The sequence below is a fragment of the Candoia aspera genome, chromosome 6 (assembly GCF_035149785.1).
Source record: "Candoia aspera isolate rCanAsp1 chromosome 6, rCanAsp1.hap2, whole genome shotgun sequence".
NCBI classification, from domain to species: Eukaryota; Metazoa; Chordata; class Lepidosauria; order Squamata; family Boidae; genus Candoia; species Candoia aspera.
The window spans coordinates 60004463-60292820 of record NC_086158.1 but is presented as its reverse complement, the minus strand read 5'-3'; the positions used below and the strand labels follow the sequence as shown (position 1 = coordinate 60292820).

General features: G+C 38.4%; 4 protein-coding genes across 9 annotated transcripts; 1 reads left to right on the top strand and 3 right to left on the bottom strand.

The window, feature by feature from the left end:
• Positions 1 to 106547: 106547 nt before the first annotated feature.
• On the bottom strand, positions 106548 to 141283 carry SEC23IP (SEC23 interacting protein). 2 transcript variants are annotated; one of them, XM_063307238.1, is made up of 19 exons: positions 140998 to 141283; positions 137274 to 137812; positions 136352 to 136553; positions 135167 to 135360; positions 134418 to 134507; positions 131774 to 131894; positions 131294 to 131383; positions 130488 to 130629; positions 129097 to 129305; positions 128701 to 128813; positions 127873 to 128043; positions 126186 to 126281; positions 119930 to 120124; positions 119377 to 119532; positions 118220 to 118322; positions 115323 to 115508; positions 114441 to 114603; positions 111567 to 111675; positions 106548 to 108475 (listed from the first exon to the last, which is right to left on the bottom strand). In XM_063307238.1, the coding sequence occupies exons 1-18, from the start codon at positions 141167 to 141169 to the stop codon at positions 111594 to 111596; spliced, it is 3024 nt and encodes a 1007-aa protein (XP_063163308.1). In that variant the 5' UTR covers positions 141170 to 141283; the 3' UTR covers positions 106548 to 108475; positions 111567 to 111593. The 2 variants fall into 2 exon arrangements, with proteins under 2 accessions (XP_063163308.1, XP_063163309.1); XM_063307239.1 differs by having other exon boundaries at positions 114441 to 114600.
• A 13-nt stretch (positions 141284 to 141296) lies between these two features.
• MCMBP (minichromosome maintenance complex binding protein) lies at positions 141297 to 178301 on the top strand. Of its 4 annotated transcripts, none has more exons than XM_063307241.1 (16): positions 141297 to 141539; positions 147006 to 147091; positions 148101 to 148241; positions 149002 to 149043; positions 150684 to 150785; positions 153300 to 153429; positions 154424 to 154575; positions 157965 to 158065; positions 160408 to 160583; positions 162812 to 162935; positions 165665 to 165782; positions 167420 to 167585; positions 171399 to 171532; positions 172033 to 172197; positions 172900 to 172988; positions 177932 to 178301. In XM_063307241.1, the coding sequence occupies exons 1-16, from the start codon at positions 141482 to 141484 to the stop codon at positions 178056 to 178058; spliced, it is 1911 nt and encodes a 636-aa protein (XP_063163311.1). In that variant the 5' UTR covers positions 141297 to 141481; the 3' UTR covers positions 178059 to 178301. The 4 variants fall into 4 exon arrangements, with proteins under 4 accessions (XP_063163311.1, XP_063163313.1, XP_063163315.1 ...); XM_063307244.1 differs by lacking the exon at positions 141297 to 141539 and adding an exon at positions 141762 to 141911; XM_063307243.1 differs by lacking the exon at positions 148101 to 148241 and having other exon boundaries at positions 141300 to 141539.
• A 1326-nt stretch (positions 178302 to 179627) lies between these two features.
• On the bottom strand, positions 179628 to 234149 carry INPP5F (inositol polyphosphate-5-phosphatase F). Its single transcript, XM_063307240.1, has 20 exons — positions 234004 to 234149; positions 224630 to 224710; positions 207210 to 207346; positions 206397 to 206525; positions 204155 to 204322; positions 203884 to 203940; positions 200362 to 200560; positions 198957 to 199136; positions 195343 to 195410; positions 194409 to 194533; positions 193912 to 193989; positions 193500 to 193620; positions 192626 to 192754; positions 191426 to 191543; positions 190114 to 190312; positions 185132 to 185203; positions 184945 to 185018; positions 183472 to 183600; positions 182731 to 182818; positions 179628 to 182121 (listed from the first exon to the last, which is right to left on the bottom strand). The coding sequence occupies exons 1-20, from the start codon at positions 234098 to 234100 to the stop codon at positions 180966 to 180968; spliced, it is 3405 nt and encodes a 1134-aa protein (XP_063163310.1). The 5' UTR covers positions 234101 to 234149; the 3' UTR covers positions 179628 to 180965.
• Positions 234150 to 266414: 32265 nt separating this feature from the next.
• On the bottom strand, positions 266415 to 287980 carry BAG3 (BAG cochaperone 3). Of its 2 annotated transcripts, none has more exons than XM_063307247.1 (4): positions 287533 to 287980; positions 271583 to 271930; positions 268533 to 268895; positions 266415 to 267683 (listed from the first exon to the last, which is right to left on the bottom strand). In XM_063307247.1, the coding sequence occupies exons 1-4, from the start codon at positions 287713 to 287715 to the stop codon at positions 266913 to 266915; spliced, it is 1665 nt and encodes a 554-aa protein (XP_063163317.1). In that variant the 5' UTR covers positions 287716 to 287980; the 3' UTR covers positions 266415 to 266912. The 2 variants fall into 2 exon arrangements, with proteins under 2 accessions (XP_063163317.1, XP_063163318.1); XM_063307248.1 differs by having other exon boundaries at positions 268533 to 268892; positions 287533 to 287979.
• Positions 287981 to 288358: the final 378 nt, after the last annotated feature.

Sequence of the window (288358 nt, the reverse complement as noted above, 5' to 3'; positions counted from 1 at the left end):
AACTTGAGGTGTTGTTTTGCTGTGGTCTGGCTCCTTCTTTTGTGGGTGGTTTCAGTCTGAAGTAGTGGGGATGCAACATCTGCAACATGGAGTGCCTCAATACTCAGACCTTTCTCACCTGCTCTTTAACATCTATGTGAAACTGCTGGAAGAGATCCTCCAAAACCTTGGGGTATGGTATCATCAGTACACTGACAATATCCAACTTCCAGAGTCCACTGGAGTTGGGTGGCCAATAAAGATTAAATTATTATTATTATTATTATTATTATTATTATTTGCTATTTCAGGCTGTGGGAGAGATGCTGTCAATATCAGCAAAAGAGTATCACAGGTAATTTGGGGGGGGGCTGCTTTTAAAGTACAGGTGAAGTATTTGCCTGTGGCATTGTTATGTAGTCCTGCTAAAAGCAATAATGGTGTTCTCTGATGTTGGTCAACAATGTCTCAGTCCCTGCAGGTTGTAAGGGTCTAAATGGGACAAAACAGACTGAGACTGAACCCAAGTAAGGCAGAGTGTCTTTTTATACATCAGGGTTCTCCAACAACACTAGTGTTACTTCTGGATGGGCAAGCACTACTCATGAAGGAACAGATTCACAATTTCTAGACTCACGGCTCCTGCTTGAACACATAGTGGAGCCATGGCAAGAAAGGCCTTTGTCCAGCTTCTGCTAGTGTGCCAATTTCAATCCTACCTACCTACAGTAATTTAAATTATGCCCTCATTATAATCTGGTTGGACTATTGTAACATGTAACAGTATCAAATTTATATGGCTGCCCATCTCACAAGAAGTGACTCTGGGCAGTGTACAACAAAGATATAATAGCCATTATTAAGAAGTTTAAAAAGCATAAGGCACACAAGAGATTAGATTAGCAAGAGAAGCACCTCACGATATCACTGGTCCCTGGGACCCCCAGGCCTGATGACATAGCCAGGTCTTGAGGGACTTCTGGAACATAAATAGGGATAGAGCTGTCCTCACTTTGTGGGGCTGGGGGGAATGTTCCATAAGGCAGATGCCATGGCAGAGAAGGGTTGTCTTTAAAGACTACTCAGAAACTAAACGAATCTAGAATGCAGTACCCTGCAGATTGACTGTGTCTCAGTGCTGGAAGCATATAACACAGATGCTTTGGCCCTGCCTTTGGTTGTCAGTTGGGTTTTGGGTACAATTTAAGATGCTGGTGTTGACTTTTGAACCTTTCCGGGCTTGGCACTTGACTACCTGCAGGACCACCAGCTCCAACCAGACTCAACCTGACCCACGTAATGCTTTAGGAGAAACTACTTGTGGTCTTGCACTTCAGAGAGGTGCAAGGGGGGACAAAGCTACAAAATGCTGTTTTTCCATAGTGGCACTGATGCTTTGGAATAGCCCTCTAATGGAAATAAGGGTGGCCCCCTTCTTGTTGATGTTCAGGAAGATGTTGAAAACAGTTATTTTGGGGGGCATTTTCCTAATGGAAGAACTGCACTGTCTTTTATTTCTTTTCTTTTCTTTCTTTTCTTTTCTTATTTCTTGCTACTGATGTTTTATTTCCAGAGTTTTATGATGTTATCTGTTAGTCATACCACAGATATTTTAATTTTTTGTAATACTTTATACTATGGACGCTGCCAAGAGTTGTTAGATTGTGGTGAGGTATAAGTCTAATAAATGATTGATGATTATACTGTATCCTATCAAGTTAGATTCGCCTCTTAGCAACCACATCAACAGATTTTCTCCAAGATGATTTGTCTCCAACTGCCAGCCTAATATGGTTGACCAGATTAAGAAAGCAATGGGTTAAACCGCTGAGCTGCCGATCGGAAGGTCAGCGGTTCGAAACCGCGCGGCGGGGTGAGCTCCCGTTGCTCGTCCCAGCTCCTGCTCACCTAGCAGTTCGAAAACATGCAAATGTGAGTAGATTAATTGGTACCGCTTCGGCGGGAAGGTAATGGCATTCCGTGAGTCATGCTGGCCACATGACCCGGAAGTGTCTATGACAACGCCGGCTCCAAGGCTTAGAAACGGAGATGAGCACCGCCCCCTAGAGTCGGACACGACTGGACTTTACGTCAAGGGAAACCTTTACCTTTACTTATATTACAACAGAACCTTGCAAGTCTGAATGTGCTTCCCTCTCCCTCAGTTTATCTCCCTGTGAACTAGGGAGGGGCTTGTCAGAGACATTTTCTCAAAAATTATTTTCTTGGACCAGGCTCAAGCCACACTTGTCTAATTACTGCCTTGGTAGCAGCTCTTCCATAATTTCTCTGGCTCCCTGTTATGCGGCTCAGAATTTCATACTGATTCCTGATGTCCTTGCAAATGGTAGGTATATGCTCAAGATCATATTGGTTGCCTTTGTTCTTCTGCTTTAGCTTGACCTGGAAATTGCACATGAGCAGTTCATGATCTGTTCCACAGTCAGCCCTGACCATGTCTTTGGTTATGATTGCCAATTTCAGATTGGCAGATCAGCAGAAAAAACCCACCAACTTCCTCTTCTTCTTCATCAGTGGTTGGAGCATAAATTTGGATAAACATCATATTAAAGGGTAGTCTGCTAAGTCTAATACTGTAGATATTGTTCAGTCATTGGCTGCACTGTACCCAAGCACTGTTCTTGTTATATCTTTCCTGACTATAAAAGCAGCATTGTTCCTTCTTTCTTTTTCATGTCCTGAATGGTAAACAGTATGATCTTGAATGAAAGTGCCCAGTTTTGCTGATACCTACTGTAAGATGTCAATGTGTAGGTGATTCATTTCATTTTTCGCTGTGTTGAGCTGTTCCATATTCATATTTCTTACATTTCACATTCTGTTAATGGAACTTTGCTTCAAATTTTCTTTTCCTACGTGGTTACATCAGCACTAGATATCCCAAAGGCTTTTATCTAGCCATGTCATAAACAATTTTAGTACTCCAAAAGATCCTCAGCAATTCCTCAGAAGCATGTTGAGTGTTGTCCAACCTGAAGGCAGATCACCTGGCACTATATCATCAATCACTTTACCTTGTCTATTCATGTGTTTTCTTCATGAAATACAGAAGTGGTTTGCCATTTCCTTCTCTTATGCAGCATGAAATAAGGCCTTTGCAGTTGTCACTAATATGACCACGTGCCTCCAGCATCTTTATATATTGCTGCTGCCAGATATAGGTGCTTGCTTGCTTTCGCTGGGCAGCTGGGATGACCTTCATGTCTTGGGTTACCCTGCTGGGAACATATACTCTTGGGATATATTCCTGGAATTCTTTGCTCATCCCTCCCAGGAACACCCTGGGTCCTCCTCCAAATGAAGCATCACAGCAGGCCTTGAGGTTGAAGTCTAATACATCAATAATGCATTCATAGTTTTCTAAGGTGTTCTAAACTTTATACTGGAAAGAAAATGAGGATGAAGCTTCTCTTCTGTGTCTGGTGCATGTCAAAGTTCCCCCATGTTTACAGACATTCTCACTTAGTTTTGATTAAATCATAAAGGAAGCAAACCATTATCTATGCAGTACTGTTATTTTGGCAATTGCTTACAGACTTTGTGACCTAGTACAAGGAGCACATTTTCTGTCGGTACCCTAAGAAATCATATGGGTGTGGTAGAAGACTCCTAGTTTTATTTTTCAGTTTCTGTAAAAAGTGCAAACAGCAGTTGTGTCACTTTTTAACTACCTGTGATCCATCTTCTCTACATAGCTCTAGAAAAGAAATAACACCAATTTGTCTCTTTGCCTACCATGTACTGTTAAAGGAACAGGATGGTATATGTATTCTGTATAAGATTATTTTGATTCTTGGCTGAGTTTCAAATGCATTCACTAAATTAAACCTTATGCATGTCATATTATCTACTGTAGTATCAGCATGCTCTCAGAGTTCTTGGCAGGAACAATTAAAATTTGATTAAATGATTTGTGATCGTACTGTAATCCATTAATCAGCCTGTAAAAATCAATTCATATTTCCAGTTCCACACTCCATGGCTGCAGAGCTTTGATCTTTCCAACAATGATCAAAATATGTTCATTATGAATACATATAGCAAACACAAAGTTATAACATGGATTTATTAGCAAGCTGCAAAAATCCTACTTTTCATGATTCAGGACAACTTTTTCAACACGTGCACAATACAATCCATTGGACAGCCATAAACAAAGCAGCGATCATTCAATTCATAACAATATGATAACATACAGTATTACAATATCACTTTTTGTTTCACAAATGCTATAAGACTGATAAATATAATTAGTGGCCTGAAACCAATGAAACCACTCAGGGACCATTGGAATGTGCAGGGTATATCTATTCTTTTTCAAAGCCATTCTGTGTAAGCCTTTTCAGCCTTCTTGCTGTACTGAAGAATCATCAGTGAGGATATAAATAAAGTGTTGAAAAAATACAATATGGCCTTGTATACATGGCCATTCAATACACATTAAACACATATATTTCAAAGAGTGACATCGTGTGATTATATTTCAGTGTCACTGGATAACAGTAGTGCTAAGAGTTAAAACAAAGATTTCTTTTGAAGAGCATCTATAAATTCAGATTAGGTGTAACCATGAAATAGATACTGACAATTCCATGAGGAGTCCTGACCACAGGTCTCCTAAACCCTGACTTGTTTGCCCCAAAGCTTCCAAAATACTGTTCAACCCATATTAACACATCACATAGTGACAGCATTCCTTCTCATGTGTAAATTGTGCAGATGGCACTTCATGCAGTTACCAAGGAGCAAGAACACAAACTTATCTGTGCTCTGATCTAACTTATCTATCCCTGCCCCTGGGATAACCATACATTGCAATTAACATCAGAAATGTGGAAGTAGGAGCTTCTTGTGGATGTTTTTCATGTGTCTGAATCTCACATTGAGATGGGCTTGATCATACAGGGAGTCTAAGTTTCAGTGGTGGAATGTTGGTGACTGTGAAGAGACCTCCAAGGGAACCAGTAGTGTGCTTGACATCAAAAGCAGGTCCAGCAGCAGGATTTCATTCTTTGATGATCGTATAGGCATTCATTACATGCTTAACTCATGAAAGAAACTATAGAGAAAGTTCATGTCTACCTCACCTAGAGGTCTTGCAGTTTAACTGGATATATAATTTGTTTATTTTGGCACTAAATTTAGAAAACCCAATATATAAATTATCGGAAACTGCACTAAAGTGAAGTGTTTGTAGTATTGGTATAAGTCAATATATGAAGAGTTACTCAGCTTTACAAATAGGCCTTCTCCCTGTTTTCATATTGCACAGTACTTTTGAAACTCTGCTCAGTTTAAACAGTTGCCTAGTGACTCAGGAGCCTTTATATGGCTTCATCCCTCACTCTGAGTGGGAAGGGATTATAGTTCAGAAGCAGAACGCATGCTTTGCACACAAAAGGTCATAGAACCATAGAGCTGGGAAAGGCCACTTATGGCTTTAATCCCATGCTCAGTGCATGGGTGCAAGTTACAGTAGTTATCCAAGAACAGATGGCTAATGTGCTTGAACATACCCAACACAGGGGAGCTAATCCTGCCCTCTGCAACTGGTTCCACTATCCCATGGAGGCCCAGGAGTTTTTGAGGCCCTGGGTAAGAGTGTCACTGACAGACAGACAGACACAAATATGCACATACACACACGTACAGGTTGAATTTTCTAAATTGGTGTTTTTTTCTCTTTTGATCATATATGATATAATCTTATATTGATATTTTATGCTACCCTTACTTTCCCTTTTGTTGCCCCAGACTGGAGAAAAAGACTGCATCAATATCATATAGCTATATGATAAGCTATATCTTCCTGCTGGTTAGTCATGTATCAAACCTTCCATGCAGAAACCGAGATGAATGCTTTGTCTTAGTTTGAGTTAGCTTTGCTAGTAAGGAGAGTAGAGATAGATTGGCTCCTGTCAGAAATCTTGTTAAACGAGATAGAAGTAGGGGCTACAGAAGCTGAACTGGCAACACGGTTGGTATTAAAATCATCAGCAAGAACTTTGGGAAAAAGAAAAAACCGAAAAATGGAAGTAATTGCTAGCAACTAAGATTAGACAGCTCTGCCTGTTGAAAACTTAGAATTTGTAAAAAGAAACATGTGGGCTGGTAAATCAGAGTTGGATTGGGCAATGCTTATACAACTGAAGATTTGTTGGTTCAAGGGCAAATCCAGAGAAGTTTGCTGATGAAAATTGTTGAACGATCCAGAGAAGCATGCTAAAGACCCAGAAATGAAGATGTCTCACAGGACACATGTTGATAATTCCCCATGAAGGGAAAAGAGGATTGAAGTTCAAGGCCTTGACACTCAGAAAAAAGCCAGCTCACCTAAGCCACAAAGAAAATTGCCACCAATCTCTGTAAACTCTTCCTTAACTCTAAAGCTAAGAAATAAATACAGTTATAAATAGAGTAGTAAACAGATAAATTAAGCTCATATTGCAGTCTTCAAATATGCCAGCTTTCTTGGTAATAGAAGAAATGTTCTTCCCTTGCAGTTTACACCACTTACCAACTAAGACCTGGAAAGAAGGATTTCACACAATGGAATGCAGTGCAGTTAGTCTGCTTGTCAAGAGAAGAAAATGAAACTACTTATGTTTCTTACTTTAATATGCTTCTTAATAAAAGGATTTTAAAAAAAGAAAAACCAAAGAGCTGCCTTTGAACTGTATCATTCATCAAATCCTATGCATCAAGAGACCACCTCAATCACAAAATATTGATGCAGCCAGCTTGCTGCCTAATGGGACAAAGCCAGCAATCTGTTTCAAATAAACTGTTTTTATTTGCTGAAATTGTGCCAAAATTGTTGCATCCTCAAGTGCAGATACCTGAGAATTGTCCAATCCTAAAGCCCTCACTGCCCCTGTTGAAGAGTTCTTCCCATTAGGAGCTTTTATGTAACATTCAACCAGAATTTTCCTCCCTGTTACTTATGACCATTATTTTGTGACCTGCACACTGAGAGAATAGGCAATCTTTTCCCATGTGAAAACAAGGTTCCTGAAAAGTGCTGTCAGTTCCACAGCTACCAATGTTCTTCTCTCTAAACTACACACACCCATTCCCTTCCATCTGTCTTTGTAAGCTCCCCAGAGTTTATTATCTGGTTAGAAGTACTTGGAAAGACATGATGGAAATGACTCTAGAGCAGTGTTTCTCAACCTTGACAACTTGGAGATGGGTGGACTTCAACTCGCAGAATCCCCCAGCCAGCAAGTTGAAGTCCACCCATCTTCAAGTTGCCAAGGTTGAGAAACACAGCTCTAGAGAGTCATTGCAGTCAGACAGACAATACTGACCTAAACAGATGATTGATCTGCCAGGATATAGAAAAATTTCCTATATTCCTATAATTTACAATAAGATGTAAATACAAAAATTCAGGCAAATCCCAAACTTTTAGCTGTATGTGGTTCTATATCCTATAAGTTATTTTGAATAAACATATTTATCTGATTGCATGGAAGTGAGAACGAATATATTCCTCCACCCCCATTCTCTTTAACAGGAGAGGAAGAACAATCCTTCAGGGTAATTACACATCAAACTGCAGTAATTATCAATACAAATTAGCAATGTGAGATAATGACCTTTTTGTATTTTGTCTGGCTTAATAAATAGACTACCTTGATTCTAGGAGAGCTGTTAACACATCCCACCTTCAGATAAACTTGATGCCTAATTAAAATAATCAGTATTAAAGTCCTGCTTGGACTGGGTTTAGCTTCCCAACCGTTGTTTGGCAGCATTTTTACCACATTGGTGGCATTTTGACAAACTGTAGTGTATATTTAACTTTCACTTTCACTTTCTTCCATTTTCATTCAGGGGAATTAACTTATTTCATCTTCTGAGACATGAGAGTATGTTGGAAAAAGAAGGACACATAAGGAAAACATGATCTGAATGCCCATCATTAAATGAATTAGCCTAAAAACATCATAAAGCGATGGCTACATTCTGAGTATAGATTATACTCTGGAAGCCCAGCTACAGATGTAATCATTAATTCACTTTGTGAATAATTATTCTGCATTTTAACTTCATGCTGTTTGAAGTTCACCCAAATACATATTTAATATAGCATTTAATCATTGAAAAACACAATATATAGAGATATAAACATAGATTGAGTATCTTACTTGGCTAGATTAATTTTAATGCTATGATAAGAATGTTTTCTTTTCTTCTTTCTTCACCATCAGGCCTAGGTTTGTGCTGTTGATTAAGAACTATTTGTAATCAATGCTCCCATCGTGGGAGTATTTGTATCTGTTTTTTACTTTATTGCACAAAATTGCACCAGCTTTGTGGGAAAAACAAAAAGGATGGTTCGCACCTTTTAAATGCTCTCTTCAATGTGGTATGAACCCATAGCACTACAGTAGTTCCTAGTTTACATCTTAGAGCTGCATCTGAAGGATACTTGCATCAAAAGCATTTTTAGCTTCCATGTAATGTTTTGTTTTTGCCTTATGTCAATACTATTTCATTTCAGAATTAATGTCTAGCATTAGATCATGGGCTCATGCTGAAGCTATCATTATTTTCCGAGCAGTACTCCCCAACTGGTATGAATCACAAAAATGCTGTGGATGTCAAAAGAAATCTCTCTCTCTATGCCAGCTGGTGGCCACCCCTTTTTGCTGTGTCCTGATTTATAATAAATGCAGCAAAATTACTGCAGTGCTATGATGGTGGAATTGCAATTTGCATGTATCTTTTCAGAACATTTGACAAACTCAAACTTATTTTTCCTAAGTGACTGACTGGCACATCGCCTACATTGCAATAGTTAGTGGAATTACTGCTAGCTATATATAAAAAGCACATTATCTAAATGTGTATATCTATAAAGATAACACAAGTATATGTGGGTGTATATATGCATGTATGTATACATGTGTGTGTTTGTGTGTTTGTGCATGTATGTGTGTAGGAATCAGCATGTTTCCTACATCCTAAAGTTGAAGGCAAATTGATATGACATACAGTTATCTTAATTTCTGCCACACTAATCATCTGGAGCTGGATAGGCAAGAAAGGAAATGGGATACATGATGCTCCACAGCCACCATGTCTCCCTGCTGGCCCATCACATATCCAGACTCCCATGTTCCACATTTTTGGGCCACTCTGTGCTCGCTTTCCTGATAACAAGAAGCTGAGAGTAGGTGTTAGTTTAGATTCCCAAAAGAAAGCTTCTCTCAAAAGAACAGGAGGAGAGGCAACTGGATTGAGTTGGTATCAAGAAGAAAATCTTTAAAAATATCACAAAGAACCTTAGGACAACTGGAATGGAGAAAATGGCGAGCAACTAAAATAGAATAGATACCACAGGCTGCTAAAGATGGATTGTTAGTTTTAGGAAAGAAAAAAATTGGCTAGCAATCATAAAAGGAACTGGGCAGTGTTCATATTGCTGAAGGCTCATTAGTTTCAGACGGTCTGAAGTCCATGTTGCAGAGCAGGGCATGCCTTAGAAAAGTGGGCTGAAGACCAGAATAGACTGAAGAGCACTGAGGACAATCACTAATCAATGCAGAGAAATGTTGAGGCATGCCAGCAGATGAGAGAACGTAAGATGAAATCTACTAGCTGGAGAAAAGACAGTTACTAGATCATCAGAAAGAAGAAAAAAAACCTTTTTCCATCACTTTCTATAACCCCTTCCTTTAGTCTAGAATTAGGACACATGCAGAGTCAAAACATAGTAGTATACATGTACGTTAAGGCATGTTCAGTGGGCTTATCAGGGAGAAATGTAACATTCTCCATCTTGGTAAGAAAAAAAAAGACAGAAGGATAATATGGGGGAGATTTTCAGTAGTAAAATCTGCCAACTGTATTGGCAGTAGTAAATGTGGAAAGGATCTGGGTGTCTTGTCAACCACAAGTGAAACATAAGCTAGCAGTGTGATGCAGCTACTAAAATGCTATCTTAGGGTGCATTAACAAATCAAGTCTAGATCATGGGAAATAGTTGTTCCTCTCTACTCTGCCCTGGTCAGACCTCATTTGAGCAATGTGGTGCATTGTCAACAACTATCAGAAGCCCTTCAAATGGCAATAGAGAATCTTGTTAGTAGAAAAGAAAGTTGAGATGAAAGAAAATATACAATGAAACTAGATTTTTAAAAGATGTGTAACTAACAACTTTGAATTGTCCTCTCAACTTGCTTAAGTGAAGCTGGATTTATTTTGAATAGTGTGAATTTCCACTTGACAAGGATGGTAATACATTTTGGGTGGAGATGATCTAAAGAGCGCTAATATAATGAGAAGTAGTCAGAAAAGTGAATGATCGTAATTAGGATGATGGCACGTCGAAGGACTCAGGAGAGGCAGGTCAGTATCCAAGGTTAATGAACAAACCCATGTTATACATAAATGATGAAATGCAGATGTCTGAACCAGATTATATCATCACACATTGTCCTGGTTACAATTAAATGCCTATGAATAGGTGGCATTGATGCCATAGAGAGCAGGCTGAGACAAACATACAAAGTAAAGATTTCAGAGACTGATGGTAAGAACATGAAGCTACAGAAAATCCTCTTAAAATCAACAATAAAATCATAATATGATATTATGTAGTTAAAAGTAGTTAAAACTTCCTCATAAAAAGCCAAAAAATTCTTTTTATGGACAGATAGAGTAGAAGCATTTACCTTGAGCAACTTAAATGTAACAAATAGATAATATATTTCAAACCTTGAAGTCAAGATTCAAAAAATATGTTGCATTGCTACATCCTTGAAAAAAGGGAATTGCTTTTAGAAGTTTATGAAAGACATTATTTATTCTTGCAAACTTTTTAATACATGTATTTAACTTATACCAAATGACTACCAAACTCCTTTGTTGGCAGTTTACAACATAAAAATTAAAATTAAAACAAAATATTTTAAAAAATCAAAACCACAATTAAAAGTCATTTAAGGTACCAATGAAAAAATTGTTTAAAAGATGGATTTTTAGGGCCTTTTTAATTAAATTAGAGCCCTCTGCTCATCAAGGAACAAATTCCAAAACTTCTCACTAGTCCAGAGATTGACAACATATTGGTGAGCAAGGGCCTATTGAACATTTGCTGTTCCACAAGTGAGTTAAAGATGCAAAACGGGTATGGTTGCATTGTATGCCTTGGGTTTTGCTTTTTCCTGTTTTTATCTCTATATCTTAATGCCTACTTTAGAGCATATAATGCAGTTTTTGTGTGGTTCCTATTTTAAAATGGGAAAATCCCACTAATTATTAGGAACTGTGATAGGACAGAATTCTTGGAACATGGAAGGGAGTCAGAAGCTGTAGGCAACTTTGGGTTTTCAGACTGCCCACTCCTACATTAATTTGGTGGACAGTTTGAGAAGTCATTTTTGATATCCTCTGTTAGAATGTTTCCTACATTCACTGCAAAATATGTATGAAAACCTTCCTACTTGTATTATACTCCTTTGAGCTTTGGTAATATTCAAGCTAATTAATTCTGAGTCTCTTGTGTGGCAAACATATTTATTGTATGAACTGTAGGAGCACATTATTTTCTACCACAAACCCTTTCAGAGTTAGACTGTGTAGAATTAAACACTGGTATTTAACAAAATGACTCCTGAACCATTAATCCCGATGCTATGTGATTGATCACTCTTTAAAAGCAGATACACCACTGTTGTTGCTTAGTGCTGGAATTACAGCTTTTCTTCTCTAATGCATTCTACTACCTGAGATAATAACTGCTGCCAGTGAGGAAGCTATAAATTGCTGTGCTTCAGTCATTGTTTCCTTTCTAGCAAATATGTATCAGATTTGCTGCCCACCAAGTACTAGGAGTTGAATGAGTGAATATAATAGAAATATTCTTTTTTTCAAAAATGCTCAACAAAAGAGTAACTTAAGAACAATAATAGTAAGTAACAATAATGACCCTCACCACAGCCTATACTTCAGTCTCAGATTGTGGATTATGGAGGAATCACGTGGAAGTGATCCCTTGCCAAAATACTATATGGTCAAACATTTTAGCCCATGCCTAAAAAGCTACCATGAATTTCCATGCATTCCTTTTGGGCCAGAAAGCTGATTCTACTCCAACTGAAATTAAAGTACAATCATGTAACCCCAAAGAAAACTAGTATTTTTTATTGGTTGGCATATTTAGAATTTTGAAAGCAGGTTGGGGGCACTTTCACACAATGACTGCAGATTCATAACGTGGTTGGTATGGTAGAAATGAAAAGCAACAGACTTCATTTACCTGCAATTTATCATTTGCCATCATCAAGGAAATTAGATGAGGCTGTTCCTAGCTCCCCACTACATCTTCTACCACTTCACTTTAACCTTTGTTTTCTTTCAGGGCAGGCGCACTTCCACACAATGCACCAGACTGCAGCCATTCACCATTTTTATTTTATAAGAATGGTAATCAAGCTTATACAACCAGATGCAATTTTGGAAATAAATGCTGGATGTTGGTACTTTGCTTTGTTGTTAATGTTTTAATTTTAAAAAAATTAAAAATGAAGTAGGTCAAGATGCCTGGAAGACACTAGCACTGCATGTGGAGTCCCAGGACCTTCTAGCAATCACTTTCAGAAGCTGAAGACATTTAGCCTTGAAACTAACCTTTGTTGATAGCATCTGCTGCTGTATGTCTTTTAGTTTTATAAGCAAAAAAGCAAAAAAAAATCTGCAATCTTGTTTTTGTACACATTATTAAATCCACCAGTTCTCTGTGGAACTTCAGTAGATATTTTTCCTAGCCTGATGCTGTTCATTTACTGTAATTTGTAATTATCATAATGTAGTTGTACATCATCTTATTATAGTGCACATATCTATGGGCAGTCAAATTTGTAATCATCATAATGTAGTTTTACATCATCTTATTATAGTCCACATATTGTATCTGTTTAAGTTGCTTCTGTCCTGTGCTCATGCCAGCTTGAATTCTAAGCAGCATTTAAAAAAAAAAATCCTGTTCAGACTGAAACACCATTATGTCAGCCCTACTAGATGGACCAGACCATGAAATCAACTTCCCTGGAACACTAATAATATTTGTATTGGCTATAATAATTGACACCCTGGAGAAGATGCTGATGCTAGGGAGAGTGGAGGGCAAAAGGAAGAGGGGCCGACCAAGGGCAAGGTGGATGGACGATATTCTAGAGGTGACGGACTCGTCCCCGGGGGAGCTGGGGATGTTGACGACCGACAGGAAGCTCTGGCGTGGGCTGGTCCATGAAGTCACGAAGAGTCGGAAGCGACTAAATGAATAAACAACAACATAATAATTGAATCTTGCAAGTCTGATTGTGCTGTACCTCTTCCTCCTCCTCCTCATAGTTCAGTGAATTAGGGAGGCATCTGTCTGAGCCACTTCCAAATGTTATCTAGACTTTCTGGATTTAAAAAAACTTCTTTAGCCCCTTTGGTCTAGACAACAGCTTCTGCATACCTCTGTCATGGCCATCTTCCTTACTCTCTACACATGGGCAGTCTGGACCTTAAAGGTATTCGAGGTCCCACACTTACCCACTGGACAATTCTCCTAGGCACTTCCACTGTTCTATATTCTTGGGTGTTCTACTCCAGAAAAGCAATTGCCAATCTTTTCTTTTATGTGGGCAAGTATTCTTGGACATTTATCATTACTGTTCTTTCCACTGTCTTTTAGAGGTACTTTTAATACAGCTGTTCTAATAGCACTGTGGCTGTAATTCTTGTCTTGTAAATAAAAGGTTGCTGGTTCAAAACTCAGCAGAACTTTTAAAATAACATATTTTTCTTTCCCTGAACTTCCTGCTTTCCCCTATGCTTTCTTTAAAAAAAAATCTGTTGGTAGCAATAGAAGTGTTAAGTGTGCATTTATAACTAAATGCAGTACATGTAAATCAAAATTGTATACAATATAAATCAATATCACAATAAAATAATATAACAATCAATGTAAAACATTCCCTAATATAATGCAACAATCAATATAAGTAATTCCTAATACTAGCACAACTTTAATATAAATCTACACAAAATAATGAGAAATAAGATTTTTCCAGCTTCATAAATGTCCACTGAAAACTATTTTAAAGGCTTTTTTAAACTTTTAGAGATAGAACTCCAGACATAACTCAAGGAGGATTCAATTCCAGAGTGTAAGAAAAATCCTAAAAAGTGAGGTGACAATTTTAACACAAGGGAAAACTGATTAACCTTGATTACACTATTGAACTGAGTACACAGGAACATGAACTGTAATCAGTTTTTTCAAATAATGGAGTGTTACCTGTATGTATAGCCCAGAAAGTCAGCAGCAGCAATTTAAATTGATAATGCACCCCAGGCCCAATCAATGACAAGGAGATAGAGGTACATTGGAAGAGATCCAGAAACAGGTAGATTCACCAACAAGCCTTTGTTATTGCTAAGCTAACCCTATGCCAAAATGAATCACAGATCTCAAGGAAGCTTAACCCTACTGCCAATAGCAGTTTTCTACCCTAACAGTTATCCTGGCAGACAATTCCTACCATGGCTTCCATGTAAGACTACTACTAATGACAATGCTAAACCTACCATTAATTCTAAACATAGATTGCATGGAACCCTAGCTTCATCTTAATGCCAATAGAAATTTTTTTACTACAATAGTAACTCAAGCAGGCAAACCCCACATAACATAAATCTAAGACTACCTTTATCCATAAAAATTCTCCCTATAGCTGGCTTCCAGAAAAGGTATGGTGAATTGAATATGGCTTCACAAAAACAGAGTCGATGACCAGGGCAAAGACCAAGGAACCGGTGAGAAGTCCGGTTCCTTGGAATCTCTCTGGATAAGGAGAGGATGGGAGATCATCCACATGTGCTCCAGGTGGCTGTTCCTCACGAGGAGATGGCAGGACAGTGATTTTCTGCAGGTCTGAGCATTAGGAGATGTTGCAAATGTGAAAGAGACTTTTAAAGGACATTAAGTTTACAAATCTCATTTTCTAATCACTTTCAGAAATTGCTCATTAACTACTTCTAAGATATTAGAGACCTTTTGAATAACAAGTTTGAAAATGCTGGATGAGTCTGCCTTCAATCCTGAACAAAATAAAACTTTAATCATAGCTTAAAAATTTAAAGAAATAAATAGCAAAAAGCTAAATAAGATTTTGATCTTAGAAAGTTATAAATGGACTAATGGTCCAGATAAAATTGGGATATTCAAACTTTTACAATAAGATTTTGAAATTAATTATAAAGAACAAATAGCTTCTTATGGGAAATAAATGCTGTTTTGGTTTTTACAAGACGTAACAATGCTAAGCAATTTCATGATCTCAAAAACTGGACACTATGGGGCACTAAAGATTTTAGGCAGAGGAAAGATATACAGGCCTGCAAGATGGTTACGACAATAAAAATACTGAAAGAGACATTGAAGGGCCGCAATCAAAGCTTAGGGCTGGAGTCCCTTAAACCTGGTATGGGTCCCAATAAATACACCAAGGGAGAAATAGGATAACCCTTTTACTTGAGCGCTCAAGTAACAAGGGGGTCTCTCCTCTGAAAAGGAGAGCCCTTTGTGTTAGTAGACAGCATCTTTTATACCATTGTCTATAAGATACAGTTACAAGCATAAAATGATTATTGGACAATTTCTGTCACAGGGTACATAGGCATGCATACATTCGTGTTATCTATGTTAACTATACACTACATCTACACCCATCACCATTTAGGGGTTCCTCCCCTCCTTTGGGTGTAAAATTCCACCTTGGGCCCTCCCTAAGGTGGGGAATTATCTCATAGGGGGAGGGAAATTTAACGTTATAATTACCTGTCCGGTTACTTTAGGACAAGATATCCCTCATGTGCACATGCTTGCAATCTTGTATTATCTTCTACTGGCTTCTGCTGGTTCTGGTTTGTATTTTCTTCCCTTATCTTCCACTTGTACCATCTTCCAACTTATACCTGTCATGTACTTGTCAGCCCTCCACATTCCAACTTATTCTTAGGCATCCATATCTCCCAAAAGAGCCTTGGAACTCTTGAGACAACGAAGCCATTATCTTCCTTGATATTTACAGCTTACACAGTTAGCTGAACACGTACATTCCTTATAAGAAGGATGCTGGTAAAATTCTGTCTCCACAACTTGTGAAGAATGGAATCAGAAAATGGTTACCAGAATATCAGCAATGTCAGGAATGATGTCTCCTTCTGTGGATGCTCTTGCATCAGACAATGCGCTTGTTCTACAACTTTCGTAGGTTGACCATTTCTCTTTACCTGCTGCTTCTTTCCTATAAAATGCTTCTTGTGCTGAGACCCATAAAGGAATTTTCAGGCACAGTCTGGATTTATTTATATCTATTCTATATCCTCAATATGGCACTTCCAATATAGTGATTTTTTAAACAATCTACATTAATCTTAGCTTTATCATGCATTGTTTATCATAGAAAACAATGCCATCCAAACCTCAAGTCATGCTCTTCTATTTCTAAAATTCTTTTATTTCTCTACAGCACCCACTCTTTCATCCATTCATTTTGCAGGCTGCAAAATACAGCTTCAGATCAGGCAAATCCAATCCTCCTCATTTCTTTGCATCTTGGAGGACTTTGTATTTAACCCGTGGCTTTTCCCCTTGTTGTACAAACCTAGATATATCTTTCTGCCATTGCTTAAATGTTGCACTGGTTGTCAAAATAGATATTATTTGAAACAAAAATATGATTTTAGGCAGTTCATAACATGATTCTAGGCATTCATTTTTATCACAGAGATTCTCCCCAACAGTCACAATTGTAGTTTAATTCCATGTCTTAACATAATTGTTCTGAAATAACATATAATTCATATTAGTCATATTAATACCTAAGTATTTTACTTTCTTCTCAATCTGAAAACCAGCTTTTTCCATCAGTTTCATTTGATTTTTGCATTTCCATGTTTTTTGTTAACATCTTCATCTTTTTGTTATTAATTTTAAAGCCAGCAAATGCCCCAAAGCTTCCTTCTTATTTCTTACAACGCAAAGATATCCTCCATGTGTATTTACAACAGGACTGTGTGGTTGTTAAATGTTGATATTTAGAGGAATTCCAAAAGCTAAAAACTAAAAACTAAGAAGCTAATTTACCACTTTTTCATATGTATACATAGTGATGGATTTGGTTACCTACAGCCCTTTTCCACCTTAATTTTATCTGGCTAGAATTGTATATGTACTCTAAGCCTTTCTTCATTGGTTAAATATAGCATTAGCTGAATAGCCTGGCAATCCCATGTTGGTTGTGCGACATTCCCCAGGCCATGATTTATGCAAATTATCACATCATTTCCTATACCACAAAATACCTGCGGATGCAAAACACATTGCAGTGTGGACAATTCATTGTAATGCTAGCAGATTATCCATTTGCCATAGTGAGAGTGAAGAAATGATAGAAAACCCATAATATTTCTTCATCTGTCTGTTGTTTATTCATTTAGTCGCTTCTGACTCTTCGTGACTTCATGGACCAGCCCACGCCAGAGCTTCCTGTCGGTCGTCAACACCCCCAGCTCCTCCAGGGACGAGTCCGTCACCTCTAGAATGTCATCCATCCACCTTGCCCTTGGTCGGCCCCTATTCCTTTTGCCCTCCACTCTCCCTAGCATCAGCATCTTCTCCAGGCTGTCCTGTCTTCTCATTATGTGGCCAAAGTATTTCAGTTTTGCCTTTAATATCATTCCCTCAAGTGAGCAGTCTGGCTTGATTTCCTGGAGGATGGACTGGTTTGATCTTCTTGCAGTCCAAGGCACTCTCAGAATTTTCCTTCAACACCACAGTTCAAAAGCATCGATCTTCCTTCTCTCAGCCTTCCTTATGGTCCAGCTCTCACAGCCATATGTTACTACGGGGAACACCATTGCTTTAACTATGCGGACCTTTGTTGTCAGTGTGATGTCTCTGCTCTTAACTATTTTATCGAGATTTGTCATTGCTCTTCTTCCAAGGATTAAGCGTCTTCTGATTTCCTGACTGCAGTCAGCATCTGCAGTAATCTTCGCACCTAGAAATACAAAGTCTTTCACTGCTTCTACATTTTCTCGCTCTATTTGCCAGTTATCAATCAAGCTGGTTGACATAATCTTGGTTTCTTTGAGGTTTAGCTGCAAGCCAGCTTTTGCACTTTCTTCTTTCACCTTCATCATAAGGCTCCTCAGTTCCTCTTCGCTTTCAGCCATCAAAGTGGTATCATCTGCATATCTGAGATTGTTAATGTTTCTTCCAGCGATTTTAACTCCAGCCTTGGATTCCTCAAGCCCAGCTTGTCGCATAATGTGTTCTGCATACAAGTTGAATAGGTAGGGTGAGAGTATACAGCCCTGCCGTACTCCTTTCCCAATCTTAAACCAGTCCGTTGTTCCGTGGTCTGTTCTTGCTGTTGCTACTTGGTCATTATACAGATTCTTCAGGAGGCATACAAGATGACTTGGTATCCCCATACCACTAAGAACTTGCCACAATTTGTTATGGTCCACACAGTCAAAGGCTTTAGAATAGTCAATAAAACAGAAATAGATGTTTTTCTGAAACTCCCTGGCTTTTTCCATTATCCAGCCGATATTGGCAATTTGGTCCCTAGTTCCTCTGCCTTTTCTAAACCCAGCTTGTACATCTGGCAATTCTCGCTCCATGAATTGCTGAAGTCTACCTTGCAGGATCTTGAGCATTACCTTACTGGCATGTGAAATGAGTGCCACTGTTCGATAGTTTGTACATTCTTTAGTGTTTCCCTTTTTTGGTATGGGGATATAAGTTGATTTTTTCCAATCTGATGGCCATTCTTGTGTTTTCCAAATTTGCTGGCATATAGCATGCATTACCTTGACAGCATCATCTTGCAAGATTTTGAACAGTTCAGCTGGAATGCCGTCGTCTCCTGCTGCCTTGTTATTAGCAATGCTTCTTAAGGCCCATTCAACCTCACTCTTCAGGATGTCTGGCTCTAGCTCACTGATCACACCATCAAAGCTATCCCCGATATTGTTATCCTTCCTATACAGGTCTTTTGTATATTCTTGCCACCTTTTCTTGATCTCTTCTTCTTCTGTTAGGTCCTTGCCATCTTTGTTTTTGATCATACCCATTTTTGCCTGGAATTCATACAACTAGATGTATTCATATTCCTTCATCCAAAAGGTTTGGGAATTGAGAGAATGGGTATGCATTTCTTTAGACAGTTCATTAATTTCTATTTCAGCAGAAAGCTTAAACCATTAAACACCATGACTTACAGAGTCTATATCCTTTTATGAGACCATCCATCACCTTACATAACAAATTAAGTTAACATCATCAACTTGTGATTCTGTCAAGAAAAGTTAATTCTGTACATTTGGTGGAAAGTTGCACATAACAACTTTTCATAACTTTACTGCTTAGTTCAGGGATGAGTAACCTGCAGTCCAGGCTTATATTTGGTTCTCAGTTACCTTCAGACATCCCTCAGAGGTGCATCAGCTATGATTGTGGGAACTACTGAAAAAGTGAATGTATCATTTTGAGATGGAAATGGATGAAAACTGCAACTGAAAAATCTTAAATAATCATATTTTTCTTGTAAAAGAAACACAAAGAAAAGTCACCAGACTTTCCCTCAGTACTGAACCCTGACCTCAGATGTGGTGTGGCCTTACCCATTTGGAAGCCCTCAGCTCCTTTCAAAAGTTAGTTCAGCCCTTAGTCACCAAAAGGACTCTAATTAAACTTTTTTGCTGCTAAATTAAATGCTGTTAATTTGTTAAAAAGAATAAATACAAATTGGGGCTTAGAGTAGCCCTGTCTTCCTCACCTGATGCCATCCAGAAGTGTTGAATACAAAGTGGAACCCGAAGATTTAAAACAGTTGGAAGACATACAGCATTGGGAAGGCTGTATCAATATTAACATGTTTTAAAAATGACAGTCTTGCTTTTAAACCAACAGCAGGCTAATAAAAAGGTGAATCATACTTGCCTCAGGTAATTTCAGCACTAATCTTTGGGGGGTTTGACCTGCAGGGTTCCCTTTACCAAAAGCCTTTCATTTAAATCTCTGGGAGAACTTTATATGGAAGGGCTGTAGTTTTTTTTTTTTTTAATCCCTTGTCCTAGTTGCATGATCTGTTTGCTTTAGGGCAGCAATTTTCTGTTTTCCAGAGATGATAAATAAATATACAAGTTGAGTGGAATTTGATTTCCTGAAGCTTTCCATTCCCTGTCTGTCTGTCTGTCTATCTCCATTCAATCCTGTCTGATTCTTGGAAACTGCCTGGACAAGTCCCTGCAGTTTTCTTGGCAAGGTTTTTCAGAAGTGGTTTGTCATTGCCTCCTTCCTAGTGCTGAGAGAAAGTGACTGGCCCAAGGTCACCTAGACCGCATCGTACCTAAGGTGGGACTAGAACTCATGGTCTCCTGGTTTCTGGCCTGTTGCCTTACCTGCTACACTAAACTTGCTCTTCCATTCCATATAATTCCTCGTAATTAAACCCAAATTATTGTCTTCCTTTTTGCTACCATTAAAAGGTACTTTGGGATAGACTACCTCTTTCATTTACAGTTTTTCCAAAACTTATTTTATACTATGTAAAAACCCTGAGGAATGTATGTTTAAAGTAAAAGGTGGAGGGCAAACAATTAAACATATAAAAAATGGCATCTTCGTATGTTACAAAATGCTACAGTCTGAGGTGGTGACTAATGCAAGAGTTTATTATATGAATGGATTTCATTATATATCATTTATATTAATTTTTGTTTGGATTTTTCTGTTGATATTTCATACGTATGGGCTATGTATTTTCAAAAGAATATATCAGATCTATGAATTCAGAGTCATAATTACTGAAGGCTAAGAACAAATAATATAAAATCACCGATTATTCTTCCAGTTTTGAATTTTCAGTTCTTTATTTTTGATAATCTTCAGTTCCAGGATTCTGAAAGGCAAGAAACTTTCATTGCATGTAGACCTCAGCTCCATTTTGTATGTCCTCCCAATGTTCTAGGATCAAGCTGCAAAAAAAGTTTTGGCAAAATGGCAATTTCCAACAGTATAATTTTATCGTCTTTATATATATATATATATATATATATATATATATATATATATATATATAATTTTTATTAAAGATTTTTTAATCTTTAAAGACAAAAGCAGTACAAATATTAGAAAAGAAACAAAGTAAAGAAGAATAGTGAATAAATAAGAAATAAAATAGAAAAAGAAAAAGAAAAAGAAAAAGAAAAGAAAAAGAAAAAGAAAAAGAAAAAGTAAGAAAGAAAAAGAAAGAAAAGATTATAAAGAAGTGGCTTCCAATCTTTTTGATAGTGGTTATAAATGCATTTATATTTTACCCTCTCTCTGTGAGGTTACATCATAATTTTCTTCTTCCATAAGCTATCCTTTCTAATCATCAAACCCGTACATCATAAATTCATTTTTTTAATTCAGCAAAAATTTCTTAAGAGGTTTCTAGTCCCTAATAAATGTAAGTTGTTCTTGTTAATTTTGCCATATCTGCTCATTCCATCATCTTCACCAACCATTCCTCCATTGTGTGTATATCAGAGTCTTTCCATTTTTGTGCATATAATAGTCTCACAGGAGTGATCATATATAAAAATAGTCTTCCGTGGCTCTTTTCTAGTTTTCTGTCCATTAATCCCAACAAGAAAAGTTCTGGTTTCAGTTGAATCTTAGTCTTTAAAATTCTATGTATCAGTGTATGCATTTGAACCCAATATTTTCAGCTTTTTTACAAAAAAATGTTTACAATATTTTCCACCAGGCATGATGAAATGACCCTTTGTGTTGCCCACATTTCCAACATACAGTAAATTTGAAGTAATTTTATACATTCTAGATAATTTTTCTGGAGTCATATATCAATGGTACATCAGTCTGTAGAAATTCTAAGTTATAACATAATGTGAATTTCAGTCCTTTCAAGCACATGTTTTCGCACTGTTCCAGCAATATGTTATGTCCAAAATTCTTAGCCCATTTATCATATACTCTTTCACTTGTTCATCCTCTGTTTCAAATTTCAGCAAGAGTTTATACATTTTGGCAGTTACATGGTCAGATAATATGGGCTTGAGCCCCAGGCCAAGAAAATAACCTGAGGCAAGCAGAAGGACATTCACACTTGCAAGGTTCTGTTACTCTAGCTGTTACAGTAAAAGTAGTCTTGACCTATACAGTACGGCTTTCTTAGTCTGGTCTAACCTGTTGGGCTGACAAAGCCTGAAACCTCCACATTCTCAACACAATCCTCAGATCCAACCTAATAACTGTCCCCGCAGAACCATCAAATAACCATTCTTTACAATTCACTCTAGCTAATATTGATAATCTCATTAATATGCAATGAATATTGATAACCTCATTAATATGTAGTGAAGTCCTCAGAGTCTAAAGTCATCAGACTCTGAAGAGCCCTTTAGTATTGTGTTAAGTGGTCTAAATAGTCTTCTGGATGATCCTGATTATGACTGATTATTGGTTAGTACATAGTCTTCAAATTACTGGGATCTTTTCTGGCCATTCAGTCATCTCCCTCTCTCCAGATTCAGGAAAGCTGATACATAAGTACCTATACAGCTGGAGGAGACAAATACTTTCTCAGACTGTAATAGGTCCTAGTTCTGTTGCAGGAGCATCAATAAGATTGTTCATTCTTACATTGTCCTTGAATGATAGTACATTAATGCTTCATTGCAACATCTGTGAATGGCCCTGATCTAGCTAATGCCACGTTGGAAAACTTCCAGATTTGAGTTATAAAGCCCTTCATGGCATAGAGCCAGGTTATTTCTGCCCCTTCTGTATGATCAGGCAGAATGAGTCCCATTGATTAAACAATGTTGTTTGTTGGGACTCAGGAAGAGAGCATTTCTGTTGCAGTACCTGTCCACATGGCTCTGACCTTGATGATGTTTAAGAAATCCCTGAAAACTGGCTGAGCCCCAGGCCTTGGGTTAGGGTGGGTATTGAGCCTCTTATAGGATTTTATCTGTTAGCAGGAATTGCTTGTTCTGGACAAACATGATTATTTTCTTGTTTTTAATATTTTTATTACTTTTAATGTTGCATGCTGCCCAGAGTCTTAGGGAGTTAGATGACCTTCTCATTTTAATAAATAAATAAACAAAATCAATAAAGTGCCCTTTCTGTTTTAATTATAATTTTGCTACTTATTTGCATCTTTTACTCTTCACCTTCTTGAGAACTTTTTTTTTTAGTGTGTGAAAAGTCAAGTTATACATCCAAGCTATAAATAAATATTTAAAGATGCTGGGCCACTGCCTTCTGACATCATGCTGAGCCAAAAAGCAAAACAAAACAATAACAAAAAACACAATTTTGTGAAGACTACTTTATATATGCAGCTGCTTACCAAGTAATATGAAAATAAAATGAATGTGGGACCATGTAAGTCACACTGAGCTCTCTGGAAGTAAGGCAGAGAGGGGAGCAAAATAATGAATAAATAAACTTTGCATGTTTAAAGATGTTTAAATAGGAGAGGAGAGAGAACTGAGCCCTGGGAGACCCCACAAAGTAGGGGGCGCAGGCTGGATCTTTTCCCCCATCAAAACTGACTGGAACTAATCCCGGAAGAAGGAGGAGAACCAGCACAACACAGTGCTGCCCACCCCCAACTCCTATAGCATTTTATAGCCATCCAGGGACAGAGATAGGGCAACAACTGAATCAATATATTCTGGTAGGTCAGAGAAGCAGAAACCTGAAGGGTAAAATGCACAACTGGTTGGGAGGGAGAAAGAGAGGCCACAGCTGCTGTCAGGGAGTTTAAACCCTTGTATCTGTCTATTGGCTATATCTATGAAGACTTGAAAGTTTTATGACATACTGTAAGTGTACTGAAAGCCCTCATTATTAGTTTTAGTAAAATATGTCCTATGAATAAATAAGGACTCTTTCAATATTTCATTATGAAACAGCCTACCATTGCTCAAGCTTGGGACTTTGAATAAGATAGTAAAATACTTTACAAAGTTAAAAAATTCCCACTCAAGTTTAAATAAACAAATATACAAAAAAATGGAACTAAATGAGGGGATGTGTGATATTCCCCTTTCTATGGAAGAAATCAAAGGAGACATACCGGGGCAACCAGTTTGGTGTTCTGGAGAACTGTAGGATGAGGAGGAGATTTAGCAAATCCATAATATGGTCAAGGGGGACTCAAGTATGACCTTCTTGTTCAGAACTCCTTATGCTGCTGTTTCTCCAAATCTTTGGTGGGAATCAAGTTTTATGTGAAACCATTTAGTGGCCTGCTAGAACCACTGAAATGGAGCAGAGCTTATAACACAGCTGAGAAGCTGGCACAGAAAAAGAATATTATCTTAAAATAGCTTTAATGAGCATGTCAGAGAAACACAGGTTACTGATCTTACACACTCAGCCCTCCCAAGCATAAAGAATTACACGCTTAGACAGATTAGGTTAAGTTAAGTAAAAGAATATCTTACTGACTTTATTGTTGCTTCTGTTACATCCATCTTGGTGGAAAAGATGAAGTTCCTTTGTTCTTCTTTTCTTTCTAATTACTTAGTTTGCCCTAAACTCTCAGCCCTATTTGCTGCCAAGGTCTGTGTGAAAGAAAGGGGAATTCCAGGCCCACCACATGGTGCCCAGAACAGAGGAGAGCAGCACACAGCTGTGTGCTTCTCTCAGTGGAAGGAGGAAGGAGGAAGAGAGAGAGAGGAGGTGGGAGTGGCAACAAACAGCTTCCTCAGAGTTGCATCTGGGGATGACCTCAATTTACATGCTAATGCACATGCTAATGAAGCATGCTGGATTTGCTAACACTTCCAACATTATGGACAACTTAAACTTCCTTTTCTGAAATTGGCTGTCCAGAATTTGGATTGGTTGCATCATGAAAAATTACTGACTGATTAGCCAGAAAACAGCCCTGTCACAAAATTACATATTGTCTTGCTCAAAGCTTCAGTCTTTAAATGAGGCTATTGCTGAAAGCCAAGACTAGCAAGGTAAGAGTGTATATTCATTTTAAGCAATAAGGAAGAATGAGAAAAATCATAGTTTCATCATAAATCAGATATTGTAACCATCAGCTAGAGTGGAGTTCCTAAGAGCCATAAAAACAGAAACATGAATAGCATGAGTAGACTGTAATATGGAGAAAGAAAGATGGACTGAAACCAGCGAAAGTGAGCCTCTACAGTTGAGATAGATAAAAGGAAAGTGTTACCTCTCGTTTATTCTTGTAATTTCATGATCTATTTTCTCTAGAATTCTTCAGATGGCTTTTTGTGTGTGGATTCTCTGTTTTATTTTCCTATACTGTCTTGAACTGTCAATTTATCTCTAAGTCCAGTTTAACTACTTGTACATCTATGTGAGTTAGTTACAGTTAAGCCACTACATCTTGAGTCAAATGAAAAGCTCCCGGAATTTCAGTTCATTTCTCTGAAATAATGAAATCTCTAGAGCACGTTCCACTTACCTGCTAATCTCATTCTTCCGAGGATAAATAATGCATGATACTGTCATGTTGGAAATTGCAATGCAACTGAATGTACTCAGTCTAACACACCACTCTATATTCCTGCCTCTGCGTGCTTGGCTTCAGCATTAGCTAATCCATGGTGATCCATATTCATCACAAAATGTTAGCATGTATATATATATTCAGTAGTCTGACTTCATGAGAGACATTGAGTCACAAAACGCAGCAGAAGTTCAAGCACAGGTCAACAAATGAAGTACAATTTACAGCAAATACTATTATAAAGCCTCTGCACTTGACACAAACATTAGGAACTTGAAGACATTATCTCAGAAAAGAAAGTTGAATGTTCTATACAAGGTAGCCTAGAAGGTTAGAAGAGTTAATTAAAAGCAAGTGGAAGATGGAGTTCTGAGCTCAACGTTGATTAGCTTCTTTGGTGATATTGCAAAGGCTAAATAACGGTAGGCATGTCATGTTAAAGACCAGCCAACTGGACTTCATCAGTTCAGTGGCATACTAAAATGCAATCCATGCTGAGCTCAGCATTTGTCACTAGGCTTCTGGGCCATGTCACTGGGTCTGGAGGTCTGGAATTCAATTCTTTTACTTTTTCTTATGCCACTCTACATTGTGTACTTTTCTGTTACCAACAACTGGCTGTTGAAGATCTCCACCTACAACATGTGCTCTTCCTGGAGTGTTCCTTGCCTTTTTAGTCCTTTGCAAAATATGGAATGGAAAGTTCTGCAATCATTCAGATTGTTATTAGGGAAAACAGGCTAATTATAGGCATGTTGCAGCAAGCTTCAACCTATCATTCTCATATTATATGAATCATTATATTTTCCACTATGTCTTAAAAATCAAAAGGAAATTGCCATCATAAATAAGCACAGCTAGAAAGCATTAAGGACAAATTTTGTTTGGTAAAAAAATTCTGGGTTATCCCATTATATGCAGCATGTCTAGGATTTGCATAGTAAGAAAATGAGAGGCTGCCTTCTGAGTCTATAAATGCAGTCTCTGTAACAGAGGAACAAGTTGCTGAAAAATAGATCAATGGATTGCTTGATGATAGCATTGATATTCAATGGTACTTTCAGAGTAATGGCACAGTGTCGATTTCTCAAAATGTGAGTTGGGACCCCCACCCAAAGCTTCCAAGCACCTTAAAGGGAGGATTGCAGAATTTTTAAAAATCTGGTCAGGCAAATAAAGCAGGAGCACTCTCTAAACTCATTCCAGGCTTTGCTCCCTACTTGGCCTGTGAAGCATCCAGCAGACAATTGTAGTACCGTAATGTTTGAGAGCCCCCGTGATATAAAGATTAAAATTGATTAAAATCACGTGTTTTTTTAATATATGTATTTAAATATAACTAAGATATCATTAGTTTTGGTCATGGTGAGGAGAGTTATATTTATTATTTTAGAGGATCACAGTACCAAAACATCTGCAAAGCCTCAGTATAACACAGATAATGACTGGGAATGTTAATTCTCTCTTTTTTCTTTATAGAACATTATATGCCAGTCTCGTCCCTTGAAACTTGTGATTTTTTTACTTAGCTTTTTTTTATTATTTCCACTGCACAAAGAAAGGCACTTGCAGAGCAGTTAAACCGTTTGGATGTCTTTGATCACCATTTTTTAGATATCTGTTCCTTCTAGTCTCTATTCAGTTCTGCAGATAATGGTGCTGCAGAATACCACTGGACAGTCATTCCGCCAATCTAGAGGTTACTAGGGATTGAATCCATCAGGAATAGGGTTTACACACACTGATTCTGTGTAGGATTGCATCCTTTTTAATTTGAAGGAAAACGAACTAATGAATATTGGCATTAAAAACATGATTTGTCAGCTAAATTTCCTGCTGGTAGAAATTTAAGTGCCAGGGGAAATAAGATCCTTAGTTCTGGCCATTGAGTATTCAGACTTGGATTCAGCTCAACTACTTTCTGAGCTTACCTGTCTTGTTCCACTCTAGCTGATGGTGACAGGTAGAAGTGGGCTCTTGGGAAAAGCTAAAACAAATCTGTTTTGTTCTGGCCTGTGTGCAGAGATGGGAACTACTTGTGGAGTGTTGAACTGACATGTGTTAATTTATATCAGAGCCTTGTAGGGTGTGATCGCTTAAGGGAATTGATTTTTATTATTTTGCAGGGCAAAGTGACATTCAGTGGGATTTACTCTAGAAACTGTGCTTGGCATTGCAATAACCCTTAGCCATAAGTGTTTGTTCCTAATCTCAGTAATGCCAAAATTATGAAATGTGTATCACTGTAGAGGTCATAGGTAATGGCCTTGAAGAACAGGAGGAAGAGGTGCTAACCAAGGCAAAGATCAGGCAAGCATGACTTAAGTCCATTCCAAGAAACTAAAGAGAGGAGCCTCAGACAAGCTCATCTCTAATTCTCTTGAAGATAAAGTGAGGGAAGAGGGAAGCATATTCAGGCTTGCAGGATTCTGTTCTATAGCTGTTCTAATAAAAGTAGTTTTAGGCCTATAGGTAGTCCTCGCTTAATGACCATTCATTTAGTGACAATTTGGACTTACAGTGGTGCTGAAAAAAGCAATTGATGACTGGTCCTCACACTTACAACTGTTGCAGCATCCCCCTGGTCATGTGATCACAATTTGGGCGCTTGGCAACCAGTTCACATTTATGACCGTTGCAACATCCTGTGGTTACATGATTGCCATTTCGACATTCCTGGCCAGCTTCTCACAAGCAAATCAATGGGGAACCATATGATTTGCTTAACAACCACGTGGTTCACTTAATGCCCACGGTGATTTGCTTAATGACTGCCGCAAAAAGTTTGTAAAATCAGGTCATATTCGCTTAATGACCACTTTGCTTAGCAATCAAAATGCCTGTCCCAGTTGTGGTCGTTAAGTGAGAACTACCTGTATACTGCATTAGTTTCTCAGTCTGATCTACCCTAAAGGGCCGATAATTGTGATGCAAGTTCAACACTTCCATAATTGGGTTGCAACATCTCAGACAAGTACATAAGAGGTGGAGATTACATTACAATGCACTTTTCCTTACATACTCCCTTACCCCCCGCCCCACAGAGTCCTTATGTTGTATTTACTCCCTGTTTTAAAGTATTAAATTACTCCCTGTTTGGGGGAGTACTCCCTGTTTTGGGAGTAAATCACACCAAAAACAATGGAACTCAGAGGAGGCATGCATAGCTTCATTCTAAGAATGTGCTAGCAGCATCCAGCCTCCCAGTGATCCCAAAATTAGAAAGGCACATAGAATTGCTGAAAGATGTCTAATCCTGACCAAACCTCAGAGAAAAGTTTCTTAGTTGTAGGTAGCTGAGAAAATGTATAATGCATTAATAATTTTGTACATTTTAATAAAGTTTACAAGAAAATAATTTTGACCTTGCTTTTAATTGATTATTGAAATTTTGGTTTTAATATTTTTCATTTTGACTCTGCTTTATATTTTTACTGTAAATGGGAAAAAATTAAAAGCCGTAAACATTCATATATACATAACTTTAACATTAATTGATAAACACAGTTCATTTCTTTGTTATGATCGTAAGAGAAATCTTAATGATAGTTCAATTAATTATTTTGAATTTCTTTAAGAAAGGGAAACGCAAAAGATCAGCACATAAATAAAATGAAGCCAATAGCTGCAGAAGCTGCAAAAGAACCTAAATTAAAAATGCAAGGATATATTGGATTTAAGTAGACAGATGGCTTCAGCAAAGGATCGTTACGTGTCATGGTGCTGGAGCTTGAGCACCTCAATGATGCCATGAGCTAAACCGTGAAGGGCCACCCAAGATGGGAAGGTCATGATAGAGAGGTCAGACTAAATGCGATCCCTGGGGAAGGTAATGGCAACCCACCCCAGTATTCTTGCCGTGAAAACTCAATGGATCAGTACAACCAGAGATATGTTGGTATACCATCGGAAGATGAGACCCCCAGGTCAGAAGATGGTCAAAATGCTACTGGGGAGGAACAGAGGATGAGCTCAACTAGCCCCAGACGTGATGACGCAGCTAGCTCAAAGCCGAAAGGACGACTAGCGGCCGACGGTGCTGGTGATGAATGGCGAATCCAATGTTCTAAGGATCAACACACCATTGGAACCTGGAATGTAAGATCTATGAGCCAGGGCAAATTGGATGTGGTTATTGGTGAGATGTCAAGATTAAAGATAGACATTTTGGGTGTCAGTGAACTGAAATGGACTGGAATGGGCCACTTCACATCAAATGACCACCAGATCTACTACTGTGGACAAGAGGACCGCAGAAGAAATGGAGTAGCCTTCATAATTAATAGTAAAGTGGCTAAAGCAGCACTTGGATACAATCCAAAAAATGATAGAATGATCTCAATTCAAATTCAGGGCAAGCCATCTAACATCACAGTGATCCAAATATATGCCCCAACCACAGATGCTGAAGAAGCTGAAGTAGAGCAGTTCTATGAGGATCTGCAGCACCTACTGGACAATACGCCTAAAAGAGATGTTATTTTCATCACAGGAGACTGGAATGCTAAGGTGGGCAGTCAAATGACACCTGGAATTACAGGGAAGCATGGCCTGGGAGAACAAAATGAAGCAGGACATAGGCTGATAGAATTTTGCCAAGAAAACTCACTCTGCATAACAAACACTCTCTTCCAACAACCTAAGAGACGGCTTCATACATCAACTTCACCAGAGGGACAACACCGAAATCAGATTGACTACATCCTTTGCAGCCAAAGGTGGTGGACATCTATACAGTCAGTAAAAACAAGGCCTGGAGCTGACTGTAGTTCAGATCACGAACTTCTTCTTGTACAATTTAGGATCAGACTGAAGAGATTAGGGAAGACCCACAGATCAGCTAGATATGAGCTCACTAATATTCCTAAGGAATATGCAGTGGAGGTGAAGAATAGATTTAAGGGACTGGACTTAGTAGATAGGGTCCCGGAAGAACTCTGGACAGAAGTTCGCAACATTGTTCAGGAGGCAGCAACAAAATACATCCCAAAGAAAGAGAAAACCAAGAAGGCAAAATGGCTGTCTGCTGAGACACTAGAAGTAGCCCAAGAAAGGAAGAAGGAAAGCAAAAGGCAACAGTGATAGGGGGAGATATGCCCAATTAAATGCAAAATTCCAGAGGTTAGCCAGAAGAGATAAGGAATTATTTTTTTAAACAAGCAATGCGCGGAAGTGGAAGAAGACAATAGAATAGGAAGGACAAGAGACCTCTTCCAGAAAATTAGAAACATCGGAGGTAAATTCCAGGCCAAAATGGGTATGATCAAAAACAAAGATGGCAAGGACCTAACAGAAGAAGAAGTGATCAAGGAGAGGTGGCAAGAATATACAGAAGAACAGTGGCACTCATTTCACGTGCCAGTAAGGTAATGCTCAAGATCCTGCAAGGTACACTTCAGCAGTTCATGGAGCAAGAATTGCCAGATGTACAAGCTGGGTTTAGAAAAGGCAGAGGAACTAGGGATCAAATTGCCAATATCGGCTGGATAATGGAAAAAGCCAGGGAGTTTCAGAAAAACATCTATTTATGTTTTATTAACTATTGTAAAGCCTTTGATTGTGTGGACCATAACAAATTGTGGCAAGTTCTTAGTGGTATGGGGATACCAAGTCATCTTGTCTGCCTCCTGAGGAATCTGTATAACAACCAAGCAGCAACAGTAAGAACAGACCACAGAACAACGGACTGGTTTAAGATTGGGAAAGGAGTACAGCAGGGCTGTATACTCTCACCCTACAGAAGGAGAAAATGTAGAAGCAGTGAAAGACTTTGTATTTCTAGGTGCGAAGATTACTGCAGATGCTGACTGCAGTCAGGAAATCTGAAGATGCTTAATCCTTGGGAGAAGAGCAATGACAAATCTCGATAAAATAGTTAAGAGCAGAGACATCACACTGACAACAAAGGTCCGCATAGTTAAAGCAATGGTGTTCCCCATAGTAACATATGGCTGCGAGAGCTGGACCATAAGGAAGGCTGAGAGAAGGAAGATCGATGCTTTTGAAATGTGGTGTTGGAGGAAAATTCTGAGTGCCTTGGACTGCAAGAAGATCAAACCAGTCCATCCTCCAGGAAATAAAGCCAGACTGCTCACTTGAGGGAATGATGTTAAAGGCAAAACTGAAATACTTTGGCCACATAATGAGAAGACAGGACACCCTGGAGAAGATGCTGATGCTAGGGAGAGTGGAGGGCAAAAGGAAGAGGGGCCGACCAAGGGCAAGATGGATGGATGATATTCTAGAGGTGACGGACTCATCCCTGGGGGAGATGGGGGTGTTGACGACTGACAGGAAGCTCTGGCGTGGGATGGTCCATGAAGTCACGAAGAGTCAGAAGCGACTAAACGAATAAACAACAAAGTTGTATGAATTGGTGATCTAAAAAATATCAGCCATGATGGGAAGGTATAGCAAAAAAAACAAGCCCATTTGCCAAGGAATGCATTACAAGCAGATAAGGTATGTGTTCACAGTAAGTAACAATTATGCTAAGGCTGAATCAATGTATATTTACCTGCTTGAAATTGTATGTATATATACAGTATATATTTCAAATAGTCAAACTTGGTTTTTTTAGGACAATGCCTGGAGGCTTCCAAATGGCAGTATTTGTGGTCCAAGTGGCTGTTTAATACAACAGCATAATTTTCCATAAAATACCTCATAACAGCCATTCACCTCAAGGCCAGATCTTCCCTTACATCCAGTACATACAGTAACACAACTATAATTACATATATTAAGTAAGAAACTTTTAAACATTTGGCTTATCTTACTCCCTTTCAATAATCTCTCCTTACTGTACGCTTAAGCTTAATACATCAGGGTATCTTGAGGATTGTCTGTATCACTCCCATGCCCTTCAGCCTACCGTTCACAAAAAACTATACATGTACATATTTTCCATTTCACCCAAGGCTTCAACTTGACATCCATTTCACATATTTTAAAAAGAGCATTTAGAAGGGCAAGTTAAATTATGACTCCTACATAGTCCCTTTAAGGTAAATTTAGGCTTCTCAGTCTTCTCTCCCAAGTCCAGTATTGTAATCCACAAAATTCAACAGAAAGATTGCATATGGTCAAAATATTAAACATAGTTACATACCCTTAAATAAAATATGGATATAACATTGAGCTATAGTTCTGCATTTGCAAATATGAAACTAGGCTCCCTTGGGTTCATTTATTCCGATACCTTGAAGTATAGATGGGGGGGGTGTCGCGTCGCGCGACCAGTCCTTCGCCCTTCGGTCTATGGGATTCCCTGGGGGGGAATGAGCCAACGATTCCCTCGCGAGGGTGAGGTCGAAAAAACAACGGTAGGTACAGGATTCTTTTGTGGTGAGAGACGCCACATCTCAGGAGGTTGCTGGTACTGCCTCCTGGTGCCACGCCCCCACCTCCTTTTATTCAGCAGTTCTATCAGGGCGGGGGAGTGAGTACAAAGAGAATAGGGAAATACAAGTCATGCCCTTATAAGGGAATATACAGCATTCTGAGGCTACGTGAGAGACATGCAATCTAGCTGTGCAGTAATGGAGTCAGGTTCGTCACATTTCCACCTTTTTTATTTAATTTTGTCCTCCCCCCAGAGGGTCTGAGTCGGGGAGCCAGGGACTCTTCAGTCCAAGGAGACCCATCCCAGCGTCCTCTCTCGGGGGGTAGTGTGACTGGGGGTCCTTGTCCATTTCCGATTCACTATCAGAGGACCATCCCAAGAGTGGTGTTTTCTCCATACCTACAGCAGTGACCAGGTGTTGAACAGCAAGCTTTGTCTCGGATACCTCTGAGTCCAATGTATGAAGTCTCTGCTTTAAGAAGCGGAGAACGCGACCCAGCACACAGGGGCCTATGGTGCATGCGAGAATCAATAACAGGAGGGGCCCCAACAGAGTGGACAACAGTGTGGTTAGCCATGGAGAAATGCTAAACATATTTTGATACCATGACATGGATTGTTGGCGCTCCAATTCCCTTGTTTTTAAACGGGAATTGAGCTCTTTCATAGAGTCCAATACTACTCCTGAGTTGTCAGCATAAAAACAGCAGTCTTCCTTTAGAGCAACACACAGTCCCCCTTGTTTGAGGAACAGAAGGTCGAGACCCCTACGATTTTGCAAAACCACTTCGGATAGAGAGGTAAGGGAATCTTGTAGCGCCACAATAGATTGTTCGATGGCGCGAAGGTCAGTGTCAATGATAGCACTAAGGTGACGCAGGTTCTGATCATTGACAACAAGGGCTGACACACCGGTGGCGGCTCCGGCCGCACCTAAGCCCAGTAGGACTGATAAAGTTACAGCAGTCACTACTTCGCGCTTAGCCTTGAGGGGGTAATGAGGGGGTTCTAAAATGGAGATAAGTTCGTCAGGGGAATAGATAGAGATTTTGGGGAGTAGGAGCACCTGAATACAAAAGGCGTTAGTTCGTAACAAAGTATCACCATATACACATGCGGTGAGGCCAGAAGAACATGCCCAAACAGAGTTGTTCCCAGGGATAAAGTATTGCCCTGTCAAGCGGGCAGAGATATTACCAGAGGTAGTGTAGAGTACACCGTAGCCACCATGGCCGGTGTAACCGTTGATGTTCAAGCGATTATGTGGAAGATAGAGGGCACAGTGATCATGAGAAGAATTAAGGCAATATTGAGTATAGTTAGCAGGAACACGGCCAAGGCAGCAGCCCTGCCCTATTATAGAGGTGATAGTCAACGTGGTGTTTTGCCAGCGGCAGGAGGAGGCTGAGGTAGAGTTTCGGATAGGGTCAGGAGAACCGACTGCTTCATAGAATGGTGGAGAGGAAGACAAACAAAGCCAACATCGAGATGTGTTAGAAGCGGTGTGAACAAGGGAAAAGGAGGAGTTAAGAAGAGAGACAAGGGGTTTTTTTTGTTTGGTGAGGGGTTTAAGAAAGGTGGAGTGAATGTCGTCGGCATTGGGCCCAACAGGTGGGGACTGAGGGAGAGTGACCTGTCGTTGAATGTAGAATATGTTGCCATAATGAAACCCGGGCCATCCGGCATATATACGACCTCCCCATTTTACACCTGAGTCCCAGGCATTCCCCTGAGCTTTTCCTGCAGCAGTGAATTGTACAATAACCGGATTACATTTATTCCAACCCTGATTGGTCGCGGTGCACTCAATGTCCTCTCTCAACCGAGTGAGAGTGATGTAATCAGTCTTATACGGAGGGGTCCAGTAGATGTGGCCGGTGGAAACGCAGGACCAAGACTTGCAAAAGTAATCTGCTAAGCCTCCGCAGTCGTGCACGTGGTCAGGGCGGGTGTCATGTCCTGGGCACACATACAGGGGATACCTTTTAACGATGGAGTGGCTGGGCGGGGTGCCGTCCAGCCTCCTGTAGGCTGTCACTCCTAAAAGCATTTCTGAAAAGTCAAAATACAGGTTAGGGAAACAAGATACAATTGGGCTATAACAAAAGGAGGTATTCAGGATCTGACCCAAGGCATCGCAGATTGTCCAGGTGATACTGTAAGGGCGATGCGATCCCTGGGCGTCAGATGCCAGCAGGCGTCGTCCCTGCCAACGGGCGGGCTCAGGAAGGGAGAGTTGAAACAAGGTGAGCGTAAGGCGAGATGAGGTGGCGAACCCCTTAATTAATTTTGTTATTTCACAGTGATATTGTCCTAGATCGGTCAACTGTACGTTGGTGATAGCAAGGGTAGTTTGGCGAAAGTGATAAGTGATGGAGTAGGAATCGCCATCTTGGAGAAGAGTGTTGTTGCGAAACCAGCGCCAGAAGGTGCCTTTTCTTTTGATGGGAGAGCGTTGAAGACATTCCATGGCGTTGGATGCTGAGCTGCGGCCGATGGTGGCAGGGTAGCGTAAACGATGGGTTCGAATGAGAGAGGTTGTTTTAGGGTTCGTTGTGAGGGGAGCAAAGATGGAAGAGAGATAACAGAGAAGGAGGGTCAAGGAGGTGCTTGTCAGGAGGCTGCCCATGATACGGCCGGACACAGCGAGCAGGAACCCAGAGCACTCGATCAGGAAGTTGCACAGCAGCGTAGCCTTTTCCCCAGGTGACGAGTTGTGCAGGGCCTTTCCACTCAGGGCTGGGCAGTTGCCTAAAATAAACAAGGGGACGGGAAGAGGGAACTACTGGCTTAGAAAAGTGTCGAGATGCAGCCGTAGCAGGGGGGGTACCGGTAAGATTAAGGAAATTTAAGGTAAACAAGGTGAGATTAAGGATATTTTGTAACATCGGGAGGCTTGGGGGGCCTAAGGCCTTTTTCCCCGTTTGCCGATCAAGGGCATTCTTTAGGGTCTGGTTAGCCCTTTCCACAATAGCCTGACCTTGGCTGTTGAATGGTATACCGAATCTGTGGGTAATGGACCACTTACGGCAAAACTCAGCAAAGGGAGTGCTGACGTAAGCAGGGCCATTGTCAGTTTTCAAAGTTTTGGGACATCCCGATGTGACGAAAGTGCGAATACAATGATTGATTACGTTTTTCGTGGCTTCTCCTCTTTGCAAAGTTGCCAGGATGAATCCCGAATAAGTATCCACAGATACATGGATATACTTCCAAGGTGCAAAAGAGGGATAATGAGTGACATCCATCTGCCATGTGTCACAAGCTTGGATACCCCTGGGATTAACTCCCTCAGGGATGCACTTTGCCTGCAAACTGCAGGTTGGACATTGTTGAAGAATGGCGGCAGCTTCTTGATATGTAATGCCAAATTGGCGCACCAATGCTTTTTTATTTTGGTGGAAATAAGCATGGCTGTCCCCTGCTAAAAGCTGCGGAGGAAGAGGGGAAGAGGCCATAATTTTGCAAGCCTCATCTGCCATGTGGTTGCCTTCGGACAGGAAACCGGGTAGCTGTTGGTGGCTTCTAATATGCGCTACAAACAAAGGGGATGTTCTGTCCTTCAGGAGAGTTTGAAGCTGCAAAAAAAGCGTCATGAGAGAGGGGGGGGTAACAGGGGAAATATATGCATCAAACATGGCCACAGCCATTTGAGTGACATACATACTATCTAATATAACATTCAAAGGCTGTTCTGGGAAAAGGGACAAGGCTAACAGAAAAGCGGCTAACTCAGCCTGTTGGGCAGATGCTTGTGGGCCTGTTAGGCGTTTATGCCATTTGCAATTATTTTGCCATGTACAAGCCCCTATGGTTTTGGAGCCGTCTGTAAAAACAGTGAGGGCTTCCTTGAGTGGCTGCTGAACGAACGGCGAGGTTAGTGTGAAGGGTACTGTTCGCAACAGTTGCAATCGAGGATCAGGGGGAAGATGGCATGACACCTGGCCACACCAGTCCTCCAAGGCATCCTGCAGTGCAGTGGAGTTTTGTAGGAGGGGTTCCCATTGAGTAACCTTAAGGGGAATGTACAGGGTGGAAACATCCAGTCCCATTAGGGCTCTAATCCTCTTCCGGCCTTTCTCAACAAGAGAGGCCATTTGTGCTGCTCTGGTGATGATGGATGTCTTAGGTGTGTGTGGCAAGTGTAGCCATTCTAAAATATGTAGATGTTTGTTATCAGACGTTTGGACAATGATGGCAGTTAATAATTGATGTGTTGAAAGAATGGCAAGAGAGGGTGGTTTGTCAGTGAGCGCACGGTCCACCCATTGGGTCGTAAGGACGGCATTGACCTGTTGTAGGGCATGTAATTGTTGTTCTGTAAGGTACACCTTGTCAGCTGGGTTTGTCAAACCCACTAACGCTTGGAATAAAGGTGATAACATGGGTGTAGTTAAAGCGAGGTATGCGCGGGCCCAGTTAATGACCCCCAGACATTGTTGTAATTGGACCAAGGTGGTCGGCTGGGGAAGCGTGAGCATAGGTAGAAGTGGGGCAGCCGTGGAGGCTAAAACTTTGTGGCCTAAATATTGCATTGGATAACGAGACTGGACCTTTTCTGGTGCAACGTGCAACCCTGCCGTTGCTAGGGTGGCTAAAAGAATAGGAAAAGTTTTTTGAACTGTCCCTTTCGGGCCCTCAGCAGCGACTAAAATGTCATCCATATAATGATACACAAGAAAATGCGGAAATTGGGATCTATAGGGTTGCAATGTTTTATCGACAAAAAATTGGCACATTGTGGGTGAGTTCAACATGCCTTGTGGGAGGACCTTCCACTGGTACCGAGCAGTAGGCTTTGAATTGTTAAGTTCCGGTACCGTAAATGCGAAAATAATTCTGTCCTTTTGTGCCAAAGGTATGGAAAAAAAACAATCCTTGAGGTCTATTACAATAAGGTCGTGTCCTTCCGGAATCAAGTTGGGGTTGGGAAGTCCACACTGCAAAGGTCCCATGGGCTGAAGGATGGTGTTGATAGCCCTAAGATCCTGTAGGAGGCGCCATTTGCCAGACTTCTTTTTGATGACAAATACCGGAGTATTGTATGGGCTGGTGGAGGTTTCGATATGGCCTTCAATTAACTGCTGTTGGACCAAGATATGTAAGGCGTCCAGTTTCTCTTTGGTGAGTGGCCATTGATCAACCCATACCGGCACAGAGGTTTTGAGAGAGAGAGAGAGAGACCCTAAAGGGTCCTGTAAAGCCATTAGGGAAGTTGAATAAAAGCGTGGAACTGTGAAAGCAAGTCACGGCCCCATAGGTTACAGTGCAAAGGCAAGATATAAGGCTTTAGATAAGCTGTAATATGAGAATGAGCAGTCACAGCAGAAAGCCAATGAGAGCTGACCTTAGCGGCCTGTGCTCCGCCTACTCCTTGCACCGAGGAGGCTTCGGCGATAGGCCAGGAGGAGGGCCATTCAGCAGAACGAATGACAGAGACGTCGGCGCCGGTGTCAATCAAGCCTTCGAAAGAGCGACCATTTAGTGTGACAAGGAGGGTGGGTTTAGAGGTTTGGACTGGTTGCTGCAAGGCAAACAATGATGGCATATCAGGAGAAGGGAGAAGTATGAGCGTGGCGACAATTGTTCCTTTATCTAAGGAAAAGCACCTATCTCCCACTCCTGCCAAAGCAATTTGTGTCAAATCTGACGAGTCATACAAATAGGGAGCAGCAACCATTCCCTCAAGCGTGAGCGAGGAGTTGGGAATAAGCAAAGCAGGGGTAAAAGGAGGGAGGGGTTTATGCAGCGTGACAACAAGAGGAAGGGAAAGGACAGCCCCCGGATCGTCATACAAAAGATCCTCTGCCAACTCCACAGGGAAGCTGGTGATGGGTAATTCAGCCTTTGGGGCGGGGTTAGCTGACAACCCCCGATCTAGTTTTCCGAAGGCTGGTGAGGGGAGGAGTTGTTGCGACATTGCGAGGCCCAATGATAGCCTTTGCGGCACCTGGGACAAGGAGTTTTAGGTTTGGAGGGGGGGGCGGCCCCCTTTGAGTGGAAGGGGGCGCCCCACCTCCCCCGGGTGCACGGCATTGATTCTTAAAGTGGCCCGGCTTCCCACAATTGAAGCAATTTCCATGACGAGTGATTGCGAGGGCTTCCGGGGAATGGAGCTGAGGGGAGGGGTTAGTAGAAGGTAGCGAGGTGGTAATGGCAGCAGCGAGAGCGCTCACTTTATGAGAGGTGGTACCAACGATTCTGCAGAGTTGCAGGAAGTCTGCAAGCTTTACACCCGGTTGATTGACTGCGGGTTGCAGAATGGTCTGGCAGTCATGATTAGCGTTAGAGAAAGCAAGTTTCATTAGCAGCTCTTGTTTAGCCGTGGCATTATCAATTTGTCGGTCTAAAGCAATCTGAAGGCGACTTATGAAGGAAGCATATGGTTCATTTGGTTCTTGCATTATTTTCAAAAACGTTTGGGTGGATTGAGAGTCGGAATCATCCACTCTTTTGAGAGCATTCATGGCGCACATGTGAATAATAGCAAAACAACGACGGGGGGAGTTCTGTTGCTGGACTAAGGTTGCGAATTGTCCCTTTCCTAATAATTGATTTGCGGTCACCCCTGCGGGAAGACCTCTTCTAATTTCTACTTCCACCCCTTTGTCGTATTCAGATTGCCACACAACGTATTGTGCCGGGGTCATAAGCATAGAAAAAAGCATTTTCCAATCATACAATAACATAACAGTGTTAGCAGTAACTAAAGAGTCTAAAACTCCCCTAGTAAAAGGAGAGTGCAAGCCGTAGGTGGTTACAGCATCTTTGATTTGTTTCAAAACCTTAAGTTCAATATTGTTATACAAATTTCCTCCCGCCGCCCCTAGGCCGATGGTCATGGGAAAGGCAGAGGGACTCTCCATTTCCAATGAGAGGGGGGAGGAGAGGAGTTCAGTGATGGCGCCTCCTAGGGGGTGGTGTTGAGGGGAGTCGGGGGTTGGAGCTGAAGGGGGAGGAGGAACGGCTGGGTATGGAGGGGGTGGTGGTGAGGCAGCATCGAGATGGGCGGCAAGAGGGGGTGGGGTTTTTGGGCCGGGAGGAGAAGGGCAAGTTTCCGGGGAAGACGGGGGAGGGTAAAGAGTGTTGATGGCCGCCATAACAGCCTTCCAGGCAGTCAGAATAGGCACGGGTGCTCGTGGGGTATCATGAAAATATTTTCCTATCCTTTCCCAAGTGGATGCTTTGAGCGACCCCTCTGAAGGATAGACAGGGCAGTGTCTCTCCATGTACAGTAGGAGTTGAGTCACCGAATTTTTTGAAATGGGAAAGATGGTCGTACCGTTAGCCTTTTGACAAGAGTTAGCCTTCTTCACTAAATCATAAAGTTCGTCCCTATGAACTGACGAAACTTTGGAGAGTGGGGAGCCCATTACTTACGATTGCAGAGCCTTTGCCAGGTGCGTAGTAACGAGAGTGAAGGCAGTGCACCTCTAGACAGAGATCACACTGTGAGACCGAAGGGATCCCGGACGAGCCCCCAGTTGTCGCGTCGCGCGACCAGTCCTTCGCCCTTCGGTCTATGGGATTCCCTGGGGGGGAATGAGCCAACGATTCCCTCGCGAGGGTGAGGTCGAAAAAACAACGGTAGGTACAGGATTCTTTTGTGGTGAGAGACGCCACATCTCAGGAGGTTGCTGGTACTGCCTCCTGGTGCCACGCCCCCACCTCCTTTTATTCAGCAGTTCTATCAGGGCGGGGGAGTGAGTACAAAGAGAATAGGGAAATACAAGTCATGCCCTTATAAGGGAATATACAGCATTCTGAGGCTACGTGAGAGACATGCAATCTAGCTGTGCAGTAATGGAGTCAGGTTCGTCACAGGGGGGGAGGGGAGTTGGATGTTTTGCTTACATTTTGGATTAATTAAGTTTAGTAAATCCTCCAGATCCCAAATTGTGGTTAATCTTAAATACGTGTAGTAAAAATAAGCCATTCTGGTTTAAAGTTGAGTTTTTTTCCTCTATGCAAGGTTAAAATTTGACACACTTTGGGTTTAAATTGTATTTATAGGAATTAATACTTAGAAAAATTGTATCTGATCATTACCCTAATCAATGTGTCAGGTCACATCTGCATCATCTGTAGGGGTTTTTTGTGTGATTGCTTCAAGCCATAATTAAATAATTTTTTTTTTACATATCAGTTTCTCTAAATGACATATTTCCAAGGATACCAACAGACATGACTTTAGGTAATGTTTGATTTTCATTGTTTTGATTGCTGAGCTTAGGTACCTTTGAATCCTATTGTTCAAACATATTTTCCCCATATGTACATTAGAGCATTAAAAAAGTAGTGGCAAGATTTAGATTAGTCAAATTCCTTCTGCTAAATTCTTCTCAAAGCTAGATATATAGCAGGAAGTAGACAGGTGAACAAGAACTACAGTAGCTTTCCTTTTCAAACATGGATTATAAATACTTATTTATAAAGGTTAGATTAAGATATAATAGCCAAATATAATATTTTATAGCAGAATAAATATAATTTTTAATGAGATCTTGGGAAAGAATTCAGAAATGAAGATCATTAGGCAGCTCTAGAAACAAAAATTTCACCATAGCTGTTTTCAACAGAAGTATCCACTCGGCTTCAATGATTTCTTTGATTACATTTTTTTTTCTTATTTCCATGATGAATGTTACTTTCTCTATGATGGGAAGAAGAGACAGAAACAGACAACATTCTGTAAATGTCTTCCTGGTTATGTAACCTTTTAATAGCCAAGGGCTATATTATGATTACTGTATGATGTTGTTGAGGGACTTAACTATTTTAGTACAGCTTTTTCTAACCCACTTGCTGGGTATTATGTCCTTGGGATCATGCAGCAACTTTCTACATATTTTAATAAATAAGCAAAGCTCGTTTAGCTCAAATATCAGCACGTCTGATGCTCAAGATCAATAGCAGCATTCCATTAGCATCCCTTTCAATAGTCATAGCCTTTCAGTCAAAAAATCAGATTGCAGTGAGCAAGGAAGCAGCACCAGCCATGTGTAAAATTAAAATGAGTATGCAGATCACTGTGTATGAATATATTAAGTCAAAAAGAGAGAACACGGCATGGCGGATGTGATGCAATGATGCATTTAGGCATATGAAATAGGGATTTGAAAACACAACATTTTATTTGGTAGTCCACCCCCAGAAGGAGCGTAACAAACAAGTAGATTCATTGATTTTAAAAAGCACAGATAGATATGTCTTGCACTGATCTACTAATAAGACCAATGAGAATGAGGTTCTTTATCAACCAAAGCTAAAGAGCAAACTTTAAAAATGAGGCTTAAGTTGATCCCAATGAAGAGATTGCAATTCATCTGAGGCAAAAGAGCATTTCTAAAATTTCCTTTCATGATGATACAAACACAGTTATTCATTCACTGAGGGAAGAGGGTAAGGCTTTTATTATTTGTGCCAGAAAAATAACAGCTGGGGGGTAGGGGTGGCAATTTGGAGAGAGGATCCATATACTGTTGGAATACCTTGAGGTGTGTAATGGGTATCTGTGCATTCACAGTGATATACCGCAATTCATGCCTCAAGAGTTTCTTTAGGATGGTAGGAAGATAGATAGGAAGGTAAGTAGATAAATAGGTAAGTAAGGAGAGAGAGGGACAGATTTGCTTTTAACATAGCCAAAGCAGCTGCTCTGGATTTTCCCCCTGAATATTATCTCCTATTTTCTAGCAATACCAAAGCTAGAAAAGAAGGCCCAGTTGTCTGGAGTTCTTGGAGCCCACTGGCAGAAGGCTCATCTGCATGTATCCCTTACCTTAGCCCAAAGAGACTTGAAAGACATGTCCTCACCCCCCAATTTTATAGTTAACATGGATTTTAAAGGTAAAATGTTATAGCTAAAGTGGATTTTAACATATTGCTCCAATACCTGCTTTGCTGTATGTGTGATGTCTGGCACTTTGGTAGTGAAGATGCAGTTAAGGGCTGGAATCTGCCCAATTCAAATTGGATGGTTTGAGCTGCAATGTACATGCCCTGGACAGACATGACACCTGGATTCCAGAGGCAGACATGTGTGCAAAGTCTGGCTTGTATTTTTTGAAGGGCAAGTCAGGTTTTCTGCAGGCTTATTATTAGTACATGTTCATCACTCTTGGGAAACAGTGCTAGGCTTTTTTCAAAACATATGTTCAGCACTGCTGTGAGAGTAGTAGTAGACCACCTTTTTAAAACAGAGTAGCTTTCTATGCAGAAGGACAATTTCACTTGGAAATCCAGCCTGATTCTGCCAGCTGTGTACTGCTGATCATGCTTAGGCATTCTCCATGGTCATCAGCGGGCTAATACTGACCACTGTTTGCATAATCGGTGGAGAAACTGCCTTTTCTGCCACCATTTTGCACACTTAGCTCTCTCTCCAATGCTCCCTTCCACTTCACACCATCCCAGTGGCAGGTGAGGAGCAACAGCAAGGTCTTTACGAAGACTGCTTTCTGCTGCTGCTTCAGCTGTGAGCAGCTATAGCAGAAGTGTGTTGGGCAATCTACAGAGCAGTCTCACTGACAATCTTCATAGCAACTGGTCAAAAAAGGGCTATGGTTGAAGCAAATGGGAATTCAGCTGGCACCCTCCCTGTGCTTCCTCTCACTTTGTCTTACAACTTTCCACTACACCACCTAGGGAATTTTTAGGACACGTGCCTTTTACTGTCCCAAACAAAGAAACATTCAAAACTAGCCCAAGTGACAACCCACTATCTCAGAGCACCTCACACCGCCAACATGTCATGTGGGAAACCTGGAAGTTGGTGCATGGCGTTTATTTTCTTTTCAATATGATTGCAAAACAGACCGTAGCAATAATAGCTTCCAGTGGATGAAGGGTGATACACGGATTCCCATTCCCCAACTCTGCCCTACCACAGTATTAAGGAGAACAGTTGGTAGTTGCTTTCCCTGCCTGGCAAGTGGGTGTGGGAATGCCGATGGAAGGGGAAATGCAAGCTCCAGTCATTGCCTTTTACTTGTCCTGCATTAAACCTGTAAAAGCAGCATCACTCACTTAAGAAATTGGCTGCCAGGACAGAGCAAATTATGCCAGCATACTTTTGCGGTGCCTGACAGACAGGAGGAAAGCACATTACAGGGACCATTTGGATGAGCCCTGAGACAGATTGTGCAGTTACAGTGCTGGCTTTATTTCATTTCATAGAGAAGAATGTAGTCACAAATGGCAACCTTTGCTGTAAGATGAGGAATGGCATGATGATAAAAGCTTTTAAGTAAATGTCTTCACACACCTAGTAAAGTGGAAGTAGGATTATAAGTACGGGTCGCATCTCCCTGACATCAATGCACCTAGTAGCCACAGACTCAACATTGTTCTAAAATTGAAAGAAATCAGACCACCTGCACACACATCCAGCACTTATTTCAGCCTATCCTGAAATAAGCAGGATTGAAAGTTGATCGTTTCCCAGCTCAGGGTTCCTTCCACTTCAGTGATGTCATGAAGTTGCTAGTCATGCCCTTTGGGGGCCCCAGGAAGAATGAAGAGGTAAACAACATTCCCCAAAGCAATGTTAGGAATTTAGGGTGAAGAACCAGGCTGAGTCAGGAACTGAACTCTAGTATTTATTGTTCTACCCTATAGACAGAATCCTGCCAAACTGAAACCAAACTACTAAACTCTTAACGGAAAAAGTCCAGAACGCTAAGGCAGTTCTTTTCGGATCTCCTTGGCTGGGAGCCCAAGGGTTTCCACGCTGCACATGTGCTTTTCCCCCTGGAGAGGGCCCCCTCCTTCTTCACCAGCAATCCCCATAGCAAGCAAAAGAAGGTTGTCTACCCTGGTCTCAAAAAGTACAACCACAATTTACACATATAAGGTTATTGCTTCACACAAGCTTTGGCCATCATGTTTCCAAGTTGGCAGAAGGAGCCTTATCATACTACATTCTCACTTCCTGTTCAAGCCCATGTGCACAATATGGGAGCCAGTTTCTTTTATATAAGAACACATCCCCTAACATAGAGGAGTTAGGATTAGGATTCTTGATTTATTAGCCCTATCTGGGATAAGATTTTTTTTTTAACTGAGTCAAAAGATTGGTTTCCTTCCCTGAAGTTTACAATCTAAACTTTGAAACAAGGGAAGCTGCAAAGCAAAAAAGAGGTGGGAAAAGAAGTGAGCAGACAAGTCATAGGCTTAGACTTTATTTAGCATTTGAGCTTTGGCTTCAGTAATGGATTGGGGGGTTCACACTACTGCACAGTGTGGTTATTTTTACTGTGTAAAACCACAGTGTGGTTATTATTTTACTGTGGTTATTTAAATAAACCACAATTGACCATTCCTGCAACAAAGCAATCACATTCCTGCTTAGTTCAATGGGAACTCAGATACCAGGGAATCAGAACTCTGGGCCTCTGCCAGAGTGTAAAGCCCCTTTACGGCAGAGCACAGTTAAGGAAGCAAGATTCATACAGACTTTCTCTAATGAATTTTAAGCCCAGAGTTAAGGGCTAGAGTACAGAATCTTGAAAACGGAGATAGGAAACCTTCAGATCTCTTTTTTCAGAGAGTTCACTGAGGTAGGAGTCTCACTCTCCCAGAATGTTTGCTTGAAGGACTAAGGGTCCCTTTATTAAATAAACTTGTAATGAGATCTGCTAATTGCTTATGTTTAGGGAAACGCCTGCCTGCCTGCCTGCCTGCCTGCCTGCCTTCCTGTTCTCAGCCTCATAATCCCTTACACAAAGGCTTTACAGAAAAGTCAGATTCTGAGGAAACAATTGGAAAAAAGAAAACTAGAGTTAAACAATTCTTTACAGATTGTAAATTGGAAAGGAATTCATTTGTGGGTTCATATCTCTTTTAGATTATGTCATTAATACTTATTTAGAATAAACTTTTTTCAGTCTAGAACTACTCAGTTGAATGTCTCATTGCTTATGACTCTAAGGCAAAATAAAATTGTGTTATTTTGCCACTTGCTCCCCAACTATTACCAGCACAGCATCCCCTGCAGGTATGAATCTAATTTATTTGTTTTTAAGAGAGTGACACATAAAGAAAGATGCTTGGAACTCTTAATAAGAATTTGATAAGTCTCCAATGCTTTATTGCTCCTCTGCTCCTCACTGCTTGCCAGAGTTTCAGAGAAGTGGTTTTAAAAATGATACTGAAAACTTAGATGTTTAGCATTTAAGGTGGCTAAAAAATATCTTTATATCACTCACACATTTTTCACCATTACTGCAGTTTCTCTTTCAATTCTCTTTGTGTGTGTGAATAGGCTGCAGGACACTGTTCCTCATGTATTTTGCCTTTGATTTAGGGATCAACCAAGTGAGATTGAAATAGGCTCTTCTAATCAGCAGTGCAGCTCAAACTGGAGGAGCTATTTTCCCTAGCAATAAAAAAATGAGAAGATACCAAATCTTCCCGATTTGTCCAATTAGTGCCTATAAAAATTAGTAGCCTGGAAATGTCCAAGCTTTCAGATTTCATCAACCTTCCATCTGGATGTTGATTACTTTCAAAAGTGTCATTAGCACAAACATTAGAAATTCATGTTCCTAACAGCAGTATTTTTTTAATGCTCATTGCTAAAACCACAGGAGGGACATCTATTGGTTGATAGGTAAGAGGGATTACTTTGCTCAGAAATGGGCTTGTGTAAAGCACAGATGAGTATGGTATGAAAAGCAGCTAAGCAGATACAGTGTGAAGCATGCTTACCACTCACTTGGCTCCAGAAACTATGGTCTAAGTCCCACGATTAGATGAGGATTTTATCGTTTTTCATTCTGAAGACACATCATCCATTTTAATCTGTTATGTTTTCTGATACTTTTTTTTAAGTATTGTAAATATTGTAAAGGTTTGTGTTACCTTGAAGAACAACAGATATATTATGGAGGAAAATGATAAATGATGTGTGTTTGTTTATATGAAGATATTGGCAAACAGGATTTAGATCTAGCTTCCAAGCCATAAGTATCAGCACTTTTCACATATTCATTGCACTAAAGACAATAAACTTGGTGCTGAACGTTTATCATTGTATCATTTTTTTTTCCTTCTTACAACTCCAAAGGCCCTTCCTTTTATATTAGGAGGATTCCACATATTCTTAGTCAGATCCATAGTGACAGCAGCTAAGCTGTTTAATCAAGCCAGCTTTCTGTTTAAAAACTATTATCTCACATTGTTATTACTGAAAATCAATGCTTCATAACAAACTCTTCTGACCAGCCCATATATCATTTCAAGTGTGGTTAATTCACTTGAGTTTACCATGTTATCAGTGTTAATTTACAAGTATACTGTAGTCAGTAATGTTTTCAGATTAAAACTTAAGCACTTAAACATACTGAGTGAAAGATAACATCTCCATGAAAACAATATTCTATAAAACCATGAATGAATTATCTATTTTGCATTCATCTTCTTTTTCAGTGTAAGCCTATGGAGGATACAAAGTTAGGAAAATTAGTCTCTTAACTATTAGGGAATTAGCATCTATTCATAATGAATGCAGCCAAATATTCTGGCAATTTTTCACATCGCTACATATTGTTTACTACTGCAAGCAAGAGAAACAGTATTGGAAGGCATGAATATGAATAACTTTGGATAATTCATTGAATTAAACTCCCGCTTTCATGTGAATATCACCAGTATTTATTTATTATACCATTATATTTTCTACATACCGTTCTTCTTTCTTGCCATTACAAGGTTGTGTTTAATGTTGTATCTATCCATTTTGGAATGGAAAAAACAAAGCTCTTACCATGAGGATAAAGAACAGAGTCAAATGAAAGGATGAGAACATTCAGAAGATTGGGTGACTCATTTTTAAATGTCCTGATTTGGGTTTGCAAAGCCTTAAGCATCCAGAACAAAGAGCATGGAAGGTGAGGAACATACTGCAGCACTCAGTCATGGTTCAATCAAGTTCCAAGATAGGAAATAGGTCCAAACTGGATCCTCTGGCAGAGTTAAGGCATCAAGGAGAAATCCAGAATCAGTGCAGCAATAATCCAGGGGTCAGCCTGATAGAAATATAGTCAATCAAGAGGATATCAAATGCAGGACAAGTTCTAACGCTAGTACATAAGCACACAAAGCATGGCTGGTTGGGGAATTCTGGGAGTTGAAGTCCACAGATCTTCAAGTGCCAAGATTGAGAAACACTGCTTTATACTGTTGCCTTACAAGTCCAACTTACTCTGGACTAACCTGCTGTTAGCCTTTGGGCAGAAAGTTTATTCATAAGTAAGGGCTAATTCCCAGGTAGATCTGCTGCTTTTGATCTCCATCAGTGAGCATTCCTCCATATGCTGTCTCTCTAGTTCTCTTCTGCCTGATATCAGCACACCCAGGAACATGGAAAACTCCCTTCTATTATATCAAATGGCTTTTATCCAGTGTCAATTAAAGTGCTGTTCACCCACCTTGAAGTCGTCAGAAAACTATATGGGCATAACATTTCCCATCCCTGTCCTCCTTCTATTTTGCTTTGCTGCTGGATACCAATATCCTAAGTTAGGGTATGCACTATATGTTAAGAAAAGCCAATGATTAAACCTCTTGCTTTGTTGTTCTTCTTTCTTAACATCACCACTTGTGGGAAATCACCTGCCAATCACAACACTGCTCAAAGATCAGGGGCATGCCCATACCAAGCTAAAGTGGTCAAGAGTGCTTAGCTGATCCCGAGGGCTCCCCTTCCTGTGACCCATGATAAACTGCTGCAGTTGGCTACTTGCTTAAGGAAAGAAGCCCTAATATACAGAAACAGGTAAGGATGACTTCATGCTGCCTCTGATATGGGTTGGTGATGAGATGAAGACAGCATCGTGAGGAATGACAGGGGGGAAAAAAGATTACGGGGTCACATTCATGTCATAGTTAAATGAAAGTAAGGTAAGGCCCAAAATCAAGTTCTATGAGCCTGTGCTGCCACCTGTCTTGACGGTCTGGAAGTTAAGAGTTCCTCCATCTCAGCTTCATTCACTCTCTGAGGCAGAGTCTTCCAGAGCTCAGAACAGGCTCCTGTAAGTGCATTTGTGATTGACTGTCCCTTAGTCCTGTTTGAGTGAACATGCTCTCAATCACTTTCATTCAACATCATTGGTTTAATCCCTTAGCTCCCACAGAGCTCTGAGCCTCAGCATCCTCTTAGACATTCAGCCATATGCTATCCAATATTTTGCCAATAAATTTATTCAAAGTTTCCTCCATCTGCCTGTGAATAGCTTCTCCCAACCTCCCACAAGTACATGTTTCATACCAACACACTATATTACCTATTCTTATTCTGGGCTCAAAATCAGGAAACTGTATTTAGTATTAAGATTCTTGCTTTCCCTCCAACTAAAAATTCCACTCAATTTTTCCTCAACTTCCTTCCTTCTATCTTTCTTTTGCATTCTTTTTGGTGGTTCCCCATGCAGAGAATTAAATGGATATGATTCAGATCCACTGCTATGGAGTGTCTTTAAGAAGTTTCTCTCTCCAATATATACTGTTTCTAGCACAATATCAGCCCCATAAGTGCATTTTCTCATCTGTAAATGAAATCTGGTTCTTGCTTCTGGCATGAATTTTTAGACTGAAAAACTAATCACAATGATGTTGTAAGAATTATCTAGAAATGCATGTGCCCTGTTTTGTCATTACTCACAAAACTTTAGAATAATGTTTACGCATTTCTGTTTGTCTCTACTGTAGTGATTTGATTATAGCAAAAGCTATTCTGAAGTTTGATTTCTCTCTCCACTAAGCTTTTGGTTGCAAAAGCATGATCACACATTTATGAAAATGATGAATGTGTTTATTCTATGAACGTGTGTTGCTTTTTCATCATTTGAAATGTGTGAAGTTTTTTTTAAAAAAATCTTTCAGATGTTAATGAATGGGGTTATTACTTAAGCAATAAATGTTTTATATTGTTTGTATATGTTTAATGAGGGCCCATATGTTTGTACCAGAGGGATTATGAGAAATGTAATAATAAGTATTATTAGCCCATCAGTGTTTTAGGATTAATACAGGAGTCTCCCAGAATGACAAATCAACAATTTTGCAGCTATTCTGTCTTCCCCTTTTAATGGACTAATTGCAAAAACTAAAAAAAAATGGAACAATGGGTACAGGTCGAAGACGTCATCTGGATTGCCATAAAAATCTTTGAATGAAAACCTTATTTGAACAATCAGTAATAATTGCAAGAGCACATCTTAGTCATTACTTACTACAAAAATAGTGCATATATAGATCAAGCTGCACATGAACCTTCTGAAATCCCACTGAGGTTTCAAGGAGTTTGTGATTGATGTGCCAAATATTTTTCAAACAAAGAAAAGCTACTCCTTTATAATAGCTTCAGTATTAGAACACTGTTAAGAAGAAGAACAAAAGATCTTCTGAGCCCAGGTATTAAATCATTTCAGAATCAGCCCAGAGCCACCAGTCTTATTATACTAGTGATAATTAAGGGAATCACAGTTAATTCAAGAACATGATGGATAAATGTTATCATTCCTCCACTAGGCTTTCACAAATCACCAACTGGCTTCAAAAGCAACTGATTAGAGGTGTGCATGAAATAGGAAAGGTATTTTGTTTCAAACCAGAACAAAAAAATGGCTTAAACGTTTGGCTGAATCCAAACCTAGAACATCTTGATTGCTCCAGTTTTTGGTCCCGAGAAAATTCAAAAGTGGTCTTCTAAGGGATGTAGGGCAAGGCTGGTATATCTGTCCTTCCATCCCCATGCGTAGTGTATGTGCTATCCCAGCCAACAATCTTCCCAGCACCTTCCTTTCTTTTAATTATCCTTAGCTGCCATCATGCTTGAATACAAGTGTCCTGCCTACACTTCCTCTGATCTTCACCATGACTTCCTTTCCCTGACCTTCCCTTAGCCATTACTGTGGCCTTATCAGAGATAGATTTGTTCCCACCCAATGCCTGATTGTGGGAATACTGTGCTGAGGTATTTAAAATATGAAACTTGGTCTATAGTATTGTTACTTATCTGCCATTGATGTTTACAATGTCTCACTCTCTTTGAAAAGACCATAATTTTAGTTCTGGAGTAGTTGATTGTAAGCAGAATTGAAAGTGCCTCACATCAGTGTGGTCTGTCAGGTAATGGCCTCCTAGCCCTGGGGCTTCCCAAAGCAAGAGTTGTAATACAGCACCAGGTGTTTGACGTAGCAATTCAATTAGAGCAGGGCAATATATAGACAGGAGACCTTTCCAGCTAGCAAACTATTTAACATCACCTATTCATCACAGCATAGAGCCGGCCTTGCCCTCTGCATTATTGGAGGGAAGATATAATAAACCCCTTGCTGTCAAACCAGAATCCTAACACCACCAGGCAAGATGCAAAATTTCTCTCAGCTGCCATTGTCCTATGCAGGAAACTACTTTCTTAATTTTATGATTTTATTAATGTACAATTTTATTTTATTCTCTGTTTTTTATATTGCGTCAAAGTCTTATGTCCTGTCATATATTATTTGTCATTGACCAATATAAGATTTTATTTACATACATTTGCATATGCACAAACCCACATCCCTGTGTATATACTTAATAGTATGATGCTCAATAGGTATAGTATTCTAGTTTTTTACTCTTGAAGTATTTTTATTAATTAATTTAGTTATTTTGTTTTTAGCACTCAAGTTCTGCTTTTAATGTCCTGCTATCCACACTTACTGTACAAATGTCATATGCACTCCTGTTGACGTCTTAGAAATGTTTCAGACTTTAAGGCATGTTATTGTTCTTTCTAGGTAACGTTGATGCTTCCTTCCCTATATCATAGCTTCCCGCACTTTGATTTTTATGAGGTCAGCTGTTGAATTTGCTGGTCATTCCCATGTTTCTCAACCTTGGCAACTTTAAGATGCATGGACTTCAACTCCCAGAATTCCCCAGCCAGCACGTTGGCTGGAGAATTCTGGGAGTTGAAGTCCACACATCTTAAAGTTGCTAAGGTTGAGAAGAACTGGGTCAATGGCTATAATAAAGATAATCAGTTGCCATTGCTGTGTACCAGCAAGCATGGTGAATCCAACCAGCTCCTCCACACTTCCCTCAAATCAACCTAGTGCTTCCTTTCCCTTACTTCCCCATAGCTGTCCACTGCCATCAAGGGCTTTTTTATATATATACTTTCCCACCCAGAATCGGCTCTGCCTGACATACTTGATACTGGTCTGTGTCCAGATCAAGCTCCATGTGCTTTCAATCCATGCCCAGACAGAATATCCATATTTCAGTTCACCTGGAAATGGCTGTTCCACGTGCTGCTGTTCCATTTTGTAGGAAAGCATAACGTAAACTCTCAGAAGATTCCTTTTAGAAAGGGGATTTCTCGTTCTTTGATTTCCTAGTCTACCCTACAGTCCTGGTATTCTCTGGGGGTCTCCCATTCACGTTCTATCCAGACCCACCTTTGTTTAGTTGCTACTACCTGCTGAGATGTTTTAATGCCTGTAATTAAAAATGTTTTTTTTAAGAACCCGGAAGTATTTTTAACTTAAAAGTATAATAGTCAAAAGAGAGTGGATCCTACATTTGTGAATTAGCATAGATCCTTTTGAAATGAAGAGGGTAAGGAAGATAAGAAAGCTATCTGATTGATTTAGTGGTATATCAGTGTAACAACTTATATTATTGATCTAATCTTCACAACTATCCCCCCCACCCCATGTCCCCAGAAGAAGCTTTTCTTATGTATCTGGGCTATTTTTGCCCTGTAATTCAACTGTAAATATCTGGCACATAGGGTACACAACATAAAAGCTCTCTTTTTTTCAAGCATCAACATTTTTAGTTCAAATTAATTGCACTTATTACAATGAATGTATTGCATTTATTGACATGAGGAAAGTTTGTGTCAGTGAATTACCATCTCTCATTACCTCATTATGATTAGACTCTGTGTTTATGCATGTTTCTGTGTGTGTGAGTGTGTGTGTGAGTGTGTAAATAAGAACTTGCAGGTAAATGAGCAATAAATAGATGTCAGCATAATCTTTGTTTGCATTCCTGTTTTATCTTTATGTCTATCTAACATAAAAATAGCATTTTTACATTATATTTATTCTGATTGAGGGTAAGTCCAAGGCCACAACTGGGGGACGGGGCCAGCGGGGCACGTGCCCTGGGTGCTGCGCTGGGGGGGTGCCAAAATGAGCGCTGGGGGGGCACCAAAATGGGCACAGAATCCATGTTTGCCCTGGGTGACACAGACCCTAGTTGCAGGCCCGGGTAAGTCTACACATCCAGATGGGGATAGAATATAAGTGCATTTGACATAATGTGTCATGGGCATTCTACCAGTATGTGTGTGTGTGGGCAATGAATCAGTCATACACTATTTCACAAGCATCAGTAAACACACACCCTTTTCTCCATCACATATATGAGATCCTTAGCAGGATAAATGTGAGGAACTAGTCCCAAACCAAAGAAAAGTTTACAGAATGCCTCATCATGAGAAATTGAATTGTTTTACTGTACACTACTCCAAACCTTAGAAAAGCAATATTTTATCCATTCATTTTTAAGCTGCTCATTCAGTGAATACCAAAGTTGCACTTTCAGAATCAAATGCTTGAAGATGGAACTCTTTGAGTTTCTAGACACCTAGAGAAAAGTTATTGTGATTTGGAGGTTTATGCCAATTTTCTGTAAGTCTTTTATGCACTCTCAGATTGCCAGTATTGTTTCATGCCATTATTTTCCTCCAAAATCAGCAATCACTTGGCTTATGTTGTGCCAAGACACACTCAGCTCAATAGTCTGGAGGATTTTCCTGAGTCCAGAATCTGCACTGTCTTTCACAAATGAAACACTTGCCAGATTAACTAAACCTTTGCCAGCTGGTTGGCACCTTCAGTTGAACAGCTTGTCCTTTACCTTTTTCTGCAATTTGAGCCCCACAGAGTATCTCAAGAAACTATGTGACAGGAATGTTTACACCACTGCGGACAAAATATGGAGATTAATTAAAGAATTTTCATGTCCCTTATACTGTTAGTAAATGAAATAACTAAATGTTCTCTTCAGTGAACCCTTTTTATTTGACTATCACATTTATGTCCTGTGATTGATCCTATTTCATGTGAAGACCTACAACCATGGATGTGAATTCTTCCTGTCTTCTGGAAGCAGTTGATTGCATTGCAATTTTGGCTGGTTACAACTTAGATTAAGCCCTGCCTTGTCAGCAGATTTAAGTGTTAAACAGCTAGAGAACTTAAGAAAGACTTGTATCTGTAAAAAGAATGAATAATGGATCATTCAGTTCATTTCTGAGAAACTTGTTTGTCTCATAACTCAGAAGGCTGATTTAGCATTAATCCAAGAAGTGTAGAAATCATCTCTGGGGGAGAAGGAAAAGGTCATTTTTCTGCCAGGAATTGAAATGTCCATCATTCCCAGCCATCATAGGAATTGGCCAAAATATCTCAAGGCACCAGAGTGGGAACAGTTGCTTTAGCTAAAGACTTGAGTTTGTCACTGATGCTTGTCTTTCAGCATGGATGTTGATCTCTGAAAGTAATGATACTGAATGGGCTGTGAGAATAACTTTGGGAACCAGAAGAAAGAGACACAGCCTAGACAACACTGATGAGAGAAATCTGAGTCCAAAGGAGGGATGAGGGTAGAGAGAACATCTCAGAAGGGACCCTCCCAAGTTCTCTGGAAAGTAAAGGCAGGGGAGGGGGAAAAGGGCTTTCAGACTTGCAAGATTCTGTTACTGTAACCTTACAATAAAGGTAGTGTTTATTGTAAGGTTTTGGTTTACTATATGGACTACCTTGAAGGACTGACAGATGTCCTAGATGTTTAAATAGAACAAAATAGGAACTGCAACAGGATACAGAAGAGGACCAGGCCAAATAATTATTCTGGGAGTTCATATCCTTCTCTCTTCCACCACTACTTGGACTGTAGCCTGCTGGACTTTGAAGTAGAGACCCTGTTGCTTGACAGCAAAAAATCAACTGAGTGAGTTTCACTGGGAGTGTTTGGCATCCAGCCATTAGTTTTCTCTTGAGGAGGGCAAGTGGTGACATTCCCTGTGATGGCAACCCCCAAATCAACAACATCAAATGGGTTGCCCCTTTGGGGAAGCCACAAGGATGAGGACCAGTGGTGGTCTATGTAAGGAGGGATTGAGTTTGCTCCTGGACAGCTGTTGTATATTGGGATTGCTCTTGAGTGAAAGCAAAAAATAACTGGGAGGGTAGCTGTGGTCCCAGTTAGTCTTTTGGTGAGAGGTAGAACACTGAGAAGTGGCAGCCAAAATGAGAGCTTGGTACCATTTCAGGAGATGTAGCCAACCTGCCTGGTGAGCAGTAAGATATTAAGAGCTTTTGGGAGGTTTCCCACTTTGATGCTGGACTGAGGAATCCTTTGTGTGTATAGTTACAAATCTCTTTTTAAAGGATGTCCTTTTCAAGCATTAAACTGACCTGTTGAAATATGTATTGTAATCTGTCAGTACATGGGAGAGCAAGTTCTGCATCTACAGAACTTGATGTGACAATTACTGTATTAATGGGAAGTGGCAGACTTGGTGTTAACAAGTCAGGAGGCCATTACAAGACAAGAGAATTAGAGATTTAAGAGCTATTCCCCTTTCAACAGCTTTGTCAGCCTTCAAGAGTGGTTCCAAACCTGCTGTCAACACAGTGGTCATATACAGCCTCTCAAAGAAATCCAACAAGTCACTGGGAGTTGGTTGGTGTGAAATTTAATAAATAAATAAATACTCCAAAAATGGTGCAGGACACACAGATGAACTGCAGGATCTGAAATGTAAGGTAGATGGATCAAACACAGGGGGAAGAAGATTCTGACTCAAACCTGATATTGTACAGCATAAAAGCCATTTGAAAGTCCATGCTATTTTGATATGTGTGGCAATGTTCTTTGCATGTTATTTTATCCACAAACTCATATCCTGCTGATCGTTTGAGTTACTGGAAGGCTGTTTTATATACCAACCTTCTCTTCCCAAAGTTCTAGTACAGAACTGTCAGAGTTTTGTTGCTGCTGCTGTTGTTGTTAAAGCCTTTCTTATATTAGGGCTGGTCTGCAAGAAGAATCAACTGTAGGAGTGCTTAGTAATTAATCTTGTGTTATTAGAGTGGACATTTGTGATACCTGATGGTGTGCACAAGCTGTTTGACGTAGTAGGTTTCACCACATCACCAGGACCTTGTCCAGCTTGGTTTTTAATTTCCAGCTGGGAGAATATCAGAAATATCTTAGTCAACATCATAAATTCCCTTCTCTGAGGGAAGGTAGGATGCCTCCTTGTTTAAAGGAGGTAATTATTAGCCATCTTCTAAAGGAGCCTGCCCTGGATCCCTCAGAGATGAAGAATAATTGGCCAGTTTCTAATCTCCCATGGTTGGGTATAGTGATTGAGAGAGTGGCCACTTGTCAAATGTAAGCCATATGTGTGTGTTTGTACCTTTGTCAGTCTTTGTTGACTCTTGGCAACACCTTTGTTGACTCCTGGCTACAGACTGGGCTAGTCCCTGCAGTTTTCCTGGCAAAATTTTCAGAAGGTTTGTCGTTGCCTTCTTCCTAGGTCTGCGAGAGAGTGACTGGCTCAAGGTTGCCCAGCTGGCTTCATACCTAAAGTGGGACTAGAGCTCATGGTCTCCTGGTTTCTAGTCTGATGCATTAACCACTGCACCAAACTGGCTAGGAAGCAGATTATTTTGGCCCATTTCAAACTGGCTTCAGAATGGCTTACATCACTGAGACTGCCTTTGCTGGCCAGATGGATGAACTCTGTTTGGGAATGAACAGGGAGAGTTCGATTTTCTTGGATTTTTAAATTTTTCATCAACTTTCAATGCCTTCTGAATAATCGTCTGGAATTTTTAGTGGTTCTGTTCTGTTCTTATTTTGCAGGTAGATCTCAGATGGTATAGTTTGGAGACAGCTTCTCCTTGAAGTGGGAACAATTAAATGGTGTCGCTTGAGATTCTATTCAGTCTAATGCTTTTCAGTATCCACATTAAACCCACTGGGGAAGATCATCAGAAGATATGGAACTGAGTGCTATCAGTGTACTGATGACATTTCATTGTGGTATCTCCAGGGATAATAGCGTGCATCCCTGAATGCTTGCTTGCAGTCAGTGATGGGCTGGATGACAAATAATAAACTGAACTCAGATTAGATGGGGATGCTCAATGTGAGGCCATGATTTCAAAAAAAAATAATAGGTCTGCTTGTGTTGAATTGGGTTACACTATTCCAGAGGGAACAGGTATGCATTTGGGGAGTGCTTCTGAACTCAAAATTCTCTCTAGTTTCCTAAATAGATGCAAGAGCCAGGAATACCTTTTATTAGCTTTGGCTGATAGGCCAACTGCATCACTATCAGGAAGAAAATATGCTTTAAAATGGTGGTGTATGTGCTAGTAACCTCCAAGCTTAAGCTTTGTAATGTGCTCTATCCGGGATTGCCTTTAAATCTAGTTTGGAAATTTCAGCTGGCACAAAATTCAGCAGCCAGGTTGGTCTGAAAAGAACACAAAGAGATGAAATCACAACTGGACTTAAAGGATTACAATGACTGCTAATTTATTCTTGGACGAAGTTATATAGTGCTGCACATTACATGGCTTGGGCCAAGGCTATTTGAGAACCCTTCTTTCTGCATGAATCTGTATGCTTACTGGGATCATCCAAGGAGGTTCATCTGCAGTTAGCCAGAGTTCAGCTAGTGGCTACTTGGGATCAAGTCTTCTCTGCCCTACCTCGCTGGAAAGTCTGTCCTACAGAAATGAGGGGCTGAGCTTTGTCATTCATTTTGAAAACAGGTTTCAAACAAGCTTTTTTAACTGTTGATTTCATGGTCAATGTTAATTATCAAGTTACACATGTTACTTGTTTTTATTTGTTTTACTTGCTATTTTAACAGTGTTCGGTGTTGGATTTTATTGTTTTTATTGTAAGATGCTGAAAGTGTGGCAGTTTGGTATACACCTAAAATCCTGAAAGCAGGGTAATAATAAAACAGATCCCAATAAGATCGGAGATTATAGGAAAGAAAGTTGTGGATAAGTAATTTAGGGCAACTGTCCTTTAGCTTTCTATAAGACTTTCAATCCTTATAGAATATGATGAGTTGTAATATTGAATTTTAACAAAACAGTCATGAAGCTATGACCTCAACACATTTCATTAAGGATTGAAAACATGTTTTGTGTAATCAGATCAATAATTCATACAAAAATCATCTTTGACATGGAGCAGAAGTTAATACTTGTATATATATATTTTCCATATTTAACATAAAGGTGACCTGTCACACATACAATATATACACATATACACATACACCAAGGAGTAAGCAGAAAAAAAAATTATGCACCAATAAGAATCCTGTTCAATGCCCAGCTTCCCCACATTGTTAAGCAAGCAAACCCCATCCTGGTGATTTCCCCCTTCCAAAAAATGCATGCGTTTGTATTTATATATCAGCCTGAAGCCAGAAAAAAAGGAAATTTATATATTTATATTATTTGAATTAAGAATGACTTGTGAAAGGTAATTGTCTGTAAAATAAAGCATCACATTTACCAAATTAATTGATCCCCCCTCCTTATATCTACCATTCACTCTCATACATTTTCAAACATTCTGTCTGTACATACACACATACACACACCACTCTCCTTTCAGCAGAAACAACAAAAAAGAGAAGAATACAGGATGGAGATGACTTGAGAAGAAGGAGAAACCACACTGGGAGGAGACAGGAGGACTTAACTGGTGCAGACGATATCAGGGGAAGAGATAACCAGACAGGGAAAGGATGAGAAGAGAGAAATCCTATTTAAGCAGTACAAAAAAACTTAAATTTGCAAGGCAAAGAGGCTCCTCCCAAGTATCAGCTAATCTTCAAATGCATGGATGCTTTGCTTCAGCAGCCATTTCTACTTCATGCTAATTCCTTGGTTTTCAACAGCTTCTTTTAGTCTTATTGTCACATGTGATTACAAGGGGGGGTTGGAAATATCTCATCTTGGTAAATATGAAGCATGAATCACTTTTTACTCTCCTCTCCCAGCAAAATATCTCCCATGGATCAATAACAAACAAGACAACCCCAGCCCTCAGTTTGGGAAATCCAAGAGATCCCCAGACAGAAAAAGTACAGAGAGAGAAAAAGGTGGGTGAGAAACAAACATGGGCACCAACTCTGAACGTTACAGGATTATTATCATGACTAGCTTGAACAGAAGAGATTCAGAGAGCTTGAAATTCAGAGAGAAGAGGAGCCAAGGGACTCTTTGCTCTGTCAAACTGATGGAGTAATCTTGCTACCAATCTCATCTTTACCTTTCCTGCAGCCAGATGGAATGGCTGCCGCAAAATGAGGGGGTGAAGCACCTCCCAGTCTATTTGATGAGCTGTTTCTCCACTGTTGTGAAAGATAGGGCTGTGTAGGTCTTCAAGGAGTGCTTTGTTTCAGTGACAGTTCAGTGAAGCACCATGGTGTTCTGATGCTGTGGTGCAGAGACCGTGATGTTCCACTAATCAAAAGTAGCTTCTCTACATGCACAGTAGCTATTTATGTCAAAGCAAACCAACTACTGTAGCAGTAGTTCTGAGCTGGCCTCAGTTCGATGCTTTGCAGAGATGGAGAGACTATTCTTCTCAAGTGCTTTAACACTTTGGCAGAGTTACATATCTCCAGAAGACTAAGGACACTCAGATCCAGAGTAATCCAGCCCAGGTCTAGAAAGCAGTTATTTTTTTTCCTGTATCAGGTTCATGCAGATGCAGGTTAAAACTTTCATGTCCAAGTGCTGGGTGATTTTGCTCAAGTTGGAAGCAGTAGTTTGGGCTGCAGTGGATATTGTGGAAGGTAAAATCTATACATCATGAAAACTCGCAAGATTTTCTTAGGCCTTGTTTTTCTTTTTCTACTAACTTGCAAATATCTGTTCTTCTGCATATCCAAGGCATGCTTCATATATGAACAAACCATACCTTAATTTTGGGTGACCCCATTTTGCTTCCTAACTGCATTTAATCATCCGTGTTTGCTAGTGAAGGCAATAGTATCATGAAAAATGCTGCCTCCTAGAAATAGAAGCAGCTAATTATATCATAATAATATTGATGGTAGGAGTGAAAACTGTATAGACTTTTGGCAAAATAAAATGCCCTCAATTCACATTAATATTCTTCTGATTCCAGTTTATAATAATGCAGCCTGGCATAGGTGCATTGCTCTAATAATTAACCTTGCAGCTTAATAAGTAAAAATAGGTCTATATATTACAATGTCAAGATAGCTCTACAGGTACAAGCAAGTAGGGAATAACTTAATATTATAGTGGGGGGGGGGGAGAATTACAGTGGTCCATGATTCATTTTATTATACTTCTTCTATAACTATTTCTTTAAACTTTATTTTACAGTAAAAAGTACTATCAGGAAAGTATGTAGGGTTCTATATAAAGAAAATGGAAAACCAACAAGCCAAGTTTGAAAACATCAAGACTTCTTAACTTAGAATCAAACATTTAATGAGTAATTGCTTATAGAATAATCTGTTTACAGATCTAGCACTTTTTCATGAACAAAGTCGTATTTATTTCTCTTTAGCCCATGTGTGAAAAATCTAATGTCAGAAGCCTGTCAAGATCTTATTTTTTGAAAAGGCTTATTTTAGAATGGTAAAGAAGATACAATTACTAGTTTTGTGCTGTATAGGGGAAAAAAAGAATTATGTCAGATATTCCCAAATTAAGGGATGAGATGCTGATGGCCCAAAATACGAGGGAAATGGGAGATGGCTGTGAATATAATTCAAAATAATTCCCATCACAGAATTTTGTCTTCCTCCTCCCTTGCTTAAAGTATGTAAGTACAGTTTATCTGCAGCTACCTTCTTCATAACTGAGCAATAAAACAATTTAGGGCTTGGGTTCAAGATCTGGTTTTTAATGGCAAAATGCACTTGGAGTTCATGTCAATACACCCACAGTACCTGTTGAAAACACCTTAATGCAGCTACATTTTTCCCCAAGTTTTCACAATTGCTGACATGTGACTGCAGAAAAAGATACATATGGTTTAAAGGGTTCTAGGAGGTGCTACATGCATGCTCACATGTGCTCCAAATCACATTGTGCCCTTTGTATCTGGGCCTCTGCAGAGCCCTGGAGCAGATGCTTTGGATGCAGAAATTCCTTGGAAAGAGATTGGAGATGAAATGATGGAGGATGCCTGGGATCAGGGAGAATTGGGCTAGATGGAGAATTGATGTGATCTGGTATACAGAGATTTTCAAAAGGCATCTTCTTCTGGCCTGCACAATCTAGGAGCCACTGAGTGAAACAGATTAACAGCCATATATTATCTGGCCTGTAATTGCCTTGTTTTTGCAGTTCTAGTCAGGCAATAAAATAGGACATTTGTTAATCCCCTGATAGTCTAAGGATACATGACAGCTGAAGTTTATTTTGCTCGGTGGATCCCATGATATACAGGCCTGATCTAATTAATCCAACACCACTGGATATATGAAAGTGCCAGATACTTTTTACAGATATTTTTATTGTCGCAGCTGTTGACTCTATTTGTCATTATATGCAGTACTTCCCATTATTCAGCTCATTTAACCTCATAGCCACCCAGTGAGTAAAGAAAGGTGCTCTGTCAGCCTCATCTGAGAAGCTGCTTAGTGAAAGGTGAATAGCTAAACAAGAATTTGGATATATGACATTGATTGAACTTGAAAAGCTGAGGGGTCAGACCTGGTTAGTATTTAAATAAGAAAAGAAAATCCCAGGGCTGCAAGCTACACTGGAAATCTGTTGTTTTTTTAAGGTCTTGGAAGAAGATAACAGCAAACTACTTCCTTATTGTTTCCAAGAAAATTACATGGATATGAAGTAACCAGGAATTAAGGCTGATTTTAATTAGATTTAGACCTCCCATTCTTCCATGTTTAAACACTGCAATGAATGAACTTCCTATTGCTTATTATAGCCCTTTTTCAACCTAAGGCAATTGGGAGATGGCTAAAATTTGGAAGCTGTAGTCCCACAGAACTGGAGGGCATCAGGTATCTGGAATAGAAAAAGAGAATCCATGGCAAGGTAGATGCTGATGCCTTCAAGATGTTTCACTTCCATCAGCTTCAATCAGCAAGGACATTGACAAAGAGTTGTGGAAGTTGTAGTCCACTGATCACTTATCTTTGGCCCTTGGAAATACAGTTTCATGTGGACAAGAACCCTGATGCAATAGATCTCCTGACTGTGTGGACAAATAGATTTCTTCTTCAGATTTTCAGATGAAAAATCATAGGTTGAGGATAAAATAAAAATAATTTTGTACTTTCCCCACCCCAGAAAAGGGTGCTATCTTGTAGCAAAAGACAGGCATTGTGCATTATGAAAGGGGGAGGGGGAAATCTCACAATATTATTCTGAGGGTCAAATTATTCAGTTGGTTGGCAAACCTGTTTGACTACATATGGATCTGCTTCCAGTAAGAATGAAGTAGGGAATCGATGCTGCTGAACCTTTACAGTCCCTGCAAAAATACCTCTCCAATGGCACTTCTACAACACCTTTATTTCCACTCTCGATGCTTTCATAAAGTAGTTTGAATTCACCCTACATGTATGGCAAGGAGTTATTTCTATGTATTGTATTTCTATGCATTGAGTAGGCAATTATATGGACAAATACCTGCCCTCTTTGCGTAGCCATGTTGATAATTTGTAGGTCTTCCAAGGATCAGCCTGATTCCATTCATCCACTTTTCCACTGTCTTTCCCTTCAATTTCCCTCAACCTAGCCACATATGGTTATTTTCTATAGTCCATCATCTGCTCTCGTCTCATGCCCAAAGGTTAATTTCTGCTTGTTGATCTTGTAATCTTCATCCAGGATCAATTGACTGGTTTTTGTTGGAGTACATGCTACCTTAGCAGCCATAATTTGAAGCTATATATCTTCTTTCTGTCATTCTATCTCACTGTCTAGCTTTTGATGCAGTATATCATCCCTGGAAAGGCCATTGCTTTAATCACATCCTTACCCTTTATAGTCTTCTAAGTTTGTCTTTGTCTTCCTATCTAGGATTAATCTCCTCTTTGCTTTCCAACACATTGCCCATTATCTATCTTTGAAGCCAAGAAAACAAAACTATCTACCCACTTCTTTGCTATCAATAATAAGGTCACCAAATAAGTTACTTCGCATTACCTTTGCCTTAATATTGAACAATATAGTTTTTTTACTATCCATAACAAGATTTCACTTTCTTAACAAGCTCTGTCTTCTTACTTTCAGCTACCAACATGGAACTTGTCAGATTGTTTGTCAGATCTTATTTCACCTTTCCTCCAGAGTTCAATATATATACTATATATATATATATAGCACTTACACTTTTTCCTTTTTTTGTCATATTTAATTATTTTAATCGCTATAATAAATGTAGGGGGCTTTTTCCTTCACAGTATAATCACAGTTTCTCTTTTGGTGGTGGTGATGATGTAGATTTTTTTTTTTCATTTTAACATCAAAAAGATCATCCAGTGATCTTCCATGTCTGAGGGTAGGCTTGAATCTGAGTCACCACTGATTTCAGTGAGTGTTTCTCTCTCTGAGTAAAGCAATAAACTCCTCTGTAAAATCATAATTTATTTATTTATTATTTATTTTACAAATTTATTCACTGCCCATGTCACCCCTATGGGGGGACTCTGGGCAGCTTCCATTAAGAGTAAGGGCAGTGGTTCAATAATTTGCGCCTTATTTTTCATCTCTTTTCTTCAGCATTTTTATGTGTAGACCCTGCGGAGAGTCTGTTACAGTATGCAGAATATTTTAACTAAACAGTATTTCAAATATATCACTCTGAGAGTGCATGTGGACCTCCAAATTAGCATCCATGCATACTACAAAGAAAGCAGTAGAGTTTTATTGAGGGGCAACACAATGAAAACATTCCAATCAGAAATGTCAATTAGGAAATAGCATTCAATGGGAGAAATCCCTTTTAAAACAATAAACAGTGCAGAGAAAATAGCAATGAAAACATGTAAAACATTTGTAAAGCACTCAGTGGGGAAGTCACAATCAGTGGGAAATGGCAATGAAGGAGATGGTGGCAATTAGGAAAATAAAATTCAATGTGGAAAAAGCATTTGAGCAATTATGGGGAACAGCAATGAACTGAAAGCAAGCAGTGGGACAGCATGTGCAGTGCAATTTTTGGGGAATAGAGCAATTCCATTATATGATCTGTTCAAAGGCTTTTCCTTGCATTAGAGTGAGTGAATTTTGGAGCAGTGGGATTAGGGTGAGAGTCTGGCATTCACTAGAAGGAGGGAAAAGGAAAAAGGGGAGCAAAGAGCCAGCCTACCTGTAACAAATAGAGTAGAAGATATGGGATAAGAGAAAGGAAGAAAACATTTTAAAAGGGGATGACAAGTCAGCCTGAATATAAAGGCAGATAATAGATAGTTTAAGGGGAAGGAAGAAAGGACTTTTGTAACTTTTTGTTGCACATACCTCTGCACTGTTGGGTATGACAAGGTGCTTCAGAACAGCTGTTGGTATTCTGCAGTACCTCCGGAACTTGAACATCTTTTTTCCGAGATTGTGTGCCTACCAGGTGGGCCCAGCTTCTTCAGGAGACACCAGTGGTTACTGTGGGCATTCCCACACCCGCTCTGAAGCCTCTTGGCCTGGGCGAAAAGCACAATACAGTGTTCCACCAGGGCAAACTGAGTGAGCAGTATGCTCCTTATCAATAAGAGCAGTATCATTCCTTACTAACAGTAAATATGTAAAGTTGTTGCCTGAAATCCTTATTTACAAATCCTTTTGCACATTGGAAAATGTATCCCATCTTTTCTTCTACCATTTCTAAATCATTCTTTTTAACAATGTGGATAAATTTGCTCAATATAAAGAACGGCAAGAAGAGGATTTTATAGAACTAGAAATGTGGTTATAGATGGCAATCCTATGATTTCTGAATTGATTTTGGAAAAGGGATGGATACAAGTACCACCTGGTTTCCAGTGAATCTAGTTCAATCATTCTTTGTGAAATATTTAGGATATATCAAGCCATTAAACATTAACAATATTTGAAGAATGAGTATCTACTTCATTTAATAGCAAGGGAATTTCATCAGTGTCATGTAAAACCCTTACACAAAGTAGAATTTCTTCTGAACATCTTTAAAAAAACTCTAAAAAAATATCCAGATCATGAACTTGATGAACATCTCGTGAAACAATGAGCAAATTTATTTTAACAAGTCATCAAGAATTAACAATAAGGGTAACTCATAGGTGTTATTATGCTCAGCTTAAATTACACTACATAAATTGCAATCTTTCTCAACTGGGGTTGTAAACAAATTATACATACTACCATCTTTCCTGCAATGTTCAATTGGTCAGTCCTTTTTGTTGAAAGTTTTTGAAGATCATGGAGAAATCGCCCAATTAATCTTCACAATGAATCCTGAGTTGGTTTACTCTGTATTTCTTAATGCTTATAAATTGAAGCAACATATGAAATTGATTCAGGTGCTAGGTTTGTTATTGCAAAACACCAGAAAACTAAAGTACATATTTTGTTGGGTCACTAGTATGTGAAAGAGCTTTGAAAAATTCTACTGCGAAAAACAAATTCAATGCAATTTTGTCACCATTTATTAACTATATTAAATAAAATATTTCCCCTTGTACATTGCCCTTGCCTGTACAAATGTCACATTTAAAACACCAGTCTCCTCAAGTTTCTGTGGACCCAGACTGGATGAAAAATAAAGGTGAAACAGCAGAGATATAATTGCAACAGTAGCTGTTGCAATTCCTTGTTTTCTTGGGAAAGTAATGGCTGATTAATCCCAAACAAGCCATTCATGCTAGTTCTGATGACTTGCTGGCTTTTGGTAAAGGTAACCTAATCTGCAACAAGCAATGGTTAAAGACTGTAGTTAAATTATTCTTCCTTAATGATCTTAAACTACCTGATCTATAGTCTGGGCTAGGACAACATGGTAAGTCAAACCCCAATATTATTATGTGCTGAAGGCAAATCCTCTTTTCTATCTATTCTCTGGCAGAACAGTCTTCCATGGAGGCTCAACAAACTGGCTCTGTCCATGTATATTGCTTTAGCCACAATTTCTAGGATGAGTTAACCAATTATTAACCCCTCTTTAAATATCCACTCCATAAGTCTAGATGGACATGCCAACTCAGACATTTTATGGTCAGAAATTATTCATATTCAAATGGGGGAGAGGGTAAAGATGGCAAAGTGAAAGAATTTAACTATTAGAGCACTTCAGTGGACTTCTGACTTCTCATCTTATCAGTTAATTTTTCCTCCTCTTTTAGCTATCAGACTCTGAATTCAAGCATATATGATTACCTTGTAATTAGAATTCACATTCAAAATACTGGGAGAGCCTCCAGGAATTACATATTTCCCCAGAAGTGCAGAAGCTCCATACTCTGGGCTGGAGAGCATTCATAAAACATGCTGCCAGATGAGCTAAGTTTTTGATTCTTTTAGTGGACTTATAGAAATGTATAGTCTTACCTTTGGAGAAAAAAACTCTCATTAAGAACTTCTCCTTTTTAACAGCTTTGTAAGTTTTAGAGCCATTCCCAGCTTTCAGCACATAGCTTGGTTTCAGTGACCTTCAGGAAAGAGGAACCACGACCTTCAGAGTATCTGTATTTTTTATTCAGTAAATCAGGGATGTGCAAGCAAGCATTTCAAGGGCTAGGAAAAGCTTCCATTTAATTGTTTTTACAAAGCAGTGGTTTTTTATAATGCTACCTAAAATCTTGTTGTAAGCTCACAAGTAGATAACCTGTTTAGCTGAAGACCCAAAATTTTCAAAGGTTCCTCCAAATACCTGTCATTTCAGGTTGGATCTTTTGCATCTTTTTCAGAGCTCTAGTATCCCACCTACCTACTTCCAACTGGTCAAAAGTTTAAGGTATGCTGCCACTTCTGATTGGAAGAATACACTTTAGAATACACTGTCCATTATGCTGAGCCTGGTTTGTGATTAGACGGGCCCTCTCAGTCCATCTCTATCTTTCCAGGAATTTTGTAAATCTTGATAAAGCTCCTAGGTACACTTTCTTCAGGCCCAAGACTTTTCCTGGTCAATCCAGTCCCTCACTTCTAGACTCCCTGCTGGGGTCCAATAAGCAGTAGGGATTTTTTCCCTCCCATATTTGGAGTTGTTTTTCACCCTAATTCCTAAATTTGCATAAACTGAATTCACTCAGACTCTAGTGCCGTATGGATAACTCCATGACCGGAAGTGATGCAGTGCTGCTGGTGGAGGGTCTGGAGTAGAGAAGGAAAGGAGTCCACAAATTCCTTCTAGAGATAACAGACTCCTTCTACAGATAGATCATTTACTTCCCATATTACAGGTTGATTTATAGCTAAAGAGTATTCTATGTGTATTTATCAGTACATTTGAGAATATGACACAAATCAATGACATTTAGCAGTAGAATCCACACAATGATTGTTCTTTCTATTGATGAGGGAAAGCAGGTACTGTTTCTAAATGAGTATTTTCACATAGAATTTCTTTGTGATCCCAGGAAAATCCTACAAATTATGTAGTGGATGAAGAGTCTGTCACTGAACTATAAATTCACTGTTTCTGGGAAGAAGACAGTTTATTAAGCAGTCTAAAAGAAATTAGACATACACATCCCAAAGATCAGGGAAGTATCTTCTGTTTCCTCACATATATTTTGTGAAGAATGCATAGGTGAAAACCAAATTTTAAGGACATAACAATGCCAATGCTAAACTGTCACCAATGAGGGCCAAGGTTCTTCTTTGAGTGTCATTATGCATTTTCTGTTACAATACATTCTGAAGTATTATGCCTCTAAGCAGACTGTAGGGCATCTCATCTAGCATTATTATTTATTCAGGGATTTATATGACACCCCCCAATTAAACAATTGCAATTCTCCAAAGTATCATCCAGTATCTTAACATACTATTATAATAATGATGAGAAATGTCTAGAATTTATAAGCACCTGCCTTCTACCATCTGGAATGTCTCCTTTATTAAATTTGTTTCCTGTGTTATATATTTTCACATTAATTAATTGAAGAATTAAAATAAATCAGTGTCCAGATTTAGCAGTCTGTCGTTCCTCTGTTTAATGCCAATAAACAGAGAGGTAAGTTGAATATGTCTGATATTACAATAGAGCAATGTCAAAGTTGCCTTCTAGAGGGAACAACACATTTTAAAACTCTTTACATGTCACCATAAATCCTGATCCAGAATTCAATATGTCTGATTGTGTATGTAGGTCTCCCATCCCCATTGTTTCAGTGGAGAAGCTTTATGAAGGTATACATTATTTTGTATTTGTAAACTGTGTTTCTTTGTTGAAAGGAAAACATGGTATGTGTACCTCATTGGCACTATGCTTAAAAGTTGCCTCTGAACTGGCACCTTCATGGTCAGCACAACATTCTTTGTTATGGATGTGCTATTATATAGCATTTTTAATGTCATATAAAAGACATTTCTCATTATTATTACAATAAATAATGATATTAGCTTTTCTTGTGAAAAGGCCCACATGTTCTAATTGCTAGTTAACATGTTCAAGAGAGTACAGGTAGTAGAAAAACCCCAAGGAGCAATTATAATAAATAATGGTTTAACAATAGCTAGTAACGCCTGCCACATTTTGATAGTCTTGTGTAAGTAAAACTAGTTCTCTCAGCTGCACAAGTGTCTGCTAACATTGTCAGATGCTTGGAGATAAGTAAAGTTCAGTCTGACTCCAGTCAGTCACATGAATTTTCATATTTGCCAGACTATTAGCAAATACTCAGTCTTGTTTTCCTTTGCATTGTGAATACACATAAGCTTCCACATTGTATTGACTTCTCTTTGCAACTCATCCTTCCCTCATGCTGGGAAGTTTAAAAATGATAACGAACAGTTGAGGATATTTGCTTTTCCTGTATCAATATTTGAAAATATTCTCTGTATCTAAAAACTATAATGTAAAGCTTCTGATTTTAGTGAAAGAATCAGAAAGAGCCCTGCATTCTGTAACAATGCTTCTAATATTTAGAGGGTTATTTATTTGTTTATTTGGAGAATTTATATGATTGCTAACAAACAAACAATAAATCTGTGTGGCTAACAAATAATACATAAAAGAAAACCATATCATAAAATCAATATTAAACAAGACAAAAAATACAATCAGCTTTTCATAAAGTATTATTTATGCATGTGTTTATTTTATTAAAATTTAGAAGGATGCCTGATTCTAGAGTGACTGTGGGCAGCTTAGTTAGTTAAAAAGAGAAAAACAATTTAAAAAGAGAACACTGTACTACATGCCTGGAAAAAAAAAATCACCCCACAGCTGACAATACGTTACAAAAAGTTGCCAGGGGTTCTACAGACAAGCCAGCCCCAGACCTGGGAACACAACTATGCTTTTAAAGATTTATGGGACCATACAAATCTCTGGAGGAATGCTGTTCCAGAGGGCAAGCACCATAACCAAGAAGATGTACTTTGGTGACCCCACTAGATGACACTTTAATTGAGTGGACCCAGAGCACCCCACTCTGACCAATCTTATTGGATGGACAAAAACCACTGGAGACAGACAGTTCCTCAAATAACTGGGCCTATGCCATGAAGACCTTTATAGGTGAAAACCAGCACTCTGAATTATACCTGGAAGCCAACTGGCAACTGATGTAACTTGTGGAGCATGATGTCATGTTGTCATATCAAGGTACACTCACTATTGCCTGCACCACTGCATTTTGAACCACCTGTGGCTTCTGAATGCTATTCAAGGGCAGCACCATGTAGAGTGTGTTACTATAGTCCTTCCATGAGGTAACTAGGGCATGAGGGATCATCTAAGGGGTCTTCACTTCCAGGAATGGACACAACTGGCAACAAGAGAAACCTGTACAAAGGCCCTCCTTATCCCAGCTACCATCTGTTCTTCAAGAATAGCCATGTGTCCAAGAGAACCCCTAAGTTGGGCAATAGTCTTGATTAGGAAGTATCACCCCTATCCAAGACCAAGGGTGAAAACCTCCCAAGATCCAAGTGACCCAAACAGCCCAACCACTCAGTTTTGGCAGTATCACCAGTATTATTTGCATACTGTTGATACTGGACCCTGAACTAATGGATTGACCTCACCCAATAGTTTTATGAGGATGTTAATCAGGAAGAATGAGATCATCAAGCCCTGGAGCTCCTCACAACTGAGAAGCCATGGATGTGATCCCTTCCCCCATCCATCAACACCAACTAGGACAAACCACAAAGGAAGAAGGACTCTGTTACACTGTTACCATTCCCCCACTTGTGGCTTATAGCATCTTCATAGCATTTGTCAACCATCACTCAAGCAACATATAGCTGTCCTCATTATGGCTATTTTGGCTAAAGAATGGTCAGGTGACTCCAGAATATGCTATAAATCACTAGTGAGAGAATTGGAATTGCTTGATTATAAGATGGAACATGTATTATATAAGATGGAGCATGTAACATATAATGAGTTTTTTCAACTTCTGTCAGACTGGTTCATGTCAAACTGGAGGCTGAATTAAAAGCTAAACCAATGAAGCAAAACAAGCAATGGTTTGAACACAAAGAAGGGACCATCTCCCCATGAATGCTTTGCTAGAATGAATGAACCAGTATCAGCAATTTCCTCTTCTTGCTTGCAATTCAGGGGTGCTTTACCATTGCAGGGGCAGGGAGGGGAGAAGTCATGTTGTGCCTCTTGACCTATGGCTTGTTGAGGGAACTGATGTCACATGCTGAAATTGCAATAAATATGTTGGACCATTAGCCCTTAACTGTATATGATGTATACATTCTTGACCAAACTAAAAAAAACCTTACTTCAGATCCCTACTCACTCAGACATAGTTCACTGTAACGCATTGACATGGACCAAAACAAAACTAAACAAAAAAACCCAAAAAAACATAAAAGAGAGAAATAACTGTAGGCCTACACATTCCTCTCTCTCCCTGTGAGACTCTACCCGATGTGTACGCAGACTCTCCAGACACCCCATTAATAAAGTAATCAATGCATTTGTTTAATCCTATTTTATATGTAACAATGATCATCACAAGTAGAATAAAATGGAGACAAACTATTATTATATGCCCCAACAAAATGGTGAGATGAACTGATTTGGCCCCAGAATATGACACTCCATTCTTTTTTTTCTTAATCCTGGATTGTTTTTAGATAAGAAAATCCAGACAAGGATTTATTGCAGAATTATAAAACTCCACTTCCCATTTATATTCATTCCATTTTTGCTATTGATCATTATCTCACTGCCCATATCAAGACCCACCTCTCAAAAAAGAAAAAAAAAAGGTAATGTTAAGCATATCTGCTTTCATGGAGATTATGCTATTCTATGTCAGTAAGATGTGCTGAACACTACCTTTTTTCTTCTTTCAAGAGGTGGGTTTTGATTTGGACAGTAAATTAACGATCAGATTAAACTTTCTGCATTCCTGAGACAGTACTATTGCAACCATTCAGTAACTTTGTGGCAGGTATCCAACTTTGTGGTTGATCACCCATTTGTTTTTAAGAGATAAAAGATAATTTCTCCTTTAAGCTTAGCTCCTAGTAACTTCAAAGGTACATCTGTGTAGTTTCCTTGGCAATTATGATTTGCCACTGTCTTTTTCCAGAATATTTTTCAATTTCCCAATCTAGCCAATAGCTGGGATTTCCTGCTGATCCTTATACTAGCTACTCAGAAACTTTTAACAGGATCAAAGTGAGCTTGAACTGACTCATCCAACACATTTCATCATTTGCAAGATAATTTTTTGCCAAGCTATTGCAAACAGATCCTGATTTTATTCATGATTGGTCAGCGTTCATTAGACCATCTGGATATATCCAGCTTCTGTGTTAATACAATTCCCAGTTTTTTAACTACATAGATACATAACCCATCTTTTGGGCTAAAGAACATTACCATATGCAAAGCACAGAAAAGAAGTAAGAAGTAGGAAACAAAAAACAAAAGAACAAAAAACTGGAGGCAGGAGTGGGGGAAAGGAAAAAAAATCTAACTAATACACCAATACACTATACTGCCCCACACCTTTACATACCTGCAAAGTCTACTTGCTTCCACCACATCTATACATGCAAGCATACACTGCATTTTGTCCTTTAAGCTTCTCACCTTTCTGAGGTTCTCATCATCTCCACTGAACCGCAACTATCTTGGTTTTCCTCTTTCTCTCAAGCCATTTACTCTTTTTTTACACATTGTAAAAGGTATACTAGAGTTCTAATATGCTCCCTGTAATGATTGCCTATTCAAAACTGCTATCAGACTTACACAAGGCTTTCATGGATATCTGATTTAATACTGAATAGTATGCAGGATCACAAGCAAAGCTGAGAATAATAAAAGCGTGGGATGTCTCCCAATAAAACCCCAAGCAGCTTCCAGTCCCTCCCCCCAAAGTCAGTACAATTCCATGCCCTGCATGTGCCCCTAATGGTTCCTGCCAGTCTGTGGGAAATGTCCTTGACCAGGCGAGATAACCCAAACATGCATTCTTCACTCCTCATATCGCAGCCTGGTACAAGGAACAGGAGCAGACCCCTCCCGGACAGCATCTCTTGTTAGCACCATGGCATGGGAACCTGTTACGATGTTTTCCAGGAACAGGGACCATGACACTCCCTAGAGGGGAAAAAAATGTAAAGCATTTATGATATTAAGGGCACACTTCTGGATCTTCTCCTATAGCATATCTTTTAGAGTTATTTCTCACACAATACATCTTTTGAATTTTACTTTGTAGCAAAGAAATAAGCCATTCCAAAGACATACAAAGCAACAGTAAGCTTAAGAGGAAGAAAAAACCAACCAGGTTTATGAAAACTGCAAAATAGTTGTTGTGGGCAGCTACAGTGCACAAGACATCCTATTCAAGTTCCTTGTTTATTTTTCATATCCCTTTATCATATTAAATTGATGCTTTAATGTTCAAAGGCATGAAAACTAAAAAATGTAATTATTTTGGATTAGAGACTTTTAGTATTGAGGTGGGAATAGAAGGTGGCTTTTTCTGACACAAGCTATCCTAAATGTGGAAAAGAGATGGGAAAATAGCTTCTGGCAAGGGAAAAGGTGATAGGGTAGATCAGGGCTAGGCAATCCGTGGCCCAAATATCATTTGTAGCCATAAAACCCGTTTTTATGCCCCTGAAATTCTCTAATCATGAAAAGTGTTATCACAAAACAGCTTCCTTCTGTTTTGTGATAACACAGGAAAACTGTAAACGTAAGCCCTAAAATAAGAACATCAGTTTATTTTTAATTATGCAAATATTTTCACAAATTTTAGTTTGAATAACACCGCAGAACTCCTCCAAACTCTTGCCTCAACCACAAATGTGATGTATCCCTAACCATTTTTCATTGCTAGTGCTGCCCAGAATGTTGCATGTGGCCCTTGGCTAGCACTGATTTGCTCACCTTTTGTGTAGAAGAACCACTTATATAGACCCAGACTCATTGTGGCTGGGTCTATATAACATTCTAAGCCATAGTTCATTTAATCATAGTTTGCAGAATAAATCAAATTAGTGAGATTTACACATGTCATGAGTGCCGTTGAGCTGAAGACATCAGCGCAATGGCACACATGACAATAACGAGGAAGCAGGGGAAGGGGCTCAAGATAAGCAGCCATCAGCTCAAAAAGAAGAAAGAAGAAGAGACAATGGCTAAGCGGATCGCGAGGCACACCCAAGCTGTTAGCACCAGCGCAACGGAGATCGCCCAGCTGACAGCAATCACCGGCTGAATAAGGAAACCGATGATGGGCGATCCCGGAGCACCAGCGGGGCCTCGCAACCGCTCACCTACCGACAAGACAGCATGTTGGACAAAGGGGGGATGACGTAACCCTGAGTGAGGGGGCGCTGACCGTATTTAAACCCCGCACCGGCGCGCTCCTGTCACTCTCAGCTTTTTTCGGAACCGTTACTATGTTAAGAATAAACTGAACCTGCTCTCGCACGAATCAGCGTCAGTGCTTTACTCTGCATAGACGGGGCATGACACACAACAAATCCAAAAACCAAACAAAGCTCACTATGGCTTAGCATCATAGGCATCTGCAGGGGGACAAAGGAGGCTAGTAATAAATGCAGGTTATGACACCAAGATGAATGTTTCTATCTATCTATCTATCTATCTATCTATCTATCTATCTATCTATCTATTTATTTATTTATTTATACATACATACATACATACATACAATTTATAGGCTGCCCGACTCCCAACAATTCTGGGTAGCTTATAATTAAAAAGGAAAACAAAAATGAAAGATGAAAGATGAAAGAAAATTGTCATGGACATGTGAAAAAGAAAGTACACCCTCTTTGAGTTCTATGGTTTTAAGTATCAGGACATAATAAAAATCATCTGGTCTTAAAATTAGGTAAAGACAACCTCAGATGAACAACAACACATGACATATTACACCATGTCATTATTCATTTTACAAAAATAAAGGCAAAATGGAGAAGCCATGCGTGAAAAAGTAAGTACACCCTTACTGCTTCCATAGGTATTAAGAGACTAAGTAGCAGCCAGGTGCTGCTAATCAAATGCCCTTGATTAATTGATCATCAGCAAGTGTGACCGCCTCTATAAAAGCTGAAGTTTTAGGAGTTTGCTGGTCTTCAGCATTCAGGTGTGTGCTAACATAATGCCAAAGAGTAAAGACATCAGTAGTGATCTTAGAGAAGCAATTGTTGCTGCCCATCAATCTGGGAAGGGTTATAAGGCCATTTCCAAACAATTTAAAGTCCATCATTCTACAGTGAGGAAGATTATTCACAAGTGGAAAACATTCAAGACAGTTGCCAATCTTCCCAGGAGTGGATGTCCCAGCAAATTCACCCCAACGTCAGACCGTGCAATGCTCAGAGAAATTGCAAAAAATCCAGGAGTTACATCTCAGACTCTACAGGCCTCAGTTAGCATGTTAAATGTTAAAGTTCATGACAGTACAATTAGAAAAAGACTGTACAAGTATGGTTTGTTTGGAAGGGTTGCCAGGAGAAAGCCTCTTCTCTCTAAAAAGAACGTGGCAGCACGGCTTAGGTTTGCAAAGTTGCATCTGAACAAATTGCAAGACTTCTGGAACAATGTCCTTTGGACAGAGATGTTTGGCCATAATGCACAGCACCACGTTTGGCAAAAAACCAAACACAGCATATCAGCACAAACATCCCATACCAACTGTCAAGGACAGTGGTCGAGGGGTGATGATTTGGGCTTGTTTTGCAGCCTCAGGACCTGGGCACCTTGCACTCATTGAGTCAACCATGAATTCCTCTGTATACCAAAGTATTCTACAGTCAAATGTGAGGCCATCTGTCCGACAGCTAAAGCTTGGCTGCAATTGGGTCATGCAACAGGACAATGATCCCAAGCACACCGGCAAATCTACAACGGAATGAAAGGAAGGAAAGAAAAGAATCAAGGTGCAATGGCCCAGTCAAAGTCCAGACCTCAACCCGATTGAAGTGCTGTGGTGGGACCCTAAGAGAGCTATGCATTAACAAATGCCTGCAAACCTCAATGAACTGAAGCAATGTTGTAAAGAAGAGTGTGCCAAAATTCCTCCACAACAATGTGAGAGACTGATAAAGTCATACAGAAAACAATTACTTCAAGTTATTGCTGCTAAAGGTGGTTCTACAAGCTATTGAATCATAGGGTGTACTTACTTTTTCACACATGGCTTCTCCATTTTGCCTTTATTTTTGTAAAAATAAATAATGACACAATGTAATATATCATGTGTTGTTGTTCATCTGAGGTTGTTTTTACCTAATTTTAAGACCAGATGATTTTTATTATGTCCTGATACGTAAAACCATAGAACTCGAAGAGGGTGTACTCTCTTTTTCACGTGACTATGCTTAGCATGTTGTGTGAACATTGACTATAAATCTTACTAAATGGGAAACAACTTTTAAGTCTACATTTCTCCATGAATTTGCTAAACTTAACACAGAACTGTTCATGAAGGCAGAATGGGATGAAAATAACTAGCAAAACAAGACTGTCCAAGAACAGAAGGAACTCTATTAATGGAAGAAGTTCTGACTGCAAGTCTTCCAAGTGAGTTGGAGATGTAGAGATTCTCCTAGTGTCTTCCCCCATGATCTATATCCATTATTTATACTTATTAAATGAGATGTGCTGTGCAATTTTAGGGTTTTTTTTTCTCTTCAGCATCATTTTAGATCACATTGCACAGTGATAAGTGGTTAGGGAATATGTTATCCAAATATTGCAAAAACTGCTCAAATGTGAGAAACCTTGCAGTAAGCATTTACAGTAAAAGTTCAAACTCCATTAGCACGGGAAAGGAGTCTGCAGTTCAAAGCTCAAGGACATTCCAGATCTCAGGTTCCCTGGGCTTTCTTTCCACACAAAAGTTAAGGAAACAAAAAGAAGAAAAGCTTTTATGTACCAGTTTTAAAAACCCTGAGATCCATATCAGTGTAAGCAATTAAATGTGCCTCCTAAGAAGAGTTCCAAAGGGTTTCAACCATGGAGAAACATTTTGGGAAAATATTTTTTTTTTACTGCTGACCTTGTATCTCCCTCTGGTCTGTGAAAATTCTCATAAAAGTTTTATGAGACTCTTATTCAAGTACAGTAGATACATTCTTGTAACCAACCAATGGGCAATAAACTACAGTAGTGTTATAAGCATGAGGGCAGAGGCAGTCGCAACATAGACATTTGCCAGTACACTGGATCAGAAACAAGGCTAAAAGATTTATTTGTCTGTTCAGTGCCATATAATTTTACATTCTTTTCATGAACATTTGGTACTAAAATAGTATATTGTAGCAATCTTATTTATTAAACAGTTAACTTCAGAAGTGAAAGTTAAGTTTAGATCTGAAAAAAATATTACTCCATCATTCTTCAGAATCAGCTGCAAACTTGAGTGATTTTGCAGTGTTGTCTGTTTTGGGGAGATGGGTCAGTTAATTTCTAGCTTTGCTCTGACATATTGGAAACTGCAGCCAAGGTAATATTTTCCTTTAAATGCCAATGATTCTGCATATGTTTGGAAGTTTCTCCTCTTTTCCATCCCATCCTTCCTGAATGAAGTTCAACGTTCTATGGCTGAATTGCCTCTTCCTAATTTCTTGAATTGCCTTTGCCCTGTTGATAATTTAGCTAGTTATGGGCCAGGGAAAAAAACACAAGTTTACTAAACTGATTTTTTTATTCCAAAGATAAAACAGAGCAATCAAGTCTCCCCTGCAGGATTGATAAGGAGTTATTGAGACAATCAGAATTGTCTCAATAATTCCTTATCAGTTCTGCAGGGGAGACTTGACCCCAATATGATACAAAACTATGTTATTGTTCTCTTTCTTTCTGTATGCGTATACATACTTTGCACAAAATATCCCATGGGTAGAGATGGAGCGTCATCCTCTCTCTTGGCAAGCTCCAAAATATTTGTGTATTTTTCTTTTACAGTTTCATGTTTGGAAATAAATTCTGTTCTGCCATTATTGATTACATGTCTAAGATAATATTGTATTGTGTCCCTGTTGGTTGTTCAAATTGCCCAGGCAAGTTTATTAGTGTTGCAAATATTTTGCACCTTCCAAGGATTTGCTGTCATTTTTTCTCACTACTCAGAGACAATTGTCAGTTCATACTGTCCTGCACTTTTGTGGGCTAGCAGCTCATACAGTCCTTTTTGCTTCTGACCATTTTTTTTTTTTTTTTTTTGCTTCTGGACAATTTCCCTTGCTAGTCCATGACCTGTTTCACACTTTACCCAGAATGTGGAATTTGTTTCTGCAGGCCTTCAGTGTTGATATTCCAGAATGTTACTTTCTCAGACCTCCATGCCCTGTCCTTGTAGCAGATGGGTGGAGCCAGTAGGATGCAAAGTTGAAAGTCTCAGCCTCCTCTCCCACAAATTCTCTAGGCTTTACACCCCCCAGCTCACCTTTCTGCCTAGCTGAAATGACATGGCAGTCACTGCTGCCACCTATTTTCCATGTGGATGCCATTACGTGGTGTCTCCTCTTTTAATCTCTGTGTGTGAGAGAGAGAGGACCCCACAACACTGAAGTCCAGACATCTTAAAGTTGCCAAGGTTGAGACACACTGCCCTAATGAATTCCTCAATAAGTGTGTACAGGATCTGATGAAGTAGATTTAACTGTGGTTCTAACTGGTCAATATTGAGAAGATTTAATGGTCCTAAATTTCAGCACTGAGCTGTTTAAAACACATACAGGGGTCTTTTGTTTTGGTTCCTTTGAGTCAGTCTTGACTCCTGGAGACTACCTGGACAACTCCCTGCAGTTTTCTTGGCAAGATTTACGAAGCGGTTTGCCATTGCCTGCTCCCTGGGGCTGAGAGGGAGTGACTGGCCCAAGGTCTCCCAGTTGGCTTTGTGCCTAAGGTGGGTCTAGAACTCACAGACTCCCAGTTTCTAGCCTGGTGCCTTTAACTACTACCCCAAACTGGGTCTCTGGAGGGGGTATACAGTACAATATGGTAAATGACTGATGAAATTCCAGTTCTCTATAATGGTTTAGAAGAGTATAATGTTATTGTTACAGGAGTCGCTTCTTTTCCTTTTTGATCTGCTAATGACTTTGCTGCTTGCATCCAGAGAATACATAATAAAACTTACAACTGGAACCGATTATATCCGTAGTACACTGAACAATTTGATTCTTCAAGTAAGAACTGAAGTAGAACTGTCTGCATTTTGGCTCTCAAGTGCCACTGAAATCAATCATCTGTACAAAGCTGGCATAAATAGTACAGGATCTTATTAATTAAAGCTGAAAGATAAAAATGAAGAACAAAATGCAGTTTGCTATTCTAACCTGTTGCTCATGGTAGTATAACAATGAACTTCTGCTCCTAACAAATATTTGCAGTGAAAATCTTCATGTATTGCATTCAAGGGAACTATTATAACATCTCTCTACACCTAGTAATATTTAATATCTCCTTGATGTGGTGCCTTTGTCTGAAACTGTATTAGAATTGAAACCATGAATATAGTGACTCACTGATCTCATGCAGCATAATGCAAGGAGAGAGTCAAGAGAGTAGATGAAGTAATCGGCTTTGGCTTATAAAGCATGCTGCCACTGTTCAAATATGGACATGTCATGTCTCTAAAAAATAAACACTAGAGAGGGATTTTTTTCTGGTCCCTGATTACTTAACTGTGCTTCCAGCTGATTCCAAGACTTTTCTTTTATGTAGTTCACTACAAAATGATCAAAAAATTTTGAGCACCACCCCATAAACCAGTGTCATGATCACCGTTGCGATGCTTGTGACATCGCAACAGCTCGCATGACAATACAGGGAAATGGGTCCCTGGTGGATTAAGGCAAAGGCAACTATGAAACACAAAAGAAAGCAACAGGTGCAGGAAACTAAGTAACAACCGAGACCGGCGGCGCGGAAGACAGCGATACAAAGTTGCCAACAAGCAATTGACTAACAACAAGAGAGGCGCACTCGAGCTGTCAAAGGATTAAGAGCCTGATCGCCCGGCAATGAATCATTACCATTCAGGAAGGCGATTGAGGCGACGCCCGGGGCGCAGGGGGGCTGAACGACCTCTCACCTGACAGGGACGAAACCGGTGGGACTCGTGGGACGCACCTGGAATAAGGTGGGGTGGAGCGCTGACCGGCGTGGGCTATTTAAATCCCATTCCGGTGCGCTCCTCTCACTCTCAGCTTTTTAAAGGCATGCACTCTGTTCCTCAATAAAGCCAGAACCTAAGCCTACGCTAGCGTCTGTCTTTACTGGATCACAGGCAGAGCCTGACAACCAGGGACTGAGAATCTAATGCACCATGTCTTACAGGACTCTCAAAAACAGCATCTGCAGGATTACAAAATAAAATTTAAATTAAGAAAATATGTAAAATTTGATATCCAATAAGTTTGCCCAGTGTCCTGAGATGTTGATGTTCCTGCCTAAAAATGGGGGGCAAGAGTACCAACATCTGTTGAGATTTTGGCCATTTTAAAAAATATTCATGCCCAAACATAGAATGATCTAGAAGAGCCTAGTGGACCATCAATGGCCTCCAGATCAGAAGTTGTGAATTCTTGCTGTGTATGTTATCATTCAGTTTTCTATACCAACAGAGAGAGATTAATGATGAGACATTAGAAAATCCATGATAAGATCTCTTAGTACATACATACATACATATTCATTCATTCATTCATTCATGTATATACATACATAAATCCAAAAGCTGAAGGAAAAGTAATGCCTCCAATGTTGTAAGTCACCAACAGATGGCAGTACTCATTCACTAGAAACTCTGACATGTTCTTTAGCATCTATTCTTTCACTTCATTTGGCAGGATGTTACTGTGAGAAAAGGTGTGTTGCTATTGTTTGTGTAGTGAAAGCCTGCAGTAAGTACTCATCAGTGCACTTTAAGCAAATGCCATGATTGAATGCCATCCTCCAAATGAAATTCACCACCAAATGCTGGTTGTTTTTGATGATGAAGTATCAATATGAGTAATATGCATTGCTGGGCCAAAAAATGTGAAGAAGATAAGCTGCGCATTGCTTAAGCAGATTGTTTTGATTATTTTTGATTATCCCAATGCTACTGAAATGGACATATCTATTTCTTTGTGAGTCTACTATACTCTACAAAGGACTGGCCAGGAAAGATGCCTCACCAGTCCTCACGGTTTCAAGCCAGAATATAAATCCCTTTAACCTTTATATAAAAGGTTTTAAAAATGGTATTTTGAGTGCTTGTCAGGGTGGCAAGCTGCCTCCCATCTTATCTACTGTGATACCTTACCCAGTATCAATTTCCTGCTGTCAAGCTAAGATACTGGGACTTGGAAAGTGGGGCAATCCAGGCATCCCCTCCATCCTATGCATGCAATGTTGCCACTTTGCAGTGACGCTGCTTAAATGGAAGTTGTCCATTTGAAAGAAATCTCATTACTATAGCTAGAAAAAGATGGACAAAGTGTGATGATAAATGCCCACTGACTGCATTAAGAGATTGGTGTGAATCTTTATTTGCTGCAATATTGGAACTGATCACCCATCCAGAAGAGCCCTTAGCTGGTTTATTCTTCTTCAGTTCAGTTCTTACAAGTATCTGTCTGAAGCTATCTTAATTGTCTGTTATTTATTTATTTGTTTGTTTATCAAATTTGTCACTGCCCATCTCCTCCGACCTTTATGAATTTTCAACATAGCAGAGTAACTTGCCCAAACACAGGGAACGTTTATTTAGCACAATCTGTTACTGTCATGGTGATCAAGCAAAAATTCAGTTATGAACTTCCCAAAAAGTGACCATTATTGCTAGAATAGCTACTTTCTCAAAATGCCTCACTAAGTCTATCACTGCAAAGTTAGAATGAATATATCTAATTTAAATTAAAATACACTTCATCATATTGGGAAAGACTATGAACAGGTCATATACAGTATGTATGTCTACTCAGCAAATACACTTCTTCTCACCAGAATGGCAATCTCCGTCTGCTACTGCACCCACAAAGTCCTCATACTTCTCTGTCTGTTTGGCATGAGAGCAGAGAGTTATTCTGGGGCTATCACAAAGCACACGAGGCAAGAACCATGTCAAAATTCAAAGGAATCCTCCTGCTATCCTTATCTTTATGAATCAGAAACCCACTTAATCTCTGGAAGGAAAAAGGTGATGAACCAAAAATAGATTAACCATGAGCATACAATCCTTGAGCAAACAATAAATGTAATGGTGATCTTGCAGGCAGGTTTTGAATGTTATATAAAACATTCTTATCTTGTTTTCTCTGATTTAAAATCCTCTAATGAGGAGCCCATAAATATAGGGAAAGCCTGCTTTTAAATGGTGAGTAGACAAACCTGGGACGCGGTGGCGCTGCGGGTTAAACCGCTGAGCTGTCGATCGGAAGGTCGGCGGTTCGAAACCGCGCGGCGGGGTGAGCTCCCGTTGCTCGTCCCAGCTTCTGCACACCAAGCAGTTCGAAAACATGCAAATGTGAGTAGATTAATTGGTACCGCTTCGGCGGGAAGGTAACGGCGTTCCGAGTCGTCATGCTGGCCACATGACCCGGAAGTGTCTATGACAACGCCGGCTCCAAGGCTTTGAAACGGAGATGAGCACCGCCCCCTAGAGTCGGACACGACTGGACTTTACGTCAAGGGAAACCTTTACCTTTACCTAGACAAACCTAAAAAACATCTATCACTTCATTCCAGCTATAGAGCACAACTGATACTGGGGGTTAAAACAATTCTACTCAGAAAGATTTTTCCTGAATGCAAGGTCAATTTAACTTCCAGATTCCTTGCTCACCTGTCAAAATTATAAGTGTGCCAAAGTATTATGCGACCAGCTCAGCACAATGCTTTTCAAAGTACTCTGTTGAGATAATCAAAACAGTAAACCGTTACTTGGAAATGGTTATAAGCTAAACTTGATTTGTTTAGCTTTAAAAACAAACAGATGAAAAAAAACATACACATTATAAGGCCTATCAAGCATGTTCTAAAAGACTCAGGTTGAGTTTGGACATCACAACTTATGCTTTATTTTGTCTTAGTGCTTTTCTTCATTAGTCATTTATAGAGTCACTGGAATGTCTTGGCAACTCCAATTTTATCTCATGTCCTCACAACACAGGCTTTATCTTGTCCCCAGGCCATGACTGACACCATATCCCATTGTTTACTGTACCACAAAATACCTGACAGCAGCAAAACACAAAGGAAAGGGAAGAGAGCAAAACTAATGCATCATTATGTCAGCAGCACTTCTTACGCCACAGCAAGGGATCACTAAGGCTCACCAGTGATGAAAGTGTTTCAGCAAGCTTTCAGCCTGAGTACTCTCCCCAATTCTTTTTCCTCTATTGTCATGACTACCAGGACATTGCATGTTTTTTCTTCATCTTTTATTTAGTGTCAGTCTAGTATAACATGAAATCCTAAGCTTTAGTTAATCATAAACATTGTTTGGTGACAGACCTAGCTTCAGACTCCAAGATTTGAAGTGGATGGGTTGCAAACAAAACATAGTCAGGATTAACTACACTCTGTTAGATGTTGATGATATGTCAAGCTAGCTGTGATTAATGAGAAACAGACCTCTACTCTGGGAAGAGCACACAGTCTAAAGTTCACAATGGTTTATGCCCATTTTTTTTTACTTTTTCTTTACAGCAACACCTTAAAGTCTGACTCAGATGGGGGCATAATTGATCAAGACACACTTGTGGTCTCAGTTTGAAGAATAAAAAGGTTACCTGAGGGACCAGCTCACCTCCGTTACATTGACCCATCCCACCTGGTCAGGCAGAGAGGGCACGTTACAGACCCTGTCCATGAGGGATTGCCGATTGGCAGTGTCCAGGAGGAGAGCCTTCTCTACCGTGGCACTCGCCCTTTGCAACAAGCTACCCCTGGGGGTAAGACAGGCCCCCGCTCTCCCGGCCTTTCAGAAGGGAGTAAAAACTTGGTTATGCCATCTGGCCTGGGATGGGAGGGGGGACAGTTATTCATGGGGGCAGTTGGCCCTGTGAGGGTGCCAAGGTTAAGATCTTCCCATCTGGAATTTTATATTTTATCTTGTATACTGTATTGTATATTTTGTATGTGTATTTGTATTTTTAGGTATTTATATTGAACTGTTTTAGTGATTTGCTATTTGTTCTATTTGTAAGTCGGCCAGAGTCGTCGTACACAAGATGGGCAGCAAAGAAATTTAATAAATTAATAAATAAATGAATAAATAAATACAATAAATACAATAAAAGGCACTTTGTGGGCAGTACAGTAAATTTCTTCCAGTTTCACCAATGATTTCTCATTCTCTGGTGTTGCTCTTCCTCTTGCCCATTTCAAGCAGGCTGCCGTATTAGATTTGTTAACCCATCCTAGAGATAATTGGTCTCTTCATCTGGCTGGGTGCAAGAAAGATGTGCTGCACAAAATACCCTACAAGTACAAAACAAAGATTTTCTAGTGCCCACAGTTGTTCATACAGTACAATGCGGTGGTTGCTCAACTAGAAGCGAGGGAGACCCAGGTTTAAGTCTATCCTTTTCCATGGAAGCTCACTGAGTGACTTGGCCCAATACTGAAAGAGGTGTTTCTTCACACACCCTGATCTTCTAGAGAAAAGGCAGGCTATAAATCACAAAAAAATAAGTGATATTCTCACAATATCAGAAAGCTGCAGTGAACCTGACCCAATTATTTTGAACAAAGCTAATAGAAAAAGTGAAGAAAAGAGGTGTGCCGAGCAGCTTGATCAGTTCCGCTAGCTTGCACACATTTCCTGCAGTTGAATTCTAAAGTCACACTCGCTCTGCCTGCTGCCATTTCCCCCAGCAACACTCCTAGGCCTGACACGTGCTCTGCAGAGTATGCCAGCATGGTGCCTCACTCAGGGGCCTTCTCAGAGAGAGGCATCAAGTTGGCACTGGTTATCTACCCTGAAATTTCATCCTGAGGATTTGTCAGTTTACTCCAAGGACTCCTCAGATCAAGCTATCAGAAAGGGCAGCAGCTGCTCTAGACAGTAGCTCATCCATGATAAAGGCAGGCACTGGGGCTGTCGATGGCTCTAGGAAATGCATTGACGTAGCTCCCAGCCTGTGTGTCCTGTTAAATAAAAGGGCAGGAGTATTTTCTTGCTTCGAAATCTCATCCTCCACTGCATCAGATAGCGAAAATTCTGTTTTATACATTCAGTTGCATCCATCTGTCATTCTTTATTTTCTTATTCACTATTCTTATTTCTTATAGAATATTGCAGGCGGCTTTTGTTTATAGCTGACACAAAACAAGAAGAATGTGACATTTCTATTACCTTACATAGTTTAAACGCAGTTTTGTGACTTTTGTGAAAATGCAACTATTAATCTAAGCATCAGCTAAACAACTGTCTGAAAATCCAATTAGATTTAAAATGTCAGATGTTTGTGAGGCATTTGGAAAAATATTTTATGATGTTTGATCAATGTTACTGTTAACTGGTTAGAATGAAACATTTGAGATTTCTTATGTTGATTCTAAACTGAAATCCCATACTTATTACCTACAAAGGATTCCTTGCATACTGTGCTATATAAATATAATAAATAAATAAATGTATGTGTCCCTGTGTTCAGTGCGGTGTGCTTTGTATTTAGGGTGACAGGCTGCAGTTTAAAATGAACTCAGAAAGCTAAGCAGGGTCATTCTGCCAGGAAATTCCATCAGGAAATTCCATCAGAAAATCCCAAGGGTCTGTAGGCTAGACTGGGAAGTAGAGAAGACATGCAAACGTTATTAGTGCCAAGACATCAACAGGAGTTGAGCTTGATTTCAAAAAGACTTTATCCATTATGATGTTATATGATGGTATTCTGCTCCATATGATGGTAATCTGCTATTTTTAAAAGCCCGTTAATGTTTTTAAAACTAACAAATGATATTAAAGTTGCAATTATTTCCAAACCAAGCAGACTAAGAGTGCATGAGTGTGTGTGTGTATGTACATGTATATATAAATGTACACAAATGAAGCAGCTGAGCAATTTTTAGTTATGCAAAATCTACCAGCTATGTCATCTTATTATTTTATTAATTTATAAAATTTCTAACTTTCTTTTCATTAAATTAATCCTGAGGTGGGGAGATTACTTGTCAGACATATTCATTAACAAACCCAGCCATTTCTGTATGAGTTCAGTTCAACACGGCTAACTTTAAGTAAATGGATTTAGGATGGTAGCTGAAGAGCAGGAAGTGTTTGCTTTAATGTCTAGGAAAACTGCAGCTCAGAGGTGTACTTTTCATGGGCCTAAGGAAGTACTTGCCCTGTCAATGGTGTACCAAGGGCCACGTTCCCAAAGCAGTGTGTCAAGCTATAGCAAAAATAACTTGTCATTCTGCTTCATTTTAATTTAATTATTGTGATTTAATAACTACGTAATAATTGCATATTTAATCATTTTCCCCTTGTCATCTAAAAAAAGAAAATTTGGGGCATCTCTGGGACCATAACTAAAGGTTTCAAAAACTGTACATAGCCTTAGAACTTCAAATTTTATGTCTTCGGTCTAGCTGATTATTAAAAGGGTTTTTTTTCCTGAAGTATGCCTCCACTACAAATTTTAGTAGTTATTAAACTCTTTTCTTTCAAAAGATATATTTCTTTAGTTTTCTTTTGTATCTATTGAGAATAAACTTATTTTATGTTTCATTTGAAATAGAGGTGTATAAGATACCAACTAGGAGCCATTTTATACCATTGATCCAGTTTGGTATCCTAGATTTTTAGTTCTTATCTAAGTTATACCAGCATTACATTGCAGCAAAGTAATCCTAATCTTTACCCAGTTCCATTGGCAGAGAAGTGGAAAACAGCTAATGGGCACACAGTCTCAGTAGTAATATAAGATTATGACAATTTGCGCAATTGCGTGTGGCAGATAAATCAGTGGAAATGTAGGAATAGCTGTGCTTTACGTGATAAATCGTTATTATGGAAACACTAATTCTATACTCCAGTCATTTTAGGCTTATCTTATACTGTATGTTACTCTAGTAAGTCGATTTTCCTTCCTAAAGGAAAAAACATTGTTTTGTGACAAAAATAATCTTCTATTCCTTTTGAGCAAGCAATTTCTCTCAACTTTGAAAACTAGCCTACTATTTTTAAAGACTGTCATTGGGAATAAAATGGTAACAGTTCTATACATTTCTTAAGTGTATGAGTGGCCCTATTATATTACTGTAACCATTCTTTCCATGGTAGAGTAACTTAGGTTTCTTTCAGTATAATTTTCCTTATCAGTTGAATGCTGAACAGATGGAGAGAAACTGAGGTCAAATCATTTATGAATGTCTAAGCTGAAACGTTCAAATAATAACCTCACCACCTCAGTTTTTTAGATGAAGTCCATCTGTCTCAACAGTTTTCCCTAGCACAGTGACTTCTATGATGTTCATATAAGAAGCAATTTAATAATAAATGTCATGAAACTTTATGGTCTTGTTTATTTCACCTCAGAAATCAACAGCTGAACCAGTGTTTGGAGCTGGTGGGACTTTTTAAAATTAAAAAGCAACACAGAACAATTTTATTGCTTGAATGGCAAATTGAAAAAAAAAGTTGCAGAAGAGAATCCTACATCTGGGTCATTGCACTGATGACAACTTTCAGAAGAATTCTAGAAAAAGAGTTATGTAAACATTCCCCAAAGCACATTTGCCACTTTTGTAGTAATTCAGAGCCCATCAATGATGATTCCTGTTAATGCTCAGACTCTGCAGCTCCATCTAAATTTATTATATTTAACATGCTTGCTGCAGCCACTTATAGCAGAATAACATACTAATGAGTTGGTAAAAATGCACATTTCTTACATTCATCTCCATACATTTGGGGAAAAAATAAGCTGCTTTAAAACTGGGTTTTCACACTTATTCAAAGTTTAACTAAAATAAAGGTACACATCCTGAAGCCTCAGGCTACCTGTGGCCCTTAGAACCTCTGGTTCTGTATCACAGAGCTCCTCCAAATGTGCAACTTTTAATATAATGCAAAGGAAATACAGGTGGTCCTCTCTTAACAACTACTTCTTCAGCAACCATTTGAACTTACAACGGCACTGAACAAGTGGTACTAATGACCAGCCCTCGTACTTACAACAGTTGCAGCGTCCCACGGTCACATGATTGCCATTTGCAACCTTCTTTGCTGGCTTCCTACAAGCTAAGTCAGTGGGGAAGCTGGCAAGAGGCTGCAAATGGTGACCATGTGACGTCACACTTAACTACATTGCAGGATTCACTGAACAACAGCAAGCGGAAGTGCCAGAACTTTTGTCGCTAAGCGGCATGGTCATGTGACATCACACTTTACTACCACATCTCTTAGAACAGAAATTCCAGGCCAATTACCATTAAGTGAGGACTACAGATGTGGGGAATAATATTAAATATATTAAGTTACATACAATTAAAGCAAAGCAACTTTCTTTTTTGTGCAGGCAATTACTTTGGGGTTTTTTTCCTACCACTAACTATGTTTTGGAGTTTGGCCCCAGCACATAGGCCATAGGCCAAGCTGCAATTCTTAGCCCTGAGAAGGTTCTGGACTTCATTATAAGAAGCATCATATCAAAAACACGCAAAGTCATTACTCTTCTTTACTTGGCACTGGTGAGACCACACCTGGTGTACTGTATACAATTCTGGGCACTCCATTTCCAGAAGGATATTGATAAGTTTGAGAGGATTCAGAGGAGCGCAATAAAGATGATAGAGAGACTTGAGGATGTGCCCTATAAGGAGAAGCTGAAGGAACGTGGGATGCTCTGTCTGGAGAAAAAGTAGACATTTTAGTTTTGTTCAGCTACATAAAGGCAAACTACAGGAAAAAAGGTCAATAACTATTTTCCATAACCACAGTAACAAGGACCAGAAATGGTGCGTGTAAATTGTAACTACCTAGATTTTATTTAAACAGAAGGAAAAACTTTCTGATGGTACAATGTGTACAATAGTGGAACAATCTATCAATGGAAGTTGTGAGTTCTCCAACTCTGGAGATTTAGGAGGGGGCTGGACAGCTAATCTTTCTGGATGTTGTAATTGGTTTTCTTGCACATTGCAGGGAGTTGGAGTAGATGATCCTATGGTCCCTTCCAACACTGCAACTCCATGATTTTGTTATGCCTAAAAAGCAGCAGGATCCAAACCTAAAAAGACCAATATAAGAACCTCACAAGGGAAAAACAATTTATAGTATAAAGTTTAGGGCAGTAAAAGTCTTTGCTTGCTGCGAAAATGACATCAGCATGCCAAGCAAACATCCCTAGGGAGAGAATAATTATATCATCAGCATGATTATATCATCAAAATATAATCCAGTAACATTACATTATCAAAAAAGATTTGTTATTATTGCTATTCATGGCATGATCTTAAAAGGGGAAGTTACTTTTATGCTTTCCCACCCCCACCCCAAGCTATATAGACAGGCAAGAAATTAAATATTATGAGCAGACTTGATATATGGTAGGCAGCAGAAGTAGTTTCATATGAAATTGCTATCACACTTCCATAAAATAAACAACTCAGGGATAAGAGGAGAAAATGCAATAAGCTTAACTTTGTCACCAGCAAATTAAGACCCAGATCTGAATCCTGAATCCTGAATCCAATGAATCTCTTTATTATGCCCTGCACTTCTTTCATTTGGTTTGTTTGTTTTCTTCTGCCCCCAAATAATATTCTACAAAGTAAGCAGCCTTTACGTTTTCATATTGTACTTACAAACAATTGTACCTTTCTTGAAACAAAAGATAAATTTCTTATTTTAAAATTGCATATAAATCAACTGTCTAAATAAGCTTTAATTGGATATTACAATTGCCATTGTTATGCTATCATTTAAATCTGTTGATATTTGCTGTTTAGTATTGGTGATCAAAATCTAGGAGATAGTTCCCACAGCATTTATTATTTTATCAGAATAAAAATAGTCATTAGCATTCAAGACTGCAATTTGGGTTAACATTTAAAAGCCAGGGAGTAATACTGCAGAGAGTTTCTACATTAATTTCAATGCCTGACTTCACTAGTGATAGATCACTAGTATAGAAGTGGGCCAAGGAAGAAGTCAACATAGTTCCCTATCAATCACTAATATAAGGGACTAATATTTGACATAATAATTTATCACAAACACATTAACCAGTGTAATATCTCAGGAAGCTCTCATCTACATTCAAATCCTAAGAAATGACACTGAACCTCCTGATGACTTTCAGTTCTGTTTTTTTTTTCTAGTATATAGTTCCCTTTATTAAGTATTGTCATCCTAAGGGCAAGATAGAATGCCCTATAGAGTTAAATTAACAGCTAAAGCAGCAGAAAAAGTGCAAAGACATACAACTATAACTTAAAAACTCAGCAGACTGTTATGCCATTTATAGCCTGGTTATGCCTTCCCTTAGTCACCTTGTAATAGAATGCTAGGAGAAAGAGAACTTTAGCCAATCAACACAACTATTCCAAGGCAGGAACCACCAGATAGAACCATTTTGTAAACACCGAGCAGGTGCCTCCCAACATCATAGCTAGAAAGAGAAGAGCCAAAAGGCCATTGACTCAGGAGGAAAAGGCTTAGGATTTAAACGCTGGGGCTGACGTACGTGTAGGGCTTGATTTTTGTGTTTTGCAGCAGTCAGAGTTTCTAAATAAATATGATTTATTCCTGGCTTGCATTAAAACCACTTATTTATTCATGCATAACCTGTAAAGTTATTTGTGCATAACCTGTAAAGACTTCTTGGAAAGCTCACAGGCATGAGGTAATTACCTCCTCTTGTTATATCAGCTAAATACTATGTTTTCAATTTCTTTCCAGTTCTTCCTAGGCTTGATTTGGCTATTAACCCTATCTCATCATTGAAGAAGGCAAAAAAGGGGAACATTTATTAAGTAATTATTGAAATGTACATTGTTTCATGTATTTATAAAACAATTTCTAGGACTGGCTGACTCCAAATTAAAAAAGGCAAGAAACATCACAAAGTCAGAAAAGAATGATACTTGCCCAGAGGCAAGAAATAAAACCTCTACTCCTTACAGCCTAAAGAGGCCCTACAACAACCCTAACCCAAGGTCTGGGAGCCAAGCCAGTTTTTAAGTCTTGTTTAAAGGCAGGCAGATTGAAACTCTGGGGGGCAGGTATTGTGACAGAAAAGGGTCCTGTTAGAAGACACTGTTTAATAGGTGGAATCTGGAGCATGCAGAAACCATGGATCTAGAAGCCTATTGGTAACCAGCACAGATCCCAGAGCAGAAGTGTTACATGAGCATGATGAGATTTACCCATAACTACTCGTGCTGCCACATTCTGGATTAATTGCAGCCTCTAAGTGATCTTCAAGGGCAGCTCCATGTAGAGCTTATTGAATAATCCAGACGCAAGGTGACCAGTGACCACAAGCAGGTCCTCCCAATCCAGGAATGGATACAACCAACACACAAGATGGATCTGTGCAAAGGCGTTCCTGGCCATCTGCCACCTGCTCCTCAGGTAGGAGCTGAGAATTCAGGAAGACCCCCAGACTGTGTATCAGTCCCAAATGGGGAAGTATAGCCGCATTCAAGACTAAAGGTAGGAAATCCCCCAAACAGGTGATCCAGGAACCCACAGTCACTATTATTGAATATATGTCCTGCCTTTCTACAAATTATGCTCAGAGTGGCAAAACAAACGGAACAGGAGTCCATAAATAATCAAGGTTTTATCTGATATCAATCTTGTCTTTAAAACAGTGCCTTCTCCGCTTGAAATGTTGTTTCCTCATAAATAGTCAAGAGAAAATACTCTGCATACAATTGTATGAACCTCTTTGTCTGATTCAAACGAAGTGTTCTTAACAACTCTTATTGGTAGCAATGGGAATGTATTATCTCATTTGATTTTGCTGCTATTAGTACTGTATGTGGTGAAGATTCTATTATTAATATAATTTTCTTATCAATTTATGAGCACAAAAATTATCTGATGTCACATGACCTGAAATTATTTAAATTATTGAGTAGCAATAAGTTATTTTAGACTGAGTTCAGTAAATTCTTCTATTTATTGTAAGAGAGTTAGAAGTTGATGGCTGTAGGGCTTGTCAATAACTTTGCATAATTAAAAATATTATCTGGGAAGAAATCATGAAAATAACAAAAGGGGCAGGGCTTGGATTGTGATGTCATACCTGGCATCTTGCAGATTTTGACACATGCACCCCCTTATGTCAACTAGTATCTGTAAGACAGACAAACATGTTGACTTGACCCTGAACATACCACACACAAAACATGTAAACAGATCCACACATGAGGTACACAGTATCTTTCTTTATTCAGTCCCTATCCTCGCAGAGTTCCTGCTGTCATACATCTTCATTAAAAGGACTTCTGGATTGGCTCTGGAGTACTGTTCAGATTGAGACTTTGTTTTTATATGTCTTAGGGCTGTAATCTTATACACCAGGGATTTAAAACATATGGTCCTTCAGATCTTTCTGAATTACAACTTCTAGAACCCTCACCTCAGACATATTGGCTGGGCTGATGGAGTTGTAACACAGCAACATTTGGAGGGCCACAATTCCTAGTCTCCACGACACACTACTTGGGATAAATCCCATTTAATTATATATCCAAATAGCTTTGTGCAGCATTGTGCCACGTACATTTAAATAAAAGTGGCAGGTAAGTATTTTTAAAAATGTAAATTAGGTTTTGTTGCTGATACAATTTAATGTATGGAGTTCTACAATTAGGGATTGACTTGGGTACCCTGCCATTTTTATACCTGATGCTAATCAAGATGTCACACCATATTGTGAATTACTTGTGAATCTTGCAAATAAACAATGTCTAAACTTATGAGTATAACGTAGGAAAGATTTAGAACTACCATGCATTCTCTCAGGAAACCTCTAAAAATCGAGAGGAGAAAAGCAGTTAATACTGAAGAAAACTTTTATGGAGAATGTACTGCCTAGAACGGCAGAATAATTGAAAGTTAAGTTGTAGAACTCAGTCTGAATATATTTTACAGTGACTGGAGACACAAGAATAATTATGTTTATAATTATATTGATTTTATTGCATTAATCTTGAAAAATAGCCTATGTAGGAAACTTAATATTTCATAAAATTTCTGTTCTTTTTCCTTAAAATATATGTTCACATGAAATGCTATTGCATCTTTTTGTTGTGGTGGTCTTTCAACCACTCTATTTACTGATAGAAAATCTGCGTAGCATACCTGGAACAGACAATAAATTTTTGTACAGTACAGAACTCATATATCTGAAAAACTATACTGCTATATGAAATATGAATAGAAATATGTTTAATGCTATTCATTTTGTGACCTGTAGTTTCCTTATAAATTGGAAATATCAAGTGACCATATTTCGCTTGATAGTCTTTTCAGACTGTCAAATCCCAATTCAGTTAGATGTCACTACATAATGGATACAATCCTGACAAACTGATGGAAAGTAGCTAGGTATCATCTGCTTTCTGAAAAAATTGAAACAAAAAATATATAGCCTATGTCAACCTTTCCAGGTTGAAAAAAAAAGAATCTAATCTAAACTAAAAAACGCATACTACATTCTCTGGGAAGCCATATGTTAAAAATTGTATTTGTTCTGTAAATTATAGCATCTTAAACACCAGGAGAGTAAAAATCATACTGCCTGGAAGTTTAAACAGAAGAAAAAACTCCTGAAAAAAAATCTTGAAAAGATTTTCTGTGTAAAAAGAAAGCTCTAAATGCATGGGCTAATTTGCATGCCCAATTATAGTTAACACTAATAGCCAACTTTAGGATATATTTAAATATATCCTAAAGTTAAAAGAGAGAATGAGAGAGGGTGGTGGTGGTATAAAAGTACCTATGAGGAAGTAGATAGAAACCAAAGGAAATAAACTTCTGTTATGAATGAAAATTCTGTCCCCTCCCACCTACCTATGTTATCCTACTTTTTCATTATTGTCTCTCCTGCCCTTCCAGAAAAGTCTGAAATAAGTGTAAGTTGGAATTTCTCCTATCTGGCAAATTATATTTGTCAGTAATGACATTAAAATTTGCATTTTCATAAACCTCACAAGGGCGGGGGGAGGGAGAGAGATTTGTTTGTTTGTTAGTTTGATAGCCTGCCCCATCTCTGTCATGACTGATGGCTTGGTGTTATCTAGTGCTCTCTAAGAGATTCTAAGGTAAAGGTAAAGGTAAAGTCCAGTCGAATCCGACTCTAGGGGGCGGTGCTCATCTCCGTTTCTAAGCCTTGGAGCCGGCGTTGTCATAGACACTTCCGGGTCATGTGGCCAGCATGACGACTCGGAACGCCGTTACCTTCCCGCCGAAGCGGTACCTATTGATCTACTCACATTTGCATGTTTTCGAACTGCTAGGTGAGCAGGAGCTGGGATTAACAACGGGAGCTCACCCCGCCACGCGGTTTCGAACCGCCGACCTTCCGATCGACAGCTCAGCGGTTTAACCCGCAGCTTTGATCATAAATCTTAATTCATGTAAAGCTTGTATTTTTTTCACAAAATAACCACAACAGGTTTCCAAATGTGATTAAGCATTTGCACTTCTGGGTTTCATTAATAAAAATGGTAGCTGCTACTGAAAATGGAAGAACGGATATGGGATGTCGCTAATATGCTCTACAAGAAGAACTATACAGTAGAAAAAAATATAAATGTATCTAAAGTTAAAGGTCAATATCAGTTGTTTTGCATTCAAATCTCCATGATTCCTAACAGCTAAATGTGCTGCAGATGACAAAATGAAGATGGAATATCCACACCACTAAATGTTATTGCATTTTACAAAGCAGTATTAGGAAAGAATCACTGTGTGTGTGTGTGTGTGTGTGTGTGTGTGTGTGTGTGTGTGAGAGAGAGAGAGAGAGAGAGAGAGAGAGAGAGAGAGAGAGAGAGAGAATTTACCTTGCAGAATAAATATAGTCATATTCTGCAAGGTAACTTCGTTTGCTTTTGCCAATACAGAATGGAAAAACAAGTTTCACACACTCCAGAAATGATTTATCAAAACCTTTTAGGAAGGCCTATGAAAAATAAGTTTAGTGCCAATTAAGTGTCCATCACTGGTATTTTCAGCTGGCTTTCTCTCTCTCTCGGATATTCTGACTGATTCCCTTATAAAACTACTGTAAAGGTAAGTACATTTAAAACTATGACTTTCAAATTAATGTCTTAATAACTTGAAAGAATTACACTGGCTCTCTAAAATGTAAGCAGGAAATGAGTATCAGCTGCTCTGTTTACAGGGCCAGTTATGGTTGTCCCATTCTAAACTCCCAAAATTTGCTCCAGTTTATTTTAAGCAATCTTGAAAAATTTATATAAGGGCTGATGTAGAGCCTGGATGTTTAAAAAAAAAATGAGTCCTCACTTCACCCAGAGAGGATCGGGCTAAAAATATGTCCTCTTTTATTTCTGTTCTTTTGAGAATTGTGGAGTGAAATGGATGCCTTAAGCTTTTCTGAAACTAAACTTGAAAAACTCAAAAAGTGGTTTTGACGCTTCATCCACTTTTGGCATGCAGCTTCAGCCAAAACCTGAACTCATGGAAGCTTGCTTTCTTGGTGTAGAATATCAGTACACAGCTTTTATGTTTTTTTTTAATGTGTAGTTTTACACTACAACTCCACTAAGCTGCTGCATAGGCAATAATCAGCTAATATTCAGAGGTTATTGGAATTGTAATCTAAAATATATGATACAGGTTGCCTAAAATTCCTACAGAACCACCAAACTGCCTATTGGATGGGGAAAAAAATATGCTTTTATAATTAGAAACACTGTGTCTCTACCAGCTAAGGAACAAAACAATGTTGGATTACTGCTGTCATATCCAGACTTTTGGTCCGATTCAGGAAGGCTCATCTTATTTTTTTTTAATAAACCTTTCAAAAAAATGTCAGAGGGTTCATCTGATCTAATTATGACTCACAAAACAAAATCTAAACAACTAAGCATATATACTATTACGGTTAGATATTGCTAGACTGTAAGACAATGTCCCAGTTAAAAAACAAGTAAACAAATAATGTTCTACAAATAGTTGAACACAAGATTAAATTTATATGTGCATCATTATCTCACTTCAGCCATCTGGAATACAAGTTTTATTTTGGCTCAAGAACTAGTGAATAAACCCTTCAACCAAGACATTCATAAAAATGTTGAATGGTAAAAAGCCTAGAATGGAACCTGTGATAGACCAGTTGATGTTTCCTTCCAGCTTGACACAGAGCTGTTAACATATACTTATGTTCAACCAGCTTTGTGGCTATCCAATGGCCATACAATTCAGCCCACATTTTGCCATCTTCTCTATTAGACAACTTAGTCAAATGTTTCATTGAGGCGTACTATATCATGGCACTCCCAGGTCATTAATCTCATCAAAAAAAGGAGATCAAGTTGCTTGACATTATTCTTGATAAATTCATGCTGGTTCCTTCCAAACATTGCATTTTTTTCTCTAAACGCTCAAAAGCTGACTATCAATCTATCCCAGGGTCTTGCCCAGTATTTTAAAGCTGATCAGTCCATAGTTACCTGGGTCTTCTTTTCCATCATTCAATCACTTTGTGGAGAAGGTCAAAACAAACTAGGCCCTGAGGAGCTCCGCCCCTTCTGTCACCAGTTACTATTCTGCTATTTTCTCCAAGCAATGGACCTTTCCTTCCTTCCTTCCCTCCTTCCTTATTTCCACTACTACTGACATAGCCGAGAGAGAGAGAGAGAGAGAGAGAGAGAGAGAGCGCCTATTTTGTGTTTTAGCTTTCCTTGTGAAATTTAGCTACTTTCTTTCTGCAGGTCTTAGCTACTTGCTAGTACATCTCCTTGGTGATTACACTCATCTTCCATTTCCTATACTTGCCACTTTCAAATCATAGTTCAGTCAAAACTTCCCTATGCAACATCCATAATATTTTCCTAAGTGCTCATTTTTAATTCTCATCAAAATGGTATATGACTGTAGTTCCAGTATCATATTTTTGGGAGGTTCTCAACCCCACTGTGCTCGCTTTCACCAGAGGATTTCAGTCCATTAGTTCTCATTTGGTACTTCTCTAGGTTCATTGAAACTGTGTCTCCTGAAATTTGATGTACATGTAAAATGAAGCTCCAATTTCTCTTTTTGTAGTATCTTTAACCTCAAGGTGATCTGACTACTTTTTCCTGCTGCTTTTAACCTTCCAACCTGTTCTTGTACTTGGTAGCATCAAATATAAAATTTAGCATTTTACATCCCCCTTTGCCTTGTATTGAGCTTTTTTATTGTATCTGTGCTTAAGTCTCAGCAATGTCCTAATGGGTATTACTGCAAAAGGCTGTGGTTCAAAATTCTGCAACCTTGGTACTTGTGGTTCTTATACAAGTTCCAGTTCTTTCTACTCACATCTGTTTATCATTTGGATTTTTTAAAATTGGCTTCATTTACCACAGTAGCCATTTTGTGAGAGTGCTCTGAAAATTCTGACTTCAGTAAGTGGCCCAGAAATGCCTGTTGTAATTCCCCTATATAGTTCATGGGACAAAAGCACCTGTATAATACAGTAGAGCAGTATCATTCGATCCTGACAATAACCTGTTTTTTTGCAGGCACAGCAACTGTCAGAATATATTCTCAAATTTCAGTAAGACTATGGCTTTGCTTATGAGAATATTTTCCAATGTCAGTACCATTATCACATAAATTGGAATAGTTGAAGAAACAGTTTCCATTTTTCTTCTAAGCCCCATAAGTTCCTTGTCAGATTGGCAACCTCATGGTCAATTTTAATAACAAATGTGCATATAAAGCTAAAGGAATAAAACCAAAAAAAATGTCAGTTCCTATTTCAGAGTGTAAATATAAGAGTGTTATTAGCACTGTGCTGAGGAAATAAAAGGAAATTACTACTCAATAAACGGTTAAAACTCCTCAACACACAGGAGAGGTTTTTGATACATTTTTAAAATATTTATTTTCTAGAAATCTGAAAGCTATATTAACACAGGTTGGGGAAGATTCAGAATCCAATAAAAGCACCAAAACTGTAGATAGCCATATTGGCTCACTACAAAAATATCCTAAAAGCAGCAGTAGCAGCACTACAACTGAAATGTTAAAGCAATAAGCAAAACCTGAATTCAGCAAATTCTTCTCCAAGCTGATAATTAAGCAATTAAAAAAAACTTTTCAATTTTTAAATCTTCAAAAATGCTATAGCTGATTTCTCCAATTAAGAAGAATGGAAGGAGACTTGGGGCAGATAAAAGGAAGTACTTCTTTACACATTGCATAAACTGTAGAATTTTTCCTCCATAAAATGTGGTGGTGGTGATGAAAATAATAATCTAGAGAGTCTTAAAATAAATCTATCAGTGACATTAGTCATTATAGCTACATACTACCTTCAGTATCCAGTACTGCAATCAGTAAGCTTTTCAACACTTATTTTCACATTACTATATTCTATTTTTTTTCTTTTTCAATTTGTTTTTATTATATAAACATAAATATATTATTTTGAAACAGAAGTATTTATACAGTATTGACTAGACATTATTAAGACTCTAATGTTCAGATAACTTAAACCTTTAAAGATAGAGAAAAAGAGGAGGTTTATATCTGTGAGGTTCCAGCCAACCTCTGACTCAGAAAATGAAACTCTTTCTGAGTCAGAGGGGGAAACAGAAACTTACCAGGCAGAAAGCGAAACCCAGAGATGACTCAGCAGTGTGGGAAAAATCACGGATGCTGATTGGTCAGTCTTTGGAGGAGGATTTGAATCCTCCAATCAGCATGCACAAATGACAGGCAGAAAAGTGCGTGAAGGAGAAGGCAGCCCAATTGGCTGCAGAAGGGAATAGGTGCACAAAGGATCAGCATAAAAGGCAGACGCGCGAAGAGCAAGCTGCCAGAGACAACCGATCCTTTGAGCTCACAGATCCAGCAGAAGAGTCCTTACCCGCATCAGCAACTGCGTCTGTAGCCAAAGGGTAATCAGCGCCAGTGTTTCCCATTGGGGAGGACTTGGATCCTGCAACCGCTGCCACAGAGGATCTTCTCCCTGCTGAACCCAGCAACCTCAGCCTCATATCCAGCTTCGGACCTCTTCGTCACCAGTGTGCGCGTTCCAGATGCACTTCCAGCCTTGCTTCGAGTTTCCAGCCATGTCCAGAGTCTCCAGTCCAGCTTTGTCGTGCTTCAAGTCCTCAGCCTTGCCTTGGATCTCCAGTTCAGCCTTGTCGCACTTCCAGCTCCCAGCCTTGTCCGAAGTCTCCAGTACAGCTTTGTTGTGCTTTCGACCTTCAGCCTTGCCTTGGATGTCCAGCCCAGCCTAGCCACGCCCTGGTTTCCCGACATTGTTCAGGAACTTCACATCTATCTTGTCATGAATCAGGTTTTCAACCTTGTCTAGAACCTGTGGTCCAGTCCGGTCGTGTTTCAAGCCCTTCGCCTAGTCCAGAATCTCCAGTCCAGCTTCATTGTGTGCCTAGCTTCCAGCCCAGTCCGGAATCTTCAGCTTTGAGTTACCAGCCTTGTTCCAAGTATCTAGTCCAAAGTTCCCAGCCCAGCCTGTTATCTCCAGCCGAGTCAAGCCTTGCTTTGAGTTCTCAGCCTTGTTCTGAGTCTCCAGCCCAGAGTCTCTAGGCCAGCCTGAGTCACTGAGCCCAGTCCAGTCCTGCCACTAAAGCCAATACTTGTCCAGTGGGTCCAGTTCAGTCTTGCTCAGCTCCCCGGTACCAGCCTAGTTCAAGTGGTGTTCTAGATCATGAATGTTCATCTCTAGTTTCAGTAGTACCACGTGCCCTAGCTTCTTCCAGTCTTCCAGCTCCCATCAGCGAATCCTGCTCTGCTGTTTTACTACAGACTCCTCCTGTAACCTTGCTGGTTTCCTCATTGTTACTCAGTTGGTCTTGATTGGAACCAGCCTACCTCTTGACCATAAGGACTTATTGTAAATAGTTATTTAATAAAGAGTGTTTTTGATAATAAATCTGCCTGGCCGCCTCATAGTCTGAACAGGATAGCATCAGTGTTTACTATGATTATAATGTCAATGTAAATTTTACATCCAAAGCTAAATATTGCATTAATAAACAACTGCAAATTGCATCAAAATATTTGTTGTACAAGAAATGTTTCTGCCTTAAGCTGAACACTTAATACTTTATGGTCTCCACTGTATTGTTATGTATTGTTGTTTGTGCATATTAAAGAAAAAGAAAAAATAGAAAAAACAACAAACAAAAAGAAAAAAGGTTTAAAAAACTATTTGGTTTCTAACTTCCACCTTTTTGTGCCTCTACTAATTTGTGGGGTTTATAAACATTTAGTCCCCCTTAGAAGCCAAACTGCAAGTATTTATATATGCTGTGTAATATATCAACACTATTTAGAGAAAATGAGTTGTTCAGTAATTCAACTGCACACTTCATGACCAGTGGGGGAGGGGCATGGAGAAGTCGTATTGCACTAATGTACTGTTTGTGGGCTTCCTGTTGGCATTTGATTGGCCATTATGCAGCACAGCATAGACACTGTATGGACTTGGTACTACCTTCTTATGTTCTGATGTTCTTATGAGAGGACTGCATGACAAAATCTAGCAGAATATGATGAACAGCAGCAATTTGTTGGAAAAATTCAGGAACACTAAAAATGGGTGAAGACCATTCAGATCACAGCATAATTGCAATATAGGTCATGGATCAATTGTTTAAAAATAAAACTGCAATGTAACTCCTAAGTCAACAATTATATAATTACTAACAATTCCTCTACCTCACATTACAATTTGCACCAACATGAAACATAGAGAATAGTACTGATGAACATTGATACCGTAAGTACCCTTTGATTGGAGTATCATCCTTCAGGATGAATGAATACTTTTCTTTTTGGCTGACCCAAGTGTGAGTAGAATATTATACTACATCTAAGTCAAAAAACTGGAAATACTGTAACAGGTATTAGAGGACTGGGCAGCATATGTTGAGACCAGTCCAAGAAATTAAGGATTTTAGTACACCAATTAATTTGCTGCCTGATTACATAAACAAGTATCCAAATGATCTAAGAATGTAGTGTATCAGTGGTAGTTATCTTAATTTCATTGTCCTGTCTTTTGTTAAACCATAGTCCTAGGTTCAATCAATATGAAAAATTAATCCAAATGTTAATTCTTTTCTAATACTTAAAAATAATGTGCAGATTACAGTACTATTTCAGTATAAAAGCTAAAGAACAGACTATAGCTGTAGTACCTTTATTTAGCATGCCTGTTAATGACTAATTTTTGGCAGTATGTCAAACTTGTTCACAGTTAAAGAATCTTTCATGTTTTCATAAAATTATCTGACAGCATATGACTTGTCAAATGCTAGTCATAGGACAAAGCAAGCTTCAATGAAATCCAAGCAAGATGGAAATGATTTTCATAAGTAAACAATTTGGCTTTTTTCTAATTCTAAGGTTAGCAATGAATGGGAACACACTTCCCCTAATGGAGCAAGTCCATGATTTGAGGATTCTCTTGAACTCATGGGTCCAGCTTAAGTAGCAAGTGGAGGCTATGAGCAGGGGAAACTTTGTCCAACGTTAGCTGATGTGCCAATTGCAGCTTTCTCAAACTAGGACACCCTTGTGACACAGAGACACCCCTGCGCCTCTTGGAATGGCTCACCAACTCCTCAGTGCTACGCATGCGCTTAACAGTCTGGAAGGGAGCCCCCTGCTCGCCATCCTTACTCATGACACATTCAGTCGATCCACATCCTTATCACAGCATACTAAGCTCTACAACACACTCGACATGGGGCTTCTTTGAATATGATCCAGAAACTGTAGTTGGTAGCTAGTAGTGATAACCCATTTTGGAAGCATAACAACTTTATTACTTTTACTGCACTAGCTGCAACTAGGTTATTGGGTCCAATTCAGAGTTTTTGTTGTTTATTCGTTCTGTCCTGACTCCCAGGAAACACTCTGAAAAAGGGAACTGGTCTCTAATGTTTTATTGCTAATACATAACAGTAATCCTAACAAACTGAACAAACGTGGGAAAACCCAGCCATATGAACCCCGCAGGTTAAGGCGGTCCCAATCTGTGCCTCTTGGAATGGCTCACCAACTCCTCAGTGCTACGCATGCGCTTTACAGTCTGGAAGGGAGCCCCCTGCTCGCCATCCTTACTCATGACACATTCAGTCGCTTCCGATTCTTCGTGACTTCATGGACCAGCCCACGCCAGAGTTACCTGTCGGTTGTCAACACCCCCAGCTCCCCCAGGGACGAGTCTGTCACCTCTAGAATATCATCCATCCATCTTGCCCTTGGTCAGCCCCTCTTCCTTTTGCCCTCCACTCTCCCTAGCATCAGCATCTTCTCCAGGGTGTCCTGTCTTCTCATTATGTGGCCAAAGTATTTCAGTTTTGCCTTTAATATCATTCCCTCAAGTGAGCAGTCTGGCTTGATTTCCTGGAGGATGGACTGGTTTGATCTTCTTGCAGTCCAAGGCACTCTCAGAGTTTTCCTCCAACACCACAGTTCAAAAGCATCTATCTTCCTTCTCTCAGCCTTCCTTATGGTCCAGCTCTCGCAGCCATATGTTACTACGGGGAACAACATTGCTTTAACTATGCGGACCTTTGTTGTCAGTGTGATGTCTCTGCTCTTGACTATTTTATCAAGATTTGTCATTGCTCTTCTCCCAAGGATTAAGCGTCTTCTGATTTCCTGACTGCAGTCAGCACCTGCAGTAATCTTCGCACCTAGAAATACAGTCTTTCACTGCTTCTACATTTTCTCCCTCTATTTGCCAGTTATCAATCAAGCTGGTTGACATAATCTTGGTTTTATGAGGTTTAGCTGCAAGCCAGCTTTTGCACTTTCTTCTTTCACCTTCATCATAAGGCTCCTCAGTTCCTCTTCACTTTCAGCCATCAAAGCGGTATCATCTGCATATCTGAGATTGTTAATGTTTCTTCCAGCGATTTTAACTCCAGCCTTGGATTCCTCAAGCCCAGCATGTTGCATGATATGTTCTGCATACAAGTTGAATAGGTAGGGTGAGAGTATACAGCCCTGCCGTACTCCTTTCCCAATCTTAAACCAGTCTGTTGTTCCATGGTCTGTTCTTACTGTTGCTACTTGGTCATTATACAGATTCCTCAGGAGGCAGACAAGATGACTTGGTATCCCCATACCACTAAGAACTTGCCACAATTTGTTATGGTCCATACAGTCAAAGGTTTTACAATAGTCAATAAAACAGAAATAGATGTTTTTCTGAAACTCCCTGGCTTTTTCCATTATTCAGCAGATATTGGCAATTTGGTCCCTAGTTCCTCTGCCTTTTCTAAACCCAGCTTGTACATCTGGCAATTCTCGCTCCATGAATTGCTGAAGTCTACCTTGCAGGATCTTGAGCATTACCTTACTGGCATGAGAAATAAGTGCCACTGTTCGATAGTTTGAACATTCTTTAGTGTTTCCCTTTTTTGCTATGGGGATGTAAGTTGACTTTTTTCCAATCTGATGGCCATTCTTGTGTTTTCCAAATTTGCTGGCATATAGCATGTATTACCTTTACAGCATCATCTTGCAAGATTTTGAACAATTCAGCTGGGATACCATCGTCTCCTGCTGCCTTATTAGCAATGCTTCTTAAGGCCCATTCAACCTCACTCTTCAGGATGTCTGGCTCTAGCTCACTGACCACACCGTCAAAGCTATCCCCAATATTGTTATCCTTCCTATACAGGTCTTCTGTATATTCTTGCCACCTTTTCTTGATCTCTTCTTCTTCTGTTAGGTCCTTGCCATCTTTGTTTTTGATCATACTCATTTTGGCCTGGAATTTACCTCCGATGTTTCTAATTTTCTGGAAGAGGTCTCTTGTCCTTTCTATTCTATTGTCTTCTCCCACTTCCACGCATTGCTTGTTTAAAAATAATTCATCTCTTCTGGCTAACCTCTGGAATTCTGCATTTAATTGGGAATATCTCCCCCTATCACTGTTGCCTTTTGCTTTCCTTCTTTCTTTCTTGGGCTACTTCTAGTGTCTCAGCAGACAGCCATTTTGCCTTCTTGGTTTTCTCTTTCTTTGGGATGTATTTTGTTGCTGCCTCCTGAACAATGTTGCGAACTTCTGTCCATAGTTCTTCCGGGACCCTACCTACTAAGTCCAGTCCCTTAAATCTATTCTTCACCTCCACTGCATATTCCTTAGGAATATTAGTGAGCTCATATCTAGCTGATCTGTGTGTCTTCCCTAATCTCTTTAGTCTGATCCTAAATTGTGTAATTAGTTCGTGATCTGAACTACAGTCAGCTCCAGGTCTTGTTTTTACCGATTGTATAGATGTCCGCCACCTTTAGCTGCAAAGGATATAGTCAATCTGATTTCAGTGTTGTCCATCTGGTGAAGTCCATGTATAAAGCCGTCTCTTAGGTTGTTGGAAAAGAATTCAGAGGGCTTATATTAATATGAAGCTCTTCATAGCTTGGCTTCTTTTTATCTTCAGAACCATCTCTTCTGACAGGTATTCCCATCTTGTGCATTCTTCCTTATATGGGATGCTTAGGGTCCTCACCCAATGAGAAATTAAAAGAATGGGAGCCTGGAAGCAGAATTTCTTGGTGGTTGCCTCATCACTGTGGAACAGCTTACCTCTGAGATTCATTTGGCCTCCTCCTTGGTGGCATTTCAGAAAGCTGGGGAAAAAAGTTTTTTTTTTAAGGCATTCAGGAACTAGGGATGATATTTATTAGGGTTGGGTTTTAGTTCTGGTCATAGGTATCTACAGCTAGCTATGATGAAACTATTGTAACAAAAATGTGCATTGTGACATCACAATGCAAGCTCCTTTGATACTTGTGTCACACTAGTACATGAGAGGTAGACTTTGCATTGAAACATGTCTTTTGCTTGATCCACCCATGGTGGTCATCCATGATTCTAGTTATTGTTTGGATGTGGATGTTTGGATATTTGGGTGTAATATAAAATTACTTATTTTATTATAAACTGCCTGGAGTTGTTATAATTGGGCTGCATAGAAAATACAGTATATATAAAAATAAATTGTCTTAAAGACTTCCTATGCTCAATTGTTTTTAGCAGTTTTGTACTTTTTTGTTTTGAATAGTTTTACATTGTTACTTTTAGTATTTATGTTTCTAGCATGCTCTGCACTAGTCTTTCCTTACTGCAATTGTAGTTTAGCCTTATCTTTGTATGTATCCCGGTCTTGGACTGCAACAATAAAAGATTTGATTTTACTTCTTTCAATAAAATAACATAAACAGTTTTACCTATTTCACTATCACAGAAAAATCCACATATCCAGAGTCAGATATACTATATCACCCTAAGAGGAACTTAAAAAGGTTGCTAAGGTCACTCTCTAAGCCCAACCCAAGTCACAGGGTTGTTGTTGTCGGGAAGGAATATTAGGTATGTTCACCACCTTGAGTTATATAAAAAAGGTGAGAGGAGGAGGAAAGCAGCACTAAGTCTTCACATTACTATACCTTACTGGCCTGCACAAAACTGTTACGTATGGCCCCTTGTAAATTTGTCCCAATTTCAGAAAAGAGAACACAAATAAAAAGGCTTAACTGAACAGAACAGAAATTTTAATCTCAATACTAAAATTTCAAAAAATAACAAGCGACGCTCATCATAAACTAGTGATATTGTCATTAAAGCATTAATTTGCTACAGTGATGGGAACCTTTGCCAAGTTGTAAATCATCTGGCTGTTTTACAAAGCACACCTCAAGAACCTGACTTACAGTTTCATTATGTCTTATAGTTACATTAACTAGAAATATAATTACAAAATAGAATGAGAAGGACCTAAGGTTTGTTGACAGTATGGTTAACAAACTCCACAAAGGTAAAGCTGTACATAACTCAACAGAAAAAAAGAAATAAAACATTGTAGATACATTTACAAGTCTACTTCCAGCTCTGAGAGCCCAGTCAGGACTGTTTAGCTACAGGCTTATCTAACCACAGTAGCAAACATGCTATTTTCCAAAAATGCTCCCAGTATAAAGTTGCTATAAGGATTTGTGGAGAATAAGAATCCATTGCTACTGCATGCAAATAAGGTCCCAGCTGGTAGCCTATGGCTACAGTGCCAATAACAGCCTGGCAACCGCTTAACAGGACCAAGAGCTGATGCTGGTTTGACCATTCCTAATTCTTTGTTTTTGTTTCTGCAAGAAAACACATAAAACAGCATAGATCAGTAGTCCTAGCACTGCTGTCAATCTTACCAGGCTGAGGAAGGAAAATGCTTACAGCTGCTACTTCCACATTTTTCTCTGGTTGGTGAAATGCAGTAGAGAGCTTTGGCTGATCTTATACGTATGCACTTTTGCTCCCTTTGTGAAAAAAACTAATGCAAAGTTATAAACTTACCATTGGCTTCTAATTTTTAAAACTGTAATCTTAGCTCGGATGCATGTTGTTCATATATTATTGAAACTTCTGCCACAGATTAAAACCCAACTATTAAATAGAACATATAAGCAAGCACAGCAGTAACATGATAATGTGTACTGCAGGTAGGTGTCAATATTTCTTCAAATTAATTTTAAGTATAACAGTCAGCACTGAGATTATACTTTAGATATCTCCATCTCTATCACCCAGACCAAATGTATAATTCATAACAAATTAACATTTATCCATATTTTGAGAATACAGCATATAGCACACTTGCAGAAATTAAAATGTCTTGATGAATTTAAAATATTCCAGACCAAACATAAATTCTGTCCAAACATCCAAAAACAGTTTAATCAGATCTGCACTATTTATTTCCATGGCAATAAACAATGCTGAACAAAAAACAAAGCAAACTTCTTTAAATTGAATGTAATAATAAATACTTCTACATTTTTCATCATGGCAATCATTACATTTATTTTACCTGACTTTACATTTTCACTTCAGCAAACCCTATATACACAATACTGCTGTTAATTCTTGAAAACCTTTGCATGTCTTTCCTTCCTTGGTATGTGACCAGAATGATTGGGAATGTGATTTGAATACCAAACTTACAATTCTGAAACCTGTTTAGAACAGTGTTTCTCAACCTCAGCGACTTCCAAGATGTGTGGACTCCAATTCCCAGAATTCCCCAGCCAGCAATTCTGGGACTTGAATTCCACACACCTTAAAGCTGCTGAGATTGAAAAATACTGGTTTAGAAACAAGTTTAATCTAAGTAATATTGAAGGGCTTCTCCAGTTGTTATTCTATGACAAGAAGCTGCTTCATTCATTATTTCTGTGACAGAATTTATTCCAGTTTAACAACAAACATGTTAAATTTCATTATGATGAAAAGCATAGCAAGTACTTGGAATATGAAAAAACAAATCTCTTGCTTTCAGAAATAAGATCAGAATCACCAAAAGAAGCATAAAAACTTTCTAGAAAGGCCCACTAATATCACAATTCTTAAAGATATATAAAATAGCTATGTGTTAATATACTACAATGAATTTACTTCTGTTAATTTAAAAATATACAAGCTTTTTAATTGCATAGACCATACAACAGAAGATGACCAAGTTACATATCTCATCTATTTTGCCCTTTCTGCTCAGGAACTAACATAATGTCCATTCTGGGATAAATGTTAACACTATCCTCTGCACCGAGGCCAAATCATATTCTTGAAAAATACTACTAAACTAAAATAATCTATAGCAAGTAACCATTACAATATCACTTTAATGAAACATTGCTTAATATGCAGGAAAAAAAACAGAAGTGACAATGGAAAATAAGCTTCAGAAGTCCACTGCTGATAAATTTATTTATGAAACTCTCAGATATTTCACTATGAAATCAAGGCAGGTGCTCTTGGCAATGTCGAGGCACTAACTAAATTGGATCTTCGAAAGACTCCTCCATCCCAGGGCCATTAATGCAGAAGTTTGTCTACGTCTAGTCCTCAAATCACATATAGACTCATGTATCCTAGCATGATCATGAATGCCAAACCAAATTTAGCTCTTTGTTCTCTAATCAATAAATATGCAGACAGAAAAGCAAGAAGTACAAGTGCTGAACTGGTTAACAGCAATTCTCTACATAACCTAGAGTAAAAGTTCATGTCACAAAAATAAAAAAGCACATCTTTCAGAGGCTCAGAAGATTTTTATAAAAATGTAATGGTAAGCCTGCTATTGTACGAAATTGATTCCAATTATTTATTTTGCAAATATAATGGCTTGATCTGAATGTGTATTAAACAACTTTGATGTTAAGTTTACATTTTTAAAGAAATGGGACCAAATGCATTTATTAAATTAAAAAAAAAGTATTATTGCTATTTACCACAAAGGTATTATTTAAAAAAATACAGTCCTGATCAAAAACACAGGCCTGATAAACCTATGAACCAAGACAGATTAGAAATATTAATTTGCATGCCATTTTTTTTTAAAGATCACTTAAGTTTGGCAAAAATGCCACAAATGATTCAAGGCTAGGAAAACAGTATGTAAGCTCTAAAGAACAAATCAGGTTTTTTTCCACACCCAATGTTTTCTTTTTTAAAATGACACAATAAGATAGTTTAGAAACTGAGGGCTGCAGATTGAAGCCACTTCTGTCATCTATGGATAGGGAATTGGTGTTGTTTTCTTCAAAGGCTGTTAGCAAGCCAAAACAAGATGGGAAATGCTGAAAAAAAAAAAGAGAGAGGAGGGTAAGCTATGGAAAACTTTGTTAACTGCAGTCACAGTTGCCAAGAAAACATCACTGGAAAAATATCAGAATGTCTCTATCCATTTTATTTCTACTAGGACGTATTCTGAGAAAAGAAAGAGATGGTGTCAGTCAGAAAAAACAGTCTGTATATGATATAATCCTGTGCATAATTACAATTTCTTTAGCAGTAATTATCTTAATCTTTCTCTTTTTGTTGTCTTATTGTTATTACCATAAGATTTTCTAAAAGGATATATATATGAATCTGAATCCATCCCACCAAATAACTTAAAATTTGTGTAATAGCCACCCAAAAAACATTTTCAGTCAGATTTAGATGCTACAGATGTTCACAATTCAATGGAAATTCAAATAAAACAGTAGTTATTTGTACAAATTTATTTATTTTTAATAGTTATGTTTGTAGGCTGCCCACTGTGGGCAGCATACAAATTTAAAACATAAAAACACTAACCCTAGCCTGAAAGATAGCCAAATTATGACAAGGCAAACATCAAAAGAATAACACCTCCCCATCCCCCCCAAAAATACTGAAATACCCTGAAGTACTCTTCTGATGGAATTCTACACTTAACTTCACAGAGATCGTTTATTCAAGTATTCAGTAGTGTACCTCAGGAAACATAGAAAGAACCTATTTGCTTTTTGCTTCTGTTAAAATCAACACTTAAAGTTGGATTAAGTCATTTATAGAATTTATTAAAACAGATCCAGAGGCAATGACAGTCTCATTCCCATTCTGGTATGGAAGCTAGTAAAAATCTCAACCTAATTTTTTCCCTCTGGAACTTCAATTTTGTTACATGTGCAAAGTCCCATGGGTTGCATATCAGTTAACAACTGACTGAATAAAAGTTTCCTAGCAAATCTGCATATCTGTCTCAAAAATAGGACTTTTCATGCGTAAGTAAGTAGATATGTTTCTCCTCAAAGAAACATCAGTGGATGCAATAAATGTGATGCCTGAATGATAAAAGTGGTATGTATCGAGGGAAAGAAAGAAAACTGTATTGGGAAATGGGAAGCGTGCGCAAACCCCATCTTTCTGCTGCCTTTGGAAACAGAGCTATAGATAGCCTTCAAGAACTGGTCACAGACTGTATTATTCTGGTGGACTGGATCATGCCCTAGGTATAAATTCCATTCTCTTGCACTCCTGAAGTAATGTACCATATTAGAAAGAGTATTTCTACAAAAGCAGTTAAGATATAATACTATTTTTCAAGCATAAGCTCCTGCATAATAAACATACAGAATGTACTTTTATGATTGAAGCAACTCAAAAAAATCACAGAATTTGAATGTTCCCTTCACATTTTGGCAAATATCGTTCTATGAACTCTTTTGACAATGGTTCAAGTGGCAGTTGCAGGGGTATTTTCCCCATTGTTATTTGTGCAGATTGCTCATTTGGGAAGTTTACATTTAAGTTAGATTCTCTATAGTGCTGAAGATTAGAGGCATTTATCTGCATATTTTAAACAAAGCTTCTCTCAACAAGCAAAGCATGAATATGTCATGAAGCAGCATGATATGAGCAAATTGTTTACTAAACTCAGGGAGTAATTGGAATAATTTGTTCTGTTGGGTATTACTTACTGTGTGTGCATGAGAAAAAATACTAAGACATTAAAGCAAAGACTGATTAATATTTCACATATATTGATCCCAAAATATGTTAAGGGAAAAGGTCAGAGGTACCTAATTCAGAAGTATATAATGAATTCCTCATACAAGTTAAAATGATTTAAGCCAAAGAAAGCACATCAATTCCTCAACTAAACTCTCTGCAATATATACTTCTCTAGTTTAAAAATGTTACTATAACATCTGAGCATCAAAGCTGAAGGTAGATCAGATGAAATTGTTGGCTATTCATTGAATATAGATTAAACCCAGATCACTGTTTCAGAATTTGATCCTGTAAAGATAGCTACATATTACTGTTTGTTTTCGTTTTGATTTCCCTCATTTAAAGTGTTTTTAAAAAGATACATAAGTTATTTCTTTCCTAGCATGTATGCATACGTGCTAACAGAAGTATGTTTGCAAGCTGCTAAAAGATGAGGAACGCAAAATTAGTCCTGCCCCATTATATGCTTAAGTTACATATTTTATATTAATAGAGTCCCCCTTTCTTGGGGGAGATGGGCGGTAATAGAAGTTTGAAGAATAAATACATAAATAAGCAGAATCCTTTCATTTGTTCAGAGTCTCATCATAACTTAAGAAACATGGGCCTATCAAACTAGAAAACATTTCAAAAATGCACAATTTGATATCATTATTTTTATAAGCAGAAGAGGGATTTCATCATCAATGCTAAAAATTATTCTGACATGACAATAGGCATCTTTAATGAAGCTAACCACAAAGAGGAAACGTAAGAGTTCCAGCTTCAGTATTTTCAAGGCTGGAAACACAAGTATCTCAAATGTCCCAATCCCCTGGACTATGCAAGGTGGTTAGCTGATGTTATTTTTTGCGCCATAATCACAGAGAACGAAAAAAGGCTTACATGATCATGTTCATCAAACTTACTGGGAAGGAGGAGATAAGGGAAAAATTAAAAAATTAGGGCTTTTCTAACATTTAAGTTTACAAAATTATCATAAAGTAATTCAAGTCTCCACAGGGGAAAATTCTTAAATGAAACATACAGTATACAAAGTGATACAAATATTATTTCAAGCATACTAGCACTTCTTTATCAAGGGAAACACTGGTTTATTTCAATCCTTTCTTTCAGACATCAAGACAACCTTTTTCAGTTGTACCTCATGGTACTATTATACTGGCAAAAGACATTCTGCGGAAAGATACTTTTCTTTCTTTCCCTGTTTTATTTCCACAAGCACCTTCCGAACTGAACCCACAAAGTTAACAGATCCTTGAAGCAGAGACATGAACGGGCCAGGACAGCAAAGCAAAGAGGCAAGCTGCTTATGTCACTGATTGAAGCCAATGACGTTCTTGCTTTACGAGGGGTTCTGAACGCTTTAAGAAATAACGTTATGTTCTATTTATATTAGGAATTACTTACACATTTTGGATTACAGGTGTTCTGATATCAATGTTGTGGTTGTTCAGGATATACATTCATAGATCTATAGATTTCTTTTAGAAGAAGTAAAGCAGTATCTTCTGATTCCCTGCAGATTAAAAAAAATGCTAATTTCCAGTGAATTGCCTAATTTGAACAAGCTTCTTCTATTCTGTAATACAGAAGAGGCAAATACCTAACTATGCAAACTTACTGATTGAAAAATTGCTGTCCTGATGCTTCTTTCCTTTGATTGCTTTTCAAATTAATTTCATATGTCTCTAATGAACATATGTCTCTCCTCAACCTCATAATAGTTTACTTAGGTTATTTAACCATTCAGCTATAAGCTTTTAACTCAACATGCAAAACACAGTACCCCAACCATCTTGACACATAATTAATTGTCACTTGTTGTGGTATGGGTGGATAAATAAATGCCCGCAGCTATATAAATTGGATGGATAAATAAATAAATGCCCTCTCCTTTATTTTACTCCCTATGATTTTTACCTATATTTCCTTCAGTTCTTGTATCTCATTTCACTGCCTTATTTCTTTTTTCCTTCAGACAACTTCTGATTTTTGACTTAACTTTCTCTCATGACTTAAGGCTCAGTTTTAATCTCTGTTGAATTGGCCATGACTAAAACTTACAATGTCTTCTTTCAACTAGCTGGTATACAAGCATTCTATTGCTGGCAGCTTAAGTTCCTCAGCAAGTTAAATATCTTTTAAATCCCGTAACATCACTTTAGCAGTTTCTAAGGCCTGCCAGAGTTAGAATACAAACCGTTTCTTGAATGTATTCCATATGTTTTATGAGTGAAATTCACCTTTTTCACTTATTTTGCATTTTTGGTCAGGTAATGTTTAATTTAATACGACTGTAACTCTAGTTAATGGGTATTAATATCCCATCTTTCTATTTCTGGGATCATATGCTCAGGTAGAATCTGCCTGCCAAACATGCTTAAGCTAGGAGGAAATTCTGTTAGTATCTACCTCCCAAGAGATCAAGGGGATGGGCCTGCAGGATGACCTTCCATTCATTCGATTCCATTCAAAGAATATAATTTTATTTATTTATTTTTATTAATGTAGCCTACTGTGAAAAAGGTGAAAATAAAATATACTAACAATTTTTTTTTACAATATTTACAATACAGTTAGCAGCATCTTGCCTAATTTAATTTTTGTGCAAGTCCAGGGGGCCGGACTCTGCTATTAATTTATTGCTATCTCTACATTATTCTGTAGTACTTCATCTCGTACAAAAGACTGTAATCAGGGTATATTAATTCCAAGAAACCAAAGACTAATTTCCATTTGCAATCCAGGACACCATCCTACAGTAACAGTCTACATAACACAGATTACTGAATCTGATAGATGTATTACATAATGCAACAATTCTCCTGTTTTTAGAAATAATTAAATAACCTTCAAGTTGTCCAAGTAGATTTCAGGCAATAATATAATGGTGAGCTAATCCCCAGAAGAATTTTTGCATAATTTACTTGGGTGCTCTAAGCCTCCCTACTAAAAGAGAAGAGCATATAGGAAGAACAAAAAATTCATTTGTTATTATATGAATCCTTGCATCTGTTCAGCCCTGTACTCAAAGGGCAAGAGAGAGAGAGAGAGAACGAGAGAGAGAGGGACAGAATATTTATTATCAGTAGAAAAAATACTGTTTGTGTACTACCTCAAGGTTTTTTTATTAGTCAGCAAGGTATTTGGCGTCAGCATACTATGTAGGAGCCTAACAATTTTACAACTTATTAGCCAACAGAATTTTCTTTAACTCAAGAGTGCCACCTTATGGAAATACTATCTAGCTGCCTTCCAGCATTGTTGTTGTTAGTTGCCGTCGAGTCGTTTACGACTCATGGTGACCCTATGTATAACAGAACGAGCATAGACCAGGCAAAAGGAACTGGAACATTTCTGAAGCAGAATACAAGCAGCTAAACTGGGCCATAAATCCTAAACCTCCCTACTTTAAAAAAAGGGCAGTTAAGAAGAACGAACTATATTATTTGCTATCTCAGGATGCAGTGAGGGTGATCAACTTGGAATCTTTTAAAGTGTGATTAACCAAATTTATAGAAGATAAGGCTATTAAGGCTGTCAGTCATAATGACCAAATAGTTTATCTGCAATATTAAGGTTCTCAATGCAAATTGTTGGGAAACTAAAGGAAAGAAGACCACTGCTTTCATGTGTTCTCCCTGTAGGTATCAAACTGGCAAATGTTTTGTCAGAATTTTGAATAAGAAATAGCAAGATGGTATATTTTACTAGGATACATCAAATACAATACAACATTTTCATACTTAGATGCCAGATGTAATGCTCCCACATCAAAGTTGTCAGCAAAATGATAGACTATTCATAAGTCCCCATTTTATCCATTAAACCAAAATGCTGTAGACAGTCAATAATATAGGTGCATATAAAGGGCTATTTTAGCTGTATAAGAATTTGCCCACTCCTATGGTCTGAACTGAAGCTCTTGGTTTTGTGGTTGCTAACCCTGCCTTGATAAACAGATTCTTTGTTCTTAAATTGCTGCAGCAGTGTAACACTGTCCATAAAATCACATTTTCTGCAACACAGAACAGAAGCTTATCTTATATTATGAAAGTAATCTAAAAGAAATGCAAAAAGATGCTAGAGTTATATGGGTTTTGTAAAAGCATTGTTTACTTGCTGAACTGTGGCGCGGTGGCAAATCCCTTTGCTGTGAACAATAAATGTAGAAGACAAAATGCAGCTGAAAAATACAAGTAAAAAAAAAAAGGGCCAGCAGAGATATATCTAAAGAAACTCAATGTTGCAGCACTGTTATTAAAATAAATAAATTCTTACCAGTAGCACAAGTGACTCTGTAGAGCGAAAAGATACTCATTAAAACTTTCTATAGGTTTTTCTTGCAGAACGTAATCAATACGACGACCTCCATTTAGCAAGCCAACTTTTATACTCAAGTCTTCATCCTTTGAAAGTTCTGAACTTTCCACTATCTTTTCTGCTACAGGGGAAAGAAACTGAGTATGAAAAATATACTACAAGTTGAATCGTTAGTTTGCCATCCTCTCTTTCCTTGCTACAATACCTCAGTATTAGGCCTATTTATAACACAGTCACAATTACTAGTTTCTTTTTCTGATATATATACTTGTGTGTGTGTAAATACTTGTTTAGAAGAAAACAAATATCCAATGGGATTTTATTATACTGCATATTCAGAAGCTTTCAGAAAACAAGCAATCACACAGGCTTACATTCAACACAAATTGCAGGACTTCCTAAACAGCAACCAGTGGTGCATGAAATATTTGATCTAAAGTGGCCAGAATAGAGCAGACAAACTCTTTCTGTCCAGAAAGTCAATATTTGCTCAACTGATTACATCCAGTCAATTAAAACACGTTTTTAATTAGAGACCTTGTCCTGTTTATTATAGTGATTGGTTAGCAAACCAATCCATTTATTATACCCAACGTAAGTTTTTTTACTAGAAGTAGAGTAACAGATATCCTCTCCAGCAAAATGTTCAGGATGAAAATGAAGCTTTGCATATTGGAGAAACTATCCAAAGCTTCAGATTAAACTTTCAGAGTATGAAATAACACGTGAGTTCCTAACATAAGACTCCAGACATCAGTTCTGAAAGCAAAGAGAGGGAAATACGTTTCAATTTTATCACTTGCAGCAGCTACTGAAAACGGTATCCTTTCATCAACTAACCTTCTGCCTCATCTTTTTCCTCTTCTGCTTTAATCTGATGGGCCACTTTCTCCAATTCTGCTTGGAGTTGAGTAGAAGAGGTATGGGCACGTGCAAATTCATTAAGGGTTTGCCAAGCACTTTTCAAAGAGCTGAGAAAACCTTGTTTCAAGTCTGAGCCCATTCGAGAGAGAGAATCTTTCAATTCTAAAAAAAGAGAGATGGAAAAAAAAAATTTGCTCCAACCACTGCAAGTTAGAAGAGCAATCCATTTGTTTAATTACAAACGTTAAAGAGTTTCTTAGAAGTAAATACATAATACAGCTTCAATTACCAAAAAACAAAAAAACAAAAAAAACTATTCTGCCGTCTTTAGACAATCATTATAAGGTAGCTCTGTTAAAACTGAACTGCTTATCTGGTTCACTGTCCTGGTTTCAGAAATATTTAAATTTATTAAACTGGTAGACTGATGGATCCCGCTGAGTCAATTAAAGTTGGAGATAATATTGGCTTCATTTCTCACTTACATTAACAGCGAGGTTGTGGAATGCTTTGGATGCTTCAGAGTATGCAGAGTATGAGTGTGCAGAGTATGAATTTAACACCTTCTGAAGACTGAATCTAAAGCACTGCATAGCCCTAATTAATCTGTCAGGCTCCCTAAAGATTGGGGTCTGGACCATTAAAATTACCATAGTTAAGAAGGTAGATGGAGAACTTGTCTAACTATCACCCAGTAAATCTCTTCATGCATTATTAGCAAGCTTTATGTGAGGTGTATGTACTGGAAACTGCAAGAATGGTTGGACTTGGAGAACATAGCAGAAGGTAAACAGATCGCTTTTAGAACCAGATACTTCACATTGGAACAATGTTTAGTCTTACATCACTTGGTGCAAAAATATACCAATAAAAAAACCTAGGAGTAAACCAAGGGTATTTTCTTGCTCCATTATTATTGAATTTTTAGTTCAGTGTCATAAGTGAAATGAAACATCAACTTCCAGAAGGTGGAATAGTTATTTAGTAATTCTGTTACTATTGTTCACAAGTCTAAAGAGAACATTGGGGGCATTAGCCCTCTTTTGTAAAGATCTCTCGCTGGAGATTGATTTTGGTAAAACTAGAGTCATGATCTTTGCAAGAAGACACAATAAGTTTGTTTGGCACATAGATAGCCACAAGACTGATCAAGTTACATGTTTAAAATATCTGGAGGTTGTTCTTATGCCATATGGAGGTACAGCACCCACTTGTATTATTATTATCTATTTATCTATTAATTTATTTCAATCATTTAATGTGTCCTCCATCAAAGACTCAAGGTGGTTCACAGCATAATAAAATCAGTAAACACAATAATTAAAAATACACAATACATAAAATGTTGTATCATCACAACATCTTATACATACTTCAGCCTTATAAAATACTTTTTCTCATACAATGTTCAGTCAATTGATACTGAATATTTCATGTTGCTGAGAAACAAGAGATTTCTACAGTTAGGTCATGACCTGAAGTTTGGATGGCATGGATATTTATGGTATGATAAAGTTAAAATTAATGTGGACTTTAAAAATCATTTTATTAGACATGCCATATTGAGAATATGGAATAGATATAAATCCAGGGGGTGCCCAAAAACACCTTTATGAATCTCAGGTCAAGAAGCATATTATAGAAGAGAAAAGGCAGATAAATGGTTGACCTCCCGGGATTATTGGAAAACTATCAAGGGGAACTTAAAATCAAATCAAGAGAACAGTTAATAGCGGAAGGATATATTTGTCAACGGTCTTTCCATTTATGGTTATTTGAAAGATTTAAAATGGATAAAAAGACTTATGGTATGGAGCAAAATAAGTCAGAATATGAAATACAATTATGTACTGATGATGAACATGTAATTGCTAAAATGTACAAACTTTTGTTGAAATTTGAAACAGAGGAAGAACAGGTTAAAGAATATATGATAAAGTAGGCTAAGAATTTTGGTTAAAAGCGTTGAAATTTACATTGTGTTATGATCTCAAAGAGAACTTTTATAAAATGATGTATCATTGGTACATGACACCAGAGAAATTATCTAGAATGTATAAAGGCACTTCAAATGTATGTTGGAAATGTGAACAGCACGAAGGGACATTTTATCCTGCTTGGTGGACATGTAAAAAGCTAAAAAAAATTGGATTCAACATTCAGTTGAAGCTGGAACTTTTCTTTTTAGGATTAATGGACAAGCAGTTAGAAAAAAGCCATGGAAGATTATTCCAATATATGAATATTGCAGCAAGATTACTATATGCACAGAGATGGAAAGATTCAATACCACCCACTATGGAGGAATGGTTGGTGAAGCTGACAGATTCTGGTGAAATGGATAAATTGACTTCTCTCATTAGAGAAAAGATACTGTCTATATTTCTTAGTAACTGGAAGCCTCTTACGGACTTTTTGTATAAAAATGAAAAAATGAACTTGTGATTTATGGTTTTGATGATTAGACAGGATAGATCATAGAAAGAAGAGTAATATGATATAACTTTAGAGAGAGGTTAAAATATATTTGTACTTATAATTGCTGTGAAGAATATCGGAAGCCATTTCTTTTTATCTTTTTCCTTTCTTTTCTATTTTTCTTCAGCTTTTTTCTTTTCTTGAACTTTTTGCTTTTTCTTTGATTTCTTTCTTTTTCTTTTTTCTTCCTTACTTTATATTAGTTTGTGTTAGATTTTATTTTCTTATTTAAAAGTTTTAATAAAATTATATAAAAAAAGATACTGAAGATTTCATATCTAGGTATGTTGTTGCGTTCTCTCTCTGCAAGTTTCTTCTGTTTGTGCTTTGTAACATACGTACCAGTTTTATGTTCAAATTAGATATTAGAAAATATTTGAATATACTTTATTTACCAAGATGGAGTCTTTTTCTGCCTTTGTGATGTGGAATGAGGACCGGTTTTAAGTCAAAGTCAGAAATAATCATAGGTTCTATCCTGTAGGCCACTGGATCAAGCTAAACAATAAAACAAAAATGCAACATAAATAATCCCAGGTCTAAACATAAAACATGTTTACTGTTACCTACAGAGCTACACAACTAGTTTCACACAAAAAGATTGGATTGATTTGCCAGTATCAGCCAGAAGTCCTACATGGAAGACATGGTTGGGAAAAGGAAGAACCTGAAGAAGCTTGAAGATGCTAAAAGTAATCTGAAGTCAAGAATTCTCCTTAACACAGCTTTTCTATTTGCTCACATGTTATTTATTTATAGATTTTATTTATTTGCAAATGCATGTGTGAAGACATCCAATAATTAGCATATTAGTAGCATAACAAACAGTGAAAAATCAGATCTTAAACACTCACTACTCAGTTATGCTACGGAACAGAATGCCCAATTTACAATGGAATCACACATACAAGGGCTCTAGTGTACAAATTGAGTACTATACAAATCTAGTACTACACTTTTTTTCACGGTTTAAGAAACGCCTCTATAATGGAACTAAGTGGGAAAGCCCCGGTAACATATGGCAAATAGGAATACATCCTTTCTCTTCATGCTTACAAGAGGCATAAAGTTTTGACTTGCAATTTCAGAGAACTAGAACAGGAAGATAAATAGTATCAGTATATCTTGAAGAGATTCTAAAGGCCGAAGACAGCTCCTCCTCAGCAACAAATAGAAGACAATTACAAAATATTCTGAGGTATTAATCACTCCAAACTAACACAACCGGAAATTCCAAAAAATAAAATAAATAATTATTAATAAAATACTTAATAAATCAGTAAGTAGATAATCCACTGTAGAAATATAATATTCTAAAGTCCCCCTGATTTGCATAATAGCTCTTTCCACCCTTGTTTGAAATATACATTTAATACTCTGTAACCCTAAACAGACAATGGATCTTTGGTATCAGTAACTAAAAACATATCCAAAATTAATGCCATATAAATTGGTTTTCTTAGTTTTAACAAAGGTGCACTTAGAATTTAAATAGGGAAGATATGATATTAGTTTCACTAAAGTTAATTGAAAACCTGTACTTCTCACTAACCGGATGATATATGTTAAAAAATCCCTTGCAGGTTGGCATCCTGTAGCTTTCATCAATTTTTTCCACTCCTCTTACAGTGAGGAATCCACCAATTGGAGAACCCAAAGCAAAGAAAATCTCTGGCTCAAAGTCAAGTGCACTGTATACCACCGACACCTACAAGCAGAAAATGATGTTTTAAAAAAAAAAGAAATAATAACTTCTTTCTACGTCAGCCACTTCACTTTCAGTCTTTACATGTATCCCCAGACTGGACATAGTAAGGTTTATTTTGAAAACAGCAAAACACAGTAACAAAAATGCCTTTCATTGAAACAGTTTTATGTGGCATTGATGCCCAATGAGTAGGTTCATAACACACCATAACGTGCACATTATATCATCTATACTCCAGCATCTGAGGTATATTATATGTCTTCACTTTATTCTCTGAACCAATACACAATCCCTTATCTGTAATTGCATATGCTATACAGAAAAGTCTGTGTTCCAAAAGGAAACAGTTATACCAGTAAGAAACAAAATGTATTCATTTACTTTAAATATATCCTACCTGGCCTGTTCCCACTTCAAAAAATTCATAGTCTATGTGTGCAGATGAAATTAATGCTCCAAATGGGCGTTTTCGTTTGGATGCATCTTGAGGAATAGCAGTTTCTGAAGATGCAGCAGTAGAAGAAAACTTAACTGTCTGAGCAATTTCTTCTTCCATTGCTGCCTTTTTCTCTAGTAATGCCTTTCTTTGTTCCTATAGAAACGAAGATTTTAAAAAGCTGACGAATCAAAGAATTACTCTTAAATAAATGTGCATTTGTATGTGTACACACACACACACACACACTTTTCAACCAAATAATAAAAAAAATTATCAGACAAATCTCTGTAAGATTACAAAACAAATTAAATCAAATCAACAAATTGGATCTTAATGTCCATTATCATATCACATGGGAACTTACCACTCTTCAGATATCCTCAGCATAAATTAATAGAAACAGAAATATATATATATATATATATCATATATGAACCATTTGATAGGTCCTAGAATGCATACCTTCTGCCTGGCTTTCCTTTCAGCAGTCTGGACAGAACTGGCTAACCCCAAGGACAAGACTTTCAGAGCACAGATTAGTAATACTTATTTGAAGGAAGGCTGAGGTTACAACACAAGAATTCCAGCAAGTTTTTTACTTTCAAAAGAGGCACCTATATACAATATATGGCAGCCAAGCCCTCTTCTGTTTTCTTGTACTCTTACAGAGGAGAGGGCTGGTAGCTTGCCACTTTTGTGAAAGCAGGACTGCCTGGAGCAGTTAGTTGTTTTGGCAATTTTTTGTCAGGTATCACGCTATCCATGCATTTTGGACAAACTAGATTTCTGAATGATCTGTGAAGAGAACTTTATATAGAACATGTTTCTGAAATCTAACCCAAATGCTACCAACATAAAAATTATGTGTCCTTGGAGGGGAGGACAGCAGTGCCCTAATTAAGCCATGTCAGAACCTGGATCTATGTAAGAGCCGTCTCCAGGCTCTTCCTTCTTCATTGGAAACAATTCTCTACCTCTAAATATGCATTTCTGCTGGAGCTGCTCCTTCCTGTGTGTTTGGACACTAGGCTTGACATTTGGACCAACTAGTGAAATTCTCTGCTGCTAGACCCTTGGACTGTTAACAGACAACTCTCATATCTCCACCTCTGCCATTCTCCTGCTGATGACTGCTGATGATCCAAGTTTCAAGCAAGTCCTCTCTGGCTAAATTACTTCCCTAATTCCCAACGACATTCAGGAAGTTTATTTCTTTGTTCCTCCATGAGTTTTTGAAAACAGTATGTTGGACTGCTTGTCAAAACAACTAGTAACTGATCTTTTTCTCCATTGCTTTTAGAATTTTGGGATGATAATATGCCTTGTAAGCCCCAAAACAGCCATCTCCACCACCCCCCATGGTACATTCTGCCTCCACAGCCTACCCTAGCTCATTATTTTATACGTATAAATCAATTAAAATGGGACAGGGTTTTCCCTTCAAGAGTGAGTTTTCCTTCATTTTTCCAGTTTGGGAAAGAGAAAGAATGGTATTTCTGTGGCTTAAGCATGTTAAGATCTGTTCTGAACTCTAATGCGAAAGTGAGTTTGGAATAAACCCTATTTAAAAATGGTGCGGAGACAAGGGTAGAAAATGGGATAGTTGCCCTTGATCAGTTAATTATTAATGATACTTTAAAGAATTTTGTAAGATTACAAAAGGAATATAATTTATTTTTGTATTTAAGATTATAAAAGGAATATAATTTACCAAGTCTTTAGTAGGGTTGCAGTTCCCCAGGTGAGTCTGGTGCACAATGGGGAGGTCCTCCTGGACTCACAGCTCCTGTTCAAAGAGCATGTGACAGCGGTGGCCAAGAGGGTCTTTGCACAGGTACATCTGGTGCACCAGTTTGCCGTTCATGGACCGGGAGGCCCTTCAGACAGTCACTCATGCCTTGGTCACCTTGCATATGGACTATTGTGATGAGCTCTTCATGAGCTCTTGAAAACCACCTGGAAGCTACAGCTGGTCCAGAAAACAGTGATGGGTGCGTCATGGTATGTGCATGTGTCCCCACTGCTTCACAAACTGCACTGGTTACCAGTTGGCTTCCAGGTACAATTCAAGGTGCTGTTTATCACCTATAAAGCCCTTCATGGCATAGGCCCCAGCTACCTGAGGGACTGCCTGTTTCCATATATTTCAGCCCATCCAGTGAAGTCAGCTAGACTGGGCACTCTGGATCCCATCGATTAAACAATGTCATCTTACAGAACCCAGGAAGCATGCTTTCTCAGTGATGGCTCCTGTCCTCTGGAATGATATCTTCTCAAGAGATCCATACTGCTCCCACTCTATTGATTTTTTGCAAATTACTGAAAACTTGGTTATTCTCTTAGGCCCTGGGATAGGGTGGCTGGTAGAGCCTTTTACTTTTGGTTAGGGTTTAGGTTTTGTTTTGGGTTTTTTTCCCCCCGTTATGGGTTTATCTTCCCATCAGTCATATTTTTTTCTTTGATACATGTTATTTTTAATTTTACTTCATTGTAAGCTACCTGGAGTCAGGTGGTCTCAGAACTGGAATATTAAATTAAATTCAAAATATTCAAAATTAAGAATATTAAAACATTTTATTAAAATATTTAATTTGTGAAATATTCAGTGAAATTACTGAAAATATACAATTTAAACACTATTGCTTTTTTAATAATTCTAACTGCAAACATTTAACCCAAAATTGATTTTTTAAATATAATTTTATTAAAGAAATGTTTAACAAGATAAAAATAATGCAAATATTAGAAAAGAAAGAAAGAAAATAAGGAAGAAAAAGAGAGAGAAAGAGAGGGCTTCCGATCTTTTTGACAGCGGTTATAAGTGCATTTATATTTTACCCTCTCTAAGGTTACATCATAATTTCCTTCTTTCTGTAAGTTACCCTTTCTAATCTTCAAATCCATAACTCACAAGTTAATTTTTCTCTTTTTTCAGCAAAAAGTTCATAAGGGGTTTCTAGTCCCTGATAAACCTAATTGTTGATTTTTTTCTCTAATCAAACAAGTTAATTTTGCCATCTCTGCTAGTTCTGTCATCTTTACCAACCATTCCTCTGTTGTGGGTATTTCAGTCTTTCCATTTTTGTGCATATAATAGTCTCGCAGGATGAAATAATCTTCCATGGTTCTTTTCTAACTGATTGTCCATTAATCTCAGCAAGAAAAGTTCTGGTTCCAGTTGAATGTTGATCTTTAAAATTCTTTGTCTCATTATATGTATTTGAACCTAGAAATTTCTGGCTTTTTTACAAGTCCACCAGGCAAGATAAAATGACCCTTCATGTTATCCACATTTCCAACATAAACTTGAAGTACCTTTTAAAAATTGTTCTAGACAATTTTTCTGGAATCATATACCAACAATACATCAATCTCTCAGGTTATAATATAATGTACATTTCAGTCCTTTTAACCACATATTTTCCCACTGTTCCATCAGTATATTGTGTCCAAAGTTCTTAGCCCATTTTATGATACAGTCTTTCACTTGTTCTTCTTCCGTTTCAAATTTCAATAAAGGTTAACACATTTTAGCAATTACATGGTCATCATTTGAACATAGTTCAACTTCAAATTCTGTCTTCTGCTGCTCAATTCCAAATGTCCTATTATTTACCTTAAATCTTTCTCTTAACTGTGCATATGAAAACCATTGAAAACTAAATCCCTCTGCAGCCAATTGCTCTTTTGATTTCATCTTATATTCTCCATGTCCCTGTTCTAACAACTCTTGATAAGTTAACCATTTTTCTTTACCTACTGTTTCTTTCCTGTAAAATGCTTCTTGTGCTGAGACCCATAAAGACATTTTTTGGCACAGCCTGGGTTTATATCTGTTCCATATTCTCAATATGGCACTTTTAATATAATAATTCTTAAAATCTACATTAACCTTATCGTACCATAGAAAACCATGGCATCTGAACCTTAGAACGTGCCCTTCTAATTCTAAAATTCTCTTATTTCTCAGCAAAACCCATTCTTTCATCCAGCTGCAAAATACAATTTCAAATCAGACAGTCCCAATGCTCCTCATTCCTTTGCATCTTGGAAGTATTTTAACTCTTGGTTTTTTCCCTTGCCTTACAAACTCAGATATATCTTTCTGCCATTGTTTAAACAGTACATCAGTTGTCATAATAGGTACTGTTTGAAACAAAAACATCATTCTTGGCAACACATTCATTTTTATCACAGAAATTCTCCCCAACAATGATAATTAATTTTGCCCATCTTAATAAATTCTTCACCCAAATTTTTGCTGATCAAATATTTTATATCCTTTTTTCTAATATGCGTTTCTTGAAGACAAACTACATCTTGTTGCAATTTTTTAATGAAATGAAATTATTGTAATAAAATAATTTTCTTCTTTTTTGAGGAGCAGTTGCTTCATTTATATTCCACATTAGGCATTTAAAATCCATATTTATGCCAAAAATTTAGGAAAGTCAGTATCTCTAGCGCCTAGCGTGGTGGTCTGTTCCTCAGTTTCATGTTTTAGCTGTTCAGGGTCTAGAGTGCTGGGGCCCTTTGTCACTTCCATTTGCATTTCTTTCACTTCCCCTTTAAACCTTTCTAGAAATTCTCTTGCATTTTGGACTTCAGTCTGAACTTCTGAACCCTAAACATGAAGATCACTCCTTCCAATTTATCCCACTGAAATGGTATCTCTTTCTGTTTGCGCTTGTCAGTCAAAAAGAAGTACTCTTCATCTGCGCAGTATTCTAATTGGAATTTCTTTAAGTACAATCACATCTGCATTATTAATCTTCAGTCTAGTAGTGAAATGCTGCTGCAAAACTTGATCTCTGGTCTTCTGACATTTCTTAGTTTTTCAAATTGCATGCTGATTCTATAGACTGTCAATTTCTGCTCCCATGTCATCTTCATTCCATTCCAAAAAAATTGTTAAATTGAACAATCTTTTCTCCTGGATCCTTTGGAACTGCTCTAAACTGGATCCTTTTTCTCTCAATTCCAATAACACCAAATTGTTTAAGTCCTTTTCCATCTCTATTTATTATTTGTTTCACTTTCTAAAATGTCCACTTTGTCATTAATTTAACTTCTCCTGTAAGATGCCCTATAGATTCTTCAATTCTTTTGTAACTTCTTCTTTCATCTCTTCTTGCATCTTGATAAACCTTTCTTCCATTCTCCCTTGAAAAGCAACCAGCTAACTTGACAGATTTGACAGATTCAGATATCAGTTTTTCCATTTCTTCAAACATTTTCTGTTGTATTTCTGGGGTAATCCCTTTTTCTGTCGGTTGCTCTAACAAACCTCTCCTTCCCTCATCTTGCTTTGCAGCTTTTCTGGCCATTTTTTAAATTTATAATCCAAAAGTAAAAGTAAGTCAATTACAAAGATGAAGGTAAATAGCAGGCTTCCCTCTCCCCTTTGCTTTCTCTATACCCATAAGCTTTAGTCCAATCCGTCTTTCTGTAATTTAGATGACACAATCCATCTGATATTATACTTACCTTATGTTGTAACTTTCACCAATTATCTTTACTGTTTGTTGCCAAACAATCAGCATTCCCAGGAATGTCTACTCTGTTTATTGAATTAATTCCAAGTAAAGCCAAAAGCACTTTTGCCAAAATACTTATCTTTCAGATTTATACCGTCCCCTTTACCCATTTATAACATTCTTAGTCAAAATCTTAATTAAGTTCAATCTCACCCAGAATTCAAAAAATCAAAGTTTGCTTTGTCTTATGCATCCTTTATGCCTTTTTTAATGACTGTACCTCACCTTCCTTATGCTGGTCTCTGACTGCAATAAAGATTTAATTGACTGATAGGTCTGGTAGATACAACATTCCAGCATATTTTGCTTATTCAAACTGTCTGCTTTCAGCAGTATTTTCTTATTAGCTCCAGGATGTAAATTGGTTAGATGTTAAGAGAAATACTTTCTAACTTTCTTGAATTATTAGGGACATTCTTGATTAAAATTAAACAGCATCAAACTGGTATGTTAAAAAATAGAGTTACAAATACAAAACTTCTATTAGGAGCTTTAAACGTTAAATATTGTTTATAATAGTTTGTCAGAAGGGCATTTCTTCCAAATATAGGATCAACAAAATATGTTACCACCCTGCCTATTTTGTATTTCTTTGTTGTGATGAAATGTTAATATTCAAAAACAGACGAGCAGAGACTCATTGAGATTGCTTCCCAAGACAAAGGTACCATTCCCACCTGTTTGGCTGCTCTGTCTTTTACAAAGTTTGCTATCTTCTTCCGAGGCCCAAGAGGTATTCCCATTTCCTTCAGGTCATCAACTGTACACAGCAACTTTAAAAATAAAATGAAGGAAATCAAGTTTTATATTTTCTCTTTAAAAGAACACAGATAACTATTTTCCTATATTTGTTTAGTTACAACGAGAAGTATAGTCATTTCCTTAGTATTAGAGAATCACATTTGCATTGGTGACCATTCCCATGAATCCTGGGAGGCAAGTCAAGATAGTCTAGTATAACCAAACCTGTGCAATTGAAATAACAGGCATTCTCCCCCACGCCATTTATGCTTGCTTTGTAGACTGAAAGCAGTAGGAGCCAGAGCTGACAAAAAACAGATTAAAATACAGAACAAATATTTAAAAACCATACTATAAACCCAGAGGATCTATTAGTCCCCAAATATCACCAGAGCAAAACCCCAGATAAAATACTTTATCATGACCAATAAATTCCTCCCACCCACCCCTGTAATGGCAATGTAGCTGCAACAGTTATGTTTTCTCATGTTTTTATTTCATATTTTAATCCATTTTAATTTATCAGGAAATTTATCTGACTCTTATGTTTCTACATCCTCTCAACCCTTAAGGAAGGAACATTTTGAAAAGATTCAATGATTTAAAACAAGCTCTTTCCAATCTACATCTCAGTACTAATTTGGATAATTTAACTCCAGGAGTGGCAGTGGCAAAGGCATAAGCTTATGCCAATCGCAGCTCAATTCTTTCTCACATCCCTGGCTGCTACACATGAAACTTCACCCACCATGGAAAATGAATCTCTCCTATCCCTGCTCAATTCTCACCAAAGCTGAAAGCTACAGGTTCTCTTGACCTAAACACCACTCATTCTAATGATTCATTTATGCACTAAGGAATCTGTCCCAAGCTTTCTAATTCAAGTATGAAGTCTCCTGCAAATGTAACACTCAGAACCACCTCCAGACCTTTTATCTGCTCAATTGGTCATGGGGTACCCAGGAAACAGGCCACACCTGTCCATGCAGCTGCTTGTCAGCCATTCATTCCATTACTTATGAGCCACTAACGATGGGTGTGTGTGTGCACCACTGGCTGTACTTCCTGAATGGTTAGTGTCCCACTTTTGTCAAACCCCTTGAATTACAGCTGAAAGTCTTGACTTCGCTCCCATCTGGATGTGTTTCCTTTCAACTTCAATGTGGTGGTATACAGAGGCCAAATGCCAAAACAGTTATCCTTGTTCCAATATGTCTGGTCCTGACTGTACATGGAATATTTTGTGCTTTCCCAGAATCCCATCTCATATGGAACTGTGTGTGCAAATTCCTTGTACATTCTTTGAATACTTTGGGGATGGGTCAGTGGGTCTTGAGAACTCTCCTCTTACTACAATATATTTTATTTATTTATCTGTTTGTTTATTAAATTTTATCACCGCCCATATCCCCCCCAAAGGGTATTTAAGAGTGTGTGTGTGTGTGTGTGTATACACGCATACGTACACTAATTCTCACTGTCTCTCTCTCTAATATACACACATGTATAAGACTCCTATTCTTCTTCTAAACATTTTGCTCTTCCCTCTCAAATCTAGATGCCTACAAACAAAATTTAATATTAACTTGTATTCTCAATGTTAGTTTACAATTTTTACTATACCAGAGATTCCATGTCGATCTTCTCCTTTTCAAAAGTACTGATGTACTCAGACAAACTAAGTATTTCCAAAGTGCTTTGCAAGGTTGGAATATCATCCTCCTCTTCATGATCCACATGTTCATCATTTAAATGAGAAAGGAGGCAACCAGCAGAATTAGAATTCAATGACACCTTGAAACGAAAAAAAATCTACATTAGGACAGAAGTCAAAATAGATCAATTTCACTAATGAATAAGTGGATAGCTCAAAAATAAATCTCAGAGAGTGAATGTATATACTTTTGGGGCTCACTTCAATCCACCATACCACAAAGAGAAGTCCAGTTTAGACAGCGCAACATGTAGTTTGTATCTAAAAAACGTCAGGGTTAAGTACTTACTCTCAAATGCATTACAGGAACCCATAATAACGTATATAGAAAAAATACATATTGCAATAGCCTCTAGTGAAAATGCAACTGTTTATGACAGAGCTCTTTTTAACAATAAAAGCTAAGATTCTCAATAAAAATACTGATAGGGGATCTTTCAGGATCTGGTCACTTAGCATACACCATGTATGTGTGTGTTAGTGTGAAGAAAAATGTTTTTCCTTGATTAGTGCCGTGGAACCATCCTCATGAATTGACAAAATATGAGAGAACGTTAGTGATCCAAGACATTTTTTCCACTTCTTAAAAAAATACTTCACATGTACTTGGCAGGGGAGAAGGCATTCTGTAAAGTATGACAGCAGTACAATTTGATCAGGTTACATATTTCTAGTGTTTTGAATATTGCAGTTATCATTTGAAAATATTAAGGAAAATTGTTTATTTATACAAATACCTGCTGGTCATCTGTCACATCTCTCACAGCACCATTAGCAGCAACAGGTATAGAATTAACTGCAGAAGTCCAATCCTTTTGATTGGACAGTATGTCAAATAGAACCAAGGATCCTAGGAGACACAAAATGTATCGTTACAAGAAGAATGTTGAGATCTCTCAAGTGTCTGGGTTTAAACAGTGATTTACACGTTGACCTCTTAGGTATGTTTCCCAACCTTCCCTATGTCTGATAAAATGAAAAGACATTTGCAATGTCAGAATCCCCAGAGATGTTTCTAGGACAAAAATCTAGCTACAACTTCAAGAACTGAAACCCCTATTTAGATAACAGTTCTCAAGAGTTATGCAATTAAAATGTTCTGTTGAACTAATCATTTTAAAATATTGCATTACCTAAACTATGGCCAGCAACAGAGATTCTTCCTTTAAAGTCAGGGTTTCTGCTCATGAAAAGTACATACAGATGGTTCATCTCCACTGTTACTTTATCCACAACTGTTTGGCAGTAAGTGGGGCTATTGTAAAACAGGATATCAAGTAGAGTCTCATTGGTGAAGTGGCGTAGGCGTCCAATAGTTGGCAATGTTATTTTTTTAATATTCCTTGAAATACATAATTACATAGATTGTTAGTAAATAATGTGTTTCCAATAAATTGTGCTAAACCAAGAAATCTCCAGATTAAAAATTGCCAAAGAAGTTTTCACAGATCATTTTTCAAGATTACAAAGCAATCATAGTCACTATATTACCTTCCTTGTAGCTCCTGTACTTCCTGTTAACAGTCTTGCCCCAATTTAACAGACCACTTGGCAGAAAGGGGTCTGTTTTCATGATCCTCTGTTAAATTGTGAGTTACATCATTATAGAGATTAACTTCATGTGTTTGATGATATCATTACTTAAACTGACACAAATTTGGTCTGTTGTATCAAGGTTCAGCAAACTGAGGTTTTACTGTGTGTGAATCTAACTCGTGGTGATGTATTCAATAATCCATGGTAAGGCCAACTATGAGAGCAATATGTGAACCTAACATACCAGATAGGGACAGACCTGTTCCCGTCATATTCCGTAAAATAGATTATTAAAGATCCTGCAATTCACAAAATGGGCCGCATGTTACCTTAAACACAGTGACATGAGGTATGCCAAAATATGCCAATATCATTTTACCATACCACAATTTGCACTTAAATGATTTCAGGTGAATTATGCAAAAACACTTAACTAGTGCAACAGTCATTTAAGTCTAGTATCCTAGAATGGCTGGTTCAAATAGTCAAGGGATCAGACTGGCTGCATTCAAATATCACAATTAGCAGTTATTTAGTATGGCAAGAACAAGACTTATTAAATTTGTCTATTTTCTCCATCCTTATACAAGCTCTAAATTGTGATTGGCCTTAACCACAGTTGGTTGGATCAAACTAATTTCATAACCTATGGAATTAATTTGACCTACTTCAAACAAATCAGGTACAGTATAATAAACCGCAATTACTAAAAATGAAATAAAATGCTAGGGCAAATTCAATGCTTTTTTTTATTCTAATGAAAAAGTTAGTATAACAAGTTCTCAGCATATGATTCATGGATAACAATAAATATTTAGCAATTCTATATTAAAACATCACAAATATTAATTATTGGTGTTAAAGGACATTTAAACTCACAATTGATCAACTCTGAGATAGTACTCAATGATCAAAGAACAAATCTACTTTGTTAAAATGTATTACAAGCTGATTGAATGAGAGTGATATTTGGGTACAATAGACCTACCTATCCACCCCTGTTGCATCTCCATGCAAAGCATTATGCCAATGAACTGGTAGGAACTCAACTCTGTTCACTTTATGTTCTTCTATCGATTTCCTAAAATGTGTTTGCAGCAATTTCAGGGATACTGTCCGAAAGTCATCAACTTTTTAAAAAGGGAGAGAAGTAATACAAGTGGCACAGATTAATATTAAGTGAACAAATTTATAGTGATTATGGCATAGTGTCTCTACCAGAATTTCTAATTTCTGAAAATAAGTATTTTCTAGACCAAACCCTACACAAAAAAGGTAGATTTATAAAAGTGTAACTAAAGTTTTGTATATACTCCATCATATTTTGATTTTAAAACCCCACCAAATTCTAGAGTGTTCACCATCCAAAACATTAGAAAGTATGTTTATAGTTTACTTGGATAAAACATCAGGAGCAATTTACCACCCTTTACCTTTCCAAATCATTTGGGAAATCTTAACTTCTAAATACTAAGTTTGTCAACAGTAACAGTTGATAATTTTGCTTTCTTTCACTAATAGCTTTTGAAGATAGTTTATTCATTTCATTACCCTCTTAACCACATGGAACTTTAATTTAATTTTTATGTTTATATTTCTGATGCAACATCTGCTGTGATTTGAAATCCAATTTGAAGATTGGACTAAACACTTTAGTGTATGTGACTAAATGCCTTTACAGACAACTGTAAATAAAGGTGTAAGAATCAGTACATAGTAAGGTACCAGCTGAAGAAATGAATGAGGAAATATGCTGTCATATGCACTCCTGTACCCATACTCAAATAATCCTACCACATTCAACAATGCTTCTGAAGCGCAGATCACAGACTGGGCCAATTCCATGGACCATAAATACCAAATGATCAATTTGAGACACTTCACCTAAAAAATAAAAAGAAATACCATCATTTAAATTGATAAAAATAAATGTTACAGGGCATAGATGCCTATTTAAATGTTCCTATATATTTACAGCATTTTTCTATTCAGCTTTGAAGGAACTTTAAGGCATCCCGTAAACTGTGATCTCAAGAGGAGATTGAGGCAATAGCCTCTCAGGCATCTCTGGATATATACCACATGTCCAGAGGGAAGTGGTTTTATGCATTCTGGACAGTGGCCTTACTCATTGCTAGCATTTGTACAGTGAACATTCAGAAGCTTGCGGCAAGCCAACACATTCTTCAACCAAAACATGTATCTTACCCTGGCATATAAAGAGAAGCAAGAGACTATAAGAAAATATTTTGTCTGAAATCCCGGACAACTTACCATCTGGAATGGCCTCATGATCATCATCAATTCCACGTTTTACTACTCTTGGCCTGGTCTGACCGTCTTGCGTAGTGCCCCATTCATCTGGTATTGAAGAAGGCTGGAACTGAACTATAACCTGTGATACAATCAATGTATCACATTTATACACATTTTAACTTACAGGTACATTATGCAATAAAAATTATACTATAGTTTAGATACATTAACTTCATGGACATGACAGATTTTTTTCCCCAAGAAAACATGGCTGTTCAGCACATACTTTGGCAAAAGCGAAGTTCTACTTATCTCAGTTGCCAAAATGATTTTAAAAAGTCCTCAAAGCTTAAAATTACTTAATTTTAACAAAATTTTAATTAACAGCACATTACCCAAAATCTCAAATGGCACTGTTGGCAAGATAATCCAACGTATCTCCTACTAAATCAGATTCCAATGGAGCAGCTACTCCTTAAAGTAGGGATATTACTGAGGAGATTGAAGCACCGATAGGATTAACTTCTCTTTAAAAAGCAAAAAGGTACCTTTTTAGGCCCCAAAGAAGAGTATACAGTCATGGGAAAAAGTAAGTACACCCTCTTTGGATTCTATGGTTTTACGTATCAGGACATAATAAAAATTATCTGGTCCTTAGCAGGTCTTAAAATTAGGTAAAGACAACCTCAGATGAACAACAACACATGACATATTACACCATGTCATTATTCATTTTACAAAAATAAAGGCAAAATGGAGAAGCCATGTGTGAAAAAGTAAGTACACCCTTACTGCTTCCATAGGTATTAAGAGGCTAAGTAGCAGCCAGGTGCTGCTAATCAAATGCCCTTGATTAATTGATCATCAGCAAGTGTGACCACCTCTATAAAAGCTGAAGTTTTAGGAGTTTGCTGGTCTTCAGCATTGTGTGTGCTAACACAATGCCAAAGAGTAAAGACATCAGTAGTGATCTTAGAGAAGCAATTGTTGCTGCCCATCAATCTGGGAAGGGTTATAAGGCCATTTCCAAACAATTTAAAGTCCATCATTCTACAGTGAGGAAGATTATTCACAAGTGAAAAACATTAAAGACAGTTACCAATCTTCCCAGGAGTGGATGTCCCAGCAAATTCACCCCAACATCAGACCGTGCAATGCTCAGAGAAATTGCAAAAAATCCAGGAGTTACATCTCAGACTCTACAGGCCTCAGTTAGCATGTTAAATGTTAAAGTTCATGACAGTACAATTAGAAAAAGACTGTACAAGTATGGTTTGTTTGGAAGGATTGCCAGGAGAAAGCCTCTTCTCTCTAAAAAGAACGTGGCAGCACGGCTTAGGTTTGCAAAGTTGCATCTGAACAAATTGCAAGACTTCTGGAACAATGTCCTTTGGACAGAGATGTTTGGCCATAATGCACAGCACCACGTTTGGCAAAAAACCAAACACAGCATATCAGCACAAACATCCCATACCAACTGTCAAGGACAGTGGTCGAGGGGTGATGATTTGGGCTTGTTTTGCAGCCACAGGACCTGGGCACCTTGCACTCATTGAGTCAACCATGAATTCCTCTGTATACCAAAGTATTCTACAGTCAAATGTGAGGCCATCTGTCCGACAGCTAAAGCTTGGCTGCAATTGGGTCATGCAACAGGACAATGATCCCAAGCACACCGGCAAATCTACAACGGAATGAAAGGAAGGAAAGAAAAGAATCAAGGTGCAATGGCCCAGTCAAAGTCCAGACCTCAACCCGATTGAAGTGCTGTGGTGGGACCCTAAGAGAGCTATGCATAAACAAATGCCTGCAAACCTCAATGAACTGAAGCAATGTTGTAAAGAAGAAATTTTTGCAAAATTTTGTGCCAAAATTCCTCCACAATGATGTGAGAGACTGATAAAGTCATACAGAAAACAATTACTTCAAGTTATTGCTGCTAAAGGTGGTTCTACAAGCTATTGAATCATAGGGTGTACTTACTTTTTCACACATGGCTTCTCCATTTTGCCTTTATTTTTGTAAAAATAAATAATGACACAGTGTAATATGTCATGTGCTGTTGTTCATCTGAGGTTGTCTTTACCTAATTTTAAGACCAGATGATTTTTATTATGTCCTGATACATAAAACCATAGAACTCAAAGAGGGTGTACTTTCTTTTTCCCATGACTGTATATTGTTTTAAAAAATTAAGTTGGGTTTTTATATAACTTTACTGAGGGGTGGGCAACCTATAAATCAGGTGCCACTTGTGACTCTCAAAATTCTATTTGCACCCTCCCACATCCCATGATCATGCCATCAAATGTTGGCAATAAACTGGTGGACTTTAAGCAGCATGTTTTCCAACCACACCAAACTCACTGGTTTTTGGACTTTTTTTTTCAATTTTGGTGCTTTTCAGGATTTAACAATGGGAACAGTAATAGGAGGCCTCTGGGAGGCAAACCATTCCAATCCTCACCTTTAAGCCTCCAAAATCTACCCTTAAAAACTATCCAAAACCACCCTTAAAACATTTCAACCTCCCCCAATGGCCCAAAACATGCACCTGCTTCTATTCCCACTTATAATTTCCCTGCACAGTGATAATATCAATACATTACTGATGCCCTCCAGAGTCAGGGCAACACTGCTTTACCATGAGAATTCTCATTACCTTAGGATTATGCATAACAAAAGTTTCTCCACCTGGAAATTCCAATCGCCGATGCCACTGATCTGTGGTAACAGCTTTCTTATACTCACCCTGCAAGGAAGGTCAATTATATAACTAAAACTTTCTTAAGCATCAAGGTCTCACATCAAAGGACACTGCCACAAGAATGTAATTTAGATGCTCTAAAGAGCACTTTGCTGCTGGATTTGAAGCAAGAATAAAAGTCACATAGCAACAATATGAAGTTCTACTTAGGGCTAATGCACCATAGAGTGCTCTAGCTTCAAACACATATTGGCTTTATGATGAAATAATCTGGACTATGTATATGAATACTACATTACTGAACTTAACATAGTATATTAGCACACAAAATAACTCATTCTGGCAACTACAATAATGATTGTAGTTAATTTTTCCCACTGTTCATGTGGCAGTTCCATACCAGGTTTTGCCACATACCATCTATTCAATGTAAAATAATTTGCATTTAAAAAAAACTTTGTAAGAAAATAAGAGCCTAATTTCAATAAGCAGGGTTTTTTAATGTAAACCAAAATTTTGGTTTAAAATTACTATTACAGCTACATTTTTATAAGGCCAGCTCAAAGGCCACAAAAATAATATTTAAAATGGTGACATGGATTTGGTAGCACATTATGAAGCTTTATTCAAAAGAAACTTTAGTATGAATTTGGGATTTTTTCCATTACAGCTAACACTGCTGCCTTAATTTTAAAAATACTCACCTCTAGTTTTTCACTGAAATCCTCAGTATAAGGAATGAACCTGCTGTCCTTATCTCCCTTATAAAACCAAGTACATCGTCTTACTTCAGATTGTTCTTCCTCCCAGTACACAGCTTTCCTCACTCGATCATATAGATAAACATCATAGCGACCTCCATCAGTACTCAAGACTACGTTCTCTGGATCGGGTTGCACTAAAGATTAAAAGGAAAGTTATTTTTTTAGCAATCTTTTTCCCTTTCTCAACTAACTTTTTTTCCTTTCTCAACTAACCAACCTGCGGATATTAGAAATGAGAAGTCTTCACTTCAAATTTTATGCTGAACAGTGATATTTTGTTTCTGAACCAAAGTTCCTACTGGGAAATGAGGCATTTTGGAAAGTTTTCTAGATTTACCAATGCATGTCTTTTTCACCAGTTATTGTACTTTGCTCATTGGTGATGGTCAGAATCAGACAATATGTGAAATACACTAGCATGGACAGAACAAGAAAGCTCAATAGATACCATACAGAAGGAACAAGGAAACAGGATAAATAATATGAAAACTAGGGGGGAAATCCTCTTTGAATAATGAAGTATTCAGTATTCAGTCTTATTATATTGAAACAGCTAGAGAGTTTTCATCTGAAGAATCTTGGCAGAATTGCTTCTACTACTCAAACTTATGACTTTGTGAACCTTCGACAGTAGATTTGGGGAATGCACAGTGGAAGAGGAAAAAAAGTGAAGGAAAATCTTTCTAACAGAATTGGATACTTAATGTTAATTCCTTCATGAATAACTGTGATCAAGGTCATCAAATGTTTTATATATCCAGTTCTGTACTATGACAGGTAAAATGTATGTACTTATATTTATTTCTGCTTACTCTCTGAAGTATACAGAGTTGTGAGGAATGCTCTGCCATTTTGATAATTTCCTGGACATCAGGCTGTAACGGTCTGCCTACCTACTCAGAAGATATCAGAAAAAACAAAGCAGCACATAGAATTTCTGAAGAAAAACTGTTTGTCTCCAAACATGGGACCTACCAGGTCTCACATTCTCACTGAAAAAGACTTTAAGTATATGCAAAAAATGTCTCACTGTAAAGATGATCTGCATATCATACAATATACTTGTTCATTCTCTTCATGTCCAATGCCAAAAATTATTACACAAGGGCCATCCTTAAATCTTACCAGAATTATAAACCTTCTCTAGAGCTGTAGAATCTAGATCACTGAATGGCATCCAAAGGTCCTTGTTTTCTACTTCCTTGCAGTAAAACCAATGTGGCTGAACTGGTTCATACTGGTTATGTAATAAGACAGGTGGTGCCTTCACAAGTGTGCCTGCTGACATTGATGTCTGAGGTAACAGTGCTGACTGGGGTGAAGAAAACTGGAAAAAAAAAGTTTCCTCAATATTCTCAAAGTTTTACTTTATGTTTAGATACAGAACTTAATTTCATACAAATAATTCCATTATGAATTACAAAAATACATAATTATTCTTATACATTTTAAAGTAACATTCCCATATTGTCAGCACTGGCACCGAGCAAGAAAAAGCAATATGGGATTTGTATCTTAATTCTGTATACCTGATTACCAATTATTTTCAAATTTAATGAAGATGTTGGTTTCCATACCTGAATCAAAACTCTATTCAATGTAACTTTCAAAAAATATAAAATTAAATACAAAAATTACTGAATTTTGCAAATATTTTAGATTGATATATGACCAATAAACTAAGTAAATATTAACTCTTTACTTGATATGATTAAACACTGTCAAAAGTTCCATAAAATCAAAAACATTTCATTTCTGTTTTGTTTTGTTTTCATGCAATCTAATAATCATGTAGGTGCCAAGATAGTAAATGCATATACCTTTATTTTAAGGGCAATGTTTGTTTCAAATGCTTTGGTTCTAGATTTTCATTTCTCAGTTAAATCAAGTTATAAAGCATATTCAGCAAATCATAAACCAATGTTACTGAGATGCTGGAAGATGTGAGACAGTGAGAGGGTAGATTATTGGAGGAGCAGTACCCTATAATATTCAGTCCTTAACCTTTTTATAGTAATGCCAATATATTGAAAGATAATCTTCCTACCGGTGGCATTGGCCCTGCAGGAGTTGGATACTTCTGCATAGGTGGTACAGAAGGTGAAGGCTGGAGACCCTGGGCAGGTGTTTGTGTCTGTTGCAACTGTGGCGGAGTGATGTAAGGATTGGCTCTACTACTTAAAGTAGTATGACGATAAGGGTTATAACCTTGTTGTGATGCTCCCTGAGGTGGAGTTGAAAAGACTGTTGGTGGAGGACCACTTTGCTGAGGTGTTTGATAAGTACCAATTCCTTGTACTGAAGTAGATGGTGTATTAAAAGACTGTGATTTGGAAACAGGAGCTGAAAATATACTTGGTCCATCTTGTGATCCAGGCAGAAGAGGAAGAGAAACAGGAGGCTTAGAGAAAACAGATGTTCCAGCTTGGGGTGGGGTTGCCACCCCTAAGGGTGGTTGTCCAATGCTTCCAAAGGGATCACCACTGCTAGGAGTTTGGGAGAAATAACTGAACGTAGATGGGGGATTTAGATTTGTTGATGTCTGGCCTAGGAAGTTGTCTTCTTCACCAACTTCTGTGTTATCATCTGCATTGAAGGATATAGTAAGTATTATTAAAAAATAATATATGAGAGAATGGCATCTTCTCCATAGCTTCAACTGAAAATCAGCAGTGCTATAGTTTATCATTGCATTTCCGCAACAAACCATATCTCCACCAATTTCAACCCTTTCTGTTCAGCTACAGTATTTGTATTCTAATTAGTTTATAGTCTAACATTCTGTGTTCTGGCAGGGAGAGCAGTTTAACAGTCGAACCAATTACCCAAAGAGGTGACAGACTCCCTTCACTGGATGTGTTCAAGCAGAAACTAGACACTGTCTATCTGGGATGATTTAATTTATATCCTGCACTGAGCAAGGCATTGGACTCAGTAGCCTAAATGGCCCTTTCCAATTATATAGTTAATTAAATTTACTTAGCATACATCAGTGAGATAATTTCTTTCTTTTTTGGCTAGCTTACTTTACCCCAATAAGTATATTCACTCACTACAGTCGCCATCTTGTCTTGTTAACACTAATGTATCAGCCAGTATTTTAAACTATTAAGGAGCCATTGATTAATTAATGTAGGAGATGAACTATCTTCTGATGGCTAAAGGCTGCACTTAACATGGGAAATTTGGTGGGGAGGGACATTATTTACCAAAAATGGGACAAAATGCAAAGTGAATTGTCTACAATATAGACATGGATAGGGCCAGAATCTTTCAGATTTTGGGGTGGCTGAGCAAGTTGGTTTTTAACAGTGTGAACCCTATTTTAGGGCTTACCCTACAGTTTTCATGAGGAAGCATAGTTAAGAATATTACCTAATCAGTCTACTGAATCCAGTTCTATACTTGGGGGGAGATGGGCAGTGGCAAAATTTGATAAATAAATAAATAAAATTAATGACACAATTTTTATTCTGGCTCTGCTCATTTTCCCCTCTTGGCTATACCAATTTTTTCTTAACTTTCCTAATTTTTGAGGATGTTCTTCAGCACCATAATAGGGAGAACTAAGCTACTCCATATAAACAGGCAACAAACCTCACACTCATTCACACTGATGATGTTACCTAGTTGGGTAATGAAATGTCTGCAAGCAAACAACCAAGCCCAGAGAGCACCAAGAACTCCACAGAGAGTACTATACTAAATTTCAAATACTCTTATTGATTCTATAGATACAGCCAGAATATGCAGAAGACTTTCTAACTGTGTGAACATCTAATTTTTTTTTTATTCATGGAAAGGTATAATGGAACTCTTTCTGTGGAAAATTATTTCAAATAATTTTGAAGTGTTGTACCCCTTTTGAAGCAGTGTATCATTTTTTTAAAAACATGTCTTGATATTCTGCCTTAGCATATACACAACTATTAGCACATTTTTGGAACATGTTAGATGAAAAGAAGAAAACATTCTCTCCAGATTACTTTCTCTTATGCTGCGCAGAATTTTAAAATGGTTTTGCTAGACACAGAATGAAAGTATTTCTAAACGTAATCAGTATAATGTAACCTTCATCTATGATCTGTTGTAGTCCAAGAGATCTCAGTGCAGTGCAATCTGTTTCTAAAAAGATTAGATATATACAACATGTAATATGTTTCCATTTGCTTTTTCATAAAAATTGAAAAAAATGCAACCATTATTTCTTCTTTTCAATAGAACCAAATAGGTAAGATTATAATCCAGTCCACATTAGCATTCTTTAAAATTATCTACAGTACTATGTAGTTAAAAGAACTGTTCCATTCTTCTTTGGTATCCTACACTTACTAAAAACAGGAGTTCTTCAGCAACAAACACAGAAAATCACGCTGACGAATCAACCTGAAGGGTTAGCAGTCACTCTTTCCAGGGCCAAGTTATTTGAAGGACCACCTCTCCCCAATCACATCTACCCAGCCCTTCAGGTCTGGCAGAAAGGGCATGTTGCAGGTCCCGTCCACAAAGGAATGTCATCTGGTGGGACCCAGGAGGAGAGCCTTTTCTGCCGCAGCACCTGGCTTTTGGAACATCATTCCCCCTGAAGTTAGATTGACCCTGACCTTGCTGACCTTCTGGAAAGGCCTGAAAACATGACTTTGCCATCTGGCCTGGGGACCCGGTAATGTGGGTATGGAGCCTGCAAAGTGACTTTATTACTAGAGAAATTGAATGCGCTCACCTGCAGATTATCTTTTTTATGGTTTTTAATGTTTTTTACTATTTTTGTTGTCATTCTTTTGGTTATTTTGTTATATTATTTTTGTGTTTTTAACTTTGTACGTGGCTCAAAGTCATGTGCATGAGATGGGTGGCTTTATAAATTTAGCAAATAAATAAATCTGAGAATTATAGGACAAGAAATATGAAGGTGCAAATTAGGTTAATGTTTTTTATAAAACCTGTTTTTTAATGACACTATTATTTTTTCCCTCACAACTGATATCATTGATTTTTACTATCATCAGCTGGCACCTTTCACAGATTTCCAATCAAAATCCCAATGCAGTTCTCCCAAGCTCACTCAATTAATTGACCCCTCCAAATCGTCCCTGCTATGATTCTTCCCAAGAAACCCATCAACATTACAATCTTCCATGTAACCACTTTTCTCCAGATAACTACACTTTCCAATACTTAATTTCAAGAAAAAGAAATGCAACAGGTCACATCAGCCTGGAAACCATACCCATTGACTGGGCAGGTCTTTCTTGGGAACTTTCTCTGAGTCTTCAGTAGAAAGATTGTGGCAACCACAAGGCTGTGGAACCACACACTTTTGTGCATTAAAGCCTTCAAAGGCATTAAGTGCTACCCTAAATTGGTAAAAAAGACTGTAAAGAGAGTTAGAACAGGGCCAGCAAGCCAGGAAATTCGGGAGTGAAATAACTTCATTTCAAGCCTGACAAGCAGTAAAAGAAATACAGGCCATTATCTGGGTCGGCAATACTTCCATTTCCCGTTAGCTAAATGTCACATCTATCAAATGTTCCATCTCTTCAAACCCTTCATTCATCCGCCCGTCCATCATAGGTTCCTCGAGGTTGCGAGCCCCCTGCTCTACACAAGATGGAAGAGCTTGCGGGCGTCGCCCACCTGCAAATGGCACGGATCTGTGCGAGCTTTGGGGATGCGAGAGTCGCTCATCAAAATAACCGGGGGGGAGGGGGAACCGTCGGGGAAGTTAAAATGGATTCCAACCTCCCTGTCCCCTGTCCCCCGACCATTACCTGCGGGAAGGAGGCCAGGTGCCGAAGCAGCCACAGGCGGAGGAGGGGTTTGGCTGACGGGAATGAAGGGGACGGTGAAATTGAATTCGGTGGCTGAGGAGGAGAAAAGCAAGTTAGTGCCGCCGCTCGTCGAGGAGATGCCGCCCGTCGCGGAGGTTTTGGGGGCAGCCATGACGGAGGGACTTCCACGTCTCCGAGTCTCTCGATCCCTCCCCGAATCGGACCTGCCCCTTCCGCCCGACTCTAAGATGGCGCCGCTGGAGCTGCCGCCGCTCTCTTCCCTCTTCTCCCGCCAACCCGAGCCCGCGCTGAGAGGCGAAGTGAAGTGAGGGGAAGTCAGCTCGGCCTGGCTGCGCCGCTTTCAGCCTAGCCTGGAACGCTCGCCCGCTGGCTTAGCGCCCTTTCCCGGTGTGTAGTCTCCGGAAAGCAGGTCTCCGAAGACTGTAGTGTGACTCCTGGCCTTAACGCGCTGAAGAACGAAAAGATGCCGTGTGTGGCAGACTGGCTGAACTGCCCTCTCAGTATCGTGCAGGGCATTTTCGGTGAGAACGGGCTGAGGGCGGCCGGGGGGTGCGGCACGAAAACGTGGGAGGCTGGAGAGGCAGGCAGGTCAAGGCGGCGGGGAACGGCCTGAGTTACCCCGGTACAACGCGGACAGGCACAGAGGACTGCGCCCGAGTCCAAAGTATGCGAGGAAGAGAGACGGCGCATTGCTGAGACTAGCGCTGGGCCGGGGACGACCAGGAAGGAGGCGGCGGCTCCTCCTCGCGGAGCGGGTGGTAGGGGGTAGGAAGAAGCAGGCCTACGCGGGCATAGCAGAAGTGACCGCGGGGTGAAGTGCTAATGTCGAGTTTGGCCTGGCGAGCCGGACCCCGCTGGCCTGGGCAGAGCGAAACGGCAGCCCCAGAGTTCGCGTGAGGCAAAACTTGGCTGTGGAACTTGTTTGGGAAGGGCAGGGCTGCACGCCGAAAGTTGGAAAACCCGTGGGAAGAGAGTGTTCTTGAGCATGTGCGCTGTGCCTTTCGGCTTCCCTGCTGTTTTGGGGCTGAGAGGGAGAATAAGGCTTCTAAAACATTGAAGGAGGCTTTCCTAGAAAATGTCAGGCCTGGCGTCCGTCTTTTGAGTGTGTAATTACTAGGCAAGTGTACTTTATAATTAAAAATAGGGTGAGGGCAGGGTATTAGGCTTCTGCATGTCAAAGCTGAATATGAGTCTTCTGGCTTCTGTTTTCTGTGGCTATCAGTTGCTATTGTATCTAATTGGTGTGTTTGTATCTTATGAATGGCTCTTTAAACCTACATTGTTATGTATTTAATTTTCTAGCAAAACTGTTTGCTATAACATTTTAACATAATTATTTGCAATTTAACCAATTTTTGGTTAAATGTGGCCAAGAGGTAATCCCAAAATATCTGGGCACAGCTGAATAATTGTCTAATTGTTTTTGCTGACCTTTACAACAAAATATTTATCTATCTATCTATTTATTAATTTGCTGGCATTCTCCCAAATGACTCTGGCCAGTTTATATAACTGAAAAGCCAACATTTAGAAAATACAACTGACCTGAAGAGCAAAATACCAAAACAAAAGCAGAATAAATCAAACCAACAAAACAAAATGGGGACTTCAGAGTCACCCGGTCCTCAAGGCCTAGGAGAACAATCCAGTCTTTAGCAATTTCCTAAACAACAGAAGGGTGGGAACCACATGAATCTCTGGAGGGAACTCACTCCAGAGGATAGGAATTGCAAGAGCAGTTATGTCTCTAGGTCCTACCAGATGATACTCTTTAATTGATGGGACACATGAAAGCTAAGTGCTTGAAAGTTTTCAAAAACAAAGGCTGGTCAATTATTGGGCAGAACAAGAGAGTGATCCTTCATGACATGGAAGAGACAGTGTAGTGTAGTGGTTAAGATGTTGCACTAGAAGGTCTACTTTCAACCATAGAAGCTCACTGGGTGCCATGGGCCATTCTCAGCACAACCTACCTCATAAGGGAAAAAATGGAGATGGGAATGCTTAATATGTCACCTTGCATTCTTGAAGGAACGACAGGATAAAAATAAAATATTAATTTTATTTGACAGTCTAAATACTCAGATTGCATAACAACTATATGTCTTTATAAAACTTTTCTGAATCACATATACAGTATACCAAATATAAGAAAAGCTAGAGCAGTTTTCGAGGTATCCAGTGGAAGACCTGAAAAACAATCTGCATTCCTGTCACTGAATTACTTTCCATGCCTTCTCTTCATAACTGGGAACATCAAGATTCCTCATATATGGAATCCGTTGCAGACTTGCTGCTGAACATGAGAAATCTGGACAGGATCAATGGGAAATAAGCTCACCATTGTCTTCAAGGAAGATAACTGTTCCTATAATAAGTAATACATTCTGTTGTAAGAACTTAATTGTAATCTTATGCTATTTTAAAGGGAATGTAATTAATTTTTTTATATTATGTAAAATGTTTGAATATTGGGAAGTAAACATTGGAATGAGATTGACTAGGAATTGATTTCACATTAACTTTTGCAATTAGCACCTTCAGCACTTATTATCATCTCTCAATAACTGAGAGTGCTTCTAAGGATAAAATACAAGAAAAAACTCACTAAGACTGGAAGTGAATATGCTTTAAGCCAGGTTGCCATGTCTTTTGCTTCCTTGGCTATTATAATATATAAGAACATTGTAGTTTGCAAAAGAATATGAGTAATATAGAAGGATTAAATTTGTAGTTCTAATAAAGGTATTTTCCAATTATGTAATTTAGATTTTTTTTCCATAGGCTAACAAGGCTATAATGGTAGCTTTTTGTATTGTGGTTACTTGTGGTCGCAGTAGTATATCTGAAATACTGTGGCTGAGCTGTGATGAAAAATGCAGTATAATAGCAACAAGTGGAGTAATTAAGTAGCCCTATCAATGTGATAATAAAAAAGATGGTTTAATAATATGCAGCAGCAATATTTTCTGATATTTTTCTGTTTATACAGGAAAATGGAATCTAATGTGTCCAATAAGTTAGAGAATCACTATTTTAAAAAATCTAGTTCTTACACACAAGAATATAGTGAAGCGGAACTGCTGTATACAGGCCACTAGATATTACTAATGGATAATAATTTACATACTACTGACCACATGAAAAAAGGTGAAAAGTCCCCTGTGCAAGCACCGAGTCATGTCTGGCCCTTTGGGGGGACGCCGCTTTCACGACGTTTTCTTGGCAAACTATAGCAGGGTGGTTTGCCATTGCCTTCCCCAGTCGTCACCTTCCCCAGCAAGCTGGGTACCCATTTTACCAACCTTGGAAGGATGGAAAGCTGAGTCAACCTGAGCCGGCTACCTGAGAATCCAGCTTCTGCTGTGATCGAACTGGGGTCGTGGGGAGAGTTTCGGTGGCAATACTGCCACCTACCACTCTGTGCTACACAAGGCACACTGGCCACATACTGTTAAGTATTTCTGTTTCATATAGAAACTATTTAATGAAATGGATTGGTTTGCTGAGCAGTAAACTCAGCTGCTTGATACTTTTGTTGAACCCTTCAAAATTTGAAGGCGTATTTTCTGTTGAGAACATAAACTTGAAAATAACAAATTTATTATGTGTCTGACAGTATTCTTGAAGAAAGCTTTCAGTCCACCCTTCAGACTCGTATCTCAGATTCTGCTTTCAACAAAAATAAAAATAATGATGCTCTGGTTCTAACCTAAAACCTATGGTTCTTCCTAAAACCTATCCTAAAACCATACACTCCATTATTATCAACAAAACTGGAGGAACCTGTCAGCTGTGAAATGATGAGAAGAAGCCCTCAAATTTAAAACCTTCACTACAAATACAGCAGCTGCTCATAGATGAACTAAAAGGAGTGGGAACTTGACATTCAAGATCTATATCACAAGGCCAGAAGGACCTCAGTGTATCACAAGAGGATTGTACTCTACCAGAGAGATCCCCAAGAGAGCCAGAGTTCTTCCCTCAAACTTACTTCCATACATAGGATCCTCAAAGAATGTGCCCCACAGAGGATTGATGTGGGAAAGACCAGGACAAAGTTTTCCTAATTAGCTGGAATGTGGTTGGGTGGACCTCAGACTACAAAGATAACAATTTCATAAATGTTTTATGTAAGTTTGATATAATACTGGTACAAGAAATGTCGTCCCTAACTGCTCTGGCACTCAACAGCTACATTGCCTACTCCAAAGATACTAAAGCTGGGATTGGCAAGGATAGATACAAAGGCGGCCTAGGTATACTGATAACTACCCACCCCAATGTAACAGCTACAGAATGCCTACCACTTAAATGCTGGGCCACCTCAGTGAAAATTCAATCACGATCCTGTACCCTAACAGTTAACATGTTAGGGTACAAGCACTCAACCACTGAGATGGAAGCTTGAGATCAGAAATCTCTAAAAGCTGCAATGTATTTAGCTTACATTTTTTTTCATCTATAAAGTCTTTAATTTCAAAATAGCATACAGAAGAAACAAGAATAATCTAATGTAATAAAGAGATTATGTCTGTAAGAAGTATTCATTGTAACTGATAATTAGTAATTGATAATTTACATACACTCATTTCTTTTTGGCATCATCCAATTCTGTATTCAGTTTGAATGTTTGTTAAGAGTCATTCATGCATTCACATAAAAGAGTTAGATATTGTAGCTGGGATCTGGAAGGTAATAATTGAAAACAACATTCATTGTCTTCAAAGCTTTAATAAGCCTCTTTTGTAAATCCAATATAGGAAAACTATCCAGGTCACTCTCTTAGTTTGTTATTTGTATATCCCTTTTAATTGTTAAGACATCAGCCAGTTTCTTTTGTATTTCCAATGTAGCATCTTTTTCCATGTCATTCTTGTAGCCTGTCATTTTTAAATCCACTTTCAGATCAGTCACACTCATGTCTGGTAAAACTTGTTCCTCTTCCATAACATCTTTTAAGCACAGTCTATCTATAGAAGCAGACACTCTTAAAATTAACTTCTGGGTCCATTGTTCAAAAACATCCTTCAATATGTCCAATGTTAAAATATTTTGCTTCATTCTGTATTAGTAAGAAATTTAAGTGTTCTTCTCCTTTAATTGTAGTCTTTAGTTCCTTCAGGTTCCCTCTAGTGTCCAACCTTGAAAGTCTCATCCTATAATTTTTTAAAAAAAGAATTCAAAATAAAAGCATTTTCCTATGGGAAGGATTCTTATAATTAATTCCAAAATCTTATTTCAAATCCATCTGGACCCTTAGTCCATTTGTAACTTTCCAGAATCAAAGTTCTAATCACCCTTTTGCTGTTTATTCAAGAAAAAAAATTGAGCAATAATGATGGCTATTTCCTAGTTTCCCAGAGCTCTGAAGCCTCTGGAGACTGCTGTCTTGTGGTCTCCTCATGAGGAGCAACTGTCTGGAGCCACTTGTGGGTGATCTCAAGTCTTCTCCCTGTCTGGCGAGGAATTGGGAAGAACTGGTCCAGCTCTGCTTTTAGCAGAGCTGTCTTCAGTTCACCATTTCTTCCCCGGAAGTCCAAGCAGCTGTGCCCTTTGGAAGGTTGATGCACCTACTTCAGAAGCTGTCCCAGCATAAATGTTGCCTGTGCAGAGAACAGCCTTTAAAGCTGCCACAGAAGCCTTCCAAAAATATATCTGCTTTAATGCTTTGAGAAAAGGTTCCTCACCTGTGTAAACATGCTTGTGAAGCATCCGTTTTAAATGCTTTGCACAACTCTACAGCATACTACTTATAACCTCTAACATATATGTTATCTGAAAAAGTCAGAATTGTAACTAATCTTACACATACCAAAATTATTTAGTCCAGGAAGGTTTTGGTTCTGTTTTCTTTTTACTTTAGGAAAAAAACGAAAGTGCTATTTGTTCATTAATTATTGAATAATACATACGTACTGTGTTAGCAAAGTAAAATTTTAAATGTACTGTATTAAAATAGTTGATTTGGTTTATGTCTTGTTTAGCTCAGAATAGTCCAAATCCTGAATGGGAGGGGAAAGTAACAGAATACTTCAAAGAGAAACTAAAAGAAAATAATGCAACTAACTGGGTAAGGCTGTATTTACTTATGTAACTTAAGTTATTTGATGATGGGTTTCAAAATCTTTAGGCAACTTTGGTAGCATTGCATTGAATATATATACAGTAGCGCTATAAGAAGTTATAAAATAAATTGAGAGAGTTTCTACTTAAGGATATCAGTGCAAAAATAAAACAGGAAATTGTTATTGGCATTGGGTATAGGTTCTCTAAATAGAGTCTTTATATTTGTGATTCTGAGCAAGTTTCTAGCATATTCAAGGATCTGTGATACTATGATAATTTCATTGTTTATTTAGTAATTTCCCTACCCTAAAGAAAATACATATTTTGCCATGGAATATATATTGTCATATTTTTATGATAAAAGGATCTTTTAGTTTGAAATAAGGAGAGAGAAGACCAAAGAGGCATGAAATACACAAGCATCTATATTTTCCAGTCATTCAGTCCTGATACCAAGAGATGAACAAATCAAACTTATAAATTCAGAAAATAGAAGTCTGAGTCATTAAGGAATTGTATGGTATGAATATAGTTTTAATCATTTAGTCAGTCATTTTATTTCAATAATTGACCAAAAAAACAGATCTTTGAAAAATAGAGTTGTATTGATTGGCACAATTGTTTGATTTCTTGTCAAGTGTTGTACAGATCCAAATCTACATGCAAATTACTTTTACAATGGTGATATCATTTTATTGTGATTCTAACAAATTAGGCTTAGAGTCAAATAAGTGACTCTGGGATTGTTGCATTTCAAAAAAATAAAATGGATTGTACATAGAGTAGATTTAGCTAATTCACTTAATCTCAAATATGCATGACTAAATTAAATCACATTTATTTCAGTAATTACTGAGAAAAATTTTATGCAACTAATGTAAATTCTGTCAGCCTTTCTGTGTAGATATTGAGTTTTCAGACTTATATAAATTAAGATATAATTGGATTAATCATTGAGGTATACAGTTCTGCTGGCCTCATGAAACTGATAATCACTGAATTTTTTTTTACAGGTACCATCATTGAATGATGTCCCTCTACATTATCTGAAGCCCAATAGCTTAGTTAAATTTCGCTGTATGGTTCAAGATATGTTTGATCCTGAATTTTATATGAATGTTTATGAAACTGTTGACACAATTACTAAATCACGTGTAAGTGAGCTTCTTCACTGTAGTTCTGACTACCTACATTCACACCCACCCATGTTGTTCCTTTTGTGGTCCTTGGAATTCCTCTCCCTATGATTGTTGAAAACTGTAAAAAATTATTTTTACATAAATTGTTCCTTAGGGTGGATGAAAACTGTAGTATAAAATAGGAACAACCCCCCCCCCCCCACAAACTCTATCAAATATATTCCAGGATTACCATATTTCTGCTCTTACCCACTTTATGAACCTATCCTTCCTCCAAAATTAAGTGTGGTCCTGCATACCAAAAGGTTGTCCATCCCTATGCTTGGTCCATTTCCTCTTGCAAATCATTTCCTGTTTTAATTCCATGTGACATAGGACTTTTGCAGGAACAACCAGTATCTCTTTTGTAAGAGCATCGCATAAAATGAAGGAAATCTTTAAGGTTTTTTTCTGTGTATATTCTTAAGTGAAATAGCAACAATCTATGTCTGATAACAGTTCCTTAGCAATTCTGCTCATGTATGTTGGACTGGAAAGGATGCTTTGCTTGGAACCAGGAAAATATAAATCTTAACCCACAGCTCTAGAATGAAACATTAGAAAATACTGAGCTTGAAAGAGAGTAGAACCACTATATTCATAGTAAAGATAAAGAATTGTGAGGAAGTAACAGTAAATATAGTATCAAAAAAAAAATCCCCACAGAACTCCCCAAAAGGAACATGGTAAGCCATATAGAATACAGTAGTGATTTTATGTTTTGTGTTTTTAACAGGTTATGCATTTTGGAAAATACAGAGATGTAGCAGAATGTGGGGTAAGTCCAGCTAAGAAATTACAGCAATGCATTTAAGCTAGTTTAGTATTTATAATTTTCTTTCTGTTATTTTATCTTTCATTGGATTCTATGGATACATTTTTGGAGAACTGTAAAAGCATGGCTTTTCAAAAAGGCATTTGGGAATGAATTTGATCGTGCTACTCCAAATGGATGTGCATTGGACTTTTTGGTTATAATTGTATTAATTGATTTTTGTATTTAAGCTTAATTATTATTAATTAATTATTAATTATTAATATTAATACTGCAAGCAACTCAGAGTGTCAAGAAATGGAGTGGAATACAACTTGTAATAATAAATAAATCACCATCAAAATATTGTTTACTTTTTAATAAAGGGATAGTTTATATACCTTCCCCACCCTTCTCTTGTGCTCCTTTTTGAATAAAACAATATAACTGAACATTCATTTGCACTGAAATATCCTCATTTAGTTTACTGAATCAGTGACAAAAACTAGTCCTCCTAAACATGTTTTTGTAGAGATTGTGCCTCTATCCTATTTTGAATGTACAAGTCAGTGATGCCAATGTCAGCGGGTTTTGAGAGTACTGTACTAGCCTCTCACACAATCTAGTATTTTCCTTTTTCACACAAAGTATTGTTTGGGTCTACACTCTAGAAGATGAGCAACATTAGTCTGTTTCCACAAAAACAATAATTTTATATAACAGTTTTATTTTCATAAGCAAAACCTTGCTTTATCAGATATGTGAAGATTTACACCTATGCAAACACTCTAGAATGAATTTTTAAGATTTTTTTAATATGAATGTATATTTTTAGCATTGTCATTTAAACATTTACAATGCTTGGAACACATTTGAGATTGAATAATAAGTCTAAGACAGCGGCAGCATATAAGTTGTAGTAAATAATTTTACAATGTGTTCTATTCCTGTGCAGGAAGTCTGTATTACCCTTTTTTGAAATGTTCTGTTCCTTCCCTTTTCAAACATATATTCTACTTCTGTTGCTAGGGAGTGTTCTGGGATCTCTTCTACATGGTTTTCTTGTAAAACTTGTTTTTAGTTCACCCATGCCTATTTATATATCTATATCTCTTGCATATAGATATTTGGTGCTGCATTGGTGACATAAAAAACGCTTGGAAAATGTATTGATTATTAGTATACATTAATATAAGTTGTGTAGACTGGGATTTAATTTAAATTTGGCTCCATATACTTCACTAGTGCTTCATAATAGGATGAGAAATACAGTTACAAATAAATTATAAAATAAAATCAACTTTTATAGTTGTGGGTGTTTTAATAGTGTAAACAAGGAAATGTCATGCTTGAAATTATACAGGTCAAACTAGCACTATGCTATTGTTGCTATATTATAGAAAACCAGAAGTAGCATTTTTGTTATTTTATAGATGTCAAAAAAGTTGTTACTGGAAGAACATAATCTATTTGATCCACATAGAATAGAGTTCATTTCTTGTAATTCCTCAGGATAAACATTACTTTCTAGCACATTTAATTGTACATTTATTTTAAGAATATTTCCCTTTTTAAAAAATTAACATGTATTTCATTTTTATAACAGCTTTACAGTATTTTTCTTTTTATAGTATACTAATGATGTATAATATCTTTTCTTCTAGCCTCATCAAGAAATAGATTTAAATCCTAAACAAATAGTAACTGCAGATAGACAGACTTTTTACTGTGTTCCAGTGCCAGGAGAATCAGCATGGGTAAAAGAAATATCCTTTGTAGCTCATTAGATAGTGCACTGGTGTATAATGTATAATGATAGTAGTGATTATGCTAATAATGCAAATCCTTGAACACTTGAGAGAAAAATATTGGTTGCTTGCTTGCTTGATTATATGCCATCAGGTTGGTGTCAACTCTTAGTGACCACTGAGATAGATGTTCCCTAGGAAAGTCTGATCCCAACCTAGCCCTTCAGGTCTTCCAGTGATGCACCCACTGCCGCTGTGAGTCCATTCACCTTGCTTCTGGTTGGCCTCTTTTATTTTCTTCCACTCTGCCCAGCATAAGAAGTCCATATTCTTAGGGCAGCTAGATCTTTGCATCATGTGTCCAAAATACAATAATTTAAGCCTTTTCTTGGTTATCTGTGGTATTCTCCAACTCCAAAAAGAGTACTTTTTCTTCCCTGCTTCTTCAAAGTCCTATTTTTGCTTCCATAGAGTATTATAGAGAAAACTATTGCTTGCAGAATTCTGTCATGCCATCTATCTGTCTATATTTATTTATTTAGTATGCTGCCCAACTTAGGACAAAAAATGACTGGAACAAAAAAGAAATAAACCCACACATTCCAAAGAGACTACACTCACCCTCACCAAAGGTCTGGGTGAAGGGTCATATCTTCAGGGCCCTTCAAAATCCTAGCAGGATGGTTTTCCAAGGCCTTCATTGTTTTCCTAACAAGGGGTACTCTGTGGCATATTTTTTACTGCTGGTTCCTTTACTAATAATAGTCAATGCACAAGTAGCACATCTTGCTTGCATGTTCTGTCAATTTTAGATTGAACCTGACCATAAAACTAGTCAGCCTCCTTTTACATCAGTGGTTGGAACATAAACTTGGATAACCATCATATAGGGGTTGTCTGCAAAGTCTTATTGATATTATTTGGTCATTAACTGCATTCTACCCAAGAACTGACTTTATTCTATCCTTCCTTCATTTTTCATGTCTTCAATAGTAAACTATTTGATCTTCTGACGGAAAGTGTCAAATATAAGTCCATTTCAATTTGCTGATGCCAATTGAATTCCAATTTCTGTTTCATATATTCTACATACAAGTTAAATAAGATTATGTTGCCCTTTCATGCCACTTTTGAAGTATGTTTCATATTCCTGTTGCTTTCTGGTCACCATACAGTTCTTCAACAGGCAGACAAGATGGCCATATACCAAAATTGTTAAGCACTATCCACAGTTTGTTTTGATGTATATAGTCAAGAGCCTTTATATAATCAATAACCAAAAATAGACATTTTAGAGCTCTTTTTCCCTCTTTCATTATCATTCATGTGTTACATTGTGATCTTGGGTGCCCTGTTCCTTCTGAATCCAACTTGTACATCTGGCAGTACTCCTTCCACATATTGTTAAATTTTGGATAGTTTAAACTACTGTTGGATTAATGTATCCTGAAAATTAGGTCTTTAAGTACTGAAGAACAATAATTTATTTGGCTAATAAAATTTAATATTGGTTGAAGTTCTGAAGAGGCAGTTTGGAATGAGTGACCAGTGAAATTACTCATCAGGGATGCTGGTAAAAATATCATAAGTAATTCTAATTAGATTTATCAGGGATCAATTGCAATGGTCAGATGAAAGTTTCAACTTCAGAATTTACCCTTTGACTCCAACAGAAGCTGTAGATGATGAATAAAATGGCTAATTTAAAAAGGTTTTTTATTAATAAAAGTAACTTTTTAAGGAGTTTTCTTAAGTAGGATCAGGATTTTTTGAAATGTGCCTTTTTTATATTATCAGCTTGGCAATTAATAAAGGAAGCAGGTTTGGGGACAGTTTTTTTTTTTGTTTGTTTTTGTTTGGATCATGTGCATGAGTTGGGAGAGAAAATACCTCTTCCAAGATGTTTGTGATGACTAGATAATATTTCCCTATATCAAGTGCTAAAGAATTTTGATAAGGTGGGAAGAAGGTAATTTGTAGAGAAATGAGCATGTATTAAGCAGCTTGGCAACTTTTTAATTACTTTTTGATGGTGCAGCCTCCCTAAACTGATGACAGTATAGTACCTTGGTTAGACGTGTTTCCAAAATTTGGTGATACAGATTGTATTATTATTTTTTCTGCATTGTTGTTATCTGCCCAGGGTTGTCTATTCAAGGTAGGCAGCCATGTAAATTTCTTAAATAAATACAGTAACATTTAAGGATGAAAGATCTGATACTTCAAGCCAAATCATGTTCCTTCCTTATTCACATATAGTCTGCTACCACTTTTCTAGCATTATTTTTTAATTTGTCCACATTCATTCTTCAATATTTCAACAAAACTATTTAAAAATTCTGCAAGAGTATGAAATATTACATGATGTAGTTATGCATTAAACTTAAAAAATACTATTATCCTTTTCTTCACATACATCTTGGGAAAGGATAGCATTGCCTGAACTTTAAATTAAATGTTTATATAGAATTAAATTTCCAGATTAATTTATTCATGCTATCAGAACTATTTTGTCCTTAACTTAAAACTTACGCTTATAATAGTGCAAGTCAAGCTCGAGTTTGCCCATCTACATCCTACACACCAAGTCGCCACAAGAGGAGTTACGAGGATGATGAAGACATGGAGTTGCATCCATCAAAACAGAGAGAGCAGCACCTGGGTATCAGCTGAGATAGTGTTGTCTTTCTCTTGAAAATCACTTATTTTTCACAATTAGTACTTTAGTGCATTCATTTGCAATGAATGGTTATATGCATTGTTGGCTTATTATATTTTTAGAATTTGATTTTATATACCATGTTGATTTACTAGTTTTTGAAATAATTAGGTGGGTTCAGGGATAGTCTCATAAAGAGCAAGACTCTGATTAGTTTAAAAACACCATTAGTCTGAAGTTCTTGATGTCCATGGCTCAATTTGTAGCTGCAGATAGATGATTCACACACCAGTATTTGCAAATACTGTATTCTTGAAAAACAAAGATGATTCTGGATTGTAGAAGGAGCAAGAGTTAAATTAGGCAAATTAATGGAGAGAAGATAGATGAACTGTTAGCCATGAAAATAAGTAGGACAATGTGTAACTGAATACCAGATACAGCATAAAAACAATGAAGAGGGTTGTGAACTTCATGATTCCCTTTATTTAGCTGGCAGTTGTTGAAAAAAGAATGTTGAGTTGCATTAGAGGTGGGCCATTTGCAGAGTCCTCTCTATTTTTGTACTTCTAGCCAGTTGTAAAAACACTCCATAAATAATCAGAGTCCCAAGATAAGCACTTTGTTCTAGGCCGTTGCTGCCAGATGTTGAGGTCAGAGAGAAAGAAATGGAAGTATAAGAAAGAGATATAAACAAAAACTAACAGCTTTCCCCCTCTTTTGCTTCTAGCCATTCCCACTGTTTGCTTAAGCCTTACACTTACAGTATTCTGAAGAGAATGCTCGTTTGCTTAGTTTGATCTAGGACTTCATGCCCATTTGTAAATTAAAATACTTTTAATTTACAATTCTTATTCTGAAAGGAATCTAAGCTCCAGTTTTTGCAACATGCAACTGTAATTCAGCATGTTCTAAATCTTCTTTCAAAAGCAGCAGGAAGTTTTAATTTCAAATCATGGATTTCAAGGTAGTAGAAACTGTTTCTTTAAAATTCTAGGAAATATACCTGATATCCATGGGAGTGGAGAGCCAAAGCGATTAGAAACAGAAGCTTCTGCAAGGCATCAGATGATTTCCTTAAACTGCTCATCTCCACTAGATCTGAATTTTCCACTCCCAGGAGAGAAAGGTCCTGCATGTCTTGTGAAGGTAATAATCTTTTGAGCAATATCTGAAACAGAATCCCCTTGGTATGTGTTAGAGGTGTGGAGGTTTGTTGAAATTTACATTTAGAACTGGTGTACAAATCAAAACTGTACCATATATTAAATTACACATCACACTGATTTGATATTCATTGATAGTTACAAGTAACAAGCCTTACACAAAGCCTGTCACTGAAGGGTATGGTGATCCAGCATGTATTGTTAGGATTCAAAACACTGTAATTCTGCACAGCTATATTTTTTTTTTTATTTAACCAGACATTTCAGAATTAATCCTTAATATTATTTGTTCAGGTGATCTTATAAAGTTTATTTATTTATTTAAGTTTCTAAGCTTCCCCACTCCAAACAACTCTGGTCGGCTTCATGAAATACATGAAATTAAAAAACATCAGTACCATATAAATGACAAACAGGCATAAAACTATACAATGGATCAAAACTATCTGTCCAAACCCCTAGTAAACTCATGAGTCCATCCACCCATTTTAACCCAAGGCATGAGGGAAAAGCCAGGTTTTTAAGGAACACATAAAGGCTGGCACAGTAGAGATCATGTGGATGACTTTCCAAAAGGCAGGCGCAGCAGCAGAGAAGGCCTGCTTCCTGAGTCCCACTAGTTACATAGTTTAACTGATGGAACTCAAAGCTAGCCAACCTTGTTGGAAAACAAGACAGGCAGACGTTACTGGAAACAGGTAGTCCCTCAAATAGCAAGGTTCTATCACATATATGGTTTTTTTGAAGTGTTCCTTAAATGTACAGCGGAGTATCTTCACCATGCTGAAATTGCTTGACCTGAGCTAATGGAAGATCCAGAGGACTCATATCGATGTTGAACAGGAGGGGAGAGAGCACTGAGACCCAAGATACCCCACATATCATTGGCTTCAAGCTCAATCTGTCCTCTCCACCCAACATCAGCTAGGGCTAGTCATGCAGAAAAGAGGAGAATCACCATAGCATTGCACCTCCCACTCCCCACAGCAATCCAAAACAATACTATTGTTAATGGCATTAAAAGTCACTGGGTGATCAGGGAGGATCAGGATGGTATCATCATCCCCATCCAATTTTTCTTGATGTTTTTCTTGTTGTCTTTGTTGTTTTTCCCTGATGTAAGCTGCCCAGAATCATTTTGGAGTCAGGCAGCCTCTAAATCTCAGGAAAAAAAAATCCACCACAGGTCTTTAACAAACATGACCTAACAAACATGACCAATGCCATTGCTGTGCTATGTCATGACCTGAAACCTAAATGAAAAGGTTATTTATGCACTTCATATAATAATGTATTTTCTATGGGTCAAAACAGAAACAAAGGAACATATTTACGTGTTGTTATGAAGCTGCACTGTTTAATGAGTATATGTGATTCCTAAGGAATTTTAAAAAGTGAATATAAAATGTAATGGAAATTCTAATCCAATACTTAACAGAAATGTTAACATTTACAAGTTATTTTCTCTTTCCCATTTCCTCTCAATTAAATTTTGTCCAACTTGAAAGGAGACAAATAACGCTAATAAAATATTTAAGGTTCCAAGAAGTACATTCTAAGTTATATTCATGGCTCAAGGCTCAAATGGTATTTGAAGTCAACGTTTTATGGTGGCTTCAGTCTTTCAGGAGATGATTTCAGAAGGTGGTGCTATAAATTCCTCTTTGATGCATGATCATTATCCTATTAGCCCTCAGGAGTAGTCCCTTGTGCTATTTAGCACACATATGATACTGTTAGGAAAGTTTGTCCTGAGTTTTGGGGTCAGTGCCATCAATACACATGCTTCCCGTTTCTGTTCCTTTCCTATAAGAGCCTGTTCAAATTATAAATTAATGGTGGATATAAATTTTAAAATATGTCTGATCTATGGATTAGATATTTTATTTTTGGAACTGGAGGTCATTAAAATGTGGAATTTTAGTGGAGGCTAATTCTTGTTTTGTTCAGTAATACAATAAATTCCATTTTTCAAATCACTTCTCTAGTCAGTAAATTAGAGTTTTTTTCTGCAATCAGACTCATTCTTAAAGATGTATTCTGCGGTTCCTTTGTTTTATTTATTTTATATATTTTTATTTTATTTTCTATCCCGCCTTTATTATTTTTATAAATAACTCAAGTGAGGTGAGTTGGGCTGAGAGAGAGTGATTGGCCCAGGGTCACCCAGCCGGCTTTCGTGCCTAAGGCGGGACTAGAACTCACAGTCTCCTGGTTTCTAGCCCAGCACCTTAACCACTAAACCAAACTGGCTCTCAGCTTTATACTTTTATTTCCTTTTATTTTTAATATGCTTACAAAGTTAAAGCAAAATCTATCAAAATTATATTACATTAGCTGCACTGCATGTAAATTTGACGATTTTTGCTTATCCATAAGCATGAAATTTGTAGTATAGAATATTTAACCTGGAAAACAGAACAGTGAGTTAATTTGTGAGTGGAAGAAAATAAAGTGGTTAAAAGAATATGGAGAAAAAATAATTTCCTTTTGTTTCGGATACCTGTCCTATTGAAGCTATTATCTCTAAGTTTTTGATCGGTGGAAAGTCAAGCAAAGAACGATGGGGGGGACTGTCTTCTCATTATGTGGCCAAAGTATTTCAGTTTTGCCTTTAATATCATTCCCTCAAGTGAGCAGTCTGGCTTTATTTCCTGGAGTACGGACTGGTTTGATCTTCTTGCAGTCCAAGGCACTCTCAGAATTTTCCTCCAACACCACAGTTCAAAAGCATCTATCTTCCTTCTCTCAGCCTTCCTTATGGTCCAGCTCTCGCAGCCATATGTTACTACGGGGAACACCATTGCTTTAACTATGCGGACCTTTGTTGTCAGTGTGATGTCTCTGCTCTTGACTATTTTATTGAGATTTGTCATTGCTCTTCTCCCAAGGATTAAACGTCTTCTGATTTCCTGACTGCAGTCAGCATCTGCAGTAATCTTCGCACCTAGAAATACAAAGTCTTTCACTGCGTCTACATTTTCTCCCTCTATTTGCCAGTTATCAATCAGGCTGGTTGCCATAACCTTGGTTTTTTTGAGGTTTAGCTGCAAGCCAGCTTTTGCACTTTCTTCTTTCACCTTCATCATAAGGCTCCTCAGTTCCTCTTCGCTTTCAGCCATCAAAGTGGTATCATCTGCATATCTGAGATTGTTAATGTTTCTTCCAAAGGGAAACTATGGGTAATAAAACGTGAAAACAGAAATGTCTGATCCTATTGCAGATATGTGAGAAAAGACAGTTATCATACAAACCTTCTCCCATAATACCAAACCATAATTTATTACTGTGTTCAAGTAGTCATTGCTTTTAAGGTACTTCCACATTGTCTTACTGTAATTTCTCCTCTTAAACATATTATCTTTGTGGCAGATATACGAAAATGGGGACAGTTTCAAAGTGAATGATATTCTTGAGGTATATGGGATTTTGTCTGTCGATCCTGTCCTGAACATGCTGAACAATGAAGAAAGGTAACATTTTAGCAATGATAAAATGCAAGTTTGCCATCTTTTGTTATTGAAAAAAATTGCATATTTGGTCCACAAATAGTATGTAATTTTTAAAGTTACTGTAAAATATTAGCAGCAATACATAGTTTTCTTCTTTGTCAGTGTGCTTCAGAAAACCTGAAAAACAGAAACTCATACCAATATTTTTTTTTGAAGATTAATGCTAGCCCACAAATTGCTATTTTACAGCCAGCAAGTTAAGTGTGGTCTAATGAATGGAATGTTGAATCTAGAACTAGATTTTAGAAATCTGGATTTGAGTCCCAATTCTCCTGTGAACTCAGTACAGTAATCTATAATGCTAAGCCAGGATTTGAACAGCTTATAACAGCACAGTTTGCATATCATCCTGTTAAAGTCAACATACTTTATGTCTGGATTCATACAAAGTTTAAATAGCATAAGTTAGCTTTCCTCAATCTATGCACTCTCCAGATGTGTAACCAAATCCCAGAATTCCTCAGTCAGCTGAGACATTGTTGAGAACCCTGTAAGCTGAAATCCACATAGATCGAAGGAGCCTAGGTTTGGGAAGTTTGGCATAAATAATTATTTACGGACTTGAGGTTCATAACTGTATGAGAAAATGACACATTTTATAAAGTATTAAAATACAAAATAAATAAGCATAAGTATGATGTAGATTTCCAATACAAAACTAAGTTTAGCTTTTGCTGTGTATGTATATATATACATACATACACAGCAAAAGCTAAACTTAGTTTTACATACATACACAAACACATACAGAACACTCAGGACATTTCCACTTCCTAGACACCCACTTCAAAAGGATAGCTGATGTAGAAGTTCCATTATTTGCAGAAAAGAGATAGTTCCTCAAAGAAGCTTGTAGTCCCTCCAATCAGTAAGATAAACTGAATATGTGTACATTAATTTACATTTGCTGTACAGGTACTGTAGTCCTCACCAACCGCAATTAGGACTGGCAACTCTGTCGCTAAGCAACATGGTGATAAAGTGAAACATCATGTGACTGCACCGATTTCTGATGTCAGTTCTGGCTGCAGTCGTGAAGCGAATCACAGTCATTAAGCATGACATCATGTGACCGCAACTTGCAGCTTCCTGCTGGCTTCCCCACTGACTTTTCTTCACAGAAGCCGGCTGTGAAGGTCTCAAATGGTGATCACATGATTGTGAGGTTGCTGCGTCAGCCAAAACGTCAAGGACAGGTTGTAAATCTCCTTTTTCAACACTGTTGTAAGTTCGGTTGCTGAACGAGTGGTCAGCAAGCGAGGACTACCTGTGATAGAACTTGTTCCCAAAACTCCTGTCATAAACTCATTCTCTTCACTGAAAAATGACTCAGTATTTTATTCTAATATTTATTTTGTTTTAGTTACAGATGATCCTCATTTAACAGCCACTTGTTCAGCAACCATTCAAACTTACAGTGGTGCTGAACGAGCGGTAGTTATGACCAGTCCTTGTACTTAACAGCTATTGCAGCATCACCACGGTCACATGATTGCAATTTGCAACCTTCCCTGCTGGCTTCCAACAAGCAAAGTCAATGGGGAAGCCAGCAGGAAGTCACAAGTGACAGTTACATGAGGTCCTCACTTAATGACCCTTGTGGTCCTTGCTTAACGATGGCAACTGGAACTACCATCGCTAAGCAGCATGGTCACATTGTATTTCAACCTACAACCGCGTCACTTAACGACAGAGTTTTTAGTCCTAATTAGCATTGTTAAACAAGGACTACATGTATTTTATTATTTTGTGGGCAATGTCTCAAATATTCATTTGAAACATTAATATACTGTACCTCATTTTCATGGAAAATAATTGTTACAAATAATATCAAACGCTAGAGTATACTGCATGTTCATAATGCTTCACTTCTATGAACATCTTTTTGCAGCCTTCATTTACTAAGTTGTGTATAATCGGTATTTTCAATCTGATTACATCATGAGACACATACCTAAAAAGTATCCCTGCATAGCCCATCTTCTGCTTTCATTGTGAAGGAGAATTTGAAATAGAATGAAAGAGGTGAATCCCAACAGTACTTAGTTTATTGTAGCCATGTGAAGAATAAAAAGGTTGTATCAGTTCTTTATATTCAAGAGCACTTTTAAAAGAGATAATTGAGGGGTTTATTTTGATTGCTGCAAAAGTATGAATTAAAATAAATTCAAGAACTTAATTTGTTCTGATTATGATATTGACATTTTATGTTTAAAGGAAGTACCTTTTTCTTTGAAAGGAAAAAGTGTTGCATGAAGTTCAGAAGTTAAATGTGCCTAAGTACAGCTATTTTTATTTTTTAGGGAGAATTCCTCATCTCCAGTGGAGTCTATGGATTGTATGGATACAATGGAAGAACAGAGAGTTCATAGTCCTCCAGCATCATTAGTTCCCAGAATCCATGTGATCCTGGCACAGAAACTTCAACACATAAATCCGTTGTTGCCTGCTTGCCTTAATGAAGAAGAAAGCAAGAGCTGTAAGTATTCAGCTGTTTAGGGAAGATTACCTTGTTACTATTGAATGCCTATATTGGATTTTATTGTTTCCACTTCTTCATGCACAAAAAGGTCAGTTTGTTCCTAACTTCCTTAGTATTTAAATCATAAAGGTACATCTCTAAACGTTGTATAAGCTGTCTTCCTCCTCCTTTGGGTCAGGGAGATCAGTGTTTAACAGCCATTTACTTTTCTGCCTAATAATAGTAGATGCACTGAATAAATATTATCAATTATCATCAGTTAACAAGCTTAAGAGTATTTCACTTTTCAATTTAATATTATTGAAGTATAAATGAAAATTTAAAAGTAAATGTTATTGAAACAGCATAAAATCATAAAGAATATTTTATTTTATCGAATGACATTATAAGCAGTCTAACTATTATATGTATGTCAGTATGTTCATTGGTCTTGTCCTATAGATGGCTGTTACATACCTGAAGCTAATCAGCAAACCTCAGAGAGTTAAGCATGACTAAGATATAGAAGCCAGTCAGAAATGCTCTCTTCTCCACAACTAGTTTCATTCCCATATCCTTTTACATTTAAACTTCCCTTATTAGATTCAAAAAAATGAAGGAATAGCTAGCTAGCCTATTCAGCAGAAGGAAGTACTAATATTCTACTGTGGCATAGTCTTGATTATGGCGTCTATGTAATAATCAGAAGTGTCCAGCTTGCTTGATGGTGGTCCTAAATTTCACAGGAAACTTAAATTTTAGGGTCTATCCTCCCTCATAGTAGTAATGCTCTTTATCTTGCCAAATACATCTCTATGTTTATATAATTATGTTTCTGAAAAATCTGTAGACTACCTGTATGTGATGGCAACAGTGCTCATTTAACTTGTAAAATTATTTCTGCTTTTGAAGTACAGATTGTCTATAAAGTGATTTGTGGAAATATTCTGAATATTGTAACAGTTGTTCCCATAGTGACTTTTCAAGGAGAGTTAAAGTACTATCATATGCACCTATGATAGATTAAATATGGCCTCATATTTTTAATGTGAGGTGGAGAGGGGGTCGAGAGGGGAATAGATCTACATGGGGATGGTTGCTATAGACCAATCCTCCCACATTTGGACTGTTTTAGATTCACCATTTGGATTCTTTATCTTTATTTTTATCTCTATTTATATTATTTATTACTGTATTTTATTCTGTGTATTTATGGTTATGGTTTTTTAATCAATTGTTGTAAACCGCCCAGAGTCCCCCGACGGGAGGAGATGGGTGGGGATAAATTAGATAGATAGATAGATAGATAGATAGATAGATAGATAGATAGATAGATAGATAGATAGATAGATAAAATAAATTGGCTACAGCAGTGTTTCTCAACCCTGGCAGCTTTAAGCTGTGTGTACTTTAGCATACTGGCTGGGGAATTCTGGGAGTTGAAGACCACACATCTTGAATTTGCCACGGTTGAGAAACACTGAGCTACAGACTTGGTGTGGCATCAAGGAAATTTTTAGCTAGTGAGCAGTCTAACTGCTGGTTAGTTTTACTTATTTGATAGAAATATTGGGCCAGTTTCTGACAAAATTGACTTTTGTCCAATGGACAAATAGCAGCTGTGCTAGCTTCCAAAATCAGCTGGCATTTGAAGCTACAAAGATTACTTACAGAGCTCTCATATTTTAGGGAAATGATTCTCTTTTAATACATGGCCAAAACAATCATGATGCTGTGAAGAAAGAAAATATCTGAGGCTTAAGCTAATCATGCAAGCAGGTTAAATTTCTTACAGACCATCAAATCCAACTTGATTACAGTCATTCCCCATCATCAGTGTCAGCATTGCTTCAGAACATGTCCAGCCCCTTAGACTCTTAAAAAAAAGAATATCCTCAGTTTAATGGTAATAAAAAGAGTTCCTTTGATTTAAAAACTAAATGTAATAAATTAATAAAATAATTGATAATGTATTGGGTGGTACATTCCTAAGCTTTTTAAAATATTTATTTAGTTCAGGTGTTCATTTTATTTCATTTTTTTATTACAGCATTAAGATCTATTGTTCAGTATGAAACTCAGCCTAATAAAATTAAACTAAAAAGTATTTGATTTTATGGTTAGTACAGAGTTGTACTAACTCTGTTAGACTGTATATCAGACTGTCTTCTGCAGATAATAATTAAGTGTATAGAAAAAGTCATTGTTTATTATTTCTGATTCTTGCCTATTTCTGTCCATTGTAGTTGTTTCCAGTTTTATGTCTGAACTGTCACCAGTTAGAGCAGAGCTTCTTGGCTTCCTCACTCATGCCTTTTTGGGAGACAGCTTAGCTGCCGAATACGTTATATTACACCTCATTTCCACAGTGTAAGTAACACATTCACCTATTGAACATATCTGAGCTTGGATCTTGTGGGATAGTAGGAAAGGGGGAAAAAAAGAATCTAGACACAGTGTTATTTTGCCACCTAAAATGATTCTAACTGTTATACTGCAAATAAATAATTTGTGCTTATCTTTCCAATATATAGTGGTATTATCTCTACTGTGGTGAGTAGATTTCAGTTGCAACCCTAATACACATTTATTTAGGGAGCTTCCTTGAAGTTCCGTAACAGTTTGAATCACTCTTTTATCCACACAGTTGCTAAACTTAGTCACTGGGCTGAAAGTAAAAAAAGCTGTCTAGAAGGAGTTTACATAACAATGTTAACTCCTTCTAGACAGCTTTCTTTTCCTTTCACTTTCCTGCTCCTAGCCTTTTCTGAATTAAAGTTGAGGAGGGGAAGAGGGAAAAAATAACTCCTTTTTTGAGCCTTCTTGGAGAACCAGCATCTGTATCTGCTCTGTTATGATTCTCAGGCTGTCTTTTCCGATGTAGCTCTTTTTCTCTGCGGTCCAGTCCTTCACAATCTAGTCCACTTTGTAGATCCTTCCTTCCTGCTGGGATCATCCAACGAACATTCCACCTTCCTCTGGTAATCACTATTTTAGCCATCCTGCTCCTTTAATACAGGAACAGCATCTCCAGTCCAGATAGCAACACAAAGCAAAACCAAAACTCCTTTTCCTGACCATTCTGCCAGTTATAAATCTTGTCCTAGAAGGCAGCTGTGTGCTCACTGGTGTCCTAATTAAACCAAAAACATTCTAGCTGCCTAGATGATTCTTCTCTTGTACCTGGCATGAAGACAAGAATCCACCCTTGAGACAAAATACATCTCAGTCTCTTACCCTGCCAAGATCTAAATGTTGATTTCTACAAATGAAGGTGGCTGTCCACGGAAAAATTTCCCTGAAACATAAGAGGCTATGTTTAGCAAGTTCTACAGTCCGCTTGCACCCATAGAGGTTATAAATATGTAATGTAGAGGGGACCATCCAAAGCAGTATGGCAGAGAACTGAAGATGGAGAGAGCAATTGAAAAAAATGTTCTTGCCTGATGGAGCTACTTGAACGAAACTCCATTTAAAGATTACTGTGTTTGACAGGAGGAAACTGGCCTTTATATAACTTTTTTAAAATTAATACTTAATGCACATTTAGCAGATGATTGTGCTTATAGGCCTCCCAGAATAAAAAAATGACCTGAAAAATTATTAAAGGAAACAAAAACATGAATGCATTCAATCAGAACATGCAGATTAAGCATGTAAGGCCTAGAAGAAGAAAAAGGTGTACTTTTTAATTTTTTCTTGAGTTGTTGTATCTTTTGTACGTAAATGTTTGGCATTTTTGTAACCCCAGAATCCAAAATGTTAGTATTCTAAATCAACAACTCTAGTATGCTAACACAAGTGTCATGTTGGAAGTAGGAAAAATATTTGCCAGGGGAAGAGGCAAATGCAGTAAACAGTTATGAGTTGAAATTCATGAATATCCATACATTTATTTTTATAGCAGCTCAATTGAGGTATGGTAATTTTTTGCAGCTTATGTAGTATTGTCTTCTGAATATGATCAAAGGCCAGTAGAAACTAGCATTGTATTTAAGTGCTAAGTACATGAAGTTCTGTACAAAAAAATTTACAAGTTGTTACAAGAAGCATGGGATGATCTGTCAGTCCTCTGTATCAGTGCAGAAGCCAAGCAATCAGCAGCTCTCTCCTTTGCGTCTGCTGTAAAAATATAGCAGACTGTACTGCAGGGATGAAAAAATACTTTCTTTTTCTGCTTGTCTGTATTAATGTTTTTAAAAAGCAGCCCAGAAACTTCGGAGCTTGTTTTCAAAGGTGTAATAAATATTTCTTGAACAAAATTTTTAACTTGGATTTTCTAGGCCCATATCTAGTATTTATATTGTCCAGAAGAAATCTTATGGTTGTCCTAGAATTTAAGTGTGGGGGCTTTTTTGTTTTGTTTTTTGTCCATGCATTTTCTTGGCAACGCTGTGGTTTGCCATTGCCTTCTTCCTAGGTCTGAGAGTGACTAGCCTGAAGGCACCCAGCTGGCTTCATGCGTAAGACTAGAACTCATGGTCTTTTGGTTTCTAGCCCAGTATCTTTAAGCACTAACCAAACTCTCAGTAGTAGATGTAAGTAATTTTTAGTTGTTTGATAGTTATATCCTACATCTGCATACAGGCTTTCCTTGCCTGAGAATTATTGCCCATAGAACATATTATCAAAGGATATTGTATAGTATTACCCACATTGTATTTGCCTTAACAGACCACTGATAAGAGTCCATAGACAATTAAAAAAATTAAAAATAGCAATGTATGCATCTCCCATTCATCATTTTAAAAAAAAAAGATGACAAACTCAACACTTTAAACCATGTCAACATTCTCTGCTGCCTGAAATATCAGTGAGAGGAAGTACAAGATTTTAAAATAGTTTCCTGTGTGGGCAAGGATATCACATATTTCCATAGCTATGTTCCTAATACAGTTTTCAGCTATCTGTAAATCTGCAAATATTATATACTTGCTGGTGCTTTTTCATAATTACTCTACTAATCTCAATGTTTACATGCTTTCAAAGTATCAATATTCTCTTTAGCTAAAAGCATTCCTAGCATGAAATAGCTTACAAAGATCAGCAATACAAGTTCTTGCTCTCAGCCTTATATTTCTATTTTTTGTGTTACCTAGCTATGCAAGAAGAGATGTCCTTCCTCTAGGAAAATTCACCCTGAATTTAAGTGGCTGTCCAAGAAACAGTGTCTTCACAGAGCATGTATACCGTATTATTCAGCAGCTTGTTCCTGCAGTAAGAACTACATTTATAATCTGTGTGCATTAAGTGTTAGTTCACATCAGTATCTGAGTTCACCTGTCACATTAAGTTGTAATGAATTTGGCTTTTAATACTATGAACCCAGCCATTTGTAAGCCACAGTTTATGTCTTAATGCAATGTGTAAATCTGGTCAGTCATAGCTTAGCCAACTTACTGTACTTCTGATTGGGTACTTAAATAGAAAATTCAAAATACTGTATATGTATATATAAGGAAGCAGGTATTTTTCCAGTAACTAAAAGCTGTCTGTGTACTGGTTCTATGATAGTTGGCTATATGAATATCCAGTATTTAATGTGATACCTGTATACAGGCAGTCCTCAACTTACAACCATTCATTCAGCGAGCATTCGAAGTTATGACAGCACTGAACGAATGCTGGCTATGACCGGTCTTCCGAGTTCCAGCCATTTCAGTACCCCCACAGTCACGTGATCACGATCTGGGTGCTTGGCAACTTGCTTAAACGTACAACTGGTTGCAGCAGAAATCTCCATTTGCGATCTTCCCTGCCAGCTTCCCCAGAAAGTCAACAGGGAAGCTGGCAGAGAAGGTTGCAACTCACAGGAAGGTGTCCCCCACCCACGCTCCCTCCCCAAGCCTTCCCTCACAACTCATGCACCCCCACGCACACTCCCCGAGCCTCGCTGCACGTCCCTCACACACACCTCCCTGCACCTTTGCACACCCCCACTCACTCTTCCTGACTCTCACTGTGCCTCCCTTGCACCCTTGTGCACCCTCCCCAACCCTCGCTGTGCCTCCCTTACACACCCCTGTGCACCCTTCCCTCACCATGCCTTCCTTGCACCCTCCCTGTGCCCTCCCCCACCTGGCAGCAGCACTTACTTGCCTGCCAGCCTGCTTGCAAACCACCTGGGACTTGCAACTTCTGGCCAGCTTCCCCACTGACTTGGTTTGTGGGAAGCCAGCAGGAAGTTGCCTCACTTAATGACAGTGGAATTTAAGACCACATCTGCTTTGTGATGGAAATTCCAGTCCCAATTTCTGTCATAAGTTGAAGTCTACCTGTATGTCACCAATGGATCACTGATTGCATGGCATTTCTAGAATGATGAATCTGTACCCACAAGACAATTTACCTTAATTCCTCTATGGCTCAAGGAAATATAGCTGCCATAACTTTAATGATATGATTTCTGCCCTTGCTTATTTGCCAGTTGCTCAGTTATAATGAAAAGAGACAAAACTAAAGTGTAATTAAACATCCTGTCTGTGTATGTGTATAATGCAGTTTGTTTCATGCAATGTCGTGTGTAGTTAAGGGCAATGTCATGTGAGCTTAGTGCTTTCAAAGACAATGGAACATGTGCAGGATTCTGTCTTTTGTAACCAATTTGCAAAAATTTTATTACAGTTCTGATTTTTGAAAATGTTTACTAACTTATCTAAATGTTTTGAAAGAATGTATTTCTTGTACTGTAGAAGGATCAGGTGTCCTTAGCCAGAATATCTGTAATTACTTGACTCCTTAATTTTTATTAAATTATTAACCTCTACTGTCAGTTTTAGTGAAATATAGTAGCTTAGTTCTCTATTAGGTACAAGTTCCAGCTGACAATTAATTTTAGTCATTTTTCTTGGCAGTCGTATCGCCTACAGATGACCATAGAGAACATGAACTGCTTAAGGTTTAATCCCCACAAGGACTATACAGCTAATCGTTTAGTCAGTGGAATACTACAGCTGGCAAACAATACCTCTTTTGTCATAGATGAAACCCTGCTGGAGCAAGGACAGCTTGACACAAAAGGTTAGTATTCATGGATATTGTCTCAGTTCAAACATCTTGCATAAATAAATGTTAAGAAACCACATCGTTACTGTTTAGAAGCAAAAAGAGTTGTCTCTCTAATTTTGTCCATTTTACAGTATATAAGCACGTCTGCTTATCTTGTCATCTGTCAAGTTATAAATGTTAAATAAATAAAGTTTATAAATAAGTTGTAAATGTATTATAAACAGTAAATAACTTTTCAGTGTACAGGGTACCTAGGTTAGTATATTATAAAAGTATAATTAAAACTTTTAAGAACACCAAAAAACATAGGAGCAAAATAATATATAAGTATTTGAAACAAATACTGTAAGTACAGCAAGAAATAAGATCAGACGAAGGTTGAGTATGGTTGCTTAGTTACTGTTACAACTACTGAGTGAGTTTGGAGAAAAGAAATTGATCTAAGTGGAAATAGGCTAATCCCTATTTAAAACACAGATAAATTTTCTTCATCTTTGAAGATTTGACACCAAATTCATCTTCTGAAACCCAATTATCTTATAACCAGAGGAAGGCAGGAGTTATACAACTTTTCGTGGAGCTCGGTTACCTTCTTCACAGGAATAACAGTATAGGCATACAAGGCCTGTCTCCCTTATATCACAATTATTTCACCAGATTCTACTCTTTTTTTATCTATGTGGGATTTTCACATAGCTATTGTTGAGGGATGTTACCTGTTAACTCAGTCACACTGCTTCCCAGTTATCTGCTGCTGTCAACAGAGACCTACACCAATAGAGGAGAATATCTGTAGCTCACGGTAAAACTGTGGAGTCCTTGGTGTTCTCTGAGCCTGGTTGTTTTCTTGCAGACGTTTCATTAACCAACTAGGTAACATCTTCAGTGCTAGAGGATAGTGAGGCTTGCTGTTCGTTTATCTTGAGTAGCTTGCCCTGTCGGTGTTGATAGTGGTATGGTTTTCTCCTTGGTAGTTCCTTGATTAGGCTTGCTTGATTGTCTGAGTTGGTAGTTTCTTGATTGGGGTATTGTTTATAGCTTGATTATTTGTCTGGTGTTAATCCCTGCTTATCTGAGTGTTGATTGCTGGGGAGGAGGTGTTCTGGTCTTTTTGTTTTCTTTTTAGCTTTTTACTGTCTCTTTTGAAAGGTGTGTAAATGTTGTTTATCTCTATGTGCCTGTTGTTTATGTGCCTGTTGTTTATTCCATTATCTATGTGCTGTTGTTTACCTCTGTGTGCCTGTTGAACCCCACTGCCTTCTAGCACTGAAGATGTTACCTAGTCAGGTATGTTACCTAGTTCACCCTATGATTCCCATTGGACATACATTGCTGGTAAAGGTGATGGAAAAAATTTCTGGAGCCAGGCTTGGCATGCTTTCCCTAGCTTATTAATTATTCACTCACATTCTGGCAAGCATACAGACACATGTTTGAAACAATTAATTTGTTAAATGTACTGAACAAGAAAAAATATACCAATTTGGTGTGTTCTACTTTTTAGGATAAGAGAAATTCTTCCCTTTGTAGACAAAAGGGAGTATTAAAGGAACATATAGGGTAGTCTTGTGGTCAACCTTTACCAACTGCAAGTAAGGTACTCCAAGTGTGAACAGTTATGTACATCTTGTTACTTTTCTCTGTATTTAATTATCAGCTGTTGAATTTAGTCTAGGTACCTAGGGAAGAATTTACTTTAAGAAAAAGTAAAGCTATTTCTAAAGCATTACAAGTCATAATAGTGTTTTGGTTTTACTATCTTTGGTAGATAAAAATAGTAAATATAATCTTGGACTGAAACTAATATTGTAGCAACACATGGTGCTCTTGTGGTCTTACTCTTCTCATAAGTTCTAAGGGCCTGGATTACTACGCTGCAGGTAGATTTTCTTCCAGCTCTGCTAAGGTAAAATCAGCTTTTTCTCCCATAAAAGAACATTGACAAATTTCTTGTGTTACTTAGTCTTTAAAAGGTTGTAACCTCAACCGAAGATGCTCCAGAAATGAAGAAATTAACTAAATCCAAGATAGCCATTACATTTCATGCTTTCTGAAGAAAATATGAAAACAATGCATGTATTTCAAATCATATTTTTGTGAGCATACTATTATCAGTAAGATGGAATAGCTAGTGTTCTGTTGTAGTTCCTCATAATGAGTGTGATGATCTTTGAAGAATATTACAGGACCTTTTCTAGATCTGGGGGAAGATAAATTATGATCAGGAGTTTTGAATGTGCACACACTCTCGTATATCAAATCATAACTTGGTTTGTATAGTACATGCTAAGTCACAGCATTAATATTGTCTGAAACTAAATCTTAGGTTAAATTGTCGAAGTGCTCTGTACAGATTTGATTCTAATTTACTGATGTTAACAATGATTCCAGATGTCATCCAAACAAAAGGGTAAATTCCATTTAATAGCTTTTAGCCATAGAGTCATAGACATAGATTGGTTTGGCTGCACAATGGAGTCATTCCAATTGCAGGGTTTCTACTACACTAGGCTCTTTTTTTCAGTCTGGAAATTACACAGTTGAAACACAGACACCACGATAATAGAAGAGGGTCCATCCTTTTCCTGCCCCTTCACTATGGCTATAATCCCAATCAGCCCACTGTTGTTTGTTTGTTTGTTTTTGAAAGGTGGGGTAGGAAGATACAAGAAAAGTATCAGGCAGTCAGGTATCACAAAAATAACTGGCATCAACTGGCAGAGTGGACTAGCCATGGTTCATAGAGTCACTTATAAGCCCATAAGTAAGTTTCTCATCCATATCTTAGACTAAATTAAGCATTTCAAGTGAATACTCCCCCTGTGAGACAGTGGTAATAGTCTTTAAAATTTAAGGAGTTATGCAGCACTGCTGCTGCTGCTGCTGTTTCCAGCTGGTACAATATAATGAACATGTGTCCTTAGTCCTGACAAGTAAACACTACAATACTTTTGCAGGCACATCTTCTCCAGAAAAATGTAATGGGAATTAAGAAATAAGCAAGGCAATGGCATTACTTGTATTAAGTGCTTTGAGACTGTTGGCTGACCTTGTTTGGGCTAAAAGATAAGTAGGGACAATCCTTGGATGGGAGAATACAAAGATATACCAAGGCTGTAACCTAGACTGGAAAGTAAAAAAATACCATAGAACAAACTAAAATATTTTGCTATTGTTGCCAAGAAACCTGCATGGGCTTGTCCTTGTAGTCAAGCTGAATCTAATGAGAGATTAAATGAAATAACTGAATACCCAAAAGGCAGAGGAAGAACATCAGTCATTAATGTCATATCCCAATACTTTCCTCCTGTTGCTGTCAGTCTTCTGTGGAAGCTAGTTAATAAAATAAATTTACCAAGCTTGCTGCAAAGATCCTCTTCTCTTTGAATTATATTTAACCCAGGTTGCTGTGGCCCTTTCAGAGAAACAAAACTAGGACTAACTCTAAAGGTTACTTCGGAGGGGGGCAAGGAAGTTCTTTTTAATTTTTTTTATTTCTGAAACATCACATTAGAGTATTGCATTGTACTATTGAATGTATTTAATGTAATAGTTTATAATTTCGTCTTTGATGAATGTTACATTTTCATACTTGGTTTTGCAAGAAAATGTTATTTATGCAGAATTTCTCCTGGTTCCCAATGATTTGGTCAACTTCTTACAACCTAGGAGAGGTGTTTTACCTGGGAACTAGGTTTTACATATTAATTCATAGGTCAGACTTCTTGAAGTCTGAAAATTAAAATACTATCAGATATAATTTTGTATTATATCTGAAAGTTTTACAATCAATCATCATTTTTTTTTCACTATTGTGTTCTGTAGGTATACACAATGTGAAAGCACTGGGCCACCTGATAACGTGGCAGAAGGTGGATTATGACTTCAGTTACCACCAGATGGAATTCCCATGCAACATTAATGTCCTTATCACTTCAGAGGGCAGATCACTCCTACCGGTATAGCAAAGTTTCCCTAACCTTCCTTCTTTGTAATTTCTTAGAGAAGGATGAGAGCATGCTACCCCAAGCTAGCTAACTGTGCTGTACATCAGTGGTTCATACTGCGTACTGTACTTGAGCAATACATTGCTTTTGTGTGAAAATTTGACCTTGAAGGAACCCAAATAGTGGATAATAAAGGGTTCATGTATAGATCGCATAACCTTGAAGTATATGATTTTGTATGTTATTTTTTTAATTCACAGTCATTATGGTACTATTGCATGTAGATAATTAGACCAATTGGGCTAAAAAATGTTTTAAACTGATTCTTGTTCTAATTGTGTATGGAGACTGAAGATGTCAGACAGAGCTCTATAGCAAGTATACTCTTTCAGAGCCAATATAAAATATTTCCCTTAACTTTTTTGTTGCTATGTTAGAATGAAGATTGATACCTTTCTCATGCATAGGATTAATACCTGAAAAGAGAAATGATTTAAACCTTCTTTCCACAGTCAGATTGCCAAGTCCATCTACAGCCAGAGCTCATTCCCCCTAATATGGAGGAGCACATGAACAGCCTTCTCACAGCCGTGCTGCCATCAATCCTCAACAAGTTCCGCATCTATCTAAGCTTGTTGAGACTATTGGATTATAGCATATCAGATGAAGTCACAAAGGTATAGAAATCATTTTATGGTTAAGTATTCAGAACGGGACAAATAATTCTTTTAAGGCTAAGCTTAGGATGTATGCTGTGTGTAGGAAGCACTCAACCCCCATTCTGACCTAGAATGAAATAGCAAGGAGGAAAAGGCTTGTTTCGAATTTCTGTTGCTCCCTATGGTAGAACATTAAAACTTTTGAAGCTTTGTTCCGTTGGAACATGAAATGTTCAAAAAGTGCCAATTTGGGGTAGGAAATGCATGCCACCTGACAAAGTATGATTGTCTCTTGTCATTGACAATGAAATAAAAACTTGGGCTGAACTCAGAATTTTGAAATATTATCAAGAAAGAATTCTTGTATGGTCCTTGTATTGTAATGGAAATTCCTTGTATGGTCCTGCCCTGACCATTGTGAAATCAGAGTTGGATTTGGCACTGTATAAATTAGTGAACTACATTCTTTTTAATAGAAATGTAGGATGTGAAAATATTTTACGACCGAAGAAGATAAGTATGTTCTTTCGGTAGAAAATTTCTTTAATGTGACACTACTTTCACACTCAAAGGCACTGGCTAAAAACAGCATTTGAAGGGAAGAAATTATATATTTTGAGAAATTGGTAAATAGTCCAACCTTCCTAGAATTATTACTGGACTTTTGGGAGGCAAATCTAAGTTAAGTGATACGCTTTCATCAAACAATCTCTTCAACAGGCAGTAGAAGATGATTTTGTAGAAATGCGTAAAAATGATCCTGAGAGTATAACAGCTGATGATCTTCACAGGACTCTGCTGGTAGCAAGGTAAGGATGCAAATGGTATGTGGTTTGCTTAACTATCACTTACCAAAGCAATCACAGACTTGGACTCAGCCCTTTAAGCATGTGCATCTTTCCACCTGGAACTTTTTTCAGTATAGTTTATTTTCTTTCATTTATTTTTAGGTAATCATTAATTTCATTCCCTGATCTTGAATTGGAGAGTTTCTTGTTTAGCACAGAGTTGTAATCTAAGCTAATACTGATCAGGCTTGGTTTTGTTATGCATAGTAAATGTAAGGGATATATTTTCTAATATAGTATAACTTTCCTAAAAATGGTTAAATGAAAATGGAACTATAATATTTCATCTAACCGGAAAAACATTATCTAAAATTACTAAGTTACATAAGCAAATTATACTATTATCAAGTTTCAGGTTGAGAAAAGGTCAGCTACAGTCCCAGATTCTGCAAAGGCTTATGGGAAAACATTTTGAATATATTTTCTCTTAGATGGTTAGAAGCAGCTATTCATTGCTTCTGCTCTTTATTGTCAAGGGGAAGCAATGATCCTCATTCATTCTCTCTACGAGCTTCTTTCATATTCTCATTCTTTGCATTCATGACCCACTCATTCTTTACTCTATTGCTTGTTTTACCACACAGACTCCTTCAGCAAGCCATTCCCACTACATTCACCATATTTTATGTGTCTCTTGACATACCCAACTCCCATGTATTGCATTGTGCAAAAGCATGGTCTTATACAGAGCCATTTTTACTTCTTTTGACAAGCATTCATTCCTTTAAAACCAGCATGTTTTAAAATTTCTCCATCCACTTTCTAATTTTTAATAAACATGCTAAGGTACCCTAAATCGTTTTTCTAATTTTGTAATCATTCTCTCCATTTTTCCTGTCGGACACTTTGGCCTTTAGTACATTAAGCTTTAGGTTAATTATCTTTGTTATATCATGCCCTCTATCATTCACATGCATTGGCTAGAAAAGAAATTGCATACATGTTCATGTCCCCAGCCAACATCTCTCTAATATTATTGTTTCCTTGTACATTTGTCCATGAATATATTAAATAATCAAGGGGATAGTGAAAGGAAGGTTGCATGGAAAGGTCTGGAAGATGTGAACTCATCTTTCCCATTCATTTTTGTAGGCAAGTAAGCAAAAAAAACCCCAACCCTTTCCTTTCACCCTTGTTTTGTTTTGTTTGGGTGGGGGCAGAAGTGTTTTTTTGTCTTTCCTGGAAACTGACACAGAGGTTCTGGAAAGCGTAAAAGGCCTTCCCTCCTTCCTTTCCCCTTCAGTAAGCTATGTAAACTTTCTGAAAGCAGCACAAACATCTGTCCCTTCTCTGCTTCCCTGCTAGTGGTAAAACAAGGTCCAACAAACAAGGACATGTGTTGATGAGGATGTGACATGAATGTTGAAGCTTTGATTTTCAGTGGAAGAACAAAAATACGTAATAATGAAGAATTTAGGACTTATGAGCCAAGCTATGTGACCTACAAAGAAAGTGGCTCCAGCCGTACAAGCAAAGTGTGGATGAGATAGTGGAAAAGTAGCAATAGAGTGATTTCTCCAGTTGTTGCCTGGATTGGTCAGGTTTCACAGGTGGGAGCATCATTCTAAATCCAGAAACAAAGCTGTCTTTGGCTGATGAAAAATGTCACAAAGTACAAAGAGAGCCGAGGCATCCCAGGAATCATGAAAATAAAAAAAAACAAGGACTAGAACAGCAGGAGAAAGATGGAAAGACAAAAAATCCTCCTCCAACAGGGACTTGATTTTTTTTTAAGCTGAGAGATAGGTCAGAGATAGTTTGCATAGAAAGGTCTGGAAGATGCACATTCTTTTTTCTCATTTACTGTCACCATAAGAGAAAAAGCATTCCTTTCCCCATCCTCCAGTTGTTTTCCTGAAAGTCAGCCTGGGAGTAAGTCCTTTCCTTCTTCCTTCCCCTTCAATAAGATCCACTTCTGAAGCTCCACAAATCTCTCTCGTTTCTCAATATCTCAGGCAGCCAGTTATGTAATAAAAGCCCCAATAGAAGCAGAGGGCGTGTTGGTGCTGATGTGATGTGTGTACGGGTGCTAAGACTTTAATTTTGCTGGAAGGAAGGAAGAAGAAAAGGTCCAGCGTAGCTAGTAAGATATAGCTGGAGTAGTTGTATCATTGCAAGACCAAGAGGAAGAAAAGAAAATGCAGTTTGAAGCAACCTGGGTCAGGGAAAAATAATCTGATGCAGCAGTAGAGAAGAGGAAAAAAAACATCTTAACAGGGTTGAAGTTTGTCACCAGGTGAAACCTCCAGCAGACAAGAGACAAAAGAAACACGTGGGACAGAAACGGATAAATGGCACATGCTACTAGAGAAAAGACTGCATGAAAAAGGGGGAGGCTGATAGCTAACAGAGCAGCAGAAGTGGTCTCAGCAGCATTTAAAGAAGTTGTTACCACTTGTGCACAGATGGTGTAACAGCTTGTTTTATAGGCAGATGTTTCATGTTCCCAAACTAAAAGCCTGTACCTGTGTCTGTACCATCCAATAATGGAACCTGTGACAAGGATATTAACATCTTTAAGTCCAGGTTTGTGCAAAAGATTCCATAATTCAAGCCTATTCCCTTTATCATATGCTATCTCTGAAAGATCAACATACAAATCAACTTCCTTTCTCGGATTCATACATTTCTCAGTGACTTGCTGAAGAGCAAAAATCTGGTCTGGACAGCCCTTCCTGACATAAAGCCACACTGCACTTCCCAAATTCTGCTCTTCTTCACTTTAATCATAATTCTGCCAAACCCCTTCCTAAGTGCCTTTAACAAAGTAATCATCAGGTAATCTCTGCATTTTTTTTTACTGCCTTTTCATTTATGTAAGAGAACGTGACCATCACAATTCTAGTCAGGCAGTCCTCACACACACACTTAAGCTAAGCAGCTACTTCATGTGAAAAGTATCTCCACATTTTAACATTTTGCTACACTGCAGCTTTGCCATTTTTCAACATTCTCACTTACTTTTTCATTGCTTTTTTCTCCAACAAATAATGGTAACATTTATAGTATTCACATCATTCCACCAGGGATCCTTTTTCCTACTGCCCAGTACGCTTCTGTGGCACTTTGTAACCAATGGGAGCAGGGTGCACTATAAGCCACTCTGAACTCCTAAAGGAAGGTATAACCTAACAAATACCCTTTTCATTCCATTCCAAGCAGCTTGCTCTTCACATAGCATAACTTTCCATTTTAATGCTTTTTCTGTTTCTGCAGTTATTCTATTTTACTCTAGTTTCTCTCACATTTTTTCACATCCATTTCATCCTCAGAGCCGTTGGTAACCCTATCAAAGAATAGTCAGTCCCACATTTGGAACGTTTCATAACGCTTGCACCTTTCACTAATTCTCTCAAGCTTTCATCAAAAAATCAAACCAATCATGTTTTATTGGTTCCTTTTTCATATGTAGATGTGAATAAACTGACACATAAACTATAGATTTGAAACAAACTGAACTTTTACTAACCAAGTCAGTAATCGCCATTCTCATGATCATTCTTCAGTCTCTGAATGGCCTAATTGCTTTTCTGCATTCTGTCGTCTTGTTCCTACCCATTCATTTATGTCCTTATAGAATTATTTTCCCTTGTTTGCATTCATTCAGAACGTTACACAAGTTTCCCTCTAACTCATTGCTGGTTCTTCCATTGTATCTTTTATAGTATAGCTGTTACCTATATATGAATTTACGTTTGTGTGCATTCACAGTAAATCTAGATGCCTCAAATTCATGTTTTCTGAAATATATTTTACCCCTTTCATTTATAATCAAACATATACTTTAACTTCATATATTCATCAGCTCTACTCCAGAGAGTTAGACCACCTTCATTCCACTCCATTACACCTACTCCTCTTAGTTCCAGTGTGTACCCTCTCCTTGTTCAGTGCCCACCATCTGTTCCTTAAATCAGAAGTGAAATGATTGCTAAGCGAACACGTGACTGAGAGATGCTGCAAAGGTAACTGGTTGTTGCTGGCTCATTTAGGTAAAGTTCTTTCATACAGCGTCCTGTGCCTGACCAGTTTTCCCCGCCCCCCCTTCTTGGCCCCCTTGGAGGGTGGAGAGATGGCCTGAACAAGCTCTTTTCTCCACAGCCCAGCACAGCACTTCCCTAACAAGGGCTAACCCCACCTTAGCAAGCTCAGCTCTGTGACCTTAATTATTTGATTGGAACCCTCCCACCTGCTTGCACTGCTGCCAGAAAGTGACCAGACCTTAATCCGTTTCAAACTGAAGGCTTTTGTCAGGTGCATGACATTTGGTCCTAAGTGTGTGCATTGTCCATAAAATGAATTGTTTTATTATTGTTGTATTTGCAAATGATTGCTAAACAAAGCTGCTAAACGAGGAATGGCTGTATTATATTTCTTTCGTTAGTTAGTTCATGGTCTTTACCATATACTCCTGCCACATTACATGTTGCAGTCTCCCATATGTGACCAAATGAGAAGAATTCATTAAGTTGTTTTCAGAGCTACATTAAGTATCTGATTCCAGTGAGAGTTTATTTGTAAAGCCAAAATGGGCTTTGTCTCAACATATGGCAGCATCTAGCAAATGTTACCTTAGGTCAAAAGCTAAGCATTATCAGGCCTGGTTGGTACTTGGATGAGGAACTATCACGGGAATTCCAGGGCTGTTGGCTACAGAGGAAATCATGAACCAGGAGAAAACAATGGTAAACCCCTTGCAAGAAAAGTGTACGGATGTGTTCCTATAATCACCAAGAGTTGAGCCGGACTTGAGGGAATCCTTACATTAAATGAGCTTCAGAGCCTTTCTCTGAACATAGGTTTTACCATTTATATGCCTCCTATTTGTCTCTCGTGTTGATTAGAGTAACAAGCTGAAGTTTGTATTCTACAAGAAGTTTCTTATTTCTGTTTCTTGCCCACAGGTTCCTCTCTCTCAGTGCTGGACAGACAACGCTATCCAGAGAGAGGTGGCTAAGAGCAAAGCAACTGGAGGCACTACGTAAAGCTAGGTTACAGCAGCAAAAATCTTTAAATGGAAATGAACTCTAGGACTACAGTACCCATGTTGCTTACAAGACTGTAAACCTAATATTTGTAGAGCTGATATGAACAGAGCGTATGTTTATACTGGGTTTTGTAGATAATTTATATCAAAGTTATGGCTGTTTTCTCAAATGAACCCAATTTATAGTGTTCAGCAGATTAACACTGATACATTTTGGAGCTTGTTTTGTAACCGAACTAGCAACTATGGAAAATCTGTTTGATATTAAAGATTTACTATAAAAATGATGTCACACCTTTACTAAGAATTTATTATTATAACAGATAAACACTTTATGGCATTAGTACACATACCAGATTTTAGTGGGATTGGTCTTAAAACTTAAACTAGAAAGTACAAGTTGTTGAAAATGGCTCCTCCACCTATGATTGGTTCCATAAAGGATCATTACTTTTCATCAAGTTTAGCTATGGGAATATGTTCTAAACATTCATTTATTTAGTAATTACTATTTACCCTGAATATAAAAGTGTAAAATCAGTATATAGTTACCTGTGTCTTTGCCATCATTATTGAAGACTATCAAAATGGAGGCTCTATTTAATGTGTATGTTACACCTACTGATATTAGCATTGCTAGTTAACAGTTTAAAGTGAATGGGATAATGTTTAAGTTCAATTTGTTTCAGTGGTTATTTTGAATTATTTTGTCCCACCTTTTTTATACATAACTCAAGGCAGTGAACATACCTAATATACCTGCCTCCTATATCCTAAGGCAGACATAACTCTGCAGATGATAACCAATGCAGCATGTATTAAAATGAAGAGTTTTCTGTCAAAAATACAACCTAAGGTAAGTGACAATACCAAGATTTTTTAAATAGACCTTTGTGGAAACCCAAGATATGTAACTCACTATGAGTTACAGTATACCCAGTATATCATTTAATAAATATACATAGGCTAGACCTGCTGAGCTGTAGAATAACTTCAGATACATATAACAAGGGAAGACAGAGTACAGAATAACATTTCGAGGAAATGTGTATCCCATTACTGATTTCATTGAAGAATCATCAAAAAGGCGTCTGACTTACTGGTACTTTCAGAATACATCACTCAGGAATATTTAGCAGGAACAAGAGAGTAAATTTTTTTCTGTAAAAATAATAGTCTTAATAGGTGTTACCAGAGAAGCAAAATTTTAAATGACTTCCATCAGCTGTCATGGCTAATCAGCTAACAGTCTGATATTTTCAATTCCCTCCACCTTGAGGAAAAGTAGTGGCAAGTGTTCATGGTAGTCATTTAGACATCCCTTCAAGTTGTTACCAAGTAGTATACTTCGTTACCATGCTTCTTCTCATGGTCCTAGACAGATCTGTGCAGTTGCTCCTCAGACATAATCACTGTATCAAAACGGCATACTTAGAGCTTTTTTTAGTGACTATGTTGTTACCAAAACAAATGACAATATGTCTAAAAAACAGCTGAGAGCAGAGAAGCAGTTATAGTCTTGTAAATGAAAGCTCACCAAAGGTAAAATATCCTTAGTATCTTGAACCATATACACCAAAATATGTAGTATTTTTTTATTAAAATAGTTCTCATTTCCCACATTAAAACAATAGTTTTATTTTAAATATACTGAAATGTATAGGTACTCTCAAAAGAACACACATTAAAGTATTAAGAAATAAATAACAAAATACAAACAGTACAAAAGTATCACACAAAAGACAGTTTAAGTAAGTTACCACTTCTGATATAGTAGAGACACTCAGACATGTTATAATTGACTCATTAACTGCTCAGATCACTACATGCAATCTAGCTATAGTACACGTGTACTAACAGAAACCCAAGTTCTAGAATAAGGACAGAGGCTATGAAGGACAAGATTGCATTCAGTGTTGTGTCTGCTGCTACATTAAAGTTAATCCATCATAAGACTGTTCTGGGCAACAACAGCATGCTTCTAAGAAATGAGCTAGTATTTAAATGCAACTGATGTCAAGATTGTAGCTACTATGACTTTTGATAAGATTTTAGACAGTAGTATGGTGTTATGGATGAGTATGTTGTCAGTTATATTATTTAATACGATTTCTTGCATATATTTAGGTAATGTCTCCTCATATGAATACATTTATATTCAGTATTTGATATTGAAGCTTAAGAATTTTGCTTTGATCTAGAAAAGATTATGCCCTAAGAGCATGGAACTAGTTACTTGGAAAATAATGCATTATGGTTTCTAGACACACTGATTTTATATTTAAACAAGGATTAATTTTTCTTTCAGCTAGAAAAGCCCTTTAAGCAGCTGCCCTGAAAGCTTTAACATATTACATTTCTAAATACCATAGCTACTAAATCAACAGAGGTAGAAATAAGCAAGGAACTGGTGAAGGAAAAGGGAGAATAAATGCCTAAGCATATTTCTTTAAATGCTCCCTCTGCAGTGACCATTTCCGTAGGAATGAAACTTGTTCAAGGAACACACATTTTAAAAAATTAAATTAAAAAAGTCTGGAAAAAATAAAGAGAATGCCATCTGTGAGTAAAATATTCACCAGTACAGTGCAAGATTAATAAGGTAACAGGTGTTTAGTACCAGACCTTTAATATAAATATTCGACACAAATCTGAAGACCTATAAAAACATATCCCAAAAGATAACTCTGCAACCGATCACCTAAACGAACAGCATGCATGTCAACCATTGGTGTGTGAGTTACCTGTTTAGTATCATTTACCATCACTCACTCACTACAAAAACAGTTCTGAAACCTGCTCAAAACATAACTAATTTCTCCATCAGTTTTCTGTAAACATAGTTACTGGTATTCTTAATACCAATACTCAGTGGCAGTTCGCCTTTCTTCCCTAGAAGTTATGTTACACACAGTATTTGCTGAATAGTATATACAACTGAATCTTGAGCTCTAAATCTGAATTATTCGTGTTTGACACTGTGTAAACATTTCTTTCAATTCATTTTGTTGAATTTCATTTATAGTTTCTGGTTCAGCTGGGCTCTTTTGGACTTTAGCCACAGCAAAGTTGATTCCTTGGGTCAAGCCAGCTTGTGTAATATTAGCTACCTGTGCCATCGAATTGCGTATCTTCGCAAAGGGAGAGACTGCCCTGCTACCGTTATTCTCTGCTGGTGAAGGGGTCACATGAAACCCTGGTTCAGCTTCAAGAACAATAGATGAGGAGCCTGGGCTTTTATGAGACTTAAATAAATTCATCTGTTCAACCACTAAGAATTGTGGTCCTGTCTCTGAAAACGATACATCCAGTTTAGATGGTCTAGAAGGAGCTGTATTAGTTCCCAAACAATAATCACTTGTCTTAGGAGCATTATTGGTAATATAATGTGCTTCTTCTTGGAGTTCTTGAGAACTCCTCTCATGTTCTGAAACACTGTTCATCTTAATTTCAGCATCCTGGACAAATCTGTGACAGTAAACATCAATCTGTTTAGTGACGTCCACTGCTGTATTCTCAGCAGAAAGAGCTTCTTGAGATGCTTTGCCTTCAGGTTCACTATTCATTTGGTCTCCAGATTGTGCAACGTGGATTTCTGAAGGAACAGGAATGCTAATATTGATATCAGTGCTGCTCACAGATTGGGATCGGCTATTTAACCGAGGAGCAGAGGCAATGATACCACAACTAGGTAAGACATAATCTATCCGTCCATTCTCTAAAGAGTCCATGAATTGCTGGTCATCATCAGATCTGGAATTTGTCAGGAAGTCATCTGAATGGAATGAGTCATTATCAGAAGAGATCTCAATGTCCGATTCTACATTGGTATTGTTATCAGTCATGGCATTTTCCATGGTTTCAAGACTACTGTCAGATTTCCAAAGATTTACTTTCAGATTGGGCTTTAAGAAGTTGACTTTCATTTCAGGCTTTGTAAAGTTTCCCAGTTTTCTAAGGTTGCTGATATTTACATTGGATTTGGTTTGTTTCACTTTTTGATTAAGAGATGAAAACTTGCTCATTAAGTAATTCTTCCCCTGGACTAAAGAACCTCTATTCTGGGATCTGATCCCAATGATGTCCTCATGAGGTTTGCTGCTCTTCCTGCAAAGGTAAGAAGACCAGTAACTTCTTTTGTTACTCACACATTAAAAACAGAGCTGCCTTTAATACCTTCTTCTATTGTACAGGGTGTTCCAAAAGTCAGGCCACATTGACAATTTATTATATAAATTACATTGAATGTTTGAACTGGTTACCATTTTCTTGGTTACCACACCTTACTCATTTGATGCATGACTTTTGAACATTCCTAAGTACAGTAACATTTTCTCTGGGTAAAAAAAAATAATAAAACATTGTGATTGGCCTAGAGGGCCTGACTTTTGGTGCACCCTGAATATACAATTAAATAATTCCTTGTTTAATGGGATTTAAGCATAGCATAAATACTATTGACTCTAGCATCTAGGCACCCACCATCCTCAGTCAATTGCAAGACTGAATCTTCAGGTAATATAACTAAGGACTTAGTAAACTCAACCCCCAAAGGCAAAGCATCAAAATTTACATATTTACATTTTATTTAAATAAAAGCAGATAAGCCATTAATTATTAATACTAATAGATGTCTGATATAATACATACTGCAAGTGTAACTTAAAGTGATTTAGGACTCAGTGAATTTATGAAAATGAAAAAATAGAAATTCACCTCTCCAGTTTTTTCTCAATAATGGGGACATCCAATCCCATGGCTTGCTTGGTGATTCGCAGCATTTCTGCAATGCACTGAAGAGTGTCTGAAATACAAAGTTTTAATCCAGCATTCCTGAACAGATCATATTCTTCACTGGATGCTAATGAACTTTTATTTGAATAGGTTTGCCTTCATTAAGCAATAGGTACTGTACTGTTTGTTACAGGTAAGTAACATGAAAAGTCCACCTTCATTCTGCATCAAATGGCTCAAACATTAAGGAAGTCATGTAATTCAACAAAAAGCAAAAAATTAAGCTATTTTCAGTTGTAAAGATTCATTTTAATCCTTGATTTAAAAAGATGAATATCTGTACTAGAGGTTTGGTGTACCTCTCATGGAGATGGTACATCTGTTGTCTGGGACATACTGCAATATTCATGGCATAATCGGTGAAGTATAAGTGAAACGGCACAAATATACCAAATTGTCTTGGCCATGAACCCTGTCATTCCAGAGAATTACTCTCTGCTCAGAAAATAAGTAGGACTAATTTTAGGAAAAGCGGGTATGGGGGGCAGAGTTTACTTGGTGTTGGTAATTAATTAAATTGGCTAATTAATTTAAAATATAGTTTATTTTCAAATAAGTTTATTATTAAATCATTTAAATGTCCCATTTCATTTTCCTAACTAACTGTAATTGCTCAGAAACATCTAAACTGATTTATATTCATTCTAAAAAGTAGATTCTTACCTTTTCCATCCTCTTCAGGGCTGCGCACCACAGCTCTAAGCGTATGGAAATACCCACTTGTGTCTTTGTATTTATAATGAAGCCTCATGCATGAGAATTTGGGCTTTCCAAAGAATGTTGGTTCAGGTCCTTGTTAAAAAGGAATAGCAATTTAGGAACACTGAGTCTACTTTTCAAACAAGACACTTCATTATATACACCAACAACAGCAGCTTCCCAATTCAGCCAGGATGAACTACTATTGGGCTCCACTTATCTCTGAACTGCATGCTGTGATTCTGTTCCATAGCTTCAGTTATACACCATTAAAAGGTTAATGGATTTTGCTGTATGCTTTTCTTCCCTATACCAGTGAGTTGTAGTGGTGAATAGACAGGCTAATAAGAATCTGGTTGACATCCCATTTAGCGGTGAAGCTCAGTTATTACCTTTGGTCATTCAGTCTCTCAAATCAATGTACTTTATAGAAGTATTACAAACATAAAAGAAGAGCAAGAATTTTGTTTTCTACTTTGAGTTCCATGGGGAAAAGGCAGGATAGCAAGGTGATTTTTTAAAAGCTCGCTGCCTTTTCTATTGTACCTCTTTCTTTCAAATGTTAACTGCAGTGGTTACTCCATAGAGTTACATGCATGGAAACAGGCTGGAACAGGTCCATAGAGTTACATGCATGGAAACAGGAAACAGGTTTCAGGTTGTCCACATCCATGCCAAAACATGCATGTTTTGTTTGGGCATGGACAAGGACAGATGCATTGGGTCCAGGCAGAAGCGTTCTGGGCTGAAGGGGAAGGAAAAAGGCAAGGCCACTGGCCGTGGCAAAACAAGTAGAGAAAGGGAAGCCCTTTTTTTGGTATATGCTATGGCTGCTGCGTGCCACAGCCAAACTTTTATTAAACCCAGTACAGCCAGCCAGCTGGTCTACCTCTCCCCTGATTTTTCCAAGGTCACCCCTCTCATCATCCTCCTCTGCCATCCTTAAGGGCAGCATATCTTAACCTCCCATCCCTCCCCATGAGAAAGCAGGCAGTTGGATATGTTGTGCCTGAATCCAAGGCAGCAGCAACAACTAAAGGGAAAGGGGGAAGGTAAGGCCCTGGGAGACTGGTGGACAAGTAGGTTCACAGGCCATGCAGGGGAGGAGCAGAGGAGAAAAAGCAAAGTGCACCAGTTGGTAAGGCCCTCCAGAATTCACCTAAGCCACAACCTGGAACAACTACGATGTTCCTGGGTTCACTTCAGCTAACTGCACCCTGTTCAGAACAGTTCAGCTAAACTTCAGAGCCACTGTCCATGGGTGGGGGAGGTTCTCAAATTTGAAACAGAACACATTTTATTTCATGAAAAAATAAAACCCTTGTTACAACCCTTGTACAAAACAGAAAGGTTCTTCAAACTTTTTTTCCCTTTCAATTATTGATATGCTATAATTGCCCTGGCAAGAGATAGGGATATAGAATGTAAAAAACATACCTATTTCTATCTTCTCCAAATTTTCAAGGCTCAGCCTTTGATACTGATTGACTTTATCTATTTCATCATCATAACTAGAAGGGGAAAAAAAACAGTGCCTAGAATTAAATCATTACTCATAGTCAAACCCTGCATAAAGCAGTTCCAACAATTTTGTCTGCAATGTGAAATAAAAATTATTACTTACTAGGCTACGTAGTATGCAGAGTTAGAAAGTAAAAGAAGAACATCCACATCTCTATGAGTAGCATCAATAAGGCTAAAATAAAAAGACAGTATTTTATAGTGACGGAAATGTTAAAGCATGAACCTCCCAAACACTTTTTCGAAGCCTTTTCTACTTTATAACTAATATGGAAATGGTTATTAATAAATCATAAACATAGTTCCTGATCCCTCCTCAGGGTTATTATCTAGCTGGTTCAGTCCAGTTCTTGTGAACCAACTGTTATCTTAACATTAGGAGGATAGCAGTCTAGGATCTCATGGCACAGGAGTGGGAACTGGCTGCATCTGAATGGGGTGCAAAGGATGGGACATCTCTCCATCTGTCACCCTACCTAGAAGAATGAAGAGGTAGTAGGGCCTGGCAAAGTCAGTCTGAAGTAGGGACTAAGCTCAGAAGGCCAAGCAGGAGGAGGTGTGGCCATCCTGCCCCACATTCTGAGATTCCTGTTCTGAGCACATCCATCTCACCAGATTCACCTCCAACTGCTCAGCTTGTCCTGGCCTTTATCTGCTGAGTAACTAGTTTCTGTTGTGGATGACCTTTAGAGAGTAAATGCCTTAATCATATTTTCCTTCATGAAGTAAATAAAATCTGTGTGATCTGAGTTTTACTGTGAAGAATAAAGTTCTCAATTACTGTGTATGTCTTAGGACATTAACCTAATCAGCTAACAAGTGCCAATAAGTATGTTTATCAAAAACAGTTCCCAGACTTGATATATTTCACACGTTTTGGTGGCATTATAGTTGCACTTAGATGATCATATTCCATTGCACAATAATCAGGACCAAGTGTCATGATGATATGAGATGTTGCCATGCTAGCATCAGCTATACCCAGGACGTTGCAACCCTGATGTTGTACCATCCCATGTACCTCAGTCACAAATGGTTACCAGTGTTATAGCATTATAATGATTTTATTTCACTCTTGAAACAAATGTTCATGAGCAGTTGAAACACAACAAAATGATTAAAGGACGGCTTAAAAACCATTAACAGCAGAACCTAAAACAGAGTAAGACCTTATGCAATACAAGCTTAGATAATATGAGGGGAAAAGTACTTCACCTAGCACCAAACACAGACCACAAAGTAAACGCAAGAAAACCTCTCTAGCAAGAATATTCTATAACTGTGGGAGGTCTCTTCAGCAAAGGATCGTTACCTTGTCATGGTGCTGGAGCTTGAGCACCTCAATGATGCCGTGAGCTAAACCGTGAAGGGCCACCCAAGACGGGAAGGTCATGACAGAGAGGTCAGACTAAATGCGATCCCTGGGGAAGGTAATGGCAACCCACCCCACTATTCTTGCCGTGAAAACAAATGGATCAGTACAACCAGAGATATGTTGGTATACCATCGGAAGATGAGACTCCCAGGTCGGAAGATGGTCAAAATGCTACTGGGGAGGAACAGAGGAGGAGTTCAACTAGCCCCAGACGTGATGACGCAGCTAGCTCAAAGCCGAAAGGACGGCTAGCGGCCGACGGTGCTGGTGGTGAACGGCGAATCCAATGTTCTAAGGATCAGCACACCATTGGAACCTGGAATGTAAGATCTATGAGCCAGGGCAAATTGGATGTGGTTATTGGTGAGATGTCAAGACTAAAGATAGACGTTTTGGGTGTCAGTGAACTGAAATGGACTGGAATGGGCCACTTCACATCAAATGACCACCAGATCTACTACTGTGGACAAGAGGACCACAGAAGAAATGGAGTAGCCTTCATAATTAATAGTAAAGTGGCTAAAGCAGTGCTTGGATACAATCCAAAAAATGACAGAATGATCTCAATTCGAATTCAGGGCAAGCCATCTAACATCACAGTGATCCAAATATACGCCCCATCCACAGATGCTGAAGAAGCTGAAGTAGAGCAGTTCTATGAGGATCTGCAGCACCTACGGGACAACACGCCTAAAAGAGATGTTATTTTCATCACAGGAGACTGGAATGCTAAGGTGGGCAGTCAAATGACACCTGGAATTATAGGTAAGCATGGCCTGGGAGAACAAAATGAAGCAGGACATAGGCTGATAGAATTTTGCCAAGAGAACTCACTCTGCATAACAAACTCTCTCTTCCAACAACCTAAGAGACGGCTTTATACATGGACTTCACCAGATGGGCAACACCGAAATCAGATTGACTACATCCTTTGCAGCCAAAGGTGGCATACATCTATACAGTCGGTAAAAACAAGACCTGTTTTTGTTCAGATCACGAACTTCTTATTGCACAATTTAGGATCAGACTCAAGAGATTAGGGAAGACCCACAGATCAGCTAGATATGAGCTCACTAATATTCCTAAGGAATATGCAGTGGAGGTGAAGAATAGATTTAAGGGACTGGACTTAGTAGATAGGGTCCCGGAAGAACTCTGGACAGAAGTTCGCAACATTGTTCAGGAGGCGGCAACAAAATACATCCCAAAGAAAGAGAAAACCAAGAAGGCAAAGTAGCTGTCTGCTGAGACACTAGAAGTAGCCCAAGAAAGAAGGAAAGCAAAAGGCAACAGTGATAGGGGGAGATATGCCCAATTAAATGCAAAATTCCAGAGGTTAGCCAGAAGAGATAAGGAATTATTCTTAAACAAGCAATGTGTGGAAGTGGAAGAAGACAATAGAATAGGAAGGACAAGAGACCTCTTCCAGAAAATTAGAAACATCGGAGGTAAATTCCAGGCAAAAATGGGTATGATCAAAAACAAAGATGGCAAGGACCTAACAGAAGAAGATGAGATCAAGAAAAGGTGGCAAGAATATACAGAAGACCTGTATAGGAAGGATAACAATATTGGGGATAGCTTTGACAGTGTGGTCAGTGAGCTAGAGCCAGACATCCTGAAGAGTGAGGTTGAATGGGCCTTAAGAAGCATTGCTAAGGCAGCAGGAGACGATGGCAAAATCTTGCAAGATGATGCTGTCAAGGTAATGCATGCTATATGCCAGCAAATTTGGAAAACACAAGAATGGCCATCAGAGTGGAAAAAATCAACTTATATTCCCATAGCAAAAAAGGGAAACACTAAAGAATGTTCAAACTATCGAACAGTGGCACTCATCTCACATGCCAGTAAGGTAATGCTCAAGATCCTGCAAGGTAGACTTCAGCTGTTCATGGAGCGAGAATTGCCAGATGTACAAGCTGGGTTTAGAAAAGGCAGAGGAACTAGGGACCAAATTGCCAATATCCGCTGGATAATGGAAAAAGCCAGGGAGTTTCAGAAAAACATCTATTTCGGTTTTATTGACTATTCTAAAGCCTTTGACTGTGTGGACCATAACAAATTGTGGCAAGTTCTTAGTGGTATGGGGATACCAAGTCATCTTGTATGCCTCCTGAAGAATCTGTATAATGACCAAGTAGCAACAGTAAGAACAGACCACGGAACAACGGACTGGTTTAAGATTAGGAAAGGAGTACGGCAGGGCTGTATACTCTCACCCTACCTATTCATCTTGTACGCAGAACACATCATGCAACATGCTGGGCTTGAGGAATCCAAGGCTGGAGTTAAAATCGCTGGAAGTAACATTAACAATCTCAGATATGCAGATGATACCACTTTGATGGCTGAAAGCAAAGAGGAACTGAGGAGCCTTATGATGAAGGTGAAAGAAGAAAGTGCAAAAGCTGGCTTGCAGCTAAACCTCAAAAAAACCAAGATTACAGCAACCAGCTTGATTGATAACTGGCAAATAGAGGGAGAAAATGTAGAAGCAGTGAAAGACTTTGTATTCCTAGGTGCAAAGATTACTGCAGATGCTGACTGCAGTCAGGAAATCAGAAGACGCTTCATCCTTGGGAGAAGAGCAATGACAAATCTCAATAAAATAGTTGAGAGCAGAGACATCACACTGACAACAAAGGTCCGCATAGTTAAAGCAATGGTGTTCCCCGTAGTAACATATGGCTGCGAGAGCTGGACCATAAGGAAGGCTGAGAGAAGGAAGATAGATGCTTTTGAACTGTGGTGCTGGAGGAAAATTCTGAGTGCCTTGGACTGCAAGATCAAACCAGTCCATCCTCCAGGAAATAAAGCCAGACTGCTCACTTGAGGGAATGATATTAAAGGCAAAACTGAAATACTTCGGCCACATAATGAAAAGACAGGACACCCTGGAGAAGATGCTGATGCTAGGGAGAGTGGAAGGCAAAAGGAAGAGGGACCGACCAAGGGCAAGATGGATAGATGATATTCTAGAGGTGATGGAGTCATCCCTGGGGGAGCTGGGGGTGTTGACGACCGACAGGAAGATCTGACATGGGCTGGTCCATGAAGTCACAAAGAGTCGGAAGCGACTAAATGAATAAACAACAAAGTGGGAGGTCTAATACCACCCACTAAGTCTATAGATACTGAGTACTTCCGAAGAAGGGGCCTTTTGAGTATTTTAATGTATGAAGGCTAAGCAATCAGAATAAGCAACAAATAAATAAATCTCAGTGCTCTGATAGAACATCAGGATAAGCAGTCTATACTGATCCCAAACTTTGAAGTGCTTTAAAGGTCAAAAAGCACTTTAATTGATGATCATATTTTGAATTTACATGAGATTTCAAGATTGGTTATGAAAATTACTAAAATTTCTATGATAGAAACCATTATTGTATATTATCCAGTTAAACATAAAGTACCAACCATACAGAAAAAATAATTTATAAAATTTCTAATTGCCTAACGCTGAATATAGTAAGATTTTGATATTATATAAAATTCTTATCTTAATCTGCTGTTTTTTTTCTCTAGCAGTAGTAATATTATCAACTTTCTTACTCAACTCATCACATAGAATTCATAACAAACTATCAGTAATCGCATAAAATACAATTATTAAAATTCATATATTCTATTCTCACTGAACTGTCTTATGCTAAATTGTGGGAAAAAATGTAAAACTATATAATCAAATAATTCTAGATTCTGCATACCTAGGGTCACAGTCAATCAGTGCCCAACCACCATGAAATTTTTCATCATCTGGTAAAAGCAATTTCATGTAACTTTGCAATAATTGGCTAATCAATTCCTGATGACTCCTCAAATTTTCCTTGTGCAAGGCTTCATGCTCTTTTTCTTTTGTAAATATGGAATAGAGATCTTCTGTCACAGGAATACCCTGCATTAAATCTAGACAATAATTAAATGAGAGTTAAGCAAAGAAAACAGTAGCTGGTATTTAAGTTATACCATGAAAGTTTGATTTTAAATATTCAGTATGATTATAAAAATAGTACTTAAATTGTTGATAGAAGATAGGTAGAAACACCTGCTTCCTTACCATTTGTGGTGCATCCCTAACCTCCAAATCATAATTTGGCTATAATTAGGGGAAACTCAAGGATACACAGTAGTTGTGGATTGTACCCTCCTTTCAACCATACTTTGAAAAAAAAAATCTACAAAATAGTTATCAATGTCAAACTAAAATAAATATGCAAATGTTTGATGGCAAAAAAATAAGCCAATCAAGACTGTATTTTAGTAACATATATGGTAAGATTTTCATTAATATAATGAGGAATCTCCAAAATAATGGACTCCACATCACATAAACTCACAAAAGCATACCTTTTAAAAAACAAATCAAAGAAAATTCAACCGGAACCACTTTCAGACATCACTATAAACATGAACTGAAATTTTAAAAATAATCTTTAACCACACACACAGTGAGAGCCAGTTTGGTCTAGTGGTTAAGTTCTGGGCTAGAAACCAGGAGTCTGTGGGTTCTAGTCCCGCTTTAGACACGAAAGCCAGCTGGGTGACCTTAGGCCAGCCACTCTCTCTCAGCCCAACTCGGTGCAATGTAGACTAGCCTCGTGGTGCACCCCGGGCAACGTGACTTGTCACGGCTAAATAGTCTACACATTTAAAAAATGAGAAAGCAGCATGAACACCGAACTGCTATGCCATACGATTAAAAAGAAACACACACACACACATGCAAATAGCATGTTGTACATACTACTCAGACTAATTTGGCTCCTCCTGCCAAATATCTAAATGAGGTTCTGATCAGGACTTACTTAATGCAAGCAGATCAGGATCTCTGATTTACTGCTTTCTGAACAAGAAAGCAAAATGAAAGAGAGAGGTTTGCTCAGTCACTTCCACCAGCACTAAGGGCCAAATGGGGACGATGAGGAATATGCTCCAATGCTCTTCTCATTCATAATTAACACAAATACTTTACACATTTGGCATTCACATCTGGTGTAAAAATAGAGGCAACTATCTTACCTATGACTGCTTGCCTATAAGCATCTCTGAAGCGGTTTAAGTAGTATCTATTTGCAGAGTTAACACCATCTTTCATAACTCCTGCCAGCTTCCTTTCACCAGTCCTTGTGAAGTCACCCTATTATACAAAATGCATCTCTGAATATTCCGTGTGTAATTTACATATTATTTATAAAAAGTTCTCCTTTCAACATCGGATGGCTCTGCAGCTTCATTTTTTGGCCCCCAAAGTATTCCCAGATTGTGTCACCTTGTTTACAAAAAATTAGGGCTGGAAAGGAATGTATCAAGCTTCTTCAAATCAAAACGTATCCACATCCACCCTGAAAACAGCCCCCCCCCCCGTTTTCCCAATAAATACTGTACACCATAAACACACAGCGGCCATGTTCACACAACATACTTAAGCAGACCAGTTTAAGAACAAGAAGTTGCAAATGTACAACCCTGATGTTAACTATGGTCTGTTTATAAGTATAGCCATCAGAACCCATTCCATGGGCTATAGTTCTATATATTATGCAAACACAGAAAATGGGTAAATTTGGTAAACAGGTTAAGCCAATATAAAAAAGAAGACATCTTTACTAGAGTCCTACACAATGCTAAATCATATTGTGGTTTGTCTGATTTTGGTTTAATATTTTATGTAAATCTAGCCAATGGGATTAATAAAACATAATTTCTGCTTTTGTGTAATGTATAAATACAGCCCTTCTGTATTCACATTCACTTTGGTATGATTCATATTTTGCCTTTTCTTAGTAACACAGAACAAAAACAGTAACAAAAGAAAAAAAAGAAAAATTATAATATCAGGACTGATTTAAATTGTGGATAACAATAGTTGGCTGATGTGCTGTACAGCACAGGCAGACCTAACTCTAAGTCATACAGACATGCATGAAACTTTATACAACAGTTTCAATAAAGGATGGACATTATTTTATTATAATCATGCATACATAATCAATGTCTGTAAGCAGCTCATTTATAAATCACAATTTCAATCCACTGAGTAGGGCCCATACATTTATTTTTCCAATGCTGAAAAACTAATCTCTTAGCAATAAGAATCCACAGGATTTCAATTATTTCATTTAAAACTGATGCAACGGCCAGTGACTACAAAATATAATACAAAACATGCTTGGTCCTGAAGAATCTTTTTGTTTTTCTTACATAAAGTAGAATATTTACCTTTAAAGCTGCTGTTCCAGCATATTGCCTGCTTATGGCATCACCGTTGTTAGCCCATATGATCTGGTAAATTCTATTGCACTTCACCGGCAATGCCTGTTCTGGGGGCATCACACCTAATTTTTTCAGCTGAAATTTAATGTATTTGTTATTAATTGTCATTCATTTACCTGAGGGTTTACCTGAGGTAACCTGAGGTTACCTGGGGGACCGCCTCTTCCCCATTACATCAGCCCATCCCACCCGATCGTGCAGAGAGAGCATGCTGCGGACCCCGTCTCTAAGACAACTTTGTTTGGCGGGGTCCAGGAAGCGGGCCTTCTCTGCAGTGGTGCCTGCCCTGTGGAACATGCTGCCCCCAGAGGTGAGATTGGCCCCATTGCTCCTGGCCTTTCGGAGGAGTCTGAAGACCTGGTTCTGCCGCCTCGGTTGGGGCGGAGATGGGAATAGATCTACATGGGGATGGCTGCTATAGACCACTCTTCCCATACTTGGACTGTTTTAGATTCTTTTGCCACTTGGACTTTTTATCTTTACTCTTACTTATATTATTTATTACTGTAATTTTATACTGTATAATTTATGATTGTTTTAACTGATTGTTGTAAACCGCCCAGAGTCCCCCAATGGGAGGAGATGGGCAGGGACAAATTAGATAGATAGATAAATAAATAAATAAATAATTTTTTAGTTTCAGCATTATCTATACAACTATTAGAAGACAAATTTCAGCACTACTGTAACTATTTTTCTTCGGTAAATTCATCTCTTCTATAAGAATTATTCTGAAGCAACTTACCCATAAGTAGATTTTTCAAAAGCCCTGTACTTGTGTTCTGTTTAAGGGCAATCACTATAGTTTACATTGCTGTACCTGCTGTTCCATAATGACACGAGCAATAGCTGCTTGGACAACATTGGTTCGATCCAGACAATCCATACAGTTAACGCGGAAAATTCCTTCCTGTTTACAAATCACACCAGCTTGGTCCACCCTTCCAAAAGAGGAATATTAAATAATTGAAATTTTTTTTTAAAAACTGGCTATCCTATATAGTACTAAATAAGAACATATATTCATACTCTTACTGAACTAAATCGGTTTTCAGAGCTTATATATGGGAAAGTTAATCATATCAGAGCACAACAGATTGGTTTGCAGAATCTCTCATCTCCATGGAAAACACAAAGCTCTAAATAAAAATTGTGTATGGGATGCATCTCATGCCTTGCACTCTCCAAGCCTTCCCCTGATCCAAGCAATTAAGGCAACACTGAACACCTACCAGCACCACTTTACATCGGTGATTATATCTGAAATGGCATCTGTAAGGGTCTGAACATTTTCAAACTTCATTCCACGGCTGAAAGGCAGAAAGAAGGCACAGTTTGCTGTAATTTTTAATTGTACTGAATGTGCTGTTTATTACACAGAATCTGAAAAATAAGTTCTCCCCAGAGTTTTTCCTTTTTTACAATCTGCTACCAAATAAGCCATAGATTAATCAAGACAGACTGCTACACCTGAATTTTTATATACACATAAAAATATAAATATACATACAGGAATACATTATTATTAAAGCATATTTTTCAAAGTGACAGTTTATAAAAGCCTTGAAATCCTTCACCCTCAAAAAACTCTCATGGAAAAACCTGAAAACTAAAGCTATGCAGAACTTTTGTCATAATGAATCACTTGAGACAACATCAGGTATAGCAATAGAATGCAATGGTTTAACATTTCAATATTTGTTAGGTTAAGGTTCTTTGACAGTCTTACCAATGTTCATGGAAATCAAATGAAACGTATGTAAGGCTTGGATTATTGTATAATAGAACTTGTTTAAGGTAAGCATCACCAATAATTTTTTCTCGTCCAGCCTGGTCCACCAAGTTAATGATAATCTGTTTCAAGACAGGAAAATAGAAACATGTTTAAAAATATGAAGTGTAATGTACCTGTCTTAATACCATTTAGTAGTATAGGAGTAGTGGTTCTTATTTCAATTTTAAACAAAATTCAAGGCAATTCTCAAGTGCCTAGTTCTAAATGACTGCTAAGAAGCACTCAGTCAATGAATACTAAAAGCTTCATCAGTTCTTTAAAATCATTATATTTAATCCCACATTTTATGCTAATCAGGAATGCACTTAATGGACAGCCATGTCCGCTAAATGCTTCACTGTAAAGCAGTGTTTCTCAATCTTGGTAACTTTAAGATGGGTGGACTTCAACTCCCAGAATTACCTAGCCAGCCATGCTGCCTGGGGAATTCTGGGAGTTGAAGTCCACCCATCTTAAAGTTACCAAGGTTGAAAAACACTACTCTAAAGGAATACATTTTTGTTTATGTAACATTAGGCATTCAGCTTCTGCCTCTTCAGCTCCTGGAAACTTTTCCTGACCCCAAAAGGTTGCCCTAGAAAACTCCTGTGGAACATGATTTGTAATGGGACAGGAACTGCAAAAGAAATGGGGACGATCAGCAAGTATCAGATGCCTCAGCAAACAGAAGACAAAATGCTGTCCACTAGTACAAAGCCACCATTAGAGACAACCCAGAATTCTATAGTTAGCAAATTATTTTAATTTGCAAAGTAATAGATACTGCCAAAATCATTGTATTTTTTTATAAAGTATTAAAGCACAGTACTGTACAAGGTTGCAAAACTGTCAATAATTTAACATGGTCTTATGACAAGGTGAAACCCACCTGTTTTTTATAAATGTTTAACTGTTCTTCAAAATGTGCACAGAAGTAAGTTACAGTTTCCTTCTCACCTGCAAAAGAAAGGCATATTGTTTACCCACTCCTTTGAGATGGTTACATGGAAAGCAGCAGCATTAGACTGGAACAGCGTATCACTGGGCTGGATCAGGGATGTAATTATTATATTTAAAAGAATTATCACAGATTCTAGAACTCTGTGGAATACCATTTATAAATAATTACTAACCAATGTATGTCAGCAAATAAATAACAGAATATCTTTCTATAGGAAAAAGCTATTTATTTTTAACTGTAGTTTGTTAAATGCTGTTCCGTATGTATAAAAGTCTTGATCAGAATATGTGGCAACTTGCCATTCAAATACATCCCCCAGACAACAATTGCATACTGCCAAAATTCAGCAGCAAAATAGCTACATTATAGTATTGCCATTTTTCTTTTTTTCAAAAATAGTATCAATAATAGTATCAGTGACCCATTACAATAATACTGCACAATTATCATCATTTCAAGAGGTTTTCATGGCACAGTTGTATCAACAGCCACAGTCCAAAAACTGGGCAGGAAATATTTTGGGAGGCAGTTTCAGAATTTTAAGGGGTGAAATGATTGCCTTAAACATTTGCATAGCTTAAAGCACCCATTATATTTATTTATTTATCATATTTTTATGACCGCCCATCTCCCCCGCATGGGGGACCCTGGGCAGTTCACAATAAAAGCCATTTAAAATTCGATAAAATCATAAATAAATTTTGCCTCTTAACTCCACCCACCTCCCCAAAAGAAAAAATTCCAAATGTTTAGGCGCACTCAATCTGTAGGATCACAAAAAGTGATACTGACAGGCTGCAGTTTCTCCATCTGTACTTTATATATTGCATACCACTAACTTTAGAGCTAGAGAAAAGAAAAGGTTTGCAAGATCTTTCTCCTCCACCTTCTTCTCCTCAGTGGACATATCAAAACCTATCACTGTAACAGCAACACTAGCCTAAAGAACTTCTAGGCAAGATCACCTGTAGGAAAAAGGAATGTGTGAATATACAGACAACCATTTGAAAAATCAGATTTACAAGTAACCAGCTGTTCTTTGTGGTATCTATGATCAAACATATAAATAATAAACTAGCAAGAAGCAAGCCAAGACAAACAGGATAATAGGATTGCACAGCCCAATGTGGCCATTTGACAACAGGATGGCAGTGATCAGTGAAGATAGATGGATATGATGAAATAAGGAATTTTTGAAGAAGCGCCATGTAACAAAACATTTTTTTTTAATCCAAAAGAACAAACAGGTAAGAGTCAATTTACCTAGCTCATCACATAATATGATTAGTTAAGTCTCCCACTTAGCAAAGCACTGAGATTTATTTAATATTTATTTATTTGCTGGGACTGATATGCCACTCCAACCCAATGCTGCTACTTTCCATATAAACATCTCAAAGTGTAGACAAGCAAGAAGGCCAAAAAGTATTTAAACAGGTAAATTTCTCCCCTAAAAATGTTAATATAAAATATATACATTAAAAAGTTAGGAAAAATGTAGGGAAAGAATTAAAAACAATAACAACCTCCACACAGGGAAGCAGCAAGGTGAATGAAAGTATAACAGAAAAAAAGATGAAGCACAAAATAAGCCAATACCTTTTTGTGAGACAGAATAGTCATGACATTGTTGCAATCAAAAGGTAACTGAGCATCAGGTATGTGTAATGGAGAGGGCAAGTCTCCAACGAAAACTATTTTTAGCAATCAACAATTCAGCTTTGAATTAAGTATGATGAACAAAGAGCACAAAGAATGTCCTGCTATCATTGGAGAGCTATGGAAGTTCTTACATTACAATGTTGGTTCTTTTCAACTAGTTGATAAAATCCATCTTCGCTACCAGTTTGGTTAGTAAAGACCAGATGCATTGAATCACTACATCTCATCCTCTAAAAGAAATGTGCAACTGCATCTTTGCAATACACAAGAACATCTAAAAAATTAAACCCAGCAATGTCTTATGTATTTTAACATCTGTTAAAACCTGTTGGCCTTTCACAAGGCCCTGAAGAAATGGCTGTGTTCCCAGACTTGGCTTCCAAGTATCTGTTGGACCTTTGATTAATTTTACTGAAATATTTGTATTGTATTTGTACTGATAACTGATGTGTTTTTATCTTGGCTGCCAATTATCTATTTATTTTGTATTTTTGAGGTGTTTTGGATGGGTTTTTTAGCCACCTGGAGTCACTTGTTTGAGATGGGCACCATATAAAGTGAACAAACAAACAAACAAACAAACAAATAAATAAATAAGGTCTTCAAATGACCTTCATGCAAGAATGTGATTTAATATTTATTCTTTGCTTCAGAGGTTATAATTTATGGGAAGGAAGATGATAAACCAATATTCTATGACAGATTCAATCTCTCAATACATCCCAATCCTGTTCCAAAATATCAAGTTACAGATCTTTAACTGACATACTTAACAAGCAACGATCAAATTTTCAATGCCAGATTTGACTGTACTGAGATATATGAAGTCATACTAATAGCCTATCTAAGGTGATTCGTTATAACATTTCCAAAATAGTTTGTCAAATAAACTGAAGACAACATACTTCTTGTAGTTCTGATTAATTGATTAACTAATAATCCAACTGTGGTATAGGAGATGAGATGCTAGACTAGGACTGGGGAGACCCAAGTCCAAGTCCACCCTAAGCCATAGGAGCTCATTGGTGACTTTGGGCTGCCCAATCTATCTCACAGGGTTGTTACTGTGGAGAAAAAATGTTCTCCATGCCAATGTTGAATAAGGCTTGGAGAAATGGCTATTGCATGGTGGGGTTGGGGACAGGAGTACTTGAAAGGAAGACAACAGCAGAGTCAGGTACACAAACTGAGCAGAGTTAAGGTTTTCTGTAAACGAGGGCTTAAGGCACTACCAGTTTTCCTTTCCTTTCCCTTCCATTCTCACTGCTGCCTGTTTGACCAATGAAGGAGGACAAGTCATGTCATGAAGCCTTGTCAATACTCTCCAGTAAATCGTTCAACAAGATACCAGGCATTTCCTGGCAAAAGTGGGTGAGGACAACGTATTACCAAGATAGTGACTTTTAACCCTGTCAGTGTGATTATATCCTGCCAAAAAGGAGGTACAGTAGATATGACTAGGTTAGTAGTTGTTATGGTTACTTCTCTAAAAAAAATATCAAGCAAGAGAAGAGACTCAAGTTATTACCTTAAAAGCCTATAGATACGTACACCTACAGATACACTTATAAACATGTACAGATGCACATTTACTTGGAATACCACGTCATTTTAAGAATTTGTTAGGGAAAAAAAGTTAAATATTTGTAAAACATTCAACTAAATTAAAATTCAGTTTTATACTATTTATACCAAATACAGTTGGCTTTTTTAACATAAAACACAAGAAAAGCTTAATTTATGATGCACTACACTGATATAAAAATGATGGCCTAGGTACATGTCAGGGAGACATAAAAAGCGCTTTGTAATAAAAGCAACAAATTTGAAAGGCCACTGAATAATGCTGTAATTGTATTATATACTATATCAATACTTACACTTATCCAGACGTGGCCGTGGGTTGTATCTATAACCAACCTGACTCCAGAAAACAGGCACAGAGCCTCTTGTCTGAACAAAAGATAGAGTGTGATTATGAACATGGATCAACTGTTCCGTCTCTACATAATTCGCTACATTCCCATTTTTATCCACTCCTCTTCGTTTGTAACGCATCCCTAGGAAAAAAGCAAAGAATTTCAGAAAAGAGGTCAGACTTGAATGTTAATATCTCACATAACGTTTATACACTTAATTCCTTAGCTACTAAATACTGCATTTCCAAACGTCTGACAAAATTCCTCATCAAAGTCTCTCAAGTAGTATTAGCATTTATAAGATAAGAAGACCTATCCTTGTATAGATTGTTAACTGCTTAAAAAACAGAAAGCTGATAATAAAAATAAATTGCTATTTTCTCAATGGAGGGAAATAGGAAGTGAAGTCCCTCAGATATCCATGTTGGGATTAGCACATTTTAACTTGTTCATAAATAAGTTTGACTTAGGGATAACTAGTGCACCACCCAATTTTATGGGTAATACTAAACTATTCATGGTGATACAAACTAAAAATAATTGTGAAAGGCTCTAGAAGATCTATTTAAACTGAGAAAATAATCAAACAAACAAACTTCCTTTCAATTTAAGTAAAACATTTAAAAGAAACCCTGACTTCAAATATAATTGATAGGTTCTGAGCTGTCCATAACAAACCAGAAAAAGGATCTGCAGGTGATAGTGAATGAAGTTGTCAACTCTATATGAGACAACTGTTAAAAAGGCAAGTTCTAGGGAAGTCCAAATGATTTATTTTGAGCATATTTTACAAAATGTGCTGTCTAGAATGCAAAAGACGTTTTGAAAACAAAATGAGCCACTCTGAACATTTTTGATGTGTTCTGAATTCAAAACACACTTGTTCTTAGATTAAAGCACTTAGATTGAAGCTAAAAATACCTCTAAAATGCAAAAAAACAGGACATTTTATATAATGGCAGTTCAAAACAAAACATTTTGTGCACCCCAGTAAATTCCATGCTAGAAATCTTTAGGAAAGGGATTGAAAATAGAACTACCAGGAGTGAAAATAATTCTGCCAACACATTATTAATATTAAATATTAATATTTATAAATATTTAAATCTACAGCACATTCATATCCAGTATTGGCTGCCACACTTGAAGAGGATATAATACAGCTGGAGAACGTTCAGAACCAGAATGAAAAAGATCAAGTCTTCAGAGAATTTCCTTGTCTAATTTTTTCAAGTGCTTATTATGACCTTAACCGAATCAATAGTTTAATTTCTGTATAGAAATGAAAAAAGGATTTAAGTACTTATTTCCATAAAAAAAATTCACTAGAGCTTTTTGGTCCCTAGACTATACTGAACAAACTTACCTGCTCTGTGGCGGCTTCTCCGTGAGATAAGCGCCACAAGAAAACTTGGGTGAATGTAATCTACACAAACAGGCTCCTGAGATGGTGTTTCAGGACTGCTTTTCTCTTCATCTGATGTTTCGTTATAATTAACTACAAGTTCTTCAATTTGCACAAATCCCTGGATGACTGGGATAATCCAAAAATCCACTTCAGATTGCTGCAGCATATTAAAACATTTGTATACATATATGTTATGACATATGTAACTTTTTTGTTGTTTATTCGTTCAGTCGCTTCCGACTCTTCGTGACTTCATGGACCAGTCCACGCCAGAGCTTCCTGTCGGTCGTCACCACCCCCAGTTCCCCCAAGGACGAGCCCGTCACCTCTAGAATATATGTAACTTATAGAACCCAAAAGTTAAATAAATGAAAATAGCTGCCCCTGTCCTGACAAGCAGGAACCACGCCGAGACGAGGAATAAGTCTCTAGTGTTTTATTACTGCTACAGTAGACAGAAAATCCTACCAAACTGAAGAAGCGTGGGAAAACCCAGACAGAGAAACCCCAAAAGTTAAGGCGGGTCTGATCCGTGTCTCTTTGAATGGCTGCTTAACTCCTCAGTACTACGCATGCGTTTTCCTCCCTGGATAGGGGCCCCCTCCTGCTCACCATCAGTGCTCATGACATCCCCAGTAGTATTACAGTTCTTACTCTAAATGTTGCATTTGTTAAACTAATAAATATATGACTATAGATTACTATGAAATAACTAAGCAATGTATTATTCTGTATTATTATTTATTACTATATTTAATATATTAGAAAGTTCTATTGTATAATAACAAAACTAGCTAATTGTACTACATAGCTAAGTTTAAAATAACAATTAAAAATTAAGAAAATAAATTTAATAGACAATTCAGCATAAATCAGGGTTACTTGGACCGCTGACTATATGAACCTTACCAATACAGGTTAAACAAATTTGTTGGAAACAACCAACCAACTGAATAGTGGAAATTATAAGTTTCTCTTCCTCTAAAGGAAACAGTGAATAACTTAGGTGATTAATAATGAATCTCCAATATCCCTTTTCCAAGCAAGGTTGTACAACAAATGATGGCAACAGAACCATAGGATGAAACGGGATACTTTTCAATCCAGAGTCAAGCCAGGATTGGTGAAATAAATAATCTTTGTTACTTTGTCAGATGATCTTTGCAAGGAACCAGAGTAAAGACACTCACGTTGCTTTTGCTGCACCTGACAGGAACATTTGATACCATAAACTGTTATCTAACAAGAGAAGTCAGCCAGTACAGTGTAGGATATAATCGAGTCACTCAAAAGATGCTGCATATAGATGTATGAGTTAAATTTTAGATGGACTTTGGAAACATTTTTGTTCTGCATGATTCTGCATAAAGCAATTTTAAAGTGTACTGATTTTGTTTTTTTAATCTATTTTTTCCTGCTTGGTATGAGTGATATTTTAAGTTTAATTGTTTTAAAATATTTAGTTGTGGGCCACTTTTAGAATCTCATTTAGGCCAAAAGGAAACTCAGAAATACTTTTCCAGCAGCATGTGAATCCATTTGAATGGGGTGCATATCTGCCAGTGTCTTCCAGCTACATTATTTACCTGCTAGGAAAGGCTTTTTCAAGAATCTTGTATCATGTGGTAATGCTTATAGCCAACCCAGGTGTCATAGGTTCACAGATGGCGACAAACTCAGGCAAAATACATAGACCAACTCCTCTAGGATTTTTTTTTATTTAAAAAATTGTTACAAAAATAGACTGCGTTTCATGATAAAAACTGTGTGATTTGTTAGATTCTTTATATCTATAGGCTTACATATCTAAAAGATTTTCCCAGTGCTTTTCTTCATTTGTCTGTATTCCACTCTTACACCCTATACTCTATTTCTCTATTTTATGCTTTATTACCTTAATTTCTTCTCTGCCCAAGTTTTGACCTATATAATTCTACCTTTACTTTTCAAAGTCTCATTCCTTAATCTACTATTCATTTACTCTGTCATTCTAGACTTGGTTCTTATTTCTATTCATTTTCTTACTTCATACTGGACTAGCTCCTTGCCTCATGATTTTCTTCATATTAAACAACTCTGCCTACTACTTGGTTATTGGAGCTGGCTCAAGGCATCCAGGTTGCTACTACCTGCCAGAGTTTGGACCATTTTGATTCTTCCCATATCCCTCTAGTACTTGGCCCTCCCTAACCTCTCCACCTCTGGCTCCCACATTAGCACTGGGTTTTGTATTGCAGTCACAGCTGGCCACCTGGAGCTGCTTAGTACCCCCTCTGGCATACTGTTGCCAGATGCCCTAAGGTGGGGAGGATTAACTACTTTCTCCTCTGCTCCTTTCTTCTCTCAATTTGGGTTGCTCTAGAAGTTGATGCCCACTTGTAAGGGGGCTGCGGGAGCTCACCACTTGCCTATGATCTCCATCAGGCCTGTTGCTGCTGGGCCTTTTTCAGCTGCCTTCAACCCCACCCGCCATGGATTCCTGCTCTCATCCCCTTCCATCAGTCAGCTGCCATTGGCCCAACCACACCTGGCAGCCCCACATATCTCTCACTCCCAACTCCATTGACTGTTCTATCTTCAACTCCCTGGCATCTTCAGGGCTTCTGGCTTCTTTTCCCTTCTTCTCTAACTCTTTTTTTTTCCAATTCTTTCATTACTATTTTTTTCATTTCCCTATCACTACTTATTGAGGGTTATCATCTGGAGTCTGAGTCTGATTATGAAGGTAGCCATTCCTCTCTGCCCCCACCCATCCTCTTCCTCCCTTGGTATGGCTCTTAACACTCAGGAGAATGGAAGGCCACAGATGTTATCCTCCCTGGATACCCATTCTCTCACACAAAAACCCTGAATTATTGTTCAATGCTGGCATCGGGAGGAGGAATTCAGATCTATTAACTTACATAAAGTGACACAATGCTATTGCCCAGTATTGTGAGCGTTCTCTTTCATACATGTAACAGGAAAAGACACCCTTTCCAAGACACTATAGCAAGGTACTTAAGCTTCTTTTCATTTTACATATAGAAGTACACCCATTTATAGAGGAATAGTCTTACTTATTTAAGTGGCATTTTTATATCTTAATTTATTTTGCCACAATTTAGAAATACATAGTATGCTTTTGTATCACTTAAAATTAGATTTTTTTAATAAATAGTCACACTAGCTGCTAATGAACTTTGATAGGTTCAGCTGTTTAACCAATGTCAAAATCCCATCTTTTAAGAAAGGTAGAATCATGGAGGAATGCATGATCTCAGGTGAAAAGCTGTAGAAAATCAGTAACAATTCCAGTTGTCACTTAAATGGATGTACTATTAAAATCCTAAATTTCTGTATCACAGAAAATGAGGATAAGTTACACAGAACACTACTAAGCTCATTAATTGCCAGTCAGACTACCAAGAAAACAGAACTATCTGATGCACAATTCACTGAAGTTCTCAAGAAACTAAAAGCATATGGAATATTACTTACACCAAGATTTATCAGATCTTCTAGCATATGTTTATTCCAAAAGAATCTGTCATCAACCTGAAAAATATAAAAGTAAATCTTGTATATCCAAATATTAAAGAAAACTGTGAAGTCTAGAAGACTATAGAACAATTCATGTTCACCAGAACAATCCTGGGACAAGAACTTCATTTGTGAAAAATAAGGAAACACTAACATTTCTTTCTCTGATAAATATAAAATATATGCCCATATGTATCCATGGCTGATCTTTCAAGAGACATATTATTACCTTTTTCCAGAGGGGCAAGTTAGCCTTCTCACATGCACTTTGCCTTTGCACAGAGTTTGTTAAGTCATAAGTCAAACTATAATAAAAGGAATCAGCATCCATAAACATTTTGAACAGTTCTTCCAGTAGACGCCTCTCCAGTCTTTCTTTCTCTTTACTTTCTTTAACCTACGAAAGGGTAGAATATTCTACTTCAGTACACTGAGTTGGATTACTATCATTACAATAAAAGTAATTTTTTATAACGTACAATTGATCATTTGCCTTCGCATGTTTACATAAAAGAAATGTCTTTCATTGATTAGGTCTTTTCAAACAAGCACAACTGGAATCACAACTTTGTAGATACCTTTTATATTTTCCATATAAAATATGCTATTATTATTATTTTATTCTACAAGGCTGAGATATACCAGTTTGAGTAAAGTTACCTACCAAGTTTATGACTAAGAATAATATGAGGAAAATCTAGAGTTATATGAGAAAAGAACACACGTTGTACAGAATCTTCACTGTATATAATATACGGATGTAACTATCCAGCTCATCATCCATTATTGCACAATGGCCTCCAGATAACTGTAGGATGCCGTTTAATACTCCTGCTGTTTATCACCTAGAAACTGGTATCCTGAAATATATTTTTTCAGAATATGGAGTTTATTATATGTAACACCAGTTGATGGACAAAATTAGCATAGAATCAGACTAATTGCCATTTAAAACCCTAAGTAGTAGATATTATCATATTCTGTACTGCAACAAATTCCAGGTTAATTATATGTTGTATGAAATGATTCTTCTTGTTCTGATTATCCATAAATTTAATTGAATGAACTTAACTCCTAATCTTGAATAAGAAATATCTACCCACTTTCTTCAAAGCATGTATAATTTGTTACAATTTTTTCTTTAAACTATGAAGTCCCTAAACACAATATGTAGGGAATTACTTCATTAACTTCTTTTTCATGTAGGCTGACCTCATTTTTAGTTTAAAAGAAAAAATAGAGAATCACATGGGCATTCTGGCAGCAAGTTCCTGATACAGCCTAATTAAAGAAGACAAAATATAGTCATTTATGAGAACAGCATGGTTGAGTTGGAAAGAGTGAAGAACAGCAACCTGGATTTCCTGGGTTAAAAGAATTCAAAACTTATGGCAAGTAAAGATAAGGAGTTTAAGCTGTATCTTAAAACAGGGGGGGGGAAAGCAATACCGGGATCACTGTTGATATGAGTATGAACAATAATATGAATGTCAGCACACAATTGTAGCCAGAGGCAAGAGGACCAAAATGTAACAATAGAAAACCAAACAGAAGAAGGTTGCAATATCCGAGATTCAATATGGACAGAGAAAAAAAGGAAACTAAATATTTATTGCAAAGTTATACAGTAACATAGGAGAGTCAATGAGAAACTAAATGTAAGAAACAAAAAAGGCAAAAGAATCCAAGCCTTTGCATCTGATAAAAATAATATATTATGTAAAGTATTTCTGGGGATTCTTTCACAGGGGCAAACAGATATGAGCAGACATGGGCATACCAGAGAAGAACTTTAGAGGACTGATTAGAAGCACAATCTTGAACGTACTGATTGAAAAGGCAATCACATGTCCAAGTAGAAATCTGAAGCATATTGCTAGAGCTGCACAATTGTACAGTTATAATGATCTGGAACAGAGCTGGGTGCTTTCAAGTGTATGCAAAATACTGAAACATAGTACTCACAATATTCCAAGTGAGAACAGCAGAGTTAAACACAGATATTTGGGGCCCAAAGGAGACAGAAAGAAACAAGGAAGAGGTCCTATTGGAACAAGAAATTGGTCCCAATTTGACAAATGGGGATGGAACCAGCCAAATAACATAAAGGCATGAAGTGCTTCAAGTAGCAAAGTTTGATCTGCTGTATCTAAGCAAAGAGATCATACAGGATGAAAATAGGAGAGATCAATTAATCTGGCAGAACACGTAAGGTACCCTTGATTATGCTCAATAGGAATTTTAGTGAAGTTCAGAAGTACAACAGAAAAAAAAGGTAGTAGAAATAAACAGTGGGAGGGAAAGGGGCAATTTAGTCAAGGGATGTTTTGAGAGCAAGTGAAATAGAAATATGCTTAAATGTCTACAAATGTATTAATCAACTCTTTGGAGGAAAAGTACAAAATTAAATAATGTGAGTAGTGTTTACAGCATGTACAGTCAAAAACTCTTTGAAAACGAATAATTCTCACCTTCTTTTTATTAGAAGAGGAAACATTTGTTTTAATCTGAGTGAAGGTTCTCAGCAGAAATTTAGAATCATCAGGAGATTGGGTAATTTTCTCTGTTCTATATATTCCAAAATGATGTTTTTTACAGGGCTGAAAAGCAATAGATTTCATTAAAAAGATGCTTAATGAAATAATTAGTGGTTATATAAAATATGCATTTACAAATTAATATTTTTCTAAAGAATACTAAATAAAAGTTAACATTTGCATGATAAATTTTTAAAATTTATTTATTTAGTGAATATACATATATTATCTAACATAGGTTAAAAGTTAGAAGATTAGAAGGTATCACATTTTAAAAAATTTTCTACCCTATCTACTCTCTAACCTTGAGAAAGGTTTTTGTCAAAGTTTTAATTAACAAGCAGGTTGGAGCAGGATTTATTGGCAAAACTAATAGTCTAATCATAGCAGACTTCACATTAAAAAGATATCTGATACAGTGCAAATGGCCATGGAACAACGCTACCTTGATGAGAAACAGGATATAAATGCAGTAAATAAACCATTCAGTAAAAGACAGCAAGTAAGTGGTGGAAAGGAAGAGCTGTTCCAGATGTTTGATAAAAAAAAACATTTATCCACTTACTATCCAGTGATGATTTGTGTCAAGTAACTGTCACATTATAAATGTTTACATAACAATTGCCTTTATTATTCAGCATGGCTGCCTGATTTCATCATGCAAACTTTCATTTCTACATAGTTATCATTCCAATCATGTAAGTTGGTAGGAGCACTTTTTTTATGAATTGCTGGATTTCATCTTACCTCCAGATCCAGGTCCTGAGGTTCTGCTTCTGAAAGTGGTATTGCTACAATTTTTATAATTTTACAGACATCATGATCTCCTGGAAGCTTGCCAACAACTACCTTCTGGCGAATGAGAAGCAACCACCAAGGCAAATCTGTAAGAAATACAAATCTATTAGTTTGGAAAGAGAAGTTTCAATTATAATTTTAACCAAGTGAATAGCAGCCTTTCGACTTATATATCCCCTTTATCAGGCTGACAAAAGTTACAGCCTAACACTCAAGAGAAAAATCGTTTTATCATTATGGAATTAAGGTAACAGAACCACAGAGCTCTAAAGGCCTTGAAAAAAATCTGGAAAAAATATATATTATTTTTCTTTCACTAGAACAAAACCAGTATCTGTCCTTTCCCAAGACCTTCTCCCTCTAATATAAATATCAGAACACAATATTAAGAACTGCTGAAACCAACTGATTTTTCCTGAAAGAGCTGCTGTTTCTCCTGAACTTACCGATCCTGCTGTAACAGCAGATGGAAGCAATGGTCAGGATAGTATTTGGCCAGCTTCAGCAAGTTCACCAGTTTCCCTCCTTTCCTAAAGACAGTGACCCATGTCCTTGTCACCTCCCATCTAGTCTATTGCAATTTAATTAACATTCTTTGTGATTCACCAGAGACATGGGTATTTTCACTTTTTCTGTTACAAATTGTACCATTTCCAAGGGTTTGTGGTTTTCATACATTAACCAAACAGTAAGACTATAGAGCCAGTACATGCAGTCACATTTCTCAATTGCCATTTTAAACATCCCTTCCCAGTACATGTAGTCCTCACTTACTGACTGCCTCATTTTATTTTATTTATTTATCTGTCAAACTTACCACCACCCGTCTCCCCCCTAAGGAGGGACTCTGGGAGGTTTACAATAGAAGTAAAATTTAAAATTCAATACAAACTATAAATAATCCATTAAATATAAACAGAAGATAAACAGAGTCCCCCTTTTCGGGAGAGATGGACAGTGATAGAAATTTGAAAAACGAACGAATAAGACAAAAATATAAAGTGCAATAAAATCCAGATAGCAGTGAGGTTCTACTTCAGTCCGTGAATATATAAGGGGCCATCCTAGGGGACCAGCCATCCCCAAGAATGACTATTCCCCTTCCTGCCCCAGGCATGTGACAAAAACAGGTTTTTAGTTTTTTACAGAAGTCCAAGAGAGAGGGGGCTTTCCTCACCTCCATGGGGAGAATGTTCCAGAGACCAGGAGCTGATGTAGAGAAGACCTGCTTCCTGGACCCCACTAGATGGAATTCTCTTACAGACAGGGACCGTAACATGCCCCCTCTGTATGACCGGATGGGACGGGTCAATGTAATGGGGATGAGACAGTCCCTCAGGTAGCCTGGACCCATGCCATGTAGGGTTTTAAAGGTAATAACCAACACCTTGAATTGGACCCGGAAGCAGACTGGCACCCAATGCAGCTCTGCAGCAAAGTTGTTATATGTGACAATCTAGGGGCACCTAGAATTGCCGGTGCGTCTGCATTTTGGACCAGCTATAGCTTCCGGATACTCTTCAAGGGTAGCCCCATGTACAGCGCATTACAATAGTCTATATGGGAGATGACGAGAGCATGAGTGACCGTTCAAAGGGTCTCTCGATCCAGGAAAGGGCGTAACTGGCACACAACATGAAGTTGAGCAAAGGCCCCCCTGGCCACAACTGCCACCTGCTCTTCGAGTAGGAGTGGCGAGTCCAGGACGACCCCAGATTCCGCACCAGGTCTGTCTGGGGCAGTGCAACCCCATCCAGAACTAAAGACGGCAAATTCCAGGATACAGAGGAGCCATTAATCCACAGCCACTCCATCTTACCAGAGTTCAGCCGAAGCATGTTGTTCCCCATCCAGACCCCCACAGCCCCCAGGCACCGAGAAAGGGTGGTCACAGAATCACTTACTTCACCCGGGATAGGGATATATAATTATCATCAGCATATTGATGATACCTCATCCCGTGGTGATGGATGATCTCACCCATTGGTTTCATGTAGATGTTAAAAAGGAGTGAAGAGAGTACTGAACCCTGTGGCACCCCACAAAGGAGGGGCCTTGGGCCCGATCTCTCGCTTCCTATCAACACCGATTGGGACCAGCCCTGGAGGAAGGAGGAGAACCAGTGCAAAACCATGCCACCGACCCCCAACTCCCTGAGTTGCCCCAAAAGGATACCATGGTCGATGGTATCAAAAGCTGCTGAGAGGTCAAGAAGAGCCAGGATGGATGCACTGCCCCCATCCCGCTCCCACCAAAGATCATCCATAAGTGCAACCAATGCCATTTCCGCCCCATATCCAGGCCTGAAACCTGACTGAAAGGGGTCTAGATAATCCATTTCATCCAGAATCCTCTGGAGCTGCAATGCCACCACTTTCTCAACCACCTTCCCCAAAAAGGGGAGGTGGGAGACTGGACAGAAATTGTCCAGTACAGTACGGTCCAGCGATGGTTTCTTGAGGAGGGAGCGCACCAGTGTTTCCTTAAAGGCAGCCGGTAACACCCCCTCTCTCAAGGATGTATTTACCATCGTCTGGACCCAACCACACATCACCTCCCAAGCTGCCTTCACCAGCCAGGAGGGACATGGATCTAGTTGGCAAGTGGTGGCATTTACAGTCCAGAGGATCCTGTCTACTTCCTCAGGTCCAACAGGATCAAACTGTTCCCAGATAACTGGGTAAGGTCATTAAGTACATTTAATGACTGTTCAAAGCTACAACAGTGTAAGAAAAAAAAACAGCTTTGTGACCAATCCTCCCATTTATGACCGTCGCAGCATCCCGCAGTCATATGATCACCATTTGGGTGCTTCGCAACCAGCTTCCAACAAGCAGAGTTAATTAATTAATTAAATGTGGAAGTAAAATCGTACGTCATGGTCACGTGACATTACACTTAACAACCACAGTGACTCACTTTACGACCAAATGGGAAGTGACATTTTAAGTCTGTTGTGGTCACGTGATTTTCTGCTTAGTGACTACAGCACTTAGCAACAGAGCTGCCAGTCCCAACTGTGGTCATTAAGGAAGAACTACCTGTATAGCACCCCCTTACAACCTTATGTTAGGTGACAGTGTGTTTCAGGATTCTTCTAACAATGAACATGGAGGTTAAAATAATAAATAATAAATTTGGTTTGCAGAGAGAGCATACTACCATAGCCAAGCAATAGGCTTTTTTAAAAGTTTGCTTAAAAAGTGGTACTAGTACGCATCCTGGTTATACCTTTTGGGCCCTGACACTTGCTTAACCATGCTAACGCTGCATATATAATCTGGTTTATAATGCTGTTAAATAACTTATTAATCATGGTTAATATGTTAGACTGTGACCCATATTGGACCATGTTACTTGTTGGGTAGCTTTGAACCAGTCATTCTCAACCCAGTCTATGATAAAATGAGGAGAGACACCCTATGTGGCACTGTGTTGAGTTCCCAAAAGAAAAATGGAATGTAAATATAATAAATAGCAACTTATTCATCGAGGGGTGGAGTTCTTTAATGAAATGCAAAATCAGAGTTACTGAATAATCTCCAGGCTGTAGCATACACTCCCATGAGAGCTTCATCTGAATATCATTCTCTATCTTTAGAAGAGCAGCCAAGTTATAGCTCTTTTGCCATATATTCTATTGATGATTTCAATTCATTTTATGTTCTATTTTGTGTTCTGCATCTTAATCACTGTTATTCACCTTGAATATACCACTGAATAAAAGGCAAAAGACAAATTAAATGAAAACATATATTTTGACTATTTTTGCAGAATAAGGCAGAATGTTTTTTCACTCCTCACAAAGACTATATAACATTCAACGACAACGCATGCACCAGAACCTCAATGACTATTAATTTTTTTTTTAAGTCTCAGAATTACGTTTTTTTCAAATACTTTAAAATGGAATGATACTGTAATGTTCTTCTATCGTTGCAATAAAGCCCAAGCAACAAAGTCAGAATAGATAACTCATATAATTACAACTTCATTCATAGAGCAATAAAGTACACTATAACTAAAGGATAATTTTTATGCTAATATTAGTTTGCCTTGGTCAGTATCAATGGTGGCTTCATTTTAGTAGTTGATGGAAATCTAGTGCATCTGTTTGTTTCAATGCTGAATACAATTTTGAGTCAAATAATGTCAGCCATAGATAAAAAGCCTCCAATGGCTTATATCTATAGTTGCAGTGGTACAACTCTACTTAAGGGATGCTCTAGTTGCAAAAGAAAAAAAAAGCCTGCAAGAAGAGTAATTCCCCCTTGCCCTTGAAGCTTCTTATAGCCTGTGACAAGCTACTTCAAAAACAATTTAGAAAATGGCAGAGGGGCTGAACAGAGAATTGGTGAAAATGGTCTCATTACCTCTTTCAAAAGAAAAGAGTTTAATCTCAGTATCTTCCACAGATGCAAAGAATCCTTCCATTCACAGAAGGAATAGATTCACCAGCTGTTTATTTCTTTACAAATTTTTTGTGCCATCACAATCCATCAACCAGCCTATATGCTCTCCAATTTGCTCTTGACAATGGGGAAATTACTGGCATGTACTTTGCAGTTCCTCTGAGGTGATGAAAATGCAATCTTGCCAACAGACTTCCACTTATGTAACATTGGTTTCATAACTAATTTCAGTCAGAAGAGATGAGCTGTTTCTATACATGATGTCCTTTGTGAGACTAGTTTGTGTGCAAGAAAAGAGAATGATTAGTATATCCAGCTACAGGATGAAGGATCAATTACTTTTATAATTTCATTCATTTTTAAAGGCAATAAACTTTTATTAGGAAATATCAGTTCTATTTTGTTGTTCTCCTAGCCCTGTCTTCTTTTGAAGGATGGCTTCAGATGAGCACTGTGTGCGCGCATGTATGTATTCACCCACATGCCCATACACAGAGATGTGCAGAGATTTATTAGAGAGGTGGGATTTCTAAGACTGGTATTCATTTGGAGAAGGGAAACCAGACTGATATATGAGAAACCTGGATATTTCACAGGATTTTCTATCATTTACTTGTATTCACTTGCCTTTTTTAAGGAGTCCATATTAAATGAGCCAGTTTAGTCTAGTGGTTAAGGCAACTGCCTAGAAACCAGGAGCCTGTTCTAGTCCTGCCTTACGCATGAAAGCCAGCTGGGTGACCTTGGGCCAGTCACTCTCTCAGCCCAACTCACCTCACGGGGTGGTTGTTGTGGGCAAAATAGGAGGAGGAAGGAGTATTAGGTATGTTTGCCGCCTTGGGTTGTTTATAAAAATAATAAAGGAGGGATAGTAAATAAATAAAATAAAAATATTGTTTTTTCTTATGGATACAGAAAATACTTAATTTCCTATCAGGCAAGTGTACTTATCTGATTAAAAATACATTACAAAGCATAAGCAAGATTTTAAAAAAATAGGTCATTGCACAAATAAAAGAAAGCTCCTGTTTTAATGGCACAAGTTACATTAGAAATTACATTAAAACAAGTCTACTAATCTATTTGCTATTTTCTATGGACCACTTTGTTCAGGCATTCACCCAAATGTATGAAGGTCTTAAAGTGGGTGGAACAATGGAACCATTCATGGGATCTTCCTTCAAGCATATATTCTGCTTCCTCTGTTTTGGACCTTGCTATGTTGCGTTCATTTGAATGTAAATGAAAGTATTCCTCATGATCATGGATGATGCTGAGTCTGCTGCTAAGATCCAAAACTTTGGGAGAAAGCAGCATTTACAGCCACGAAGTAGAAGGTGTAACAAGCAGAAAATTTCTGTGAAAATTAGAGAAAGGCATGTTGAATATTTAAGTTAAGATTGCAGAAGACCAAATTATGTAATACAGATATAAAGCAGATGAACGGACAGAGATGAATCTCTAATTAGGATTGTCAGTTATATAAAACCCCTTAATTTACATCAATTAATTTTATGAAGGACAGGCTGATTCCTCCAATCCTCTTTGAAACTAATAGATATCATTCCTTCTCATGTCAACTGAAAAAAAAAACCAGTTCCATCGGCTAAAGGACTTACTAAACAGTGTTTATCTAAAAGGAAACTAGTTTCTTTCTTTATTCAACTAGTATAGCTGCTTAACTCAAGATGGCTTTGGGTGGCATACAAATTAAAAACAATAAAACACTGCATAGCAAAACAAACAAAACAGATGGCAACTGAGAAAGCTAATCAATATACTAGCGCATCCCCTAAAGACAGACTCATTCAACACTCCAGCCCAATGCCTAAGAGAACAGCCAGAACCTTATGAAAGACCAATAGAGTTGGGGCCATCTGAATCTGGGGGGCATGTTGTTCCACAGGGGAACTACCATGACAAAGAAGACATGCTTCCTGGGTTCCAACAGATGACATTGCTTGATAGAAGGGACCTTGAGCATGCCAACTCTGTTGGATCTGGTGGGATGAGCAGAACTAATGGGAAACAGGCTGTCCTGCAAGTATCCTAGCCTTGTGCCATGAAAGGCTTTATAGGTGATAACCAGAACTTTAAATTGCACCTGGAAGCCTCCTAGAAGCCAGTGCAACTCACGAAGTAATGGTGTAACATGGGCACACTGAGGCACATCCACAACTATCTGTGCCACTGCATTCTGAACTAGTTGCAGCTTCTCAGTAGTCTTCAAGGGCAGCCCCACGTAAAGCATCAAGCAGGAGGTGGCTAAGGCATGAGTGATGGTAAGCAAGACTTTCCAGTCCAGGAATAGATGCAATTAGCACACAAGATGAAGTTGTGCAAAGGCTCTCTTGGCCATGGCTATCATTTCTTCTTCCTCAAGAAAGTCCCTAATAAAGTTATTTGTGTTTGGACAGATTTACTCCTTGTTTTCCTCCAGTGACACGCCAGGTGCTTTTTTGCTGTTTCATCTCCCAGAGCTCTTCAAAAACCAGTGGGTGCTCCAGGATCCATTAAGCAAGGAAAAGCTGCAAAAGTGCAATCCAATCTAAAGCTGCAGCCACCCATTCTTTCCAAACAGCAACTAAGGCCTTAGGTGCACCTAATACCTCAGGTGCTTGGGATGAACCAACTGAGCAGATCCAGCGTCCAGCAGGAGGGAGGGGAGCTACAGAAGAGTTCCAAGGCAATCTGTGAATAATCAGACTATGGCAGAATACTGATGTTAACATCCCCCATATCCAGGCCACACACTATCACCCCAATACAAAAAACAGAGCGTGCAATCTCTGCTGCGTGTCAGACCCTCGATGACTAGGTTCAGATCCATGGTTTCCATGTTGGCCATGAATTCCCAAAGCACCTCTGACCCTGCACCAAGGGAAGGCAGGCTGAAGTCCCCCAAGACTGTAAGTCTGGTGTATTCCACCATGAGTCTGGCCTCAGCTTCAAGGAGCCCAGACAGGAAAGACACTACACAGCTGGAAGGCTGGTACAGTAGCAGCAATACCATCTAATCCCTAGATCCCAGTGTCACAGAGGCTTACATCTGGTTATCAGTGGGGTGGCACCTCTAAAAGCCACAAAAGTCACTACCAGGATGTTAGTACTCACCCTTCTCCCCCAATAACCCAGCATCACCTGACCCACAACATCTCTCCACCAGACCATTGGGACTTGGCCATACTCAGATGGCAAATATATCTAATAGCTGATCAAACTGGTTCCCAGGCATCTTCTGCAAAGCACACAGTGACCCCCTCACTTAACTTACCAGTCCTCTAACACATCCATGTCCCCGCTATCTTTTTAAAGATAAACTGTTTCCCTAAACAATTAATTGAACAGGGGGAAGGAAGGGTTGTCTCAAATTCAGGACTGTTTTCCTTTCCAGGAAATATTAACATTAATTCAATTTCTTTTAATTCTCTTCTTGGAGTAAAATTAAGTACATCAACTTATTCCCAAATATATAAAAGCTATTAAGGCCACAACAAGTGACAGCACCTGGAGGATTTTATCTGGCTTTGAAAGGTACTGTAAGAAAGATTGGGTAGTATTAATACTTGGATAGGAAATCAGCAGAGAGAAAGCTAAGCTAGACTGAAAAATTGAACAAGATCCTAGAAGAAGGCAGTGGCAAACCATATCTGTATTTTTGCCAAGAAAACTTCTTGGACAAGTTTATGAGTCACCAGGTGTTGAGGCCAGCTTGAATAAGACTTTATTTTTATAAGCCATTACGGAAGAAAAGTAAAATACTTCATTAAGGTCTTAGACTAGAATATATTATGTAAGGTATATTTTAGTGTTAAGTCTACAATAATTCAGTGAAAAACAAATAAAAATTCCATAATTGTGTAAGAACTTTATCAGGATCGATCAACTGATACAAAAAAATACAAAACCTTTAGAGTTTAAATAATTATTCATTAGCCAAATGGCATTAAAAGGGGGGAGGTAAATGAATGAAAAAACTGTTTGATTTTAGAGTCAATATCTATACCCTCATATTTGATAAAGTGATATTAGGTTACAGTTAAGTGCTTTTCATAAGTTTGCTGGAAAGAAGGAACAAGCAAAAATAAGTATGGCTCCACCCACCTCTGAACACAGTGGATATTTCTCTTGTTTTGACCAACAGCCAGAGTACATGCCTGCCTTTCAATGGCAGGAGCCTCCATACCAGCAAGAGGAAGGAAGCTGCTACTAATGCTGCCATTGTTTATATACACAATTCAATGACAGTGTTGACAATTGGTTTTTGTATTTTATCTGCAGCATCTAGAAAACAATTATGCTGCCAAAAAAGAAAATGAAAACCCTTTTTATCTCTAATGTTCCAACTAAATATTCTTTGTATCCCACCACAGTGCAGCCCCTTCTACTGAACTGCCTCCAAGCTATGATCCCAGCTTGGTTGCTGAGAATATTCCAGCTAGTCCTACACAAACTTTTCTATGCAAATCAGAAATTTGAGTTGGGGGAATGAAGGAGAGCTGCACAATGCAATTTCATGCTCCCATCACACCACTAAAGGGAATTCATGTTTGTGATTCAAACATTCCAGAAATGAAGGGGAAAACACAGCTATGAGCATGTTTTGAGAAGTAATTTGTTCAACCGGATTTAGAATACAGTAGTACACAGACTATTATTTATTCATTATAAATTTACCATATTTATTTATTCAAAAATATGTGTCTGCCTCCATTACTGTATTTATTTATTTATTTGTCATATTTTTATTACCACCCATCTCCCCCACTCGGGGGACCCTGGGCGCTTCACAATAAAGCAATATAAAATACAATAAAATCAGAATAGTATCAATAAATATACATATACAATATAATAAAATCCAAGTGATGGCAGATCTAATTCCACTCAAAGGGGACCGGAACCAGTCCTGGCAGGACTAGGGAACCAACCAGCCTCAAGAGTGGCTCTTCCTCTCCCCACTCCAGGCATGGTGACAAAACCAGGTCTTCAGCCATTTCCTGAAGTCCAGAAGAGAGGAGGCCAACCTCACTTCCGGGGGAAGGATGTTCCAAAGGGCGGAAGCTGCTACGAACAAGGCCTACCTCCTGGACCCCGCCAGATGGAATCCTCTTGCAGACAGGGTCCGTAGCATGCCCTTTCTGCATGACCGGGTGGGACGGGTTGATGTAACGGGGATAAGACAGTCCTTTAGGTAACCTGGATCCATGCCATGTAGGGCTTTAAAGGTAATAACCAACAACTTGAATTGGACCCAGAAGCAAACTGGCACCCAATGCAGCTCGCGGAGCAAGGGAATAATGTGTGCTGATCTTGAGGCACCAAAAACTGCCCGCACAGCTGCGTTTTGGACCAGCTGTAACTTCCAGATACTCTTCAAGGGTAGCCCCATGTAGAGCACATTACAGTAGTCTACATGGGAGATGACCAGGGCGTGAGTGACTGTTCGAAGGGCCTCTTGCTCCAGGAAGGGGCATAACTGGCGCACAACATGAAGTTGCGCAAAGGCCCTCCTGGCCACGACTGCCACCTGCTCTTCGAGCAGGAGTCGTGAGTCCAAGAGGACCCCCAAGTTACACACCGGGTCTGTTTGGGGCAGTGTAACCCAATCCAGAACCAAAGATGGCAAGGGGCCGTTAACCCAGAGCCACTCTGTCTTACTAGGGTTCAGCCGAAGCCTGTTGTTCCCCACCCAGACCCCAACAGCCCCCAGGCACCTGGAAAGGGCAGTCAGAGCATCATCTACTTTCCCCAGGATGGAAATGTATAGTTGAGTATCATCAGCATATTGATGATACCTCATCCCATGGAGACGGATGATCTCGCCCAGCGGTTTCATGTAGATGTAAAAAAAGGAGAGGGGAGAGTACCGATCCCTGCAGCCCCCCACAAAGGAAGGACCGCGGGGCCGATCTCTCCTCCCCTATTAACACGAACTGGGACTGGGACTGGGACTGGCCCTGGAGGAAGGAGGTGAACCAGCACAACAGTACGCCGCCCACCCCCAACAGGATACCATGGTCGATGGTATCAAAAGCCGCTAAGAGGTCGAGAGCAAGGATGGATGCACTGCCTCCATCCTGCTCCCGCCAGAGATCATCCATAAGTGCGACCAATGCTGTTTCTGTCCCATATCCAGGCCTGAAACCTGACTGAAAGGGGTTTAGATAATCCACTTTCTCCAGGATCCCCTGGAGCTGCAGTGCCACCAGCTTCTCAACCATCTTCCCCATAAAAGGGAGGTGGGAGGCTGGACGAAAATTATCCAGCATGGTAGGATCCAGTGATGGTTTCTTGAGGAGGGGGCGCACCAGCGCCTCCTTAAAGGCCGTCGGAAACACCCCCTCCCACAAGGATGTATTTACCATCAACTGGACCCAACCACACATCACCTCCTGAGCTGTCTTCACCAGCCAGGAGGGGCATGGATCTAATTGACAGGTGGTGGCATTTACAGTCCGGAGGATCTTGTCCACTTCGTCAGGTCCAACAGGATCAAACTGTTTCCAGATAACTGGGTAAGTACGTTCCCTAGGCATCTCCCCAGACCCTGTTTCAAGCTTGGAGTCCAACTGAGAGCGAATCTGAACGATTTTATCCTGCAGATGCTCCGAAAACTCCTCAGCACGGCCCTGTAGATGATTTTCCGGGACCCCTTTCCCTAACAGGGATCGTGTGATCCTAAACAGGGCTGCTGGGTGGCATTCTGCGGATGCAATAAGAGCGAAGAAATACTGACGTTTCGCTGTTCTTACTGCCACAAGGTAGGCCTTAATTGCGGCTCTAGCTTGTGTTCGGTCGGGTTCAGTCTTTGTCTTCCTCCAGCAGCGCTCTAGACCCTCAATTCCTCCATAAACCAAGGGGAGTGTTGGGTTGAATGAGGCAAGAGAGGCCGCACAGGCGCGATCCTATCCAGGGCCCCGGCTGCCTCCTATTCCAGGCTGCAGCCAGGGACTCCACCAGACCATGCAGCAGGTCCTCAGGTATAACCCCCAGCTCCCTCTGAAACTGGGTCCATCAGTCGCTGGGGGCGGACCGATCGAATAGATCCTGCCTCCCTGCGGAGGGTGGTGGCATATGAGAATCTCAGGGTCACCAGGGCGTGATCTGATCATGACAAAGGGGAAAGATGTAACTCTCCCCTCAGATTACATTGCCACTGCTCTGACAAGAAAACCAAGTCTGGAGTGAGGTCACTATCTCGAGTCAGGTCCCGAATAATCTGAGTCAGGCCCATGCCCGCCATTGTGGCCATGAACTCCTGGACTGCGAGGCCCGCCCCAGGGATGGCAGGTTGAAGTCCCCCAGATCCATAAGCCTGGGGAACTCCACCACCAACCCCGAGACAGCCTCCAGCAGCTCAGGCAGAGAGGTTGCTACACAGCAGGGAGGCTGGTACAACAGCAACACTCCCAACTGCTCTCGGGCACCCTACTTGAAAAATAGGGTCTCACAACCAGCTACTTGTGGAGCAGGGCCCCTGAAGGCCACTAGAGACTCTCTGAGGGTAACTGCCACCCCTCCTCCCCTGCCCTGGCATCTCGGCTGGTGCCACACCCAAATCCGAGGCACATCTCCGACAAAGCCACTCCTCCTTCCAGGCCCAGCCAGGTTTCAGTAGTACACAGTAATACTCTGTACTCACGGGGTATCTGATTACTATCTGAATTTAAAGGTAAATAATTTGAGAAAATAGTCTTATTCTTCCTTTCAGTTGAATACATTACATGCTTTTTCAGCAAAACAGTTAAACCCAAAAATATGCAAAAATTAATAAAACTGAGCTTCTGAGGAACTATTTTTAAACCATGTAAAAATTACAAAATCAGGTAAGAAAGGAAACAAGTGATACTTTCTTTTAATAGATAATTAAGCTCAGTAATATACAAAGTTGTTTTTAATGTGACAGATTTGCATTTGAATCTAACCATAGAATAACGATATTCTAAAACAGATCCTAATCCTATTCAATTGTTGCTTTCCAAAAAGAAATAGAAGACAAACAGATTCCAGCAAGGTCAATAGTTTCAGCAACATTCAAAGAGGTCTAGTTATTGTTGCAAAAGAATGCAGAATATTTACAGATATAATAATAACTAATACAAATATGAAAACCTTTAATAGAGAAAATGTTCTGAAAAGAATGTTTACTCTACCTCCCAGTCCACCCTCAGGCTTTTCATTTAGTCAAGGTTGTGTTTGTAATCAGTGAATTAAGCAAAGTACCGAAATTTTAGAGCTCAGGACAAAATTATCAGAGTTCCACAATGCAAAGAAATAAAGCATTTTTTTCCAATTTTACTCCTCATGAAAACAATACCAAGTAGCCTGCTTTCCATAGAGAATGGTGATATAGTATTCTTGTTAACTTAGTTATCTCATACTGAATTTGCTTATAAAATCTTCATCTGATGCTACATTTAAGTCATGGAAAGCCAGGAATCAATTAATGGAAGCAAAGTATCAGCCAACAGCTGTGTTCCTCCAATGCTGAGCTTAATCCCAACATTTTTGTACTGAAGGGAATTTTGCCTTCATCCAAATTCCAATGTGTGTAGCAGATAAATATTCTATGCATTGTGGGGGGAGGGGTTCATGGATATTAGAAATTTACTTCATAGATCACAGACAAATCTAGATAAGGACTTTCAACTGTCACCACTTGCATCTACAGATCTTTGGAAGACAAGAAATAGCATATTATTTCCTTTAATCATATGTGTAAGAATGAAGACTCTGCACAATTTCTTCCTGGTTTATATTTTCTCCAATAATATTGTGTAAAGCAAAAACCATTTTATGTTTTACATGGAATTACATTCTAGGTTTTCAGTCCATTCTACTTCAGAATGCAGAGGGAAACTAGAAGTAATAATTTCCCCATAAAGAAATTCCTTATATACAGGCAGTCACACTACATGTTGTAGGAAGGGAGCAGTGTTCATTTACAGCGGCATAAAATCAGGAGTCTGGTAGCTCCTTTTCTACCAGACACCTCCTGATTTTTCTCAGTGGCTGGTAGGACATAGATGGCTCAAAAAAAAAAATCTAAGTAGGTTCAGTCCTGTATTGTATTTGGATGGGAGATCACAAAGAAATACTAGTGCTATAGGCTAACCTGAGAAATAGAAAAAAACATCCCAGAAGACAGCAATAATACACTACTTCTATACTGTTGCCAAGCAAACTACACGGACACGTTCATTTAGACAACAGGGATCAAGCGCAATTCTGGAAGACATCATTAATATACAACACAGTTACTGTCTCAGACAGGCTATACTCAGCCTCTGTGCCTGAAATACTAGTTTTCTGAATTAATGTAGCTTTTTATGAAAAGAAGTAATATGACTCTTCAGCTTGCAGTGATGTAGACCAGAACACCATCATCTAATTCTGCACAACTTGTGGAACATCTGATGCCACAAATAATCCAATTGCCCAATTATTTACTAATTTCCCTACCACATTTACTGAAATGTGGCTCTGTCAATTTTAATGTTTTCCTCTACTGGAAAATTTGTTTCCATTCAATATGCAAGGAAGTATCATAGATGTGAGTAATATTCTTCAGTTTATCTAAATGGCTAGGAAAGCAATTAAAATGTAGAAAGCAGTTACATAATTGGAACATTACTGATTTAAAGTTATAGTGTAGAAAAGTTGAAGATATGCTATACACTACAACTGTTCAAGAAATACCAGTTTGGCAAACTATAGAATTCCATTATCCCATTTGCCAGCTTACTGAAATGTCTATGAGACTGGGAGTATGGCAGGGGGGAATAGAGTTCTAAGGCTGCTATACCGTAAAGAACTGTAATTTGTGAGACTAAAACACATCTGTCTGCAACAAAAACACAGCTGTAATAAAAATGTACTGATTATTTTTCTGACAAACCTCTTTTGAAGTAAAAGTTAATAGGAAGCTTGCGTGTTGCATTAAACAACAAGCTTCAAGCATAATTTATATTTGCAACAACGCATATAGGCCACACATAACCCAAGCATTATTAAGAAATAAAATGGTAAACGGCTTTATTCTAGTGACTCTCACGCACCCTCCCCAACCCACACGGCAACTCCCATGGACCTTCGCACACCTTCCCCAACCCGTGCGTCTCATGGACCCTGTCATGAGCACTGATGGTGACCAGGAGGGGGCCCCTATCCAGGGGGGAAAACGCATGCGTAGTAGGGAGGAGTTGAACAGTCATTCAAAGAGACACAGATCAGACCCGCCTTGACTTTGGGGGTTTATCTGTATGAGTTTTCTCACGCTTCTTCAGTTTGTTAGGATTTTCTGTCTACCGTAGCAGTAATAAAACACTAGAGACATCCTTCGTCTCAGGGTGGTTCCTGACTGTTAGGACCCTCCCCGACCCTCCCTCGTACCCTCCCCTGCACCCCCCTTTGCTCCCTCCCCCACTTGGCAGCAGCCACTTACCTACCTGCAGTCCTGGGACTTGCAAAGTCTTGCTGGCTTCCCCACTGACTTTGGTTGTGGGAAGCTGAAGTTGCCTCACCTAACAACCATGGGATTCAGTTAACAATGGCAACTGGGACTGCAGGGATTGCCGTCACTAAGTAATGTGGTTGCACTTTACGACCACTTCACTTAGCAATGGAATTTCTGGTCCCAACTGCCATCGTAAGTCGAGGACTACCTGTATATACAACTATACTAAATTGCATTTCTGCTGCTACAATGAGCTTCAAAGTCTCAATTACATTTCCCTAACAAATTTTCAACACATCAAGAAATATTTTTGGACTACTCTGTAGGGTTCTCATATACTTGCCCACAAACCAATGTAACAACACTGTTACTTTGCAAAATACCCAATGCTATCTCTCAACCACAGTCCTGCTTTTTCATTGGCAGGATAACCTGGGGATTCAATGAACTTCTTTACTGCATCCCAGTTATACAATAAAGCATACTCATCTAAAAAATAAAGTTGCTTCTCCTCCTTTAATCTATTTTTCTCCTGTGAACTAGGGCTTCTAAAAAAATACCAGCAGCAATTCTTTGCTTCTTCTAAAATTCGAAAGGAAGTAACACTAACCTTAGTTTTTTCAGAAAGAGCTTGAAGAAACAACAGTGGGATAGATTTTCATCCCACAACTGTGAGAGGAAATGTTAACAAAATACAGCTTGCTCAGCATAAGGCCACAGAGAAGGAGACCGCCTCTACATAGATTTACAAAAATTGTCAATAGTACCTTCCTGTTGCATCTTCTAGAAGCTCAACAGGCACTATTATCCCTAAGAAAGAGATATATTCCCATCAGATTTTTGCAGGATGCAGCAGCAGAAAACATTGGGGAAGAGAGAGGTTGCCCCTCTCTCTCTCTCTCTCTCTCTCTCTCACACACACACAAAAGGAAAAAAAAATGTATTCCATTCATATATTACTTCTTCTAGGTACAATCCACTATCCTTACACTTTCCTTGTTGTTTACTAACAGGATAAAGCATCTAAGGTACAGCAGCCAGTTATTAATGAAAGCATGTTCACAAGAGCATACCTTTGTAGAATGTTACACACGAGACAACAAAATTCAGGTTTCATTTATACCTATTTCTCCATAGCATCAATACCAGTATTTTTGTGGACATAAAAATACAAACTATAAAATCTATCCATAGATATTATGATTCTAGAATGAAATCTAGCACTAGTTTCTGACGCTAAAAGAAACTCATCTTTGAGCAATATAGTGTAACAAATATATGGTAATTTCTCACACCCATCTTTCTTTCAAGATACTGGAACAAGCCTTTCAGTGCATAAATGAATATAAAATGTGTAGACCTATTTTTTACTGTAATTAACTTGAATCTGTAATAATCATGACAGACCAATTCACAAGAGATATTGCTTGCCAAAGTATTATTTAAAAATGAACTAAAGAAAGCCAGAGGACAAGCCAAGAGAATCTAAAGTAGGCTGACCTCACTTCTGAAATATTTAAGGTGTGTATACTATTCTCTCTTTTTCAGCAGTACAACAAATACTATTTCATTAGTGGAGAAGAATTTGTCTAGCTTTTACAATAACATGAAGCACGTGAAACAACTGAAGAGAAGGAAATCTTTAAGAAATGGTAGTAATTAGGATTATGCAAACCATTTGGAAAGAAGTGATTCACAAAGCACGTTAGCACAATTGAAGCACCTTTCTTCAGAGCATGAAAGCGATTGTATCCTTTGGAGTATCATGCCACAATTTCAAAACTTGTTCCTGAAGTACCTCTGCATGCATGTGCGTACACAGATACTTCCTGCTGTGATAACCAGCAAAGCACGTGTATATAAACACACAGAAAGCCAGGAACACCCTCCAAAGTTATAAAGCTCTGATGAAAGGTATATACTCACAAGAACATGTTTTGTAAGGCATCTCTTTTAAATGCTTTGCAGAGCCGTATTAGTAACCTGCTCTCCAAAAAGCTGCCTTTTCATATAATATTGATATTTCCATGTTTCCCCTGCAGTTTTCTATTCAGCACCTTTATTTATAACCCCAAACTAAGTTTATAGCTACAAGAATTCTCATTAATATTTTATAGCCACATATTACTAATACATAATATAAACATATACTACTAATGGCTGAACTTAAGCCATTTCAACCTTTCATAGTATATTCATGAATGTCTATTTATATGTATATATTTTTCTTTCCCATCATCTTTTGATCAAGTCATGAAAACACAATTCATCATATACTGAGGAACAATGATATAGCAACAGCCATCTATTTTTCAATTCTTTATTAATTCAACAACATGAAGTGACACATTACTTTGACAGAAGCATTGGCAAAGATCAGATATATTTTGTCAGTCACAGGTAACTTGAGAGTGGAGGTTCCTACCCCAATAGGCATAACAAACTGAGCGTTATTTTAACTATTCCTTCAGGCTACACAAATATTTAATTGTTTGTACCTGTATGAAGCTGAATTTTGCCAATAAGTCCCTCGATCAAACCCAGACAAACTGGATTCCAAGCCAAAAGAAGATCAGTAGCTGTAGACGAAGCGGAAATGAGTTAGACACATAAAGATAAAACTTAAAATATGTCTTATTCGTATAACTTGAATAAACATTTATTTTATTATTTATCTAGAAAGTTAGGTTTCTATTAGCCAAGTTCATGTAAACATGCTAGATATACTTTGCTCCATTTAGTTAAAAACAATTTCCTTTAAGAAGAGAACATTATATAATTCTTGATCTAATACCCCGACTGAAATTAACAATAAAGTTGAATTTGTTTTCCACAGCCAAGGCCTTTGGAAGACCAATTCAAAGGCTTCCTTGTCCATTTACCAACAAGATGGTGGTTCTTAATTAAAGTATGATTAACTCCTTGGGAAGTCCCATTTCATAATAGGAAAATATATTCATTCTTTCCTAATTCAGTTATGAAGAAAGGTGTATAAATTGTATGAAATATAATTTCGTAATAGGAAAATATATTCATTCTTTCCTAATTCAGTTATGAAGAAAGTTGTATAAATAATAGCAATGTTAACTAGCTGGGCATAGATACTTCAGAATAAAGAAAATGGAACTCAGCCATTTCCACATAATATTCCACATAATATTGAACAAAATAGGATACTTGGAGAACCAACAAGTCTTAGTTTGTCTGTAAAAGTTCTGCCAATATTTTTATTTCCTATTCTCACCAACTAACTTGTTTAGTGTTGCTAGCAGAAAACATGTAAATGGGTGGTTCTGAGTTTTGAATTCCTACTTCAGGTTACTCCAAGGAATTCAATACATGATGATTCAGTACTATATATGCAAAGCTTCCCCTAATCTTTATTAATATACTTTTTCTAGCTATAATTAGATATTCTTTAAAACAATTGAAGCCTAACCCCTAGAAATAAAAAAGCACTTTATTGGAAAAAAGGAATTCTGGGGAAATAACAAGGAAAGCAACACTTCAAGCACAGAGAATCTAAATAAAATCAAGTCTAACTGAACTAGTTATTACCTGCTTGCACAAGCAGATCTTGAGAATTACTGAATTACAGAGATGGAAGACACCATCAAATCTAACATCCTGCCCACTTCAAGAATCCAGATTACAACATCACAGGCAGATAGCTATAAAACTGTCTAACCTCCACTTGCACACATCCAGTGACAGGGAGCTCACTGCCTCTCTGGATAATTGGCTCTACTGTCAAACTCTTACCTACTGCTATTAAGGTTTTTTCCTAATATATAACTGAAATCTGCCTTCCTATAACTTAAATCCATTATTCCATTTTATTCAGATAACTGAGGAGCGCTATCATATCACCCCTTCACTCATCTGTCTCAAAGCTAAATATTCCCAGATCCTTCCATTTCATTCGCTAAGACTTAGTTACTAGTTCCCTGATCATCCTCACTGCCTTTTTCTAAACTTGTTTCAAGTTCTCCAAATTCTTGATCAAGTATGATCCCCCCAACTGAACACAGTACTCATGATAGGGTCTGTCCAAAGTAGAATAAAATGGAGCTTTTACTTCCTGTGAATTGGAAACCATGCTTTTGTTAAAAAAGCCTAAAACTGCATCTGACTTTTTTGTAGCCACATTACACTGCTGACTCATATTCAGTTTGTACCTATTCCAATTTTTTTTCACAAGTACTATTAATGAAAGTATTCCCCAACCCTTTCTAATGCATTGTTGTTTCCTAAGTGAGGAACTCTGCATTGCCTCTGTTAATTTTATTGTTTAAGCCCATTTCTCTAACTTCTCAAGAATATTTTAAATTTTATTTCTGTTTTCCAAGGTATTATCTATCAGAACCAATTTTGTGTAACTTGAAAATCAGATACACGTTCCCTTCCTCTCTGGAGCTATTAATAAAAAATATTAATAGGGGGACATCAAACTAAACCCTGTGGCATCTCAGTACTTCACTGCAGTTTAAAAGGACCTTTCTCTGAGCACAATTTTCAGCTCAGTTATGTATCCTCTTAATTCTCATACCATGCAGTCCATATTTAAATAGTTGCTAATTAGAATGTCATATGACGCATTATCAAATGCTTTGCTAAAGTCAAGATCAATTACGTCTATTATTCTCACAGTGGATTAAGGAAATTGCCTTATCAGAAAGTAAGAAATTCGTTTGTCAAAAATTGTTATTGACAAAACCCTGCTGACTTCTAGTAATTATCAGAATGTTTTCAAGGTGTTTTCAATCAATCGCTTTATGATCTGCTCTAGAATCTTCCCAGATAGCACTGTCAGACTGACTGGTGTATAATTATCTGGGTCTTCCTTTTCCCCCTTTTAAAAGAGGGACATTTGCTCTCCTCCTGGGACTTCGCTAGTTCTCCCAGATTTCTCAAAGATCGTATGTTAGTATGTCAGTATCATGAATGGGATACATAATAAGACAAGAAATTGCTGTCTTACAATACATCACAGTCAGATAGATTGTGGAATCCTAGAGCTGGAAAGTATTCCCAGAGATCATCTAGTCTTACTTGTTGTAGGATCTGATAAAGTCGCTGCCAGGAATGGGCAGGTGACTGGCACCTTGGATTGTATCACTCCTATGTGGCCTCTCCCTGTGCACCAATCCCAGAGTGCATCTTGGTTTATTGAGCAGCTCTGGGAGATGAAGTGCCAGAAGAGATGCCTGGAGTGCCATTGGAAGAAGACTCAAAGCAAGTCTGACTAAACAAAAGAGCCATATTAGGGATTACCTCATGAGGGCAGCAAAACGTCAGTATTTCTCTGCTTCTATTGTGTCTACTGATAGCCATCCAGCAGCCCTGTTTAGGATGACCCAGTCCCTACTGGGTAGGGAGGGCCCCCCAGAACATCTGAGCCATTTTTTAGATTATTCTGGCTATCTGGCAGAAAAAGTCACTGAGGTTCGCAATGCCTTGGACTCTGACTGGTTAGGAAAGGCTGAGGTGCCTGGGGTAATCTGGTGCTATGATCTGGGATGAGTTTGAGCTGGTAACTCCTGAGGAAGTGAACAGAACTCTCTGTATTGTCAGCTCGGCCACCTGTTTACTGGATCCAGGTCCTTCCTGGGTTGTAAAAGCAGCCAGGAAGGTCACCTGCAGTTGGGTCCATGGTGTAGTGTTGGCCTCTTTGATGGAGAAGATGATGCACCCCCAGCCTTGAAAAAAGTGGTGGTGCATCCCCTCTTCAAGAGGCCATCATTGGACCCAACAGTCTTCAATAACTATCGACCAGTCTCCAACCTTCCCTTTCTGGGGAAGGTTGTTGAGAAGGTGTCCACTTTGTGGCTGATGAGAACCCTAGATGACTGAGACAGCTTTGGTTGTGCTTCTTGATGACCTATGGCAGAGCCAAGATGGTGGTGCATCCATCCTTGTGCTCCTTGATCTCTTGGCAGTTTTCAATACTGTCAACCATCATATCCTTCCAAGCTGGCTCTGTGGGCTGGGATTGGGGACACCATATTATGGTGGTTCTCTTCCTTTCTCCAGGGCCGGTTTCAGTCGGTGTTGGTTGGTGGGGAGAGACTTCCCCTGGGCCTCTCATTTGTAGGGTGCTGCAGGGTTCTATTCTCTCTCCCTTTTTTTTCAACATCTATATGAAACTGCCAGTTTGGGGTTTTGTACCATCAGTACACTGATGATACCTAATTATATCTTTCAACTCCAGGCCAGGCAAATGAGGGTGTCAAGGTTCTGCCCCAAAGGTGGGAGGCTGTGCAGGTTTTGGATGGAGATGAACCGTCTCCAACTCAATCCTACCAAGACTGAGTGGCTGTGGATGTTTGGACCCCCCAGATCTGGGAATATTCCAACTCTGACCTTGGATGGGGTGGCACTCCCCCATTCAAGGGTGCTGTGCAATTTGGGGATATTCTTGGGCTCACAGCTCCTGCTTGATGAGCAGATAGCAACTATGGCCAGGAAGACCTTTGCACCAGTTGCACTCTTTCCTAGATCGGGGGGCCCCCGATCGGGGGTCACTCATGTCCTGGTCACCTCACAGCTTGACTACCACAAAGTGCTGTACATGGGGCTGCCCTTGAAGACCACCCAGAAGCTTCAGCTGGTCCAGAATGCAATGGTGCAGACAGCAAAAGGTATACCCATGTGACACCTCTGCTTTGCAGGCTGCACTGGTTACCAGTCTGCTTTTGGGTGCAATTCAAGGTGCTGGTCACTACCTATAAAGCCCTAGATGGCATAGGGCCTGGTTACTTGAGGGGCCACCTGTCTCCCATAGTATCTGCCTGGCCAGTTCAATCTGGCAAGGTTGGCACACACTGGGTTCCAACAACCTTTTGGGACCCCGGAAGCAAGCCTTCTCTGTAGCAGTGCCTTCTGGAATGAGGTTCCTCCCAAGATTCAAATGGCCCCCACCCTACTGCTATTTTGAAGGGGCCTGAAAACATGGCTCTTCACCCAGCCATTTGGCAAGGACAATTGATGCCCCCTTTTTCCTTTCCCTTGTTCCCATCCAGGTTTGTTTTCTTTGCCATCTTGTTTCTTTCTTTTGTATTTCTGTATTATTTGTTTTAACTATTTTTAAAATAGCCTAGAGTCACTGGGAGTCAGAGGGCACATAAATTTAATAAATTAATATTATTATAAGGCATTTCAGACCTTATAATGGTCTGAAATGCCATTTACAATGACTTACAATGACTATCCACCCTCTCTTTGAAGATCTTCAGAGAAGGGCAACATACTTGTCAGCCTTACCAGGTAAACCAGATAGGAAACACAAACAGATACAGTAAGCTAATTCTACTTTATTGCAAAGCTACATTAACAGAATCTTGCAAGTCTGAAAGTACAAATTTCCCGCCATCTCCTTTACAACCCAAGAAACTAGGGAGGGTCCCTTCTGAGCCTTTTGCTCCACTGATTATCCAGCTGTGGGTTATGCCCTCTCTTATCTAACCATTCCCTTCACCCTGTCTCCCAAGGTCTTTCCCACACACCATTACAATACTATTTTATGAGGCAAGCTATTCTGCTTATGGTCAGGAAATTCGTATTTAATCTGAATCGGCTTCCCCATAGTTTCAACCAATTAATGCTGGTCTACCCTCTAGGGCAACACAAAATAAGTTTTCCTGTATATGACAACATTTTAGATCTCTGTCATGCTCCCCGATCAAATGTTCCCAGAACATCTTATCGAACTCGCATCCATCTTGCAGCAACCCGTGTCAACCTGCGAGTAGACCAGCAGGGAGGGGGAACATGGTTGGAGTGTGAATCATCTTGTTTGGGCTAGCTGCTCTTCTCACCAAGGTCATGTGCGAAGAACCATTACAGCCATCTGTTGGCACGAGAAGGAGGGGGCACATACCTAAGGGGGCAGTGCAGGGGAAATTGAAGTTACTGTGATTTTAAAATGTAGAAACGTGTGGGAAATTCCATCTGCAACTTTTTCTCTGTACTGAACGCTACGCTTCATTAAAATAGATTTATAAGCAGAAGCTTATGAGTCGTAATTAAATGAATGCACAAGTGTTCCAGTCATCACAATATCTGAGGACTGCTATCATATCTCACCTCAGTTTCTATTTAGTAGACTAAATATTCCCAGTTTTGAGCCATTCCTCATAGTCCTTGATTTCGAGTTCCCTTATCATCTTGGTAGTCCTTATTTGATTTTGCTACAATTTGTCAGTCTTTTTAGACTGCAGGGCCCAGAGCTGAACAGTTTTCTAAGCGTGGCCTGAACAAAGCAAGGCAGAGTAGACAATTACTTCTTGTGATTTGGATTCTATATATCTGTTAGTATATCCCAAAGCAGCAGCTAGCTTTTTAGCCAGTGCATCACACCATTTGCTCCTGTTCATCTTACAATCAACCAGAACACCCAGATATTCTTTTACATGTACTACTGTCAAGCCAAATCTCCCCCTTCCTAGTGCCTTTCATTTTTTCCTGCAGACGCAGAGCTTTACATTTCTCACAGTTAAATTTCATTCTGTTCATTTCAGCTCACGGTTCAAGCTACTCTAGATTTTTTTAAGATCTCCTCTTTCCCTTCTAAAGAGAACCCTTCTGGTTAGAAGCTACTTTTCCAAGTTTTGTGTCATCTGCAGATCTGATAATCATTCCCTCAATTCTTCATCCGGGTCATTGATACAAATGTTGAACCACAAAGAACCCCGGAAGGAGCCCTGTAATACTCTGCTCAGTGTCCAAGCTAATGCAGAGCCCTTTGAGAACTCCGTAGCTGTGGTCACCCACCCAATCATGAATCCTTCTAACAGCTGTATCATCAAACCAGTATTCTACCATTATACTAATGAGGACAGGATGAGCTGAGTCCTTTGCTGATCTTTAATTCTGTTGAGGCAGGTCCACAAAAGGTACAACAGGGACAAGACTCTTTAAGGAAGAAGAAAACTGGCTGCCTAATATTCACTACTTTGAAATGCAGATGATAAAAATGGATTACCCTCTAAGTTCAGAATACTATTTTCGAATTCCTTATGAGCAATTTCTACAAGTTGCTCTTCTGACATATATGTTTGAAGTTGACTAAGGTATTTGTACTTGGCTCAAAGTACAGGAGTAAGCTATATTACGTACTAGGCATTCTTACTATATTCGCAAACATAATTAGACAAACCTGTTCTCCCATTCTAGAAAAAATACAAACTCCAAGTACTTCAACTTAACATTGTTGGGGATGAATGATAGGAATGGCAAACTTGGCCATCATTGTTAGAATGCTTACAAAAACAGTCTGAAAATCAATCAACTATGCCAAGCCAGTATAGCAAACAAAAACAACCATTTTAGCTTTCATTCTTGTTACTTCATTAGCACAAATTCTAAACCCAAAAATGAACCAAAAATGTGAACAGACTATCATCGAAGCAAAAAAAACCTTCAGAAAAGGATAATAAAAGAACAAGCATATTGTCATTTCAATCTGGGTTTCACTCTTACTCATGACTCTGCCCAACCAGCAGGAATTCACTGCCTAGTCAAGTCTCCTATCACAGATAATGATAATGAGCTATGATCCTTCCTAAAGTGTTCAGAAACCAACTTGCAACAATGTCAGAAAAAAAAACAGCAGCAACAAAGCACCCATCAAGAGCTCTTTGTAGGTCATATCAGCAATCCATTATTGACATTTCTTCAAATCATGAGACTGCACAGGTCTTGCCCATCTGAACTATTACAGAGATGAAAGATTTAAAAACAACCACAATGAACTGCATGCTTGTATGGTGAGAACCTTTAAAAAAAACCTAAAAAAAACAAAACAATCCATTCCAGACCTAGCTTAAGACATTATCTTCCCATTTACTATTCAGTGTCAAGCACCCACTTTCTTCATCCAGCTTCTCCAACCAACTTCCTCAACCCTTCCTTCCATAAAGTAGAATAATTAACTATGTGGTCACTTCATTTTCCAGGGCCCTACCTCTACCCTGCTGGTTCTGCAAAGAACCTTGCCATTAATCTACTAAATCACCATAAAGTTGCTAAACATATGTTTATGAACCTCATCAAACATGTTTAATAATTTTACTCTCCACCCTGTGACTGCAAAGAGTAACTAACTATTCTGTTGGTGGCCCTGTCAGCTTACCAATGGAAAACCACAAATTTGTTGTGCAGAAGAGCTGATCAAAACCCTGGGGGAGGTACAGAGTAAAGTGAGGCACCCTCTCTCACTTTACAGTGCAAGTCCCCCAGCCTGATCAGCTGTTCAGCAGGTTTGTTATAAGTGTGAATTTAGTGCATTTTAAAAGAATAGCAGAGGGAAACAACAGCTGATCATCAGGCTGGGGGAGCTGTGTGGTAAAGTAGGAAAGACAGCTGTTTAAAAATCCGTCTTATATTCTGCATTAGGCAATTTAAAAAAAAAAAACTCAGCAGGCATCCCACACAGCCTGCAAATAACTGATCAGCAGCTGGTGAAGGTGGGAAGCAAATGAAGAGGGCTGGTCCTTTCAAAACCCCAGCCATGCAAATGCCAGGTAGCACCACTGTAAAGCTGGAGAGTTGGTCATCATAGAAAATACCTAATGGATTTTGAGAGAACTGGCTCTTCTACTTTATTGTGCATCTCCCCCAGGTTTCTCTCCTGCTTTGACGCCCGTAGGAAGGCAGAAGAGGTGGATCAGCCATCTTTCAAAACTCACTCCTAAGCCCCATCACAGTTCCACATTACTGTTTTGATTGACAGATGGATTCCAATCAGCTGCTGTCAAGAAAGCAGCCAGCAAAGCCAGAGGATTTCACTTTTCATACTGCTTAGGACACTCTAGAGTTGCAAAAGCAGGACACTACCATATGGCAGTAAAAAGAAGAAGGAGAGACAATAGATGCAAAGTAAGAATTAGCAATGGGAATTAATTCTATGCTGGTATAGCATTCTACCAACTCAAGGACAGGTAGGTAGCTCTTTATCTCTGCTATAAACAGAGGCTCTAGATCTCTCTTCCAAACAGCATATAGAATCTCTTACACATATATACAACCAATTATGTGCTCACTCAACTCACAATTTGATTTAACATTACACCCATTAAACCCTGTCTCTGCAACTTTATTACTGTTGCAGAAATAACCTGTTACAACAGTTCAAATACTAAAATAAAGGAAGAAAATAAATCCAGATAACAGTATTTTGAATAGGCATTTGGTATCTCCACCGTAAACCACAGAACCCCTGCATTTCTAATAGTCAAGCATAGCAAGCCCAGAGATATTGCACAGGAGTTCCACAGTTCACGCCAGAAAAAGGCAGGCAAGGATGGTCCAACATTATCATCCTGGGAGAAGGTATTAGGAAAGGATAGGCTCCATAAGATCCAGTGTATCACAAGGCCCCTTACTTGTTTGCTCTGTAAAATACCTCAGGGATCTAAAGATCACTTCGGGACTGATCATGGCCTCCTCCAAACATCCCACATGTTCTCATTTCTCCACCTCAGGGAAAGCGAAGAGGCCTTGCCCCCTCCTCTAAATATCTGCTGCTCGGCACTTATCACCAGCCTCATCCTCCCCCTTCAGACAACACAGGACACCTACAGGTGAGTCAACCTGCAGTCCTTCGCCCAGCGGATCGATAGCCCTCTCTCCTTACTCGGGTGGCCCGAGAGCCACATTTCCCTTCAGCAGCCTGCGTACTCCTCAGCAGGTGCACTTCCTCCTTCCAGCCGCCCCGACTCCGAACTCGCTGTCTCTCCCGGAGCCGACAAAGCCCCGGCGACGCCAGGTTTACCTCGGAAGAGTTCTGCTCCCGCTCCCCACGGGCTGCTGCTGCTGCTACTGCCGCCGCCGCGCCCGCCCCTTTCCAGCCACCGGCTCCGGACTAACTCACCGGGACGGAGCTGCAGGCTGCCGTCGGTGCGGCTACACCAGAGCGCCCGGTCCCCTTGCTGCAAAATGTAGTGATCCTTGGCTTGGAAAAGCTCCATGGCGGGCGGGCGAGCGAAAGGAAGGCAGTCAGCAAGCACTGGTACGGAGAGAGCGCCACCGCGCTCAGCCAGCCGCTGCCGAACACGCAGCAACCGGACCTGCCCTCCGCAGCCGCGACCCAACCCTCTAAACCGCAGCTATTCTGGGAAGAACCGCAGAAACACACACAACATCCTTCACCGCCGCTGCTCTTGTTGGTTCTGCTCCGGCCCGACGGGTTCCGGCGCGCGCATACCGGCGGACACGTGACCATAGGCTTCCCTTCTCCCTCCCTTTTCTTTAAAGAGAAAGCACTGCCTTACTTGGCGGACAGCCTCATGCTAACAGGGGTGGCGGTGGCAGAGATAAATCAATATATTTACGTGTTTTGGTTGATTGGTTAGGGGCTTAGGTTAATATCCGTCTCCCTTTTAGGAACTCAAGGCAGGTTATATAGAGCTCTCGTTTTTTTCTGCAGAACAACAACCCCGTGAGGTAGGTACGTTGAGCGGGGGGCAGGGGTCAAAAAAGTCAAGACAGAGGCCAGCACCGTGCAATCGAAGTCCCGCTCATTTTTACATGGGTGGCATAAATAGTCCGTTGGTTGTTTCTGAGATGTTTTTGGTGTCTGGTAGTGTTACCTTTTGCATAGCTTGTGTTGGTTGTGCTGTAGTGGTTGAGGGGTCAGACAGTTTTGGATAAAGTTGTGTGGGTATCCATTTTGTTGGAAGATGTAAAGGCAGTCTGTTTCCTTTTTCTGGTGTTCTGGGTTGCTGCAGTGGGTTTGTATTACAAACTATTACAACCACAGGACATCACTGTAGCACACAAACCAATTAAAGCCCTCCAAAACATCTTCAGTAAACTAAAAGACCCAGTAGCCCAAGAAGAAAAAACAGGAGTCATCTACAACATACAGTGTAGGGACTGTAACAGCCACCATGTAGGACAGACAGACAGGCAGAAGACTGGCAGAGTGCATTCATGAACATCAATTAACAGTCAGAAGACAGGATGAGAACTCCTTAATCTCACAACACATGGACAGACTCAGCCATAGTTTCAACTGGGAAACTGTGAGCATCCCAGACCAAGCCAAATCAAAAAACACTAGGAAATTCCTGGAAGCTTGGCATTCAGACAAATTAACCATCAATAGACACATAGAGATAAACCACATTTACACACCATTCAAAAGAGGCAATAAAAAAGCTAAGGAAGCAAAAAGACCAGAACACACACTTTCCAGCAGCCTACACCCAGATAAGCAACGGTTAACACCAGACAAACAATCAAACACAAAACAATAGTCCAATCAGGGAACTACCAAGGAGAAAACTCCACCCCCACCAAAACTGACAGGGCAAGCTACTGTATATAAACAGAGAGCAAACCCCACACTCACTGATGAAGTTACCTAGTTGGGTAATGAAAGATCTGCAAGCAAACAACCAAGCTCAGAGAGCACCAAGGACTCCAAATTCCAAGTTGAGATGGCATGCAAGGCTCACCTCCCTTGAGTTTATTCAGAACCAACCTACAGCTGTTTTTTCTTTTGTTCTGATTTTGCTGAGTTTTAATTGGATTTTAAAATAATTAACACATACTATGTTTTTTGCACTAATCCAATTGCAAGGTGATAGAAGCATGAGTTGCTATTGCCAGGGTGTCATGATTGAGTTAGGGTTGCAACTGGTACACCAGCTAGAGCAAGGCAATATCTCCCTAGTCATGGCTTCTGTTTGCTGATCTACCAAGATCACATGTCCAAAAAACTCCTAAGCTGGACCAACTCCTTGCAGGGAAGCACAACTCTGTCAACAAACGCTCCCAGATCAATGATAACTGTGGCCCCTGATGTTTATAGACATACAGCAGCAGCATCTTGCTAGAATTTAGCCTGAGCTTGTTTCTCCCAGTCTAGACTGACAGACTCCAGACACTGGATCAGGATGTCTATAGTATCTCCAACTCAGGATAGCAATGTAGAGACTGGATATCATCAGTATTTTGATGACTCCTTTCCTTACCCCAAACCAACTTTTGCCAACTAAAAGCAAAATTGCCAAGTGCCCTTTTTCAAATATAAACTATACAAAACACAAATTTTGCTATATATGAGCTAAATGGCCATGGTTAGAGTTTATACTCTCATAGGGCCTAAAACGCAGTTCCGCCTTTCCCTGAAAACTTTTTTCTTTTACCATAGTCTAACACTGCCTATAAACTTGGATTCTCCATGTTTATCAGTTTATGTACCTGCAGAACACCTCATATCTTTGTAAGGCCGATGAACATTATGAATTTGTTGCAATAAATAGTGAAATGGATCCATCTCAGCAACATACTTATTTGTGAAAAATTGAGCTTTTTCTTTATTTTTCTATTTCTTTTAATCATTTGATAAGATCTCTTTCTCTGCCCTCCCAACTCCATTTACTTTCATTCTAAGTCATACCTTCCTTATTGGAAATAATCTCGTTAATCCATCTTTCTCTTCTCAGAGAACAAAACGGGTAAAGGACATTTTGTTTCAGCTGGATAAAAGAGAGATCCGAAGATTAAAATCTCTGTCTGTTGCCTGAAAAAAAAATGATGCTTATTCTCAGAGAACTCTTGAGGAATTGTATCCCACTGGAAACATTGTCCCTAGAAACTAAAACCAAATGTTCAGCACAAATCTATGCATATTCATATAAGTAATTTTAATTTATTCACACACACATGCACGTAATGTTTATTTATTCAAACACACATTCCCATTGGATGTTTCCTTTATACACCACCATCTTATTTCTTTGGTATTTTGCACAGTGTTGTCCTTGAATACTTGGTCCTCTCAGCAACTACAACAACAGCTCCCGGCCATCATGACTCATGTGGACTGATCTAACACAAGTAACATAGCAAAATTGTTTGTCATTCATTTCCTCTTCAGTCCTCAATCTTGTGTTGTATATGGGTCCTTTGTTGAATAATGAAAATTAAGTGAAGGTTCACCTAGTTAGATATGTATTTTAATTGTTATTACAATGGCACTATTAGCATTAATAATACTCTTTTTAGTACTTTAATAAAACTTTTAATAAAACATAAAAAAAATAATTTGCAAGTGACAACACAGAAAGCAGAGAAAGAGGAGGTATAGGAAGATAATAGTAAAAATATGTACAAGTAGTATAAACAGTTCTTCAATCTTAATTGCAATTATCAAAGGCTGGGATCAGATCAATGTACAACAGTCTGCAAGTTCAAAACTAACAGTCTCACAAACAGCAGGTAAAAGTAAGAACATGATTAATAAACACAGCTGGGGTTGAAGAACTAGAAGTCCAAAGATCAGGGCAAACAAATAAAAAGATAAATTTTAAGAGCATAAACACAAGAGCAGTCTGAAATTCTAAGAGCTGAAGAGTAAAGGTAATACATTAAGAAATAAACCAGATGTACCTTATTGTTTTCCATCTCTGAGGGCACCTTGGCCATTTCTATTTATAATCAGGGCTTCTCGAGACACTTCTCCATTCCAGCTATTTCTCAAATGCTTTACTTCAAGAAGTTTGCTTATACTTGGCTGAGGTTTTCAACATACAGCGTCTCTTGTTTTCAACATGCAGAGTTAGGCAATTCCACATTCTTCCAGGCAAAAATAGAAACTTCATATCATCAGCCATTCCCAACCTATAATGCTTCCTAATCTTTCTCTTAATTATACAACTAACTAAACCAAAGTTGGTGTATTTAATGGACCAGCTTGACTTTTCAGTGTTTCCTTACTGTTTTCACTTAAAAAGACTAAATTACCAAAGCACTCTTTCTAAGTTTTAATTCAGTATAACCCAAAAATTATGTGTTCCCCATCCTATCCTTCTATATTCAGAACTAATCCCCAGTGAATTCAACTGGATTAATCTGAAGTATGTGCCCACACAACTGTCAACTTTTGTAATTCCACTTTTCTATAATTGGTGATAAGTGTTCCTTAATGAATTATGGCAGTGTTCATAGCCTTTCCTGAAAGGTTCCATACAGAGCACAACCACTATTCAATTTTTTTTCTCTTTTTAAAAACTATTTATGAAGGAAATAAGCTTCTTATATAGGGAATCAGAACAGGACCATCACATTTATAACTTCTGTTACCTGTTTAGAATATGATGAAATTGCCTGATGCAAACATGAATTTGTCCCCAGCCAAAAATAGATATGATTATGACAGCTATTGTAGGCTTTCCCACTTTTGCTAAAAATAACACCCAACTAATATGAGTTGCGATTCCATGTCAAAAACTGCTCCATGTTGTTTATGTAGACAGATGTAATATTTCCAAGTGCTGGGAAGTACACCTGGACATTTAAAGAGAAGGATCTTATAATTTGGAATGTATAATAAAATTAGTATCTATCATTTGATTATTTTTAAAAGGTTAATAGTTATTTACGTTCTCTAATTTCTCAGTAGAAAGAGACTGGAAAAAAAAATACTGCTTAAATGAGGAATCAAGATTCAGGAGCTGTTAATAAGTTGCAGGCATTCCCAAAAGCTCAGCAAGCTTCAGGCAATGTTAGCAGTCAGTTCAATGATCATATGCAAGCCAGGCTGTCTTTGCAGACACATGGTGCATTTGATGAATATCTGCAAATAGGTTATGTAGGAACCTGGAAATAAATGTATGCTAACTCTGATAAGATTCCAGAATGACTCAGCTGCAACATTTGATTCTCTTGTGACAAAAATAAATAAATGGATTGAATGTGCAGTCAATTTTCCTCTATATCGTGACAGTTAACAGACAGTAACTCTGCTGTTTGTTTTATAATACAAAGACGGTGGAGATGGATTTATAAGATAAGTGGTAAATACCAACCAAAGCTCAGATCTTCTTAGATTTTCATTAAGAAGTGTGGGATAGTGATACCACTACAGTATGTGGTAATCACAGTACCCTTATGGATACAGTGAAGGAAGTGTTACCAAATGTGGCAGAGTTTCCTGTAGCCCTTTATACTCCATTGGGCAGCTGACCTATCTGGGCTGCAGAAAACCTGGCTTTGGTGTCCGGCCTGGGGTTGATGTTTATTATTTGTCTAAAGCCCCTATTTTGCTTTGTTGATTTTGTTGTTTATTAGATCATTTTAGTCTGGGCTGTCTGATTTAATGTTTTTAGCTGTTTTTATTTTTTATTTTTTTTAGTTTTGTACGCCACCCAGAGCCCATTAGAGTTGGGTGGCTAATAAATTTGAATAAATAATAATGAATAAATATGGACAACCACTAGATGGCAGCAAAGCGTTGGCTGTTTTAGTATCATAGAGAAGAGGTTTGCAGCCAAATACAGTACAATAGCCTGATTACAGCCATTATAATGCCTGCCCATGTCCTTCGTCCTCCAAAACATATGCTATAAAGATGCAGAGCAATCTCAGTTGGCATCCTTTCCTTTTTACAAGAAATATAAAACTATTGGTAACCTGAGAGGCTGGGTCACTTTGTCTGGCAATCCTCTTCACCAGGAGCCTGCTATAACCTGGATCATTACTGAAACTTGCATGACGATGTATATGTAAGAGAGAAAGCAATAAAGAGCATACTACTACGAATTAATTTTTCAATTGCTCAAACATTAACTAAAATATTATGCCCCCAGTACACTAAAACAATAGAATTTGTAATTTATAGAAGTTGTGTGAAAGTCTCATCAGTGCTGCAATAGAACAAAAACCCCTGTTCTAGCCATATGGGTATCTCAGTAGTCTTTTGCCTAGAGGAGAAACAAATGCATATTTATTTAAGCATATTTCCTTAGGGAGTGCAAGTTCAACATATCAGCTAACCAACTCCATCACCCTTATTAGAAATAGAATTATACTCTGGCAATGGAAGTGGCTGCTTGAGCAGCTGCAGCTGCAGCTAATCTATAGAACTAAATGGAGAGAGGACAAAGTCCTCATCAAATCATCCAATTAAAAATAATTTGAGTCTGTGAGTAGCAATTGCAGAGAAAGCACAGCATTCCCAACAGAATGCTATTAGCAGATTATTTTAAATTAGCACTTTTTCTCCCAAATCACCTAAGCAGTGAGGTTTCAGGTGGACGGCATCTGGAATCCTTTTGGATTACTAGTTCTATTCCAACAAATGTACAGGTCTTTATGAAATTGGTACAGGAAGGCAATGCTGTTTCCTCTTTCTTCAAGGTATATTTGCACTTTAGCATTTAGTAATAGTGATTTTGGCACATTAAGCAATAAACCTTTGCAGGAGAGCTACAGGATCAGACACCAGGCCATAAAAAATGTGATCTGAACTGTTTCTTTCTTGATTGAAAAAAAAAGGATTAAGTGCTGCAAGATCTGGCACCACAGCCTTCACAACAATGAGGAAGAGTTATGAAAAGCTGGATCAGAACTCCCCGTTCTTTAGTACAGGATTTCTCAGCCAGGGTTCCGTGGAACCCCAGGGTTCTGTAAGAGGTCACTAGGGGTTCCCTGGGAAATCATGATTTATTTAAAAAATTATTTCAAATTTGGGCAAGTTCACATTAAAGAGGTTAGTTTCATTCTTTATTTTTAGTTTAAGAACACAGTTAGTGCCTGTAATACAGGCCTAACAATGAAACAAATATAATACTGTAATTTTGTAACTTCTGGCCTATATTTGAGCCTGAATGTGCAGGGGTTCCCCAAGGCCTGAAAACATATCAAGGGTTCCTCCGGGGTCAAAAGGTTGAGAAAGGCTGCTTTAGTAGGTGTATACTGTATGGACCTTGACTGCTGGCAGGCAACGAGATTGATAGCCTAATCCGTGTAAAAATCTCAGAATATTATCATTTAACCTGCAGTACTTTTTTCCATTTCTCTTATCTTTAATTCAAAATTTGTATTGTTTTTACTCTGTGGACAAACTTCTTTACAGATATAGATATATAGAAATATGTTATCATTGAGCCCACCAGTGCCAAAATATTCTAACCTACCATCTGTTCCTTTTTCCTCACAAACCTCTTTGGTTACCTCCCCTATTCTTGTCATTTTAAGTATGACATCATTTCTGAATTCTGATCTATCGGGAAATGTGCCAAATACCTGCATTTTTCTGCTGCCATTTTAGATAATCTTTACTTGTATTCTGAGAAGAAACAGTGTGTAGGTGTGCATGTATTTTTATACTTAATTGATCTGACCTAAGGGTCAGGGAAATTAAGCTGTAAAAATGTATATATAAATGTAAACCAGCAATTCTATGTATTGAAAAGGTGAAAGGTCCCCTGTGCAAGCACCGAGTCATGTCTGACCCTTTGGAGGGACGCCGCTTTCGCCATGTTTTCTTGGCAGACTATAGCGGGGTGGTTTGCCACTGCCTTCCCCAGTCACCTTGTAGGAATTCTTAATAAACATCTGTAGAATTAGACCACAGAGTCTGCACTAATTTTTTACACCATGCAACAAAATCCTTTCTTTGTTTGTTTTACAGAATTTTATAGCTGCCACGCAAAAACTCTGGGCAGTATTCAAAATAATTAACAAAAAATATTAACACCTCATCTAATAACCATCCCAGTAATATAATTAAAACTGCTTGGAAAGTAATTCTGCTGCAAAAAGGAGATCTTACAGAAAGCATCCATGGGACTGTAGCCTTAAAAGCCTAGCTTTTTAAAAGAAGGTTTTAAAAAAGGGGAAGTTTGTATAATAAATATGTATCCTGGCAAAGACCACATAGTGTCCCTAGTGGCCATAGAGAGAAATGCAGGTATTTACTATGCATAAAAATGTGATCAGAAGTAGTCAAAAAACTTGTTTTTAAGCAAGAACAAAAAAGTGTATACAACTATAATGGCTTTGAAAAAAACAGTGTAATACAGTGTTTTTCAACCTTGGCAAGTTTAAGATGGGTGGACTTCAACTCCCCACCCAGCATGCTGGCTGGGGAATTCTGTGAATTGAAGTCCACCCATCTTAAGCTTGCCAAGGTTGAGAAACACTGATATGGAGTAAACCATTAGTGTTTATGGGCTTGACCAGATTTATGAATTGGGCAATGATACCATATATTATTTTATACTTTAACACAGTTTATTTGGGATGCACTTGCAGATGGGTGATGATCAAGATTAATTATGTAGCATCTGCCCTATAAATCATAATATGTAATTTTCTCATGACAATTAGGCTAAATTACAGTTCCATATTTAAAAACCACAGTTATTCTCCTTTATGTCTAGTTACAGTTCCAGGTACGGCCAGCAGAGACAAATATGTCATGCAGATGAAAAGGGTTTGGGGCAACACACAGGGAAGACAGTGTGAATTATATCTGAATGGGTAAGTACGTTGTACACATCCTAATATCTCCATTTTAGAACAAAGGTGCACAACGTAAGCCAACAGACCGAGGAAATAATTAGGCTAGCGTGATACAAGCCCAGTGTGGACTACAAGTTCCACAGTTTCTAGAAAATGGGGCAAACTTCAGGGAATTATAAGAACCATAATCCAAGTTATTTTATTTTGATATTTGTTACTTTTATCAGTTTTTTAAATGTATTACAGTAAGGCTGTTTTAGTTTAACATCTGTATTTTTAATGTTGCAAGTCACTTTGATGGTCAGATATAGAAAGACGGATAATAAATAATACATCCAATAATAATAAACTTAGAGAGTGCCAGCTGGGAAGATTTATTTATTTGTTTATTTATTATTCACATTTCTATCACCGCCCCTTCAGCAAAGGATCGTTACCTTGTCGTGGTGCTGGAGCTTGAGCACCTCAATGATGCCATGAGCTAAACCGTGAAGGGCCACCCAAGCCGGGAAGGTCATGACAGAGAGGTCAGACTAAATGCGATCCCTGGGGAAGGTAATGGCAACCCACCCCAGTATTCTTGCCGTGAAAGCTAAATGGATCAGTACAACCAGAGATATGTCAGTATACCATCGGAAGATGAGACCCCCAGGTCGGAAGATGGTCAAAATGCTACTGGGGAGGAACAGAGGATGAGCTCAACTAGCCCCAGACGTGATGACGCAGCTAGCTCAAAGCCGAAAGGACGGCTAGTGGCCGATGGTGCTGGTGGTGAACGGCGAATCCGATGTTCTAAGGATCAGCACACCATTGGAACCTGGAATGTAAGATCTATGAGCCAGGGCAAATTGGAAGTGGTTATTGGTGAGATGTCAAGATTAAAGATAGACATTCTGGGCGTCAGTGAACTGAAATAGACTGGAATGGGCCACTTCACATCAAATGACCACCAGATCTACTACAGTGGACAAGAGGACCATAGAAGAAATGGAGTAGCCTTCATAATTAATAGTAAAGTGGCTAAAGCAGTGCTTGGATACAACCCAAAAAACGACAGAATGATCTCAATTCGAATTCAGGGCAAGCCATCTAACATCACAGTGATCCAAATATACGCCCCAACCACAAATGCTGAAGAAGCTGAAGTAGAGCAGTTCTATGAGGATCTGCAGCACCTACTGGACAATACGCCTAAAAGAGATGTTATTTTCATCACAGGAGACTGGAATGCTAAGGTGGGCAGTCAAATGACACCTCAAATTACAGGTAAGTATGGCCTGGGAGAACAAAATGAAGCAGGACATAGGCTGATAGAATTTTGCCATAACAAACACTCTCTTCCAACAACCTAAGAGACGGCTTTATACATGGACTTCACCAGATGGACAACACCGAAATCAGATTGATTACATCCTTTGCAGCCAAAGGTGGCGGACATCTGTACAGTCGGTAAAAACAAGGCCGGGAGCTGACTGTAGTTCAGATCACGAACTTCTTCTTGCACAATTTAGGATCAGACTGAAGAGATTAGGGAAGACCCACAGATCAGCTAGATATGAGCTCACTAATATTCCTAAGGAATATGCAGTGGAGGTGAAGAATAGATTTAAGGGACTGGACTTAGTAGATAGGGTCCCGGAAGAACTCTGGACAGAAGTTCGCAGCATTGTTCAGGAGGCGGCAACAAAATACATCCCAAAGAAAGAGAAAACCAAGAAGGCAAAATGGCTGTCTGCTGAGACACTAGAAGTAGCCCAAGAAAGAAGGAAAGCAAAAGGCAACAGTGATAGGGGGAGATATGCCCAATTAAATGCAAAATTCCAGAGGTTAGCCAGAAGAGATCAGGAATTATTTTTAAACAAGCAATGTGCGGAAGTGGAAGAAGACAATAGAATAGGAAGGACAAGAGACCTCTTCCAGAAAATTAGAAACATTGGAGGTAAATTCCAGGCAAAAATGGGTATGATCAAAAACAAAGATGGCAAGGACCTAACAGAAGAAGAAGAGATCAAGAAAAGGTGGCAAGAATATACAGAAGACCTGTATAGGAAGGATAACAATATCGGGGATAGCTTTGACGGTGTGGTCAGTGAGCTAGAGCCAGACATCCTGAAGAGTGAGGTTGAGTGGGCCTTAAGAAGCATTGCTAATAACAAGGCAGCAGGAGACGACGGCATCCCAGCTGAACTGTTCAAAATCTTGCAAGATGATGCTGTCAAGGTAATGCATGCTATATGCCAGCAAATTTGGAAAACACAAGAATGGCCATCAGAGAGGAAAAAATCAACTTATATCCCCATACCAAAAATGGGAAACACTAAAGAATGTTCAAACTATCGAACAGTGGCACTCATTTCACATGCCAGTAAGGTAATGCTCAAGATCCTGCAAGGTAGACTTCAGCTGTTCACGGAGCGAGAATTGCCAGATGTACAAGCTGGGTTTAGAAAAGGCAGAGGAACTAGGGACCAAATTGCCAATATCCGCTGGATAATGGAAAAAGCCAGGGAGTTTCAGAAAAACATCTATTTCTGTTTTATTGACTATTCTAAAGCCTTTGACTGTGTGGACCATAACAAATTGTGGCAAGTTCTTAGTGGTATGGGGATACCAAGTCATCTTGTATGCCTCCTGAAGAATCTGTATAACGACCAAGTAGCAACAGTAAGAACAGACCACGGAACAACGGACTGGTTTAAGATTGGGAAAGGAGTACGGCAGGGCTGTATACTCTCACCCTACCTATTCAACTTGTATGCAGAACACATCATGCGACAAGCTGGGCTTGAGGAATCCAAGGCTGGAGTTAAAATCTCTGGAAGAAACATTAACAATCTCAGATATGCAGATGATACCACTTTGATGGCTGAAAGTGAAGAGGAACTGAGGAGCCTTATGATGAAGGTGAAAGAAGAAAGTGCAAAAGCTGGCTTGCAGCTAAACCTCAAAAAAACCAAGATTATGGCAACCAGCTTGATTGATAACTGGCAAATAGAGGGAGAAAATGTAGAAGCAGTGAAAGACTTTGTATTCCTAGGTGCAAAGATTACTGCAGATGCTGACTGCAGTCAGGAAATCAGAAGACGCTTAATCCTTGGGAGAAGAGCAATGACAAATCTCGATAAAATAGTTAAGAGCAGAGACATCACACTGACAACAAAGGACCGCATAGTTAAAGCAATGGTGTTCCCTGTAGTAACATATGGCTGCGAGAGCTGGACCATAAGGAAGGCTGAGTGAAGGAAGATAGATGCTTTTGAACTGTGGTGTTGGAGGAAAATTCTGAGAGTGCCTTGGACTGCAAGAAGATCCAACCAGTCCATCCTCCAGGAAATCAAGCCAGACTGCTCACTTGAGGGAATGATATTAAAGGCAAAACTGAAATACTTTGGCCACATAATGAGAAGACAGGACACCCTGGAGAAGATGCTGATGCTAGGGAGAGTGGAAGGCAAAAGGAAGAGGGGCCAACCAAGGGCAAGTTGGATGGATGTTATTCTAGAGGTGACGGACTCATCCCTGGGGGAGCTGGGGGTGTTGACGACCGACAGGAAGCTCTGGAGTGGGCTGGTCCATGAAGTCACGAAGAGTCGGAAGCGACTAAACGAATAAACAACAACATCACTGCCCATCTCCCCCCAAAAGGAGATTGCCATAAGAACTGGGAACAGCTTGAATGGATCAAGGATACAGTAAAACAATAAACCCAGGTCCACAAATATTGGCTGCAACAGTCTAGATGGCCTGTAGATAGGCAGCAAAGACTTAGTTTTCTGACCCTTTGCTGCCATCCAGTGGTTGTCCAGATTTTTGCAGTCCCAGAACTGGTGGCCCTATATATTTTAGAAATATTATGTCCTTACTGTATTATTGAAGCTAATTATCTTTTCTAAGCCTTTTTGGAGAGCTTGGCTCAGAAAGGGAGTGTGTCACTAATATGAGTGGAATGAAAGCAGTCCTCTAGGACTGAATTGCAGGGGTCTGCAATTTCCATCAGCCAGAGGGATGCAGCGGGCTTTGTGTGGCATGCTGAGGGACATAGTCCAAAACCGGGCTGGTTCAGCACCCATTTTGGAAGAGGGGTTAGGAGGTTTAAGGGATGAAATAGCTGCCCTACGCACCTGCAAGTCTAAAGGTACCAAAAACGCCCAATATTTTTAGCACCATTCTTCTGGGACCACAAAAGGGCTGCTTGGAGGCTGCCCTTTTTGTACCCCACTTGGGACATGATATAATGAAACCAGAGAATGCCAACACTTCCATTTATTTGCTTCTTAAATAACTCCCACCAGGTTTTCTTCTCTTTTATCTAGATAGTAGATAAAGCAGAGCTGAATGAAACAGTAGAACTTTTATGTGCTGAAGTCAAATGTGTGCACTTTAATTTTGTTGAATTAATTCCAATGCTTTTGGAAAAACATTCCCAAGAGTGTTGGGCGTGATTTACCATTAACAGCTTCAGAAGTGCTTAAATAAACCTGGCTGACAGCTGATGCAAACTCATAAAGTATCCATACCACAGTGTGCACCTGTTTTGAACCATGTATCTCACATCACCCACAAGAACTTCCAGAATAATTTCTTTTGAAAAAACTTACCTAGCTTTATGTTAGACTTTTTCTTTGAGAAATCCTATTCTGAGAGTTCTATAAAAGTTAACTTCTGAGTTAAAGAGTATAATCATCTAGGTCTCTCTCCCTGGCTAGGGCATCAGATGGCTGCTTTGAGAATATTTTTGCATAATATCACTGAAAAATGCTCTTATTTCAAAAGAGGACATCAGAAAGATTAAAAGAACAATAGTTCCCTCTGAGATCATTTCATTTACTCTCCAAATTGGAATCACTAAACACTATCATGTGAAAGTTAAAATTGTTTACCCCAGCCATTGCACATGCTATTATATATGGCCATCCCCATAACCTTGCCACAGAGATATACCTTTGCATTTATCAGAAAGATTTAGCAATCAGAAAATCTGGCAGTATGTTCCTCCTGGCAGTATGACCTTGAGTGTTATTTCTGCTATCACACAAGTATAATAAATCTGTGTGTTCTTCTCAAAGCAGCCTTGTGTTGTATCCTTCCCTTCACTCATGAATTCTGAAGTAAGAATACTGACCTAGAACTTCCTCCTCCAAATTGGTGCATTTCTATTTTATTATATCATCCACACTGCATCATGAAGCTCACGAATAACTACAAGGATATATCACAAGGGTCACCCACAGTTTTCTGCAGTTAAATCATGGAGGGAGGGTGGGGTCGGGAAGCCATATAGAACTGTCCTTTGCTCTTTTGGCAAAGACTGTAGTTAGAAATAATAAATGCTGATCCTGGTAAGATAGACACAATCTGAGGTCTTTTACATTTAAGAAGGACTATAATAATTTGCCGGTTTCTTCTTTCTACAATCTGTTACTTAACCGTTCATTTCAAGCCTTAATAGCAATGTAAAAAATAAGGATAGGACAGACAGACAGATCAATCTTGCTTTAAATACTTAACTGACAGGGCATAAGAGAGAAAGGCAGAGCAGCCTATGTTTTTTGGCAGTTAGCCATCCACAAAAAGTTAAGTCAACCACTTGCTTAGGAAAGTAGCATTTCTTCCGTTTAATGTCATAGCTAGAAAGATATCTTAGAAGAGTTTAGTTAAGTCACCTTTAACCATTTCTACTTGAAAGTTTAAAAGCATACATCAAGGTCACCCTTTGTCTCTCTATCTGCTGATTAATCCATTGTCTGATTTCCAAAGGTTAATAGCTGGTGTGCCTTAGGCAGGAGTGGCACAATACTGTATGGTCCTATACTTGTAAAGAAAGTACAGTTTATGGGAAGCTCAAAACATATATTTCACCTAGGCCTTTTAGAGTAAAGTGTTTTTTTTTAACCTGTTGGATTTTATTTTTTATTTTTTTATAAACTACCTAGAACTGTGATGATTGGGTAACCTGTATATTCATGATTTTTTAAAAAGAAAAATATGAAATAAATATATAAGGTAAAATAGGTTAGGTTCTTCGTGATCTTTAGATTAGCTGTAGACTGATTAGGATTTTTCACTCCCAATGGTTTAATGATAGCAAAAACAAATAAATATCTTTCCATTCTAAATTAGGTGACTAAATTGAGGAAAGCTAAAATAGATATATGCTGCGGACCTTGTCTGTAAGAGAACTCCATCTGGCGGGGTCCAGGAGGCAGGCCTTCTCAGCAACAGCCCCTGCCCTTTGGAATAGCCTTCCCCCAGAAGTGCGGTTAGCCCCCTCCCTCCTGGACTTTAGGAAAGAACTAAAGACCTAGTTCTGTCATCATGCCTGGGGTGGGAGGGAGAGTAGCCACTCCTGGGGATGGCTAGTTTCTTAGAAGGACCCTGCTCTGCTTGCGAATCACAGAGAACTTTCAGCCATCGGGTTCTTATTATATTTATTTTATTATGTATTATAGCATGTTATAGTTTTATATTTCTCTTATTTATGTAAACCGCCCAGAGTCCCTTTTTGGAGATGGGCGGTGATAAATTTGATTAATAAATAAATACATGTTTATGAAGAATATGTTTATGAACTTCAATTTAATTTAACTTTATTAATTTACATCCAGAAGCCACAAAAACAATACTTCTTCCCACATTTCCAAATTAATTACTACTTGGCCTATCACTTTGTAATCTTGGGCAGTTGTGATATTTTACATAATTGCCATATCTAGTTAGGAACCATTTCTTTCAGACTCACCAGCCCCAATCTTATATCCAATGCTAGTAACCAGTTTTGAGCCTATTTACCTTTTTATGATCGGCTAAAACCAGGTAGCTGGGTTGTAACCACCATACATAATGCAAGCCTACAGGCCTGAAGTCTTCCCAACCCTGACCTAAGAGTTTGAATGTTCTTAGGGTGATTATCGATCCCAAATGCAAACAAAAAGGTAGGTTCATGAGTTATCTCACTTTTTAAAATCTGTTCAATTTTGAAAGGGCACAGGACCTGGATATTTAAGGGACTGTCTGTTTCCAATTATCTCTGCCTGTCTTGCAAGCTCCAGCAGGGTTGGCATGCTCTGGGTCCTATCAATTAATGTCATCTGATGGGATCCAGAAGGCATGACTTCTTTGTTCCAGCACCTGCCCTTTGGAACAGCATCTTCTGACTTCACCTGCCTTTGAGAAGGTTTTGAAGACCTGTATCTTCCCCCAGGCACTGAGCCAGATTGAAATATGTGAATATATGAATGTTTTGTTCCTGATGCAGTGTGTATTTTATTTTTCTATTGTTGTTTTATAGTGTAATGCTTTTTAAATCTTATTAGCTGCCAGTGTGGCTCTGCAGGTGAACAATCATATGAATTGGATGGATGGGCAGAGAGACAGACAGATATTTGTTTATTTATTTATTTTATTTAATTTCTCATATTTCTGCACTGCCCATCTCACAAACGATTCTGAGTGGTTTGCAATTCAATTAAAATAGCAAGAGATTAAAATCATAGAAACAAGTACATCATAAAATATAAATATAAAATACAGAAAGTATTTAAAATTTATATAATATATATATATTCCTTGGGGCCACATCACAGTGCCAACCAGCACCGTGATTGGCTATTTCCCCTCCCACCCCAAGCGAGGTGACAAAGCCAAGTTTTCACTCCCTTTCAGAAGGCCTGGAGAGTGGGGGCCTGCCTCACCTCTGGGGGTAATGTGTTCCACAGGGCAGGGGCCACGGCAGAGAAGGCTCTCTTCCTGGACCCTTCCAATCAACAGTCTCTCATGGACAGGGTCTGTAATATGCCCTCTCTGCCTGACCAGATGGGACGGGTCAATGTAATGGGGGTGAGGCAGTCCCTCAGGTAACCTGGACCCATGCCATGTAGGGCTTCAGAGGTGATAACACCTTGAATTGGACCCAGAAGCAAACTGGCACCCAATGCAGCTTGCGCAACTAAGGTGTTATATGCGCCATCCTTGGGACTCCTAAAACTGCTCGCGTGGCCGCATTCTGAACCAGCTGTAGTTTTTGGATGGTCTTCAAGGGTAGCCCCATGTAGAGCACGTTGCAATAGTCTATATGGAAGATGACTATTCGGGCGCCTCCCGATACAGGAAGGGCAGTAACTGATGAACAACACAAAGTTGGGCAAAGGCTCCCCTGGCCACGGCTGCCACCTGCTCCTGAACAGGAGTCATGAGTCCAGGAGAACACCCAGGTTCCACACTGGGTCTGTATGGGCAGTGCAACTGATGGACTTTTTAAAGGTAAATAAATTCCAAGCAGTAAACAGCAATCTTGCAGAGTAGAAGCATGAACCAAAAGAAGGAACTTTCACATTAAGCTTAATTACATTCAGAAATAAATTCAGTCTTCATACTGTAGTTAGATGAAGAAAAATAGAGATAGCTTACTTTTATTCAGTAGATCTGGATACAGGTAGATTCATAGTAGAAAGCACTTAATCATCATTCTTTGTAGACACTTTCTAAAGGGCGAGAGCTGCATCCTGCAGCAGCTCCTGCTTGCAGGTCTGCCAGAAGGGTAATGGAGATTGTTAATCCCCAAGCCCAAGGAGGAGGAGGAAGTGGAAATCAGGTGACCCATGTGACATCCCACAAGCACAATAGAGATGTGTTTACTAGAGAGACCCCCTTATGCTTATGAGACAATGCTGAGTTGACCCCTGATAATTCCAACAGCAATCCCATCCAGAACCAAAGATGGTAAGCTCCTGGATACAGAAGAGGCCCCAACCCACAGCAACTCCGTCTTACTCGGGATCAGCCGAAGCCTGTTGTTCCCCATCCTACAGCCTCCAGGCACTGAGAGAGAGTGGTCACAGCATCACTTAAGTTACCTGGGATGGAGATGTATAATTGGGTATCATCAGCATATTGATGATACCTCATCCCTTGGCAATGGATGCTCTCACCCAGCAGTTTCATGTAGATGTTAAAAAGGAATGGAGAGAGTACCAAACCCTGCGGCACCCCACAAAGGAGGGGCCGCGGGCCAGATCTCTCACTCCCTATCAACACCGATTGGGACCGGCCCTGGAGGAAGGAGGTGAACCAGCGCAAAACCTCACCACCCACCCCCAACTCCCTGAGTCAACCCAAAAGGATACCATGGTCAGTATCGAAAGCTGCTGAGAGGTCAATAAGAGCAAGGATGGATATACTGCCACCACCCTGCTCCCACCAGAGATCATCCAAGATATGTCTTGCCATATGTGTTCATATGGGAAGGGAAGGGGAGATGGTGTTCCAATCATACAAGCTAAAGGCTACTTGGGCACATTAGTGGGAAAAGAGGGTTCTGCCCATTAACCTTGTATTAGGGCCTTTCAGCTTGTCATATTCTGACAGATCACTACAAAAAAACTACAGAAGGACAAAAATCCATGTTCATAATTGCATAATCACTTAGGATTTTTATCCCAGCAGAACTTAATCATTTTTATAACCAGCACACACATATACACATAACACGAACAACATTTAAGACACACTGTTCTCTGACCTACTTCAAAATTCCTGGATTCTGTACGTCCTAGCATTCTAAGCAATCAGATCAAAAGGCTTATTCAGCTTGTGGTTTTTGTGTGCAAAAGTTCACATTTTAATAATGTATTTCTTTCCATAGACAGCCCAAAAATGAATATTTCGGAGTGTTCTTTGGAGATGCACTGGTCATGACTCTTTTTGATTTCTAAAGATAGATTCCATAAACCTATTCTCTTTTCACGGTTCAGATATGACTATTTGGACAACTTCAAGATCCAACTGTTTTATATTCCAGGACCTCTCATAGGTAACAAAGAGGAACATTCTTTCAGATCTTTATGCTAAACAGACTAAGCTGTGAAAGTTCATTGCTCTGCACTTCTGAGGTGTTAAAGTAAATAATGTTTCTATTCAATTTTTTTCTGTTCAAATGCTCCTTAAACATTCTGTATATGATTTTGTTCTTCCTTCCAACATTTTATAACTAAACAGTAACTTTTACTTAATATTTGCTTTCATTATTAAGTATTTCAAAATTTTTGACACCTTAAATGTGACACTTTTAATAGTTGCCATGCAGTGTTTAGTGGTTGACAGCATTTAAAAGCAAACACACAATTGTATTTGACAGATCAGAATTTAACAGTGATTTGATTATTGCAAAATTAGAAGCAGCAGTAGCAGCCAAGTCCTTATATGACTTATTTTGAATCCAATTGTTGAATCCAAATATTTGAACTGTGAAATATCTATTTATGAAATGTTCTGAATTTTATTTCAGCTCCACATCTTCTGTTTTACTCCTGGAAAGCAGAATGGAATGGCTGACAAACCAAACTGAAAGATTTTTTGTTAGGGCTTGTCAGTTGATTCAATTTCTAACTCTGAACCTTGTTTCTGTTCCTTTAATCTGTTTCCTATTAGTCCAGTGATGATAATGATGATGCCATAATCATTAGACATGAATAGAACTAACCTCCCAAAGTTCCAAGCCCACATGGATTGGTTTATGTATCATGCTCAGACCAAAAATGTTTATGGCTTAGATCTATGAATCCAGCTATTTCAGTTTATAATCTGCTGTGTACAGTAGGGAGGGATAATCTGCATCCTGATCTTTGGTTTGTTTTGTGGCCTTAAAAGCCTTCTCTCACCATAATTGTTGAAAACACATCTCACAGTTTCCCATCATTTTGAGTTAGCCAACACGTGAAAACTGTAGTGTAACCTAAAATATCACAATTAAAAACCGAAGAAAGCTCCCCAAAATTGTGGCAAAGTTTTGCATGTATGATGTCCCCCATACTCTTTCTAGCTCTTAGTCCCTCAAATAATGTTAAGGATGACCCTTGGCCATCTCAAGGTAACCATCCTTTATATATGGCTTAGATCATTCAATAAGCCCATGATTGCAGAAATCATGGTTACTCAAACCATGAATTAGCACAGTCTGTGAATCCATCTAGAATGTGCTTTTTTCTTGAGTTTATCACTGTGCTTCGGACATCTGACTTTGCAGTACATATAGCTTTTTTGCCCCCTTGAAATGCCATGTTTCAAAATGATTTGTTGGAGAATCCATTTCAGGAATCCTACTGACTAGAAATTGTGGGAATTAAAGTCTTACATGACCTGAAGGGACACCAGGTAGGAGAAGGCAGAGTGACTCTGATAGGAACTGGTATGCTGCATTGGACTGCAAAGTGCACAACTTTGAAAGAGAGAAGAAAATCACATGAAATACTTTTCTTCTTTTTGTATATCCCAGTGTAAGTCTTTTGCTCTAATTTTGCTGCAGGATATTTTCATAGAGAAATCATTATAATGTTTAATAGCCTACAATAAACTCTTATCACAGGATGGAAAAGAGGAAGATAGGGAAGCAAGAAGGAGCAGTTGGGAAGTGAAAGTTTTGTTCACTACGTACATGGTGGAGAAATGCCCCCTGCTGGCAAAGGCAATGGAAGGTTCATTCTGGGTTAAGCAGCAGCTTCGCCCAGTTCATAACTGCAACCCCGTTATTTGGGAATTGCAAACCCCAGATTTCCCAGCTGTGTTTTGGGAGTTGTGGTCCTAGCCCATTTGGAGCTACAAACTGGAGAAGGCTGAATTATCTAATAAACCCATTGTACTTGAAGAAATTTTGCTTGAATCCAAAAAACGATGACCACCACCCATTTACCAAATAATGGGCAGGTTCGTATTCTTATTGCCTCAAGTCCTGCTCTGCTGTTTCATTGTGGTAGGGCGGGGGGCTGTTCTGGGAAATACGAATGAAGGGAAGAACACCAAGAGCCTTCACTTCAGCAGGGTCACCTAAGAAGGGAAGGTCATCCCAGCTGCCTGACTAAAACAAGCAAGCATCTATATTGGGTACAGCAATATAGGAAGATGCTAGAGGCAGATGTTCACTTTACTTGATCAGTCATTTCATACTGCCCAGGAGAAGGCCGTGGCAAATCACTCCTGTATTTTACCAAGAAAGCCACATGGATAGACAATGTAAAGTGATTGAAGATACTGTGCCAGATGATAGGCCTCTCAGGTCGGATAGCACTCAACATGCTGAAATCACTATTCTGACAAATAAACACACAAATTTAAGATGATTTTTATCTTTCCGTAACAACATTAACATTCCCATCTCTATTTTAAATACAGGCAAGAGGTGGAAGCAAGTGGCAGAACAGCTATCCTGTCCAGCAGGTTAGTTTACCACACAAGGTCTGGGATCATTCATTAAAGCAAGCTGAATTATTCTGAGGCTTCTTAGTTTGGGAATTCTTCTGTTTTTTAAAACTAGCCATTATCTTTTTAAAGCATGATTTATGGCCTGGCACGTTGGGTGGACTAAGCCAAAACACAGGTAAATAAACCACAATATGTGAACCAACTTACGAACTATTGTGCTTTTGCCTTTCTTCCTGGGTGGATGAGTCACTGAACAACAATGCTTGTATGCATTCGCTGAAAGTATGTGAAAATCCCTAGACTCTGAAGGTGGAATTTCCAAGGCAAAGTATTTATTTCCTGTGAAATTCTAACAAGTTGCTTACTCATTTAGAAATTAATGTGATTTTAGTCAGAATGTTTCATTAAATTAATTGTTTCATGACACCAGGCACAGTATCTTTCTTTTAGCAGATGTTAATTTTATAAAGTACCTATTGGGCAATATGAGCATGTACGCTGTAGCAGCAGGACTTGAATACTGGCACTAGATTAGATGGGCTAAGAGGAAACAGTTTGATCTGCTTTTCTGCACTTGCAGATATGTTGATCTATACAATTGTCACTTTATAAATCATAAACTGATAAAATTGAGATTGAAATTGATAAGATTGGAACTCAGAACTCTGGTTGTATTTTATTCTGGTTGCACTACTATAAAACCAATATTCTGAATTATTTTTAATTTGTTATGCTTATATTAACCACTAGTACTTGTTTAATATTTGTCTCTAAAATGGAAAAATGAAAGATAGAATATGACATGAATCATGTTTTTCTAGCAGCTGGTAGAAAAGAAGCCTTTGGCTTTTTGGTGTTAGTGGGGTAAACAATCTAATTATTACTAATACAACTGGTACTGTCATTTTCATGTTCCAATGATAATCTACCTTAAAGAGTCAGGTTTCTCTGTTTATACATAATGCCCCCTAAATATTTCTTACATACCTACAGATACAGTATCTAGAGTTTAGCATTTATTTTTCCATTATCTTTTTAACTATTAAAAATGCAGTATTTGTAGAGTCAAGACATGTGAAACTCATGCTGTTACTCCATTTTTATGTATTTATACCAATGGAGAAGTATGCATTATGATGCTCCGTAATTGGCTACTTCAGCCTACTGAATGAAGTATTCAGTTCAGCAGCATCCACGTTGCGGGGTGGAGGGGCAAGGAGATCAGACTCACAAAAGCAGTGTTGCAGCACTGTACCACAAGCCCTGCCCCTTTTCTGTATGCATCGCAACATCGCAGGCACGGCCAAAAGGGACAGGACCTTCAGCACAGTATAGCAACACTGCTTTCATCATTCTGACAAAAGCAAGAGAATTAGATAAACATTTCATTTATGATCCTTTGCCTGCCTAAATGCTGCCAAAAACTGATTTAAGAAGCTGTATTTGTATTTTGTGAATCATTTCCCATTAATCATAACACTGAATGGTAACCATCTCAGTATATCTTAGAATAGGATGCCCTTCAGTTTATGTTTTTTTTTTTTTACTCATATCTACTTCTTGGGAAATTTAGGTACACTGAATTACACCCCTGGATCATGTTTTTATATTGTCAAATTCTTCACAAATTTTAAAAATGGGTTGGGCGTGACTTTCATTTAATGACTTAATTCCATTAGTGACCCTTCTTCACTTGACATAAATTACCAGCGTTAGAATTCTTTAATATTTCCTTATAAGGTTCGTTTCTGAGCCGGGACCAAAGACACAGGCAGTTGCATGAAATTAAGTTCTTTATTCTTCACCCGAGAGCAAAAGCAATGACATCAAGCTGTCAGGTGGGCGGCCACACAGGACCCCCTTCTTACAGCACATTATATACGTTCCATTCAACTCCTCCTTCAGAATACCACCCTTTACTCAGTTACCCATATTCCACTTTAACCTTATTCCATATTAGGAATTTCCTTCCTTCCCTCTATCATCATTCCATATAAGGGACTTCCTTCCATCCTTGCTAGGGCACCTTGACTGTTATTAAACAATGCCTTTCCTCTGGAGAAGCTATCCTTGGAATGTACACCTTATCTTGTTTCTATACACACACCTATCTGTCAAGGCCTGCTAGAAAGGGAGAGTAAGAAAGTCAACAAAAATCTTCTAGGAAATACAACACAGCTTCAGGGCCATAATACAAGTGCAAAGGTCTCTAATATAGGAACACTACATATAAAATATATGGAAATGAAATATATTCGTATTTAAGTGCTATATATGTAAAATCTTCTATCACCAGCTCAAATTTTCCAGTTTTCCTTCAGTGAATGGTAACCATGAAGGGACATTCATGGGGACAGGGGCAGAAGTGTCAGGACTGTGACCACAGCCTTTTAAGCTTTGCCCTTTTTTATGTATTTCATCCATGTGGCACACACACAAAAAAAGGATCCAAGCATCAATAGCACACTTGTAGCTGCTGTTTTTACTTTTTTGCACATCCCTCCCCACCCCAAAGTTGCTCCTATAACTATGTCAGATTAACATGGAACCCTATATAGGTCCACTTAGAAGTCAGGTCCCCCCTGAAATCAGTGCAACTTATTCATCCATGACTGTGTGTAGAATTGCACTTTCTATAAATCGCCACAGACTCTCTCTCAAAGTTGATGTACTACATCCTCACCACCCACACAGCTAGTTTTCAACTTCTGAATTTTTTAAAAAAGAATCATCAGCTTTTGTGCTCTTCAATAAAAGTATTCAACTTGTTCTAAACTGCCAGAGTTTATCACCCATTTTACCATAACAAAGATTGGTATGTGTGTCATATATGTTGTATGCTACTTCATTTTGTCTTTTAAACCACTTGATGAGGGGACATTGTTGGTGGACATTTTCAATGGCACTTCTTTTGTGTCATCTGTTTAGAGGCAACCCTCTGCTAGACTTCAAGGAGTGCTGAGAAGCAATAGTCTTGTTTCATGGGATCATATTGCAACAATAAGATGAAGTAATTTGATCACACAAACCAACCATACAAGATTTCTCCAACCAGCCGTGAACAGAAAACGTAAAGAGAAAATTTCACCTTTTAACTGGGTAACTCGTTTTTCTCTTGAGGAGGAAATGAAAGCTTTCTGTAGAAAACAATGGAGAAATCTGAGATTTTACAGTATTATAATGTAAACTGCAGGTACTGCTAAAGCTAGTCTGGTTTTACAGCTCAAAATTCCTTTGACAAAAGATCCTGAGGTTGCAGCAAAGATTAATTTGCCTGAAATGCCCTCTCTGATCTCCACCCCATCCAAAACCAGAACTTACTTACATGTGGAAACCTGGCATTCTGCTGAATTGGATGCAGATTTGATGCATTTTTAAAAACTAAAAACCTGAAAACAATAAAGTAGAAATGCAAAATATAACAACATAGAAGACTTTACAAAATAAGATTCAAAATAAACACTGAATTCTTTTTGTGGCTAACCTTTGAGGAAATTATCAGTTATGATAAAATCTTGGATTTCAGTCCTGTCCCAGGGTTTTAAAAATGGCTTCCAGGTTGGTTAGTCTAAATTTCTGTACCCACTTAGTTATAGAGGAAAAATTAATTAATATAATAAAAAAACACCCAGAAAACACTCCATCACCTATTCCTATAAGCCTTTAAAGTTACTGGATCCCAAGATTTAACAATGTTGTACTATAGAAAAGTGATACTATGTAATTTACAGCTTTCTGGCTATTTCTATTGATATACTCATGGCTGAAATCAACTGTTGAAAGGAAAGCTTACCAGGTCCGTTCTGAGCCAGGAATGAAAGTTCTTAGGCGATTGCTTGAACAGAGATAACTTTATTTTGCAAGAGCATGGTACAGAGTCTGCTGGTTGGAGGTGGCCATGCTGAGAACGGGTGACTTTTTGTCTTACACGGCCTCTGATTAAGTCTGAAGGGAAACCCTTGGGGTTTCCTGTCATATTTTAATCTCTGGCTTCCTCTTTGTATGAACCCATTATATTTTGTAACTTTTAACCTTTTACCTTGCTCAAGGGGAAAGCAGTATTGGGGGAAGCAGTGTTTGGGAAGAACAGCATGCTTGGGACAGTGTTTGGGAAAGACAATATGGCAGAAAAGGGAGGGAATCTTGAATTCTTCTCACACAACTTTAAAAAAAATCACAGGAATACTACATAGTATAAATGATGAGAGTAGGTTTCTTCACACAGTGCATGGTAGAAAACTTATTAAAATATGTTGGTTCCGAATTGTAGTAATAAAAATTGAGCCAATGGGAGTTGTGGTGTGGCAGGCACTCCTACAAATATAGACCCATCTAAAGAATTATCCAGGATGCAAGGGATCAACCTAAATGCCATCTTGTTAAGCAATGGGCCACCTTTGTGTTTTCTGAGTTCAAGTGCAACAAAGGCACCCCCACCATTACCTTGTTGAAACATGACTCACCCTGTACCAAAAGCAATGTATACTGTAAATGATTACCTAAATAATTAGACTGGATTAATTTAATTAATCTTGCCCCAGCTCGTGGGAGTTAGCCGAGGTAGGTAGTGTAGGCATTCAGACCAATGGATCAGAGAAAATACTGCTATCATTGTTCAGGAAGTTCCTTTTTCAGTCATCTCAGAGTCATTCAGCATTTCACTGACAACATTCTATAATCCTACAAGATTCTTCATTGTCAAAGATTTTTCCAACCCTAGTTTAAAGCAGGGCAGCCAATTATTGGTCAGGAGATTGAACTGAGCTCTGGGTAGTATTATGTGGCCAGACTAGCTTTGTCAAAGAAAATGCAGTATCATTCATTCATTCATTCATACACACACACACACACACACACCAATGTGTATGTATATTAATGACTTGTGCCATGCTTTTCTCTATAATGTTAATTATTATTGAAATGAATAAAATACAAATTCCATCCTATCACATAATTGTTACAATATTTACATATTTGATTTACATCCCACTTTTATTTCAATATGAGAAAACCCAGTACTGGGGTGCTCCTCTGAATGAGTTGCTCCATTACAAGTCCCTGCATTTGCAGGCCATTCCAGAGGAGAGTAAACTTCCTGGTTTTAATCTCATCAAACCACTTTCTGGTGCTTTCGGGAACTTGCTGGGAGGCAGGGAGGCAGCCTCTCCAGTTCTAAAGCTCTGCAGTTTGAGTCATCCTTCCAGCCTTCTTCTGGTACATGAATAGACAAGAATGGGTGTTACATGGGTATAATCTTGATCTCTTTGCTCACAGTGAAACTCAAAACACATCTCAGTTGATGTAAAAAAAAGCACCAGGAGAGGAAGGGAGGAGGGTTTACTGGATTAATTTACTTTCAGGAAAAGGAGAACAACAATAACATTCTTGTGCTGCCCCATACATTTGTGTATGAGCTGTAACTGAGAGCAGTTAAGTTTTAAGATAGACCAGGCGCAATATTATGGAAGTGGCACAAGTACTGAGAAGCTCAATGCTTCCCAGGCAATTTAAATATATCACAAGCTTTATACTGGCCACCCAAGCTAGAAATTTTATAAGGACTGATTTCATAGCATCAAAAATAGGAAAAAACAACAACCACATTTCTGCTACTCTAAGCAGCCTTTCCTCTACTTATCCTCCTAAATGAATTAAGTATGCATTGCTTAGCGCCTAGTACAGTGATGGCAAACCTATGACACATGTGTCAAAGATGACATCCACAAAGTTTTGGGTGACATGTCAGTGTTCACCAACACCCAACAACTATTCTCCCTGTTTGAGTTACCAAAGAAACTGAACAAACAAAAGGCACCGCAACTCCCCCATCTTGCCCTTTTGGCCACCCAATACTGGATTGTATTTTTTAAAAAATAAATTAATATATAAAGAACTGTTTCTCTTTTGTTCGGGGGTGGTGGTGGTGTGACACGCCAGCAGAGTCAAGTTAGGTATTTTCCGATGTTTTGACATGCCAAGCCCAAAAGGTTTGCCATCACTGGCCTAATAAGTGTTTAGTAAATATACTCACTTTTATTTCCAACCAGGAAAAGCAGTCCGGAAAACAGGAAAGTCTTTTAATTACAAGAACCTCTGCACAGTAGATATATTGAACGCAGATAGTTTTTAAATAAGTTCAGCACCTATCTACATAAAAAGGCTTTTTTTTAAAAAAAATGCACCTGCCAAAAGCATTTCAGTGTCATGTTTTATGATATTCCATTGGCTTTATTGTTATAGAAAACATCCCAATCAGGAAGCTAAGCAAAGCTTTTTTTTCTTTCCAAAGCAGTAAAAACAACAAAAACACAAGATCTCATCCACATAGTGAAATCCAGTGTCATCTACACTGCCCACATCTCTCTCTCACCTATCTCCTTTTTTGTAGCTCAGGTAGGGAATTTATGGCCCTTCATTTTACCCAATCAAAATGCCCTAATTGTCTAAACTATCAAATATTTGTAATTTATTTACAAAATGTTCATATGTTGATAGGGAATCGTGATGTCATGGTCCTAAATCTTATAATTTTCCTCTTACATGAAAGCATTATGGATTTCTGGATAAGGTGTCTGCCTTGATGTTGTTGCATTTCTTGGAATATACTGACCTATAGTACTCAACATCTTACTATTTTATCAGATATGGTTAAGATCTTTCCTTTTATCAAGGTTTATGTTTGGGAGCGACTTGAGAGATGATAGGATATCATTGATAAAATGTGTATATGCCTCAGTAGTAGTAGAACACTCCTTTTTGATTTGTTCCTAGCTTTTAGGTATAGGAAGTATTTAGAAATGAAAGCAGCAACAGAAGCATTCTATTATTAAAAACATCAGGGCTAACTGGGATTATATCTACCAGAATGTGCAGAATTTTAGTAGTTTACCATTTAATAATTTTTTATTGCTGTAGCTTAAGAATATCTAGCTTGATATTCCTAGACAGTATCTCAATTTATCAAGTTAAGTTGGTGGATTCAGTCCTTTGATGGAATTAAACTTCTATGAACAAAGCTTTGTTCAACGTGGTATAATTATATACCCAAAGAACATTATTTCAGTTACATAAAAACAGATTTCTGTTTAGTTTCAGTTGGGGAGGGGTGTCCATGATCTCCCACTCTTTTGTTGAACTTCAATAAAGAAAATATGCTGGATCTGTATACAGCTGCTCCATCTTGTGAATCTAAATTGTGGTGGTTGGGTTTTTGGGGGGCTGATGCATTTTCATATTCTGTACAGTGGATTTCCAGTTCTGTTTTAGCCTTAAGAAACCTGGTCTTCCTGACTTCTGCCATAATCCTTGATTCTGCTTCGTTAGTCGTCCTTATTCTTACAGAGTTCATGGGTGCAACTATCTTAATCTGATCCCATGCAGCCTTTTTATTATTTTATTTTTTATCCCACCTTTATCATTCTTTTTATAAATAACTCAAGGCGGCGAACATATCTAATACTCCTTCCTCCTCCTATTTTCCCCACAACAATCCTGTGAGGTGATTTGGGCTGACGGGGACTGGCCCAAGGTCACCCAGCCGGCTTTCATGTCTAAGGTGGGACTAGAACTCACAGGCTCCTGGTTTCTAGCCCAGCACCTTAACCACTAGACCAAACTGGCTCTTACCTACAGTCCCAGGTTTACCATGAGGTTCAGCGTATTGCCAAACAAAAGCACCTACCCTCTATTTTCAAAAAGCAACATGTATTGGTTTCAACCAATGTGGTAAATATATTATGCATAATGTAGCTAAAGATCTGTATTATGGATAAGCCAGAGAGGTTCTTACCCTGACCTGTGACTTACACTCTCCATTTAGGTATTCTGTAGCAGTATAGTATGCAAAAGTATTGCTTACTTTCATTTTTATTTGAACAACAGAGGTAAAGATGCATTGGCCTGGAACAGATTATCTAAATAAACTATGATGACCATAGCCTGGAAAGCAATGTTCAGCAAATCACCCTAGGCCATAAAGGAACCAACTATGTGATAAAACGTCTTAGAATTGCACAATTATACATGTGTGTGTATCAGATTATAAATGGCATACATCTTGCAAGATCAGAAAACCTAACAAGATTTCAGCATTCTTGTCTGAAATCTCATTGAAGCCTCATGTGACATTTGGGGGTTGAGATTGCCAAAATCTTACAAAATTCAGCAATAAATCAAGATTGTGCCTCTTGAAAAGGTTGATAAGCCCTACAATTCTCATGGTATAGTCAATTGATGAACTGATATTTAAATGGTAATGTACCACAATATATCTGTAATAACAAGTGCTCATCATGTTCAGCTAGTTCATATAAGGCTCTGGCAGATGACTTCTGGTTTCTGACTTCTTTGCCAAAATCAATTCTTTCAAACCACATTTTCCTATGGATGAAAAATGGATCTTATACTTGATCAGGACACTGTCATATTATTACTTAGGGTTGTTGTGGGGAAAATAGGAGGAAGAATGAGTATTAAGTATGCTTGCCACCTTGAGTTATTTATAAAAAAAAATAAAGGCAGGATAGAAAATCAATATATCATACCATGCTAACAGAAAGCTTAGAAGACACACCTGTCAGAAAACCAGAAAAGCCCTTTATTTGCTTCCTTTAATGTGTCAGCTTCATGGGGTAAACCAGTTAGGAATCACAACCAAATGAGCTAATTCTACTTTATTATAAAGCTACATTGACAGAATCTTGCAAGTCTGAAAGTACATTTCTCCCCGTCTCCTTTACAGCCCGAGAAACTAGGGAGGGTCTCTTCTGAGCCTCTTGCCCACCCACTATCCAGTTGCGGGCTATGCTGTCTCTTACATGACTATTCTTTAGCAGCATGTCTTTGCCCAGTCTCCCAAGGTCTTTCCAACATACCAATACAAATGTGAGAAATAGATGCAGAAAAAATTTGACTCTGTGAAGAAATGAATAAATTTCATGACTAAATTGTATAATAATACTATCCACATCATACCAAAAAGCGGTATAGCCCAAGTTATTAGTCAACATAACAAAACAGAATAAAATGCAAAACTGGTAATTAACTATTATACAGCACTAATATATACTTTAGCTTGACCAAATTGTTTCAGAGATGGTCACAAGTTAGTCAAATAAAAAGTAGTTATCTCTGTATGGAGAACTTGATACTACTTCTTATAAAAATATCAAACATTAGTAACAAATGTTTGATTAAAAATCAAATCAAGCATTGCTGTTTGCCACCTTTAGATCTTGTGTCCTTTCAATTTATTTTGTTTGCATCAATATTTTAAGTATTATTTCTTGACTATAACCTTGGACAGTACAAAAATACTTTTAAAATTAGTAACATCATAACATACTCATTTTTAGATAGTAGCCTCTCAAATATCCAATAATAAAATCAGTAATATTCTTCCAGGTACATATATGTTTTAAAAAAAATGCTTTAGCATATTGCCATCTTGGACAATCTATGACAAATTCTTCTAGTTTATTTTAAAAAGAATGTATGGGGAGAGGAGGAACAGGTAGGCAAGCAAGCAAGCAAGCTAGTTTGTATGCATTATCATGGTTGACATTCCCATTTTAATTAGTATTCTCAATCACCTGATGTAAGCTGTATGGCCAAAATGGAATCTGTAAGAGGATTATGTGACTGAGTTCATGCAAAAACTATGCAGGGACATACATGCTAGACTGCATGTATTACTGTACTCCATATAACTTTATTGATTCTCAAAGTGAAATTGTAATGTTATTTTGTTCTGTGGGTTGACAAGTACCCTAAACTTTAGCTATAAGACCTTCCGAGCTTTCCGTGGACTCTACATCTTTTTATTGATTTCCTCACAATCTGATTGAAGATTGCACCAAACTTTTCTTTCTAGGCTGATATTGTCAAGTCCAGAACTTTACATAGGCTGATTTTGCTTCAGATTTGTACACCAAGGTTCTGAATCCAAAATCATGTAACAATGTTCATGGCAGGAATGTTTTCAGAACCCCTGGACTACATTTCTTTTGGTATTTTTGGCATTGGGGGGTATAAAAGAAAAACAGAATCATCACTGGAGGAATTGAAATGGAATTTGTTGAGCTTTTTTATTTCTTGAGTTTAGGAGAAGTTACCACAAGTTACCACAAGGGACGCGGTGGCGCTGCGGGTTAAACCGCTGAGCTGTCGATCGGAAGGTCGGCGGTTCGAAACCGCGCGGCGGGGTGAGCTCCCGTTGCTCGTCCCAGCTCCTGCACACCAAGCAGTTCGAAAACATGCAAATGTGAGTAGATTAATTGGTACCGCTTCGGCGGGAAGGTAACGGTGTTCCGTGAGTCATGCTGGCCACATGACCCGGAAGTGTCCTATGGACAACGCCGGCTCTTTGGCTTTGAAACGGAGATGAGCACCGCCCCCTAGAGTCGGACACGACTGGACTTTACGTCAAGGGAAACCTTTACCTTTACTACCACAAGTCTACAATCTTGTTACCTTGGATAGAAAATTGACTATGTGACAAGAGGCAGCTGGGTTGCATAATTCCTCCTGCAGTGCCAATTATCTTTTGAAAATGCCTACTTTGTATTGTTTTGGTATGCATTTGGGCAAAACATAGAATTAAAATAGCCCACTGTGCTATCTGTGTGGGGTGGGAATGCAAAACCATTTGCCACGAAGTGTTGGTAAATAGAAAGTTTTAATATCTTCCCTTTTCCCCTCCTCCTGATATCTTTCCAACATAGGGTTACAAGTGAAATATTTTATATAGAAAATAGACAAACAAAAGGTGGTTCAGTAGACATCAACTGGTAATGGCAAAATAGGCAGGGAAGAACCTCATCAGTTTTCTTTCGGTGTTTGTGACAAGCTACATCTACTGGGGTTGCCCTTCTGTGAACAGGCAACTAGCAGTAACCTATGAGTGTCACTACCTACAATATTGTAATGTGCCTAATGGTCCAAAATTATTGCCTATCCATATGTAAAGAACTGTCAAGAAAAGTTAGCTACATCTATAAACATTTCACAGTGGAGGCCTGCTAACCAATCAGTTCATTTCTCTGAAGTTTAACTATATTTCTCATAGTTTGAAAAATTGCATAGATAAAAGTTTGGATTTCTTTGTGCTGAGTTTAGTTGTTTGCTTGCAGACATTTCATTACCCAAGTAGGTAACATCATCAGTGCTAGTAGGTGTGGGGTTTGCTCCGTTTATATACAGTAGCTTGCCCTGCCCGTGTTGGTGGGGGTGTGGTTTTCTTTACAAGGAGTGTTTTACTTTACAGTGTTGGTAGGGGTGTTGGTTTTCCTTACAAGGAGAAAACCACACCCCCACCAACACTGGGAGGGCAAGCTACTGTATATAAAGAGGAGGCAAACCCCATTCACTTGCACTGATGATGTTACCTACTTGGGTAATGAAATGTCTGCAAGGAAATAACCAAGCTCAAAGGGCACCAAGGACTCCACAGTTCAACCCTAAGCTACATACATTCTCTTCTATTGAGATAAAAGTTTGCAATATTCCACCTTCAAGCACTTTCTCATTTACAGTATCTAATTTAGGCTGGTATAATTTGGCTGAAATGGTTCTACCCTGGATTGAATGGAAAATTAGCTGCTTGCTATATTTCTGTATTTTAGTGCAATTAATGTTTAGATTGTTGAACTCTGAATATTTTATATTTCCACCTGAGCCTTTCAAACAGCTCAGGATTCACTACATGTAAATTTGAAAAATCATGAACTTATTAGAAAACCCTTGTAAGTATCCATTTACAAAGGAGTGTTTATTTTTAGAAGCAAACAAATAATACGCATAGTCATCTTCCCCTTTTATTAACCACACAGGTTCATCAGGCTTCTACAGTCTGTTTTATTTCTTTTCTCATTTAAAATATAGCACTGAAGTTCTCAATACATATAAATATCCCTATGGTTTCTTAACACACTTTCCAGACATCATTATTTAAAGTGCCTAATAGTGAAAACATTTTCTCTAAGAGTGTCTTTTTTAAAAAGGATATCTTGTTTAGATGCACTTAGTTTATTGGTTTTATGAAAGTAACTCTGCTCACTGATATTGACTAAAAACATTTTTCACTCATTGTGTTGAGTTGAAAGCAATCATTTTACAAGATAGTCTTCAAACACATTATTTGAGCAAGATACAGAATATAAGCTAAACATATTATTTTTATGCACCCATTTCTGCCGCCCATCTGTTTTCCGTGATCCAAGCTGCTATGTCGATTAAAAACCAACTGGTGCCAAGCTCTGGAAATGCATGCAAGTTAAAATTTGCTTAACACACATTTAACTTAAGGAGTCCAAAGACTTTAAGTTTTGCCTGTGTTTATGGTTCAGCCACAGTCTTAGATGTGCAACTTTCTTTAGCAAGATTTGAGACTATTTCTTCTTTAGATCCAGGGTGATCCATTTCCATTTTGATTTGCTCCTTGGCATTTTCATTATTTATATCCTTAGCAAGATTTTCCACCATAGAATCAATATCCATTTTTTCCTGTGACAATGGACTACTTTCGGGCAAAGATGACTGAAGTCCATCCCCTTGAGTGGTCTCTGGAACATCTTCTGCTTTCTGTTCAAGTCTTTCCAATATATTCTGGACTTTTCTTACACCATCCCTCCTGGCCTGCCGAACATCTGCACGACCCTCAGGGTCCACAGAGTCCAAGGCTAGCAGCTCTTTGGTCAAGTACTCTTCTATCCATAGATACTTTTTGTCATTTTTCTTTCCTTGAAAGGTATCAACTTCCTGCTCTAGGATCTGAACCCTATTTAGAATAGCTTCAACTTTCAAGACTCCTGGATGTTTCTGAGGCTCTTCTGTTTCTGAAGTCTTCTGTGATTCATGTTCCTGTAGCACAGATCTCTCTTCTACTGGAACAACTTTAACAGGGCAAGGAATCTTGTTATCAACATTTTCTGCTGCAGGAAATGATATCTGTTGTGGTGGCTTAGTATCTACATCTGCACGTATGACTTGAATAGGGATACTTGGAGTAGGAATTTCTGTTCCAGGTGAACCAGCCTTGTTTTTAAGCTTGCTATCAGGTGGCAGAGGTGGCGGTGCTTCTTCAGCTGGTATTTGTTGCTGAGAAACCTAAAGGAGAACAAGCTGCTTATTATTGGGGAATGCAAATCAAGAAAATAAGTACAGGGGTTGAAGCTTCAGAAATAATTATAAAGCTGAGTTCAACATTTCAGAATTTTGGAGATTATTCAGTATGAGATGCTATGTATACATTGTGGACCAATGTAACAAGCCAGAGCTCTGAGAATAACCTTCCATGATGTAAAAGAAATAATAGGAAGAGAAAAGGCAACAGAAAAAAAACCCTGTTATTCCAAAAAATTAAGAACAAAATAAACTATGGGAAAAGCTGTAACAACAGGATACTAGTGAAATGTGTCCTATATTATAAATGTTCAAATGCTAGTTATTAAGCTAACTTAATAGAGTTATATATAAAATCAAATGATTTATATCAGAAGAGTCTTAGGTTCCATCCAGGTACCTCCATGTAGGGATAGGAAAGATGCTACCAGTCACCATTGATAGTAATCAAAACAGACCAATAGTCTGGTTCAGTGTAAGACAGTTTTCTATAGTCCTAAATCTCAATAACAGAAGATTATCATTACAACTTTCAGAAGGTTCTCCTGAACAGAGACAAGTAACTGGTAATATTCTCATACTATTCCTATCCCCCTCACTCTTCCATAGCCAGGATGCAAAAGTTTGCTGAAAGAAAGAAAAGATTAAATGATTATGGTACAGCCGAGGTAATCATAACTTTCAATAAAAACTGGAGCCTTAATTTTTAATGTAAAATCCTTAGCATGTCAAGAGATGATTATGGATTTGGCACTATTCTTTAACATTATATATGAGTAATGGACTTCAAAGTAATTAGCTAAAGAGAGGCTTGTACAAACTCACTATACTTACCTGAGGCTTGATTGACTGTACTCTGATTGGTGTTGGTGACTGGATTCTTCCTGGTGAATTTTCACGACTTGCTGAGCCTCTCTGTGACACCCTGAATGGGGACGGTGCCCGTTGTGGCTTCTGATCCAAATCATCAACTTGAATTTTATGGTACACTGGTTGATGGGCTTGGTAGTCACTTGGCTGGCCTGGGCAAGGCATCTTCTGTGCCTGAGGATAGACTTGTGATGACTGCCTTGGGGCATTCCCCTCATGGATCACAGGGATGGGAATATATCCCCGAGGGAGCTGATGGCTTCCTGAGCTATGCCTGCTGGAAGACTGAGGGGAAATTGTTGGCAATTCCGAAGGAGATGGAGGCTGCTGGGAGAAAAGTGGCTATCAGATTCAGTTACCATGTTCCAAAAACAGAGTACAAACATTTCAGGTAAGGTTGCTAATTTCTAATCACATTACTAAGCCCAGCCTATTTACTAGTAGCTATGTTTGCTGTTTTGACAAGTCTAGAGATAATAGAAATACCTTGTCCCAGTGGTTTAATAGATATTATCTGAGGACTGAAACAGTAGCAAGGATCACAGCAGTAACTTGAAGCGATTTCCTTGGCAGCATATTTTAATCATTAAAAAAACTCCCCTAAGAAAACTATTCCTATTGTTTATAAAAATATACCTAATGCATTAGTTGGTTAATAACAAAGTTGGAATTGATTTAACAACATGCATTGGCAGTATTCTGATTCAGCAGATTACATTGCTTTGAAATTGCATTAAAGCATTACGCTACAGAAACCAATGGGATGTTTGATAGAATTTAACCAACTATCTGTTCTCTCAAACCTTATCCCTCATGGCTTATTATGTGAAGCAGGTTGGGGAGGTCCAGCTGGGTCTGGTAGGTAACAAATTCCTTCCTCCTGGAAAGACTGATTCCAGCCTTATAAAAGAAGGCCACAGTGGGATTAGTTATGAAAAAGTAACATCAGTGGATTCAGAAAATCGGAACAGGTTTGTAACATACATCCATTTTGTGGGCAAGGTCCTCAAGAAAGTGGTGCACAAACATACTCAGACACTCCTTGACAAAACAAACTTTCTACATCTATTTTAACCGGGAGATTAGACATGGTTTGGGCAATGAAGCTGCATTGGTTACATTGTGAGGTATTTGCCGGGAGAAAGACGAAGGGTCATGGCCCTATTGATTCTCTGAATTTCTCAGAAGTTTCTGATAAGATTCACTATGGTATCTTTCTGCAGATGATATCTCACCTAAGTGTGGATGGAACAGTTTTGCAGTGGTTTCACTCATCAGTGGTTCCACTCATTCCTGTAAGGCCATCTCCAGAAGGTGGTGAATATAATTTTGCTCAGTCCCTTGTTAAATCATGGGATTTAACAAGATTCTATTGTATCTTCTATACTAACATCTATATGAAACATCTATCACTTGCAGATTTATAATGAAGTATCAAGTGACCTCACCCAACTTGTAACGTCAGTTCTGGCTGTGGCCATTAAGCGAATCACTGTGGGTCATTAAGTACAACATCATGTGGCCATGACTTGTGACTTCTTGCTGGCTCTCCCATTGACTTTGCTTGTCAGAAGCCAGCTATGAAGGTTGCAAATGGCGATCACATGACCACAAGATCCTGTGACCGTTGTAAATGCACCCCCAAATCATGATCACGTGACCATGGGGATGCTGCGACAGCTGCAATTTTGAGGGCCAGTTGTAGGTCTCTTTGTTCTTAACTTTGTAACTTTGAACAGTCGCTGAACGAGTGGTTGGTAAGCAAGGACTACTTGTATAGAGGAGGCAGATGAAATATTAAATAAGTACACCATTCATTCATTTGTATTTATATAGCCAGCTCTTTCTTGGACCAGCAGGCAATCATTTCAATTATCATGTTCACAATAATTCATGCTTTGGTCACTTCTCACCTGGGTGACTGGTGACTGTAATGTGCTGTACATGGACTGCCCTTGAAGACCACTTGGAAATTACAGCTGGTCCAAAATGTGGCTATTCGAGCAGTTATAGGTGCACCTCAGTATGCCCATGTGTCACCTATGTTCCATGAGCTGCACTGGTTATCTGTGGGTTTCTGGGTGCAATTCAAGGAGCAAGAGATTACTTTGCTTTAGAAAAGCACTGAAAACTTGCTTTTCAAACAGGCCACAGGCCAAGATATCTTGTGATCCCAATGAATTGTTTGTTTGATTGTGCATGACATATACCCAGAACCAAAAAACAGAACAACAAAATAAAAGGATAACAGAATAACCAAGGCCAACCATTGTACCAACCATTCAGAAACCTTTCATTCTGGACAAGTTCATCTCATTTCATAATATAGTTCATCTCAAGGGAAGAACTATATTATCAGGGCCTTATGTAGGGTTAGAATCATCCCAGTCCTGGGATGAATTTTTAAAACTTTGTTTCTGGCATAGTTTTGTTTTTTATACCTTTTGCATTGTTTATTTTTACTCAGTTTTTAATATAAGCCTCCTTGAGTATTTATTTGGCAGCCATATAAATCTAATAAACAACAACAAACTAAATCCTGGTCCAGATAAGACAGATGGTTTACTGTCTAGGTGAGTGTTCAAAACTGTTCTTTCCCTTCTCAAAAGGGCTGAGAGCTGAGGCCCACTGAGAGCAAGGCCCACTCCCTCTTTGCACTGAAGATGTTGCCTAGTCTGGCAATGAAACGTCTGCAAGAAAACAACAAGGCTCAGAGAGCACCAAGGACTCCACTGTTCTGGAAAAGGCTCCCCACTAAAGGACTACATCTACAGCGTGGGCGAAGTGCAATTCTGTTGTGTTTGTAGTAATGTGGAATGTTCTTCCTTCAAAACTGAAGCATTTATTTATAAATAATGCTATAGGAAAGCAACGATCTGCTGATTATCATATCAGAATACACATAAAGAATGCATGTATTCAGTAATCAGAAATATTTCAATGTACAGCAGAAAAAAATGGGGCAATGCAACAATTCTAATGTAAAACCCTCCAAAGCAATTCTGTCAACTCACCTCAGATCCTGAGGACTGTATCTGGATTGGAGCTGCTGCTGGTTGTGCACATTGCTTATCTGTCTGGGCAGCTTCTGCAAGCCCTCTAGCTGGAGACTGTGAACGGATAAAACTTCCTCTTGGAGATGATGGGGCCCGAATTGTGGTAGGAATGGTTTCTGCCTTGACACGCTGAATGCCAGGCTGATAGCCAGAGTTGTATGAGTAATGCTGTCTGTTTTCTGCACCTTCATGTACAACTGGAATTGGAATATAACCAGCACGAAGCTTTGGATATCCCACATTTCCGTCTCGGACTTGGGCTTGATTTAGACTATTTCGAGATGGACCATTTGCTGACGTGCTTTCCTAGATAAACAGATTACACAGTGCAGATTTAGAAATTCTTAAAATTTTTAAAATTCAACACATATAATTACTAAGCTGTGCAATTCCAGCCAGGAGACTGAATACATTCTTTAGTAATTGCATTTGTTCGTTTGTCTGATTTATGCAGAAGTTCAAAATGGCATGTACAGTGCTCTTTCTTCCCATTTTTTTCAGCAACAAAAAGTCCAGTGGAATAGGTTGGGCTGAGAGAGACTGGCCAAAGTCACCCAATGAGCTCCTGTGGCCAAGGATGGACTTGAACATCTCTATTTGCAAATCAATAACTACATGAACTACATATGGCTATTAAGATAAGACATATTTCATAGTTTTTCAGGTGGGCTTCATGGTAGCTCAAAACAGGCATTTCATAGTTCACAATTAATTTCTGGTCTATTAATAGTATGTTTTTACTCTTTGTCCATATTTAACAGTGACAGTATTTATTAAAGTATTTTAATACAGTTTTGAGGGAAAAGTTTAAAAAGCAACAACTGGGTGATTTACAGCCTAACACTTTATATGCATTGCACCAGTCCTTTAAAGGCAAAAAAAATGTGCTAAAACACATAACAGTATGCCACTTCAGACAAGCAGTAGAGTATGGGACAGTGTCATTCTCATTATCCTTTTAACTGGTGATATAAACTTTAAAACTATACTCAAGAGATCAAATCTTGTATAGAAAGATTCCAAAATCAATTTTTGGAATCTCCAAGACACGCTAGAAAAGATTTCTATATGAACTGCTGTCTCTGTCAGACATCACTGAGTTTAATGAGCCAAAACTCTGAGGAGCAGCAGCTTCCAGCAATCCTAAAATAAATCTCTATGTTCTACCTGCTCTTCTCTCTGCCCAGGAGCAGCAGGAGAGATTGATGATATGAAGTATGAAGTGCTTCCTTCTCTCTGAACTGAAGCCCCTTCCACCACTCATTGATCAAGATTCTGCTCAAAATTACCGCACGCTGACATATTAAGAGGACACACAACGATCTACAGTACCATTCTGTTCTAATCTGATGACAGGGATGATATTCACAGCTATCATGTATTTAAAACACAGGGAAGATCTGTCACATTCCAACATTAAAACAAACCTACATGTTCCCCTCTGGCTTATGAAAAAGCCTGAAGGTTGCAATAGCACTAAGACAGAGATTATTACTGCAACTGCGCTGGGCTTTGGAAGCCCTGTGTAATTTGCAGCAAGGGTTTCCATTTTTAACTTGAAGATGAAGATTGACCCAGACTTTTGCCAAAACATGGAAAGATATTGAAAACAAAGCAAAAGGCAAGGTTTTGACAAACAAGAATAACCAAAAATTGTTGACTCTCAGATACAGCTATCTTCATGCACCATTATTAAATATTGCTGACTCACTTCCAATAAACCAGTAAAACTATACTCTTTTGGATCAACTGTAACTTATCTTTACCAATGAGTATTCACAAACACTCTTATTAAAGCATAAACAACTAAGCAAATCTGTATTAGACAGGAAGTAAAAAATGTTCTGAGTTTTTCCCAAAGAACCAGAAAAGTACCAAAAACCTAGAGAGACAGACAGACAGACAGAATGGATCAGATGTAAGGATATTAGAAACATTACAAAAGAGTAGGCAGCATTGATAGTTGACTGCAACAGATTGTTACTAATCAGTTGCCTAATGCTTTCTACATTAGTTTAAAAGCATTAGCTATGAATGCCTTCTAGTTTAGTTGAGCACAGTCTTCTCCAACCTAGTTACATTCAGATCATGATCAGGACTAACAGCTGTGTTTGCTGGGGATTATGGAAGATCTGGTACATTTTTTCTTTTTTCCTGATGTTCACATCTTTACCTGTCATGTCTGAAAAAGATAAATTGGCTATGTTAATTAATCCCTGATAAAACTAACAGCATAAAAATGTTTCAAATGCTGAAATGAGCAGGACACAAACAGAGGGCAATGTTCTTTTTAATGCTATTTAAAGAATGTCATTGGCAGTGGAAACAGATGGATCCATTTAATATCAAAGTAAGTATTTATCAGCTGCAGTAATGTGAAAATGAAAGTGTGGGGTGAAGTTTGGAAGGAAGAGTAGGTAGATCAAAAGAAAAAAGAAATCAAAGAATGGAAGATAAATGCTACAAGCTTAAGTATGTTTGCAATATTATATTTAGACTGTGCACAGGATAGAAACATAACTTTATACAAGAGATTCCCTCCTTAAGTTCTAATGAAGTTCTTCCTGCAGTGGTCATTCTATTTTGGGAATCACTTTCTAGATGAATCTTCCAGCAAGATCAGAGAGCAACTACTGCTATTCCTCACAAAATACAATTCAATAATGCAAACTTTCTATGATGGTATCAGTCCTAACTTCCCAAGAATATCAGACACAAGGTTTGTGCCATTTAAAGTAACGAAATCCCACTATGACATTTACAGTATAATGAAATGCAGCAAACCTGCCTTTTAAAGAGACAATTGTGCCATCACATTATATAATTTAATCCTGTATCAAAGCTTTATTAGTATATAGAATTTTCACATTCTGATGCCACTGAATATTTCAGAAAAAGTTTGCATAAATTACCACCCCAAATATTTAGCACAATTTTCCTCTTCACACAGTGACCATGACCTAACAGCCCATTTCAGTAAGTGGAAAGATAATAAACAATCTAGGTTATCCAAAAAGGTTTGAATTGGCATTTTTTCCTTTGACTTAAACAGAATGTGATCTAATTTAGATGTTTGTTTGACTTCTATTTAGTACACCAAATTAAAACATTTCTTCTGGTTGATTTAGTAGCCTGTTTTAAATCATAATTCTGGTTTTCACAAAATTGAAAATGAGAAAATAGCTGAGTGGTACTAGTTTATTCTACTCTAACTGAACATGAGGAAGAAAAAATGAAATGCAAAGCAGCAGCAAAATCTAGCATTTTGTATAGACTGTTACATTTACAGAAAAATCTAACATTATTAAATTTCTAGTAGTAATTGATTATAATAATTACCAACATAGTTAGATTTAAGGAGAATTAACAAAGGTATAATATGCTTTAGTTGTTGACACAATAAATTTTATGAAATGTTGCCTTGAGGAAAAAATATTCTCAACAAAAGCTGAGCACTGTAATAAACTGGACTGACAAGCCCACATTAAAGCTTTATTGCACACAAATATAAATTTAACAACAGAAATACTAATATCACCTTGAAAGAACATCATACAATTATTCTCTAGTTCACATTTTTTTCTTACAACTGTTTAGATTTCCAAAAGCACGTAACTGGACAATTCTGGTATTCACATTTTAAACCTGTATTATTTAAGTTCACTAGGCTTTATTTTGAAAAAAATCAGTGAACTATATACGAATTCACTGATTATTAATACATATTACTTACACACACACAAACACAAAGACACAGCGAGACACACTATACACACACAGAGAGAGTATATATGAATATACTATTTAAGTATATTCATGGTACAAATGAAACAGAAAAGCATATACACCTTCTCCTTGATTAGCAATCTCAATCCGTTTCTAAAATTGGAAGCACTGTGGCAGCTAAATAAACATGTGACTGAAAGAGAGAGACGCTACGAAAATCACTGGTTGCTGCCATCTCATTTAGATAAGTTCTCCTTTTCAGCAACCCAAGTGTTAACTATCACTCCAGTATGTGTTGCTGTCAGGAGCAGAAATTTGGGCATAAGTGCGTGTATTGGTCAGAATTTTTTCTTTTTAAATAACCAACGTATTTGCGAACAGTTGCTAAATGTAGTAGCCGCTAAACAAAAAGTGGATGTACGGTATAAGTAAATATAACCTCATTTAAACATAAAAATATGTTATCCCTTTCTCAGCATGACTCAAAATATTTATACATCTAACAGTTTTTAACAGATTGTTCCAACTCAGACAAAAATTATCATGGTTTAGATGATCAGAGCATCATCGAGAACTTGAAAAAGGTCCATTGAGTTATTTTGATTTCTTTGCATTTGTTGCCCTCCAGATGTTTTGGAATACAACTCCCACCAGCCTGTGTGTGAGCAAGTGCACCACCAGCTGTTCTGCTGTAGGCCAGGAGAACAGCTGCTGTACAGTAGCTACCATATGCAGCTCTATAGAGCAGTTGGCAGCACAGGAGAGCAATCTGGGTTGAAGCAGAAAACTAGTGGTAAATGAGAAGGGGCAGGGGATCACAAGGACATGGGGTATGGCAAGGACTAGCAGACTACTGTCCTGACTAAACAAAGACCACGCGGAGACGAGGAGAAAGTCTCTAGTGTTTTATTACTGCTATTGTAGACAGAAAATCCTACCAAACTGAAGAAGCGTGGGAAAACCCAGACAGATAAACCCCAAAACTCAAGGCAGGTCTGTTCTGGGTTCCTTTGAATGACAGCTCAAAGTCTCTAAACTACGCTGCGTTTCCCCCCCTGGAGAGGGGCCCCTCCTGCTCACCATCAATACTCATGACATGTACTTTCTTATTAAGATTCTTGTTTGCTGGCTTTCCTTTTTTCCCCCCCCCCAGGAAAGAAATATTATGGTTATAATTATTAATATAATTGATGTGAAAATAAAAAGAGCCTGGAATAATTTGGCATACCTTAGAAACATAAACCATGTCCATTTCCAGTGAGAGGTCCACATAGCTTACTTCTTGCCTATGTCTAACACTGTTTACACAATGAGAATGGCTCAATAAGCTATTAACCAAGGACCTCTGGATTCTAAATATAGTACTTCGTTTTAGACAAGAAAATTAGAGTTCACTCTGCCTAGAACAATGTACTGGCCCTGCATATGCAGATCAGAATATGGGAGAAAAGGTGAAAAAATGATTTCCTTTTGTTTCAAAGTACAAATTATTTTTTAAAACTGGGATTGTAAAAATGAGTAGTAAGCATTTATCAGACAGATATAGAAATAAATTATGAGTACTTCAACAAAAAAAGCCTCATGTGGCACAGAGTGGTAGGCGGAAGTATTGCAGCCGAAACTCTCCCCACGATCCAAGTTCGATCCCAGCAGAAGCTGGATTCTTGGGTAGCAGGCTCAGGTCGACTCAGCCTTCCATCCTTCCAAGGTCGGTAAAATGAGTACCCAGCTTGCTGGGGAAGGTGACGACTGGGGAAGGCAATGGCAACCCCCCCCCTCTATAGTCTGCCAAGAAAATGTCACGAAAGTGGCGTCCTTTCAAAGGGTCAGACATGACTTGGTGCTTGCACAGGAGACATTTCACCTTTTCATCACTTCAACAAAATTTGCCAAAATCAAAGTACATTAGAATTTTGACATGAGACCAATTAAAGAACAACTGAACACATTAGAAAGCCAGTCTGGTGTGGTAGCTAAGGTGCTGGGCTAGAAACTGGGACACTGTAAATTTTAGTTCCCTATTAGGCATGCAAGCTAGCTGGATAACTTTGGACCAGTTACTCTCAGCCCAACAACTCACCTCATGGGTTTGCTGTCATGGGGAAAATAGGAGCTAAGAGCATTATATACACTACCTTGAGTTGTACAAAATAAAGGCAGGATGTTATTGCTGTTGTTGAAATATAAACTGTACCTATGAAATCATAGGCTTGTTATTTTGGGCTCTTATAATTTGTAACAGAGAGCCAGTTTGGTATAGTGGTTAAGGCATCAGGCTAGAAACCAGGAAACCGTGAGTTCTAATCCCACCTTAGGCACAAAGCCGGCTGGCTGAGCTTAGGCCAGTCGCTTTCTCTCAGCTCTAGGAAGGAGACAATGGCAAACCACTTCTGAAAAACCTTGCCAAGAAAACTGCAGGGACTTGTCCTGGCAGTCTCCAAGAACTGGACATGATTGAATGGATTAAAAAAAATGTAACTGCATTCTTTTTCTTTTCTCATGCTACTTCATCCAATTTGATGTTATAAACATATTTTCCTTCTTCTGAATGCAAATCTGTTTACCTTGGAGTTTGCACTAAAGCTGCAACACATTTAATATATTCCTTATGTGTGATATCTTGGGTTTTAACTGTCACCTTTAAATTGCTATGACACATGCCTGAGCATCTTTAACTGACTTGGGAATAATTATGCCTAGCAAATCAGGCAATCTGAGGCCCTGGGGGCAAGGGGCATATGCAACCCCAAACTCCCTTTTTTGGCAATTTTCAGAATTCCTCTGGCTCCCTCAAATCAGTAGTACAGTTTCCTTCCATTCTGAAGAATAACTGTAATGTAAATCCAAAGGAGTTTGAAACAGAAACTACCAAAGTTCTCCAAAATTTATAAAAAGACAGAAAATTCTGGGCCTGCTCACATGTGTGACAAAGCCTTGCTTACTTTGCATCCTTGCCCCCATCCTGTTTGGCCCAAAATGTGAAAGTGTCACCTTCACCAACAGGTTGCTTAAGAACTTGCTAGGATCCCTACCCCTGTGTGTCTCTCTGTGTGTCCCCTCTATGCACAGAGGAAGAGTTGGGGTTAAGATTATTTTTACCCATTTATTAAAGGTATCTGCCTGAGGCCTACTGGTCAAGTAATAATAAACTGGACAGATACATGTTAGACAAACAGAGTATGCTAGAAGACTTGCTAGAGCAGAATTACAAGACTCATCTTGTTAAAAAGGGTACAGGGTTGCTATTGTGAAGTCATTGGTAGATCAACAAAGGTGCCGCCAGGACAAATTGTGCAAGGAAGAAAGAAAAATCCTTCATATGACTTCACAGGAAGAAGGCCTAATTAGGTGTGAAATTAAAAAATCTCTGAACCTTATATATTTGAAACAATCCTTTCAATAACAGACATAGATAGCTAAAATGACAGTACAAGTTTAATGGTATTATATCTAAGTGAATTCACCAAGCACTTCTCTGCAACAGAAGGGAAAGCTTAAGGCCCTTGATCAGTATTAATCGCTCCTTATGCAGGCTAACTCTCATATAATCTGGCTATATCTTAAAATGTACAGGAATGCTGCAACTGAGGCTATGTCATGTCATTATTATCACCATCATTAGGAGTAATAGTTTGCTCTTTATCCTTTGCTGATTTGTTGTTACTGATAAATGATCCATCAACAAATGGTTCCACTTTTTTTGGAACAACTGATTTTTCTCAGCAACCATAATCTAGTACTGTACTGTATATATTTATGGGGATTCATAATTTACCAGGAGTTACTTTATTCCACAGTAACTGCATGTAGAACTAGAGTTTGCCTTATATTAACAACGGAGGAAGCACAGCATGCAAAAAACAGGAGACAATTATATCAAAATTAATACCTGCTTTAAACACAGGCATTGATGAAAGTTTGGAGTGGTCGTTACAGTGCTGACCTAGAAAGCAGGACACTAGATCTGCCTTGGGCATGAAAAACAGCTGGGTGACTTTGGGCCAGTCACTTTCTCTCAGCCCAACCCACCTCACATGTTTGTTGTTGTGGGGAAAATAGGCAGGAGGATTGGGTATGTTTGCCCTCTTGTGCTATATATTAAAAAGGTAGGATAAAAATCTAATAATAATATTAGAATACTGAGAAGAATGCTGGGAGTGCAGATGACGGTATAACAATTATTCAAACATACAGTACCTTGAAAAGCTGAGGTTCTGTACTGAATCTTCCCAACACTACAGTAATATCTAGGCCCATTTCTGTCTCATCCCATTGCCTCATGCTCTAAATATGAACCATTTTCCTGGCTACGGTTTTGTTTGTATAAACTAATGGAACAGATAACTAGAACAGATGGAGAGGAAGGAATGATAGTGCAACTCCCAGCTGACCCAGTAGCAGGTGTAACCTGGTGTAACCTGCTTTTCTCTCCTAGTAGGAGCTATTCGACTCCCTTAAATTTTGGTTTTGGTACTTCTTCCTTACTTGCTATTTTATTATTATTATTATTATTATTCATTAATTATACTTAGACTATATATGGAATGCTAGACTTAAGTATTCACCTTTTACTTCCTTAATATGACCATGACAGTTCTGAGTTCTGGTTACTTATTTTAGTAAAGCTATACTCTTAATTTATGCTGTATCACCACATTTAAATGCTTAAATATACTGATTGCAGAATTCATCAGATTTTCCTAAAACACATCAGGAAACTCAATCTGACTTATTAATCATATGATTTCATGTGATTTTATTATCGCTGTGGAATCATTTCTGCAGTCTTTTTATTTTAATCCATTAATTTTGCCTCCAATTGAACTTACACATATATTAGACAGTGATTGTTTCCTTAAACAGTGGTAGTGACAGTATGCTGGCAAGGACAGGAAGGAGCTGTAGGAAATTCAGAAAAACTATGCACTTTCTTCTGCTTAATATCACTTAAATAATTAAAATAGAATTCAACTCTGCAGGGAGATAAGATCCTACTAACAGTGGCCCTGAACTTTTTAAAGCATGTGAAGCCATACACCCTCCATGCCTATAAATGGAAACTGGACTCAAAGACTCCATCAGTGAGGTGATGAAATAAATGCTGCATAAAGAGAACTTGCATCACTGCTTGATCCTACCAAACTGAAAAGCAAGTCATTAAAAAAAAAGGTCTATTAGAAAGAGTACCACAAAGAGCTTTTCTTTTGAGGAAGAGGAGCAAACACATTTTATTAAGTTTATTAATTTATATTACAACTCACACTTGCAAGATTCAAGGTATTCGTTTTGCATCACTTACATGCTTTGAGAGCAAAACAATGGGCCTATATATAATTTTAATACTCTCTGAATTATTGTGATTTAGATAATGCCAGAGTGCAAATCAATTACCTCAAAACAACCCTTCTCAGGGGTATTTACTGATTTTTGTTCCACCTTTCTTCCAAGAGCTGCAGGGAAAATATATAATACTCACTCCTCCAATTATATCCCTATCAACAATCCTGTGAGACAGGTTGGACTGAGAAAGAATGACTGGCTCAAAACCACGCAGTAAGCTTCCATTCTGAGATCTGGATCTTTCAGAATCTAGCATCTTAACTTCTACACTATACTGACTTGTGTAGAGTTTAAAGTGTGGGTCTCAGGCCCATTGTGATGGCTGAAACAAGCATGTGCCACAATATTGTGACCACAGTCAGCTCAGGATGTGGAAAAGACAATGCATAAAAGACAACAATGGGCAAGACCTGAACAGTTGATGGATACTATCTCATATTATATGGAAGGAAAAGTTGCTGAAAAGCAGGAAATTCTTGTGGAATAGATTTACAAAAATTACCTTGGAACAGATGTAGATTTATCAAATATTGAACCCAATAATCAAACTAAATCTCTTCCTGCAAGGATACAAAACATATAAAACTGAAGTAGCAGTCACTGTTATCCTAAACAAAAGTTTACATAAGTGGAAAGGAAACGGGCAGACAATGGCATGTTTTAAAGCTCACAAAAAAGAGTTGTGAAGAAATGAACAACTGAATAATATGCAACAGAAAATAGTATGCTGAGAGGCCTTGCTTTAGAAGATCTGGCTCAAAGCCAATTTTTTTAAGAATATCTTAAAAAAGAAAAAATATGAAAGTTACTATTTAACCTAATTTAGTACTGTGAACCTAACTAAATTACCTGGGTTCTAGTATTATGAGAGAGGTATACACCCCTCTTTACTTTTTCTACCACATGTATATCTTATATAACTTAAATCCATGGACTAATTTTCAGACATGCTTAGCCTGAGCAAGAAATTATATAAAAGGATGGGGGGGATAACATAATCATCGAACGTACTGCTTTTATTTATATTTGATGCATAGCAGCATTTTCTATTATAAGTAAAAACAGTACCTAACTACAGTACTGATGTATTTCCTTTAAACTTCCACCACACTTTAAAAACAGAACCAGTGCTCTCTTGAGTGATGAGAGAAAAAACAAGCAAAAGATGAAGAGAACATAAAACAGAAAGACCAAAAGACACAGAGAGAAACCAAGACAGTCAAGAGTGTGACAGTGAACAAGAGCCGGAATGATGCGCCAGAACAGCTCTCTCCCACTTTATTCCATATCCTTCTAAAACCTGTTAGTCAGCAAGTCTAGTGCAAGACTGAGGTCTAGAAAGAGTCAAACTGACAGGTCACATGAACAGAATGCCACCATGCCTGTAACATGTCACTAAACAAACTTGAAAGGTGGCTAAACCCTCAATCCCAGGTGCTAATTTACACCCCCCCCCCAATCCTGCCCATGTTAAGCAGAGCACTTGGTAATTGATTTTCCTGCTAGCTGGTGACTTTCAGTGGGAGGAGAAACAAAACCAGAAGAATCCACCAATCCCTTATCTTAACTTGTCTTGCATTAAAAGTTTATTGGGTCTTTGGACTGAAATAAACCATTTACGTACTTACCTAAAGGTGTAAAGACAGAGTCACTTTGTGACCTTGTTCCTGAGGCGGAATAAGGTTCAGCCATTGGGACAGAGCAATTTATGCTAGCATGCTCAGTTCAAGGACTGGAGGGTCACCTATTAATATGGCTGTCAGGAAGAGCCTTCACAATGAGCTGCTATGAAACTTTTCAGATTTTAGGACCAGTCCATATTACAGCATAGAAACAATGTGAGGCTGCTGCTAAACAGGAGGATTACATAACACTTGGTTGCAGCTGGTTGGTGATCAGTTGCGTTACTTGATAAGCAATGATAGCAGTGATAATCATAAAAAAAAAATCAAAATCGCAGATCCCGCAGAACTAGTATCTTCATAATGCTGCCAAAATGTTGCTAGTTTTCAAGTTTTTAAAAATAATTCTTCAGGTAAAACAGTTAATGCCAAAATGCCACACGTACAGGAGTAGTTCTTATCATAAACTACAATTCCACTCAACCTTTTTTTTTCCCTTGGCTTTTATTACTTTGCCTAAGGAATAATTTTAACAAATTCAAATACTTGAAACAATCATTACATTTTGATTAACCTAATGAAAGTATTATATCTACAGTGTTTTTTTTATTTTAATTAGGCAAAAAGGCCTATTTTTTTATCATGTTAGCATCATGTCAACATTTTGGATATCTATAACTCAAGTGACATAAATCTTAATTTAATTTGCAATTTAACATAAATTTTAATTTGTACAAGTGCAGGAATATGCAAGCTCTTTTTCCTTTTCAAGTAAAATTTTCTGTGTTCTGTTTTAAAAATGAAAAAGTATGATACTCCTTAAATCAAATTCAAAAAATGAAAAAGAGACATTTATTACACATTTTAACTAGGACTTGATCACAGGCAATTCCCAATTATTTTTGTCAAGCTATCAGATTTTACAGCTCAAATAGCAGCTGCACTGATCGCACAGCAGAAACACCTTCAAAAGAGGTAAGCTGACCAATACCAAAATCATAAGGTATCTTATTTTTTAAGTACTGCTTACCAAAGTGGCAAACCATTAAATCAACTGTTTAAAGTATAAAATTCTTAGATGGAAAAGGCATTATTACCCTCTATTATAGTTCTGCATGTAGTAGATTGGCTCTCGTGTGTTATGCCTAAAGGAAAAAAAATCTATACCATTCCACAGTTTAAATGTTAATTTGTATTAAATATTTTAACTTCCAAAATTCTATAGACTGCATTCTAAAAGTACAGTCTTTATGTTGTCTTTAATAAATTTCATAAATTTGGTTTCATGCTAAGGTAGTTTGTTTTAACATAGGCTCACTGAACAATTCACAGGATATTAAAAATACGAGTAATTTTTCCTAACTAGGTAGGGCCCTGACATTTCATACATAATCCAGGACTCCCTGATTTCTACAAAAGCCTGAGGATGAAGTAGGACAATTATACATCATATATGTTCAGATAGGAAATATTTGCAATTAGTGTTAATTTATCATTGTTTGATCCTGTGTACTTTTCATTTTAAAATGCCCTTTCTATTCACAGTGCATTTGTTAGAACTGGAGAATTTTCTGAAGAAAAATGTAGCAATAGACATCACTCTTCCAATTCACCTAGAAAGCTCAAATGTAATGCATATATTGTCCAATAAATTGTGATTAAACAGATATATTTGTAAGTCTGCAACTATAATAGTGGAAAATTAAAGCCACATTTATTATCAGGAAATATTTTTGTATCTTGACTTCAAAAATTTGTGGATATTGCAGCAATAGGCAAGTTAAGTCATATTAGATATGATTTTGGGAAGAAATACTTCTTACTATTTAGAATTAATTACTGTTTGAGCATGAAACTTTACATAAAATGATAAACTTCCATTTCTATTATTACAGTACTTAAAAGTGACAAAGCAAACATTTAGCACTTGGATCTGCAATCATGTTCAAGCTCCTCTGTTCTACTTTTCTGAGGGAGAGTATAGATTTTATGAAAATATGCAGGATGTGTTTAATTCCCTCTTTTGATTATGTCTCCTAGGGCATTTAGAAAGTGACAGTCATCTAAATTAGTTTAAAAGAACATCATAATGGTAGTTTTTGCTACTACAGTAATTGTTTTTATACCCTTCCAACTATCAGCACTGTGCTACATTTAATATTGAGGCAGGAAGCTCTTTTCCAGAACATCTAGAACCTTTCCTGGCAACTAAAGTTATTAGCTGTCTGTTTTGTTCTGGCAAGACACTTAGGCATCTTTAATTAAAATTTTGAATGTCTGCCAGGGCCAATCCTACCATTAGGGAGAGGAGGAAGATTTCCTCAGGCAAGATGCTGAAAAGGGAATAGCTGTTTGTCCTGAATTCTAAGCTATTCTCCATTTGTTGAAATAATTCTTTGAATTACATGACCTGACTTAGGTCCCCTAAATCAGATATGAAAAAGATTGCCTAATCTACAGATAATTGGCAGAAGCGTATGCTTGCATAAATTGTGCTGCCCCTATTGCTACTTCCTATTCTGTACCTATGAAGAGACAAGCAAAGATGCTGTCCTTCTGTACCCAGGACAGGCCAAGTTAAGGAATGAGATTCCTCAAGTTTCATTTCTCTCCCACCTGCCAGCAGAAAACAGCCACCAATCAGTCTCCCTAATCCCTAAAGGGTGGGGCAAGTCTTGACAGTTGCTTACAATGGGCAGGTTTAGCCACCTGTTAAGTAGCCAGCATGGAGAAGTGCATAGGGTGAAGCTGGAGAGAGTACCTTCAGTGCTTGTGCTTAGTATAACTCCTCCTCTATCACTTTATTTCTGCATACGGGCCTACCACTTCTGATAGAGCACTAAACCCATGCCCCCAAATGGCCTGACAGACAGAGAAGTAGTATGAAGTAAAGGGAGAAGTAACAATAACGAATGAGCTCTTCCTCAGACTAGTACCAGAAGAGAATGGCAGTGCTTACAGAATGTGACCAAGGAGTCCAGTTCTGACCCTGTGGCAGCACCCAGAAGTAGCAAGTAGAAAGCCACAGAGTGCATGTACTGACACCAAATGTAGAATGGAGTAGGCAATATCACACACACACACAGTATGAAGTATGGCCAAGTGAAATTGTTTTTTTGCAGGAGCACAAAACCTGTGATGGACCCAATGGAGACAGAAATAGCAGTACACACCTGGCAGAACCAAGTTTAAACTGACCTTATGTGCTTTACAAGCAGCACTAAACCCTTGTTTTAAAAAAGGCCTATCGCCTTCTCAGAATAGCATAAAACCTGTTTATAAAGAGTTTACCCAAGACCTGCTAAACTATTCGAAGCGCTCCAGTTAGACATTATGCAAGCAGATGCCTCCTAGAAACTAAGAGTCAGATCTCTCCAGCACCCCAAGCCAAATGGACATGAAGGGCAGGGCCCAAGGTTCAAAAGGAGGGCAACCATGCCAGCAGCAGCCTACAGGGGCAAACTGGGTAGATTCCAACACTTGACTATATCAGCAACCACTGTCAGTACGTATAGTGCGCCAGATCATAACCACCGCCTAAATTGTGCTGAGAAAAAAGGGAAAACACTATTTTAAAACTAGAACAGCTCAAAGATACCCTTAAGTCACCTCAACTATGAAGATTAGACAAAGGCAATGTTATGAGGTCCTGAAGAAAAATGCAGTTACTGAGGCACAGTTAGGAGGGAATAAGGAGGAGACTTCAATTAAATTAACTACTTTATATGGAATAGCGAGAATGCCATCTTTGCAGCAAAATATTTTGGGTCAGTCTCACTTTGTAATGGCCTAGAAAGCCTATCAAGTTTCTACAAAATAGCAAGTCTATTATTATTATGAATATGGTTTCCCAAAAAGAACTATATATGAACTGTATCATGCTACCCTCTAAAGCGAACACAAGCCATTATTATTTTAATATCTAACAACCAAATGCAAAATAATGATTAATTTCCTCCTTCAGACGAATCATCGGATTGTTGCATAATCAATAAGCAGTCTAACAGAAATGGAACAAAAGTAGATAATCTATATCCCAGAAACAATATGACTGAATCTCAAAGAAGGAAGTTTTTAAAAGGTGCAACTTCATAAAGTATTTAAGCTGTATCTTTCCTCCTTTTTTTCCTTTCTTTTTGAAACTAGAAAAGGAATCCCCATAAATAACAAAACTTTCCCCAGGACGTCTTACAATCCACCTTATAAAAGCCACTTAAAAACTGGTATCTACAGAATTTACCTTAAGGATAGCAACATACATTGCACCCTAATACAACTATATAACCACAAGTCAGTTAAAACCATATTGTTCAAAGAAATGCTTTCGCCGCCTGTAGTATAGCCAGGCTAGTTAAATCAACTCCGCCTCTTTACAGAATGAGACGGACTTCGCCAACTTAAAATAACCGCTGCAACGTCGAAGTATCAAATGATTTAGCGCACAAAAACGGGGAGAACGACTGCAGTGCGTCAGAGACAAAAGCCAGCTCTTAGCCTCACTGCATTGCCATGCAGTCGGGGGGGGGGGGGGCAGCGAGGACAGACTTTTCCTGGCACTGCCCCACTGCAACTTTTTGCTCCCAGCGCCCTAGGGAAGTGCTCGGCCACTGTCCTTCAAACGGCGCCAACAGGAGTTGCAGGCGGAGCGAAGCCCCCTGCTGTCCCCCCTCCCCCATTTCCATTGCCATGAACTGAGGGCCTTTAACCTTATCTCTTGAGTCACCACAACAATGCCATATACTGAGAAAAACTCTTGCGCCTGGCAGAGCCCGTCCCCCGCCCCGCTCAACAGGAGGAACAGACGTCTCTCCTCACGTACACACCCAAGTCTGGAAAGCGGAAATAGAGTGTGTCTCCAGCCCCAGCGCTAGACGTCCGAAAGAGGACTTTGCTTGCCGCTGACCTCCCAGAACTATGATGCAGAGAACATGCGCTCCCTCCCCTTCCCACAGAACTGCCGCGTCCTGTGAAGTCTCCTCCCTACCCCCAACATACCTGCGAAGTATGGAGCACAGCAAGAGGCCAAACTATTAAAGTCACGGAAAGGACAGCAGCCCAAAGCACCCAGTGTCCTACCCTTGTTCCGTTCCTTAACAAGACGGCAGCACAGAAGCCTGAGGAATGAGTGCTCTAAATCCCCGCCAATCCCCTCGACTCCTTAGTCCCAACAAACGCCGGCATTCCCACGCCAAGAAAAAAGCACGCAACCCGTGGCAGTACCTTCAGGCGGTCCTCCCGTAGGCGCGGGTCGTTCCAGGTGGTCGTGCGACTGTTATGATCCACAAAGAAAGGCCACCCGGTCTGAGGGTCTATCTTGACCTCCCAGCCCGGAGGAAGGGGCTCCCGCTCGCCGCCTCCGGCCTCCACCAGCACCCGCGTGGGAGACTGAGCAGCTGCGCTCATGCTGCGCGCAAGAGAGGCGAGGCGCAACGGTTCGAAGAAGAAAACACGCAAGGAAACGTCAACCGCCGCTCAGGTCATCCACCGGAGAGTTAAGCGAGGAAGCTCTTGCCGGCCGGGCACCTTTATCGAGAGGGAGGAGACACAGAAGGGGGTGGAAGTATCTGGAAATAGCAGCTCCGCGCCAAAGAGGAGGGGAAGGTGGAGGAGCAGGAGGAGGAGAGACGCGGGGCAGCTGCCCGGCTGGAAACTTCTGGGCGCCTCCAGCGCTTTTGGAGAGCCTGGGCGGGAGCTCCGCGTTTGAGTCACTCTTCCTTGCTGTCATTATTCAGCAACGCTGTATATCAGTTAGGACCAACAGCGGCCTTCGCTCCGCCTGCTGGGCGGCTAGTTGAAATCGTGCTCGTTGTGAAATCTATATTCCTTTATGTGCGCTCTTTCTGAGATTCAAGGTGGGTTTCTCCACGCTGACCGCGCATTTGTCTCTTACCTTTCTTAACAGGCCTACAGGCCCGAAAAGACGAGGCTCCTTACTGCTTGCTGGTGCTCCTGCTTATTTTTTTTAAAAATAGTTTGCATTGCAGTTATGCCCTGGCAGCATAGCTATCGATGCGAAGGGATGAAGTAACTTGCAACGAACGTTTCA

What these genes read in the sequence shown, in the direction of transcription:
- BAG3 (XM_063307247.1), bottom strand. Translation starts at nt 287,715, where the DNA reads ATGAGCGCAGCTGCTCAGTCTCCCACGCGGGTGCTGGTGGAGGCCGGA. An exon ending in TACGGGAGGACCGCCTGAAG is followed by an intron (nt 271,931 to 287,532) that starts GTACTGCCACGG and finishes CTGTTTATCTAG; the next exon opens with GAAAGCACGTCAGCAAATGG. An exon ending in TACAGTCAATCAAGCCTCAG is followed by an intron (nt 267,684 to 268,532) that starts GTAAGTATAGTG and finishes GTTCTCCTTTAG; the next exon opens with GTTTCTCAGCAACAAATACC.
- SEC23IP (XM_063307238.1), bottom strand. Translation starts at nt 141,169, where the DNA reads ATGGCTGCCCCCAAAACCTCCGCGACGGGCGGCATCTCCTCGACGAGC. An exon ending in TTGTTATGCATAATCCTAAG is followed by an intron (nt 131,895 to 134,417) that starts GTAATGAGAATT and finishes ATTGTATCACAG; the next exon opens with GTTATAGTTCAGTTCCAGCC. An exon ending in TGTTGCTGGCCATAGTTTAG is followed by an intron (nt 128,814 to 129,096) that starts GTAATGCAATAT and finishes TGTGTCTCCTAG; the next exon opens with GATCCTTGGTTCTATTTGAC.
- INPP5F (XM_063307240.1), bottom strand. Translation starts at nt 234,100, where the DNA reads ATGGAGCTTTTCCAAGCCAAGGATCACTACATTTTGCAGCAAGGGGAC. An exon ending in CTCAGGACCTGGATCTGGAG is followed by an intron (nt 206,526 to 207,209) that starts GTAAGATGAAAT and finishes ATTGCTTTTCAG; the next exon opens with CCCTGTAAAAAACATCATTT. An exon ending in CTGATTGACTGTGACCCTAG is followed by an intron (nt 185,204 to 190,113) that starts GTATGCAGAATC and finishes TTTTTATTTTAG; the next exon opens with CCTTATTGATGCTACTCATA.
- MCMBP (XM_063307241.1), top strand. Translation starts at nt 141,482, where the DNA reads ATGCCGTGTGTGGCAGACTGGCTGAACTGCCCTCTCAGTATCGTGCAG. An exon ending in AAAATAATGCAACTAACTGG is followed by an intron (nt 147,092 to 148,100) that starts GTAAGGCTGTAT and finishes TTTTTTTTACAG; the next exon opens with GTACCATCATTGAATGATGT. An exon ending in AATCAGCATGGGTAAAAGAA is followed by an intron (nt 150,786 to 153,299) that starts ATATCCTTTGTA and finishes CTTAAAACTTAC; the next exon opens with GCTTATAATAGTGCAAGTCA.